We start from the raw sequence: 286326 nt of genomic DNA on the forward strand, positions 1-286326 counted from the left end.
CACATTTGGCTTTCCCAGACCTGTGCACATGGAAGTGAGCTTATTGAATTTACTTTAAAAGGAGCCCCCTTCCCTGATTACTTTTGAGGTCAAAATGTTTTTCTATATAATCACATTTTCAAAAATCCAGTGAATTTCCAACCGCATCCTCCAAACATCTACATGAACCTCTACCCTTTCCATCTCACCCTATCAGCATATTATTTTATTCATTCCTCCCTCAACTGTTTACCCAGCTTTCCCTTAAATGCCTCAACTGTTTATGGAAGCACAAGTTTTACATCCCTATCACTTATTGCTCGGACGGAATTTCACATTGGCCCGAAGCCTAGACCTCCCCCCCCGGGTCAGGTGCCCCACTGCGTGTGCCGCCTCGCGGAAATGCCCTCCGTGCCCTTTTCCACCGCGCGGAGATGTTTCCTGTACGGGCTGCTGCTGCACACCTTTCACTACCGCGTCCTCGCCCGTCGCCCGGATACACCTTGGTGGGCCTTGTTGCCGCCGGGCGGCGGAGGTCCCCAGTGGAGGTCCCTCTACGGAGGGATCTCCCCCAATTATCTCGGGGACCTAGGGTGGAGGGTGCTGCACGCAGCAGTGCCGTGCAACCGTAGGTTTTTCCGGTGCACGGGCTCCCAAGACTGCCCTTTCTGTGGCCTTGTGGAGTCCGTGGACCATGTCTACGTTCTGTGTTTTAGGCTGCACACCCTTTTTGGTTTCCTCAAACACCTCTTATTGATGTTTTGTTTGCACTTCAGTCCCACGCTCCTGATCTACGGGCACCTGGTGCGGAGAGGGGCGGGTCGGGATGCCGACCTCCTCGTGAACCTGCTCCTGGGCCTGGCGAGACGCGCCATCAATAGGTCCAGGCAGCGGGCGATCGACGGGGCCGTCCATCCCGACTATCTGCCCCTCTACCGCGGCTACATTCGCGGCCAGGTGTCTCTGGAGAGGGAGCATGCGGTGTCCACGGGCGCGGTTGACGCCTTCCGCGACCGCTGGGCGCCGCAGGGGCTGGGGTGTATTATCGACCCCGATAATCACCTTTTGGTTTGACGTTTTAAGTTTCCTTTCAACTTTGTTTTTGGTTCGGGCTGTTCCCCCCCTTCCTTTTGGGGAGCTGCCCCTTTTACTTTGTCCCTAAGTTAATTTGAGTTCGTTTACTTGATTGGTGTCGAAAGAAATATCACTTATTGGGTAAACAAGTTTCTCCTGAGTTCCCTATCTGATTTCTCAGTGACTATCTTATTGGCTGCTTTAATGACCTGATTAAGCAATACAGCAGACTGCAAAAATACTTCATCAGCATACAGGAAGTTCAAACATTTCCTTCGAACAACTTTCTGCTTCTGTCAAGAGATTCGAAGCGAACAAAACTGCAGCCAATTTAGTTTCAGAGTTGCTGCAAAATAATTCAGATAAAATGGAGTTGCAAATAGCTGCAATGAATGACTTACTGGAGGAGCCCCTGCAGAAATATTATGCAAATTACGTCAAAAAGGAGCCAGACGAAGCGGTTAAGAAAAGCACTTTACAGTCGATGCTAAAACAGCTTCTTGAGTTTATTCACAGTAAGGACGACTTGTTTGCGAAAGACTTCATCCTGGTTGGGAGCATTGCAGATGGAACCAAAGCAGAGGCTGTGGATGAACTGGATGTACTCGTTCCCTTGCGAAAGGATAAATTTAAGATTACTCCAGATGACAAGACCTTGGAAGATTTTTCAATTAGCGAGCGTGTAAACGGGATGTGGAGGTGTTTTTCTCACGATGAAACTATCTTGAAACTGTTTGAGTTGGTAACTGAATACAAACAGGCGTACTACAAGGATAATCCCTTCTTTAAAGGTAAAAGCGCACATGGTGTTATCTAAAAATGTTTCCGCCTTTTAGCTCACCAGTATTGACCGTTAACAAGTAAAAATATTTGAACTTTTTGAAGGATAGAGGGTGTGGTGCTAAGTATCTCGTTTTCAAAACAGCAAGAAACTGGACCTGATAGTTAAAGCAACAATGATTGGTTTTCTGTGTTGGGACCTCTGGCTACTGCCGCACATTCTCATCTAGTTGCTGGGGAACCTGGAATCTGACGAGCGAACTTGTCAGATTCACGAAGGTCAGCCAGTGAGAAACCCTGACAAAAAAAGATCAGCACAAATGGACGGGAACAATGTCCAATGTCAAGCTCCCTACAGTGTTGCACTCCCGATCTCAGCTGAAACTGTCGTGGAGAGTGTCCCGTTCACTCCAGGAATCTCCTCGCAGAAGGGAGAGAGAACAAAATGGCAAGCAACCCTCTAAGTTTCCAGATATGGAGCTACAACTCATTATCCTGCCTGCCCTACAGCCTGTTGCAGCTCATTGAGACTAAAAAAGTTTATGCCCTGTAATAGAAGAAAATATGAGTGAGATGATGGCAGAAGCTGTTAATGAGTAATTAAAATATAACTGTTGATACAAGATTGTGATAGTTAATTGTGCAATACTACCAGATAAACAGGTTATTCAAGAGTAATAAAACAATACTTATCTCAGAATCAGAAATAAACGTAAAGCCACAGGTGAGTGGCTTCTATATTATGATATATCTGTGATCCCTGTAGCCCAGAAAATAATGTCCCACGTGGTATGCAATCATTAAGAGGCAGTTTGCAAGTAAAAGGTAGATTGACTATCTTTGGAGAGATTGGGGGTTATTTATGTAGATAGTTTGAAGCAAGGCAAATGGCTTTTTATGGAAATGAATGCATTGCAAAAGAACAAAAAATAAACAATTTATTGACACAAGCCCAAAGCGCTTAACAGCGACTTAACAACTTTTGAAGTGGAAACTTAGAAGATGAGAAGGGGGATTTAATAATGGGAAACGAGGAAATGGCCGAAGCCTTAAACAAGTTTTTTGTGTCGGTCTTCACAGTGGAGGACACAAATAGCATACCAATAATAGATGGTCATGGGACTGTAGGGGGTGAGGACCTTAAAACGATCACTATTACCAAAGAGGTAGTGCTGGGTAGGCTAATGGGACTAAAGGTAGACAAGTCCCCTGGTCCAGATGGAATGCATCCCAGGGTACTAAAAGAAACGGCAGAAGTAATAGCAAATGCATTCGTTGTAATCTATCAAAATTCACTGGACTCTGGGGAGGTGCCAGCTGATTGGAAAACAGCTAATGTAACGCCAGTGTTTAAAAAAGGAGGTAGACAAAAGGCAGGTAACTACAGGCTGGTTAGCTTAACATCCGTAGTTGGGAAAATGCTGGAATCTATCATAAAGGAAGAAATAGCAGGACACCTGGATAAGAATGGTTCAATCAAGCAGACGCAGCATGGATTCAGGAAGGGAAAGTCATGTTTGACTAATTTACTGGAGTTTTTTGAGGAGGTGATGAGTGCGGTTGACAGGGGGGAGCCGGTGGATGTGGTGTATTTGGATTTCCAGAAGGCTTTCGATAAGGTGCCTCACAAAAGGTTGCTGCATAAGATAAAGGTGCACGGAGTTGGGGGTAAACTGTTAGCGTGGATTGAAGATTGGCTGTCTAACAGAAAACAGAGTAGGTATAAATGGGTGCTTTCCTGGTTGGCAATCCATGACTAGTGGCGTGCCGCAGGGATCGGTACTGGGGCCTCAACTATTTACCATATACATAGATGATCTGGAGGAGGGGACCGAGTGTAGGGTAACAAAGTTTGCAGATGACACTAAGATGGGTGGGAAAGCAAATTGTGTGGAAGACACAGAGAGTCTGCAGAGAGATTTGGATAGGTTAAGTGAGTGGGCGAGGATCTGACAGATGGAGTATAACGTTGGTAAGTGTGAGGTTATCCACTTTGGAAGGAATGATAGGAAAAGGGACTATTAAACGGTGAAAAATTACAACATGCTACTGTGCAGAGGGACCTGGGGGTCCTTGTGCATGAATCACAAAAACACAGTTTGCAGGTGCAGCAGGTGGTCAGGAAGGCAAATGGAATGTTGGCCTTTATCGCGAGAGGGATGGAGTATAAAAGCAGGGAGGTCATGCTGCAACTGTACAGGGTACTGGTGAGGCCGCACCTAGAGTACTGTGTACAATTTTGGTCCCCTTATTTAAGAAAGGATGTATTGGCTTTGGAAGGGGTGCAGAGAAGGTTCACTAGGTTGATTCCGGAGATGAGGGGGTTGGCTTATGAGGAGAGATTGAGTAGACTGGGCCTGTACTCATTGGAGTTTAGAAGGTTGAGGGGAGATCTTATAGAGACATATAAGATAATGAAGGGGCTAGACAGGGTAGAAACATTGAGGTTATTTCCACTTACAATGGAAACAAGAACGAGGGGGCATAGCCTCAAAATACGGGGGAGTCAATTTAGAACAGAGTTGAGGAGGAACTTCTTCTCCCAGAGGGTAGTGAATCTTTGGAATTCTCTGCCCAATGAAGCGGGCGAGGCTACCTCATTAAATGTGTTTAAGTCACAGATAGATAGGTTTTTAGCCAATAAGGGAATTAAGGGTTATGGGGAGCGGGCAGGTAAGTGGAACTGAATCTACTATCAGATCAGTCATGATCTTATTGAATGGCGCAGCAGGCTTGAGGGGCCAGATGGCCTACTCCTGCTCCTATTTCTTATGTTCTTATTATGTTCTTATGTTAAAGTAGGAAATACAGTTGTCAATTTCTGCACAGCAAGCTCCCACACTCATCAGTGAATTAATGATCAGGCGATATATTTTAAGTCATACCACCATATTCATCCCTTAATGATGTTATTCCCTTTTTACTGATGTGCCTGTAAAATATTTATATTGTATATTATCCTTGATAATTTAATTTCATGGTTCCTCTTTGCCTTCCTGATGGTTTTTTGACTTCTCAGAATTTCTTTGTATTCTCTTTACTCACGCACTTCCAAAAGAAATTCTACGTTGGCAATCTTACCCCCAAAAAATTTGATGTGTCAAATGAGTGTGAAAATGGGAGCGAATTGCGCCCATTTTTTGGGCACGCTCCCAGTCGCAATGGTATGGCACTTAGAAAAAAAGAGCACAGATGTGATTTTCGTCAGTAGGGGGAGGGAAGCTCCCGGGAAGCTGACTGCTGAGCTCTATCTCCCAGTGCACTGTGTACATACAATGTACATAGTATACTGGGAGATCTGTCCCCCCCCCCCCCAACCTGATTGCTGCCCTGGACATTGCCTCCCAACCCCCCCCCCCGCAACCACGATTGCTGCCTCTCCCCCCCCAACCGCGATTGCCACCTTGGACGTTGCCCACTCCCCCTCACCCACGATCGCTGCACCAGGTATCGCCTCCCGTCTCCTCCACTAGTGGTGACCGGTGGTGGTTCTTGTTGGGTTCACACCAAGCCTGAGGGTCAGAAAATTCCAAGAGCTGGGAGAATCCGATGTCAAACGGGCCAAGCATATTTAAATACTACTTTAAATATGCTAATCGGCCTTGTGCCCATTCTGGGCGAGATCCGGTTTGCACCAGTAGAAAGAGATCGGGACGGTTGCAAGCCATTTTGTGCCGTGCGCGAATCCCATTTTTAGGCCAGTATACAATTTTCCAGGATTGGCGAGATCTGGCTAGACACGGCGAGACCGGAAAATTTCCCCCATGATAATGTGGTGTATTATAATCCTAGTCTTTGTTGAGACCATCCCAGATTGGGCGTACCACACAAATGATTCCTCTTGAGTTCAAGTCAAAAAAGACAGATTCCAAAGATGCCTCAATGGGTCTCTCCCCTGTCTCTACACAATTCAACTGTTAGCTGCGAGTTCCCATTTTGTAATGCTGGTATTTCTGCTAAAACAGAATGAGTTTCACAATTTGAAGTTTTACCTGCACCTCAGACTTGTCCAGTACCTTTATAACAATCTCCGTATCTTTATAACAATCTCAGTTTCATAAGTGAGTGAAGATGTCCCCAAGTACACACAATAGTGCCTATTAGACTTGGGCACCGTATTTCTATTGCTCTTTCTTCAACACACCCATGAAAGAAAACATCAAAGCTTCTGTGGGAAACAGTTTCATTTTGCAGTTTCTATAGTGATAGCAAAGATAGCACAGAATTTCACCAGGTTGTAAAAGACAAATATGCCAACTTGAAAAATAAGAATTATGTTTTGCTGAAGGAGAGGGGAGGTGGGGGTTGATGAAGGGGAAATAAGGGGAAATTGCAGGTGAAGTAGGGGGAGATTGCAGGTGAAGCGGGGGGAGATTGCAGGTGAAGCAGGGGGAGATTGCAGGTGAAGCGGGGGGAGACTGCAGGTGAAGCGGGGGGAGACTGCAGGTGAAGCAGGGGGAGATTGCAGGTGAAGCGGGGGGAGACTGCAGGTGAAGCACAGGGAGATTGCAGGTGAAGCAGGGGGGAGATTGCAGGTGATGCAGGGGGAGATTGCAGGTGAAGCACAGGGAGATTGCAGGTGAAGCAGGGGGCAGATTGCAGGTGATGCAGGGGGAGATTGCAGGTGAAGCACAGGGAGATTGCAGGTGAAGCAGGGGGGAGATTGCAGGTGAAGCAGGGGGGAGATTGCAGGTGAAGCAGGGGGGAGATTGCAGGTGAAGCAGGGGGGAGATTGCAGGTGAAGCAGGGGGGAGATTGCAGGTGAAGCAGGGGGGAGATTGCAGGTGATGCAGGGGGAGATTGCAGGTGAAGCAGGGGGAGAGAGATGGAGGTGAAGCAAGGGGAGAGATGGAGGTGAAGCAGAGGGAGCGAGATGGAGGTGAAGCAGGGGGAGAGAAATGGAGGTGAAAGAGGGGAGATTGCAGGTGAAGGAGGGAGAGATGGAGGTTGGAGGTGGGTTATAAAGGAGGGAGGGTGGTTGAACAAGCTCAACTCCTCCTTCGCTTTCCCCCATGTAAACAACTCTCATATTCACAAAATCTTACCCTGGGCTCACACCAAGTCTGGGGCATTAGGATAACTTCACACCAGAGAAAAAGTTTGCAAAATATTAGCCGAGACTTTCCTACTTCTACTTCTCTTATCTGCTCTGGTTCATTCTCTATTGCTAGATTCAATAGTGAATCTTCCCCTGTCAGGCTTTTTACATTTGGTTTAGAAAGGAGTCATTATGGATTTTTAAAAAACTACTCTCAAGCTTGGAGTAAGCTGGAAGTGGACCATTTTATGGAATGCATCAGCAAAGCAAAGTCTCTCAAAAGCCATCAGGAATAGCGGGTTGTTTACGCGGTAATATCAGAAAGTACAGACACTATTGTATACACCTTGTGCCTGGTCAAAATCAGTGTTCAACGTCTTTGGCCTCAGCAATATTGGTTCCTCTTTTGAATAAGCACATCTAGCAAAACACATAGAAAACAGCATGCAGATGTGTAAGGCAATGGTTGTGTGGAAAAATACACTGAAAGAGACAGCTTTCAGAAGCATAATCATTGTTAAGGTATCAGATCAGAAACCCCAAGGTATATTATGAAGTTAGAGTAGACCCCAACTATTTGCTATGTTGGCATGAGTGTGAGGATAACATGTTTCACTCCAGGTGTAATTCTATTGACACACTAGGAAGCTTTTATCAAGACAAACTTTATTTCACACTACAGTTTAACTATAAACAAAAAAAAGCTTAACATTTACCAATTGAACAATACTTAAACATAACAAGATACAATTTTAAACTGCTAAACTGTCTATTAATTCCAATTCAAGCAATATTCCTCTTACAGACTTAAACTTCTCTTCAATATCAGTTAGCAACACACAGGCTTACATGCTTGGGCTTGGGCTGCCAGTCCTTGAGCCTCCAGAACACCTTTGGAGAGCGAGAGAGAGAGACCTATTTCTACTAGCAGGTTCCAAACAGCAGCCTCCAGAGAGAGACCTCTTGGTCCTTTCAGAACCTGACCATAACTACCTGCTTTTCCCTGTAAGCTTAGCTCCTCTCCTTAAACACATGACTCTGTCAATCAACATAATCAAAATCCTACTCTGAAACCCCAGGGGAAAAGCGAAATAAACAAAAATGCATTCGCTCAGATTAAAACAAACACATCCCCAGCTAAAATCAATCATGAGCCTGCATTCTCAGCATGTGAGCTGCCTGGTTCAGACAAATTGGCACCGTGTAAAACAGAGTTGAATTTTAAAATGCCTCTCACAAGAAACATGATGTAAAATATGATGTACTGTGCCTTTAAGAAATACTTTTCTTAAAGGCACAGTATAATCACATCACATTAACCCTTTATTTCCCAGGAGTTCTGTACATTGATACAGTCAGGTGAGGAGCTGTCATTCCTATGGGGTCATTATCTTTAATGGGTTTTGACAGACACGCCATCTCCATCTTAATGGGGTTGGAAGGTGGAAGGTAAAGTAATACAAGTTAGCTAACCATCTTGGCAATGAGTTCAAGTCATTTTAGTCTGTGCTTTAAAAAGTCTGTTTTTAAAAGTTCAATTTATGTTTCCGGCTGGTGAATTAAAACTAACTATTTGACATAAAGCACATATTCATGACCACATACTGTAGAAACTCCATCCCCACTGCCGCTGCTCACCCCCACCCCTTCACCTACCTCGTCTGTCCAGTTAAGTGGGTGAAATCCCCCATGAGTATTAGAATGGAATCATAGAATCCCCTTGATTAAGTTGATCTTTCTCTGCACCCTAGCTATGACTGTAACACTGCATTCTGCACTCTCTTGCTTCCTTCTCTATGAATGGTATGCTTTGTCTGGATGGCGCACAAGAAACAATACTTTTCACTGTATACTAATACGTGACAATAATAAATCAAATCAAATCAGTGCAGAAAGAGGCCATTCAGCCCATTGAGCCTGTACCGACAACAATCCCACCCAGACCCTTTCCCCGTAACCCCATGCATTGACCCTGCTAATCTCCCTGACACTCGGGGGCAATTTATCATGGCCAATCAACCCAACTCGCACATCTTTTGGACTGTGGGAGGAAACCAGAGCACCCAGAGAAAACCTACAGAGGCATGGGGAGAATGTGCAAACTCCACACAGACAGTTACCGGGGCCGGAATTGAACCTGGGTCCCCGGCACTGTGAGGGACCGTGCCACCCTTATTATTCTATGTTTTTATTAAATGGCCTAATTCTTCTATGTTTCTTCCTCAAGCTCCCTTCCACAATTAGGTGGTCTGTAGAGGTCATCTATTAGTGTGGTGAATCCTTTATTATCTCTTATCTTTATCCATTGGATTCTATTTTTGTCTTGTTGATCACTGTGTCCCTGTTTTCTGTAAGAAGTTTAACAACACCAGGTTAAAGTCCAACAGGTTTATTTGGTAGCAAAAACCACACTTTTGTTACCAAATAAACCTGTTGGACTTTAACCTGGTGTTGTTAAACTTCTTACTGTGTTTACCCCAGTCCAACGCCGGCATCTCCACATCATCCCTTTTTTCCACCAACCTTATGTAGTCCTGAACATGTACAATTACTCCACCTTCTCTTGTTCCTTCCCTGAGTGGGGCTATCTGGGCCCTCCTCCTGGTGAGATCTTCAGGTCTCACCAAAGTCAATGGGGATGTAAGTGGATTGCCTCAGTTTTTCCGCAGGGGGGCTGGATTGTCCTGGTGTCTGTTTTTTTCTAAAGATGTGAAACCTGCACTATTTAATTCCCAGTCCTGATTTTTCTGTGGTCGTGGCCCATATTGCCCCTACTATGTCTCATTCCTCCCAAGCCCTGATTGCCTCCCATTTTATTGTTTTATTGCAGTGTGGATTGCTGGTCTCTTTAACTAAAATTAATAGGATTTTCTCTCATTTGATATTAACCATCTTTTAGACTCCTGTTCTATAACTGTATTTATTCATTTGAATCAATGTCCTGCCTTACTTAGGGTTAAACAGTCATTCTGTATTAGTGACAGACAACCTATCATAGTCTTGTTCTTATGGATAGTCAGATAAAAATGGTTCCTGATGAGCACAACTACAGAATGTCAATGTTTTTTAAAGTATTTTGAAAGCTGTCACTTAATTGTGATTACATTTGTCCCAAATTGAAGGAAATTCAGCTTTGACATTAGATGTTATATTGTATCTCATCTATTTGGTATCTTATGCATTTAACTGATGATGAAATGTATTTATAGTTAAGAAAAAGAAGATTACAGCTGCAGCTTTGCCCCTGATGATCGACTGGATAAAAATTGATATGGTGCTTTGCATTGAAGATGCCCTTCAATATTCTGATATGAAATGGCCTTTTCCAAAATGGTTGAATGGCCAGTCCAAATGGCTGAGCGATCAACAACAAAACCGTGTCAGAAACATGGGCATAGATATGACATGTCATGGAATACAATGGAGGTAAAAAAAAAGAATGTATTTGCCACATCAAATATTTGTTTTATTGAACTGACCATGTAAATCAGTGTTGTTACCAGGATCTCAAGAGACACATAGCAGTTGGTCTGCAAAATTTTATACAATGCATACTGGTAAGTTACTTAACTTGCCTATCAGTAAATAATAATGGTAAGTTCATGAAAGCTTTGATCTGTGTCCACTTTCCTGCCCATTGGATACTGAGTTTTTTTTTTTGAAGAATCGCCTCCATGGTGTTAGCATTCTTCTCGTGTAGGAGGAACCCAATATAAATATTGGGGAGATGGAAGCCATTGTCTCCCGGCACTGCCAACAATTCTGTTCCCTAGCTACCAACTGTGTCCCTCTCCTTGGCAATTGTTTGAGGCTGACCTAGACAGTTTACAATCTTGGTGTTGCATTCGACCCTGAGATGAGCTATCGACCGCATAACTCCACCATTATTGCCCTCTCCATAACATCACTCAGCTCTACTTTCCCTCAGTTCATCTGTTTCTGGAATGCTCATCCATGTTTGTTTTTAACTCGAGACTGGACTATTCTAATTCCTGACCAGCCTTCTATGTTCCACTCTTTACAACTTGAAGTTATCCAAAACTCTGTTGCCCAGATCCTACTTTGCACGAAGTTCTATTCACAATGCTCATCTACATTGGCTCCTGGTTAAGCAACGCCTCTGTTTTCAAATTCTCCCCTTGGCCATGTCGTTCCTATCTCTCTAATCTCCTGAGCTCCATAATCCTCTTTCTAATTCTGGTCACTTGAGTGTGCCTGATTTAAATTACTCCACCACTATTAGCCATGTCTTCATCTGCCAATGACCTAAGCTCTGGAATTCCTCGCTAAGCCTGTTTGTTTTCCCTTTTTTAACACTCAGAAAAACCTTATGTAACTTGGGCCTTGATTTTCACAACAACAGAGAGCCCCTCCGTCTGGCGAAAATGGCATTAGAGGCCCAAATACAGAATTTGCGGCCACTAAGATGGCACTGGCCATTTTTGCAGGGGTGGGTTCGGGCCCAGGCCGGGCTTTGCATGTGCACATTTCACAAAGGCAGCTGCCCATAGAAATCTGCCTCTGTTTGTTATGTTGTACTATTCAGAGGGATGTATTTGCATTCACTGAGTATGCAGCAATTGGCAGTATGCTTTCCTTACCTGGTTAACTCTAGATGTGTACCTGGATGATGTAAAACATAAGCTCCTGGGCTCAAGGTAGTTGCTCAGTTGTTTCAGAAAGGAAGCAGAGATCTGAGATACTAGGTATCCACAAGGAAGAAAAGACAAGACAAGAATGAGAATTAGGAGAATGACGAATAAGATAAGGTAGACTCCTTTTTTTTAGAAAAAATATGCAAAAGCTTCCTTTGTATATTATTAGTTAGTGTACCACTGGGTATGGTGACCAGAGTTTTAAAAATCAAAACCGGGACACATTGAAAAGCCTTGGGAAGGCAAAGTCTCTTGGTTGACATGTTGGGTGACTGATGGCAGGAGTCTGGGGAAGGGGCAGTTCAAGCTGGAAGGTCATGTATTGACATCTTGTGGAATATGTTCAACCAGAGTTGGCAATCCTATTAAGACATTGGCTGAACGTCCCCCTTGATTCTTGGATCTCATTGGTTACCCAGCTGTCTGGCACAGTGTGGTGCTGCACTTTGGCCTTTGTGATTGGCCCTTACCACTGTCAATCAACCTCACATCCACTCACCTCCTCGGAGAGACAATGAGAACTCTTAATAATTAAAGCACTGCAAAGGGTGTTTATCACCATAACAAGCCAGGTGTACCATCACTGTCTATTAGGTTGGATGGTAATTGAAGTGTTTGGAGGACTTGAATTGCCCAGAGAGTACAGTTGACCTGCTCTGATTAACAAGTTCAACTGCACCTATTACTTCTGGCAAGTGATTGACAGGTTCATAGAATCATAGAATCATAGAAACCCTACAGTGCAGAAAGAGGCCATCTGGCCCATCGAGTCTGCACCGACCACAATCCCACCCAGGCCCTACCCCCATATCCCTACACATTTACCCGCCAATCCCTCTAACCTACGCATCTTAGGACACTAAGGGGCAATTTTTTAGCATGGCCAATCAACCTAACCCGCGCATCTTTGGACTGTGGGAGGAAACCGGAGCACCCGGAGGAAACCCACGCAGACACGAGGAGAATGTGCAAACTCCACACAGACAGTGACCCAAGCCGGGAATCGAACCCAGGTCCCTGGAGCTGTGAAGCAGCAGTGCTAACCAGTGTGCTACCACACAGAACAAGTTGAGACATTTGAGCTATTTTGAGAAAATTGCCAGGACTCTGGGGCGTTTAATGAAAAACTACGACTTTCTTGAGAAAACTGGACCCTGGATACAATACTACTGGGAATAAAAACCTCGAGGGGCTGATTTTCATGGGTGAATGGTTGGGGGGGTCGCGGTGGAAATGTATTGTTCATTTTCCCCATTGCAAGAGTTGGTCAGCAGCCAACTAACCTAACAAAAGCCTGACCCGTGGCAATATCGTGCTGCCGGCAAGCTAAATTGGCGCAGAGTGGAAGTTCTGAGGGAAAGTCCTGACCTCAAGAGCTGCCAGCCAATCAGATTGCCCTAGCAGTCACAACAGCGCTAGAGTTGAGTAGTGGTCACTGCTGGGACTGCAAGCAGCCCCAAGAAGATGCTAGATGGATCCTGTCCCAGATAAGCCCTGGATGGGGAGGGACCAGGCAGTTTACAAAGAGAAGAGATGGGGCAGTGTTTTGAGGCAAGGTAGGGTGGAACAAAGGGAGAGTAACATCTTGGGCAGTGGAGGGTGTCCTTGATGCGCTCATAGCGCCCCTTAACTAATATGTTCCACATCTGTCCCTACTCCAGCCCGTCTGCCCAGACCTACCAATGTTTGGCCATTTTCAGCACCTGCCATATTATGGGGATTATATTGGGGGGGTTGGTGTGAGAACACCAGAACCACCCTCCCCATCCCCCCTCCAGCAAACACCCCTGGCAGGGGCAATAAAATCCAGTCCTGGAAATTTAATGTCACTCTTTAGTTTGATCTCTTTGCAACTTATGATACAGTCACATTCTGCTCCAACATCTCTCCTCTGTTATCCAGTTCATTAGGATTGCCCTCCTTTGATTCTACTCTTAACTATCTGATCACAGCCTAATTGTCTTCAGCAATTGCATAGAGTTACAGAATGCCTATAACAGAAGGAGACCATTCAACCCAACTTGGCTGCTTGGATTCAGAATTGGCTTGCTCATAGAAGTCAGAGAGTAGTGGTGGAAGAGTATTTTTCTGGCTGAAGGTCAGTGACTAGTGGTGTTCTGCAGGGATCCGCAATGGGACCTTTGCTGTTTGTGATATTTACAAATGACTTGGATGAAAACGGAGATGGATGAATCAGTAAGTTTGCAGATGATAAAAAAAGATAGGTAGAATTGTGGATAGTATAGAAGGTTGTCAAAGGATACAGTGGGATATGGATCAGTTGTAGACATGGGCAGAGAAATGGCAGATGGTGTTTAATCTGGGCAAGTCTGAGGTGTTGCGCTTTAGGAGACCAAATGTTAAGAGTAAGTGTACAGTTAATGGCAGGACCCTGAACAACATTGATGTACAGAGGCTTCTTGGGGTTCAAGTCCATAGCTCCCTGAAAGTGGCCACACAAGTAGATAGGGTGGTAAAGAAGGCTCATGGCATGCTTGTCAATGTCTTGGCATTGAGTACAAGATTCAGGATGTTATGTTGCAGCTTTATAAAACTTTGGTTAGGCTTAGAGTATTGCGTTCAATTCTGATCGCCACATTACAGGAAGGATGTGGAGTCTTTCGAGGGGGTGCAGAAGAGGTTTACAAGGGTGCTGCGTGGATTAGAGGGTATGAGCTATAAGGAGAGGCTGCACAAACTAGGGTTGGTTTCTCTGGAGCAGCGGAGGCTGAGGGGAGACCTGATAGAAGTCAATAAAACTATGAGAGGCATAGACAGTCAGAATCTTTTTCCCAGAGTTGAACCGTCTAATACTAGGGGGCATGCACTTAAGGTGAGATGGGGAAAGTTCACAGGAGATGTGAGGGGCAAGTTTTTTTAGATGTCTGGAACACGCTGCCAGGGGTGGTGGTGCTGGCAGATAGGGGTGTTTAAGGGGCTTTTATGCAAATGAATATGCAGGGAATAGAGGGATATGGACCAAGGCCAGGCAGAAGGGATTTGTTTAATTTGGCATCATCATGTTTGGCACAGCATTGTGGGCCAGAGGGCTGTTCCTGTGCTGTACTGTTCTATGTTCTATCGTCAGTGCTGATGTTTATGATCCACCTGTGCCTCCTCCAATCTACTTCAATATTCTACCTCATTATTGGCTACTCTTTCCACACCACATTACCTGTCCAGTCTCCCAAGAAGGCCCTTCCTCAACTACATGCTGCTCCTTAGTAACACCATTCACAGCATGGGGTCAACTTACAGGTACAAAGAGGACAACCAACTCTCTCGCGCCACTATCTCCCTTTACCCTTCCACTGCCTCTCTGTTGATAGTGTTTGTTCAACACCCAGCCTGAGATGAGTTGCAATTACCTCCTGCTAAAACATTCAAACGTCTGAAGTCATCATTTGTGACCCACAGCACAAACCTAAATACCACAGGAACCAATTCTATCTGATCTCCAACGACTGCCTCAGACTCACCCAAACCTGTTAAACCCTAAGCTGAGACTTCAACATTATATTTTCTCCATGAAGAAGACTGCCTACATCCACCTCTGTAACATTGCTCATTCACCTCTATCTCAGTATGTTTTCCATTGGAATTTTCATCCTGTTCCACTGACTGGCTTTCAATCATTTACCCTCCTTAAACTTCAACTCATCTAATTGACCATATACTATCGGTCTTAGTCCTAGAAACTCAACAACCTGACCTCACTGCAATATGTTGGCTGCCAGTCCTCCAATACTTCAAATTTAAAATTCTAATTCTCAAACTTACACCCTTCCCTATCTCTAAATTTCCTCGAGCCCTCTGATTCCTATTTCCCTCAAACATACTCTTACAACTCTGGCCTTGTGCATCTCCCATCCTACTCCCCATTTTTAGCCACTGAGATTCCATAGTATTGAATTTTCTCCTTCCCTCTTTTTCCACTATCACACTCTTCTCAATGAACATTCTCCTTAAAACCCACTTATTTTACTGAACTTTTGTCGAAAACTATTTTCTTTTTTGCCTGAGGATCCGTTTTTGATCACGCTTCTGCAAAGCACTTTGGGTTGTTGGTCTACATCAGGCCTCTTAAAGAAATGCAGCTTGTTGTTGATCCTGAGCTTATTTTTAACTTTTAAGTGTCAGTAATCAACTCATTTAGAATATCTCTTTGTGACGACGGGCATTCGAGATTGATTATTACTGCAATTACAGAACAAAATTGTGCAGTCAGAGTTGCTATAATTTATAATCACATGATGTGTGAGGGAACATTACAACTAAGCATTATTTTTTAAAGACCTTCCTTCTCAAGAATTGATGCATTTTTATTTGGTGAAATTGATATCAACGGTGGTCATCGAAAAAAAGCCTTCAAACTCTTAAAATCTCTCAATGGTTACTATTGGACAGTGGATCAACTACGTGAAAGCTATCAAGGAAAGAGCCGACCTTTTCTTGGATCCTTCATGATGAAGGTAGATTTTGCAGTTATATTCTACATTAATTAGCATATTTAGCTTGTTCAAATTCTCACTGTTTCTCCTCTTTGCAGATTCTCTATTTACATGCGAGGGAAAAGTATCCAGAACCTCAGCAATGGGATTCACTGGGAAAATCATTTTGCAACCTCTTGGATGTTTTAAACCAATGCTGCAATGAGAAGCGCCTGGATCACTATTATCAAGCTAACATCAACCTTTTTGACCGTGTTGCTGATAAAACCTTCCAATGGTTACAGGAAAAAATCCGTAATATTCTAGAAGATCCAGAAGAGGAGCTTTCCTAACCTATTTAGAAGAAACATGTCACATTAAGGTTTAATTAAGAACCAGGATTGAAAGGGTTAATAATGACGCAAGTTTAAAAATCACATAAGCTGCAAGCTGCTAGACTCCGTCACACAGGGAAAGCTATGTGAAAACCATATGTCTTGATTAAAGTAGACACAGATAAGCATCAAGGATCATAAAAATACACACAAGAGCTCCATTGAATTATGCGCAGCTGCACCTTGCTAGTGTCTGTTCTAACAAGAGACAATGGGAAAGGGGAATTGACATACCACAGATTAGAAAAATGACTTCATAATTGTAGAGAAAGAAATACATGCTTGGTGATATTATAATGAGGTAGACGTGTACAAATTGTAATTGGATAACAATTCCCTTTATGCATGATGTAAACCTAATCAATAGTTGTGAGTGGATATAGATATAACTTCTGTGCAAATGTACAGCTTTGATTCATATATGCTAAAGTCTTGTAACTGGATCTTAATTATAAACGTCTGTATAATTCTTTAATTGGGACTCTCTCTGGTGAACCACTAGTTGGAACACTGGGGCCAGCCTGTACTATAGTTCATAATAAAGACCTTGTCTGAAACTCCAAGAGTCTTCATCTGGTTTCCCTGAGAGTGAGAGTGTGAAGTACACTATAGCTGAATAGCTATATTTTTCTCCCTAACAAGGATATTTCCTGTGTACTTTGTAAAATAACCGCATCTAGAATTTCTGCAGGGTTCTCCTAATCATCAACCATAATTCCAGCAAAATTACTGGAGAACGGTGCAAATGACCAAAGTTACATTGCCTTGCAAAACGTTATCAGCCAAATCCCGATGTTCCGATTTGCAAAATGTTTCTTTTGAATTAAACGTTGTGCTGAGTCTTCCCAAGGCTTTTTCCGCTGAGGCTAGGGGAGAAAAAACCCAGAGGGCATGGGTTAAGGGTGAAAGGAGAAAAGTTTAAAGGGAATATTAGGGGGGGCTTCTTCACGCAGAGAGTGGTGGGAGTGTGGAATGAGCTGCCGGATAAAGTGGTAAATGCGGGGTCACTTTTAACATTTAAGAAAAACTTGGACGGGTTCATGGATGAGAGGGGTGTGGAGGGATATGGTCCAAGTGCAGGTCAGTGGGACTAGGCATAAAATGGTTCGGCACAGACAAGAAGGGCCAAAAGGCCTGTTTCTGAGCTGTAATTTTCTATGGTTCTAAGGGCATTGGGACCTCGATATTGAGAACGAATGTGGGGCCCCAACTCATGCTTATTCCCAGAGTGCCGAAGAATGCAACTTTACATGAGATGTGCTCCTAATTAGGCTATCACTCCTTTAAAGGGATTGATTAAGAACATAGACCAGTACAGCACAGAACAGGCCCTTCGGCCCACGTGTTGTGCCAAGCTTTATCTGAAACCAAGAACAAGCTATCCCACTCCCTATCATCCTGGAGTGCTCCATGTGCCTATCCAATAACCGCTTAAATGTTCCTAAAGTGTCTGACTCCACTATCACTGCAGGCAGTCCATTCCACACCCCAACCACTCTCTGCCTACCTCTGATATCCTTCCTATATCTCCCACCATGAACCCTATAGTTATGCCCCCTTGTAATAACTCCATCCACCCGAGGAAATAGTCTTTGAACGTTCACTCTATCTATCCCCTTCATCATTTTATAAACCTCTATTAAGTCTCCCCTCAGCCTCCTCCGCTCCAGAGAGAACAGCCCTAGCTCCCTCAACCTTTCCTCATAAGACCTACCCTCCAAACCAGGCAGCATCCTGGTAAATCTCCTCTGCACTCTTTCCAGCGCTTCCACATCCTTCTTATAGTGAGGTGACCAGAACTGCACACAATATTCCAAATGTGGTCTCACCAAGGTCCTGTACAGTTGCAGCATAACCCCACGGCTCTTAAACTCCAACCCCCGTTAATAAAAGCTAACACACTATAGGCCTTCTTCACAGCTCTATCCACTTGAGTGGCAACCGTCAGAGATCTGTGGATATGGACCCCAAGATCTCTCTGTTCCTCCACAGTCTTCAGAACCCTACCTTTGACCCTGTAATCCACATTTAAATTAGTCCTACCAAAATGAATCACCTCACATTTATCAGGGTTAAACTCCATTTGCCATTTTTCAGCCCAGCTTTGCATCCTATCTATGTCTCTTTGCAGCCTACAACAGCCCTCCACCTCATCCACTACTCCACCAATCTTGGTGTCATCAGCAAATTTACTGATCCACCCTTCAGCCCCCTCCTCTAAGTCATTAATAAAAATCACAAAGAGCAGAGGACCAAGCACTGAGCCCTGTGGCATTCCGCTAGCAACCTGCCTCCAGTCCGAAAATTTTCCATCCACCACCACCCTCTGTCTTCGATCAGACAGCCAGTTACCTATCCAATCGGCCAACTTTCCCTCTATCCCACACCTCCTCACTTTCATCATAAGCCGACCATGGGGGACCTTATCAAACGCCTTACTAAAGTCCATGTATATGACATCAACTGCCCTACCTTCATCAACACACTTAGTTACCTCCTCAAAAAATTCTATCAAATTTGTGAGGCACGACTTGCCCTTCACGAATCCGTGCTGACTATCCCAGATTAATCCGCATCTTTCTAAATGGTCGTAAATCCCATCCCTAAGGACCTTTTCCATCAATTTACCAACCACCGAAGTAAGACTAACCGGTCTATAATTACCAGGGTCATTTCTATTCCCTTTCTTAAACAGAGGAACAACATTCGCCACTCTCCAGTCCTCTGGCACCATCCCCGTGGACAGTGAGGACCCAAAGATCAAAGCCAAAGGCTCTGCAATCTCATCCCTTGCCTCCCAAAGAATCCTAGGATATATATCATCAGGCCCAGGGGACTTATCGACCTTCAGTTTATTCAAAACTGCCAGTACATCCTCCCTCCGAACATCTATTTCCTCCAGCCTATTAGCCTGTAACACCTTCTCTTCCTCAAAAACATGGCCCCTCTCCTTGGTGAACACTGAAGAAAAGTATTCATTCATCACCTCGCCTATCTCTACTGACTCCATACACAAGTTCCCACTACTGTCCTTGACCGGCCCTAACCTCACCCTGGTCATTCTTTTATTCCTCACGTAAGAGTAAAAGATTAAGAAGGGAAAAATAGAGTATGAATGTAAGCTAGTGGGGAACATAAAAACTGACTGTAAAAGTTTCTTTAGGTATGTAAAGAGAAAAAGATTGACAAAAATGAATGTAGGCAAAACGGGAGAATTTATATTGGGGAACAAAAAAATGGCTGAGGAACAAAATTTGTACTTTGCTTCTGGCTTCACAGAGGAAGTCATGATGTGGAGATGCCGGTGTTGGACTGGGGTGAACACAGTAAGAAGTCTCACAACATCAGGTTAAAGTCCAACAGGTTTATTTGGTAGCAAATACCATAAGCTTTTGGAGCGCTGCTCCTTCGTCAGATGGAGTGGAAATGTGCTCTCAAACAGTGCACAGAGACACAAAATCAAGTTACAGAATACTAATTAGAATGCGAATCCCTACAGCCAGCCAGGTCTTAAAGACACAGACAATGTGGGTGGGGGGAGCATTAAGCACAGGTTAAAGAGATGTGTATTGTCTCCAGACAGGACAGCCTGCAAGTCCAGGAGGCAAGTTGTGGGGTTTACTGATAATGTGACATAAATCCAACATCCCGGTTTAGGCCGTCCTCGTGTGCGGAACTTGGCTATCAGTTCCTGCTCAGTGACTCTGCGCTATTGTGTGTCGTGAAGGCCGCCTTTGAGAACGCTTACCTGAAGATCCGAGGCTGAATGCCCGTGACTGCTGAAGTGCTCCCCCACAGGAAGAGAACAGTCTTGCCTGGTGATTGTCGAGCGCTGTTCATTCATCCGTTGTCATAGCGTCTGCATGGTTTCCCCAATGTACCATGCCTCGGGCCATCCTTTCCTGCAGTGTATCAGGTAGACAACGTTGGCCGAGTTGCAAGAGTATGTACCGTGTACCTGGTAGATAGTGTTCTCACGTGAGATGATGGCATCCGTGTCGATGATCCGGCACGTCTTGCAGAGGTTGCTGTGGCAGGGTTGTGTGGTGTCGTGGTCACTGTTCTCCTGAAGGCTGGGTAGTTTGCTGCAGACAATGGTCTGTTTGAGGTTGCGCGGTTGTTTGAAGGCAAGAAGTGGGGGTGTGGGGATGGCCTTGCCGAGATGTTCGTCTTCATCAATGACATGTTGAAGGCTCCGGAGGAGATGCCATAGCTTCTCCGCTCCGGGGAAGTACTGGACAACGAAGGGTACTCTGTCCACCGTGTCCCGTGTTTGTCTTCTGAGGAGGTCGGTGCGGTTTTTCGCTGTGGCGCGTCGGAACTGTTGATCGATGAGTCGAGTGCCATATCCTGTTCTTATGAGGGCATCTTTCAGCGTCTGGAGGTGTCTGTTGCGATCCTCTTCATCCGAGCAGATCCTGAGTATTCGGAGGGCTTGTCCGCAGGGGATGGCTTCTTTAACGTGTTTAGGGTGGAAGCTGGAGAAGTGGAGCATCATGAGGTTATCTGTGGGCTTGCGGTACAGTGAGGTGCTGAGGTGACCGTCCTTAATGGAGATGCGTGTGTCCAAGAACGCAACCGATTCCGGAGAGTAATCCATGGTGAGTCTGATGGTGGGATGGAACTTGTTGATGTCATCATATAGTTGTTTCAGTGATTGCTCACCATGACTCCAAAGGAAGAAAATATCATCGATGTATCTAGTGTATAGCATCGGTTGAAGGTCCTGTGCGGTGAAGAAGTCTTGTTCGAACCTGTGCATGAAGATGTTGGCATATTGAGGTGTGAATTTGGTCCCAATGGCTGTTCCGTGTGTCTGGATGAAGAACTGGTTGTTGAAGGTGAAGACATTGTGGTCCAGGATGAAGCGGATGAGTTGTAAAATTGCATCTGGAAACTGGCAGTTGACCAATACACATCTCTTTAACCTGTGTTGAATGCTCCCTCCACCCACATTGTCTGTACATTTAAGACCTGGCTGGCTGTAGAGATTTGCATTCTAATCAGTATTCTGTAATTTGATTTGTGTGTCTGTTTGCACTGTTTGAGAACAGATATCCACTCCATCTGACGAAGGAGCTGTGCTCCGAAAGCTTATGGTATTTGCTACCAAATAAACCTGTTGGACTTTAACCTGGTGTTGTGAGACTTCTTACTGTGCTTACCCAAGTCCAACGCCGGCATCGCCACATCTTTGTCTGATTATACCATTGCTTTCCACATGCTGCGCTATGAAATCCTTGATAATGGACTTGAGCAACTTATTACTGATGTTAGCCTCACTGGTCTATAGTTCCCTGTTTTCCCTTTATCTCCCTTTTTGAATAATGGGCTTACATTAGCTACCCTCCAATCTTTAGGAGCTGTGGCCCTAATTCCCTGCCCAGTTCTGTGGTGGGCTGCCAATTCCCATGGAAGCCTACCCTGAGCAAATCACTCATAGGTAGGACAGTGTCAGAGAACTATCCCAACAGGTGAGAAAGGTGTGGAGATGGAGAGATTTTGACAGTGAATTCCAGAGCTAAGGAGTTTGGAGGTTAATAGAAATAAATGGGATGTGAATAGTTGACTGTGATATCTAAGCACAGATTATCTGAAGTTGAGCTTCAAATGAGTTGCGTCAACATGTGTTGGAGAAAGAATGTGATCCACAATGCTGGTGTCATAAAAGACCAAGTAATAACACCTTTGTGTCTTTAGCATAGTAGAAATGGAGGATCAATCAAGTAGTATTAGACATTCAGCCACATGAGGAGATAATGAAAAGAGAGATGGGTAAATTGCAGAGATTTAGGCAAGGAATAATATAATAAGACCATAAGAGATAGGAGTAGGCCATTCAGTCCTTCAAGCCTACTCCACCGTTTAATAAGATTGTGGCTGATCTAACACTCACCAAGTCCACTTTCCTGCCTTATCTCCGTAACCTTTAATTTCCCCTACTGATTAAAAAGCTATCAATCTCACCTCTAAAATGTTCAAGGACTGGAAGGCAGGCATAATAATATTAATATTGCTGCAAGGAACAATTCAATATCAAGCAGTATCTGTGAACATTTCTATCACACCGTCAAGGTCATAGGATAGAATTATATCCCTTTGAAAGTCTTGCAGGTGTACCCTGTAGCACCAATGCCAGAGGCAAAACTTTCAACTGCATTGCAGCCCCTCGGCTGTGCCAGCCTCTGACACAGTTAATCTCGGACTCTCCTGGATAGATACAATTTATAAACTAACCATGAACCAAAAGATGTTGTCAATAAGTTAGATATCACGTAATAGAAATCATAAGACGACACAAAAGACCATTGCCAGCAGTATTATTTCTACAGTGACTCATAGCTGTATGTATAACTGTCCTGCTAAAGGGAAATTATATAATTCCCGTGGGAAGGTCACTCAATTTTCACAGCACTGTCACTTGTAAAGAAAAAATATGATGGGCACCGGAAAATTAAGGTGAAACCATAATAGCAGAGCATCAAAAGAAATGATGTTACTCAATCAATCAGAAACATTGTAGAAAATAGCTTATAACTGATGGACAAAGAAGAAATGTGTGTTTCATGTAAAAGTGAAAACAAGGTAATAACAAACTGAATCAACTAAAGTTAAGATAGAATGTTACTCTTTATTTAAGATGAGTGGGAGAGAACAAACAGATAAGTATATCAATTTAAGGTCAGTTTTGAGGAATGTACCATTGGGGATAGCATAACGAAGCATTTGAAAAAATATATGTGATCAGAAAGCTTTGTGAAAAGTGTGTCTGGGTAATTTAGTTTATTTTTTGGGGTCAGTAATTAGATACAGAATATTGCAAGGGTCAAAATTCTCCCATTTTGAGACTAAGTGCAGTGATGAGCAGCTCCAGCAGCGCTTGTCTCACTGACCAGAATGATGGAATTCAACGCCAGATTCTGTGCTTGGAACCTCAGTCATTATGCCCAGTGAGTTCCTTTGCGAGTCACCTGGTCAGCTGGCAGCTGATTCAGCTGCCTGCCATCAGCTGGTGGGTTTGAAGGTCCCAGTGTCATATTTAATCACCGGTCCAGCACACTCATATCACTCTCTCCAGCCCACCTGTCTTTATCAGACTGTGCAGGATGTCAGCAACCCAGAGGAAAACAGCAAGCAGCTATCTTGCGCTGCTATCTTCTTCTTCATGCTGCCAGTTACCTCATTGCTCAGCAGGGCACTGATCAGCATTGTGCAGATATCACATGGATGTTCCTCTTAAAGAGAAAATGCACTGAATAGTATTGATGGCATTTAAATGATGGTAAATTGAACACCAGAATAAAGAGAGCATTCCACGCTGGTGCATGAGGTACTGATGGAGTTGGGCAGATGGAATCTCTATTGATTGCATAGGACCAGGAGGTCCTTAAGGACCACACTGAGAAGGCAGTGGAAGCAGGAGGTCAGGGAGTCAATGCCAGCATGTGAATCGGAGGGCCAGGCAGTATGGCTACAAGATGTGACTTCACATAGGTGGTCAAGGTCACTGAAAACAACTTCCCACGGTATCTCCAACCCACCACACAAACCTCTCACCATGTTCAATGCACCACAGCATTGTTTGACAGCATCACAATAAGTAAGAACTTAAAAAAATAAACAAGAGAATGACATTTAAATCAGAGGCTGTTTCATCAAGTATTTTACAATCTTTGTTTTCATGGATTCGGCCCATTTAATATCCTAATGATGGTGAATTGCCACACTTAAAATCCAGTTCTATATGTAAACCATAACTCCTTAAAGTTACCAGTGAAATCTTCAGTATTAATCTATCATAACTTATATTCAACTCTGACCATCTTCTTGTCATAGATGTTTATTTCATTATTCCACATTGGCAAGCAATCAGAGGAATTCTTCTTTGTGATTGTTGAATCACTGGGGAGATTGAGAAAAATAGAGTAAATTTGCTTTAACCCCACTTCACTGTTTGATTTGAATTTCTCTTTCCCTCCCTTCTGGCAACATGACTTCACATTCCTTTCCTGCTTGCTAAATATCTTTTCCCAAGACATCTAGCCTGTATAGTTTTTGCTGATAGCTATAACTTCCTAATATTGGAAGCATAATTTCTAAATTTGCACGTGACACCAAATTGAGAGGTGTAGTTAATGCAAAGGACAAATACAATAAATACAGGAAGACATTAATAAACTGGCAGATTGGGCATTTAATTGGGAAATATATATATATATAAATAAATACATAATACGTAAGGTACTGTATTTTGGTAGGAAGAATGAGGTGATCACATACTATTTGGACAATATAAGTTTAAATGTGGCAGAGGAGCAAAGGAATCAAGGGGTAAAGATACAGAAATCATTGAAATAAGCAACAGAGGTTAATAAGACCATGAAACAAAGCACTGTTCATTTCGAGAGGGATAGAATTGAAAAGTGGGGGAGTGTTTTAAACTTGTATGGAATCTTGGTTAAACTACACTTGGAGTACTGTGAACAGTTTTGGGCTTCATATTATAACAAGGATTTAGAGCACTGGAGAAGGTGCATAAAAGACTCACCAGAACTGAGAGATAACATTGAAACATTGAAGAGGTTGGGTTTGGGGCAATAATGATTTTAGATTTTGGCCAAGTTTAACATAGTCCTTTGCTTCATTGATGTTCAATACAAGCAATCCATTTTTTTGGTGGGCTAGCAATTACCATAAGACCATAAGACCATAAGACATAGGAGCGGAAGTAAGGCCATTCGGCCCATCGAGTCCACTCCACCATTCAATCATGGTTGATTTCAACTCCATTTACCCGCTCTCTCCCCATAGCCCTTAATTCCTCGAGAAATCAAGAATTTATCAATTTCTGTCTTGAAGACGCTCAACGTCTCGGCCTCCACAGCCCTCTGTGGCAATGAATTCCACAGACCCACCACTCTCTGGCTGAAGAAATTTCTCCTCATCTCTGTTCTAAAGTGACTCCCTTTTATTCTAAGGCTGTGCCCCCGCGTCCTAGTCTCCCCTGTTAATGGAAACAACTTCCCTACGTCCATCCTATCTAAGCCGTTCATTATCTTGTAAGTTTCTATCAGATCTCCCCTCAACCTCCTAAACTCCAATGAATATAATCCCACGATCCTCAGACGTTCATCGTATGTCAGGCCTACCATTCCTGGGATCATCCGTGTGAATCTCCGCTGGACCCGCTCCAGTGCCAGTATGTCCTTCCTGAGGTGTGGGGCCCAAAATTGCTCACAGTACTCCAAATGGGGCCTAACCAGTGCTTTATAAAGCCTCAGAAGTACATCCCTGCTTTTGTATTCCAAGCCTCTTGAGATAAATGACAAAAAGACAAAAACAATACAGTTAATCAATACATCTTTATTACTGCTTCAGGAAGGTTAATTTATAATTTTCATTTTGTAGCTTTGTGAAGATTTAAACTGGCAACTGATTAGCTCCACTGTTCATGTCTTACACTGTTTCAAGTCCTGGGTTTTTTTGCCTCAAATATCTTTCCTCAATTAAAAAAAAAATCATGACACATTTGCAACTCAAGAGAATCAACTCTCATAACAATCATACCCGTTGCCCTTCTTGCCTGATATCCTTTTCAATATATTATCTATAGAACATACTGGTGAATACATAAATGTTATGACCAGCCTCGGGTGAGGTTTCCCAAAAGTTGTTGATTTGGGAGAAACCCCTTGATTTGTCACCATCTGGCTGGGTTACTCAAAAATTTCTACAAACCCAAGAAGGGCTGACTGGATCAGTGTCTTTATTCAACCTGCCCTCTGCTGGTAGCAACAAAGGTTTAATCTAATTACAGGTTAGTCTATCCCTTAATATGTCTCACTTGACTGCATAAGTTACCATTCATTCACTGTTCATATAGGAACCAGATTGGGAGCAGTGTCCTGAATAAAATCACAAATATGGTTATTGATAGATCTCTAGGCCAGTGAGGTGGGGGGACTTGTTGAAAATTATCTAAGTTAAAGACAAAAACATTTTGAGATTACAGTAATCCAACAGTCTCCAAGATCATTTTTAATACAGTTAATCAATACATCTTTATTACTGCTTCAGGAAGGTTAATTTATAATTTTCATTTTGTAGCTTTGTGAAGATTTAAACTGGCAACTGATTAGCTCCACTGTTCATGTCTTACACTGTTTCAAGTCCTGGGTTTTTTTGCCTCAAATATCTTTCCTCAATTAAAAAAAAAATCATGACACATTTGCAACTCAAGAGAATCAACTCTCATAACAATCATACCCGTTGCCCTTCTTGCCTGATATCCTTTTCAATATATTATCTATAGAACATACTGGTGAATACATAAATGTTATGACCAGCCTCGGGTGAGGTTTCCCAAAAGTTGTTGATTTGGGAGAAACCCCTTGATTTGTCACCATCTGGCTGGGTTACTCAAAAATTTCTACAAACCCAAGAAGGGCTGACTGGATCAGTGTCTTTATTCAACCTGCCCTCTGCTGGTAGCAACAAAGGTTTAATCTAACAAGGTTTTCTTTCCCTTGGATGCTTTTACCAGACCCAATAGTTATTTTTAAAAAGGAACCAATTTAACCCGGCTTTCTTGAGTTAAAATAGAGTAAGTTTCAGGACTGCTAAAAAGATAAGGAGAAATGAGGTAACACAAGCATCTACATTCATATGGATTAGAAGAAAGAATTGAATCCAACAGTAAGTAAATATAAATAAAAAGCTACATGGAACAGTCCTTCAGTTGTGAGATGATGAGCATTGCAGCCGTTATGAATTGATTCCTGTATAATTGACTTTTGAGGGTGAATAGTTGATTCTTTGATTCAGATGTGCTGTGGTTTGAGAGATTTCAGTTCATTTTTTCAGTTGCAATCCTTTTGCTGAGTAATTCCAAAGAAAGAGAGTTTTTAGATATTCCTGCAAAGGGTGTCTGTTTTTGCAGGGATATTGCTTTGATTACTGTATCACACGCCTTCAGAGTGGAAAACATCCAGCTGTTTTTCTTTTACACCATTCTTAAAGTTACAAAACTAATGTTTAGAGTGGACCAGGCAGACCCAAATCCATTCCTTGCTTCCTTGCAAATTCAAATTCCAATTGAATCCAATTCAGAGTCCCCAGAGGAGAGACAAACATGATCCAAGCTGACAAACAAAGAACAAAACAGCACAGGAACAGGCCCTTCGGCCCTCCAAGCCCACGCCGCTCCCTGGTCCAAACTAGACCATTCTTTTGTATCCCTCCATTCCCACTCCGTTCATGTGGCTATCTAGATAAGTCTTAAACGTTCCCAGTGTGTCCGCCTCCATCGCCTTGCCCGGCAGCGCATTCCAGGCCCCCACCACCCTCTGTGTAAAATACGTCCTTCTGATATCCGTGTTAAACCTCCCCCCCCGCCTCACCTTGAACCTATGACCCCTCGTGAATGTCACCACCGACCTGGGAAAAAGCTTCCCACCGTTCACCCTATCTATGCCTTTCATAATTTTATACACCTCTATTAGGTCACCCCTCATCCTCCATCTTTCCAGTGAGAACAACCCCAGTTTACCCAATATTTTTATGCACACGGGCAGTATATGCATGGGTTCACCAGCATCTGGAAGGTCTCTTCCAAGTCACTCACCATCCTGACTTGAAAATGCATCGCCATTCCTTCACTCTCACTGGGTCAAAATCCAGGAACTCTCTCCCTAACAACACTGTACCTATACCAGATGAACTGCAGCAGTTCAAAAAGGCAGCTCACCACCACCTTCTCAAGGACAATTAGGGACGGACAATAAATGCTGGCCTAGTCAGCTATGCTCACATCCTTTCAATGAATAAAAATATAGTTGCATCTTAGTTGAGAGATAGCAGTACATCAGATCTGACTTTATATTCCTTGAATCCCAAAGGCGGTATCTTAAAATGAGACAAAATTTCCTGTCCAACTCTGACCATATTAAATTTTCTTGCAATACTCTATTTTCTAATTTTTTTCCTGTTTGTCACAAGCTGACAGACATTAAGACAGCCAGTCTGCTGAATGCTGCTCTTTATAAACAGACTTTTCTCAGTGCGGAATTATCTAGCTTCTGTCTCTAATCTTCCCTTAATGATATGTTTGAAATGAAGAGTACTACATAAGCAATTGTATCAAATTTTAACTTCAACTTAAGTTGCCATGTTGCTTGATTCATTCTTTTGTACTTAACCACAAGCATAGAACCATAGAATCCCTACAGTGCAGGAGGAGGCCATTTGCCCATTGACTCTGCACCAACTCTCCAATAGAGCATCTTCCCCAGGCTCACCTCATAACTCCGCATATTTACCATGGCTAATCCATTTAACCTACAAATCTTTGGACTGTGAGGAAACTGAAGCATCTGAAGAAAACCCACGCAGACACAAGGAGAACGTGCAAACCCCAGACAGTCAATCACCCAAGGCCAAAATCGAACCTGGGTCCCTGACGCTGTGAGGCAGCAGATTTAATCATTGTGCCACCAAAATCTGTTGTTACAAGATGAATAATAATGCTTTTTATATATGAAGTGCGACTGGCATAATTGAGTAGAATGTCCAAACTAGTAAAACACCACTCTAATTTCCGATTTACCACATCCTACCTTCCATCAAGATCCTTATGTGTCCTCTGCAGCAGAACTCATGTGGGAATGAGGTGAATCTATGAATGTTGCACATCAGTCATTGTTAGAAATTATTGGTTGGTGAGTGAAGTTATGGTGAATTGACTAGTGTCAGAGGTCAGTGATTCAGTTGTAAGGATACTGTACTTGAAGATGCATTCACTGTTCTTGACCATTCATGTGAGGCCATTGAATTTCTTGTGGCGCTGCACTTAGGTCCTTGGGACTATTTTAAAGGTATCGCGATGGCAATCTGTTGACACTGCCTTTAACAATTTTTGTTTGAAGGCCTCCTGTCCCTTTGTGAACTGAGGACATCTCTCCTCCCCTTCAACTCCTGCACCGAGGCTGACAATGAGCCTCTGAGAACCTCAGAGGAAGTGTTTCACCCACCATCAGTCACTCTTCTTACATTTCAGACTCTCTTTCCAGCCACTGCTGCAACTAGAACACATCGAGGTACAGGCTAGACTTAGGCAATGCAGGCTGGCTTTGTGTTAAACTTGCGTGAACAGCTACTGAAATACAGTCTTCAATCTCCTCTGAGATTGCAGTTGTGACTGTAGAAACCAGCAGATCTTCACCTCCTTAGTGAAAGAGACATATCTGTCTACTGTTTCTCACTGAGGCTAAGGCTAACAGCCTGAGCAGATATGCTTCTGGCTGTTGAGATCTTCTCCCTTTCTCCTTCCTTCTCCAGCACCTCTTTTTATACTCCTTGCATTGCTGTAGTCAAAGGGAGCAAGTGTTTTGTGCACAATCCTTCAAGGCAACACAAAGTCTAGTCAGCACCAGCCAACCATTCCTTGCAGACTTTAACAACTTTAAATAATTGCACAAACCACCAAACACTGCTACAAACTCGGCAATAGCCAGTGGGAAGTAATCAGCCACAAACTGGAGACAAATAGTGCTTCTGGGAAGGTCCTTGCTGTTGATGAATGCAAGTTCAGCTGTGCGTGTTTAAGACGCAGCATTAGGTGGAGTTCGAGCTCCGAACTGGCAGTGTTGGTGTTAAATCACATTGAGATTAGTGTCACACTCTGCATACTTCCAGTGCCAACACCCTACCCATGATGGTGTCAGGCGCAGTCCGCAGCAAAAATGTACACACAAGCCATGGCTGTCATTTTGAAACCAAAACACTTGTAAAATTCAAAGAACAGGTACAACAGGATCAAATTTTGCTGCCAAGGATTTCAGTCTCATGAACCCATGAATCTGCTGAACTCCAATCATTTAACGAATGCTCAGGTTATGGCCAAAGTATTAGCATTAGAAAAGGGTAATGGGTATCAGTATATATTGTCTCAAAGTATAGCCACAAAAGCAGAATGCCAGGTAAGGTTCGGCACTGCATTTTCTGCATCCCTATGCAGTTGCATTGTTGAAAAACTTCTCATGCCTAATATATGCAGTAAAACATGTGGATAGGTTGCAAATAATGTTTATATTTTATGAACCTGCACTGCTTTGCTGTGATGCTTTCCATAAAATGTATTGCTCACATTCACCATCAGGGAGCATAGAAGACTAATGGCTGCCCAGGTAATTGATGCTCATGGAACCATAATAATCACGAGGAAAGCCAAAGTTCTTAGCAATAATGTGATCTCATTGTTGCTGCTAAATTCTGGAAGTTTATTCGTGAATAAAAATAACAGAACAGTACACAGAGGCCAGGATTCTCTGAACTTGTTTGCCATGTTACTGCTGCCAGCAAGAATAGAGAATTTGGCACTCAGATTGACACAGTCCCACTTTTTCTTTAGTCTGAGCATCCAGATCCGACCACCAAAAAAACTAAGTGCTAATTCCTTCATCTGGACTGTACCAGGGGGTCCTTCATGTAGGTGTTCAAGAACTTTTCCACACAGACTAGGAGGAATAATCACTCAGATTCCCCATAATAGACACCATCGAGAATGGTTAACTCAAGCTTTCTTGACACGTATGGTTTCAAATCTGGATGCATATGATGCATTCCAGCTACTGCTCCTTTCAATTCCATATCAATCACCGTCCCCATCACAGGTTCATTTCTGGTATGTCTCTGAACTTAAGAAGATGTCACAGGAAAATGATCTACTGGCAAAATACAAAGACCATTAGCAAAACAAGTTGGTGGAATCTATTCAATAGGTAAAGGTAAGCATCGTAATGCAGCAGCATTAGCATGGCACTCTGATTGACGATATCTTATATTTTAGGAGGGTGCAGATAAGATCAGAGACCCCCTTTGCAATCGACTAGCAGTTAACAAAGGTATGCCTTTATACGGCCCAAAAATGGTAAAGGGTCAACGATCAACCATTGTGAAATGATGACCATGTAATTAATGAACACCTTTGCACGTCAAAAATTATTCTTTTTGGAGCTGAGCATAGTTAGATTCAGCACTAGTCAAAGTACAAAGTTAACAGCTATTGGTCCTTCTTCTCTCAAAGGCATAATATATGAAACTACTGCCTATTCCACAAGGTGAAGTATCGCAATCAAGCAGTAAAGTAGCTTCAGATTAAAATGAGTCAAAACATTAGACTTCTGCAAAGCATCTTTGACATCTTTGTATCTTTCTCACATTCTGTTGTCCAGTTAGAACGTAGAAAAAATACAGCACAAACAGGCCCTTCGGCCCACTAGTTGCGCCGGTCATGTCCCTACTTACCTAGGCTTATATATAGGCTTACCTAGTTGTATGACTGTACATATAGGCTTATATATATATATATTTATTATATATATAGGCTTATATATAGGCTTACCTAGTTGTATGACTGTTTCACACACAGTAAATTATACAATGGCTTCAATATAATTTACTAAGTTAGGAACAAATTTGCCACAATAATTAATTAATCCTAGAAAGGACCTCATTTGTATCACAGTCGTCGGATGTCATGCTTCTAAAATAGCTTCCAGCATTTTAGGTGCTTTATGTAGGCCTTTACCATCAATAACATGACCCAAGTACTGAACTGACATCTGGAAAAGTCATACTTTTCTTTCTCGATGCGCAAACCATGTGCTTGAAGACGTTTCAATGTTGCTTCTAAATTATTAAAGGGCTCCTGTTCATTAGACCCTCTAATTAGAATGTCATCCAGGTAACATCAGACAATAGTTGAGTTTCAGTATCGACATTCATCTGTAAATATGCATGTGAAAGATCAATCTTGTTGAGTGAAATTTCATAGAATCCCTAGAGTGCAAGAACAGGCCATTTGGCCTGTGTCTGCAGTGACTCTCCGCTGGAGCAGCTTACCCAGGCTCTATCCCCATAACCCAACAAATTTACCCCACTAATCCCCCTAATCTACACATCTTGGAACAAAGGGGCAATTTATCATGGCCAATCCATCTAACCTGTACAGCTTTGGAATGTGGGAGGAAACCGGAGCACCCGGAGGAAACCCACGCAGACGCGGGGAGAACGTGCAAACTGTACACAGCCACCCAAGGCTGGAATCGAACCCAGATCCAGGGCATGGTGACACAGCAGTGCTAACAACTGTGCCAGCGAGTTGCCCCAAAATTTCTGCCCATCTGAAAACCCAAACAAATCTTCAATTAAAGTTTATAAGGTTAAGTATTTATTAGTGTCACAAGTAACACTGCAATTAAGTTACTGTGAAAATCCCCTAGTCGCCACACTCCGGCGCCTGTTTTGGTACACTAAGGGAGAATTAAGCCTGGCCAATGTGCACCTAACCAGCACATTTTTCAGACTGTGGGAGGAAACCGAAGCATCCGGAGGAAACCCACACAGACACGGGGGGAATGTGCAGAGTCCGCACAGACAGTGACCCAAGCTGGGAATCGAACCCAGGTCCCTGGCGGTGAGGCAGCTGTGCTAACCACTGTGCCACCCTCATATTGATCAGCACACAACACCAGATTATGGTTGTTTCAATATCACCACAAATAAGAACTGAACAATCTCATTTCATGACAGGTATGATGGGGTAGCCCAGTCACTTATTGTAACTAGCTCTAACACACCTACATTAACAAGTTGTACTAATTCTTCAACTTTTGTATGAATTGTATATGGCATCGCTCTTGCTTTGAGACTTTGGTTGACTATTAGGCTTTATCTTGAACATCCTTCCTTGAGCCAAGTGTCTCTTTGAAAACACTTTTGTATTTATCCAGAGGGTCTGTTTTGACGTTGACCAATCGGTTGACAGCACTCCAGTTAAGCTTTATCTTCTCCAACCGCGTGACCTCCCAAATAGAGCTGGGAAGTTACCATGGGCCACATGGAGATGCAACTCCTCTGTTTGTCCATTCAACTCCACGTTGACCATGATGTAACTTTTTAATGTACTAGCAACTCGAGACTGCTCAGTGATTTTTTTTTACTGTCTTCCCAGTACTCCCCTTTTTACCCCGGAGTCCACCAACTAGATGTATTTTTTTTCAAATGGTCCCAGCCATAAGCAGAGCACTCCCTCTTTTCAAATATACCAGGTACTGCCTGGAATTTCACCCTCATCTGATTGGCAAAACCCCACCTTTTAAAACCACACAGAGAGCTTTCACCCTTTTTCAACTGCGTGGTGAGTCTCCCATTCTGCCACGACACACTAAAACATGTGCGTGGACCCTTCAGCTTAAAGGAGTCTACTCAATTCTTTTTCTGGTAAGAAACGCTATTTTTCCTTTTTCTAACTTGGTCTTCGTATACAGGCATTTCAATTTTTAATCCTATTGTTGATTTTCCCCAGCCTTCTAATATTCAAAGTGCAAGGATCCACAATGTTTTTTTTCTCTTAGGATCTTTTCCCGATGCTCTCGATGAAACAAAATCCCATCTTCATCAACAATTTTCTTTTTTTAATGTCCTAACTACGTTAGTTGTGGGTTTTTACACAAGAAAAAGATGTTTCCACACCTAGATTCAAAATAACAATGAGGTTTATTGAAGGACCTGTTGTTTGTACAGAGTAGAAATTGAAATTAAGCAGGAGCCTGTGAAACACCCCCAATGACAGCACCATCAAATCATATAACTAGCTCTTAAAGCAATCATGCAGCCACTTATGACACATTTATTGAATTAAAGTTGTAGTATTTTAAATAAAGTAACTAATTTTGTTGATGCAATTGGCCACTTCTGCACATCCAAGATAGATGTTTAACATCAGCCCCCTTGGTCAGTGACAATTGTATCTAGTTTTAAAACTCATATCACATGTTTATAGTTCCGATAAAAAATGAAGACTGGACAGAGGAGTAGATTAATGAGAAACCTGTTTCACTGCTGGGCATGATGGAATGGATAACATACTTTTGTGTTGCAAAACTCTATGAATTCATATAATCAGTTGGATCAATGATCAGAAAATAAATTAGAACTAAAAGTAAAATCCATTCATATTTCATATCTAACTCCAAAGCAGCTTCTGTCTGACATCTGTATAACTTTGATATCAAGCACTTCAATCTCCTCAGACCAATTTGTTCTTATCCATCGGATTATATAGCATATATGGCACAGAAATAGCCATTCAGCTCAGTCACTCCATGCCAGTGTTTATGCTCTACTTGAGTTTCCTCCCATCTTTCTTTATCTAATCTACCATCATAACTCTATTTCCTTCTCCCTCTTACACTTGTCAACTTAAATGCATCTATACTATTTGCTTCAATCATTGTGTGGTAGCAAGTTCCATTTTCTTAGCACTCTGGGTAAAGAAGTTTCTTCTGAATTCGCTGATGAATTTCTTGATCATCTTATACTGATGGCCTTTCGTTCCCTTCTAGACCTTTGTGTTGTTGAATCTGTTGCCAACTGAGAATAGGAGAACATCCACTATCCACCACCTTAAACTTTCATTCACTCCACCATCGGTGAACAGTGGGAGAATTGTGTACCATCTACAAGACACATTGCAGCAACTCACCAACCTACCTTTGACAACACCTTCTAAACCTATGACCTCTGTCAACTAGAAGGACATGGGCAACTGGACACCTGAGAACACACCATCTGCAGATTCCTCTTCAAGTCACACACCATCCCGACTTGGAATTATATCACCATTCCTTCACTGGTGCTGGGTCAAAAACCTGGAACTCCTTTCCTAAAAGCACTGTGGGTGCAGAAGGTTACCAACTTCTCAAAGGAAGTAAGTGATGGACAACAAATATTCAGCTGGACAGCGATGCTCACGTCCAAGAACTAATAAGAAGACAACTTATTCTAAGGTTTTGCAATTGTTGCTAAAAATAGGGCAAGCGAGATCGAGGTTCACAGAATCATAGAACCTACAGTGCAGAAGGAGGCCATTCGGCCGATCGAGTTTGCACCAACCACAATCCCACCCAGGCCGTATCCCCATAATCCCATGCATACCCTAGCTAGTCACCCTGACACTAAGGGGCAATTTTGCATGGCCAATCCACCTAATTGGACTGTGGGAGGAAACCGGAGCATCCGGAGGAAACCCACGCAGACACGGAGAGAATGTGCAAACTCCTCACAGACAGTGACCCAAGCCGGGAATCGAACCTGGTCCCTGGTGCTGTGAGGCAGCAATGCTAACCGCTGTGCCACCTGTTCCTGAGCCTCCAATCATGATGGAAAAAATCTAGTCTTTTATTGAAGCAATAGGCAAATCAATTAATCCAGTTTTGGAGCTGGTATTCGGCTGCTAGATTTCAAAAGGGCCCAATGAGTGCAGCAGCATCAAAATACAGCCCACTGATGTGTGGTGACATTTGGAAATCACTGCTATGTTAAAGGTGCCATATAAAGCAAGGCTGTTATAAAATTATCATCTCTGGTCTGTGACTTTCATGTTTACTGCCTGCCTTAATTCACTGTTTTGAGGTTCAAAGAGATCAAAGTAGATTCTTGACTTGTCAAAGTTCTCCCTGATATATAGCAGATCTTTCACAGTGTACAAATCTTCTTTTGCTGTCCACACGGTCAGACTGTACCTGTATTAAAACAAGATTACTCAATTAGGATAGACTGACAATATAGGCTGTCAATAAAACACATCAAAACAAGAAGATATAGAACAGACCTGATACTAAGTTGCTTAGTACAAAATGTATTCATCTAGAATCTGCAATATGTGGATGCAATTATCTTTTAACATCATTTCATATCATGTTCCGTCTCTATCACCTTCTTATGGGTTAGAATCAACGTTCTGTTCTTTGTTTCCTCTTTCCTATCATTTTCGTGAACAGGTTTAGAAGTTAACTACGTAAATAAAACAAAAGAAAAATGGAAAATGCTTGAAATCTGCTTTCAGAGACATTTAGAATTTAGTTGAGCTGAATAATTATTTTACCTTTCTGACTGTTGCAGCAACCAATGCAGCTGTGGCCAGGATGGACGAACCAGTGCTGCTCTAACTGGGAATGTTACTGGCTGGGAAAGTGTCTGACAAATTTGCTCCATCTCCTTCACCATCTCCCAGGTGTAGCCTGTTGCAAAGGTATGTCCATTTTTAAAGATTTTCTTCTTTGGTTTTAAATTATGTTTACACTTTCAACAAAATGATTTGGAAAAAGTAGCAAAATTACAGAATTTTGAGAAAAACTCAAAAAGGCAAAAGTAGTGGGGTTTCGGTGCTCCTTAGCAGAGAAGAATGTCACACTGTAATTATGGTCTCATACCAATAGTTGGCAGGAAGGTGTAATTATAGCATGATGGTTTACAACGGTAGTTTTCATTATAAATGTGGAGACAGGAATTCAGAAACATAAAATTTAATGGTGAGTGTGCACAGTGCGACACATTTAATATAGGTGGATCAATGGTCAGTTTTTTATGGTTTTGCTAATCATTGAGGTTAGGATGCACCAAGATACTTAAGACAGATAGCTGGATTTGTGGATGGATTTACACATTTATCTCCGAATGGCATTTGAATAATCATGTAATAAGGGTTAACACATTTACTTACTCAAAACTCAAGAGGACAGTACTGAAGATCTGTCAATTGTGCACAGGTTATGGTAATGTTTGACAGACAGTAATTCCCCACGTTAATCTTCCAACCAACTCCAACATAATAATCCTCTTGGAACTCTGGGTTCCTGTAACTCTAGCCTCTAGAGCATCCCCACTTCATTGGCAGCCATGCCTTCAGTTGTCCAGGACTAAGCTCTGGATTCACAAGAAAACAAGAAGAGTAGACTTCTCCTCCAAGAGTGAGCCTGCTCCTCCATTCAATACGATCAATGTTGGTTTTGGGCTTCAACTCGACTTTGCTACCAATGCCCTTTATCCCTTAATACCCTTAGACACCAACAATCTGTCTATCCCAGCCTTAAACATATTCAAAGAAGGAGCAGCTACAACCCTCTGGGGTCAAGAATTCCAATTGTTCACAACCCTTAGAGTCTAGTAATTTCTCCTCATCTCAGTACTAAATGATTGACTCCTTATCCTGAGACTGTGCCCCCATGTTTTAGATTCCCAGACCAATGGAAACACTCTTTCAACGTTTATCATATTCAGTCCCTTCACGATCTAGCATGTTTGAATTAGATCGCCTCTCATTCTTATACACTCCTGAGAATATAAGTCCGATTAACTATGTCTTTCACCACAGTAAAATCCCTTCATCCAAAGGATCATGTTAGTGAACCTTTGCTGTACCACCTTCAATGCAAGGACATCCTTTCTTAACAATGGAGGCCAAAGTTGCACACAGTATTCCTTTTCTAAACTTTGCTATCGCTCTCTCTCTTCCTTTAGATGCCTTCTGCAAGATGTCCTGTAGGGAATTACCAAAGCTACATAGACAGCACCATCCAAAACCACGACTACGACCATCTAGAAGGACAAGAGTGAGAGACTCATGGAAACACGACCATCTAAAGTTCCATTCCAAGCTGCTCACTATCCTGACTTGGAAATAGATCGCCATTCCTTCACTGTTGCTAGGTCCAATGTTTCCTCCTTTGGTGTGGTGTCAATGTTTAGGCATTTCCTCCACCATTCCCGCCAACTCCAGTCTCCAGCATGTCACTATCAAATACATCTTCCTCTATCAGCATTCCGCAGGGACTGCTCCCTCCGTGACACCCTAGTCCACTCCTCCATCACCGTCCAGGTTCTCATCCCTTTCCCATGCAATTGCAGAAGGTGCAACATCTGCCCCTTTACCTCCTCCCTCCTCAATGTCCAAGACCCTAAACACTCCTTCCAGGTGAAGCAACATTGCACTTCCTTCAATTTTGTCTACCATATTCGCTGCTCCCAATGAGGTCTCCTCTACACTGGGGAGATTAAACAGACTGGATGACCACTTTGCAGAAAACCTTTGCTCATTCCATAAGCATGGCCCCAACCTTCCTGTCACTTGCCATTTCAACTCACTATCGTGTTCTGATACCCACATGTTCACCCTCAGCCCGCTGCAATATTCCAGTGAAGCCCAACACAAACTGGAGCAGCAGCACCACCTCATTTTCTGAGTAGGCAATTTCCTGGACTTAACATCTTTAAGCATCATCGCTTGACACTGAATGACATTACCATCACTGAATTCCCCACTATGCACATCGTGGGGATTACCATTGATCAGGAAGTGAACTGGATTAGCCATCTAAATACTGTGGCTACAAGGATATGTCAAAGGCTAGGAATCCTGTGGTGAATAACTCACCTCCCCCCCTCCCCCAAGCCTGTCCACCATTACAAGAGATAAGTCCAGAGTGTGATGGAATACTCTCCACTTGCCTGGATGATCCAACAATACTCAAGAAGCTCAAGTCAATCCAGGACAAAGCAGCCCGCTTGACTGGCCTGCCATTCACAAACATTCACTCCTCCACCACCGACACACAATGGTAGCAGTGTGTACTATCTACAGGATGCACTGCAGGGACTTACTGAGGCTGCGTAGACAGCACCATCCAAACCCACGACCACTACTGTCCAGAAGGACAGACGCATGAAAACACAATCACCTGGAAGTTCCCCTCCAAGCTGCTCACCATCCTGACTTGGAAGTAAATCACCTCTCCCTCACTGTTGCTAGGTCAAAATTCTGGATTTCCCTCTCTAACAGTGCTGTGAGTGTACCTGCACCACATGGACTGCAGCAGTCCAAGAAGGCAGCTCACCAGCACCTTCTCAAGGGCAATTAGGGATGGGCAATAAATGGGCCTAGCCAGTGACACCCACATCCCATGAATGAATTAAAAAAGATATTCACAGCATTGGGCAGAGTACAGATCAAAAAATATGTAGCAAGGGTGACGCAATAATTGTGGAAGACTTTAATCTTCTTATGGACTGGACAAATCAAATTGGAAAATGTAGCTTGGAAGACAAGTATGTCAAATACATTCAAGACACAGTGGTGAACAATTGCTGAATTGGAAGCAATGTGGTTAAATCGAAACAAGGGAAGGAGTATAAATGTGGAGGATGGGGAAATGACAAAGTCTATTTGGAAAATCAAAATACAGAAAATGATAAACACCAAGGTCAAATAGTGGCCCATATTGAGATAAGGAGAAAGTTGCTGAGGTAATTGGCATATGCATTTAAATACAATAGGGCACTTTTTTCAACAGAGAGGAAGGGTCACAAATTAGAAGCAAGATAAACACATCAATAAATGACCTCAGCATTTGCTGTTGTGCATAGGTGCAGACTGAGGCAGTCAAATAGCATATAAGTATAGATCATATATACTTTTAAAGTTAGATCGCTCTTCAGATATTTAGAAGCCCATTTGCCTTAACGGTGATCAACGGTGATCCATGAAGATTATAAATCTGATCAACTTGAACAAGATTTTGTAAAGGAAACAAGTTGTATTAACATAAAATAAACAGATTTCCAGTATCTGCAGTATTTTGCTATAATTTAGGTTGTATTAATTGCTTGCCATTAAATGCAATATTGAAGAACAGTTGTCATACATTAGTCAATGTATGTTAAAATTTGTTTAAACTCACTTGGCCTGAATCATTTGGAGCTTTTGTTGCCAGACTAACAATCCTTTTGTTACAAGCATAACCAAAGATAATCTGCTAACATCAGATTATGTTAGCAGGGATTATGGGAACTGGGTTATTGAATGCTTTTTGGTGGTGGGATAGGTGGTTAACAGTGATCTCAAAATTTATGCATGAATACTTATGATAAAACAGATTACATTTCAATGAAACTAAATATGGAAAATCAGGTCTCCCTGTATCTGAGAAACTATGGAACTTAACTCAATATATTTATATCACTAGCCATTACTTCCTGATTTATCAAGTCTTTGTTCCTATTCCTTCTGTAATCAATAGTATCCTGTATCAATAGTAGTTAGCCTGTATGACTAACAGCTCATTAAGGTTTAGTAATGTAATAAAAGTATGAGTATTTTAGACAATGATGACTATATCCAAATAACAATCTGAAGCTAAAGAGTCTGGTATTTTACCAACGTTATTGAAATGAAGACGACGAACAATATATCATATTCAAAGTATCTTTCAATGAACTAATTTCTCTGAAACGCTAGCTGCATATTACATTCATGGTGCACACTGTTAGAATGTAACCAATGATAACACTGGATCTGTTATAGTGTGACCAATAACAAGCTGCAAGGGTCAGCTGACCCAGTAAACTATGTAACCAACAACAAAATGTGGTCAGCTGACTCAGTATAAATATAAAATTGAGGAGAACTTGGAATAGCCCACAGTGAGACCTCAAGCGTTGGAGTAATTAAGTTTCTTTAGTAAACTTTCTCTTTGATTTATAAGTTGGAGTAAGTCTTTTATTTCATTGCCTACAACTGAAGAGTTCCCTCTGGTGGATCAACATACACGCCCATATATAACCATATGAATTACATACGCTTGACCAATAATTATGCTAATTATTTTTATAAATGTACTATCCTTACCATTATTTCTTTGGTCATCCAATACTTTGGTTGTCCATCCCAGAGACAGTGTTACATCTGTTAAATATGAAGTCACTGTGCGTAAAAAGTCATTTGCAAGTGTTGTAGTACTGCTTCCATTTGGTCCAGGAAGAATATCTGCATTGATCCAAACTGGTCGTGTGAGAAGATCCTTCATTGATACCAACATTTTCATTGCGGGTTCCACAGCCAATATACTGCCAATGACAAAGAACTTAATTTTACTACCAAGTAATTTAACCTCTCAGTAATGTCACAAACTCACTCAAAAGACGCAGCTGATGGTTCTTTCTACAAGGTAAAATGGAGGAAAACACACTTTCCTGCCACAGCAAAAGGAATCAAATAACTATAAATCTGGAGAAATGAAGAAAGATACTTCAAATGATCTCAGGACCTATTCATATTACATTTTTCTATTTGTTCATGTGACATTGGTGTCACTGGCAAAGCCAACACCTATTGCTATCCCTAATTGCCTTTGAGAAGGCGTTGGTGGGTGGTAAGTACAATAACAATGCTATTAAGGAGGATGTTCTAGGATTTTGACCCAGTGACAAGTGAAGGGATGGAGAAATGTTTCCAAGTCAGGAAGGGAACTTGGAGTTGGTGGTGTGCAGGTTATAGGTTTGGAAAACATGTCAAAGGAACGTAGGTGAATTGCTGCAGCACACCTTGTAGATGATGCCCAATATAATGGTGTGGTCTAGGGACTGAATGTTTAAGGCAGTGGATGGAATGCCAATTAAACGGGTTCCTTTATCTTGAATGATGTAGGCTTCCCCAGCATTGTTGGAATTGCAGTGCAGTAGAAAGGTTTTAAGAGTCAGGGAGTGAGTTACTTGCCACAGAATTCCCAGTCTCTGACTTGCTCTTGTAGCCATTGTAGGCATATGGCTTATCAAGTTGTTTCCAGTCAATGATGATCTCTAGGATTTTGATGGTGGTAATGCCATTTAATATCAAGCGGAAATTGTTAGATTCACTCTCATAGGAGATGATCATAAACTTCCAGAAACGTTACTTGCTGCTTATCAGACCGAGCCTGAATGTTTTCCAGGTCTTGCTGCATGCAGGTACAGTCCACCTTCCCAAAGGACAGCGACATTAATAGGCAAGGCCCCTGGATATCAGCTGATCATTTTTGAGAAACTCAATTACACTATAGAACAAGGTCCTGTTTTAAAAAATAAGATGGCTATCACCAGCCACAATGGACAAATGCAGAAACAGCTTGTGTCCGAAATTGCACTGTTTCCTTTTCAGTTATTGCTAAATTTGCTATCCTAAATAGAAAATGGGATTTAAAAATTAAGTTTTTAGAACTCATTTACACAAATAATGTTATCTGATCACAAAACAAGTGTATTCAATATAAATGCAGTTCAGCATCATCTTGAGTAAATATGGCCTCCGGCTGCCTTCTGCTACATTGGATGGAAGAGGGTTTGTTGTCAAAAATCAATGATCTCCAAAATTAATAAAGTGATTTCATGGTTGTACCTTTTGAAATCCAGCTTGATCCCTTTGTCAGATTGCAGTACCTCATTCAACCAATTATGCAATGTGTTGTCACTATCAGTTTCAGGTGGATGGGCCATGATTGGTTCTCCTCTATGTGACCCCTGGCTCCCAAAAAGAACATCTGCTTCAATCATATGCGCATCACCTGCATGTGAATTTAAATATAATGCATTATTTAATAGTGGATGCCCAGTACAAATCTAATTTATACATTTAAGTTACAGTCAGCCACAGAGACCACTGCAGCAATCTAGGATTCTAATGCTACAAGGAAACCTTCCAACTTCTTCCATTATTCCGTTTGAAGCAGAGAATCCAAGAGGTTTATTTCCAATATCAGGTATGCCAGCAATGGTGTGAGATTTGCTTGAAAAACTTGTAAGACGTTAAAACTGTGAGAATTGATCATCAAGAGTGGAATTTCCAGATCTGATTTCTGTCTATATCTCTGGCATATTTTTTAAAAAGTATATACACATCAACTACACAGTATTACAAAAGCAAAGTATTGCAGATGCTGGAAATCAGAAATAAAAACAGAACCTTTTGGAAATATTCAGGTTAGGCAGTATCAGTGGAGAGAAATACAGAGCTAATACTGTAGGCTGAAAAGGTCATCAACCTGAAATCTTAATGCTGTTTCTTTCCCCACAAATGTTCTGTTTTTAATTTAAGCTACAGTATTGATGGATGGATTCTGGAGTTCCTTTAGCAATTCAAGGTACTATGGTGGATATTAAGAGCTACTTTGTGACAATAGAATCAGTACACATTTATGAAACTGATGCAGGTTAAGATTATAACCGTCTAAAAAATAGTATAAACAATCATTCAGTTATATTTAAAAACAAACTGCAAGATAATTTGTAGGTACAACATAAATTTCCACTTAGAAGTTTTCAAAAATTGTATTATAGGCCTTAAAAACATTCGAGGTATTCAGAAAATCGCGATGTGTTCTCGTTTATAACCCTCATATTTCTGAATATGCATCAAACAAATGTCACAAATGATAGAGAAATTCAAAATTTTTATTTTGCCTTCGACAAGCAAGGCATTACAGAAGAAGAACATGAATGTAATAAATATACCTGAATGTAAATAAACATACAAATTAGGCCCCTCGAGCCTGCTCCACCATTCAATAAGGTCATGGCTGATCTACTTGTAACTTCAACTCCACATTGCTGCCTATCCCTGATAACCTGTCACCCTCTTTAATCAAGAATCAATCTAGCTCAGCCTTAAAAATGTTCGAAGATTCTGCTTGCACTGCCTTTTGAGTTCCAAAGACTCACAACCCTCCAAGAGAAAAAAGTTCTCACTAGTCTTAAATGAGCGACCCTTATTTTTAAAAAAGTGACCCTAGTTCTAGATTCTCCCACAAGAGGAAACATCCTCTCCACATCCACCCTGTCAATACCTCTTAGGATCTTAAAGGTTTCGATCAAGTTGCCTCTTATATTCTTCTGAACTCGACCTTTACTTGTAAAACAACCTGCCCATTCCTGGTATTAGTCTAGTTATCCTTCTTTGAATTGCTTCTAACACATTTACATCTTCCCTTAAATAAGGAGACTATTACAGTACATAATACTCCAGATGTGGTCTCACCAATGCTCTATACAACTGAAACATAATCTCCCTACTTTTGTAATCAATTCCCATCATAATAAGCCAGAACATTCTATTAGCTTTCCTAATTACTTGCTGTACCTTTATACCAGCCTTTTGTTATTCATGCACTATAACCACATCCTTCTGCACTCCAGGGTTCAATATGAGTCTTAAGGTTTGACTTTTCATCCCAATTGAAGTTAAATTTTTATTCATCCATCTACTCTCTGCCCTTCACCCATTCATATGGGTTGCCATAGCTGTTAACAATCTCAATTGCCAAGCCACCAAGAAGATCAATAAGCATTTTTGGACACGTCTTCCTCTTGGTAAAAGGGTGCTGGAACCAATGTTGCCTTGCTTAGACTAGTGTAGCGAGGAATTCAGAGAACGGGACATTTTCTTCTGCAGCAAAATAACTATGGTATACATCAAAATAGTTTTTCCTCCCTCTGATATTATCATACCCTTCAATGCTTCTTCCATTTGTGCTTTTCTGTTGGCGGCATGATACCAGATGATTTCCACTGCATCGTTTGAGTGGATTCTTCGCTGTTTAAAGAAGTACTCCACTGCATTTTCACCACCACCATCTAACAAACAAAATAGTTTCACTTTAGCATATGACAAAGTAATTTGGAAGAAAATAACATTGGCATTTTTTTTTCATGTCCTTGTGTCATGAATGCTGAATTATAAGATAATAATATGAATTTTAAAATGTACCTTTAAATCAAAAATAAAACAAATAGTTCTGAAAAGGGAAGTGGTGAATTTCTGGTAAACACCTTCACTTGGAGAAATGCCCACATGACTTTGTGTTGCCATGGTTGAGAAGGGATAGAAAGTCAAATAAAAACCCATCAAGGTGTCGAGCTGCAGTTTTCAAAGACCTTTCTGAGAAGCTCACACTCAGAACAAAAGCTGCCACTGTAGAGCAGAAAGGATTGCTTGTTTTTGTTTAAAAAGGAAAGAGAACAGATGGGGCTCCTGAAGATTTAGGGAACGGGGCTACAGTTAGAAACTAAAGGCTTGGAATCGTATAGCCCCTTCAATGGCTACAGGACATCCTAAAAGGTGTTACAGTCAATGAAGTACTCTTTAAAGTGTGGTCACTGTTGTGGTAGCCAATTTGTGCACAGCAAGGTCTCACACATGACAATATGATAATGAGCGCAATCAGTTTTTGTGACAAAGGGTCATCCAGACTCAAAACATTAGCTCTGTTCTCTCTCCACAGATGCTGTCAGACTTGCTGAGAATTTCCAGCATCTTCTATTTTTATATCAGTTTTTGAGATGTTGATTGAAAGAACTTTCGAAAGTATGCAGGGGAAACTCATATTTACCTGATGGTGATTCAAATGAAAGGTCATGACCTGAAATGTTAATTCTTTTTCTCTCTCCACTGATTCGACTAGCATTTTCTGAATTTATTTTGCTGTAGATGGGAACTTGGTTTAATTTTCGATTCCAACTTGTGACCCTAATAAATAAACTTTAAACTGAGCTACAGCCATACACAAGAATGGGCACCAGCACAGATGTGATGGGTCCCTTCTGTGGTGGAATCTCTTGAGAAATACAGGGAAAATAAACAGTGCTTTAAAATTTCTACACTGATTAAGCTCCAAAATAGTTTTAGGTTGACCTACAGCAAGGACGTTGCTGGTACAGTAGCCGGTTAGTAAATCCCAATATATTTATTTTTGTTAAATGCTGAGAACTCAAGTATTTGAAATGGTCACAGAAACATCCTTCTGATTATACTCTGGCCTGTGAAACCTGAGCAACTCACACCTGGAACCTCTAATGGTCCAACTGACACTGACTCTACTATTTACATACTCCAATGCACCAGTGCAGTCTTCGGACACCTAAGGAACAGAGTGTTTGAAGCCTGAGACCTCAACTCCAGCACCATGCTCAAGGTCGACAGAGCAGGCGTGGCTCCCGCCCTCCTCTATGCATCAGAAACATGGACAATGTACAGCAGACACCACAAATCCCTGGAAAGATATCATCAACATTGCCTCTGCAAATTCCTGGAAATCCACTGGCAGGATAGGTGTACCAATATGAGCATCCTCTCTCAGGCTGATATCCCCAGCATTGAGGCACCGATCACGCTCGACCAGCTGCGATGTGCGGGCCACATTGTCCACATGCCCGACACAAGACTCACAAAACAAATGCTCTACTCCGCAATGGCAAGCGATCACTAGGACAGAGGAAATGCTGCAAGGACATTCTGAAAACTTCCCTCAATAAATGCAACATCCCCATCGACACATGGGAATCACTTGCCTTAGACCATAAGACTTGGGAACAGAATTAGGCCCCTCGGCCCATCAAGTCTGCTCTGCCATTCAATCATGGTTGATATTTTTCTCATCTCCATTCTCATAACCCCGATCCCCTCATTAAATCAAGAACCTATCTATCTTAAAGACACTCAATGACCTGGCCTCCACAGCCTTCTGTGGCAAAGAGTCCCACAGATTCAACACACTTTAGCTGAAGAAATTCCTCCTCATCTCTGTTTTAAAGGATCATTCCTTTAGTCTGACGTTGTGCCCTCTGGTTCGAGTTTTTCCTACTGGTAGAAACATCCTCTCCACCTACATTCTATCCAAGCCTCGCAGTATCCTCTAAGTTTCAATAAGATCCCCCTCATCCTTCTAAACTCCAATGAGTACAGACCCAGAGTCCTCAACCATTCCTCTTAAGACAAGCTCTTAATTCCAGGGATCATTCTTCTGAACCTCCTCTGGACCCTTTCCAAGGGCAGCACATCCTTCCTTAGATACGGGGCCCAAAACTGCTCACACTACTCCAAATGGGGTCTGACAAGAGCCTTATACAGCCTCTGTAGCTCAGCCTTCAACACCACTATTCCCACGAAACTCATCTCCAAACTCCATGGCCTGGGCCTCGGCAAGTCCCTCTGTTACTGGATCTTGAACTTTCTAACTCACAGACCACAATCAGTAAGGATAGGCAACACCACCTCCTCCACAATCATCCTCAACACCGGTACCCCAAAAGGTTGTGTTCTCAGCCCCCTTCTATACTCCTTATACACCTATGACTGTGTGGCCAAATTCCCCTCCAATTCGATTTTCAAGTTTGCTGACAACACCACTGTAGTGGGGTGGATCTCAAACAATGACGAGACAGAGTACAAGAATGAAATAGAGAATCTGGCAAACTGGTGCAGCGACAATAATCTCTCCCTCAATGTCAACAAAACAAAGGAGATTGTCATTGACTTCAGGAAGCATAGAGGAGAACATGCCCCTGTCTACATCAACGGGGACGAAGAAGAAAGGGTCCAGAGCTTCAAATCTTTAGGTGTCCAGATCACCAACAATCTGTCCTGATCCTCCCCATGCCGACACTATAGTTAAGAAAGCCCACCAACGCCACTACTTTCTCAGAAGACAAAGGAAATTTGGCATGTCAGCTACGACTCTCACCAACCTTTACTGATACACCATAGAAAGCATTCCTTCTGGTTGTATCACAGCTTGGTATGGCTCCTGCTCTGCCCAAGACCGCAAGGAACTACAAAAGGTTGTGAATGTGGCCCAATCCATTACGCAAACCAGCCTCCCATCCATTGACTCTGTCTACACTTCCCGCTGCCTCGGCAAAGCAGCCAGCGTAATTCAGGACCCCATGCACCCCGGACATTCTCTCTTCCACCTTCTTTCGTTGGGAAAAAGATACAAAAGTCTGAGGTCACGTACCAACTGACTCAAGAACAGCTTCTTCCCTGCTGCTGTCAGACTTGTGAATGGACTTACCTTGCATTTACTTGATCTTTCTCTATGACTGTAACACTATATTCTGCACTCTCTCGTTTCCTTCTTTATGAATGGTATGTTTTGTCTGTATAGCGCGCAAGAAACAATACTTTTCACTGTATGTTAATACGTGTGACAATAATAAATCTAATCAAATCAGAAGTACATCCCTGCTTAAAAGCAGATTACTGCGGATGCTGGAATCTGAAACCAAAAGAGAAAACGCTGGAAAATCTCAGCAGGTCTGGCAGCATCTGTAAGGAGAGAAAAGAGCTGACGTTTTGAGTCAAGATGACCCTTTGTCAAAGCACATCCCTTCTCTTGTATTCTAGCCCTCTCGCCATGAATGCTAACATTGCATTCGCCTTCCTAACTGCCGACTGAACCTGCACGTTAACCTTAAGAGAATCTTGAACAATGACTCCCAAGTCCCTTTGTGCCTGATTTCCGAAGCATTTCCGGTGATAAAGGGCTGTAAGAAAAGGGATAACCGGCCGTGGATAACGAAGGAAATTAAGGAGAGTATTAAATTAAAGACCGATGCGTACAGAGTGGCCAAAAATAGTGGAGAATCGGAAGATTGGGAAAACTTTAAGAGACAACAAAGAACGATTAAGAAAGCGATAAAGAAAAGAAAGATAGGTTATGAAGCTAGGCTAGCCCTAAATATAAAAAATGATAGTAAAAGCTTTTACAAATATATAAAAAGGAATAGAGTGGCAAGAGTGAATGTTGGGCCCTTGGAGGACGAGAGGGGGGATTTAATAGTGGGAAATGAGGAAATGGCTGAAACTTTAAATAAGTTTTTTGTGTCGGTCTTCACGGTGGAAGACACAAATAGTTTACCGAATATTAACGATAGAGGGTTGGTAGGAGGAGAGGTACTCAATACAATTAACGTTACCAGGGAGGCAGTGCTTGGTAGACTAACGGGACTGAAGGTGGACAAGTCCCCGGGCCCGGATGGAATGCATCCCAGGGTACTGAAAGAAATGTCAGAGGTAATAGCGGATGCATTAGTGGTTATTTATCAAAATTCGTTGGATTCTGGGATAGTGCCGGCGGATTGGAAAACGGCTAATGTTACGCCGCTGTTTAAAAAAGGAAATAGACAAAAGGCGGGGAACTACAGGCCAGTTAGCTTAACATCTGTAGTTGGGAAAATGCTGGAATCCATCATTAAAGAAGAAATAGCAGGCCATCTGGATAAGAATGGTTCGATTAAGCAGACGCAGCATGGATTCATGAGGGGAAAGTCGTGCTTGACGAACTTGTTGGATTTCTATGAAGATGTGACTAGTGCGATTGACAGAGGGGAACCGGTGGATGCGGTGTTTTTGGATTTCCAAAAGGCGTTTGATAACGTGCCTCACAAAAGGTTGCTGAAGAAGATTGGGTCACACGGAGTTGGGGGTAGGGTGTTAGCGTGGATTGGGGATTGGCTATCCGACAGGAAGCAGAGAGTCGGAATAAATGGGTGCTTTTCTGGTTGGCGGATGGTAACTAGTGGCGTGCCGCAGGGATCGGTACTGGGGCCTCAACTATTTACCATTTATATAGACGATCTGGAGGAGGGGACTGAGTGTAGGGTAACAAAGTTTGCAGACGACACAAAGATAAGTGGAAAAGTGAATCATGTGGAGGGCGTAGAAGGTCTGCAGAGAGATTTGGACAGACTGAGTGAGTGGGCGAGGATCTGGCAGATGGAGTATAACGTTGACAAATGCGAGGTTATTCACTTTGGAAGAAATAATAGCAAATTGGATTATTATCTGAATGGAAAGAAATTACAGCATGCTGCTGTGCAGAGGGACCTGGGGGTCCTTGTGCATGAGACGCAAAAACCCAGTCTGCAGGTGCAACAGGTGATCAAGAAGGCAAATGGGATGTTGGCCTTTATCGCAAGGGGGATAGAATATAAAAGCAGAGATGTCTTGCTGCATCTGTACAGGGCATTGGTGAGGCCGCAGCTGGAATACTGTGTGCAGTATTGGTCCCCTTATTTGCGAAAGGATATATTGGCCTTGGAGGGAGTGCAGAGAAGGTTCACCAGGTTGATACCAGAGATGAGGGGTGTTGATTATGAGGAGAGACTGAGCAGATTGGGTTTGTACTCGTTGGAATTTAGAAGGCTGAGGGGGGATCTTATAGAGACCTATAAGATAATGAAGGGGCTGGATAGGGTAGAGGTGGAGAGATTCTTTCCACTTAGAAAGGAAGCTAGAACTAGAGGGCACAGCCTCAAAATAAAGGGGAGTCAGTTTAGGACAGAGTTGAGGAGGAAATTCTTCTCTCAGAGGGTGGTGAATCTCTGGAATTCTCTGCCCACTGAAGTGGTGGAGGCTACCTCGTTGAATATGTTTAAATCACGGATAGATGGGATTCCTGATCGGTAAGGGAATTAGGGGTTATAGGGAGCAGGCGGGTAAGTGGAACTGATCCACTTCAGACCAGCCATGATCTTACTGAATGACGGGGCAGGCTCGAGGGGCTAGTTGGCCTACTCCTGCTCCTATTTCTTATGTTCTTATGTAAGAGGTATTTACATAATATTCTCCCTCCCCAAAGACCACTGGACTGAGAGTTCTAGCCAACAGGCCTCCTGAACGTCAATTTTAGAGGCTGGACTTCGGCTGTTAGTTTGAAAATATGAACAAAATTTTTTTTAAAACATCAATATATAGAAGCACCGGCTTCAACTGTGGGAAGGGATTGGCCGCCACTTACCTCCTTTCAGGTCCGCCATCAAGAACCAGCTCCGGTGGCAGCCAAACTGCCTGCACTGCTCATTCCCCGCCTTGAGCTGCGCGCGCAATAGGACTGCCGGCGACCGGTATTGTCCATTGCGCGCGCAACCGATACCCGGTCGGACGGCTGCCGGCACCGCGCAACGCGTGCGCAGCTTCGGCCGGCTGCCGGCACTATTCAATGCGCACCCACACGGGCAGTCGGACTGTCGGCTGCGTGCGCAGCTCAGGCCCAGGCGGAGCGGGCATTTCCGTTCCCCGAAAATAAAAGCAAAATACTGCGAATGGTGGAAATACTTGGCCGCTTGGGTGGAGAAACAGAAGACGACGTGATTTTGGGCATGAAATATTAACCCAGTCTCTCTCATTCTCACTCGAGTTCTTCCAGAATTTTCTTTCTCGCTTCTCACTCCTGATTGGCCATTTGGCCATGGTGCTCCGATTGGTTAATGAGGGGGAGACAGTTTGATTTGATTTATTGTCACATGTATTAACATACAATGAAAAGTATTGTTTCTTGCGCGCTATACAAAGCATACCGTTCATAGAGAAGGAAATGAGAGAGTGCAGAATGTAGTGTTGCAGTCACAGTTAGGGTGTAGAGAAAGATCAACTTAATGCGAGGTAGGTCCATTCAAAAGTCTGACAGCAGCAGGGAAGAAGCTGTTCTCGAGTTGGCTGGTACGTGACCTCAGACCTTTGTATCTTTTTCCTGAAGGAAGAAGGTGGAAGAGAGAATGTCCTCAGACCTTTGTATCTTATTCCTGAAGGAAGAAGGTGGAAGAGAGAATGTCCGGGGTGCGTGGGGGCCTTAATTATACTGGCTGCTTTGCCGAGGCAGCAGGAAGTGTAGACAGAGTCAATGGATGGGAGGCCGGTTTGCATGATGGATTAGGCTACATTCATGACCTTTTATAGTTCCTTGCGGTCTTGGGCAGAGCAGGAGCCAAACCAAACTGTGATACAATCAGAAAGAATGCTTTCTATGGTGCATCTGTAAAAGTTGGTGAGAGTCGTAGTTGACACGCCAAATTTCCTTAGTCTTCTGAGAACGTAGAGGCATTGGTGGGCTTTCTTAACTACAGTGTCGGCATGGTGGGACCAGGACAGGTTGTTGATCTGGACACCTAAAAACTTGAAGAGCTCAACGCTTTCTACTTCGTCTCCATTGATGTAGACAGGGGCACGTTCTGCTTTACGCTTCCTGAATTCGATGACAATCTCCTTTGTTTTGTTGACATTGAGGGAGAGATTATTGTTGCCGCACCAGTTCACCAGATTCTCTATCTCATTCCTGTACTCCATCTCGTCATTGTTTGAAATCCGACCCAGTATAATGGTGTCGTCAGCAAACTTGAAAATCGAATTGGAGGGGAATTTGGCCACACAGTCATAGGTGTATAAAGAGAATAGTAGGGGGCTGAGAACACAGCCTTGTGGGCTTGAGGATGATCGTGGAGAAAGTGTTGTTGCCTATCCTTACTGATTGTGGGTCTGAGAGTTAGGAAGTTCAGGATCCAGTCGCAGAGGAAGATGCCAAGGCCCAGGCCACGGAGTTTGGAGATGAATTTTGTGGGAATAATGGTGTTGAAGGCTGAGCTGTAGTCAATAAATAGGAGTCTGACATAGGTGTCCTTGTTATCTAGGTGTTCCAGGGTTGAGTGCAGAGCCAGCGGGATGGTGTCTGCTGTGGACCTGTTGCGGCGATAGGCAAACTGTAGTGGATGCAGGTAGTCCGGTAGGCTGAAATTGATTCGTGCCATGACTAGCCTTTTGAAGCACTTCATAATGATGGATGTCAGAGCCACCGGCTGATAGTCATTAAGGCATGCTGCTTGGTTTTTCTTAAGTACCGGGATGACGGTCGACTCCTTGAAGCAGACAGGGACCTCAGATTCTTGTAAAGAGAGGTTGAAAATGTCTGCGAATACACCCGCCAGCTGATCCACGCAGGATCTGAGTGTTTGTCCCAGTACCCCATCCGGGCCAGTCGCTTTCCGTGGGTTGACCTTCAAGAAAGCTGCTCTGACATCTACAATGGTGACCCCAGACATAGGTTCATCCAGGGCTTCCAGGGTGGAGGGCATGCTCTTGCTGACCTCTTGCTCAAAACGGACATAGAATGCATTGAGCTCATCAGGGAGGAGTGCGTTGGAGGCGGTGATTTTACATGCCTTCATCTTGTAGCCTGTTATATCTTGCAGACCTTGCCATAGTCAGCGGGGTCGGTGTGACCAGCCTGGGGCTGTAGCATGGTCCGGTACTGTCTTTGGCATCTTTGATGGACCTCCTTAGATAGTATCTGGCTTTCTTGTATAGGTCAGTGTCGCCTGACTTGAACTCCTGAGACCTGGACTTCAGCAAGCAGTGGATATCCCTGTTCAGTAAGAAGTCTCACAACACCAGGTTAAAGTCCAACAGGTTTATTTGGTAGCAAATACCATAAGCTTTCGGAGCAATGCTCCTTCGTCAGATGGAGTGGTCTCTGTTCTCAAACAGGGCACAGACACATTGATTTCTGTGTCTGTGCCCTGTTTGAGAACAGAGACCACTCCATCTGACGAAGGAGCATTGCTCCGAAAGCTTATGGTATTTGCTACCAAATAAACCTGTTGGACTTTAACCTGGTGTTGTGAGACTTCTTACTGTGCTTACCCCAGTCCAACGCCGGCATCTCCACATCATATCCCTGTTCATCCATGGTTTCCAGTGGGGGAACACTCGGATTTGCTTCTTTGGCACATAGTCTTCTACACACTTACTGAAGTCAGTTACTGCAGTGGCATACTCGTTCAGGCTAGTCGCAGAGTTTTTAAATACTGACCAGTCCACTGACTCCAAGCAGCCCCGTAGGAGATTATCCAATTCCTCAGACCAACATTGCATGACTTTCTTTGATGGATTCTCCCGCTTCAGTTTTTGCTTGTAAGCCGGGAGCAGGAGCAAAGCCTCGTGGTCTGATTTGCCAAAGTGTGGGCGGGTGATGGAGTGGTAGGCATGTTTGATATTTGTGTAGCAGTAGTCTAGGATGTTTGGGCCTCTGGTGGAACAGGATTTGTGTTGGTGCTAACTTGATAGTACGCTCTTGAGCTTGGCTTGATTGAAGTCCCCAGCCACGATGAACAAAGCCTCAGGAGGTTTCGTCTCAAGGCTATTCGTAGTGGTGTATATTTCGTCCAGCGCAATCCTCACATCCGCATGGGTTGGGATGTAAACTGCCATCAGGATAATGGAGGTGAACCTCCGAAGGAGGTAGTAGGAGGCGGCATTTTAGCGTCAGGTTTTCTAGGTCTGGGGAGCAGAAAGTTCGGTAAGAAGTTTAACACCAGATTAAAGTCCAACAGGTTTATTTGGTAGCAAAAGCCACAAGCTTTCGGAAAGTTGTCAGTGTTGCTACATCTAGGCACCACGAGGTGTTGATTAGGAAGCAGACCCCACCTCCCCTAGTCTTGCCTGAGGCCGCTGAGTGGTCCATTTGATTGAGAAGCCCTCTGGTTGTAGGGCACTGTCCGGTGAAGCAGGAGTGAGCCACTTCTCCATGAAACAGTGTATACAGCAGTCCACCAGTTCTCTTTGGAAAGTGAGTCTGGCTCTAAGTTCGTCTAGCTTGTTATCCAGAGATTGGACATTTGCAAGCAGTAAGCTGGGGAGGGGGGCGCCTTGGGATCGCATTGTTTCACTTTCGCCTGCAGCCTGCACGCTTTACACGCTTCTGGAGTGTCTGCTTCTTTTCGAGCCTGGGAGACAGTGAGAGTGGTTTGCGGTGTTAAGGGTACGGTTGTGTCCAATGAGGTTCTTCGCTCTGGTGTATGGATGGAGGATTTGTTGCCTTGCTTGCAGTTCCTGCGTCGGTAGATGGGTCTGCGTGGTTGGGCGTTCCGGGTTGTTGTCAGGCTGCATTTTGACTTCGCTGGTCGTTGGATATCCAGATCATGCTCCGGAGTGTATGGGTCGAAGGCTGGTAAGTGGATGATGTCCCTGGAATCGCGGTCCCGGATGAGTCCGTGTATCGGGGTCCACTGGGTCACTCCCAGTTTGAATGGAGATTCACATTTCGCTGGGTTTAATATTAATCACCTTTCACTGAACTGCATCAAATCACATACAAATTGCCAGCTTTGATTCGAACACAAAATGTTTGAAAGAATAGGCAGTCATGGGAATATTGGTAGATCACCACATTGGTTAATTTAACAGGAGAGAGGGTATGAAGGGGGCAAGAAAGTGTGGGGGAGGGGAAGCGAAAGAAAGGGAAAAATTTTATTTATTAGTGTCACAAGTATTGACCTTCTTCCGTCGGGAAAAAGACACAAAAGTCTGAGGTCACGAACCAACCGATTCAAGAACAGCTTCTTCCCTGCTGCCATCAGACTTTTGAATGGACCTACCTCGCATTAAATTGATCTTTCTCTACACCCTAGCTATGACTGTAACACTACATTCTGCACTGTCTCCTTTCTTTCCCTATGTACAGTATGCTTTGTCTGTATGGCACACATGAAACAATGTATACTAATACATGACAATAATAAATCATGAGGTGGACATGCCAGCATTAGACTGGGGTGGGCACAGTTAGAAGTCTCACAACACCAGGTTAAAGTCCAACAGGTTTATTTGGAATCACGAGCTTTCGGAGCGCTGCTGTGAGTGATAAATCAAGTCAAAGTAGGCTTACGTTAACACTGCAATGAAGTCACTGTGAAAATCCCCTAGTCGCCACACACTGGCTCTGTTCAGGTATACTGAGGGAGGATTTAGTAAGGCCAATGCACCTATCCAGAACGTCTTTCAGACTGTGGAAAGAAACCAGAGTATCCAGAGGAAACCCACACAGACATGGGGAGAATGTGCAGATTCTGCACAGATAGTGACCCAAGCCTGGAATTGAACCCTGGTCCCTGGCACTGAGGTAGCACCGAACAAAGGGGGAGAGCATAGGAAAGGGTGAGGGAAGGGGAAAGAGAAAAAATGTGGAAGGGGATAGCAGATAAGGGGGAAAGTGAGTGGAAAGGGTGGGCACTAAATGCTGGCCTTGCCAACGAAGCGCACATCCCGTGAAGCAATAACTATTGAGTAGCTCCATCCATAAAGGGAGGATTTTTTTTCTCCCTCATTAGAAAATGTCTTTAGAAATAGTTTATTTCAAAATGCGTAATACTGGACAAGATTGCAATATAATTTTATTTTTCAGAAGTTAAAATTAACGTTTCAGCGTTTTTATTTGCATATTGTTTTCTATTGCACAAGATGTTGAATAAACATAACTAGAAATACCTTTTGTAGTTGAATCTAATTGGTTTTTGGATCACGATTCTTCTTATGAAATGGCAGTCTGCCAATTACTTATATATCCTTTGCCTTTCATTTATTTATGCATTAGAGGCAAGGTACAATGGATTTCTTTGCAGCACATGTACTTCACAATCTCTGGTGGCAAGAGAATCAATCTCAAGTTTTTTTTTCAAATTGGACTTCGTCTGATTATTTATGCAGACAGTAAAATGACTGGAAAAAGTTCAAATTAATCTCCAAAAAGACTAAATCCACTCGCACCAATGTATGTAAAACACGTTCCAGTAGAATTCCCTCTAGTCATGTCCATTTAAAAAAAATACGCTTAGTGAACAGAACACTATGAAAAATTCTTCAAATATCTTGAAAAGGCTTTGAAAACTGACATTAGCTGACCTACAGGTAAAACTTGGATAGCACATACTTATAATTGAGTTTCAATAAGTTATATTGCATTGAATCATGATTATTGCACCTGCAGCAAACAGGCAATTCTGATGTGAATTGATTCTTGATGCTTAATTAAAGCTCTTAGAATGGTGCAATATTTCAATTAAAAGAAAAAAAGAACATACTCATTTAACCTAATTTTATGGCTCTTGCAAATCATAGTAATACACAAACCATACCTGTAGTTGGCTTATTTACAGAAATTCAAAACATATCAGGCCTATTCTAAAACATAAAATGAATACACACAAAACTAATAATACAATGGAATTTAAGATTGAATCTGATCTCTAAACAGGGTAGTCATGTCTTCAGGATTTCCCTCTGTTCTGCTTATTCTCAACCGTTTGAATACTGTAAAAGCTGGCAACAACTGAATTAGATTGCCTTAATTTTCTAGTGATTTATTTTTGATCATAAATATACATGGGTACATATAAATAAAAATATGCAGGAAATTAATGAAAACCATTTTACAAAATACAGATTGACATGTTTTAAAATTGAGCATTCAGGGCACTCTAATCTGATTTTGTTTATGCTAATAAAATGTTACCTGATACATCCATTATGTGGAGCACATTTTATTACTTTAACCTTTCAAGCACACAGCATTGAACAGGTTTGAATGGCGAGTGCAGACACATCTTTCCCTGTGCACTGGCAGTAAAAAGAAAAACATTATATTTGGAAAGACAAGGATTAGTGATTCTACCGACATTTAACTGAATACAAAACCTACAATAAGAAATTAGGCAAATATACATTTTAACACTTTTCAGAGGCTCAAAGGAATATAGTCCACAAATCCTATGGCTGGGAAATTGCACATTTCTAATCTGAGCTAAATACCACTTACAGACTCAAGGATACAGCGACTGTACTAACAGCCTATGTATTGCCTGTATTTTTTTTAATTAGCTGTTCATAAATCTCAAAATGTGAAGCTAATTCAACATCCCACAAATGTTCCCAAATTGATATTCTACTTGAAACTAGAATTTTTACCCCCGTTTTATAAAATGAATAAAAAAGTACGAAAGATAAGTATGCTTGAAATACCTTTTCAATTGATCCAAGCATGTGTGAAAATTTAAGCTGCGGTCATAAAACCAAGTGTTACTACATATTCAGATAGTGTAAATCTTTCATAAACAAAGCTATGAAAATTTCCATTTGTTATAAAAAAGTTAGTCAATATACATAAAGGTCATTAACATCATCAATTCTTTCTGCAGGTTCATATCCTCACACAGGAATATCAGATGTATGAAATATGCCAAAGCACAATGCGATTTGGCTCAGAAATCCTGTTATGACTCAGTGTTAGATCATATGTCAAGTGGGATATCTAACTATTTTAAAATAATACTGGTTAGGAGATTACTTGTTTTTTTTATACGCAAACGGTTACCAGAGGGGTCAACATTATTTTATATCATTTCACTGGGTTGAAGGAGGCGACAATTCTGAGTAATTGACACAATTTCTCAGATGACAGTTAATACCTTGCCCTCATGTACTGCTTTATTCTCTCCATAATAAATGGTGCCAACCATAGCAGAATTTAGGCATTTCAAACACATGAAGTGCACTGCCTAAAGGGCTTTTTAAACTCTAACATTTCCAACCATCACAGGATATTGTGCAAAAATGTATATGTGCAGTGCTCCTTTTCTACCAAACTTAATTTAGCAGTTCTGAAACATCTTTCAATCACTAACTCTTTTGGGAATTAGCTCCAAAATTCTGACACTTCCATAAATATCAACTTACAAATTAAACTGCTGTGCATGTCTTTGGGGGGGAAGGTGGGGTGGGGGGGGAGAGACTTGCTTCCCTTCCTCTCTTATCATCCGTCTTTAGACAGGTAGCATTTAGGAACAATTGAAGATCATAGAATCCATGCATAATAATGACTCAAATTCCATTTGTTGCTGAATTGTTTCCAACTCATGATATGCTATCTCACTCAGTTACATTTTGAGAAATTTTGAATTAAGTATGATCATTTTTTTAAGATATGGTAAGTACTGCCATTCCAGTTTATCTTTCAACTTATCACTCAACTTATTTCCAACATTGAACTGGAACGTAGTTGCGCAAAAATGGACAGATACTGGCAATTAAATGATTTAACATGCAATTAAATTAGTGCCAGTATGTTTTTGTGGAATTAGAAAAAGTGAATTGCTTTACTTTGATGTTCTTGAAATCCAATCCAGCTATTCACCCAGGTTGCAGTACTGCAAATAATATCCACTATGGGACACCAAATTCTGGAGATCCACTAACATTGAGCAAGCAGATTTCATGTCAAGATTCTGAGTGAGGATACAAATGGGTTCCAAATGGAAACTCAACCATTTTGTCAAAGAATGAAGCCTAACTTCAGAAGAGACACTGATGTGCTTGTTAGCACAGCACCTGTGAAAAAAGATTATCTCATAATATGGATCATTATATCCTTTAGTGAAGTCACTGAAGTAAAGATTTTGGGAAAGCTTTTTTTTGATACTTTTTTTCCAGGAACGAAGGAAAATTCTGTGCTGAAGAGATCCATCGATTTTTTATATCCCTTCGTCCTCAGACAAGGCTTTCCAAAATGAAGAATAATAATTCAATCTCTAGAGGACCACTGCTAGCGTAAGAGCTCCCACTGTGTATTACTGGGATCAACGCACTATCCAGGTCATTCATGTAGTGTTGTGGAAGAAGTTGGCCCCCTGATCCGGCTTGATATTCAACCTGTAAAACATAGATAAATATAAGAGCATCAAATACCCTAAAATCTAGAGAAACTCTAAGTACGTATGACTTTTAAATTTGCTTCATTGATTGCTCTAGCTAAATCGTGAGCAACCAAGAAAATCAGTTTAATAAAATCTAAGAGGTTGGAACTTCCACCCTCTAAACCTCAGCTCAGCCAAAACCGTTGCCTGTATCCGAACTTGTTTTAAGTCTTGTTCACTTATCACCCATGTTCACTAACGTGCATTGGCATCCAGCCCAGCAAAAATTACAATTTAAAACTTTCATCTTTGTTCAAATCCCTCCCATTGCCTCCTTCCTCCCTATCCCTGTAATTCTCCAATTCTTGTTTCTTGCACATTCCCACTTTCTAACTACACTGATATTAGTGGCTGTGCTTTCAGCTATACAGCCGGTGAGATTCATAATTCCCTCTCCAAACCTCAATTATACTTTAAGACTATCCTTAAAACCTACCGTTTTGGCCAAGCCTTTGATCAGCTATTCTAATGTTTCCTTACGTGGCTTGGTGTCAAATTTTGTTTGAAAATGCTTCTGTGAAGTGCCTTGGGTGGCTTAGCATGTTAAGGGCATTATATAAATGTGAATTGTTGTCATTGTTAAAGATGTTGAACTATGGCAGATGACATTTAAGTATAAAGCACAAAAGAGAAACTAAAATAATTTAAGCAGTCCATGAAAGATGTTGAACAGAAACTAAGAATGAGATTCGGACAGATATATAGATCCAAAGAAACATGAGGAAGTTTGCTTAATCTATACAGTGCTACCTTCATATCAAACTTAACTGTATCATTTAATCACTCAAGGAAAAATCAAGAAATATCAAGAGAATCCTCGAGTTTAAATATATAGTTCACCCAATCATAGAATCCCTACAGTACAGAAGGAGGCCATTCGGCCCATTGAGTCTGCACCGACCACAATCCCACCCAGGCCCTATTCCTGCAACCCCAAGCATTTACCCTGCTAATCCCCCTGACACTAGGATCAATTTATCATGGCCAATCAACCTAACCTGTACATCTTTGGACTGTGGGAGGAAACCGGAGCACCCGAAGGAAACCCACGCAGACACAGTGAGAATGTACAAACTCCACACAGACAGTGACCCGAGGCCGGAATTGAACCTGGGACCCTGGGGCTGTGAGGCAGCAGAGTTGACCACTGTGGCACCATGCCGCCCTATTTAAAAACTGAAAACAAGTTCGGATACAGGCAACAGTTTTGGCTGAGCTGAGGTTTAGAGAGTGGAAGTTCCAACCACTTAGATTTTATTAAACTGATTTTCTTGGTTGCTCACGATTTAGCTGGTTTGCATTGAACTCCTGAAGCAGTTGCTGATGTAATAGCCCAAGTGAATGTTCTACAAATAGCTAAAATAAATAGCCCTATAAAGACTGAAGTAATAAGGCCTTGTCATTATTCAAGATGTAATTATGACCCTAGAGCTCCAGAAGGCAGAAATTTATATGAGAATAAATCCAAATATTAAAAGAATTAAGTCTCCAGAGACGAGGCCTGAGCAATTTTCCACATTGCCAAGTAAATGCTAGCTTAGTTAGGGATATTTCAGGAAACTAGCCTCGGCACTTCATCTAGGATGCTATCAGGGCCATGTTCCATGCACTCAGGCTTTTCCCCTATGCAACAAGGACTGAACTGGATTGACTACAGACTGTCATCTGTGGTGATGGGAAACCAGACGATGATGAGAAAGATCATCCACTTCTACCTCAAAATAAAAATATGACAGGTGTTTTTGCATTTACCTTCAACGTATTCTTACAACTCATCACAAGGAACCATTTGTCTGAGTGCCATGGGAATCAACTAAACTTGTCAAAGAGACCACAAATCTCATGCCGTGCACTACTTCCTTCACATAATCAATCCATTAGTACTAAAAGTTAATTTATGATTTTTTTTTCTCCCCAAAATGGATCAATGGCAAAAAAAAACATTGTAATAGGACTAGACCATTTAGCCCATTAAAGCTGTTTATACATTCATTAAGATCATAGATGATGTGTGACCTAACTCCATGTACCCACCTTTGCCTATATCCCTCAATACTGCTAGCTAACAAAAATCCATCAATATAATAAAAGCAAAATACCACGGATGCTGGAATCTGAAACAAAAACTGAAAATGCTGGGAAATCTCAGCAGGTCCGACAGCATCTGTGAATAGAGCCAACGTTTCACGTCTTGATGACCTTTCGTCAGAGCTGAGAGCAAAGAGAATCAACAGAGATTTATACTATGGGGGGGGAGGGGGGGTGCTAAAAGTGCCCATTACGTGATCAGAATGCATGAATGGCAGTACAGAGGTACAAATGGTTAAGGGACTGCCTGAGGAATGTGGCAGTTGTTTTGAGGGTGGGGGTTGGGAAGGGAGCAAGAAGGACAGCTAGAATGGAGAAGTGGAAAAATGGAAGTGAGAAAGGATGATAAGATGAAATTAAATGAAATATAATAAATGGAAATGGGTGACGGTGGAGGTGAGAGTTCATGCTCTGAAGTTGTTCAGTCCCGAAGGCTGTAAAGTGCCTAGTCGGGAGATGAGTTGCTGTTCCTCCAGTTTGCGTTGGGGTTCGCTAGAACATTGCAAAAGGCCAAGGACAGACATGTGGGCAGGAGAGCAGGGTGGTGTGTTAAAGTGGCAAGCGATAGGAAGGTCTGGGTCCAAAGGTGTTCAGCAAAGCAGTCACCCAGTCTGCGTTTGGTCTCTCTGACATACAGTAGACCCACATTGGGAGCAGTGAATACAATAGACCAGATTGAAGGAGGTGCATATGAAGCGCTGCTTCACCTGAAAGGAATGTTTAGGACCTGGAATGGTGAGCAGGGAGGAGGTCAAGGGGCAGGTGTTGCCCCTTATATGATCGCATGAGAAAGTGCCGTGGGCAGGGGGAGGTGTTGGGCGTAATGGAGCAGTGGACCAGGATGTCTCGGAGAGAATGGTCCCTGCGGAATGCTGACAGGGGGGTGAGGGGAAAACGTGTTGAATAGTGGCATCATGTTGGAGTTGACAAAAATGGCAGAGGATGATCCTTTGAATGCAGAGACTGGTGGGGTGAAAAGTGAGGACAAGGTAGACCCTATCCTGGTTCTGGGGGAGGGGGGGGGGGGGGGGTGAGAGCAGTGGCCCAGGGGGGTGGATTGGATGCAGTTGAGAATCCTGTCAACCACATTAGGTGGAAAACCACGATTGAGGAAGAAGGAAGACATATCGACAGCGCTATTTTGGAAAGTGGCATCATCAGAACAGACGCGGCGGAGGCGAAGGAATTGAGAGAATGTGAGAGTCCTTACAGGATGTAGAATAGAAATTTTATAGAAACCCTACAGTGCAGAAGGAGGCCATTCGGCCCATCAAGTCTGCACCGACCACAATCCCACCCCACATATTTACCCGCTAATCCCTCTAACCTACGCATCCCAGGACTCTAAGGGGCAATTTTTAACCTGGCCAATCAACCTAACCCGCACATCTTTGGACTGTGGGAGGAAACCGGAGCACCCGGAGGAAACCCACGCAGACACGAGGAGAATGTGCAAACTCCACACAGACAGTGACCCGAGCCGGGAATCGAACCCGGGACCCTGGAGCTGTGAAGCAGCAGTGCTAACCACTGTGCTACCGGGCCGCCCTGTGAAGAGCTGTAGTCAAGGTAGTTTGATTAGGACTGGAGTAGGGAATGCTCCACATAACCCATAAACAGACAGGCATAACTGGGACCCATGCACGTGCCCACAGCCACACCTTTTATTTGGAGGAAGTGAGACAAGTTAAAGGAGAAATTGTTGAGTGAAAGAACCAGTTCAGCCAGACGGCGGAGAGTGGTGGTGGATGGGGATTGTTCTGACTTCTGTTCGAGGAAGAAGCGAAGAGCTTTGAGGCCATCCTGGTGGGGAATGGAGGTGTAGAGGGATTGGACATCCATGGTGAGTTTGGGCCAGGGACCTGGAAGTCATTGATGTGGCGCAGGGCACATCAATCTCAGTTTTAACATTAGCAATTGATCCTGTATTAATTTCTATTTATGGAAGAGTTCCACAAGTCTACCACCCTTTGAAATGTTCCCTAACTTCAATCCTGAAAGGTCTGGCTCTAATTTTCAGCCTATGCCGCAGAGTGTTAGACTCCCCAACCACAGAAATAGTTACCCCCAGCTGCTCTGTTTCCCTTAATATCTTGAAGACTTCAATCAAAGCACCCATTAATCTTCTAAATTCCAGGAAATACAGCCTCAGTTTGTTTAATCACCTCTCGTAGCTTACGTCTTGGAGTCCGGTCAGTATTCCCTGTAAACTGTATCACTGCGCAGCAATCGGAAATTCCCCATGCAGGTTGTATGCATTTTGGTCCCTTTAAGTTAATGTGCTTGCATTTTGGTCCAAGTATGATTGTAGTAAATATAAACGGTACACCCTTCAACGCCAAATATGGTCATGTGGACAATTTTCGTAAGCTGATAGATTTTCCAACTTTGTTGTTTTGTGTTCTAGTTTCTGATCCAAGCCTACTCAATCAAAGAACAGCACCAGCCCCCACCACTGCTGTGTTACCAAGTTATTTTGGCACTGCAGGAGTATTCAAAGCAGGCACATTGGGGAAGTGTATGGAGAAGACCAAAACAAAGCAAGGTGAGGGAGGGAATGAGGGAAGGGGCAATGAATCAGATAAGCTGAGTTACTCTAACAGTATATACTGCAGCAATACAAAACAAAGTATTCAAACTTAATATCATGCATTTTTTGGGATAAAAATACCTTTTTTACATAATTAGATTGAAATTCAAGTGACAAGTTGTGCCATTAATGTGTACACCATCAGGAAGCCCGATAACGTGGATGAAGAAAATGGAAGTACTTGTTAAAAATAGTTATGCATTTTTTGTCATTTTTACCTTGTCAGTTTCTAAAGAGACCCTGAGACTCAGCTTGTTTATTCCAATTTCTTTCAATGCTTTTAGGTGAGGACACAGGGCAGCACAGCAAGCATTGGCGATCTCCTCGGTTAGTTCACTCTGTACAGCTGGAACAGTAGGACTAAGAGGATCATGATTTCTTTGCAAATAGAATACCTAGAATAATAAATGCATTTTTAAGTTAATGACTATCGTTACTATTTGCATCAAAACAGACTGTATATTTTCCATACGTGACACCTCCAGTTTCATAAAATATACTAGAATACTTGTCATTCTTTCAGTTATAGTACCATGCTGACTGAGACACAATCAGCGTGGATACTTGCAGCCCAATAGATTTGAGCGTACTCTAAAACTTGGAGGTTAAGCAGCAGTGAGGATGATACCAACTAACTGCAACAGCACACAGATAGTCTTGCAGAATAGGAACATAGGAGCAGGAGTAGGCCATCTGGCCCTTCAAGCCTGCTCCACTAAGGTTCACAGAATAGGAACATTGGAGCAGGGTAGGCCATCTGGCCCTTCAAGCCTGCTCCACTATTCAATAAGATCATGGCTGATCTGGTTGTGGTCTCGGTTCCACTTTCCTGTCTGCCCCCCTCATTATACTTGACAAAAATCTGTCAAACTCTGCTTTGAATGAATTCAATGACCCAGCCTCTAATATTTTGTGGGAAGAGAATTCCACACACCAACGACCCATTGGAAGAAAACATTTCACGCTCTTGCCTCCAAGTCAGAATGTGTGGGTTCAAATTCCACTTCGAGGACTCGAGCACAAAATTCATGGCTGACATTCCGGTGAGGGAGTGCTGCATTATCAGAGGCTGCAGAATGTTAGGCTATGGTGAGTACGCATATACATACACAGCGAGTTGGAAAGGAGAAAGCAAGAGAGACAGAGTGGAAAGGAAGAAAAAGAGAGACAGAAGCACAGATAGAGACAAAGACAGAGTGGGAAAGGAGAGAGAGCCGAATTTCAGAAGTGCTGTTGGTGAGACACTGAAGCTGTGCTACTCAGGCCTTGTTTGTGTGATTTTGTCATTCAATTTCAATGTACAGTGTATTTCTGTTATAGTTAGTGATATATTTTATTTTGCAAGTTATTCCAGCTCGGAGTGCACATTGCTGCGTATGTACAGTACAGTACTTCAACTTATTTTTCCGGACAAGAAATGTCCGAAGGAACCCAACTCCGGCTTTCCTGCGGGAACCCATGAGTCACTTAAAGTTGGGATTTTCAAGAACACAACCACAATTAATTGTGCAGTGTAAATACAAAATGCACTACATAAATATTTAAGATTAGCAACGGCCACGCAAACTATTCTTGGTTGAGAAAAGCATGCACATGGCATGATCGCTATGTTGAAGATAATTTGAGACAATACAAACACAACCCAGCTACTTTTCTTAGGGAAAAGGTGAACTTCCCCTTGAAACACTGTCCTGGGCAATTATTAATTTGATAAATGTACTGAACGTGGGAAGGGTTAGAAAGTACAAAAGCATGCTGTTCCATTGTGCAATTTCAGAGGTTTTAGTAATATAGTTCTAAATAAATAGCCACTTACCTCTGTACACTTTACAACAATGCCAGCCATTTGAACTACATTTTCCTGCAGGATTTTGATGCTAGGAATGCCTTCCATGGACCGCCCATCAACAGGACTTAAAACACTGAAAGCAGAGTTTTAAGAAAACATTAAAGTGTGCAATAATCTTGAAAACAATTATGTATTCCCAAGATTCATTGTGCAAGGGTGAATTAATAGATCTAGTGAAAGGGGGAATAGATCTAACACCACTGCATTAGAGTAAAATCCCATGCCAGTCAAATGCTTATACCTCAAGGTCTTATTATCAGCAGAACTTGCAGCAAGGTTGTGAACTTGTTAGAAAAACATGCAGTTCCTAGCTAGAAGATTACAAACAAGATTTTGGGAGAATGTTTAATAATAAACCTACGTAGGCAAGGTCGGAATGACTAAGTCGATATGAAGTCTGTATCTGTATCTTGGAACTGAGAGCTGTATTAGAATGCTCCAGTGAGAGCTGTTAGAGCTGAGAGAGCTGTATCAAAAGGAGAGTGCTAGCTTCAGAGGTTTCTCTGGAGTAGTTTCCTCCGTGCTTGAATCATGAATAAATTATTGTAACCTGTCCCTGAGTCTCCTGTGCTTTGTTGGAAGACCACCACAACAACAGCAGAGGAAGAAAACATTAAAAACAAATCAAATTTCTATGCAGTACTCAGCGGGACATTGTTATCACCAAAACATCTGACTGTAGTGTAACTGCACAATCAAGGGAATCTCCAAATGGAGATCACTGTCACGGTGTACACCAAGATGAAGTTACTAAAGTCTAATTTCTTGTATTAACTTGTGGACAGTTAGTTACACGGCATGATTTGTAAATTTCTCAAGTGTGTCATAGAATGGTGTAGTGAGCAAGACAAAAACAAAAACAGCACTGAAGCTCCTGCTGATCTTTTTCCCCTTTTAGGTATCGATCCAATCGAAAACCAAAATCTTACTCTTCCAATTCTTAGAATTGGCAATAAAGATTGAAGTCTGATTTTGATTAAACTCTAAGTTACAAGTTATTCCTAGAAAATCACAGATTACAAAATGCTTTATGGATTCTTACTATCTAAAGTTGTTTTGACATTTTACAGGAAGACTATTTTGCAAATGAGTAACACCATAAATAGGTTAGTACTGTTCAAAATGTTAATACAACACTAAAAATCATACCCTTTATTTACAGGTTCATCACCATCCACCCACTGAATATTTACAAATTCTCTTCTGTCATCTGGATCCAATTTTCCACAAATGATTTGAAAGTCTCTCTTTTCCCGTAGAGCTCGCCTTAAACCCTCCATCGTTTCTGGAGTAATTTGTACCATAAGTCCATCTGCAATCAGAATTAATCTCATTAAAGGAACAAGGAAAAAATAATTTCTGGTCTATAGAGGAAGCAGAAATCAGACTCTCAGGTTGGGCTGAAAGCTACAGAAGAATTTTTAAAACAAATTTCCTTTTTCTAATGTCATAACTTTATTCGGGGTTGAGCGTTCACACAAAAACTGGCGGCACGGTAGCACAGTGGTTAGTACTGCTGCTTCACAGCTCCAGGGACCTGGATTCGATTCCCGGCTTGGGTCACTGTCTGTGTGGAGTTTGCACATTCTCCTCGTGTCTGCGTGGGTTTCCTCCGGGTGCTCCGGTTTCCTCCCACAGTCCAAAGATGTGCGGGTTAGGTTGATTGGCCATGCTAAAAATTGCCCCTTAGTGTCCTGAGATGCGTAGGTTAGAGGGATTAGTGGGTAAAATGTGTAGGGATATGGGGGTAGGGCCTGGGTGGGATTGTGGTCAGTGCAGACTCGATGGGCCGAATGGCCTCTTTCTGTACTGTAGGGTTTCTATAATTTCTATGAAAAAGAAAAAGATATGGTTGGCACATGGAGATTCAAAGAACAACAAGATTTATTCCAGGAGTTGCCTGTATAGAGTAGAAGATGAAACTAAACAGGAGCCTGTGACACACCCTAATGGCATCACCATCAAATCATGTGACTAGCTCTTACGGTAATCATGCAACCACTTAAATATATAACAGAGCCTGCCAACAATACAAGGGTGGAAGGGCGGGAGTCGAGCCACCACGAGTAACAATGACGGTATAATTCTCAACATAGAGTCAAATATAAGGTGCAGGCCATTCGGCCCGTCGGCTTGCTCCACAAAATCCTGTGTTTGGATCTGTCATCATAAGGCAGAAGGTCTCATCCTTATTAGAATGGAGCACCTGTGCTTATATTTGGTCTAGACCATGGGACTTTACAGAACACTGACCCCAAGGGGCAGGCACAATGCAGTCTAAAGACGCCAACAGATTTAGTCCTAGCCAAGGGACTCTGTTGGGGAGGGTGGGGCAGAGGGAAAAGGTGGTGCCAGAACCAAAATAACGTAAATCGTTTAAAAACAAATGTGATGTAAATAGTTGGGTATAGTTAAAAATTAAAGAGTAGATAGCATATTGCAGGCAAAAGGGGGTGGTGTAAAGGGTTAATAGAATAGAAACGCTGATGAATAGTGTAGACAATGTTGCAACTGTGACATCAGAGAGCTTGTGCTTGAGACTCTGTACAGCAGACAGGCAACTCAGAGGAGATGTGCCTGCTCAGTAGCCCACTTTGTACATATTGTACATAGTGTAAATGCCCGAGTCTGGCCACAGTTTCTCTTTGCATGATTCTAAACCTGGAACATTCCTCAAGTATGGTGGTAGTGGTGGTGGCATCAATTAAAGCAACTAGAGGTGCCATACAACGAATACACACAGTCCACAACTGCAATGATCCACGGGCAAATTGACATCTCTCAAGTGTGTGTCAGCAACATCCTTACCCAAGAAGGGTAGTGACACTCAGAGTTTGCTGCTGCAGGAAGTACTGAGCAGCCTCAGGTCTCCTTACCAAACACAGCAACTCCGAGTCAGTTCATTCCTTTACTTCGCTGGGCCAGCCGCTGACCATATCATTAGCACCCAGAGGCTTGACAAAACCTCTGCAGAATTGGACTCCACGTTGGAAGCCTTCATGGAGGCCCACTAGGCATTGCTAAGTTTTTCATTGCTACAAGGCAGTTACAACTACAGCTCTCATAAATCAATGGCAGTCGCTGAATCACTTCTTACTACTCCATGCCCTCTAGCTAGTCCTTGCCAACAGGACCTCATGACAGACAATCATGTCAGTCAGGCTGTCCCAACAATGCAAATTCATCCCACCCATTATACATGGGAGTCCTCCACAAGGCCCACTCATCCTGCAGGGCCAAATATGGTAGCCCCACCCAAGCCCGCCATATTGGTGGGGCAAAGCATTTCAGAATTAAAAAGCAATTGGACATAAAAAATTAAACATATGAAAGCCACAAGGTGCAACAGTCTGAATAATATCTCAACTGGACTTAACTTACAATCTGAACCACAGACTCTAGCTGTGTATTTAACTATTTGTTTTCTTACCTTCCACTATACTGGATTTAGCAATAAAGCCCGAGGTAGTTTTCAGAGCTCCATTAAACACCACAAAAGAGGCTCCTGTAACTATAGCACATTGGAAAACATAAATTACTTAACATTGAGCACTTCCCAGTTGAGTATTTCCCATTGAGTATTTCCCAGTTTCCACCAAAACTGGAAGACCAAAATGCAAATTACCTTTCCTGGACTTCCCAGCAATTGTGTTTGCCTGAGTTTGATAATTTTTATCATCATTCTGTATGCAGACCAGGTGAGAGTCAGCATCCAAACTAAAACACGTCCCCATGGTAATCACATGTTCATTAGATGAGGATACTACCTTCATGACCTGAGAAACAGGAATGGCAAATATTCTTGGTAGGTATAAATCATCACCAGTTTTAAAACAATACAGAATGGATGCGAAGCCAAGATACAATTGTACAATGGCTTATAGAAAAAAGAAATTCAAGAAAATAAAGCACACACAGAAATCGAACAGAATGAAGTTATGAAAATATTACTGGTCATGTAAATGTGAAGAGTTTAAATGGGGTATTCATGTGTCTTAGAGAATTTGTACATAGGCCAAGATTGTGCACATTAAACATTAAATCTGTATATATTTAGGAACTTTAAACATATGAAACAAACACCAAAGCTCTGTGAGTAGTCAGGCAGAAGTGACTGGATGCTTTATTGGAAAAATGGATATTAGAAGAGATTTGATAGCTTAAAGGTAAGTATGTACATGCCCAGGTAGAGAGTAGAAGGGAAACAGTCATAGTTGAGTATATAGTCAACATGTCTGAAGTTGAAATTTTTGACATCAGATAGACAGGGGATGCACAGGAGGCCAGAGTTAGCACACCATACAGGACACAAAGCTGGAGGAGTTTGGACAAGGATTTTCAGTTTGGTTGGTTAATAGGAAACTGGTATTGGTCAGCAAGGTATTCCAAATAGGACCGTCAACAGGACAAATTCAGGTGATAGAATTTGAAGGATTGTTAATAATGGAAGAAAGTTGGGTTCCAGCCAGGAAAAATGTTGAAGGTCTTTAATTGAAAATTGATTCAACATTGTTGAGTTGAGCTGGCCGGATAAATGGTTATAAACAGGGGTGTGATGACTACAGCAGAATGTAGTTTTACAACAGGGAAAAGCAATTTCTTATTCTTCAGGATGATTTTACAGTAGTGGGATAACTTAGCTGTGTAATGCTCGAGCTAAATCTGTTGGTGAATGGCTTTGAATGTGTCATTCATCTGTTGCATTCATGTTTGTGGCTAGTGCCTTGTCTAATAATTAGCCAGAGGAGAAGGAGAGAGTTTGGAGCTCAGAAACTATATAAGCAGCTGCTGGGGTGAAAGAAGAAACAGAAGCACAGGACGAAAGTTTCTTTTCCAAAGGACATAGACTGAGGATAGAGAGATTAAGAACACACAAATGAGGGGTGAATGGTAATGAGACAAGAAAATGGTCAGAGACAGCCATAGTGATGAGGGTAGTGAGGTTAAAAGTAATGGAGAGATTAAGAAAATGGTTGCAGACAAGAGATTTTATTAAATTACTGTGGAATTAGGAATCTTGCATAAAAATGTGCATGGAGGGATTGCAGAGGAGAGATGCGCAAATGCAGAAAAGCAGCCATAAAAATAAAGGACTTAGGTAAGATTTAGTGACAAGCATCACATCCCTGCCAATTCAGTTTGCTGAGGCTGATAGACAATAAGATCAATTTTGGAAGATGAAGCAAATGGGGTTACAGCTCAAAGTGCTAGTGATAGATATTACAACTCTAGCAGAGGACATGAACGTTGTTACAGAATACCACCACAGGTTTATTCTGAAAGCAAGGACTTAATTGTGGGATGGGGATGGTAATAGGAGGCCGGGAAGGACATAATGTACAAAGATAGGAAGGAGGTTGAGTGGTTAGCTGCCAAAACAAACATGTGAATGGATAAAGCAGAAATAAACAAAATTCCATGAACAGGTAGCAGAGGTATAGCTAGGGATATTCTCCGAGTTCGAGCTTATTAAGCGGTGGTACAGTCTGATGCTTGTGAATCTATGCCTACCTCGTGTATTAATTCAGATTGGTATATTTATCATAGATCAGTGCCTACTTGGTAATCAGATAAGGAAGTCTGAAAGTTGGTGTGATAGATGTCATCTGTGGGAACTGGACTATAATGTTGTCAGCCTAGCTGATAGAAATTAGTTTTAACTAAGCATTATGATTTTAAAATAGTTAGACAAAAACAGAGAACTATATCCAAAAAAGGTGCATGTCAGTTCATAGCATCCAGAATAGGTTTCAAACTTAGAAAATACAATTTGAGCTCCGCTCTAAATGAAAAAATTTTAAAATTCAGACAACAGGAAATGGCAAGTGGATTCAGCATACAATAGTTATCACTATAGGTCATCTTACTAAATGATCACTGTCAAAATGGTAATCTGATAATGGAGAAGTGATTGTCATTCTAAGGGGAAAGTCTTTTGCAACTATCCATTTCTAATAGCAATAATTAAAAAAGCATCAAGTAGGAATAACTTCTTCAAAAGTGCATGTAGAAAACACAGGGGAAGGAAGAGAGATGCATCAAAACCCAGTTACGTAAATTTGCACATTTCAAAAACAACTCAAGTGCGCCTTTCTTTTTGGGAGGCATTTGGAACAAGTTGCTTAACCAACAACCTTTGAGAGCAGTACTCAACAAAATGTCTTAGGCATATATATTGTACTGCTTAGCTTGATTTTTAACTTTTGAAAGTTGTTCTATTCAATGCTGTGTTGTGAGGTTTTAAAAAACTGGAAGTAATCAGATTATCTCGCACTTTCAACATTCATGACCTTTGACAAGAAAGTTTAAATCTTTTGTTCTACTTATGATATTAAATACTCAGTGATGGATACAAAGAAAGTAATTAAAAAAATAAGCTTTTCTTCCTATAAGAAATGGTTCAGTTTAATTCTTATTACTAACCTCATTGTACCTTCTCTTCGGTATTTTAATAGTGCTTTTCCCCATCTCCACAAGAAGTACTAATCCCTCAATTGTGGGCAGAGTATATTGGTAATTTCGAAGATCCTGCAAAGAAGAGTGAAAAACGTGAACACAAATGGCAAACAAAAAAGCACTTATAGAAGTAATTTTGACCATAAGTACTTAAAATCAGCACAAAACTTTCTTGAAAAATACACAGAAAATATAAGGAAGAGTAGACCACTTGGCCCTTTGAACCATTCAATATCATGGCTGATCATCAAATTCATCATCTGATCCACCTTCTCCCATATCCCTTGATCTCTTTAGCCCCAATGGCTATATCTAATTCCTTCTTGAAATCAGACAACGTTTTGGCCTCAACTACTTTCTGTGATAGTGAATTTCACAGATACACCACTCTCTGGGTGAAGAAATTTCTCCTCACCACAGTCCTAAAAGGTTCACCCCTATCCTCAAACTATGACTCCCAGTTCTGGCCTTCCCCACCATCCGGAACATTCTTTCTGAAACTACCCTGTCTAATGCTGTTAGAATTTTAAGTTTCTATGAGATCCCCTCTCACTCTTCTAAACTGCAATGAATATAATCCTAACCGACTTAGTCCCCTCTCATAGTCCTGCCATCCCAGGAATCAGCCTGGTAAACCTTCGCTGTACTCCCTCTATAGCAAGGACATCCTTCCTCAGTTAAGGACACCAAAATTGCACACAATACAGAATCACAGAAACCCTACAGTGCAGAAGGAGGCCATTCGGCCCATCGAGTCTGCACCGACCACAATCCCACCCAGGCCCTACCCCCACATATTTACCCACTAATCCCTCTAACCTATGCATCCCAGGACTCTGAGGGGCAATTTTTAACCTGGCCAATCAACCTAACCCGCACATCTTTGGACTGTGGGAGGAAACCGGAGCACCCGGAGGAAACCCACGCAGACACGAGGAGAATGTGCAAACTCCACACAGACAGTGACCCGAGCCGGGAATCGAACCCGGGACCCTGGAGCTGTGAAGCAACAGTGCTAACCACTGTGCTACCGTGCCGCCCTCCAGGTGTGGCCTCACCAATGCACTATGCAATTGCAGAAGAACATCGCTATCCCTATACTTAAATCCTCTCGCTATGAAGGCCAACACATCATTTGCCTTCTTTACTGCCTGCTGTACCTGCAGGCTTACTTTCAGCGACTGATTACAAGGACACCAAGGTCTCGTTGAGTTTCCACCTCTCTCAATTTACACCCCTTCATATAATAATCTGCCTTCCTACTTTTGCTACGGAAATGGATAATCTCACATTTATCCACATTTTATTGCACCTGCTATGCATATGCCCACTCACTCAGCCTGTCCAAATTGCTTTATCAGTAATGTGGCTATGATTCTGGACTAGTGAATGTTGCAAGTTAAAACTCTTACAACAATTTGTACAATTGAAATTGATTTGGCCAGCAACAGTAAAATAACTACAACCCAAACTGTTCACTGAATATATTCCATGAAGGAAGTTTGCCACCCTTGTCCAGCAACTCTGGTCCCACATTGCATTATAGTCCCAATGCCCAAGTTAGCAAGTTACTCAATTGTAGGGAAAAGATTAAATTGGTAGAACAAAATCAATAACAAACTAGGATAACAGATGGGTCAGATCTGATGACCTTGGTAAATCCTCGTAATTAGCAAACTGCCTCAGACTAATCAAGCAACATTCCAACAGTGATACTCTCAGAATCATACCCATCACCCAACATGACAGATTTGTCAGGTTTATCTTATCACAGCAGCCAATACAGTTGGATGGGAGTTGCCCTAAAATTTCTGAACATTGACTCTGAACCTCATCAAAACTCTTCATAATTTTGAACACCTGTATAAGCACCCCCCTTAACCTGGTTTAATAACTTGATAACTGAAACCTACCAGAACTTTTAGCATCTTAGTAAATCTCTTCATTTGTAACTTAACCAATATCTATCTGTCCAATCTTGCAGCACGTTCTCCTGTAATTGCTTAGAAACTTAAAATAATCACACACCTAAGTTGTGCTATATTAATAGCATAAATGTCCTCATAACCATGTCTAAAGTGACACAAAAGCATGTCTGATCTCTTTTGGGGTGGGGGGGCATCACTTCAGTTGAATCTCAATGAGCCACTGGAACTTTGTGATAACCAAGAAGGCCCTATTTTCATATGGATGCATCTCTGTGTAACCCAAAATGCCTGCAACTGCAGTCTATGTCTGGGCAGCACAGTGATTAGCACTGCTGCCTCACAGCGCCAGGGGCCCAGGTTCAATTCCCGGCTTGGGTCAGTGTGTGGAGTTTGCACATTCACCCCGCGTGGGTTTCCTCCTGGTGCTCCGGTTTCCTCCCACACTCCAAAAGATGTGTGGATTAGGGGATTGACCATGCTAAATTGCTGTTTAGTGTCCCGCGATGAGTAGGTTAGAGGGGTTAGCGGGGTAAATATGTAGGGTTATGGGGACTGTCGGTGCAGACTCGATGGGCCGAGTGGCCTCCTTCTGCACTATAGGATTTCTGTGATTCTTTCTATTTCTGTCAAAAAAGCACATTCATGTGTCAAATGAAAGCACATTAAAGTAGTGTGTGAATGTCTTCATTCTATTTGTTCACACCTTACAATGGCTTGATTTTGTAAAAACCTTGGGCTTAACATTGAAAAAATGTCAGGAATTAGCACCAGCTTAGCATGTTGTCTTCAGATGTGCATGATACAATCCACCATATCATCAACATAGTCAAACACGTTTCAGTGTTTTCATGCTGCAATGCATCTCCATGGCCTTTGCAGCATTGGGTCGGGAAACAGGCGAGCAAGCAAGTGGGCATTCATCAGACTCGTCTCTCAGTTGAAGAACATACTGCATTTCTGATTGCATCATCTATCAGTTCCATTTTGAAGTAGACAGCATCATCCACCGCCACACAAGTTTTCATGGTTGCCTCTGCTGGAATTGCCATGCCAACATCCAACAGGTGAGCAAAAAGTGCCTCAACGGATTTCTTGGCCTTTCTCAACATCTTGTGCAGTTGTAACTTGTTTTAATCAAGCATTGTGGAAGCAGTTGGCAATAGCAGTTTCTGTTACCATCTTCCATGCCTTTTTTTATCATGAACACTATCTTTACAACATTTGGATTTTACTCCTGCTTCTTACTGATGGCCTTGATAACCTGACAGAATCCACATTAGTCCAAAATGTTTGCCTTGTGTTTAATAACAGTGAACAAACTCAATGGTAGAAACTCCCAATCTTTCACGATGTCTAGTTTCTATTTCACGCCATGCTTTTCCATGTACCGTAGCAACTTCACCTTCCCTCTGATCAACAGCACTTTTAACTCTCTCAGTTTAGCCAAACTTGATGGCTTTGCACGTCCTTTCACAGGGAAATCCTGATGTCAAATAATGGCTTGCTCAGCACTCCATGATTTTGCGCTTGTGTGGTTGAACTCTGCTCGGATTAGTCAGTAGTCATATGGCAAGTTTAGATACGTTTGGCTAATCGAGATTTACCCATGCAAATTTCAGTTTATCATGGGCATTTTTCTATGGGATTTGCTATTCTGTTGGCGGGAATGGTTGATGACTTTGACATAACCAGAATCATTCGAGTTCAACTCATCGCAGTTTCACTATATTTAGATCCTTTCAGTCTGAAAAACATCCAATCAACACAACTGTTTGCTTTCTGTCCATTAAAGTTACCACTTTTCCCAAATACTTTAATATCAGTAGAAATCCTTCCTACTAGCTTCTTATGCAAATCCATATGCAACATCCACTTAATTTCCTTTATCAATACACTGTTATGGCCTCAAATATCACAATTAAACCTATCAGACATTACTTAGCTTCCACAATTGCATCCGGGCTGTCCTTAATCAAGTCATGTTTCCAAAGTGAATATTAAATTTTATCCTGTATAATGGACTCCATAATTTTACTCCACCATTTGCCAGAGGGCTGTGGAGGGGTAAGCTTATATATCACACTGCAATAGGCTAATTTGTGAATTAGACTGGATTACTGTTCTATAATTTTTGCAGCATTCCAATAGATTAACACTTTTTGTTTCACATCTACCAAGAGAACACTCCTAAAGGCAAATATTCAAATTCAATACATCCTGCCAGTCTCGAATGCATCCATCCATCAGTGTTGAGTTTACACAACTTTGCATTCTGTGCTTGCAAGTATCAGAAGCAAGAATGAGCCTATTATTTTTTGAATGCATTAGAGAACAGGAGGATGTAGAGAGGAAATACAGAAAATAGAATATAAACCAAAACACTCACTGCTAGCAAATTCATGATGGTATGACCCGTTTCTCCAAAGAGTGCTTTACGGAAGCGAACACTCATTAAAGGACAAGGATAAACTGCAAACAAAAGTATTTACCAATTAACAACTTTGATGGCTAGAAATTGATAATAATATTGAATTGTATATATATGGTGTTATCTGTGCTGTTGCCACAGTAATAGAAATAGAAAAACGTTGGAAGAACTCAGCAGGTCCGGTAGGATCAGTGGACAGAGAAATAGAGTTAATATTCAAATCAATATGACTTCTTCAGAGCATTTCTTCAAATAACAGAAACCTCATCAGTGTTGTAATGCAACACACTTAGAGGCACATCATGAGCGACACAAGATAGGATTATGACACATGACTTAAGTGATTTAAAAAGGTCAGCTTAAAATGGAAGATATTTTGTTGTCTCAAAATTTGTCTAATCTATTAGAATATGTATATGGTGCACACATTCTATTATAAAATACTGCAGAAACAGTGTTATGAAGGTCATGTTAAAATACCCACCATTGCATTCTGAGTCTATGAAACTCTTCTCCAGAAAGTAGTAGAGGCAGGGTCATTGAATATTTTAAGGCAGAGGTAGAAAGATTCTTGACTAACAAGGGGGCGGGCCCAAAGGGTAGATGAGAAAGTGGCAGTGAGACCACAATCAAATCAGCCATGATCTTACTGAATGGAGGAACAGGCTTGGGGGACCAAATGGCCTCCTCCTGTTCCTATACTGTATGTTCATATTCTTAGTGACATACGTTAAAATGGCAATCGTGTGCAATGCCAGTAGTTGGCAATGTTAATATCATTACTGAGCTGTTAACAGTTCCTTGTAACACCACAAATAGATCAGTATTTTTCCCCAGTTAACTGAAATTCATGTCCAAAAGGAGATTTTAAATAAAACTAAAATATTAATGACACTGTAATTAACATTATATAATTTAGTTTTGGAATTATCTGTTGAATTTCTTAATTCCTTTATTGAAAATTTTGCTTGAAGGTCTCAGCCTAACAAAAAAGCCTGGCTTGAATCCAATACTTTCTCCCAGGATTGGGTGTAGGGATTTGGATTGTATAGTCTCTTTATTTTTCTGAATGAAAACACAAATAGTCAGTTGATCAGACACTAAATTTCAAAAGCCTATTCTGTAAATCAATAACTGCTGAGAAAAAAAAATGTTTTGTGCATTCTGTGAAAGAGACAGGATGATAGGTAGAGAGAAGGCAGAGTCATAGTAGTGTCTTTCCTCCTCCAAGTTTGATTTTGTTTTAATGAAGACTGAAGGAAATGAACACGGAGTAAGTCGAAGGTATGAGGTACTGCCTTCTAATGAAACAACGCCAAAGACGCATCTTCTCTTACACATACAATTTCGCAACAGTCACTATAAATGACAAAGCAGTTGTTGGCTTCTTTCCTACCACTCAATCATGGTGTGTGGGTTACGTATGATATACTGTGGATATTGTTGTTTCACAGAAACAGACTGAAAATTACAACTCCTACGATATATCTAACTCACTCATACACCATACATTAAAAAAATCATCCAATGTAGATAGAAATTGCACTTGCAGCACTCAAGTGATATTTCCTACTCAGACTGAAGCAGAGCTGAGCATTAGGTTTCAAGTGATCACTTTCATGGGTAGACAGTTTTAGTACAAATTTAATTTCTGCATGCGTTATTTTATGCAGATACACATTCAACTGAATCAGAAATACAAAATGGCACATGAAAATACTGAAAAAATTAAATCTCAGTGATATGGAACATTTTAAATCATTGTTTTTCTGTGGGATCGGTCATAACCGATTCAGCAAATCAGCTCTTTAATTGACCAATTAAGAAAGCATCACACAAAGAACATATTATTTCACAGGACTTATTTCACAGTGACATGGTGAGAAACATGGGAAAGTATCGATCTGGAAAAGACTGCAATAATTCTGGTTCAGCGGAAAAACTAATATGCCCCCAAATACACATACCTATCTCTACACCTCCTGGGGCAGCCCACTCCACACATACACCATCCCCTTCACATAGTTAAAGTTAAGTGTCTGTATCGGAGCAGACTGGATGGGCTGAACCCATCCACTTCTGTTCTTCCAGCATTCTCAAGTTTGTGGCAATTATGAATACATTAGTGGGTTCAATTGATTTATTCTCTTCAGAGTCTTCCCTTCTCAAAAAGAAATTATCTTCAACTTCCTGAGATCGCCGTTGGCTTCAACAGCTATTTTTGCACTACTGTCAAAGCCAAAATATCTTTGGACATCCAAATTGAGTACAGCAATCCTTGGTTGTGATTGTATACATTCTAATTCCTAAGATTTGTACTGCATGCCTTCAGCTGTACAGCTCAACATTTGGTTAGCTTTCATATCGCAGATATCAGCGAGCTATTCACCAATAACTCCAAAATCATTTTTTTCTGCATTCTTTATTCTTCTGCAGCTTACAACCACTTTTGCTATATTTGCAAAAAATTCCTTTTTCCAGTCTTATAATATCCCCAGATCCTGTTGTCTGTGGTTTACCTATTCCTTCAGTTCTTTTTGCAAAAGGAACCATATACATAAAGATGCAAGTTCTTGCTGTTTGAACGCCTGCTCCAAATATGACAGAATCTACAAATTTGGTCAACTTTGTTCCTGTCCCCTGGTCCCAATCAAATCTATACAATCCATAGAATCCTGGCACAGATATTTCTGGTAACTCGGAAGAAAATTCTTGTCATGTCAAAGTAGTTACATTCATAATCATGCTTTGCTTTCTCTGGTTTAGCCAATATCAATCCACCACAGAACATTTCATTCTATTTCAGCACCTTTCTCCCTTGTTGACTTATTTCTTGCATGTCATATTAAAAGCCTTGCTGAAATCTCACTACATTACAGACATGTAAACTTGTTAGACAAGACTTCATTCCCTGTCCATAATGACTCCCCCTTACTACTACAGCTTGGTATGGCTCCTGCTCTGCCCAAGACCGCAAGGAACTACAAAAGGTCGTGAATGTAGCCCAATCCATCAAGCAAACCAGCCTCCAATCCATCGACTCTGTCTACACTTCCCGCTGCCTCGGCAAAGCAGCCAGCATAATTAAGGACCCCACGCACCCCGGACACACTCTTCCACCTTCTTCCTTCGGGAAAAAGATACAAAAGTCTGAGGTCATGTACCAACTGACTCAAGAACAGCTTCTTCCCTGCTGCTGTCAGACTTGTGAACGGACTTACCTTGCATTAAGTTGATCTTTCTCTACACGCTAGCTATGACTGTTACACTACATTCTGCACTCTCTCCTTTCCTTCTCTATGACGCTATGCTTTGCCTGTATAGCGCGCAAGAAACAATACTTTTCACTGTATGTTAATACATGTGACAATAATAAATCAAATCAAATCCTTTTTCCAGGATGCTTCCGATACTTCACCTACTGTTGCTCTCACTGGACTATATATCCCTGGATTATCCAATGCTCCTTCTAAAATATTAATGTTCCATTATCTGCAATTTAATCTTTGGGCATTATTCCTATTTTAATGATTTTTCAAATGTTAAAGGAAAACCTGTGCCTGATTTTGCTAGCAATTTCTTTAACTAACCTTCTGTGAAATCCATCCACAACTACAATTTAATTATCTTCATTACATCAATTGGTCTCACTTTGCTATGTTTTCATTTCAACAATCTAAAATTCAATACCAGATCTGCTTCGCCTGAGTTATAAGTAGAGATGGATACACAAATTGAATATGTTGACAATCTATGGTCAAAAAGGGACAGTGCACTGCAGTCATTAACCATTGCATCAAATTCCAGGCATGTACATAAATATCAGAATTAGTTCACAAGTTATTTCCAAACCAGTAAAAACTCACCATTATATTCTGCACCCAACCTTAGCATGAGTCGAATAGGAAAGACCTTTGCCCAAGGTACTTCTAGTTTCTGAATGAGGATTCCAAATAAAAATGGACTACTTGGAAGCAGTATATCTGCTAGTGACTGGACAGTGGGTACAATGAACAAAAATCCGCCATGATCTTTACTTCCCAGAAAATTTTCAGTGAAGGAAATATTTCCTAAGTTTCCAATGGTTTTTCCTGTTTGACCAAAAGGGAATAATTAGCAAGCTTTGGTTTAAAGGGCTTAAAGTAAGCAATATTTATGACTTATACTTCTACTGTACCTGTAATGTAATAAAATATCCCACAGTATTTCACAGCAGTATTAAAAGAAGTATTATACTGAGTCATGAGAGATATTAAGTAGGTCAGATGACTAAAGGTTTGGTCAGAGGTAGATTTTAAGGAGGATCTTACAGGAGGAAACAGAGGTAGAGAGGCGGGCAAATGTAGAATCTACATTTCTACACCTACAATGTGCCCCCTAACTTTGAGTGTAAATCATTAATATAAGCCACTTTATTGTTGGAGATGAAGATGGAGCAGACGGTGGAAAATGGCTTAGAGTGGAGAACTCGTTGGGAATTATCATTGCATTCTGGGATGATGTTGGAGTAGTGAGCAGTTTTAGCATGGATGGCTAAACCTTTCAACTCTACACCCCATGGACTTTGAAAGCAGAGATGAGGGTTAAATCAAGAGAATAAATAGGATGAGGGAAAGGACAGAATTTGCGAAAACACGTTTCTTTAAAAGATTTTAATTTGGAACTGGGATTGCAGCAGTTCATTTCTTTAAAACGCAACTTTCATATTCCCTGAACTAAGTTATTTTCACATTAACTTCTCCACAACTTTGTTTGTTACAGAAGCTCCATAATAAATGTATTTTCCAAATTAAGTTGGCTGTAAATATCATTTACAAAATCCACCAATCAGGTAAATGATGATATATTATTGCAGGAATTTGTACATTGATTATTTATATAATGGGGCATTGTAGTCATACCTTTCGTTGCATCCTGGTAAAGTGTAATAAAAATGTTAAAGATGCCTTTGGGAATTGCATTTTCATCAGGCAAACACACCAAAAGAATGACAACTTCTGCCTGACCCACACCATGTAATCCATTGGAAACAAAGCACCAGCATTTATTTGCAGCATCTAGGAATCAGAGATAAGAAAGAAAAATGGAAATTTCTGTGAAAACTGAGTCCATGAATCAAGTTGGAATACCATTTCTGACAAACCAATATAAACACATTGTTAAGTGTTAGAAAAATAAATAACATTGAAACATTGTCAGCTAAAGATAGATGTCAGAAAGAAGCACTGGGAGAAAACTGAGACGAGGCAAGCTTGTCAGAATAGCAGGAAGCAACTAGAGGTCAGCACCAGTATTGTTGCTAGTCGCATCCTTAGACTGTGGGAGGAAACCAGAGCACCCAGAGGAAACCCATGCAGACATGGGGAGAACATGCAAACTCCACACAGACAGCCACCCAAAGCTGGAATTGAACATGGGTTCCTTGTGCTGCGATGCAGCAGTACTAACCACTGTGCTACCATGCCAGACCACGAAAGACTGAAGTGAAGTAATGCACCATGGTCACAGTGGAAGTGATGTTTGAACTTGATTAGGGCCCTTACAAAATGAAAACCTGATGGGGAAGTTCAGAATTTTAGGCAAACTAGACATAGATTGGAGTAGCCAAACATTCAAAGAGAAAGTAAGGTGGTTGAAGATGGAGTGATTATTTGAACAGATCAGAAAAAGTCAAGAACCATTTTATTGAGCAGCAGGTGATGACTGTGTTTTTGAAAATGCTGGACAATATTAGAGAGGACTTTTTTTTAAAACAGCATGGGAGCCGATAGGGAAGTTTGGTAGTCAGTAGTTTAATATGAATGGGATCAAGTGAGCAGGTGGCAGCTTCTGTGTATCAAGTGAATTCATAAACACCAGGAAGGAGATAGGAGACGAGGAGACATAGTTTCAAGGAGAACCTAAAAGGGAGGCAGCAGAAGCAGCTGAATAGATGATCATAATCTTAGCAAAGGAGCAGCCCATAGTCCCTGCACTAGTTGTTGGAGGCAAAAGTGGCAGGGACAGGAGAGAGGAGCTTTATGAGGCAGTTAGTAGTGCAGAAAAGTTCATTGTGGATCTCCAGGAGTAATGAATGGTTTGGCAGAGGAGAGGGAAGGGTTGATAGCACTTATGGTCCAGCCAATTAGTTAACGGATAGCCAGTTGTGCTGCATGTAACCTTACATTTGTATCCTCAGACCTGATGGCCAAACAAGGGATGGGAGCCAGCAAAGATTCTGCAGGGCCAAGAGCACAGATGGATGTGAATGTGTGAATGAGCAAATTGATGGCCATAGATATATTGTGGTAAATAGAGTGGCAATTTGACTGTGCAGTTATAAAGAAATGGTCAGAGATAATTTTGTCAGTAACCATCTGCTATCACAGCACGTGGCAAGATTGAGGGTGGCCACGATAATGGATGAGAAAGATTATATGGAGGTGTAAGTTTAGAGAGTGTTGAGGGACAGTCAATTTAGATGAGAGATTTGATCAGATGGAGGATTAACACCACTCAGACTGGTTGGGCCAAATGTCCCATTTCCTATTAGAAGTTCTAAATATTTCTATCGGAACTGAAACTGAAGTCAGAAGATGAGAAATTGCTCCCTGTCGAGTGAAGGAAGAAAGGTGGGAGGGTAGCTTGGGAGAAAGTTGAATTGGGGCTTGGCAAAGTCAGGGGTGGGGGGGGGCGAAGAGATAGTCCAAGGTGTCACTTGGTGATATTGGCTAACCACTACCAAAGTACTTTGGTCAGGGTAGGTAATTCTGCCTAGAATGTATAGCAGTAAGTGACTGGGTGCTGCTACCAGTGAGCAAAGTTTCAGTCAAAACTTTGGTTGTCAATACAATCACCCTCACTAAAGTTATGGATGATCTGCCCGTGAGTAAATAGACATTCTGCAGGGAAGTTCAGGAAACGGTGAGGATTGCTCAATATCAAAGCTCATTATAGTAGAGGTGGACGTGGTAAGGATGCCATGAAAGGGGCTGGGAAGTGTAACCCCAGCAAGTAAAATGGGCAACATTTGGGGTTCAAAAGGAGACAGTTGCAGGTGCCTTGATGGGCCCTTCAGAGAATGCCATGGGAAGCAGAGGGTAGATTCTGACTTTTTCAAAAGAGATTCCAGTCTGAGCTAGCAGCCAAGGAGTAGAAATGCCAGTGATATAAACAGATGTGAATTGACTAACTGGACAAGTATAATATTGTGCTATTAAACACACAGGAAGGAGTTCACTAAACTTTTGTACCAAAGCAAATTTCTACAGTACTGGACATATTATTGTACTCCTTGAAAGAGCTAATCACCGAATGAATGATGTAGTTTAATGGCAGGGATGCGAAATTCTTTATTGATGTCTGTGTAAACTAATTACCGAGATTAGTTGAGACCAAATGTATGATATTACAGAATCAGATAAAGGATTTTGATCAGCGGATTCACACTGTTGATTAATGACAGGAGGAATGTTCTGAGAGATACAATCAGGAGTGAAGTAAACTAATCTCATTAGCTCATTCATCTCACTAAATGAATTATAGACCGAAACATATTCATACTAGCTTCAAATTTAGCTTGCAATATTGATCAGGTATAACTTTGCTAAATATATTCCATTTGTTTGGAACTGTCTTAGCTCACTCATGTCATGGTAGATGTGCCAGTGGTAATATACACCTGAGATTGTGGGATTTTTAAAAAAATGAACTTTTGAAAACCCACCAAGAAGCATGCAAGATATATTTGGTCCAGCCTGTGTGTCCCAGATAGATATAAACAGACATACATTACCTATCAAATAATGTTTACAGAGTGTCTTTTGGTGATAAGTGTCACAAAATGGGGTATTAAGCTTAAACTTTAAAAAAGGATTGTAATACTCAAACGCAAGTAACATGATCATGGACTGAGGTAGAGAATAGAGCAACAAAGCACCTGAGAATAAGAAATGAAAAATTGCACGAGCAAGACCCGAGAGAGCAAGCAGAAGATAGAAGCTACAGCCTCAGATCCAAATGACTCTACCTAGCATACAACTTTATGAAATGGAGAGTGTACTTACAGTTCACAAGTTTCACATTTACTAGGAGATTGGCATTTAACACAAAGGTCAAGGGATTCGGCCCACCATCCTCCAGCAGCAACATGGCTTGGTCCTGAGTTGGATGCTCCTCCACCACTACTGGGCCTCCACATTAAGGAGAAAGTTAATTAAACAATATAAGTGAATGAAGATGACACTTGTCCATTTGATCACGTCCTTCTAGAATATTAACCCTAACATCTTCCCACTTACAGCTTTAACATCCACAAAAAAACACTTTGCTTTTATATCTTAAAGAATAAAATTAACATTGAAATAATAGTCAAGTATTTCAGTTTAGATTGTGCTTCAAGTTCCAGGTTTGGGGACTGACCTCAACCTTCAGACCCAGAATTGAGCGTTCTATCAACTGAGCCAAGCAGACATACAAGTGATAGCTTTACCACACAGAATCCACCAATTTAGCTCAATATTTACAATATGTTTAATTAACAAGTGAAATTACAATTAATATTAAGTAACAACTTGCAGTCTGACAGTTTGAAGAGCTTTAGGCAAATTGTACATATATATGAACAAAGGAATTAGGAGGAGTAGGCCTTCGGCCTCATTAGTCCTCTCCATCACTCAATAAAATCACGGCTGATTTGATTGCAGCCTCATCGGGACTTTTCAGCCCCCATAACCTTTGACTCCCTTGTTACTTAAGAATCTTTCTATCGCAGCCTTAAAAATATTCAATGATCCTGTCTCCACCACTCTTTGAGGAAGAGAGCTCCATAGGCTCACAACCTCAAGAGTAAAAACTTTTCACCCCTGTCTTAACGGCACGTTGGCACAGTGGTTAGCACTGCTGCCTCAGCGCCAGGGTCCCGGGTTCAATTCCCATCTTGGGTCACTGTCTGTGTGGAGATTGCACGTTCGCCCCGTGTCTGCATGGGTTTCCTCCAGGTGCTCCGGTTTCCTCCCACAGTCCAAAGATGTGCGAGTTAGGTGGATTGGCCATGCTAAATGGCCCCTTAGTATCAGGGGGACTAGCTAGGGTAAGTGCATGGGATTATGGGGATATGGCCTGGGTGGGATTGTGGTCGGTGCAGACTCGATAAGTCGAATGGCCTCCTTCTGCACTGCAGGGTTCCATAATTCTATGAACTGAGACCCCCATTATTTTTAAACTTTGTCCCCTAGTTCTGGTGTCTCCCACAAGGGGAAACATCCTTTCAGAATCCACTCTGTCAAGCCCCCTGAGGATCTTCTATGTTTCAATAAGATCGCTTCTCATTCTTCTAAACTTCAGCAGTTACAGGTTCAGCTTGTCTAACCTTTACACTAAAGATAACCCCCTCATCCCAGGAAACAGTCAAATGAACCTCTGAACTTGAGACCAAAACTGTACGCAGTGCTCTATATGTTCTCCCCAAAACCCTGTACAATTGTAGCAAAATTTCCTATTTTTATATTCCAATTCCCATGCAATAAATGATAACATTATATTTGCCTTCCTAAGCATTTATTGTATCTGCATACCAACTTGGTGATTCATGTACCAGGACACCCAGATTCCAGTGTACCTTAAGAGTTCTGCAATCTCTCTCTATTTGAATAATATGCTGCTTTTCTGTTCTTCCTGCCAAAGTAGATACTCCATCTACCAATACTTTGCCCACTCACAACCTATCTATATCTCTTTGCTAACCCCTGATGCCTTCTTCGCAATTTACTTTCCTATCTATCTTTGCGTCAACTTAATTTAGTAACGACTCATTTGGCCCCTTCACCCAAATCATTGATACAAACAGTAAATAGTTAAAACCCCAGCAGTGATTTCTGTGGTACTCCACTTGTTACATCTTGCCAATCCAAAGATGACCCATTTATGCCTACTGTGCTTCCTGTTAGCTAACTAATCTTCTATCCATGCTAAAATGCCCCCAATTACAGCATGAGTTATTTTGTGTAGTAACCTTTGATGTGGCATCCTCTCAAATGCATTCCGGAAATCTAAGTACAGCACATACACAGGTTCTATTTACCCACATTACTCATTATTTCCACAAAAGAACCTCAATAAGTTAGTCAAACATGATTTTCCTTTCACAAAACCATGTTGCCTGGTTGCTTTGAGATTTTCTAAGTGCCCAGCCATAACCTTCTTAATAATAGATTCCAGTTGTTAAGCTAAGGGGCCTGTGATTTCCTGTCTTCTGTCTCCCTCCTTTCTTGAATAGAGGAATTACTTTTTCCAATGTGATGGGGCCTTTCCAGAGCGTAAGGAATTTTGAAAAATCAATATCTCAGCTACCACTTTTTTTAAGACCCTAGGAAGAAGTCCATTGAAACCTGGGGACTTGTCAGCTTTTCGTTCTAATAATTTTCTTAGTTCTCTTTCCATGATGTTTTTAATTGTTTTGAGTTCCTCCCTTTCACCTCTTGACTCAATTATTTATGGGATAATAGTTGCATCCTCTACAGTGAAGAGGGATGCCAAATATCTGTTCAATTCATCTTCCATTTCCTTCTTTTCCATTCTTAATCCCCCTGACCCATTCTATGGAGGGCCAACGTTCACTTGAGTTACTCTTCTCCTTTTTGAATACCTGCAGGAACTCTTGTAATCTACTTTTATATTTCTCCCTCATTATTATTTTCGTCATTATTTGGGTTTTTTTTAAACATCCTGTTCAATCTTTTGATCTGCCACTAATTTTAATGGAAGTGGATGATTTTTCTTTCAATTTAATACCATCTTTAATTTCCTAAGTTAGCCACGGGTGGTTCATTCTTCTTTCTCACTGAATATCAAAACTAAGGACATTTCTAAAATTTTCAACAGTTGAAGCCTTGAAGCCCAGGTCACATCCAAATTGGTTGTTACTTATTGCTTTATTCAGATAATTCCACAAATCAGGTAGACTCATTTAAAGTTGAAATTTGCAACAAATTTAAGGCAAGAATCATTTTGATTCTAGAGCTTTTTTTATGGTAAAGTAAGACTTGATGAAAGACCAATCAATAAGTTTAACTGGCCATTTATTTCATCAGTTTGTCTGACCCTGCTGTACATATTGCTACAACTATCAACTACATATCAATGATTGATCCTTCAAAGCAATTCATTATAGGTAAAGCACATTAAGATCTTTAAGAACCATGATATAGCAAGTTTTAAAAAACTTTCTACTTATATTACAAACATAATACAATCTTCTTTATGCTTTTACTTTTTAAATGTGCACAAAAAGTTTTATTGAAAATATTGACATATCAATATCAAATACCTTCTTGTTCTCCTATTGCTACAATAATGGGAGGTAGACCATGCTCATCATCTGGAATGAGGCTGATGACTTTTGCGACAGACTTGCCAACATTAGCCAGAGCTCTATAGTCTGCTCGACAAGTAATGTCAGACTTGACATCTTGAAGACTTGTTAAAATTGTCTTTGTTAGAGCTGAATCAGTCCTCAAAGCATCAACTTGACTTGTAACATCAGAATGGATTTTATCTCCTGTGCTACAAGACGAAGGCTGCAAATTGGGGAAAAAGAGGACCTCTAAAGCTTAAAGTAATTGCAAATTTTTGTAAACATTTTAAAATTCTTCTAAGCGTTATATAAATGCTTGTTTGTTTATCTCAATAAAAGGTGTCAAGACATATAACTAGCCACTGTTTTAAGCTAAGAAGTTTCTAACACTAACAACTGGATTTGCTGTTTTAAAAGGAGTTAATTTAGCATTTACTCATACCATTTTTGGTTCTTGTGAGGGAGGAGTCATTTGGCATACTTCATCTGGTGCTCTTTTGCCTACTCCAACTATTGAACTTCCTATCATTGTTGTTGTGTCTGCCACTTCTCCATTTGGCAGGATACCATCTGCAAACCAGACCCTTTTGTGCTCTCTGGAACAGATGCCTATGGAGGAAAAAATACCTGATAAAATTTATGCATTTATCACTAAAAGCTACAAACATATTAAGACTACAGCATCAATTCTATTTTCTTTAGATCACAACTTAAAACTGATGCAAATTTTCATACAAGCAATGTGCTGATGTCAGCATTAAAGAACAGTGATTCCAAATATAGCATAAAGAGTGATAAAAATGCTTCATGCTCAACGTTAAACTGAGGTCGATGATTCACATAGACATTCTGGTACAAATTGGTCCAACTGTCAATGGATCAAAATATAAATACATATAATTAATTTATATATAGATGGATATTTCACTAGCATAAGCTTTCGTATGCAGCCAATTAAGATATTATAGCATGTGTTTCAGAATTGGTTAGATCACACTTGAAGTACTGTGCAGAATTTTGGACACCATTTTATAAAGAGCACAGAGAGAAAAATTACATTTTCATTCGCAGAATAACTTAAAAGATTTCCTAAATAGTCTTTTGGGTGAAGGCCAACATATCTAGTAATGTAGCCAACATGTAGTACTAAGATCTCAGAACAGATGGTTTGATTCCCAATCTATACTGCTAGGTGACTTCAGCTAGACAGTGTTATAATTCAAGTCAGAAACTCCAAAGTGTTTTATGAAGCCCACCTGGATCATAAGTTTTGCACTTTGAACTTGGTGAGGATAAACATGACATGTTTCACCTCAGCTTTGATTCAAATGACCCACTAGGGAGCTTTTATCAAATAAAGCTTATTTAAGAATATAGTTAACATGTATGGAAAGAAAATTAGCAATAACTTTTATCAATTACAAACAAAAACAAACCAAACATAAAATGTATAACCCTTAACAAATATATCTAAAATCAGTCAGGGTTCCTTTGCCTAATCCTTATTCGGTGACCTTCAGGCCAATATCACAGGAAGACACAAAGAGACTCCACTATGCTGCTGTAGATCATTGGCTTTTATTGCAAGGGTGCTGGAATACAAGTATGGGATCAAACATAAACTTCCCATACACAAAAAACCCTTTCCACAGGTTTAACACAGCAAAGACTAATGCTCACGTGATACTGGAACTGAGTCCATTAGTTAGGGAATTGAAATCCTGACCTCTCAGCTTTGAAACTTCTGGATACACTCAGAACAATTTGAAGTCAGAACAGCTTCTCAGAACACCAGGGAGAGGCGCTCTCTCGGCAAGTTAGCGATAGCAGATTGTCTACTCCAGGAAGGCAAGAGGCCTTGCTTTCAGCTAACCAGCAGAATTTCCAAAAACCAGGGAGAGAGAAACACTTCTTTTCAGCTTGATATGCCTTCTAAAGCTAAAAATTGCAGCCAGCCAAAACAGAAAATGAAACCTTAAAGTCACCAGAAGGAAAAATAAACTATCCAGAACACATGATCTACCAACCAGCCTTCCTCCTAACAATGCGGGGTCATAAAAGATCCCAAAGTAAAAATAAACAAACCCCACTTAAGCCACTGAAGGAGCAATAAAAGGATTTATCCAGCCAACTCGGCAACATGACATAAGCTGAGGCTGAGAGCTGCAGAGAACATGATTTAAAAAAAATACTTCTTAAAGGTACACTAACATCACAAAAGCAGTTGGGTTTCTAAGACCATTTTCAGTGCCTTTGGCTAAGGAGGTAGGGAAAAAGAAAATCAGTCAGGGTTCCTTTGCCTGATCCTTATTCGGTGACCTTTAGGCTATTATCACAGGAAGACACAAAGAGACTCCACTATGCTGCTGTAGATCATTGGCTTTTATTGCAAGGGTGCTGGAATACAATTGTGGAAGTGATACTTCAGTTGTACAAATCCTTTAGGCACATCCCATCTGGAGTATAGCATGCAGTTATGCATACTGAAGCTCAGAAAAATTACATTGGCCTTGGAAGGAGAACAAAGATCATCAGAATAATACTGTGACCTAAAGAGTTAAGTTAGGGGGCGAGTGGCATAAACATAGTCTGTATTCCCTTCAGTTAGTTATGGGGTGTAAAGGGATGGATAGAGAAAATACTTCACTTTTACTTTACTAAATTAGTGGTTTATCAATCAGTCAATTAGATAAACCAAATCTAACTAAAATAACTGATACAATTAAAAATTAACTGATCAGATAAATAAGGTTTGATACATATTGAACGGCAGGTGACATGCTGTAACGGCAGCTCATGGAAGTTTGAAGAGAAATGTGATCCTGGCCAGCCAAATCTACATTAATGGTCTGCTTCCCAAAAGAACATCATTGCTAAAGCAGAGCAATATTTGGGATAAGAAGAAGCAAAAAGGATCAGGGAGGGAAAAGTTCTCAGCTCAGAAAAACAAGTAGAATCAGATTGAAAAGATTTATCATCCCAATGAGATAAGAAATAGCAAGGGGCAGGAAATATGTGGGTGGGAATTTGTTAACCCCCCCCCCCCCCCCAAACAACAGTTGCAGTATAGGGTAGGGTATAAATCAGTAAATTAGAAATGCATATAACAAGAATAATAATCATCATGGGGTTCCTTAATCTTAATTTTGACTGGACAAACGGAATTGCAGTAACAAGTAACAAAGATAGTTTTCTAGATCAGTATGTCAAGCGACCAACTAGGAAACAGGCTATTTTTGAAGCTAGTATTGTGCAATGAGAGTGTTAATTATTAACCTTGTGGTACAGGAGGCAAGGTTTGGAAGGTCGTAAATATAACACTTCTATTTAAGGAAGCATTAGATAAGGCGTCACTAAAGAGGTTATTACACTAAATTAGAAGTCACGGGATTGGGGTCAATTTTAGAATGGATTGAGCATTGGTTAGTGGATAGAAAACAGTAGGAATAAACAGAAAATTTGTATTATCAAGCCATGCAATGCAAGGATCAGTACATGGGCCTGAGATTTTTACAATCTATGTTAATGACCTAGAGGAGTGGGACTAAATTCAACATATCCAAGGATACTGATGATATCAAGTCAGGTGGGAAAGTAAGCAATGAAGACGACGCAAAGAGGCTGCTCAGGGATATGGACAGGCTGAGCTACTGGGCAAGAACATAGAAGATGGAATATCATGTTGCAATTTGGTAGGAAAAATAAAAAACATTTTGAATGGCAAAAATCAGGAAATGTTTACATTCAGAGCAATCTGGGTGTCCTTGTACATTATTCACAGAAAGTTAACATGCAGATGAGGCAAGTAATTAGGTGAGGCAAGCAATTAGGAAGGCAACTGTTAGGTTAGCTTTTGGTATCTCGGGATTGGAGTATAAGAGGAAAAAGAGGTCTTACAACAAATTATACAAAACACTGCGACGCCACATTCCCGTACTTATATGCAGTTTTGATCCCCTTACCCAGGAAGGACATACTTATCCTGGAGGGAACACAAGATTTGCTAGACTGGATCCCAGGATAAGGCCTTACAGAGAAGGATCGAGTAGGCTAGGCCAAGGTCTCCTGCAGTTTAGAAGAATGAAGTATGCAAATTGAAACACAAATTTCTGAAGGGGCTCAACAGGGTGGATACTGAGATAATGTCTACGCTGGCTGAGAAATCTGGAATGTGGTGTCAGTCTCAGAATAAGGGGTTGGCCATTTTGGACTGAGATGAGGTGAAATTTCTTTACCCAGCAGATTCTGAATCTGTGGATTTTTTTTAAAAACCCAGGACGGAAAGGATGCTCAAGTCATTAGTACATTCAACACCGAGGTGAACAGATTTTTGGGGAATCAAAGAATAGGAGATAGTCCTGGAAGGTGAAGCGAGGTAGAAGATCAGCCAGGGTATTGCTAAATGGTGGATCAAGCTTGAAGGGCCAACTGACCTAATCCTGTTCTTGTTTATGTTATGTTCTTATACAGGGAAACTATTTCTTCTGGTGGTGAAACCTAGAACAAGAGAACATTATAGAATGCAAACTAGACTATTTAGGAGTGAATCCAGGAAGCAGTTATTCATGCAAACAATAGTGGAAATCTGGTAGATCAAGACTGAGATCAACAGACTTCTGTTGGGTACAGATAACTAGAGTTGAGGTACAACTCCGCTATGAACTAATTGAATGGTGGAATAGGGCGGCACAGTGGTTAGCACTGCTGCCTCACAGTGCCAGGGACCCGGGTTCAATTCCCAGATTGGGAATGTGTGGAGTTTACATGTTCTCCCCATGTCTGCGTGAGTTTCCTCCGGGTGCTCCGGTTTCCTCCCACAGTCTAAAAGACGTGCTGGTTAGGGTGCATTGACCTGAACAGACATTGGACTGTGGCGACTAGGGGAATTTCACAGTAACTTCATTGCAGTAAGCCTTACTTTGTAAGCCTTACTTGTGACTAATAAATAAAACTTTAATAGGCTCAATAAGTTGCATAATTTACTCTGATTCCTATGTCTAACTTTCACAATGTTGTGGAGATAGAAAATTTATTTAAGAAGGCATAGAGGATATTCCTGCAGCCATATTGCTGCATGAGTTAGCAAAAAAATCAGCAATTGAGTAAAAGTTGAAATGTTCTTTTTGAATCAAAACCCCACATATCTCCTAACACTTCACATGCAATTAATTTTAAATGTGGTGAATGCTGATGAGCAGAAAAATCAATGCTAATACTTCAGTCCAGAATGGAGGAAGGGCTGCCAACTTTCAGATGAACTGAAGCCTCAACTGCCCTTTTAGGTGAACATAAAAGGTTACATAGCACTATTTTGAAGAGGAGCAATGGAGTTATCCCTTGTTATCTGGCCAATATTTAGCCCTCAAATCAAAGCACAAAAACAGATTAATACTTATTATCACATTGTTGCTTGCTAGGTCCTGCAGGGCTCAATTGGTTGCTGTATTTCCTACATTAAAACAGTGGCAACATTTGAAAAGTTCTTTAGGGTCCTGAAGTTATGAAAGACTTCATATAGAAAGCTTTCACTATGGAGTACCAATCGCTGGCGCTACATAGATAAGTGTAGAACCCAATTTGTATATAGGAAGATTCCACAGCTAATGATTTTTTGTGATGGTTGTTGTACAGGAGGAAAGAATACCGGTTGGGATATCAGATGAACTGCTTGTGCCAGTGCTGCAGGATTTTGCAAGTCCACTTCAACAAATAGTTCAGAACATGGTCGGTTTCATCCAGATGATGGTACCTGGTAAAGAATTGCTGAGGAACGACAGCATTATGAACATAGGCTGTGTATTCATGAATGGTTTTTACATCAATTCAAGCTACACGTATCACTGAAAATCATTTTAAAAATAGCATCAACAAAGCCAAGGGGGTTAATAGAGGAAGTGTAAAGACAAAAATCACAACTTCACTTTTCAGAGCTGTGTTTAAGGAATGTCACAAACAGATGAAATTCAAGAATGTCAATCAGATTTTGCTGAAGATTGTCACTTGTCCTTAAGGAAATTATTTCATTCCTTGCTCAATGTTAGTCTGTTTTGAAATGATACTCTGCACTCAGAAGGATGAACAATTTAACTTTAAAAGCTAAAATGTTGAAGTTCAGAGGTTAATATTTTAGATTAAATTCAAATTCTAATGCTGGAAATCATTAATGAACCCTAGTATCAGGAGTGTGGTTTCTTGAAAGTACTGTTGTACACTTCCAAATAAAGCTTGTAACCAATGTTTTTGTTCTTATAAGGCCTTATAAACCAGGTGCTTTTATGATTTGCAAGAAATTAAGTTTCAATATTGAATGCACAAGGTCATTTCTAAATACTTTTAAGGGCTATCAATTTGAAGAGAATGTTGTAATTTAATATAACTTGAATATTCCCTGAATTTTTTGGGGGTAAAAGCCAACATACTAAGCACTGAGTTCATTTGAATTTGGCTGGTTGTGCATCCAATAGTTTCTATATGAATATTTATGTTTACATTTGTTGTGCTTTATAAATGCAGTCCTGAAATTATGAGCATCTGATTTCATAGTCCTATTAATGCAACTGTAAGGATAGCTTCGTTTAAAATACCACACTGAAGATTTTGAATACTTTCATGTCCTGAACAAAACAACAACTTCAGTGGCCCCACTGCTGTTGTCCTGCACTGGATCACTGTCTGACCATTACATACCAGTGTAAAATATGTTATATTGCAGCCACTATATATTAAAAATATCATGCTTCAAAATTTCATACATTGCCATTTTTGAAGTTCTACAATATTTGTTATTGGGAAGTTTGCTGTGCCTGGTTTTCACATTTCAAGTAGAGATTTACAACACTTTACAAAAAGTAAAAGAGACACTTGTCCTGATGCCATTTGTAAACTGTATCTTTAGACAAAAATTAATGCCATGACAGAAATTCAACTCAATAAAAACCATTTGCAAAAAGTCAATTTGTTCATTAACGTCCTTCAGGAAAAGAAACCCACACCACTACACAGTCTGGTCCACATTACTCCAGTCCCATACTATACAAGAGCCCCTCCATTATCCTCCGAGGGTAACTAAGAATAGTCAATAAATGGACCATACCTGGTGTTGCCAAATCCAGGATAACAAAAAAAAATTCAAACAAAGAACAAAGAACAGTACAGCACAGGAAACAGGCCCTTCGGCCCTCCAAGCCTGTGCTGCTCCAAGCCTGTGCCGCTCCTTGGTCCAATTCAATGAACAAAGGATCCTAAATCCTCCCACAGACACCACCATGCTTACTTAACAATAACCAACATTTTAATTGTTTAAGCACCTGACTGTACTCAACTTTGCTGTGCATAAGGTGCAAGTTATTGGCTAAAATGGACGTATGAGGGAACATCTTATGGCTCCTTCTTAGAATTAAACTTCACATTTTATATGCATCATGAGACTGTGCTATTAAATTCAGTTGTGACACAACACACCTTTCATCACTCCTTAAAAGAACCATGCCATTGCTGGGAAATCAGCTTCAATTGCATCTTTGACATTGGTGCAATTTCATGTTTTTGCACCTGAGACAAACATGTAGCAAGATCATCTGATAGAAATGGCCTCATAGTCCTAATTAATGTGCATCAATGAATGCAACTTTGTAATCTGATATTTATAAAAAATTCAATGAGAATATGCAATTTGTTGAAGATTAATGAACCTGAAGTGCTTGCCTGTTGGATCAGACTTAGCTGCTGCTCCACAGTCGAGCAGTCTACCAACACTCGCTGTGTAAACAGTTAATCGCACATTATAGTGGAAGACAGCTGGTGGCAATTGGACCATAAAATTAACAAGTGTTCATATGGAATCAACATAGAAACATGGTTAAAAATGAGAAAAGATAACTGAGCACAGTGCATCAGCTCAATCAGTGGAAGTCAAAGTTTTAAAACAATTTTACATTTCTATTAAGAGATATAACTATTCTTTCAAGTTAATTTGGACACTGGAAACTAGGCACTATTGAGCACAGACACAGATCCATTAAGCATGCATCAATCAGTCTTACTTTACCTGAAGAGGGAGCAGTGCAATTGGAGTTTGAAACTTCTCCTGCCCAGCTGTACTGCTCTCCAAGGCTGTCTCCTCCTTTAAGGCTGTCCTTTAAAACCTACCTTTTTTACTAAGCTTTAGCCTTCTGACCTAATATGTTGTTCAATTAAAAATTCTGCTTGATAACAGTCCTGTGAAGCACGTTAGGACAGACATTTAGCTACATCAAAAGATGTTATATAAATGAAAGTTGTTCTTCCTCCTTGACGTACTTGGGGAAAGATTGCTCAACTCAGGAAACACAATATAAAGTTATGCCAAGCAAATTTTTCCAAAGGTCAATTCAGCCAAAGCACTTCAGAGTACAAAATTTGATTTTGTGATTGTTGCATTCCACCTACTGGAAATTTAACCTGACCAGATATCAAAGAACTCCCCGAACGTGGTTCAAGGGATGAAGCTGTACAAATTATTAAGCCACAAGCTTGATGCCCTGTCTTCACTGAGTCAGCTGGAAGCAGCATTGGCAGCTTTAAATCCACTGCCATATCTCAGGTTAGGGAGCAAGGGGCAGCACAGTAGCAGAGTGGTTAGCACTGCTGTCTCAGCGCCAGGGACCCGGGTTCGATTCCGGCATGGGTCACCGTCTGTGGAGTCTGCACGTTCTCCTGTGTCTGTGGGGGTTTCCTCCGAATACATAGAACATAGAACATAGAACATTACAGCGCAGAACAGGCCCTTCGGCCCACGATGTTGCACCGACCAGTTAAAAAAAAAACTGTGACCCTCCAACCTAAACCAATTTCTTTTCGTCCATGAACCTATCTACGGATCTCTTAAACGCCCCCAAACTAGGCGCATTTACAACTGATGCTGGCAGGGCATTCCAATCCCTCACCACCCTCTGGGTAAAGAACCTACCCCTGACATCGGTTCTATAACTACCCCCCCTCAATTTAAAGCCATGCCCCCTCGTGCTGGATTTCTCCATCAGAGGAAAAAGGCTATCACTATCCACCCTATCTAAACCTCTAATCATCTTATATGTTTCAATAAGATCCCCTCTTAGCCGCCGCCTTTCCAGCGAAAACAATCCCAAATCCCTCAGCCTCTCCTCATAGGATCTCCCCTCCATACCAGGCAACATCCTGGTAAACCTCCTCTGCACCCTCTCCAAAGCCTCCACATCCTTCCTGTAATGTGGGGACCAGAACTGCACACAGTACTCCAAGTGCGGCCGCACCAGAGTTGTGTACAGTTGCAACATAACGCTACGACTCCTAAATTCAATCCCCCTACCAATAAACGCCAAGACACCATATGCCTTCTTAACAACCTTATCTACTTGATTCCCAACTTTCAGGGATCTATGCACACATACACCTAGATCCCTCTGCTCCTCCACACTATTCAAAGTCCTCCCGTTAGCCCTATACTCAACACATCTGTTATTCCTACCAAAGTGAATTACCTCACACTTCTCCGCATTAAACTCCATCCGCCACCTCTCGGCCCAACTTTGCAACCTGTCTAAGTCTTCCTGCAAACTACGACACCCTTCCTCACTGTCTACCACACCACCGACTTTGGTGTCATCAGCAAATTTGCTAATCCACCCAACTATACCCTCATCCAGATCATTAATAAATATTACAAACAGCAGTGGCCCCAAAACAGATCCCTGAGGTACACCACTTGTAACCGCACTCCATGATGAATATTTACTATCAACCACCACCCTCTGTTTCCTATCCGCTAGCCAATTCCTGATCCAATTTCCTAGATCACCCCCAATCCCATACATCTGCATTTTCTGCAGAAGCCTACCATGGTGAACCTTATCAAACGCCTTACTAAAATCCATATATACCACGTCCACTGCCTTGCCCCCATCCACCTCCTTGGTCACTTTCTCAAAAAACTCAATAAGGTTAGTAAGGCACGACCTACCTGCCACAAAACCATGCTGACTATCACCTATCAATTCATTACTCTCCAAATAACTATAAATCCTATCCCTTATAATTTTTTCCAACATCTTGCCGACAACAGAAGTGAGACTCACCGGTCTATAATTCCCGGGGAAGTCTCTGTTCCCCTTCTTAAACAATGGGACAACATTCGCTAACCTCCAATCTTCTGGTACTATACCAGAGGCCAACGACGACCTGAAGATCAGAGCCAGAGGCTCTGCAATCACTTCTCTTGCCTCCCAGAGAATCCTTGGATAAATCCCATCCGGACCAGGGGATTTATCTATTTTCAGACCCTCCAGAATATCCTGCACATCCTCCTTATCAACTGTAATACTGTCTATTCTACTCCCCTGCAACCCAGTGTCCTCCTCAGCTATATTCATGTCCCCTTGCGTGAACACCGAAGAGAAATATTGGTTCAATGCTTCACCAATCTCCTCCGGTTCCACACATAACTTCCCTCTGCCATCTATAACTGGCCCTAAACTTGCCCTAACCAACCTTCTGTTCTTGACATACCTATAGAACGCCTTAGGATTCTCTTTAACCCTATCCGCCAAAGTCTTCTCATGTCCCCTTTTAGCCCTTCTAAGCTCGCTCTTCAACTCCCTCTTAGCCAATCTAAAGCTTTCTAGTGCACTACCCGAGTGCTCACGTCTCATCCGAACATAAGCCTCCTTTTTCTTTTTAACCAACAAAGAAACTTTTTTGGTGCACCACGGTTCCCTAGCCCTACCAATTCCTCCTTGCCTGACAGGGACATACCTATCACAGACTCGCAGTAGCTGCTCCTTGAAAAAACTCCACATGTCGGACGTTCCCAGTCCCTGTAATCTCCTAGTCCAACCTATGTTTCCTAATTCTCTCCTAATAGCCTCATAATTACCCTTCCCCCAGCTAAAACCACTGGCCCGAGGTTCATGCCTATCCCTTTCCATCACTAAGGTGAACGTAACCGAATTGTGGTCACTATCACCAAAATGCACACCAACTTCCAAGTCTAGCACCTGGTCTGGCTCATTTCCCAGCACCAGATCCAATATAGCCTCACCTCTAGTTGGCCTGTCTACATACTGAGTCAAAAAACCTTCCTGCACGCTTTGAACAAAAACTGACCCCTCTAACGAGCTAGAGCTATAACAATTCCAGTCAATATTAGTCAAGTTAAAATCCCCCATAACAATTGCCCTATTACTTTCACTCCTAAGCAGGATTGACTCCGCAATCCTTTCCTCAACCTCTCTAGAACTTTTAGGAGGTCTATAAAAGACTCCCAACAGGGTGACCTCTCCTCTCCTATTTCTAATCTCCGCCCATACTACCTCAACAGATAAGTCCTCATCAAACCTCCTCTCTGACACTGTGATACAATCTCTGACCAATAATGCTACCCCTCCCCCTCTTCTACCTCCTTCCCTACTTCGACTAAAACATTTGAACCCCGGGACCTGCAGCATCCTTTCCTGCCCCTGCTCTATCCATGTCTCTGAAATAGCCACAACATCGAAGTCCCAGGTACTGATCCACGCTGCAAGTTCACCCACTTTATTGCGAATACTCCTGGCATTGAAGTATACACATTTCAAACCCTGCTCCACCCCACCTCTGCAATGCCGTGCATTGCAGTCCCCATCCATGCATCCCTCACTTTCAGCCCCACTACTCAGGATCCCTCCCCCCCCCCGAATCAGTTTAAACCTCCCTGCATGGCCTTAGCAAATTTACCCCCCAGGATATTGGTCCCCTTCTGATTAAGGTGTAGACCATCCTTCTCATAGAGGTCACACCTTCCCCAGTACGAGCCCCAATTGCTTAAGTACCTGAACCCCTCCCTCCTGCACCATCCCCTCAGCCATGAATTCAAACCTTCCCTCTCCCTATTCCTCTCTAAACTATCCCGTGGTACAGGCAAGAGTCCAGAGATAACCACTCTGTCAGTCTTGGCCTTTAGTTTCCACCCCAACTCCATAAATCCCAGCCTAATATCCCCTTCCCCTATCCTCCCTATGTCGTGTGTCCCCACATGTACAATAACTTGTGGTTTATCTCCCTCCCCCCTAAGAGTCCTGAATACCCTGTCAGACACATCCCGGACCCCAGCCCCTGGTAGGCAACACACCAACCCTGAGTCCCTACCTTTAGTTCCGACCCTCCTATCTGTCCCCTTAATTGTGGAGTCCCCAATCACAAGGCCCAGTCTTTTACAGCCCCTAACCACCTGAGCTTTCTCACTCGGCTCACCCCCAGAGATCTGCTCTCTATGCTCAGTTGATTCCTCCTCAACTGTAGCCTCCAGCACCGAAAACCGAATACTCCAGTTTTCTCCCACTGTCCAAAAGACATGCCAGTTATGTGCATTGCATGCTAAATTCTCCCTCAGTGTACCAAAACGGGCGCCAGATTGTGGCAACTAGGGGATTTTCACAGTAACATTGTTGCAGTGTTAATGCAAGCCTACTTGTGACACTAATATATAAACTTTAAACTTATAAAAGTGAAACATAGAAATGTAAAATCATAGGAGTGAAGGGGATACTGAAAACAATGTCAACCAGAGTTCATGCATTAATGCTATCTAATCAACACTGCAGTGCTTGCCTGTTGAGATCAGGCAAGGACCAGATCAGACTTGGCTATAGTTCCAGTCAAGCTGTGTCTTTTTCAGTCAATCATGGGGTGTGGGCTAGGCCAGCATTTAGTGCCCATCCTTTATTGTTCAAGGTGGTGGTGAGCTGCCTTCTTGAACCCCTGTAGTCCATGTGACGTAGTTACACGCACAGAGCAGTTAGGGAGGCAGTTCCAAGTTTTGGACCCAGCCACATTCATTCAACTCATTGCGTAAACAGTTAACTGCACATTGTAGTGGAAGGACTACTGTCATTAATTGGACCATAATGTTGATGTGTACTCTCATAGAACCAATAAGAAAGTACCTTTAGATGCTTAGCAAAGGGAGGTGGGTGGGAGGGGGTGCTTTGTGGGAAGAACACAGGTAAAAACGAGAAAAGAAAACAGGTCATCACAATATTTAAGACACTGGTCTTTTTTCAAAACCTGTCATTCAGTTTCAAAGCCAGCCCAGGTAGACAATATCAAAGGCACCTGCCTGCTGGCCATTGGGAGCCTATTTAACATCATGTTAATCATTTAGATCACCATAATCCAGTTCTTAATACCAGTAGGCTTACAGTACAAAACTATCAGGAATTAACAATTTCACTGAGAAAAACAGAATCGTTGATGTAACAAATTGGGGGAAAAAGACAAGCTGGTGCAATGGAGGAACTTTCAGAAGCGATACCTGGTTGGCAGTAGCACAATGTAGCTGACCATACTCCCTGGTCAGGTGACAATACAGGAAGTTAAGATTATGAAAGGTGTTTCATTGGCGAGTAGCCCTCACCTTGCTGAACATCAAGAAATTTTAAAAATTCATCAGGTCATGGTGGGAAACTCAAAAGTGAATCAAAATCGACTAATATTGGAAACAGTATTTTAGGGGATGCATTTACTCCCCCTTGTGTTTACTGATGCTGAACTGGATTTAAGATAACTCAGAATAATATTTATAAATCTTTCCACGCTGGAGCTCAGGTGCACAAATTCTCCAGCAACTTAATGTTTAAAGCTAGCCCAACTGTGTAATAAAAGGAACGAGGAAATGCAATTCAAATCTGAAGCCACAAAATCTTAATTTTTCTTTCTTTCACGTTTCTTTCAGTTACTGGTTGTAAGAGGCTTGTATTAAATGATTAGAGACAATAAGTAAATGGAGTCTATTAGGCAAAGAGAAAATTCGGAGAGGAAATGGCCAATTTTCAATTATTTTCCATGGAAAGACAAAAAAGCCTTCTAGCAATTCTATGGGTAACCAAGCCAAGACTGGAATTCAATTTGTGGGAGATAATGGTAGGGATAGGGACATGTGGATAATTATTGGTGGTATGATGCTTTATGACATCAACTAGATGCAAGTCTATCCATGAAAAAATATCTTGATGATGCACTGTGGATTTTAATGAATGAGTGCCTAATTATTTATCCCTTCATTAAATTTTTACAACTGGAAGCATGCCATCTTTACACCACTGGTTGATGTTTAGCCCAGATCAACAGGATGAAGTTTTTCCTCTTTGCTGATTTCAATGATTCCCCACTTGTGGTAAATTGAATCGTCTCAACCTATAACCGAGTTGTAATAGCAATGGTCAGCATAATTTGCCAATCACACCAAGGACATAGGGCATGGCCGATGCATGACAGGAACAAATTCATATTGGTACAGTAAAGGAATTCTCTTGAAATTGGAGGAATATTCCAGGATCAGCGATTTGCTTACTCGGAATCTGGCCATACTTGCCCTGACCTGGGAGTTCTTCAAGTTGACACTGACTGATGCAAGTGGGAAGGGAGAAGAAAACAAAAGTGTTCTATTCTTAAGTAGTAACATGCTATTTGAATTGAAGATCCCACTCCCAAAAAAATATAAAATTTCTGCAATTAACGGCTGTACAAAGGTAATCTCAACAGCATACTGAAAGAAAAATCAAACATAAAATTTTCACAGTATCTGTTTCTACTAGACAAATAAAATGAAATCTAATAAAACTAAAACAAATTAACAAATACCTGTGCTTTCGTTTCTTGGGTGTTTTAGTACCGAGACTGGTACCATGACAGTGGGGGGAGGGGAGTTGAGAGTGCCAGATGCCTGAGCTTGCTGCAGAGGTGGAACTGTGGAACAATATTCTGATGGGATATTAGGGTTAGGGCTTGGACCAGTTGGACTCATCATTGTCTTAAATGCTTGAGCTGCAAAAAACCAAATAACATGCGCTGGTTTATGAACAGTTAAGACCATAAGACCATAAGACATAGGAGCCGAAGTAAGGCCATTCGGCCCATCGAGTCCACTCCACCATTCAATCATGGTTGATTTCAACTCCATTTACCCGCTCTCTCCCCATAGCCCTTAATTCCTATAAGACCATAAGTTGACCTGAAACTACCCAACTCTTCCCAAAATCACTGTGCAAAATGCTCCTAGTAATTGTTCACAGTAATGCATCAAATCACCACCTTAGTTGAAGTTCAACTCATTCAATGTCTTGCATTCTGAACCAGTTTCAAATGAAAAATGGTGCACACCCTTTAGGTTCCCCATAAATTGGTATTAGATTTGCTTTTCTTCCACCCAGTCAAAATGAAAAAGCAATATTTTAATCATGGGGTTAAAAAAAACTTACTAAATGTCTACATTTTACACGACAAGTTGTAGAATTTATAATCCAGCAGTTTAGCATCCAATTATCATATTTAGATTGTAACAGTTAGATTATTCTGAATGTTTTTTTACAATTTTATAACCTATCAGAGTGTTCACCATGCTAACGATGTAAATGAACTTATAAATAAGAAGTCTGGTCGGATATATCTCAATTTGTTTCATAATTTTTTCTCAGCAGCACCATTAGAAATTGGAAAGCAAAACCTACATACTTACCAAGAGGAGGAATAAGTATATGCTCCACATTTTTCTCCCTCTTGCAGAACTAGGGAAAATTATGATCATTTACACACATAATTGGTTGTTGAGTTCATGCTCTTCCTTTCCCTCTGATTTTTTCTATCTTCTCATGATTCTCAATGCTCTCCAGTTCCAAGGGAACTAGAAGCTATTCATTGACAGGATGCTCAACTTGGGAAGCATTGCAATAATCAGTTATCGTCGCCCAGTACCCACTTTGCTTGGTTCTGGAAAAGGTGATATGAGCTCAAAACATTAACCCTGCCCATCGCCAAAGAAGCTGTTTTACTAGTTATGTTTTCTATTAATAATCCACTTTGCATGAGTCATTGAATGCATCAAAAATGGAATGATGGTGAATTATTTCTCCTGCCTCATGTTAATGGGCAATAAGTATCAACATCATTACTGCCCGTTCTGAGAATCTATATTCCATTCCTCGCACATTTGGATGCTTCAAACATTTACTGGTGCTCCCACTCTTCTGCAACAAGTATTAGCATTTCTAAGCTGAATTCTCTATCCTTGTTAACAGGGACAGTGACTTCAATAATATGCATTCAAAATAAAAAGTAAATTATAACCAGTTAAAGGGAGCATTACAACTGAGGTGTAGGATTTAAAGGTACTCACATCAGCTAACTCGTTAGAAATTTGATTTCCACATCAACCCTTTAAAAAGATTTATTAGGACTTCCAAGTAGACTAAATAAATTTCACAAAATTAACTGGTCCAGTGTTGAGTCATGATCTGATGCAAATCTTCTGTGAAAAAAGGGCCTCCTAAGAAAAACATGCCAACCTTCACTTTAGGAAGCTGTTTGAGTAACTCAAGCAAAACTATTGAAGTTAATCATATATTGCACAATTCTTAAAGAACTGGGTTGGGCAGTGATTAAATATTAACATTTCACTAAATGCTTTTCAAACTGGTGAAATTAAAGCCTCCACCAATCTACTCTTTTTTTGTTAAGTGTGTAGGCGATTTATTGATATACACAGCTGTGTGTGCATGGTTCCTTAAAGGGGCCGATCTGTGCCGAGCCAGCATGGAGCTAATCAGGACTTAAGAGGGGACATGGATCCTCATAGTCAACAGTAAGGCCAATGTGAAATGAGTTTTAGCACTACCAAGTCAACCATTCAGGCACAAAACTTCTTCAAATTCAACATTAATTCTCAGGCACTCATTCCGGCCTCAGCATGTTTGGATATGGAAAGCATCACATTTGCGTTCAAGGTTGGAGCAGCGTAAAGTGAAATTTGTTCTGTACCCTACTGTGCCATGCAATCTAGGAGCACGTGATAACAGCACTGGATTTCCCTGCACCAACATTCATCTCCAAAGTGACCACAAATATTCCACATTTAGCAGCTTTAACAGTGACGCTGTAATTGAGCACAGGGCTATCCTGCAACAGCATCACTCTTCTTTCGCCTGCAAAGCACAGAAGTATGGGCTCAAGTGACAAGCAGATGCATTTCTGAAGGCAGAAAAAATTGAGATGCATGTGGAGCTGATATTATTTCATTACAAAGAAACAAGCTTCAGGACACTTCACAGGTGTGCACTTTCGAGGCAACACGATCCTCACGGCCAAGAGTAAAACCAATATGTAATGAGAAAAAGCATTGCCAATTAAACTACCCGTGCACAAATTCAACACGAATTCTCAGCCACTCATTCCGGCTTTTGTACGTTTGGATATGGAAAGTTTCAAACTTGCACTCGAGCTCATTGGGCCATCATTTCTACAGCGACAAATTTCTTGTGACTGCAACTTCAAGGAAATTAGCTGAGCTGGGATGAAAAATAAATTACTACTTTCGCATCCAAATTTTGGAGAGGAGAGATGGGAAGAAAAGACAAAAGACTATCTTTTCCACTTTCATTTCAGCAACGAGTGCAATTTTTGAACCAAATCTTTAAAACGTGAAAAGACAGTATCGTGTGAAATGCTTCTCTTACAGAACTGAAGAAAATTCCTTTTGTAACATTGAAAACTGCAGAACCAGGTGTTGTTTCAGTCAATACACATCCCACTTGTATAACAAAATATTGCAATACAAAGAAGAGTGTGCATTTACCTGCTTTGTATTGGCATCCAGAAAAAACAATATGGCTGAAAATCTAACAGCCTAAGATACATCTTGTATCTGGATGGTAATTTGGAAATCACTAATTTGAATATTTCCCAAATGAGCCGAAGTTCAATTCTCTCGTCTCAATCTGGTCACAACATATGGAAATATTTCGCCATTGCTTCGCAGTCGCTGAGTCAAAATCCTGGAAGTTCCTCCCTAACGGCATTGTGGGTCAACCTACAGCACATAGATTACAGTGTTGAGAAGTCAGTTCACCACCACCACCTTCTCAAGGGCAACAAGGGATGGGCAATAAATGCTGGCCAGCCAGCGATGCCTGTGTCTCACGGCTGAATTTTTAAAAATATTGTCGGAAAAATTAAGATTCCATCCCAATAAGCACATTACAAATGATTTCTGTTGTGAAACTCTGATTCACAAAAATCTTATGTTTTAGAACATAAATTTTAATTTCAGGAATAAAATTTGTAGGCTGGAGGGCAAATTCCACTTTAACCTAAGTGCAAATCTGATCAAGAAACTGACTGATAAACAACTCTAATGTGAAGGCAAAATCCAGCAAGGTTTAGGTTTAATTTACCTGTGTTTGTCTTACAAGGTTAAGGTTGATAGTGGAAAAAAACGTAAACAATAGATGTCCCATTTGTGGACCCTGATTGGAGCCAAAGCTACTGTTATCTCCTTAAAAAGCTAAAAGCTAGCAATTCTGGGAAAGAGGGTTGTACAATTCGATTAGATATATAAATTATTCAAATAGAATCCAGAATCAAAGAGTTGTTTTCAAGGTAAAATAATTGAGTTGTATTTAATGTTTGAACTATTACAAGGCATGTGATAGAATAGAATCATAGAATCCCTACAGTGGAGAAAAGAGGCCATTCGGCCCATCGAGTCTGCACCGACAACAATCCTACCCAGGCCCTATCCCCGTAACCCCACACACTTACCCTGCTAACCCCTGTAACCTACACATCCGGAGACACTAAGGCTCAATTTAGCATGGCCAATGCATCTAACCTGCACATCTTTGGACTGTGGGAGGAAACCACACAGACACAGGGAGAACGTGTAAACTCCACACAGACAGTGACCCAAGCCAGGAATCGAACCCGGGTCCCTGGCACTGTGAGGCAACAGTGCTAATCACTATGCCATCACAGCGCCCAGATCATGTTGCCATAGAGATGGTGATTTAGAGTGGAACCTTGGTTAGAAGATTCTTTTGTTTTATTTATCTGTGTGCTAGCTGACAGAAGCAAGCAGTTAACTTGGGAAAAGACAGAGGCAATTGCAGCTCTGTTTTGGTGCAGACCGCATCTCACCAGATTGAGGGGGCCAGATTGAGAGGGCCAGATTGAGATGGTAGTCAATTAGGCCTGCACTTCAAGCAGAGAAATATTAACCATCATATATTGTGTGAAATGTTTGGATTTTGAAGGAAAAGCAGCTGGAAGGTTGGCTCTGGCTTGCAGCTAGTGGAAGAAATCAAAGTGGCCCTCACAGAACCTTTTGGCAGAAAACAGTCTATAGAGTTACTTTGGAAAGCTTTGTAAAGACAGTTGACCCCCATTAAATCTTACCTTGAAGACTAGCTGGAACACAGAAGAGAAATCAAAGTGAGGGGGGGGGATTGCTGGCTCAACCCAAGGAAAACTGAATGAACCCGCAAGATTTCACAAGGGAACCCTTGGAAAAAGTAAAAAGTAGAAACAAGTTCATAGCATAACTAGTTACTAACTGCAGTGTTAAGTTCATTGTGCTTGCTTTGTTTAATTTTTATATTGTTTGTTTTCATTTAAAAGAACGTGAAATCTTGCGGCGTCGTTCTAGTAAGTTAATTACTGGGTGTTCAGATTTCTCTTTAGAGTCCCTTATGGGATTGAAACACTTCAAAGGTATTCATTCTATTTTAAAGAAAGGTTAGAAAAACAAAAAGGCATTTTTCTCTTCTGATACAAAGAATATTGTGAAATTCGGTTAAAAAAGAAAATTAAAAGCAATGCTATTTCAAGAATCAAATCATCATTTAAATGATTAACATCTCCCCACCCACCCAATCTTCTCATGATTCCCTTTAACTCCTGAAGCAAGTGACATTTGCTAAGGGATGGTAAATATAGTAAGTAGTCTCACAACACTAGGTTAAAGTCCAACAGGTATTTTTGGTAGCACGAGCTTTCAGAGCGTCGCCCCTTCATCAGGTGAGTGAAGAGTTCAGTTTACAAACAGGGCATATAGAGACACAAACTCAATTACAAGATAATGGTTGGAATGCGAGTCTTAACAGGTAATCAAGTCTTTACAGGTACAGACAATGTGAGTGGAGAGAGGGTTAAGCACAGGTTAAACCTCTCTCCACTCACCATTGTCTGCACCTGTAAAGACTAGATTACCTGTTAAGACTTCCATTATCTTGTAATTGAGTTTATGTCTCTATATGCCCTGTTTGTGAACCAAACTCTTCACTCACCGGATGAAGGGACAACGCTCTGAAAGCATTGTGCTACCGAATAAACCTGTTGGGACTTTAACCTAGTGTTGTGAGATTACACTGTGCCTACCCCAGTCCAACGCCAGCAACTCCACATCATGGTAAATATAGGCCTTAAAGGAAGCATTCCTCAGGGTAGTTAAGAGTGGTAAGCATCACAGTTGAACTTGATATCACTGCCTACAGACTCATATTTATAAACAGAGCTACTATACAGCAATCAAAAGGAGACCTACCTGATCTTTCTCTTCCCTAATTCAAACATGTTGAAACCAACTGCAGAACTTCCATCACCACTCAAGCAGAAGTCAGGTGCCAGCATAGACCAGATAAAATTCAAGGAGAATTTCTGATCTGTGCAACTCCAACATATAACAGTGCAATAACCCAAAGACAATTTAAAAGTAACATTGTACTCTTAGTCTGTAGTTATGTTGCCTCCTGTTCTAATCTGCAAGATTTAATGCCGGCAATTGGTTGCAGTTGCACGTTTGAGTTTGCATACTGTTATAACTATATTATGTGATAATTGGGGTTACAGGAGATTGAAAAATTTCATGCCGCTTTTGTTATACAAGTACTTTGGCATTGCGAAGAAAAAAATGCCGTGCAAGCTGTATAATCGAGTTTGAATTGGGAATGGTGGTGGGGAACTTCCTACAAGGCTGGGGTAAGTTTAAAATTATGGAAACTAATTATTTTAAACAATCAATGAGGGCTAATTGAATGCAAAGCAACTTATTTTTGGACTTTGTTGTTGTGACAATTTAGAAAGATCTGTTGCAAACATTTTTGTTGTACTCTTCCATTGTTATTCGCCATCACAAGACATTATGATCATGAGTTAAATGAACTAACACTTTATTGTGATCAGAGTTATTCAGCTATTCCCAAGACATGTAGAAAACCAAAGATACTTCATGGAATAAAATGAGGATTTATAACATGGTGCAGTGTTATACCACTGTTATACCAATGTCGACTTTAGCTAGTTATAAAACATGGAGACATTCTCATATGGAACAATGTGCATGAATTCAGAAAAATCGCATATATAGCTAATGAACACAGGAAATTTACACTGTCATTTGATCCCTGAAAAAATTAACACAAACCTGATAAAGTTGATATATCACAGACTGAAGTTAGATCAGATAACCTGAATGAAACCTGAATTTAGAAATATACAAATATACATACAAATTGCCGAAATTTTATCCAAAACATTTCAGTGACTGAATTGAAAAATCAGTGTTAAAACTTACAAGTTGAGCTGTTGTACCCTGGATAACAACATAGCCTATTCCAAGGTAAAGTAAATTGGGCTAATTGTTTGAGATGTAATTTTAAAAACAATTTTTTTTGTTTAAAAGTAGTAACAAATTCTACTTTGCATGCTTGAAAAGTTTCTGGACCAATAGCAGTCCATGTTGTATGCAGTTAACAGTTCTGGATGTTTATGCAAAATGAAACCATGATCCAGTAAACCACCATTGCAAATTCTGGCTTCAAATAAAAAGCCAACCGTCTCAGCTAAGAAATTATCCCCTAATAGCTCAGCAGGTCCCAGTTTTGATTGCTAGTCCGACAAATTTGCCACTCTGGACAGCAGAGACCTTTCAACTTTCAGTTCTGAGGAGTTACACCCAAATCGTTCCATCTTTCCTCTTTATAGAAGCTGATGGACCTGTTGTGTATTTCCATTATTTTATATTTGTTTCAGCATCTTCAATATCAGTATCATGGGTAATGAAGAAGATAGTTGCTGAGAGCTCCCACTGATCATTACCATTCCAATGACTTTCCTGGTTGAGCAGCATCTGTACTGATATCAGGCAAGGTCAATGTTAGGTTCTACAATGCTGACCCCCACATGGTTAAACAGCCTCTCCTCACTTAATCAAGGATCAAACATAACCTCTGGAGTAAGGTTCTGGAGTATGCCAGAGTCTGTGGAATCATACCCAACAATGATTAAATTCTTCAGAACAGATAGGTGGAAGGTAAAGTTGGCAGCAAAAATGTTCTGCATTTCAAATTATATCTGCCATGATAAACAACCAGTGCATCAACAAATTGGACTGAAAGCCTAGCATAATATCCTCAAGAGACAATGCTGCAATAACAAACTCATTTTCATCACCTGTCACAGAAATTGTCAAATCATTGATGACACAATGGCCCAAATTTCATGGTCACTGGTACCAGAGAGAGCTAACATGCGTCCCTTGACATTCAATAACATTACCATCACTGAATCTCCCACTATCAGCAACCTGGAGATTATCATGGACCAGAAACTGAACTAGCCAAATAAATACTGTGACTATAGGAGTAGTCATGATGTGGAGATGCCAGCGTTGGACTGGGGTAAGCACAGTAAGAAGTCTCACAACACCAGGTTAAAGTCCAACAGGTTTATTTGGTAGCAAATACCATAAGCTTTTGGAGCGCTGCCCCTTCATCAGATGGAGTGAAAATCTGTTCTCCAACAGTGCACAGAGACACAACATCAAGTTACAGAATACTAATTAGAATGCAAATCTCTACAGCTAGCCAGGTCTTAAAGGTACAGATAATGTGGGTGGAGGGAACATTAAACACAGGTTAAAGAGATGTGTATTGTCTCCAGACAGAACAGCTAGTAAGATTCTGCAAGATCAGGAGGCAAACTGTGGGGGTTACTGATAATGTGACATAAATCGAACATCCCGGTTTAGGCCGTCCTCATGTGTGCGGAACTTGGCTATCAGTTTCTGCAGGACATCTCGAGGCATGGTACATTGGGGAAACCATGCAGACGCTACGACAACGGATGAATGAACACCGCTCGACAATCACCAGGCAAGACTGTTCTCTTCCTGTGGGGGAGCACTTCAGCAGTCACGGGCATTCAGCCCTCGATCTTCAGGTAAGCGTTCTCCAAGGCGGCCTTCACGACACACGACAGCGCAGAGTCGCTGAGCAGAAACTGATAGCCAAGTTCCGCACACATGAGGACGGCCTAAACCGGGATGTTGAATTTATGTCACATTATCAGTAACCCCCACAGCTCGCCTCCTGATCTTGCAGAATCTTACTAGCTGTTCTGTCTGGAGACAATACACATCTCTTTAACCTGTGTTTAATGTTCCCTCCACCCACATTATCTGTACCTTTAAGACCTGGCTGGCTGTAGAGATTTGCATTCTAATTAGTATTCTGTAACTTGATGTTGTGTCTCTGTGCACTGTTGGAGAACAGATTTTCACTCCATCTGACGAAGGGGCAGCACTCCGAAAGCTTATGGTATTTGCTACCAAATAAACCTGTTGGACTTTAACCTGGTGTTGTGAGACTTCTTACTGTACTATAGGAGTAGGTCAGAGGTTAGGAATCCTGCAGTGAGTAACTCACCTTCTGGACTGCAGCGGTTCAAGGCAGAGCTCACCACCAACAGATCAGGGGAAATTAGGGATGGGCAATAAATACTGGCCTAACCCATGAATAGATTTTTTAAAATCACCACTGGCCTTGAAAAAATTGTCCACAAAGGCCTAGCTATCTCTGACGTGGATTTTCCTTTACCGAATGTTAGTTTAAATCTATTGTAAAATCAAGGGTATCTCCAGGCATTCAGCAATGGTAAAGCGATCAAACAGGATAAACTGATCACAATGAGGTATTCTCACTGCCAGCAAGCCAGAATATTTAAAGCACTGACTATCGTTCACTTTCAGTCTGATTTTACAGAGCAAAATAAGGCAAAATACAAATGGACGAATTCTTGTTGAATTCAGTCATTTCTAATTGCTTGCAGTCAGCAGGGACTTTAACTGTGCACTCTAAGAAAAACACTGACAGCAACTTCTAAATTTCCATATCTCCCTGCACAAGAAATTGGAGCAAAGGAAAGACCATACAGCTCTCAAGTCTGTTCCACCAGCCAATAGCATGGCTGAACTGATCTTGGCCTCAACTCACCTTTCCTGCCTGTTCCCCATAATCTTCAACTCCTCTATAGCTCAATAACCCATCTATCTTAACCTTGAATATATTCAATGACTCAACCTCCACAACGCTCTAGGGTGGGGAATTCCAAAAGTTTACAACCCTCAGAAGAAATTCCTCATCATCTTGCCTTAAATGGGTGGCCCCTTATTCTGAAACTGTGCTCCTACCACAAAAGGGAAACCAACCTCAGCATGTACCTTGCCAAGCCCCATCAGAATGCTTACGTTTCAAGATCATCAACATCTCATTCTTCTAAACTCAAGCATAAGCCCAATCTGCTCAGCCTCTCCTCATGAGATGGTCCTTCATCTTCTGAAATTCTGAACATGTGCAGCAAGTGATAAAAATAGAAAGAGCAATAGAATTGAATCAAACAACACAAACAAATTAGGCCCATATCATGCCTGTGCCAGTTCTGTGGAAGAGCTATCCAATTAGTCCCATATCTTCTGTTCATTCCCTGTAGCTCTACAATTTATTGTTCAAATATTTAAACAATACAAGTTGGGTGTTTCCGATAAGTAGTGCTTTTTATAACTGTTTGATTAAAATCGAACCAAAAAGTGACCACTCAAATTTAGCAAAACATTCCAACATGCTGCCTGATTATGGCTGTTCACATCAGATTAACTTTCGCCATATGCAAATATATTTGAACCGAAACCTGCAACACGAAACTGGAGGGCAATTTCCATCTAGCCGACCAAGTGCACCCAAAGCGGAAAACAACAATGCAGAAGAAACCACAATTTTGCACCATCACACTACTGTGCTCTCGAACTTGTATTTTAGAACAAAATCATTTTAAATAAACATCGGAAGCTTGAAAAAAAATACAGAAGTGAAAACTAAAGCCAGAATAAACATCTGTTGCAGATGTATTTGTGATCAGTTGCTCTGCTTTTTAACCACAATACAGTCAAATGGCACAAGACAATGCAATCTCCACCACTTTCAGCAGTACTGCGTTAATTTTCAGTGATAACTTGTTCAACACTGTTGGCTGGTACACTTGCATGGAGCATCACCCCATTATCAAATCCTTAGTGGACAGCAATTAGGTGGGAATCTTGCTTAACTTTCCTCTCCTGTCTCCAGAAACAGGCTAAAACAATTTCCAACAATCATTCTAATGATTGGCGGCACGATAGCACAGTGGTTAGCACTGCTGCTTCACAGCTCCAGGGTCCCGGGTTCGATTCCCGGCTCGGGTCACTGTCTGTGTGGAGTTTGCGCATTCTCCTCGTGTCTGCGTGGGTTTCCTCCGGGTGCTCCGGTTTCCTCCCACAGTCCAAAGATGTGCGGGTTAGGTTGATTGGCCAGGTTAAAAATTGCCCCTTAGAGTCCTGGGATGCGTAGGTTAGAGGGATTAGCGGGTAAAAAAAAAAAGGGATTAGTGGGTAGGGCCTGGGTGGGATTGTGGTCGGTGCAGACTCGATGAGCCGAATGGCCTCCTTCTGCACTGTAGGGTTTCTATGATTTCTAATCAAGAGTAATTAATAGCGCATGAAAAGTAGAAAATCACAAGTCCACTTGTACAAAGCCACTGACTTCACATCTCAATAATACCTTCTGTTTGTGCATTCCATTAAAACTCAAGTTCACCATTTACTCCACGAATGAAATAAAAAATTGAGATCCTGTTCTTTGCAGAGTTAAACATATTAGACTCATAACATTAAAAAAATTAAACACATGAGATAGTGATTAGATTTGAAATGTTAACTCTGTTTCTGTCCATAGATACAGCCAGAATTTTCTTTTATGCAAACTTCAACATACTGTATTTGTCACTCTACCAAGTGAGATTTTTATAGTTTTTAAAAAAATTGTAACCCTTCTAATTGGTGCGATGCCAGCCCTAGTGCTAGCTGAACAACTCAGAACCTAATGTGCTAACACATTGTATTTTATATGTCAATTGGCTCCTCTTTTCTCCTTTCCTAAAAATTACTGTGAAAGGATCAATAGTCAGGTATCTGTTACTACTACATTGCTCAATTCTTGATTTTTTGTGAATAAGCCTTATTAAGTTAGTGCTAGCACCCTATTTGATTAAGAGATTCCTTGGTTTATCCTCATCGAGGTTCATTCATGACATTTTAAGAAGCAATCATAGGACCAAGAACGTTATCATAAAGATACCCACCTACTCCAGCTGAGATCAAATCACTTAGCATAAACCAGGAGTTGAACTTTGAACACGATACATATTGTCTTTATTAACTCAAATCAGGGATGTCACTCCAATATAATTTATACTTCACAAGAGACACAAGTCAATCATAAGTACAAGGTATGATCGCCAGGTTATTCTAGAAATCAGTAGTATACTAACTTTTGTGTACATACAGTGGGATTAAAACGAATGGCTAGTTTTTCTTCTTTTTGGTCAGTGCAAACACAATGGGCTGAATGTCCCCTTTCTGTACTAACATTTCTATGGTTCTATTCGCCAAGTGATGGCTCCAACTTCAGAGGAAACTAGGCACCCAGTATAGGAAGCCAATCGAAAAAAAACACACCCAAGAGCTAATGAACCGTGTCACCTTTAGGTAGTTGAGCTGCAGAACAGTGTGTGTGTGTGTATATACATGTCAAAATCCTACCAATGCCAGGCTTGTGACTAATGCAGGAACACCAGAAATAAGGGTGCCATTCAAATCAAGGACAGAGACTGGGAACCAGTTAGTTAATAATCTCCTGATGCTGTTCCCACAGGTTTCATCTTGAACAAATCCACGGCTGGAATGGCGAAGGGGGCTTTGAAAATGTTTTATTGCTCTCTCTTTCAAAGTGATTTCCCTATAGAAGGAAGGAGCTAATCCAACAAAATAAAGGCATCCTTCTAACTAATGGATAACCTTGTTTGAGTTGTGAAAAGACATTATAACAAGGCCAAGTTTAGAGTCACTTAAATCTCTTACCTTTCTGTATGCTGCTATAGCAGATAACACAAACTCGAGCTTCTTTGTTTTCCAAATACTGCAGCTTACACTTTTGATTACAACAGGCAGCACAGAAAACCTAGAAAAGTGACTGTATCAGTGCCATTGGTAAAACAAATAGCACAATAAAAACAAAGAATCACACTCGTTTGGCATTTTTAAAACAAAGTTAGCATGTATGTTGGACTCCAAAACAGAAAACGCCATTATTGCATTAAAAGTCAATATTCAACTTCAAGTGATGATAGAAAGTGCACAAAAGGAAACGTGTGTAGATAAGAGCATAGGACTATAGAGAAAGTATTTCGACCATTTGAGCCTGCTTCACCATTTGCTAAATCAGCCCTGTGGTCTTTTCCTGCTCCTATTTGTATTCTTGAGACTTTGAGCAACTCTCCACAATTCTTCTGGGGTTCCTCCGGGGTATATACATGGACACAGTTTAAGAATAGTAGGTCGCCATTTTAAGAGGGGGACAAGGAGAAATCTGTTCTCTCAGAGGGGTGTTAGTCTGTAGAATTCTCTTCCTCAAAGCAAAGGAGGTTGGGTCATTGAATTTATTCAAAGAGAAGTTAGATAGATTTTTGCTAAAAAGGGAGTCAGGCATTATGGATAGCAGACTAGAAAGTGGAGCTGAAACCATAACAAAATATATTACAATGAAAACCTTTACGGTTCCACAATCTATCATTGATTGTGAGAGATAGTGAAAGTTATTTCACTAGACATGGACCCATGTGGAGGCAGCAGGATCAGAGCTAGCAGGAGAGAAGGTCCAGGACTATATGCAGATCTGGTATATTCAGCAAACAAAAAACAAGATGTGACAGGGCAAGACAGCTGGGCAACAAATTTTTCACATTACTGTTATTTCCTTTCTCCAAGTTAAAGCAGAGGGTTAAACTAGGAAACGCAATTCTGAGCAAAAATCAATTGATCAATACATTAGGGCGGCATAGTGGCAGAGTAGTTAGCACTGCTGCCTCACAACGCAATGACCTAAGTTTGATTCACTGCTTGGGTCACTGTCTGTGTGGAGTTTGCACCTTCTCCGTGTCTGCATGGGTTTCCTCCGGGGGCTCCGGTTTCCTCCCACAGTCCAAAGATGTGCGGGTTAGGTTGATTGGCCATGATAAATTGCCCTTTAGTGTCAGGGGGACTAGGAGGGTAAATATGTGGGGTTACGTGGATAGGACCTGGGTGGGATTGTTGTCAGTGCAGGCTCGATGGGCGAAATGGCCTCCTCTGCACTGTAGATTCTATGATTAATTCTACTTTTCTTTCCACAAATGCTGCCAGACCTGCATATTTCCAGCACTTTGTTTTTAATCTCAGAAATATAATTACTAGCCTAATATTGAGGCAAGACTGGGCATCTCAGTTCCATCGAATGCCCATCCACTCACCATCCCGACTTGGAAATATTTTGCTGTTCCTCACTGCCGCTGGGTTAAAATGCTGGAAAACCCCTCTCAAACAGCACTATGGTTATACCTACACCACATGGACTGCAGTGGTTCAAGGCGGCAGCTTCTCAAGGGCAACAAATGCTGGCCTAGCCAGTGAATCCTATGACCCCTGAATATATTTTTAAAACAGGAAAACTCCAGAATGTTTCTTGTGTTCTGGATAACTACATGTGAAGGAAGTATTGTCAGCTGGAGCATCTCGAGCTTCCAACTTTAGAACTTGAGCAACAGCTGACATCACTGCAGTCTATTTGTGAGGCAGAGAGCCAAATGGATTCCAGGTCACCCTGCAGTTTGAGTGTGTGAAGGTAGAGACTGGATGACTGCCAGATAAGGAAAGAGGTCCTGATCAGTATTCAGATGTGAATATTGGTGCAGGTAATTGTTCTTCTGGGGTTAAAGTTTATTTATTAGTCAAAAGTAGGCTTACATTCACACTGCAATGAAGTTACTGTGAAAATCCCCTAGTCACCACACTCCGCACCTGTTTGGGTACACTGAGGGAGAATTTAGCACGGCCAATTCACCTAACCTGATGTGCAGCCACTACATTATGGGTGGCTCAGCTGTACACAGGCAAGGCGAGGAGGAAAGAAAGGATATTGATAAGAACATAGGGACAGGAGTAGGCCATACAGTCTATCAATTCATTTAGATCATGCCCGATTATCTATTGCAATGCCACTTTCCCCTGCACTGTCTCCATATCCCTTGATGTCATTTTCTCCAGAAACCATTTCTGTCTTAAACATGCTCCATAATTGAGCTTCTACATCCCTCTGGAGTAGAGAATTCCAAAGACTCACCACCTCCGAGTGAAGAAATTCCCCATTTCAGTCTTAAACGGTCTGAAATTATATCCCTCTGGCTTTGGACTCACCAGCCAGGGAAACATCTTATCTACATTCAGCCTGTCATGCCTCCTGCAAAAATTTTATAAGTTTCAATGAGGTCATCCCTCATTCTTTGAAACCACAAACATAGTCTCCTCAATCTCTCCTCACAAGACCATAAAACCATAGAAATGTTACAGCACAGAAGGGGGCTGTTTGGCCCATCTTGTGCATGCCAACCCAAAGACACCCTGTTCTAATCCCATTTTCCTGCACATGGCCTATTGCCTTGCAGCTTATAGCATTTGAGGTGTAGATCAAGGTACTTTTTTAAAAAAATTAGTTTAGGATCTCTGACTCCACCACCAATTCAAGCAGCGAATTCCAGACACCCACCACCCTCTGCATAAAAAAGTTTTTCCTCATGTCCCCTCTAATCCTTCTGCCACTTAGTTTGAATTTATAACCCCTGGTTTTTGAACTCTCTGCCAAGAGAAACAGGTTTCTCCTGTCTACTCTCTCCCTATCCCTCACAATTTGTATATCACAATCATGTCACCCCTCAACCTTCTCTGTACAAAAATAAAACAGAGCTGACATTGGTGGTATTCTGTAACTTGATTTTGTGTCTCTGTGCCCTGTTTGAGAGCAGATATCCACTCCATCTGACGAAGGAGCAGCGCTCCGAAAGCTAGTGGCGTTTGCTACCAAATAAACCTGTTGGACTTTAACCTGGTGTTGTTAGACTCCTTACCAAAGAAAACAACCCCAACCTCTCCTCATAGCTACAATTCTCCAGCCCTGGCAACATTCTAGTACCTTTGAAGGGTCATCTAGACTTGAAACATTGCTCTATTCGCTCTCCACAGATGCTGTCAGACCTGAGATTTTCCAGCATTTTCTGTTTTTAACATTCTAGTAAATCTGATCTGCACTCTCTCCGGAGCAATTACGCCCTTCCTGTAATGTGGTGACCAGAACTATACACAATACCAGTTGTGGCCTCACCCATGTTCCACAGTTATACAGTTTGATCATTATATTCCTGCTTTTGTATTCTATACCTCTGCTAATGAAGGACAGCATTCCATATGCCTTATTTACAACCTTATCTACCTGTACTGCTACCTTTAGGGACCCGTGCACTCGCACGCCAAGATCTCTCACTTCATCTACCCCTCTCAGTATATTCCTGTTTATTGTGTATCTTTTGTGCTGTTTGACCTCACTAAATGCATCACTCCATTTATTAATCTAGTCCATTGCATTCCATCTATAACAAGCATATCCTCTCTTAGATAAGGGGACCAAAAACTGTGTGCAATATTCCAAGTGAGATCTCGCCAAGGCTCTATATACAGCAGGATTAGGGGTTCAATAGCGAGGAAACAGACAGGTTATGACTCTTGGTGTATCTACAACCTCAGACATGACTCTAGGATGCTAGTTTGCCTTCCTGGTGTCAGAATCAAGGATGTCACTGAATGGTTGAAGCACATCTTGAGGGGGGAAGGTGAGCAACCAGAGGTCATGGTCCATTTTGGCCCCTTACCTTAAATCTGTGCCCCCTAGTCACTGATCCCTCCACCAAGGGGAAAGGTTTATTTCTGTCTACTCTAAATATACCCCTCAATTTTATACATCTCAATCATGTCCCTCATCAGTCTTCTCCGCTCCAAGGAAATCAGCCCAGTCAATCCAATCTCTCTTCATAGCTAAAACTCTCCAGCCAAGACAACATCCTGGCAAATCTTTGTCGTACCCTGTCCAATGCTATATCATCCCTTCTATTTTCCAGAATATTCCTGGATTCCAGAACTGCATACACTACTGTAGCTGTGGCCTAACCAACATTTTATATAGTTCCAGCATAAACTCCCTCCTCTGAAACTTGATGCCTCGGCTAATAAAGGCAAGTATACCACATGCTTTCTTAACCACTTTATCCGTCTTCCTACCTCAAGGGACCAATGTACATGAACACTAAGATCCCTCCAGTCCTTGGTACTTCCCAGGGTCCTGCCGTTCACCATGTATTCCCTTGCCTTGTTTGTCTTGCCCAAGTGTATCATCACTTACCTAGTTTGAATTCCATTTGCCACATGATCAGCCCAGCTGACCAGCTTGCCTATATCGTCCAGTAATCTAAGGCTATCCTCCTCACTATTTACACTCCACCAATTTTCATATCATCCAAAAAACTGATCAACCTTCCTACATTCAAGTCTAAATCATTTATATAAACCATAAACAACAAAGGCCCCAACACTGATCTTTGCAGGACCCCACTGGACACAGTCTACCAGCCAGAGAAATACCCTTTAAACATCACCCTCTGCTCCCTGCTTCTCAGCTAATTCTGGATCCAATTTGCCAAATTTCCTTTGATCCTATGTGCTCTTACTTTCGATATCAGTCTTTCATGTAGGACCTTGTCAAAAGCCTTGCCGAAGTCCCAAGTGGACTATGTCAAAAGCCTTGCCGAAGTCCCAAGTCCCAAGGCGTTCGATAAGGTCCCCCATGCAAGACTTCTTGAGAAAGTGAGAGGGCATGGGATCCAAGGGGCTGTTGCCTTGTGGATCCAGAACTGGCTTGCCTGCAGAAGGCAGAGAGTGGCTGTGGAGGGGTCTTTCTCTGCATGGCGGTCAGTGACCAGTGGAGTGCCCCAGGGATCTGTTCTGGGACCCTTGCTGTTTGTCATTTTCATAAATGACCTGGATGAGGAAGTGGAGGGATGGGTTGGTAAGTTTGCTGACGACACCAAGGTAGGTGGTGTTGTGGATAGTTTGGAGGGATGTCAGAAGTTGCAGCGAGACATAGATAGAATGCAAGACTGGGCGGAGAAGTGGCAGATGGACTTCAACCCGGATAAGTGTGTGGTGATCCATTTTGGCAGATCCAATGGGATGAAGCAGCAATATAATATGAAGGGTACCATTCTTAGCAGTGTAGAGGATCAGAAGGACCTTGGGGTCCGGGTCCATAGGACTCTTAAATCGGCCTCGCAGGTGGAGGATGCGGTCAAGAAGGCGTACGGCGTACTGGCCTTCATTAATCGAGGGATTGAGTTTAGGAGTCGGGAGATAATGCTGCAGCTTTATAGGACCCTGGTTAGACCCCACTTGGAGTACTGCGCGCAGTTCTGGTCACCTCATTACAGGAAAGATGTTGAAGCCATTGAAAGGGTGCAGAGGAGATTTACAAGGATGTTGCCTGGATTGGGGGGCATGCCTTATGAGGATAGGTTGAGGGAGCTTGGTCTCTTCTCCCTGGAGAGACGAAGGATGAGAGGTGACCTGATAGAGGTTTACAAGATGTTGAGAGGTCTGGATAGGGTAGACTCTCAGAGGCTATTTCCAAGGGCTGAAATGGTTGCTACGAGAGGACACAGGTTTAAGGTGCTGGGGGGTAGGTACAGAGGAGATGTCAGGGGTAAGTTTTTCACTCAGAGGGTGGTGGGTGAGTGGAATCGGCTGACGTCGGTGGTGGTGGAGGCAAACTCGTTGGGGTCTTTTAAGAGACTTCTGGATGAGTACATGGGATTTAATGGGATTGAGGGCTATAGATAGGCCTAGAGGTGGGGATGTGATCGGCGCAACCTGTGGGCCGAAGGGCCTGTTTGTGCTGTGGCGTTCTATGTTCTATGTTCTATGGACTATGTCAAAAGCATTGCTCTCGTCTACACACCTGGTCACTTCTTTGGAAAATTCAATCAAGTTGGTCAGACATGACCTCCCCTCAACAAAACCATGCTGACTGTTCTTGATTAATCGCTGCCTCTCCTAATGCAGATTCATTCTGTTTCTCAGAATTGCTTCCAATAGTTTCCTTACCAATGAGGTTAGACTGACTGGCCTGTAGTACCCTGTTTTATCCCTTCCTCCATTCTTGAATAATGGTATCACATTGGCCACAGGAGAAGGGTGCCAGCTCTGGCCACAGGACAGGTGTCGAAGGACTAGAGGACAGCCAGAGAGGAATTTAAAATTATTGCTTGCACCCCTATTTCCTCTCTTGCCTCACTCAACAGCCTGGGATACGTTTCGTCTGGTCCTGGAGATTTATCTACTTTTAAGCCTGCCAGACTACTCAGAACCTCCTCTCTGTCTAATTTCTTTAATTGTATCACAGTCCTTCTCCCTGATTTTTATACCCACATTGTCTCTCTCATCAGTGAACACTGAAAATATTCATTTAGAACCCTACCTACGTCCTCCGGCTCCATACACAAATTACCATGTGGTCTTCAATTGGCCCTACTCTTTCCCTAGTTATCATTTCACCCTTAATGTACTTCTGAAACAATTTGGGATTTTCTTTATTTCACCTGCCAGTATCCTTTCATATCCCCTTTTAACTCTCCTAATTTCCTTTTTAAGTTCCGTCTTGCACATTCTATACTCGAGGGCTTCTGCTGCTTTGAGCCCTCCATGTCTGCCACAAGCCTCCCTTTTTCTCTTTATCCAATATCCGATTAACTTGATTTAATTTGAGGTAGCAACAAGGATGGTTGATGAGGGTAGCTTGGTCAATGCAGTCTACATTTATTTTAGCAAGGTTTTTTACAACATTGACAAAATAGCAACTCACTTTTGACAGCACCTCCCAAACCTGCGATCTCTATCACCTTAGAGGACAAAGGCAGCTGATGCATGGGAACTTGCGATTTCCCCTCCAATCCCCACATCATCTTGACTTGGAACTATATTGGTGTTCCTTCACTGCCGTTGGATCAAAATCCTAGGACATCCTCCCTAACAGCATTGTGTGTATCTACATCATATGGTCTGCAGTGGTTCAATAAGGCAGCTCACCATCACCTCGAGGGCAATTAGGGATGGCTAATAAATGCTGGCCTAGCTAGTGACACCCACATCCTATGAAATAATTTTTGAAAAAAGTTCCACATAGCAGAGGGATTTAAAAGCAAGTAGAATCCAAAATCGGCTGAGTGGCAAGGAGCAAAAGATAGCGATCAGCAGGTGTTTATGCGACTAAAGGCAGTTTCTCTTGGGGATCTGCGGTGCTCAAAGTGGCTGTTTTCTATAGGGTTCTGCAGGGCCCAGTGCTATATCCTTTTCTCTCTGGTATATATATTACTGATTAGATTTAAATATAGAAAGCATGATTAAAAAGTTTGCACGTGATTGAAAAATTGGCCATGTAGTTGTTAGCAAGGAACAAATCTGTAGACTGCAGGAAGAAAGCAATGGACTTGGCAAGTGGATAGAAAAGGGGCAAAAGGAATTCATTCAGGAGAAGCATGTGATAATACACTTGGGGAGAGTAAAAGAGGCAACAGAATGCACAATAAATGATAGGATATTGAAACGTTAAGAAAAACAGAGACTTGGAATACTTGTCTACAGACCTCTGAACGCAGGACAGATAGATAAGGTGATTCGAATAGCATAAGAAATACCTCCCTTTGTCGTGACAAAAAATATAAGAACAGGGAGGTTATTCTGGAGTTGCATAAAACACTCATTAGACCATAACTAGAAAATGATCTGATCACCACATTGCAGGAAGGAAGTTATTAAATTAGAGTGCACGTGAGATTTGCAAGGATATCGTCAAGAATGGAGAATTTCAGCCATAAGAAAAGAATGAATAGGTTGGGGTTGGTTTCTTTGGACAGGGGAGTCAAAGGGGAGATTTAACCGACATTCTTAAAATCTGAGGGGCCTTCATAAAGTGGATAGGAAAGATCTATTTCCATTAACAGAGGGTGAATAATCAGGGGCGCGATTTAAAGTAATTTACAGAAGGATTAGAGAAGAGTTGCGCAAATTTTTATCATCTACAGGACAGTGGGGTTCTGGGTCCAACTGCCAGAAAAAGGGTGGTAGAGACAGAAACCTTCATTGCAAAAATACAAAATATTTGGATATGCACTCAAAGCCCTGTAACCTATAGGAAAGTAGCATTAGGCTGCTTAGATCATTTTTGGTTGACGTGAACATGATGGACCCAATCTTCTTCTATGCTATAAAATGTTTATAAGATTCTATGAAAGATGTGAACACAAATCAAATGTCATGAAACTCAAAACGTACCATCATATGGATTGGCAAGGCAAACAATTTTCAGGTGAAAACAAAACAACTAGTTGGGAACCATTTTAAATCAACAGGGGGAGGGCAGTAAAATTAAAATTACCTAAGAAATAGACCATATGCCTGCTCTCCCATTCAATATAATCAAGGCCAATATTCTGCCTCAACTCCACTTTCTGACTGGCTCCCCATATCCCTCGATTCCTTAAGATGCCAAAAATCCATCAATCACCATAACAACATAAGAAAGAGGAATAAGCCATCCAGCTCTTTTGAGCCGGTTCCGCCATTTAATAAGATCTCAGCCTGGAATATACCCCTTCCAAATATTCATAACCATGAGTGATTTCTCTTTATTCTAGTCCGAAATGATCACCTCATATCTGGAGACACATGTTCTAGTTTATCCAGCAGGAGGACACAGCCTCTATTTCTTCTCCCTTTTTCGAATCTTATACATTTCAATAAAATCACCTCATTCTTCTAAACTCCGCAGGCTATGAATTGAGCCTATCACTGGACATCCCTCTCATCCCAGGAGCTAATCTAGAGTCATTTCATTAACACCTCCAAAGCAATCCTTCCTTAGATATAAAGACCAAAACTGCACAGAGTACCCAAGAGTGACGTCAATACCACCCTAAACAACTGTAGTAAGCATTCCTTATTCTTGTAATCCAATCCCTTTGCAATAAAAGGCCTACATGCCATTTGCCTTCCAATTCAATGCTGCATGCCAAGTCCCTCTGAAAATCAACATTTAGAAATTTCACACCTTTTAAATAACATTCTGCTTTTCTGTTACTTACTACCAAAGTCTCACACTTCTCCACTTATACGCCATCTGTCACCTTGCTGCCAACTCACTTGACCTGTATCTTCTTGCAGCCACCATCTTCCTCACAGCTTACATTCCCACTTAGCATATCAACAAACTTGGATACATTAACTCTTGAAAAAAGAAAACAAAAATTCTTGCTATTGCATTAATTGACACAGAGAACTTACTTTTCCACATGCTCTGCAGTGATGTCTCCTTTTTGTGAAAGTGAATCTAGCTTGGCATTTTGCACAGTTTGGTGCTTCTGAATCTGGTATCCATTGTGGCTGGCTTTGTCCAGGTATAACCACATCTTTGATAAACTGTTCAGCGACATCAACACCTTCATCTGCAATTCCTTCATAATCATGTGTAATCGAATCATATGATGGTCCAAATACTTGTGTCCCATCTTCTGTACAAATGCCATAATTACAAGTGGAGCTCGAAATGGATGGGCTTTGGACTGTTTCAGAAACAGCACCTTTTGATTCAACATACACTGTACACTGATCCAAACCATCAGTTGCATCCTTAGGATTATCAATAACTGAATCATTTAGATTTCTATTTGGTTGAATTCCGACTTGAGAATTGAGTTTGGGTCTTGCACCTCCAAAATTAATTTGATTATTAAGTGTAGAGTTGGCTATATGATCAGGGTCAGTGAGGGACAATGACTGACCATCTTTAGTTCTGCCTGGTTTTTGAGTTATCCCAAACAGCACTTCATTTACAGCAGGGTTGACTGAACCATTTTCCATTGGGGATGGAGTGCTCCCAGTATTTAATGTCAACCTTCCTTTTTCATGCTCAGCTGATTTAGGGGTTTCTTCTTCCCAAGGACCACGACTTACACCAACAGTTACAACATCTTCAGGTAGATTTAGAGAACCATCTGTTTTAAGCAAATCAGTTTGGCTGGTAGTGGGCTCCGAAAAGCTTTGCACTGAATGACCTACCATAGAATCTTTTAAGCAATTTGGATCACTTTGTTCCATTAAGAAGGCATCAAGCTCAGAGTCACTAACCAACATATCATTTATATCAAATCCATCTTGATCAATGTCATTAATAAAAGAGAACTCTGCTGTAAATTCTTTGTAAGTTGACCCTGCTTCCATGTCACTTACATTACTCAATACCTCTTCAAGTGGTTTAGCTACTGTTTCTGCATGAGTACCTGAAGATATCAAAGTTCTTTCCTGTTGCATCCACTCATTATTTGGATATGTTTCATCCTTTTCCTCAGCCTTCTCTCCATCTTCAAAACATATGGGTTCCTCAGAAGAGCTATCACCATTATACTCCAAATTCTGACTGGTATCATCCACAAAAGGCAGATCTTGATCACATGGTTTGGAGCTCAGTTTAACAGAGTCTTTAATCATGCACATGGCCAAGTCACAGTCTAACATTTCATTATATTTTTTTGGAGATGGGCTGACCTGTGAATCCTGCGCTGGGTCTACTGGGTTTATGACAGAGTCTGCTCCAGGAAGTGGAATCAGCAAAGAATCAGCAGATTTAGTAGAGTTATTCATATAACCTGCCTTATTTGCATTTTTTGTTAATCCGGCATTACACGTATATCTTACTTTTAAAAATTCCTTTTCAACCTCTAAGCCTGTTTCAGCATCCTCTGACTCACAGGATGCAACAGTGGCTACATTGTTCAAATTTACATTAACAGGCAAACTGTCAGGATGCTCTAGCCTTTTGTTGGTGCAATCGTGGCATCCAGTGGTGTCACCAGAACTGATTTCTTTGGTTTGTTTTGAAACAAATGAAAACTCTTCACTTTGTTCAGACTGAGGCAATTGTTCAAGATGTACTTCTTCCTTTTCAGGCTCATCATCGTTGAGTTCATCTAGACTCTTGTGCTCTATTGTATATTCCTGGTTCCTTATTTCTGCATCAAAGTGTCCTGGATGCTGTGACTCAGGTCCTGTGCTATTATGAAAGGATATATTCAACTCCAATAGGCTTGTAATTCCTAGACTCTCTCCCCCTGAACATACCAATTCTCCAACAGGAACTAATGGAGAAGGCTGGGTAAAATCTATCAGCAGTGAGCCACTGGCCTGGTTCTCACTGGGTTCAATTTCAGCTTCATTATCAACCTCAGGGACATTTGTTTCATGGGTCACACTTTCAGTGTCACTAATTAAGTCACAGATAGGTCCACTCCCTCTGTTATGATTCAACTGCTCAGGATCACCAGATGCTCTGCTATCGACAGTAGACAACAAGTCCAATTCTGTTAGAGTTTTTTGCGATTGTGACAACGTTGAAGTTTCTCTAGGATCAGCAATGCAGGGCAATGAATCTGATTCAAGCCGACTATCGGATGCATCAAATGAGAGTGTGTTGAGTGTAGTCTGTGCAGTGGATGCAGGCAAGTCTGTTAAATATTTGGAGTTTGATTGAAGAGATGGATAGTCTGAAGAGATGGGTTCTCCTACAGCTGTCTTGCAAAAATCATTTTCATCTTTAAAACAAATCAGGACAAAATCCCAAAATTAAAATTACAAAATTAACAATCAGGAAATTTTCAAAACATGTGAAATAGTGTACCAAGAATGAACAGCTTAATCGCCTAGGGAAAGAATTAGTAAATGCACTTATCAAATGCTAAAGAAGTTTTTAAACATGAGTTTAACTTTTAAACAAATAAAAGATACCACAGATTACATGAAGCGAAATGAATTGTGTAGTTAAGAACATGGTCATGCATACTCAGATAAATCTAACGTAGTGCTGCTCAACAACCAGCATCAGAACTGGATGGGTGGTGTGTGGTGGCAAGGGGAGGAATTGCACAGTACTTTGAACAGACACATCTCATTGAGAAAGGTGCTGGGTTGAGGTCAAGCACTTCCTTACAAGGGGTTCGGAGAAATGAGCATTAGGAAAAAAGAAGCATCCAATTTCAGCCTCCATAGACAGTCATCATCTTCACATACTTTTTAGCCATTACTCGCAGGGCAGAAGATTCCTTCAGCCTGTTTAACTACAGGAAAGCTCAGGCACATCAGGTTGAGTCCAGTAAAGAATAATGGAATGGAAGCAGTCAACTTGATGACTAATAGAATCCAAAATTAAATGAGATTAAGCAATGAATAAGCTTTACATTGCAATAGGTCTATGCAGTACCTGGTCTGGGAGAATTTAACCTATACAAACAAACATCACAAATTTCATCCTTCAGCACAAATATTCTTAAAATTTGCAGGCAATATCACAAAGAGGAAAAACTCCCAAATTGTTGCACAACAGCTTGTTCATCCCACCCAAGTTCTTAACCTCTGCAACATTACTGCAAGGAATCATCAAAATAAATGCCAAGCAGTAACACTGAGGAAAACAGAAAAGTTCAAAGTCACATCTCGGAACTATTCTTGCACAACTCAAAGCATCAGATTAGTTTCGGGCCCCAAAACAGCCTGCACACTCAATAAAAGAGGAAAATAAATGTCTGAAAGGAAAAATACAACCAACCTGGATTTTGCTCAAATTCATCAAGTAATTTGTCCAGGTCACAAACTGCTGACTTAAAGTAGCTGTCCATTCTGGGTACTTATAATTCAAGTAATAAGCCTTCGTGCTCCTGTAAGAATGAACAGAGTAGCATTTTTGATAAAGGATTCTGTTCTTTTCTTGGTCATGGTTAAGGTTTTAAGTAGTTAAATGTTGCACTTCTTACATGGCAACAGTAAACACTTGAAAAGTACTTTATTGGCTGTAAACCGTTTTGGGACAACATGAGGTTGTTATAGGTCCTATATAAATGCAAGCCTTTGCTTCTGTTTCCTCGGCATTTCCATCATACACGGGTCATATTAACTTATTATGCAAGTGGAAAAGTAACTCAAAAGTAATAGACTTTTTAAAAAACTGGAAAAAGAATCAGGACAAAGACATGTAATTTTTGTACATTTGTAACATCCACAATTTCACAAATTAAAAGCCGACCAAAAAGTAGGAAAAAGGACAAAAGAAATGCTTAACCAAACCCCCCACCAATAATGAAGGGTCATCAGACTCAAAACGTTAGCTCTGTTCTCTCTCCGCAGATGCTGTCAGACCTGCTGAGATTTTACAGCATTTTCTGTTTTTGCCCCTGCCAATGATCTGTGCTGATTATTCAAATGAATTTTGTTACTGACAAGATTAATCTGAATTTACTGAAGAACAAAAAACTCAAAAGGAAGCAAAAAGTGGGACTTTAAAAACGTTAGTGAAATAATCCAAAACCTGATAAACAAGTAAAATTATTTAAAAACTGCCACTGCTGGATAGTAGGGAAGGGTAAATCAAGGATGAACAATTTATAAAACCTACAATGTATAAAACAAGCAAATAATAAATGGAATAAACTTTAAATTGCATTGTTAATATTTGGAAAATGGAGAAAAAACCGTCCATTTTCTCAAAGACTGAAATATGAAGCAAATAAAACCAATAGCCTACATAAAAATTCTCTCTCTAGGGAGAGTAGGGCCTCTTAAGGATCAACAAGGTCATCTATGTGCAGATCCACAAGAGATGGATGAGGTCCTAAATGAATATTTCTCATCAGTATTCCTGTTGAGAAAAGCATGGATGGAACTTGGGGAAATAAATAGTGATATCTTGAGGAGTGTACATATTACAGAGGTGGTGGTGCTGGAAGTCATCTGCAAACATCTGCGCATCAAGGTAAATCCCCGGGACCTGATGAAGTATATCCCAGGACATTATGGGAGGCTAGGGAGGAAATTGCGGTCCCCTAGCAGAGATATTTGAATCATCGATAGTCACAGGGGAGGTGCCCCAAGATTGGAGGGTAGCAAACATTTGTTTAAAATGGGCTGCAGGGAAAAGCCTGGGAACTACAGGCCGGTGAGCCTCACATCTGTAGTGGGTAAGTTGTTAGAAGGTATTTTGAGAGACAGGATCAACAGGAATTTAAAGACACAAGGACTGATTAAGGACAGTCAGCATGGCTTTGTCAATGGAAAATCATGCCTCACAAATTTGATAGAGTTTTTTGAAGGGGTAACCAAGAAGGTAGATGAGGACAGTGCAGTTAATGTTGTCTACATGGACTTTAGCAAGGCCTTTGACAAGGTACCGCATGATAGGCTATTGCACAAGGTTAAATCTCACGGGATCCAGGGTGAGGTAGCTAAATGGATACAAAATTGGCTTGATGACAGAATGTGGAGATGCCGGCGCTGGACTGGGGTGAACACAGTAAGAAGTCTCACAACACCAGGTTAAAGTCCAACAGGTTTATTTGGTAGCAAATACCATAAGCTTTCGGAGCGCTGCTCCTTCGTCAGATGGAGTGGAAATGTGCTCTCAAACAGTGCACAGAGACACAAAATCAAGTTACAGAATACTAATTAGAATGCGAATCCCTACAGCCAGCCAGGTCTTAAAGGTACAGACAATGTGGGTGGAGGGAGCATAATACACATCTCTTTAACCTGTGTTTAGTCTCCAGACAGAACAGCTAGTGAGATTCTGCAAGTCCAGGGGGCAAGCTGTCCTAGCTGTTCTGTCTGGAGACAATACACATCTCTTTAACCTTTGTTCAATGCTCCCTCCACCCACATTGTCTGTACCTTTAAGACCTGGCTGGTTGTAGGGATTCGCATTCTAATTAGTATTCTGTAACTTGATTTTGTGTCTCTGTGGACTGTTTGAGAGCACATTTCCACTCCATCTGACGAAGGAGCGGCGCTCCGAAAGCTTATGGTATTTGCTACCAAATAAACTTGTTGGACTTTAACCTGGTGTTGTGAGACTTGATGACAGAAGCCAGAGTGTGGTTGTAGAGGGTTGTTTTTCCAAACCAGCCCCATGACCAGCGGTGTGCCTCAGGGATCGGTGCTGGGTCCACTTTTATTTGTCATTTAAATTAATGATTTGGATGAGAATATAGGAGGCATGGTTAGTAAGTTTGCAGATGACACCAAGATTGGTGGCATAGTGGACAGTGAAGAAGGTTATCTAGGATTGCAATGGGATCTTGATCAATTGGGTCAGTGGGCTGACGAATGGCAGATGGAGTTTAATTTAGATAAATGTGAGGTGATGCATTTTGGTAGAACGAACAAGGGCAGGACTTACTCAATTAATGGTAAGACTTGGGGAACTCTTTTCTTGCCCAACCAAATGAACGAAATCAAATGAACTTAAGGACAGCTCAAGAGGGGCAACTCCCTAAAAGGAAGGGAACCGCCTGAAATAAAAGACAAAGCGGAAAGGAAACTTAAAACATCAAATTAAAATGTGATTAAAGGGGTCAATAATACACCCCAGTCCCTGCGGTGCCCAACAGGCATGGAAGGCATCAACTGTGCCCTTGGACAGGTATAGAACAAAGAGATCTGGGGGTACATGTTCATAGCTCCTTGAAAGTGGAGTCACAAGTGGACACGATGGTGAAGGCGGCATTCGGCATGCTTGGTTTCATTGGTCAGAACATTGAATACAGTTGTTGTTTTGGTCAGAACATTGAATACAGGGATGTTTTGTTGAAGTTATACAAGGCATTGTTAAGGCCACACTTGGAATACTGTGTACAGTTCTGGTCACCCTATTATAGGAAGGATATTATTAAACTAGAAAGAGTGCAGAAAGAAATTTACTAGGATGCTACCAGGACTTGGTGGTTTGAGTTATAAGGAGAGGCTGGATAGACTTGGACTTTTTTCTCTGGAGTGTAGGAGGCTGAGGGGTGATCTTACAGAGATCTATAAAATAATGAGGGGCATAGATCAACGAGATAATCAATACCTTTTCCCAAAGGTAGGGAAGTCTAAAACTGGAGGGCATAGGTTTAACGTGAGAGATACAAAAGTGTCCAGAGGGGCAATTTTTCACACAGAGGGTGGGTGAGTGTCTGGAACAAGCTGCCAGAGGTAGTAGTAGAGGCAGGTACAATTTTGGCTTTTAAAAAGCATTTAGACAGTTACACAGGTCAAACGGGTATTCAGGAACATGGGCCAAACTCGGGCAATTGGGACTAGCTTAAAAAAAAGGAGCGGCATGGCATGGACACGTTGGGCCGAAGGGCCTGTTTCCATGCTGTAAACCTCCATGACTCTAAGCAGAAGTAGGCCATTCAGCCCTTCGCGACTGCTCCACCATTCATTTTGAACATGGCTAATCATCGAATTCAATATCCTGATGCCACCTTCTCCTCCATATCTCTTGATCCCTTTAGCCCCAAGAACTATATCCAATTTCTTCTTGAAATGGAACTATGTTTTGGCCTCAACTACTTTCTGTGGTAGTAAATTCCACACATTCACCACCCTCTGATGCTGGAAAATGGGATTAGGATATGTGTTTGATGGCTGGCACACATACAGAGACTCTAATTGTGCTGTAGAACTCTTGACTCTACAAGGCAAACTATTATTTTGTGTGTTTTGACCTGGAATAACATTCATTTTGCAGTCATTTAGGGCCCCTATTTCTATTTGGCAAACCTATCAGTGGAAACACTCGTGATCCTATGCAATTACTGCCCTTGTTTCTCCCAAGACTTTGGATGGGGAAAGAAAATAGGAAAAATACTAGGAAATTTATGGATTAGCTTATTCTTCATTTCAAACTGTTCCCCGCAGTGACATAAGAATTATATTGTAGTGCTTCTAGATGTAATTCAGGATGTTCACGCGAAACAAAAGTCAGAAAATAGTTACACAGTGGGGTGGTGTTTACAGTTTAAGGAAACATGAATAACAGTAATGAACAGAAACTTGCTGCAGGGCAGAAAATAAAGTAAAAAGTTGATTTATTGGTCACAAGTAAGGCTTACATTAACACTGCAATGAAGTTATTGTGAAATTCCCCTAGTCGCCACAGACCAGCGCTTGTTCAGGTCATGCACCTAACCAGCACGTCTTTCAGAATGTGGGAGGAAACCGGAACACCCGGAGGAAACCCACGCAGACACGGGGAGAACGTGCAGACTCCACACAGTGACCCAAGCCGGGAATCGAACCCGGGGTCCCTGACGCTGTGAAGCACCGTGTACAAATCTCCACCCCCAACTCCAATGTAAATTGATAACAGCTAAATATCTCAAAAGTACACCTCCCTCCGATAAGCCGAGTCCGTATCTTTAGAACACTGCCAAGCCCACCATCTCTGATAAAGCACCAACCCCCTTTCAACAGAGCTCAAAATTAAAGTGGAGGCGAAGTAGGAGACAAAAGGCCAGGTTTTCCCCCCCTTCACTACCCTCGCGGGCCCCTGTGTGGAGTTGAGGAGAGGCGGGATGAGGTGATGTTAGCGCCCCGGCTACACCCAACAGCAACCATAACCGGGAGGAGGAGGAGGGGAGGGGGAAAGTCAGAGAGGTTGGATCCGCCTGCCTGCCTGCCCCGGGGAGGAGGGTGGCCGGGGAACCAGCTCTGTCCGGGGCTGCGCCAAGGAAAGGCCGGAGCGCCCGGTTAATTCCACCCCCTCTCTCCCGAAGCGGAGACGGTAAATCGGAGCCTGGTTAAGTTCGCTGCCGCTACCACGCTGCTCCGGGCAGGGCGAGGCCTGAGGAGCGGAGCCGGCTGTCAAGTGATGGAGGCGGCCGCACTCACTCACTCACCATGTCCGAGCTTCAGCTCCTTCCAACCGCGGTGAAACCCCCCTCGAGCCGGGCACAGTGCGCATGCGCAGCAGCACCAGCTGACCTCTCCCGGTGAGGTCAGGGGTAACCATGGAAACCGGGCGCGGCCTGAGCCCCAGTCACGGCTCAGCCCAGCCTCCCCACTGCCCTGCTGAACTCAAGCCAAGCGCCCAACTCTTCCTCGTCGAGCTGGGGTTGCTGAAAGAGGAGGCAACTCAAGGGTTAAACAGGCCATAGTGAACCTTGGGTGACACAGTGGCTAGCACTGCCTCACAGTGGCAGGGACCCAGATTCAATTCCCAGTTTGGGCACTGTGTGGAGTTTGCACGTTCTGCCCCTGTCTGCGTGTGTTTCCTCCGGGTGCTCCGGTTTCCTCCCACAGTCCAAAAGACGTGCTGGTTAGGTGCATTGGTTATGCTAAATTCTTCCTCAGTGTACCCAAACAGGCGCCAGAGTGTGGCATCTAAGGGATTTTCACAGCAACTTCATTGCAGTGTTAATGTAAGCCTACTTGTGACAGTAATAAATACACTTAAACACCTTATAAAAGCAAAATACTGCAGAAGCTGGAAATCTGAACTAAAAACAGAAAATGTTGGATAAATGCAGTCGGTCTGGCAGCATCTACAGAGAGAAACATATGATCCACATCTACAGAATCTTCTTGCTGCTGGAAGTGGGGATCAGCGCTGCTGCCCTCATACACACTTCCCTACTCAGATTCAGATGGAGGGTTGCCAACATCTCAGGATTGGCCTGGACTCTCCAGCAATTGAAGCCAAGTTCACTGCTGCGAGCAACCCTGGAGAAAAACCATAGAAATGTGTTATTTGCATTTTCTTGGAACAGATGTTCATCCATTATTCACAAAAACATTAGAACTGGGAAACACAGTTGTTTAATTGAGTCAAGAATTGGGGAATGAAGAGTTTTTTTCACTTTCCAATTGAAAATGAAATTGGGAATTGATGGTACGCAGGCAGAGGATGGACTTGGCACCAACTAAAGATGAGAATGTGAGCACAAAATAGTTTTTGTCATTTCGTGAAACCTCCATGAATTTATTCAACCAGAGTTGGTAACCCAACAATAAACCATGTCCAATTCAGGTCATTTATATACGTACATCAAATAGAATAGTGATCTTAGTACTGACCTTCGCAGAAGCACCACCATATACCGCAAGGAACTACAAAAGGTCGTGAACATAGCCCAATCCATCACGCAAACCAGCCTCCAATCCATTGACTCTGTCTACACTTCCCGCTACCTCAGCAAAGCAGCCAGCATAATTAAGGGCCCCACGCACCCCAGACATTGTCTCGTCCACCTTCTTCCATCGGGGAAAAGATACAAAAGTCTGAGGTCACATACCAACCAACTCAACAGCTTCTTCCCTGCTGCTGTCAGACTTTTGAATGGACTTACCTTGCATTAAGTGATCTTTCTTTACACCTAGCTATGACTAACACTACGTTCTGCACTCTCTCATTTCCTTCTCGATGAACAGTATGCTTTGTATAGCACGCAAGAAACAATACTTTTCTCTATTTTAATACGTGACAATAATAAATCAAATCAAATACAGTATACCTAATGTGAATGATTGTTCAATTTGATTCTCTGTATTCTGCTCCTTAGCCAATTTCCTCTTTAATCCCATAGGACTGGATTTTACACAATAAGTCTTATTACATGATAAAAGCAAATTACTGCGGATGCTGGAATCTGAAACCAAAAGAGAAAGTGCTGGAAAATCTCAGCAGGTCTGGCAGCATCTGTAAGGAGAGAAAAAAGAAAAAAAGTTGAGTCCAGATGACCCTTTGTCAAAACTCTGACAAAGGGTCATCTGGACTCGAGATGTCATCTCTTTTTTCTCTCCTTAGAGATGCTGCTAGACCGGCTGAGATTTTCCAGTACTTTCTCTTTTGGTTTCAGATTCCAGCACCTGCAGTAATTTACTTTTATCCACTGTTTAACTCACTGCCACCTCGCTTCCAGGAATGCCTAACCTGAAGAAATACTGCTCTTCTCTCCGACAGGATTTCTGTATGTCTACCCCCCACCCCACCCCACCCCCCCCCCCCCCCACCCCCTCCCAACAAACAAAGCTGTGTGTTGGACAGCTTTGACAAAGGGTCATTTGGACTCAAAATGTCAGCTCTTTTTTCTCTCCTTACAGATGCTGCCAGACCTGCTGTGATTTTCCAGCACTTTCACTTTTGGTTAAGTCTATTACATGACCCATTATCAAGTGCCTCTTGAAAGTCCATGTTTGTATCACGTACATTACTCATTGACTATCTCTTATTTCATTGATAAATCCTATCAGATTTGCATCAGACAAATCTACATTACTTTTCATTTATTAACTGATGTTATTCCAAGTGACCATTAATTTTACCCAGATTTTCTCTAGAAGTTTCCTCACCATCAATGAAAAGATGACTGAACTACAGTGACTTGACTTATCTCCTTTGGGAAAGATGTATCTTCAAAATTCAGCTCAAGGTTTATTATATTATTTTGGGGTGAACCAATTACTAAGGTTGGTTATATAACACTGACATTGAGACCAGCAAAAATTAGGTGATTAACACATTGGCTAACCTTCAATAACAGAACAGGAATGTCAGACTCCATATTCCTTACACAGGAGTAAATAGTTTCAATCAACACTTTACTCATCCGTTTGTTGCAATTTTTTCCACCCAAAGGCATTGGCTCCTTATGGTACAATTTCAGGCATTTTTGCAGCGTCATTCTTCTTGCATACTTGCCCCATCTTATGGCAATTGTGTATGGGTGTTGCACCTTCAGAGTACAGCATCAAGTTTGTAATATTAGAAGCTGTTTGTGTCTGGTGTACATTTCATTTTCATAGTTCTAAAACATACATCACTCTGTGCTGTAGCAAAAACAGAAAATGCTGGAAATGCTACTCACCCAGCATTTGTGGAAACAGTTAACTTTTTAGCTCTGTGACCTATCATCAGAATGGGTTGAAGAAGGCAGGGATAAGAAGGATCTGGAGGTACGTGGGTATGTATGAGTTGTTAAAACTTGCAATCCTTCATGCATAAAGGTTAAAACACCAGATAAGGCAAAGGATTAAATTATGGTCCAGGAGAGATTTGCAATAATGAATGGTGCTGCTTAAAAGAAAGGCCAGATCTAACAAAAGGTGAGACCTGAAATGTAAATTATTTTTGCTCCACAAATGGTGTCTGACCTGTTGAGAACTCCAGCATTTTCTTTTTCCCCCCAAACTTCTAGGAACTACAGTATTTTACTTTTGTGTCACATGATGCCACATTTTTCCCACATTATTATGCAAATATGTGGATAGTCATCCTGATCAATGTTCTGTTGTCCCAAATCAATTGACCTTTTGTCTCAAATATACTCAACAACTGAGCATCCACAACTCTCCTGGATAGAAAAGTCTGAAGATCCACAATACTTGGTGTGAAACAATTACAGTACACTTTGTCTGTCCTAAAGGCCAACCTGGAACCTAATGGCCTTTCTCTACTGATGCTGAATTTGAGTACCACAACCTATATTCATTCCTAGACCAATAGAAACAGTAATTGCAGTATAAAAAAATTACTGGTAGTGATCAAATCATCATGTATCAATGATTCAAAACAGTTTTACACATTTATGCTGTCATTGTACCTCAATGATGGATTCTTGGGATAAATAAAAACTGAAAGTGACTCTTAAATGAAGAGTCATTTGGACTCGAAACATCAACTCTGTTTCTCTCGCCACAGGTGCTGCAGGACCTGCTGTGTTTTTCCAGGATTTTTGGTTTTTATTTCATATTTCCAGCATCTGCAGTATTTTGCTTTTTATTTATGGATTGTTGGGATACTTCTCAGCTGATGGTGAAGGCATTGCTTGAGCTGCTGCAGTATGCTTGCATAGGCAAGAGAAAAGGCCTTGCATGTAGCAGAATGAATACCTTCTATAACTTGACTGTCCTGAGGTACTTCACTGAGTAGAAGGGGATCAGCAACTCAGCCGTTGCAGGATGGTTCGGAGAATACCAAAAGGTTGGTCAAAAAAAAACAAGTTTAGAGGTTTTCAAAAGGAGAAGGAGGTAGAGGTAAAGGAGGTTGGATGGGCAGTTCCAGGAAGTAGGGCAATTTTGCTTAAAGCTAGTCGCCAAAGAAGAAATGGAGATGGTAGCTGGAGGGGGGAGGATATTCAGGAAATCAGCCAGATGACTGGAGATCAAAATAAGCAGAAAGATCGTAGAGGTAGGATGGAGAAAGTCCATCTAAGAATTTATAGGCAAGGACAATGACTTTAAATTCAATGCATTAGGTAATGGAGTACCAGTATACGTTAGTAAGACAAGGTCATGGATGAGTCCAACTTCATGTGAAAATCGATGCAAGTGGTAATTTGAACAATTTGGAATTTATGGAGGTGGATGTTAAGTGGCTGGAATTTGGGAGTGAAGACAGGTGAGGGTAATATGAAGGTTGACAAAGTTGCAGAACGAGAATTAGCAGTCAAACAAAAAACACAAATGCAGAATTGGTAGAAACAAGGTGAGGAAAAAAACTCTTCTTTAACTTAAATTCCTGCCTCTGACAGCAAAATTTGTTGAACATCACAAACCATCTAAATTTCAAGACACACAGGTAACATTTTCACAAAAAAACTAGCTAGAATACAAGATCACTGTTATGGTCATTTACAAATTCAAGGTTTTATCATATTCAAAGAAAAGTATATGATGTGGAGATGCCGATGTTGGACTGGGGTGGGCACAGTAAGAAGTCTCACAACACCAGGTTAAAGTCCAACAGGTTTATTTGGTAGCACGAACTTTCGGAGCCCTGCTCCTTCATCAGGTGAGCGTTTTTTAAAGAAAAGTGCAGCACAGGAACAGGCCCTTCGACCCACAAAACCAGTGCCAATCATGATGCCCTAACTAAACTAAAAAAAAACCCTGCCCTTAGTTGATCCATATTCCTCTATTCCCTCCCTATTCATGTACCCATCCAGATGCCTCTTAAACGTTGCTGATGTGCCTGCTTCCACCACCTTCTCTGGCAGCGAGTTCCAGGCATCCACCACTCTGTGTAAAAAACTTCCCCACACATCTCCCTGAAACTTTTCCCCTCACCTTGAACCTGTGCCCCCTTGTAATTGACACTTCCACCCTGGGAAAAAGCCTTTGGCCATCTACCCCATCTATGCCTCATAATTTTGTAGACCTCTATCAGGTCTCCCCTCAGTCTCTGTCTTTCCAGAGAAAACAATCATAGTTTATTCAACCTCTCCTTATAGCCAACGCCTTCGAGACCAGGCAACATCCTGGTGAACCTTCTTTGCACTCTCTCCAAAGCTTCCACTTCCTAAGAAATCTTGAGGAAAGGAATTAAAAAGATTTGTTCCGTGCGTTTAATCTGTCACTTCAAAATGTGTTTACATTGTTAATGTAGGAGAAAGACCTTTGAGGCAGTGGGCTAGCCATAGTTACAAGCTGATTACAATTAGGCTGCATATAAAAAAGAAAATTACAGCACAGGAACAGGCTTTTCAGCCCTCCAAGCCTGCACCGACCATGCTGCCTGACTGAACTAAAACTCCCTACCCTTCCGGGCACCATATCCCTCCATTCCCATTCTATTCATGTATTTGTCAAGATGCCCCTTAAAAGTCACTATCGTATCTGCTTCCACTACTTCCCCCTGGCAGCGAGTTCCAGACACCCACCACCCTCTGTGTAAAAAGCTTGCGTCATACATCTCCTTTAAACCTTACCCTGTATATCTCCTTTAAACCTTGCCCCTTAAACCTGTGCCCCCTAGTAATTGACTCTTCCACCCTGGGAAAAAGCTTCTGACTATCCACTCTGTCCATGCCTCTCACAATCTTGTAGACTTCTATCAGGTCGCCCCTCAACCTCCGTCGTTCCAGTGAGAACAAACCAAGTTTCTCCAACCTCTCCTCATAGCTAATGCCCTTCATACCAGGCAACATCCTGGTAAATCTTTTCTGTACCCTCTCCAAAGCCTCCACTTCCTTCTGGTAGTGTGGCAACCAGAATTGAACACTATATTCCAAGTGTGGCCTAACTAAGGTTCTATAAAGCTGCAACGTGACTTGCCAATTTTTAAACTCAATGCCCCGACCGATGAAGGCAAGCATGCCATATGCCTTCTTGACTACCTTCTCCACCTCCGTTGCCACTTTGTGACCTGTGTACCTGTACATCCAGTTCTCTCTGCCTATCAATACTCTTAAGGGTTCTGCCATCTACTGTATATTTCCTATCTGCATTAGACCTTCCAAAATGCATTACCTCACATTTGTCCAGATTAAACTCCATCTGCCCTCCATCTGTCCTCATCGCTATCTGCAAGTCCACCAACCTTTGTGTCGTCTGCAAACTTACTAATCAAACCAGTTCCTCCAAACATTTTCCTCCAAATCATTTATATGTATTACAAACAGCAAAGGTCCCAGCACTGATCCCTGAGGAACATCATTTGTCACAGTCCTCCATTCAAAAACGCACCCTTCCACTGCTACTCTCTGTCTTCTTTGACCGAGCCAGTTCTTGATCCACCTTACCAGCTCACCTCTGATCCCATGCGACTTCACCTTCTGCACCAGTCTGCCATTTTTTTAATTGATCATTTAGTTGTAATAAACCTTAATACAGTGAGAGTTCTCACCTTAAACTTAATTTTTCTATCTCTTACCTGTTACCATGAACTCTCTAACATTTCCGAATGAGGAAATGACAGGAAATATTACATAATGCAAAATGTGACGAGGAAAATTAAATTAGACTAGGTCTGATGCCACACCTACTGTCTATTCTCCAGCAGAGCTTTTGTAATTTGATGTTATTTGATTTGATGGGGGTGAGGAAATGCATAGCTAAAAGATACAATTTTATCAGTGAAAAGTAAAAGACATTGGCAATAGAAAGTTTTATTTCATATTATGCTGTATTTTCCCAAATCAGCAAATTAGGTAATCTATCCATATAAACTGCAGTTTTAAAAAAAATATACTTGCCAATTATTCTCATTATTATAACATTATTCTCCCATGATTTGCAACCTCTATGACACAAGTACAATTTATCAAATTGCATCTAGGCAAGGCCTGACACTCCCAACTTTCTTTTCCTAAAGTTCTATCTGGACCATTTTTGCAAATCAAATTCCTTGTTGCGGTTATATGACACAAGGTAATTTCAGATAAGGTTAAAATGGACAAGATGATCCCAAAGTTTAATTTGAAGCAAAACTGGGGAATTCGCCTCAAAATATTAGCAAAAACTGATCATTTATTTGATTGTTGTCTGGGGGACCTCGGTTTGTATACCAGCTGTTGCGTTTACTTAAATAACACTCAACAAATAATTCATTGGCAAGTATTTTGGGATGTAGCATGATAGCTGATGTAAAGTACAAATGATTTATTTTGTGTGATGGAAGATTTTCTGATACCAATTCTAAATTTGTTTTTCACCTGCATCTTTCACTTGCAATTTAATCTGAAATAATTTTCCAGATTTACCTTTTATAATGCTATAAAACTTTTAAAAAATCATCTCCCAGGAGACTCTTTCAAGGCTGAACAGCCCAATTTTTTTCATGACCTGCAAGATTAGGGTTATCTGTACGGCAATTCCCTGCACTGCTTCTCGGTGTCTTGATGACCAGAACGGAACATTACTCAAGGTGTGGTCTGGCTAGACCGTTGTCAGTTTGATAATTTAGTTTAACTTGTAATCCTCATTGGGGTTATAAATTAAATGTCATTTAAAAGTCAAGAAACATCAGTGCTAAATTATATCCATAAACATTTGTACATTAAATGCTGTAATATGTTTAGATTTGGTAAGTCACTCACATACTAATTTTCCAAGGCAAACTAAACCATGTAAACAAATTGGATGATCAACATTTCAGTAAAAGGGAAATGAAATTAATGACTTAAGCAGTCCATTTTTAAAAGGATACTTACAAATTAATTTAAACAATAGATATAACATAACGTTCCTTTTGAAAAGTTGCCTTTTTGACACTTTATGAACAGAAGTCATTCAAAGTCAAGTTTCTGTTTGCTACAGTGACATTCATCATCTTGTCCCAATAAACTTCTTGCCACAAAATCAGCATTTTTATAAATTCTCAACTGCCCATAAAGTAACCTGCTGGGGAAGAGTTTGTCCTCAAAACAGTTCTGTGTTCACTTTGATTTTTATCAAATGATGAGCAAGATATATTTTTTAACTTGTGCCATCTTTTTTGACAATGATCAGGTTCAGATCTTTCAATAGTTGGAGTGTCCTTCGAGTGATTTCGTTCTTGTTCCTCAACACTTCGGGCCAACATGTAGCTAACCTTCCGCTGATGTGCCAGAGCTTCCTCTTTATCATTTAACTGTCAAATGAAAGAAATAAACAGATTTAGACTCTTAATCAATTATTAAAACCATAATAAGTGACTAAATATCTGATGAATACTTCAAGCTGGTCAAATAATCATTTATAGCAAAACACTTCACAAGACAATGATGAACAAGACAAATCATTCAGCCCACCCCAGTTTATCCATCTTGAAAGATCCTAAAGGGCACAAGTTGATTATCTAAAACCAGGATTTTCCTTTCTATTTATAGTATCCAGGAGTCCATTTTGTGTGTTAGTTGTATCTCTCTCATCAGAGTTAAGTTGAGAATTTAAGCCTTCATAGGGAGCCTCAGCACAATGTAGGCTGACACTTCAATGCAAGACCAAAGAGCGCAGGTTTTGTAGCCCTTTTCCATCAGAGATCTTTTAGACTGGGATCATCCACATGAGCATTCTTTGTCTCCCTTGTGACATAATGACCAGAAGTGGATAGAATGCTCAAAGTGTGATTAGGCTAAAACATTGTCTAGTGTGATGACGACTCACGCTACCTTGTATTCTACAGCTTTAAATATATAGTGCTACACTTTAGGAAGGATGCGAGGGTCCATGAGACAGCGCGAAGGGGATTTATCAGAATCGTTCCAGGGATGAGGGAATTACAAGGTTAGATTGGAGAAGGTTCACTCAACTGATAAGAAAGTTCACTTGACTGAGACCTATGATGAGAGGAGAAGGCAGAATGTGGAATTGAAGTCATAATCTGATCAGCCATGATCTTACTGAATGGCAGAGCAGACCAATGGCCCGCTGCTCTTAATTTTATGTTTGTATGTAAGTGGGGCTGTTTTCCTTGGAGCAAAGGAAATCAAGGGGAGATTGATAAAGGTGTACAAGATTATGAAATATCCAGATAAGATAGAGAGGAAAAAACTGTTGCCATTAGCTAATGGTACAAGGAGTAGAGGACACGGATTTAAGGTTTTGGGCAAGAGATGCAAGGAGATGTTAGGTAGAACGTTTTTTAATGCAGCTAGTGGTAATGTCCTGGAATTCATTGTGTATGTGGGTGGTGGAACAGACATGATCAATGATTTCAAAAGGAAATTGGATGGACACTTGAAGGAAATAAAGGGATAGAGTAGAGGAATGAGACTGACTGAATTGCGCCATAAAGGGCCAGCAGAGACTGGATGGGCTGAATAACCTCCTTATTTGCAGTAAATGACTTTGATTTGATTCATTTTTGTCACATGTATTGGATTACAGTGAAAAATAGTTTCTTGCGTGCTATACGGACAAATCAATGTTCATAGGGGAGAAGGAAAGGATAGGGTGCAGAATAGAGTGTTGCAGTTACAGATAGATCAGCTTAATATATGATAGGTCCATTCAAAAGTTTGATGGCAGCTGAAGCTGATCTTAAATCGGTTGGTATGTGTTCTCAGGCTTTTGAATTTTTTTCCTGATGAAAGAGAGTATGTCTGGGGTGCGTGGGGTCATTAATTATGTTGACTGCTTTTCCAAGGTGGCATGAAGTGTAGACGGAGTCAATGGATGAGAGGCTGGTTTGCGTGATGGACTGGGCTACGTTCATGACCCTTTGTAGTTTCTTGCGGTCTTGGTCAGAGCTGGAGCCATACCAAGCTGTGATACATCCAGAAAGGATGCTTTCTATGGTGCATCTGTAAAAATTTGAGAGTCGTAGTGGACATGCCGAATTTCCTTAGCTTTTTGAGAAAGTAGAAGCGTTGGTGGGCTTTCTTAACTATCGTGTCGGCATGCAGAGACCAGGACAGATTGTTGGTGATCTGAAACCTAGAAACTTGAAGTTCTCGACCATTTCCACTTCATCATTGTTGATATAGACAGGGGATGTCCTCCACGACGTTTCCTGAAGTCGATGACTACCTCCTTCGTTTTGTTGACATTGAGGGAGAGATTAACGTCATCACACCAGTTCACCAGATTCTTTATCTCTTTACTCTGTTTCTCGTCATTGTTTGAGATCTGACCCACTACGGTGGTGTCATCAGCAAACTTGAAAATGGAGCTGGAGTGGAATTTGGTCATGTAGTCATAAGTATATAAGGAGTATAGTGACACTAGTGATTTTGCTGAATACTGCTTTGCATTGGCTGGACATTGATTTCAAATCTAACATTCCTGGATCTTTTTCATCCTTTTCATCCTAAGGATAAGACCCTGCCATGGATAGAGGATTGGTTGACTGGCAGAAGGCAGAGAGTGGGGATAAAGGGGTCTTTTTCAGGATGACAGCTGATGACTAGTGGTATACCTCAGGGATCAATGCTGGGACCACAACTTTTCACAATACACGTTGACGATTTGGAAGGAGGAACTGAAGGCACTGTCATTAAGTTTGCAGATGATACAAAAATATATAGGGGTACAGGTAGTATTGAGGAAGCAGGGGGGCTGCAGAAGGACTTGGACAGGTTAGGAGAGTGGGCAAAGAAGTGGCAGATGGGAAAAGTGTGAGGTTATGTACTTTGGAGGAGGAATGGAAGCATATTTTCTAAATGGGAAAATGTTTAGGAAATCAGAAACATAAAGGGACTTGGGAGTCATTGTTCAAGATTCTCTCAAGGTTAATGTGCAGGTTCAGTCAGCAGTTAGGAAGTAAAATTCAATGTTAGCATTCGTGTCGAGAGGGCTAGAATATAAGAGCAGGGATGTACTACTGAGGCTGTATAAAGATCTTGTCAGACCCCATTTGGAGTATTGAGAGCAGTTTTGGGCCCCATATCTAAGAAAGGGTGTGCTGGCCTTGGAAAGGGTCAGAGGAGGTTCACAAGAATGATCACTGGAATTAAGAGCTTGTCATATGAGGAACAGTTGAGGACTCTGGGTCTGTACTCGTTGGAGTTTAGAAGGATGAGGGGGGATCTTATTGAAACTTACAGGATACTGCGAAGCCGGGATAGAGTGGACGTGGAGAGGATGTTTCCACTAGTAGGGAAAACTAGAACCAGAGGGCACAACCTCAGGCTCAAGGGAAGATCCTTTAAAACAGAGATGAAGAGGAATTTTTTCAGCCAGAGAGTGGTGAATCTGTGGAACTCTTTGCCACAGAAGGCGGTGGAGGCCAGGTCATTGAGTGTCTTTAAGACAGAGATAGATAGGTTCTTGATTAATAAGGGGATCAGGGGTTATGGGGAAAAGGCAGGAGAATGGGGATGAGAAAAATATTGAATAGCGGAGCAGACTCGATGGGCTGAGTGGCCTAATTTTGCTCCTATGTATTATGATCTTTGTTACATTAATCACATTCTCATTGGATGTACTTTTAAAATAGCATTTGCCATTTTTCTGACCACTTTATTGCTGTTCAGATAATTTCAGAGTAGCAATGAGCTTCATGTTATTGTGCAATGTCATAATAAATCACCAAAGCCAAGGAAAGATTTCATTGCAGCCAAGTCCCCACTTCTAAACAAAACATATAATAGGACCATGGCAAAAAAAATTTGCTTTACACCAACTTTCCACATGCTACAAATCAGCTAATTCTAATAACAGTTTTTAATTAAGAAAAATGGATAACCTGGATTTTCTAACAGTATTTTTTTTTTAATAATGCTGTCCCATCTTGTTTTGCCAGAGAAAGGTGACTACAATTCTGAAATAATGGTTTCAACAATTACTTAATTCTTAGGAAAGGACACTGAAGAAAGAAAACAGCACCTGATATTTTGTACTGCTTTCTTTTTACTTGCACCGTCTGTGTAGACTATTTTAGTAATAATCATGTATTCCTTTTAAATATTGTTTGAACAGAATATACCATTTCACAAACACTAATTTGACACATGAAAACTTGATGCAAGATTCTATTGAATCCACCCTCCCCATAAACTTAGACATTATGTGGTAATATATTAAAAGCATCACCAACCAAGTCTATAAGTATCTTTAGCGCCTCCTGCGGATCCTCCAGGAACTCCAGTTTCTTGTAGTCTATTGAGGAATTGATCATGCCCTTCAACTTTTGTCCAAGTGTTGCATGAATCACTTTTTTGTTAATAGGATCTGAAATGATGTGCAAAATAAAGAAAATTATTACATATTCAACAAAGATCAGGAATTCATGTCAAATCAGTATAGTATTGGGAACACATTGATCTCGTGCAGCGGTGGGCAACCTGCACGTAGCATTTCTGGGTTTTGAGTGTGACCCATGAGACATTTTGTTGACTGTTACCCACCCGCAAAGTTGCCACATTCCGCTCATTTCCGTCCGTGTGGTTTTTTACCCCCTACCAGAATGACTGAAGTGATACTCACGTAAAGCAAGGGCAAGCAAAGTGAGGTGAACACTGATTTCACACAACATTGACCGAGACGGCTTGTGCGCTCCCTCTACATCCAAAGTGTAAATATTTATTTTGTTTATACCATTTGAAGTTGATGCTAGTTCTATTAATATATAATGATTAAGCATTTTCTATAACTTACAAAATATTCGGCATGTACTAAATGTATTTAATCTTATTCATAGGGTTATGGTTAGTGAACAAGCCTAATTTCAATCTTGCGCCTCACTGAGATGAATGAGGGCCACTCATACGGCCCACTCACTAGTGTAGGTTGCCCATCACTGATCTAGTGGACTGATCAACAAGTTCAGTTTAAACTTGAACTCTTCAAATGCATTTGTACATAATGTGACTGAGTTAATATATAAAATTAACAGGTCATATGCCAAGATTTTACCTTCTTTTGTTCGTTTCCAAACAAGTCCTTTCTTGGTATCTTTTCTATGCAGTTTTTCCACTTCAGTAATTCGGAGAGTTTGATCATTTGTCCTTTTTAATTGGTGTTCAAAAGCAATTCTAAATGCATCAACCATTATGTATGCCTCTTCCTCCCGCTTTCTCTGAAGGTCAAACTAATGATTCAAGATTACACACGGAAAACAATAACTTAAATGATAAGTTCTTAAATTACATTTGTGTCTTGTTACAAAAGTCATGACAAGAAAGCAACATGAAGAACAGCTGGTGTTTAGAAATAGCATTTGCTTTGCAACTTTCCTGCAAGCAAAGTAGGGAGAAAACCTTGGATGTAGATCACACACTCAAACCTCAAGGTAGCACTTTGAAGTGTCATGTTGAGCCTCAGAGTTTCTAGATCATTAATTTGATGGGCATCTGCATTCAGGTTGTGGAACTATGCTGGCCAGTTTCAAACATGTCTGTCACCTTGCTGTCAGGCCATCCAAATCCAATGCCATGAAGCAGATTAACTGATCACCACATACTTAATGAGCTAACATTCAAGGTGCATGAGGGAGGCGATGGCCCAGTGGTATTATCACTAGACTATTAATTCAGAAACTCAGCTAATGTTCTGGGGACCTCGGATCGAACCCCACCAAGCAGATGGTGGAATTTGAATTCAATAAAAAAAAAGAAACATGCTCAAAATGCTGAGCAACAGATTGAAACTTTTGTTCTGTCACAAATTCACCTCTCAGCTTTGTCCTGGACATTGCTTCGGGACAGATGGAAGCTTTACTGTTGATTGCATGTAAGGAACTATGAACAATTAAGTAAGAACATTTGGATACATACTTTATGAGTGATAAACTGAATTGGGTCTTTGTAGTCATTGAACAAAGATAAGAAAGACAAATAGTTCCTTCTCAACGGTTCCCAATGACTCAGTCTAAAGTTGGTATTCTAGATTAATACCTGGCCCATCGTGCTTGTAACAGGTCTATGAAAGAGCTATTCATTTAGTCCCACTCCCCTGTTCTTTCTCCATAGTCTAGAATTTCTTTCCTTCAAGATTTAGTAAATTCCGTTTTAAAAGCTATTATTGGACTTGCTTCCACCGCCCTTTACAAGCCACGTGTGGCACATGGTAACATCTTGCTGCAGCGATTTTTCCTTGCGCCATCTTTGATTCCTTAATTTGGAGTCCTCTACCACTAAAAACAATTTTCTTTATTTACTCTAACAAAACATTTCAAGACTTGAACATCTCTATCAGGTCTCTGCTCAATCTTCTCTGCTGTAAGAGGAGGAGGCCTAGTTTCTGTAATTACTCTGCACTCTGCATCATTCTAATAAATTTCCTCCAAAGGCCCTCAAGCTCTGGTATCTGGTACCAGACTTCTAAGAAAATGACAGATGGTCTGGTAAACTCTGATTTATGTTTGTGATCTGCTCTTGAGCTATGCACAATCATAATAATTACTTAAAGGCACACATCGTCATATCCTAGTCAGGTCATTGTTCTATTAGGATCATTATTACTTATCCGCATGAAGAGTTGTAATTCTTTCAGCTGGCCTTGTGACGCCATTAAGGTCATCCCTTTTGTCATTCATTTATTGATGAATTCATCATACAGGAATAATGATGATAGAGATGTTTGAAAGACATGCTTTGGGAAGTTCTCAGTATTGGAATCAAAGTACACGTACAAGAGAAAATCCAAGACACTCATATTCCTGTAATTTCAAGATTCTTCAGTCAGCAAGTCAAAGATTTTCAACAGTTAAAGAGAAATTCAAATTCCTCTTACCTTTATGACATTATAAGATCTTGTGTAAAGACATACTGTTTCACATTTTTCATGAAAACTAAATCTAGTTTTTTCTGATTAATATTTATTATGGATTATTTTCCTTAGAGCAAGGAATATTTAGATGAGATTTGATACAGGGATTCAAAATCATGAATGGATTGGTAGTGTTTAAAGTTTTAAAGTTAAAGTTAATTTGTTAGTCACAAGTAAGGCTTACATTAACACTGCAATAAAGTTACTGTGAAATTCCCCTATACATAAGTATACATAACGATAAACTATTACAAGAGACACAGGTCTAGCAACCAGAGCATATCAATTTCAGGTGAATGGCAAAAGAACCAGAGGTGACATTGATCTGGAATAAATTGCCTGAAGAGGTGATGGAAGCAGATTCAATATGGACTTTCAGAAGAGAATTGGATCATTACTTGAACAGAAAATATTTATAGGGTTTGGGGTGAAGATCAGGATTGTGGGATTAATTTGAAAGTTTCAAAAAGGAGCTCGCAAGTTCCAATGTATGCAATAAATGCACTGCACTGACCCAAAAACTTCAAGAAATACAAATATCATCAAGATCCCTGAATGTGGATAGAAATTACCAGAGAAGCAGATCTGAAGTGACTGGGTAGCAGTCATTTTACTAACACTATTATCACTTCTCATTTTAGGCACAGAAATTTTAGGAATTCCGCACAAATGCCATTATAGAAAAACTACAGCATAAAACAGGCCCTTCGGCCCCACAAGTTGTGCCGAACATATCCCTACCTTTTAGGCCCACCTATAACCCTCCATCCTATTAAGTCATAATCCTATTGTGTCTGTCATCAGTATATTCCAGCTGCTACTTCCTCTCATCAAACAAGTTTGGCCTTCTATCTGTGCTGCACACTTTGCCAGCTAACACAACATTCAAGATGATCATTATCCCTTCTACAGTCCATTGATCATACGCCAACTCAGTATAATCACAGAATTGTTGCAACAAAGGCCATTCAGCTTGTCCTGGCTGCACCAGCTCTCCATTTGAACAATGAATTTAGTGCCATTCTCCAGCCTTCTCCCCACAACCCGCAAAATCTTCTTTTACAGGTAACAATCTAATTCCATTTTGAATGCCTCGGTTGAACATGCCTCCACCACACTCATGCAGTGCATTCCAGATGTTAACCGCTTGCTGCATGAAAATGTTTTTTCTCATGTCACTATTGCTTCTTATGTCAATTATTTTAAATCTGTGCCCCTTTGTTCTTGATCATTCCAACAATGGGAACAGTTTCTCCCTATCTACTCAATCCAGACGTCTCATAATGTTGAGCACCCCTGTCAAATATCGTCTCAACCATCTCTTCTCCAAGGACAACTGTCCCAACTTCCCCAATCTATTCTCATAAACGAAGTTCCTAAACCCTGAAACCATTCTCATTAATCTTTTCTGCACTCTCTCCAATGCCTTCACATCTTTCCCGAAGTGCAGCACCCAAAACTGAGTGCAATGCTCCAACTGAGGCTGGAATTCAACATAACCTCTTTCCTCTTGTAGTCTTTGACCCTGTTAATAAAGCCTAGGATACTGTATGCTTTATTAACCACTCTCTCAACCTGTCCTGCCACCTTCAATAACTTATGCACACAAACACCCAGGTCCCTGTGCTACTGCTCCCCCTTTGGAGTTGTATCCTTTATTTCATATTGTCTCTCCCTGTTCTATCGAGAGGAATCATTTCACATTTCTCCACACTGAACTTCATCTGCCACTTGTATGGCCATTCCACCAACTGATCGATGTCCTTTTGAAGTTCTTCACTATCCTCTTCACAGTTAATAATACTGTCTCCAAACCCTAAGGTGTCCTTTTTTTAAAAAGTACTGTAATCATCATTCTAGCAAAATCCTCATCCCTTTTTAATCTCTTAAAAGTTGGAATAAAAGTTGGAGTAAAATACTGAAGCCACATGATTTATTAACTAAACAGAGTTGTTCTAGCTCTTCTATGTGTTCATTAGATACATTATTTACCAACCTTACATCAATTATAACTGAAGAGCCAAATGAGAATATTAAGAGGATGAAATTCCTCAGAATTTGTGCCATTGTAACAATGTCAAAGATTTAGCAGAAATCCTGTTTGCGCCCTTAACTGAAGTTTCAGCTTAACTTCCTACGTTATGGTAGGGCATCAGGAAAAACACCAAGAAAATTCATTTAAGACTCTTACAGATATTTTTTTGTTTCAATAGGATCTCAGACCTACAATAAGCTCTACAATAATGTTAAACCGTTCTGGGTTTTTTTAAGGGTTCACACGGTCCAACATTGTAAATATAACTGCATTATGAATCTCAAGCATCACAGTGCGAGGTCGTGCACTTTGGAAAAAAGAATAGAGGCATGGACTATTTTCTAAACGGTGACAAAATTCATAATGCTAAAGTGCAAAGGGACTTGGGAGTCCTAGTCCAGGATTCTCTAAAGGTAAACTTGCAGGTTGAGTCCGTAATTAAGAAAGCAAATGTAATGTTGTCATTTATCTCAAGAGGCTTGGAATACAAAAGCAGGGATGTACTTCTGAGGCTTTATAAAGCACTGGTTAGGCCCCATTTGGAGTACTGTGAGCAATTTTGGGCCCCACACCTCAGGAAGGACATACTGGCACTGGAGCGGGTCCAGCGGAGATTCACACGGATGATCCCAGGAATGGTAGGCCTGACATACGATGAACGTCTGAGGATCGTGGGATTATATTCATTGGAGTTTAGGAGGTTGAGGGGAGATCTAATAGAAACTTACAAGATAATGAACGGCTTAGATAGGATGGACGTAGGGAAGTTGTTTCCATTAGCAGGGGAGACTAGGACGCGGGGGCACAGCCTTAGAATAAAAGGGAGTCACTTTAGAACAGAGATGAGGAGAAATTTCTTCAGCCAGAGAGTGGTAGGTCTGTGGAATTCATTGCCACAGAGGGCTGTGGAGGCCGAGACGTTGAGCGTCTTCAAGACAGAAATTGATAAATTCTTGATTTCTCGAGGAATTAAGGGCTATGGGGAGAGAGCGGGTAAACGGAGTTGAAATCAACCATGATTGAATGGTGGAGTGGACTCGATGGGCCGAATGGCCTTACTTCCGCTCCTATGTCTTATGGTCTTATGGTGGTAGAATAAACTCATTTTAACTGATCAAAAACTGATAGATTTATAATCTCAATTTTTTTTTTAAAACCTAGTAACAAATTTCAAAAGTAATGAACCTCTTCCTCCAGCTGCAGCAGTTGTTTGCGGGTGGCAGCTGCCGTTCTGGCACACGCACAGGGCTCTGCTCCGTTACCATTACAGTGACATGCTCCAAGCACTCCCAGCTGAAGGAAAACAACAGAAATCTGGATTAACGGAGAGGTGCAGTCAACTGAAATATAATTATCAAATGTTTATCTAAAAATTCCAACTAACTTAGAACTACAGTTCATAAGCTTCACTGATCTAGTGCAAGGCTCCAAATTGCAGATGAGCAGCTTGTTTAATGACACAGAACCATTCCCCACATAGCTTGTAAGAAAATTCATGCCAAAACAGAAGCAGCCACATTAGTACTGATTGAAAGGGCAAGCCGCAGCTAGAAAAATAATTATTCGAGCGTCAATTTGACTCAGTTGGTTGCACTCTCACCTGAGTCAAAAGGTTATGGGTTTAAGTCTCACTGCAGGATTTCAGCACATAACCTAGGCTGACATTGTAATAGGGGCTATTTTTCAGATGAAAGATTAAATCAAGGCTTCGTCTATCTTCCTGGATGGATACAAAAGATTCCATGGTACTAAGTGGAGGACAGGAGATGTTCCTGAAGTGAAAATTTGACAGGCTTACAGCGTTTGGTTTCTCTCCTCTTCTCCCGGTCTTTTCCTCCCTCCCTTCCATTCAGTCTTCACTATGATTATCAGCTTCAGTGACCTGCCACACAATGTAGTCTCAAATCTCTGCCAATGTTGTACCCCCTTTGATCACTGTTTCAAGTGAATAATTTAGTTTTGACTCTCGTTTCTGAATAGCATTCCCAAAAGTGTGAATGCACCATCACACAACCATTGTTAAGAAAATAAATCTGTATTTTTTTTCAATTTCATATGCACTGATCAACCTGGATAATTTTATAAAATTAAATGTAGAATAAAAACAGAAGTCATACACAGGAAGTAAAGGGGTTTACTGGGATTTTTACCTCCAATGTTGTAACCTCAGTGAAGTGTTTCTTGTCTACCGGCAATGTTTTTTGAAATGTGTGCTGATCTTTTGCATCTAGCATGGCAAGTAGCTCTGAACATTGTTGATTCAAAACTAAGAAAACAAATATAATGAGATATATGAAACAAATAGATGTGTTTAGTTAAAGGGTCGCAGTAAACATTTTAAAACAACAAAAAGATGCCACAAAATCAACTTGCAATGTTTCCAAATCTGGTCACTTTGATAGTGTTTTAAACAAGACTCAAATAACTTATAAAACCTTTTGGTTATAAACCAAATATTTTAATGCATGCACAAATATTATGTTTGTATTTTGCAAGGAGTTACTCCAGTGGACTGACTGACCAGAAAGCGGACTTTTAATTATAAAGCTACTGTTTTCCATTTCTCCCGGTAAAAGTAGAAAAGTCAGAAGTTGGTATTCCAATTGCCAAATCTAATTGGGATAAAAAGCCACTGATTGGTTAACTGCAGAGGGTAAAATTACATCAGAATATTTTTCTGTCAAAATTCAAATCAAAATCTTCAGGCGGACAAGTATGTTGGCGATGCAATTTAGAGTGTGCCAGTGCAAGAATGCTTTGTGAGGTGAGGCCTTCATATCAGGGAAAAGGCATATTTGGGAGAGGGTAGACGGCTGATGGAATTTAAATTCAATTAATAAAAAATGTCAGGTAGGTAGAGGCGAGGCCACAATCAAATTAGCCACGAATCATGGAGCGGGCTTGAAAGGTCAAACGTCCTGGCATTGAGAGCCCGAGGCTAGAAACAGGAGGGATGATAATTCCATGTAATCAAAGAGTGTGCCAAAACTCAAGAATGTCACTACATGAATAATCATCGTTTAGGAAATCTAATAGAAGTCATGGTCCATAAAGGAGTCACCACCTTGAAAGATTGAGTGTATCGGAGCATATAAATGGGAACAAGAAATTTTTAAAATATCAATACTACAGGGCGGCACGGTAGCACAGTGGTTAGCACTGCTGCTTCACAGCTCCAGGGTCCCGGGTTCGATTCCCGGCTCGGGTCACTGTCTGTGTGGAGTTTGCACATTCTCCTCGTGTCTGCATGGGTTTCCTCCGGGTGCTCCGGTTTCCTCCCACAGTCCAAAGATGTGCGGGTTAGGTTGATTGGCCAGGTTAAAAATTGCCCCTTAGAGTCCTGTGATGCGTAGGTTAGTGGGATTAGCGGGTAAATATGTGGGGGTAGGGCCTGGGTGGGATTGTGGTCGGTGCAGACTCGATGGGCCGAATGACCTCCTTCTGCACTGTAGGGTTTCTATGATTTCTAGAACATGAAAGGTGGCAAATCTGATCTTCAGTCTGCTAGGTGAGTCAATTCACCCAGAAAGCTTGCTGCAATTGAACTCAAGGCCAGGTTTAGGGAGGGAAAAACTGGCAAAGGAACTCACTCCAAATCGCTTTCCAATGTGTATCTGGTGAGAATGCAAGCAAGGATCTGACTCTGACTGTAACATGAACGGTCTGCCAAGACTCACCATCAAGGATCAAAAATGAATGATGGTCATTTGAGCGGAAGAGAAAAATATAATGGGTCCAAAAATGTTCCTGGGCAATTCATCATTGGATCGGCAAGTTAGTAGCTGGACCATCCAAACAACAAAGTATACAGGTCAATCAGTTGTTTATTAGTCTCAGCTGAATTGTGGTAGGGTGACTACAATTGGCCTTGGTGATAAAAGGTTAAATTGCAACCCTTGCTTGAAGCCTATTGGTTTGAATATTATTGGAGGGGACAGGAACAGTCTTTGCTGTAATACAGTCAAATAGTCTGCCAGCATTCAACATTAAGACTCTCATATGAATAATGATCAAGGTATTCTCAGATTTTTAACATTGTTTTCACCACTGGAACTTGCATCTGAATCTGTCCCAGACTGATGCAATGAAGAGCTCCTTCACCTTGTCACAGTACAATAAAGCACTATACTCACCAGCATTTTCTGATTTGAGATCCCGAATCTCAGCATCTTTTGCCTCCAAAGTTTTTGTAAGTTCAGCATTTTCAATATACATCCTGTGAAGAAAAGGAAAATTGAAGATTTCATTGTTCGTGTGCAAGCACTTAAGGAAATAGAATTTCAAATAAAGAGCTTCAACAGTCATGCATAATTATTTGACAAATAGAAAAGTTAGTTCAACAAAAATTTAACTAGTGGCATGATATTACAGTACCAACAAAAATGACTCAACCAATTAAGTGTTGATTGATCTTCAATCCGTATGGGAACAGAGGGATGTACAGAACTAGGGAAGATAACTGCAGCTAATTTGAGTATTCCCATTGAGTATTACAGAGGGGACGAGAACGGCAAGAAATTAAGTGGAAAAGCCTGGAAAATTAAAATCAGAAAGGTTCAAAGTGATTGGGATTAGTAATTAACAAGAGGCAAAGAAAAATCTATTTGCCCAAGCCATAGGCCTTCCTCCTGTGAACACAGGAATTCAACTCAAAAACTGCCCATCACCATGATGTGGAGATGCCGGCGTTGGACTGGGGTAAGCACAGTAAGAAGTCTCACAACACCAGGTTAAAGTCCAACAGGTTTATTTGGTAGCAAATACCATAAGCTTTCGGAGCAACATTGCTCCGAAAGCTTATGGTATTTGCTACCAAATAAACCTGTTGGACTTTAACCTGGTGTTGTGAGACTTCTTACTGTCATCACCATGATCACAGAGATCATTACACACTTGACATATCAACATAGACGTTTGATTTGAATTACAAACATATGCGTGCTGTTACTTTGCAGAGAAAGATAATGTGATGTACAGTAAATATATGCAAGATACCACTGGACAAGTGAAATTTGCAACAGAGGCTTTCTAACCACAGCAAATGCCCGAATGAATCAGAATTTACGCCAGAATTTAATCAGTCAGCTGAATGAAAATTGCATAAGGCTTGAGCAATTCCATCCCCATCACCCCAAACCCAATATGAATTCACTCTATAAGGGAGCGACAAGAACCTCAATAGGAATGAGAAACCAAATGGGGAAACATACAAGGGAAGAAACAACAAATAAACCATGTGGGATTCGAGTGAACGCAATCAAAAATTCAAGGTCAAAATAAGTTGCCTTTACTATATCCCTCCCCGCTCCCCCACCACCATCATACCACTCTTCACCCCCTAACCTATTAAGGGAAATTAAAATTAACTGGCTTGATTACAGAATCTTCATGTTCCTCAAAGGAAGGTTTTATCATCTCAAAACACAGAGTTATCATGACAAATTTTTGCATTCATAAGTCTACTAACCGATCATATCTTGTAATCCAGAACTGTTCTACATTCTTAAATTTATCCTGTTTCAAGTCATTTTCCCACTGTAATACATTTATCTCCTGTAAAAAGAGCAACAAACGATTAAATACTTATTTACCAATGTCATCAAAGTAACATTGCACAAGGCTTTCTGAACCTCTGCATCCTCTTTCAATAATCCTGAGGCCAGCAGTTATGGACACATTAGAGGCACACAAGCACTGATAAGGCATCGGAGAAAGATTAGGATTTTTAAAAAAATACAGATTTCATACCAAAGTACAGTGAAACCTCTTCTGACTAAGATCAGCTACCTTTGCTTCAGGAATTAATACTTGGATTTGTAGGGCTAGGTCAACTACAAGAGGGCACAGGTTTAAGATGAGAAGGGGTAAGCTTAGGGGAGATGTGCGGGAAAAGTTTTCACACAGAGGGTGGTGGGCGCCTGGAACACACTGCCAGTGGAGGTGGTGGAAGCAGGTGCGTTAGCAACATTCAAGGTGTATCTTGATAAGACACATGAACAATACCCTCGGGTTTTGAAAAACATGGCTGCAGAGATAGTGGATGTCTTAGTTATGACTTTTGTTAGGGATCAGACCAGAAACTCCAAGGTACATTACGAAGTTAACCAAGACCCTAACTTTTCCTTTTGATTTTGGCATTCGGGTGAGCATAAGGTGTTTAGCTCTAAGTATAATTCAATTGGCCCACGAGGAAGCTTTTATCAAAACAAACTTTATTTAAGAACACTGATGGAATATAACAAAACAAATTAATATAACTTTTACCAATTAAAATACTTAAATATGACAAAGTATCATTCTTAATAGCTATCCATCTCTATTGTTCCAATTTAGCAGTATCTCCACAAACATAAATCTCTTCTTCAGAATCAGTCAGCGCCAAAAGTAGATGTCGATTTTCGAGTTTGCTGACGACACCACCGTAGTGGGTCGGATCTCAAACAATGACGAGACGGAGAACAGGAATGAGAGAACCTGGTGAACTGGTGCAGCAACAATAATCTCTCCCTCAATGTCAACTAAATGAAGGAGATAGTCATTGACTTCAGGAAGCATAGTGGAGAACATGCCCCCGCCTACATCAATGGGGATGAAGTAGAAATGGCTTCAGGTTTTTAGGTGTCCAGATCACCAACAACTTGTACTGGACCCCCTATGCTGACACTATAGTTAAGAAAGCCCACTAACGCCTCTACTGTCTCAGAAGACTAAGGAAACTTGGCGTGTTCGCTACGACTCTCACCAATTTTTACAGATGCCCCATAGAAAGCATTCTTTCTGGTTGTATCACACCCTAGTTATGACTGCCTACACCCTCGCTATAGCTGTAACATTATATTCTGCACTCTCTCAATTCCCTCTCTATGAATGGTTTGCTTTGTCTATATAGTGCACAAGAACATAAGAAATAGGAGCAGGAGTCGGCCATCTAGCCCCTCGAGCCTGTCCCGCCATTCAATAAGGTCATGGCTGATCTGAAGTGGATCAGTTCCACTTACCCGCCTGATACCTATAACTCCTAATTCCCTTACCGATCAGGAATCCGTCTATCCGTGATTTAAACATATTCAACGAGGTAGCCTCCACCACTTCAGTGGGCAGAGAATTCCAGAGATTCACCACCCCCCGAGAAGAAGTTCCTCCTCAACTCTGTCCTAAACTGACCCCCCTTTATTTTCAGGCTGTGCCCTCTAGTTCTAGTTTCCTTTCCAAGTGGAAAGAATCTCTCCACCTCTACCCTATCCAGCCCCTTCATTATCTTATAGGTCTCTATAAGATCCCCCCTCAGCCTTCTAAATTCCAATGAGTACAAACCCAATCTGCTCAGTCTCTCCTCATAATCAACACCCCTCATCTCTGGTATCAACCTGGTGAACCTTCTCTGCACTCCCTCCAAGGCCAATATATCCTTCCGCAAATAAGGGGACCAATACTGCACACACTATTCCAGCTGCGGCCTCACCAATGCCCTGTACAGATGCAGCAAGACATCTCTGCTTTTATATTCTATCCCCCTTGCGATATAGGCCAACATCCCATTTGCCTTCTTGATCACCTGTTGCACCTGCAGACTGGGTTTTTGCGTCTCATGCACAAGGACCCCCAGGTCCCTCTACACAGAGGCATGTTGTAATTTCTTTCCATTTAGATAATAATCCAATTTGCTATTATTTCCTCCAAAGTGAATAACCTCGCAATGGAAACAATACTGTCACTAGATTTCCAGCCTTTTAGTACCTCTGGACTATGATCCAGACAGTTTTCTGACTCTCATACAGCAGAATCTCAGAGCAAGTTTCACTGCCAAACAGCAGAATCTCATAGAAAGATACTTATTTCCTGGCAGATTCCAGTCTCCAACTTCTGAGAGGAAAAGAGAGGCAATGCTCTTTAACAATCCAAGCAGCATCTGACTTGAATATTCTGTGTAAGCCTAGCTTCACCCAGTTGCATGATTTGTTCCCTGTCAATCATCCTAATCGAGTTCCGATCTGCAAAACCCCAGGGGAATCACTAAAATCAGTAGAACTGCATTAGTTCAGATTGAAACAAATATTCTAGCAATTAGGAGCAATTATGCTGCTGCAATATCCATAGAGGATTTCGGTTGTAGACCCAGCAGCACTGGTTAGAACAAACCATAAAAGAAACAATCCTACACAAGATACATGACTTAAATACATTTCTTAAAGGCACAGTATTGTCACATTTTTCAGAATTCCACAAATTCTAGAACAGTCCCTATGGATTAGAAAAGTAGCAGATATCATTTCAGAAAGGAAAACAGGTGACTTCCAGCCAATTAGTCTCACATCAGAAGTAGGGAGATTGCTGGAATCTATTGTTAAGTGGTAACAGTGCGCTTAGAAAATCACTATGATTGGACAAAGTCAACCCGATTTTATGAAAAGGAAATTATGCTCAACAAACCTGTTGGAATTTTTTTTTTAGGGTGTACCTAGTATGATGGTCAAAAGGGAAACCAGTGAATGTAGTATATTGGATTTTCAGAAGGCATTCAATAAGGTGCCACAAAAGGCATTATTATTCAAGATTAGGGCTCATGGGGTTAATGTAATTTATTGGCCAAAGATTGAAGTTTGGTTAAAGGACATAAATGAAGAACAGAAATAAACAGGTCATTTTGGGTTGACAATTTGCAACTAGTGGAGTGCTGCAAACATCAGCCTGGGACTTAACTATTTACATTCTATATTAATGACATGGATAGAACAAAGAACAATACAGCACAGGGACAGGCCCTTTGGCCTACCAAGCCTGCGCCGATTGTCGGCTTTTATCCTGCTGTTCACCTCCCGTTCATGTTCTTATGTCCCCCTGAAGTCTATTTCTGTCCTCCTCACCATTCATAGTATGTCACCTGTAAACTTAAAATTGCTCCCTTTTTAACACAATCCAAAACATAAAGAGCAGTGATATCAGTACTGACCAGTGTGGGGCACCACTAAACACTTCCTTCCAATCTGAGAAATACCCATTCAATACAATATTTAATCTGCACTTTTCATTCCTTTTAGCCAATTTTGTATCCACACAGCCACTCTCTTTTTGATCCCAAAGGCTTCAATTTAGCTATCAAGTCTATCATGTGGTGCTTCACCATATGCCTTTTTAAAATCCATACACAAGTCAGCTCTACTATCCTCATCAACCCACTCCATTAAATCAAAGAATTTCAATTAATCAACCGAGATTTGCCTTTTAAAAAACCTGTGCTGACTTTCATTTACTAACTAATTTTACGAAATTCCAATTAATTTTGTCTTGGATTATTGTCTCTAAATGTTTCCATACCACTGAGATTAGGCTGACAGTTGCCAGGTTTATCCCATTCCCCTTTTTAAAAATAGGGATATAACAATTATAATCTGCCAGTCATCTGGCAATACTCCCATATCCAAGGACGACTGGAAGATTATGACCAGAGACTCCACAATTTCCACCCTTATTGCCCTCAGCAAGCTAGATTGCAGCTGGTGTGGACTGGGTGACCTTACTATCCATGCATTATTTTTGGTACCTTTGCTTTATTTTTATTCAGTCCAATTTCTCCAATACCTTTGTTCTTTACTGTGACATTGGCAACATGTTTTTCTTTTGCAAAGACAAATGCAACATACTCATTTAGTACATCAGCCATGCCCTTGGTCTCCACAAAATTCTCTCCTTTTTGGTCAATTAATTGACCCTTTTCCTTGACTTTCCTTTTACTAAAGAGTACATTACACAAAGATAACATGCCAAGGTTGTTCTGATGATGCTCTCCCAGATATCAAATCACAACAAAAGCAAAATGTCCTTTGTAACTCACTTGAGAAAAGGAGGAAGATTCCACACAATTACCCAATGGAACAAAATGTAAATGAAACTGAAACACTGTTTAAAGATAACATTCGGACCATCCCGATGGTCATAAGTCAACAATATAAACATTATCATGCAAGATAAATGGAGAAAAGGTACACCACACAAGACAGATTCATTAAAAGAGTAACGCATGTTGTGCACAAACTTGTTAATGCAAAAAATTACAATTTGGAAAAGAATAGTTATAAACTTGATTTGAAAAAGGTAGAATCTCCAAATATATTTTATTTGTAATATAAATTATTTTTTAATTTTAAATGATTTGTACTTAGCTGGACTTCTTAAAGAAACATAATTTAAATTGAAATGAAAATGTTTCTACAATAACTAAGAGGAATTGGAAAAAAATAAATATTTGCATTTATCTACACGCGATTTACCTTTTCTAAAATCTTATTTCGTTCTCCTGTTTTTTGAAGTAATGTCTTTGTATGTGTAGTGGCTTTATCAAGCACAGCCTGTTAAATATAGAGTGGTACAATCGTAAGTACATTGGAACATATGCAGGACATCATTTATTTTCCATATTTAGAAGAAAAGCACTTTGAAGAAAGCTGACAAATGAATAGTAGAAAACTTCAAATACTATTACAGTATGGGCAAAAGAAATTTTGTCCCTTTACTTGGATAGGTTTTAAGTAGTTTGGTTCACTCAAAATAGTATTGGCCAGCTGTGGCTCTGGCACATCATTATGAAATTCTCCCAGTTTTCTGCATTGCCAATGCAGATGTTCTTTGTCACAAGAACAAAAACCTCTTTTATTAAACCACTCTCAGAATGTGGGCATCACTGGCAAGGCCAGTCCATCTTAACAAGCCATTTTTTTGAACCACTGAATGCAGTTTAGTAATAGAGTGGCTTGCTACACCATTCCAGTGAGCAGTTAAGACTCAATCATGTTGGCTGTGGATCTGGAATCACATAGACCAGTCCGATTAACAATGGCAGATTGCCTTCTCTAAAGAGGTTGAATTTTTACAACAATCCAGTTGTTTTGTGGTCACTATTATTGATATTAGCTTTTAATTACAAATGTATTTAATGATTTGAATTCAAATTCCCCAGCTGCTGCTGGAATTTGAACAAACCTCAAAATCATTTGTCCAGGTGCATGGGATTACTAGTCCAATAACATAAATGCAATGTGACCACTGTGGTCATTTTTCCCCTGCATCTTAAATAACTTGCTCCATTATATTCACATCTTTTTATTCTATTACTGCATTTTCATGGCCTCATTAAGATAATCTTTCTACATCATAGTCATTGCTTCCTTTCTGTTTTTCCAAAGAAAAACCCTGAAGGGGCAGTATAACATTGTCAGCCATTTAGAGAGGACAAGTAAACATGGTTGGCACCCTGCAAGAAATTTACAACTGTTGCTGGGTCAAAATCCTGGAATTCCCTCTCTAACAGCACAGTGTACCAATACCTCAGGGACTGCGGCAGTTCACGAACACAGCTCACCACCATCTTTTGAAGGGCAACTGGGGATGGGCAATAAATGCTGGTCAGCCAGCAATGCCCACATCCCGTAAATTAATTTTTAAAAAAAAGTTCAGCAGGTAATAAAGTTTAAAAGTTTATTAATTAGTGACACATTAATTAGTGACACTGCAATGAAGTTACTGTGAAAATCCCCCAGTCGCCACATTCCAACACCTGTTCGGGTACATTGAGGGAGAATTTAGCATGGCCAATGCACCTAATCAGCATGTCTTTCTGACTATGGGAGGAAACCCACAGACATGGGGAGAACTCCGCACAGTCACCCAAGCCGGGAATCAAACCCGGGTCCCTGGCGTGGTGAGGCAGCAATGCTAACCACTGTGCCACCCCATAGGGAAGGCAAATGAATGTTGGCCCTCATATCAAAGAGAATGGAGTACAAAAATAGGTAAGACTTGCCAAAACTATACAGGCACTAGTTTAACCACACCTGGAATACTCTGAACAGTTTTGGTCCCCTTACCAAAGGAAAAACATAAGAGCATTGGAGGCAGTCCAGAGAAGGTTCATGACGTTGATCCTAGGAATGGAGGAATTTTCTTATGAGCGGAGACTAAGTCTGTACTCATTGGAGTTTAAATGAGAGGCAAACGTATTGAGACATATAGGATTCGCAGGGGGCATGACAGGGTAGATGCTGAGAGGCTGTTTTCCCTTGTGGCAGAGTCGAGGACCAGAGAGTAAGGGAATCTCAGAATAATGGATCACCCATTTAAGATGTGGAGATGCCGGCGTTGGACTGGGGTAAACACAGTAAGAAGTTTAACAACACCAGGTTAAAGTCCAACAGGTTTATTTGGTAGCAAAAGCCACACAAGCTTTCGGAGCTCCAAGCCCCTTCTTCGGGTGAGTGGGAATTCTGTTCACAAACAGGGCATATAAAGACACAAACTCAATTTACATGAATAATGGTTGGAATGCGAATACTTACAGCTAATCAAGTCTTTAAGAAACAAAACAACGTGAGTGGAGAGAGCATCAAGACAGGCTAAAAAGATGTGTCTTGTCTAGAAGATGCACTACCAGCCTTACTTGAATAACACTCATTTCTCTGCCACTGAGGGGGAGGGAGAAATATCATGGAGACATCACTTCAAAGTTCCCTTCCAAGTCATGCACCATCCCAATTTACAGCTATATATAGTAATTTCTTCATTGTTGTTTAGTCAATATATGATTCATAGTCAGGAACTCAACTTCCTGTGCAAAGCAGTCAATAGTAGCTAAGGATAATCACCAGTGAAGCTTCTATAATCTGCTTCAAAACAATAGCTATTCAATGGAACTCTCTTCCTATCAGCACTCTGAGTGCCACCACACCACATGAACTGAAAGGCAGCGGCTCACTACCACCTTCTCGCGGGCAAGTAGGGATGGGCAATTAATGCTGGCCTTGCCAGCGACACCACATTCTGCAAAAGAATAAAAATCTTAAACTTTTATTTTTCTATTCATAAATCTAGGAATCATATTTACTTTAAAAGAGTTTCTAACAAAATATAGCAACCAAACTATTCCCTTGAGCGAAAGCTAAACTTTCAGTAATGCTGAGTTATTGGTACGAATGTGGTAGGACTGTATAGTCACATCAGATTTCCTCTTCCACTGCATGAGGCACAACTCATCAGTGGCATTAAAACATCAGAGTCCAGTGTTTGAGATTAGTAACATTGACATGCAACTCACCATGCCCTGTAATATTTTTAATGCTTCATATTTTCCCTCAAGTTGTTGTTGTGTTACTTCAAGCTCAGATCGCAGAAATTCTGCTTCCTGCACAATATAAAACTTAGCAATTAATCACAAAATTACAGTTCTTGAAATAAGCAATAAAAATTGCATGAAAAATCATTACCAAGAGTTGGAATGGTGCTTCATTAACTCTTCTTAGAATGTTCCATATTAATCAGTGCAATTCTTTTTTACTCTTTAATGAGACATGGCCGTCACTGGCGAGGCCAGCATTTTTATTGCCCATTTATTGCCTAATTGCGTTTAAGAGTATGGTGGTGAGTGCCTCCTTGAACTGCTGCAATCCATGCAGTTTAGGTACACCCACAGTGCTGTTAGGGAGGGAGTGCCAGGATTTTGATCCAGTAACAGTGAAGGAACGACAATTCCAAGTAAGGATGGTGTGAGGTTTGTAGGGGAACTCGCAGGCAGCAATTTTCCCATGCATCCGCTACTCTGACCTTCTCAGTGGTAGAGGTCGCAGGTTTGGGAAGTGCTGCTTTGAAACCATGGTGAATCTCTGCAGTGCATCTTGTAGATGGTGCACACTGCTGTCACTTTGCATTAGTGGTGTAGTGAGTGGATATTAAAAGTGGTGGATGGCTGCCAATCAAGAAGGCCGTTTTGTCCTGGAAGGTGTCAAGCTTCTTCAGTGTTGTTGGAGCTGCACACACCCAAGCAAATGGAGAGTATTCCATCACACTACTGACCTGTGCCTTGTAGATGGTGGACAGGCTTTGCAGAGTGAGGTGGTGAGTTACTCATTGCAGAATTCCTAGCCTCTGACCTGCTCTTGTAGCCACTGTATTTATATGGCTAGTCCAGTTCAGTTTCTGCTCAATGGTAACCCCCAGGATCTTGATAGTGGGAGATTCAGAGATGGTAATGCCATTGAATGTCATCGGGAGATGGTTGGATTCTATCTTGTGTGGCGCAAATGATACTCACCACTTATCAGCCAACACCTTAATATTATCCAGGTCTTGCTCCACAGTCTGCTTCAGAACCTGAGGGGTCTTGAAATGGTGCTGAACATTGTGCAAGCATTTAAAAAAAAATCCCCACTTCTGACTTTATGATGGAGTAAAGGTCATTGATATAGCACCTGAACATGGTTGGGGCTAGGACACTACGCTGAGAACTCCTGCAGTATGCTCTGGAACGGAGGTGATTGATCTCCAAGAACCACAATCATCTTCATTTGTGCTCGTTATGACTCCAACTAGTGCAGTTTTCCCCCACACCAATTCCCATGAATTCTACTTTTGCTATGGTTTCTTGATGCTACACTTGGTCAAATGCTGCCTTGATGTCTATGGCAGTTACTCTCACCTCACCTCTTGAGTTCAGCTCTACTGCCCATTTTTGGATTAAGGCTGTAATGAGATCAGGAGCCGAGTGGTCCTGGCAAAACCCAAACAAGACATCAGTGAGCAGGAGGTAACTGACGAAGTGCTGCTTGATCGCATTGTCAAAGACCCCTTTCATCACTTTGCTGATGATCAAGAGTACAATGATGGGGTGGTAATTGGCTGGGTTAGAATTGTCCTGTTCTTTGTTAACAGGACATAGCAATTTTCCACATTCCCGGATAGATACCAGTGTTGTAGCTGAATTGTAACAGCTTGACTAAGGGTGAAGTTAGTTCTGGAGCACTAGTCCTCAGTGCTATTGCTGGAATGTTGTCAGGGCCCATAGCTTTTGTAGCATCCCATGCCTTCAGCCAGTTCTTGATATCACATGGAGTGAATCAAATTGGCTGAAGACTTGTATCTATCTTGCTGGGGACCTCTGAAGGACGTTGAGATGGATCATCCACTCGGCATTTCTGGCTGAAGATTATTGCAAATGCTTCAGCCTTATCTTTTGCATTGAAGTGCTCCCCATTGAGGACGGAGATATTATGAAGCCTCCTTTTCCTGTCAACTGTTTAATTGTCCTCCACCATAACGATTGAGGAAAATTTTATGCACCAATATTCACTTTACAACAGAATATGCATTATATTATGATAGGATAGACATGTGAACTTATACTTTCAGAGAAATACAGAATCATTACTTTTGTGCAACGACTTCCATCAAAGTAACTGTTCATAACACAAGATACATGTCACTGGAAGAACTGACATATTTTCCACATTTGATAGTTATAAAGCATTAACATGGTTTCCTCGTGTGTTACACCAAGGAATGACAACTGTGTGACGTGAATTGAGGGGGGTCATCTTCACATCACTATCCGCGTAATTAGACATACTCTTCTGACCTCAGGGCAACTCTACAATTGTAGATCGGACGTCCATGAACTCAGGGGACCTCTAACACACGCACGCACACAGTTGATTTTTCCCTTTTTTAATATTTTGTTTAACTTGAGTAAAAAAAGGAGCAAGTTACAATAACTCGTTCAAAATGTCCAATTTTTGGAAGCGTTAGTTTCACGTAGTCTCTCATCGTCATTGCTTTTTACAAGTTTACCTTCATGCTCAATTTGCTACTTGCAAGAACCCAATTTTTTTTTTTAAAATGAAGAATTAATTTCAGTCATTCTCAACTAAAATAAATTACCTCCAGAACTTCCTGAAGCCGGCGTTTTAGCTCTTCATTTGACATTTCAACTTGTGAGCCTGCAGGGACAGCATATGTTTTATAAACTTAACACATCGCATTATTCAAAGTAAACAAACTTCAACTTTAGCTAAATATGCAATATTCACCTATTGTATGTCACTTTACGGCATCTAAAAACTGATGATTTAGGCATTTCTTTAATTTCTATTTCCAGATGTGCACAAATTGGCTGTTGCATTTCCTACATTAAAACATTCAGTTTGGAACTTTCTCAGATTGTGAAAGACGCAATATGAATGCAAGGTTGTTAATCCTTTTATTGTTTGTCAGGTGATTTCTCAAATCCATCAATAAAAGGAACAGTTGATTTCACATGTTTCAATTGGTCTTTTGCAGTTTAATTATAAAGGACAATTCTCATGAAGTGTTTGTAAATTAGTTTGTATTGGAAAATAATTAAAGGAACACCTATCTTGAGAACAGATTCAATCGTTGTCCACACCATGCGTAGCTAATTTGCACCTAATGTCCCAAGGCTCTCCACAGAAGCATTATAGAACAAATTATGAAGCGGAATCAAAAAAGGAGATATTAGATCAAAGAGGTAGGTTTTAAGAAGCATCTTAAGGGAGGAAAACAAGGTGGAGCTGTAGGGATATTCTAGAGCTTTAAGGCAAAGGAACTGAAGGCACAGTTATCAAAGGCCAGAATTCAATGAATGCAGAGATAGGGAGGGGTGAGGCCATGGAGGGATTTGAAAACAAGGACTTTTAAAATCAAAATGTTGCTTGACCAGGAGCCAATGTATGTCAGTGAGGACAGTGAATGGGATTTGGTGCCAGTTAACATATGGGTAGAGTTTTAGATTACTTCAAGTTTATAGAGGTTAGAATTTGCAAAACCGACCAGATTTGCTTTGTCAAGTCGAGAGCTAATAAAGGCATGAATGAGGGCTTCAGCAACAGATCCGTTGAGACAGAATGAAATTGGGCAATGTTATAGAGGGAGTCAGAGTGATGGTGTGATATGAGACCAGAAGCCCATTTCAGGGTCAAATATGACACCCATGTTGTAAACAGGCCAATTTAATCTCAACAATTGACAGGAAAAAGGATGAGGAAGTGGCTAAGGAAGAAAATTTGATGCTGGGACCAAAGAAACAATGCTTTCAATCTTCCCAACATTTATGTGGAGGAAATGTCTGCTCATGCAATATTAGATATCAGATAAGCAGCCTGATAACTTAATAGCAGTGGAGGAGTCAAGAGAGGTGGCGATGAAGTAGAACTGGGTGTCAAGGGACGACACGTAGATGTGAATAGGAGGGGGCTGGGGCTGGTTAGCTTAGTTGGCTAGACAGCTAGCATGTGCTTCAAAATAACATCAAAAGTGCTGAGTTTAAACCTGCTCCTGTTAGACTTGGGGCCTGATTTCTTGCCCTGCCCCAAAGTAAAAATCACAGTGACCCTCAAATAATCTAGGATGGAAGCTGAAGAAGGAGATGAGAGGTGGCCTTGGATGCTTGGGGGACACAACAGGTATGTTGCAGGAGCAGGAACAGAAGTGATTCTCTGGTTCCCATTAGATAGATAACAGTGAAATCTGGTGAGAGCAATCCGAACTAGCTGGACCACAGAGGAGAGGCATTGGAAGAGGCTGGTATGTTCGACCATGTAAAAGGCTGCAGATAGGCTGGCAAGATGCTCCTTAAGATGCATCTCTTTGACCACAGCTGGACCACAGAGGAGAGGCATTGGAAGAGGCTGGTATGTTCAACCATGTAAAAGGCTGCAGATAGGCTGGCAAGATGCTCCTTAAGATGCATCTCTTTGACTTAGCTTTTGGTTATCTGCCCTGACGTCTCCTTAACCTGGATTGGTATCAAATTTTGTTTGATAATGCCGCTGTGAAATGACCTGGGATGCTGTGCAGTACTACGTTACGTGTTGTATAAAGTTGCTGTATCTCATTATTCGTAATGTGAGTAATGTCCCATCATTCTAAACTATTTACTGGGACAGGAGGATGGCAAAAAGGAGAATTCTTTCTGCTATTGTATTCAGCCTGTAGTAAAGGGTTTAAATACTAGGAGATCCAAAGTAAAAACAAGTACGAGAAGGGAAGACAAAAAGAGCTTATATTTACACCCAACATTTAACAGAGCTGCGAAATAATTTACTGGGAAAACCCCTGGGTAAATGAGATCAATCAAAATTGTGTTGGGCTGTTTTAAGGATAAAGTCATGAGATCCAAGAGTTCTGCCCTTTTTTAAAAGAAAATTACTCCTTTCTCATCATATCCTTCAATCCCATCCCTCTCCAAAACCTAATTGGCTGTCAAGACCATTTAAAATTTCTGCTTCAGTAGAGTTCCTTTATAACTTATCTCACGAATATTACTTGCCCCTAATTTTTCACCCAGTGCTATTCTGGACACCCCCATTGACTCACCATTCTGACTTGGAACTATCCTGTCAATCCTTCACTGTCATTGGATCAAAATCCTGGAACTCCCTCCCTAATAGCATTGTGGCTGTACCTACACCACAGGGACTGCAGGGATTCAATAACTTACCACCACAATCTGAAGGACAATGAGGGATGAGAAATAAATGCTGGCCTAGCCAGCAATGCCCTTACTTCACAAACTAATTTTTAAAAACTTAAGAAAGGACAAACTTTGATTTGTACTTTGTCCATTTGTTAATTAAAATTGCATTCTTTACCATAAAAAAGTATTGCATTGTTACAAGGGTTTATCCACTTTTGAACCTAGATTGTACGTGTATACATAAATGTGCTTTTCACCCCTTTATAGCTCACAGCCCATCCCTTAGTATCAGTAAATTTTACTCTTAATTTTTAGAACAAGTCACAACACTAAAAATGTTCGGGATGTCGAACTATTGCATTTAGGTTAAGGAGCACGAATAGCTACCAAGCCAGAGTTTTCAACCAAGCTAAGAATGAGTGAGGCTTAAAAACATTATAATCACTATAACTAAAGTGCTATGCTTTCATTCAAAACGTATGACAGGTATTTAAAACTTGAGACAGACATTAAAGATTCACAACTTATCAAACCTAATCTTCATAGTTATGCACATTGCAAGCAGTCATAGTCTTAAAAAGTGAACTTTACCATTACTGCACGACCACCTGCTAGTACTCATCCCGTCAGAAGCTGTTCGTTTATGGAATGAATTATAGAGGCTGCTGTATTTTGTCCAATGGGAAAACGTAAACCCATTCTTTTCATCCACTTTTACATTCCGACTAGAAATAGAGTCATCAACATCTGATCCTTGTCTTGATCTTGTGGTCTCAGCAACTGATCCGTGTTTCTGTTGATAAATTCCGCCAGGTTTCCTGCGGAGGCCATCACCCAAATCTCCGCTTGACATATCATCCTCTTCTTGCACGTGTACCTCAGTTCCGTGTCTCTCAGACATGAGGAGCTGCACAGGTCCAGCTGCCCAATTATCTGCAGAAAGAAAACTGGCAGATGGAGAAAACAAGCATATTTTAAAATAAAGCAAAAGATAAGTTACTTGGTATTATGTTAAGCTGACAATCAGCTTTAGAAAGAAATTAACTCTAAAGTACTAGTTTTATCTTCTGAGGTATATTCTAATATCAGCTATTGCAGGTACTTGAAGTTTTAACAAATGGAATTGTAAAGAGGGATTTCATCTGCTCCCTATATTTCACTTACAAATCTTTCATACCCATTTAATTTTACAGGTTTAGGGTGGCTATGGAAAAGGACAAAGAACAATCCAGAGTAAGAATAATTAACTGGGGGAAAGGAACTTCAGTGGAATAAGACTGTGTCCTCAGCCCCTTACTATACTCCTCATATACTTATGACCATGTGGCCAAATTCCACTTTTGCATTCATAGTGACCATCATGAAGTATCAATTTATAGATTTAGGTTAACTAGGGCAGAGCATTCAAGTTTCACTGCATCCCAATTTTTAACTTTGCTTCTATTTTCAAAGCAGAGATAGTGAAAAAAGCCAGCCTTCATCACTGCACTGCCCAACCATTTTGATTTATCCCCTCATTCCTGAAGACACTGACTGCCTCCATGGAGGGCATTCCAACAGGTAGCAGTCCTACCTGCAGGTACCTCACCCAAATGATCATTATTATTGAAACTGACAGCAAGTACACGCTCTGTGACTATGATGCATTTCAAAACCATGTTTGAACTTCCAGGCTTACCCAGTAAGCATAAGTCAACAAATCAGGCATTCCAGCTACAGGTAAATCAACATATTTAAACATTGAAATTACTGCCAATATGGAATATCATTCTAACATATTTGATCACTGACATTTGCATCAGCAACAAGCTGATTCGGCCCATAGGGAAATCCAGACCCTTTACATTTCAAATATGCCCTTTTGATCTACCATGCCCATGCACACAGGGAGTCAAGACCAAGTACAACACTCAGGAAAAGCAGGGTTATGGAATGGGGTAGGTAATTGGACTGAGGGGGAGCAGGAGGAGTAGGGCAACCAAGTCAAGTTCCACCCAGGCCCCAGCTTTCAGATTAATTGATTAAATGTGAACACCCAATAAAAGGGGGTGAACAAATTAATTCCATAAAGACTAATACAAGACCATGAGGTTAGTGGAAATAAACTACTGGAACCGTTTATTAATACATCTATCCTCTAGCAGTCAGCACAAGACTGGCTAAGCAAGCTCCACTCAGGGTGGTGATTGAGTCCATTCTCTTAAACGGGCATGGTACAACATGCATAACAGTGCTCTGCTGTTTTTGTTGAGTATCAACTCCATCCTTTACAGGGTGGATGTTTCCCCATTCAAAAGCCACCCATTTTCCTGTGATTACTTGTCAAGTTTGCCATTTATCTTGTCAGGGTTGGCAAACCGTATGATCGTAAATTAGCACATCAGTTGGGGGGGGGGGGGGGGGGGAGAGAGAGAGAGAGAGAGAGAGAGAGAGAAAGGAATGCCATCTATAATAGATTCTTATCGCATTGAAGACACCTGTCTGCTTTTGAAGAGTGTTTTATCAGCCATTAGTAGCTTCTCAGACAGGTTAGAACTGTTAATGTTGAAATCCTGTCACAATGACGTGCTTCAGTTGTATGTCAGAGCAGCTGTTACTAATTGGGGAAAGGGACAGGCATTATTCTTAAATATACACAAGGACTGGTTTCTGCCTGTGTCAGGGGAAGGAAAAGAAAGCCTGTGCTCTTTGGGTTTTAAAAATAAATCTATGTTAAGCAAAGACAAGCTTCAGATTCTTCCTTTACGCAGTGAATTATAACAAGGACTTGTTCCACTACTATTACTCACTAAAAAAGGTGGATTATATTAAGTCTGCAATAGACATCATCTGTCAACTACTGATAGCTGTGTAATGGGGGCTAGATGGGGAGATTTCACTATTAAAACCAAGGTGATGGGAAGGGCTTTTCACCCAATATCATTTGGTAGGCATTAACTCTGAAATAGATAATTTTGACACATACAAGAAAAAACAGAAGTAAAAGCTGACACTTATAATTTACCTTCCTACCAGATAACATAGGTTTTAGTGCAGTTTGAAATAGAATATTGTAACAAACTCAAAACTTTAATATACAATAGCTATAAATCAACTCATATTTGCCTCAGTAATTCCAAGTTAGGGCTTCCTGATCAGCATTTAAACAAAACAAAGATATTTGCCAAAATAAAAAACTCTACAAATCCAGAAGTGGTTTGGATTAACTGAAGAGCTTCCAACCCCTTCATAATTTTACCATAATGATCTTCTACTTACCTCCTTTCAACAGTGCTCATCTCCATCCCTGCCTCACACTCATCTAGATCTCAAATCCTCAGCCATGTTCTTTGCTACCTGCAGTTTTGACTATTCTAGTGCTCTCCTGTCGAGACTCTCATTCTCCATAACTTCGGTTCACCCAAAACTCTGCTGTGTGTATCCTAACCTGCACAAGTCACTCTCACGTCATCCCCATGCTCACTGGCCTATATTAGCTTCTGACATGCTTTTGTTGTCATATTTTCCAATCATTTGTGCCGCTTGGATGTTATTTTTGGTACTCTTCTTTGTGTACCCATTGTTATTTTCTATTCTTTCCCTGCTATCATAGATGGCTCAGTTCACCAGCACTTCAAATTTAACATTTTTATCCTCACGTACAAATCCCAATATAATTTCAAACTTCAGTATCTCTTTTTTTTTATTCACTTGCTGGGTTTTGCAGACAAAGCCAACATTTATTGTCCATCCCTGATGTGCTGAGTGGTTGACTGAGCCACTTCAGAGGGCACATAAAGAGTTAGATATAGGCCATATCAAACGAGGACAACAGGTTTCCTTCCTTAAAAAGATTTTAAAGAACCAGATGGATTTAGACAACAATCGGGTAGTTTCATGGTCATCATTACAGACACTAGCTTTTTATTTAAGATTTAGTTAAGTAACCAAATTTAAATTCCCCAGCTGCTGCGATGCGGTTTAAATCCATGTCTCCAGATCATCAGCCCAGACCTCTGGATTATGGATCTAGCTTGTAATGGCCATGTTCCCAGCTTGATCAGCCCCCCAAACCCTCTGTTTTTCTAATTTTGACCTCCTTCCATTTTATTTATTTATTCGTGTCACAAGTAGGCTTACATTAACACTTCAATGAAGTTACTGTGAAAATCCCCTAATCCCCACACTCCGGCGCCTGTTCGGTCGGGTACACCGAGGGAGAATTTGGCATGGCCAGTGCACCTAACCAGCACGTCTTTCAGACTATGGGAGGAAATTGTAGCACCTGGAGGAAACCCACGCAGACACAGGGAGAATGTGCAGACTCCACACAGACAGTGACTCAAGCCAAGAATTGAACCTGGGTCCCTGGCACTGTGAGGCAGCAGTGCTAACCACTGTGCCTTTTGTATCACCATTGATGGTCATCCTTTTAGCCCCTAGTCTGATTTTCATTCCATAAAGCCATCTGTTTCTCCACCTTCCTCTAATCCTTTAAGACCCATCTTAAAAGCTTATCCTCCTTGACCAATCTTTGGTCACCACTCCTTGTTTGAGTTACTGCCTATATTCTTACCGCACCTCTGTGCAGCATTTTAAGTAATTTTGCTATATTCTAGATACTCTATAAATAAAAAATAATTTGAGACCCATTCAACAAAGCAATATAAAAAATCCTTGTGCTTATCCTTTAACTAGGGAATCTCTAATAATTCAATAAAGCCATTCTTACGCTATAAAATTTTACTTAATTAATTCTACTAACTCCCAATGTAATATTTTTCATTAATCAATATCTTAATAAACGGCAAGGCCTAATAACACCAAATAATAAAGCATAACCCAGATGAGCTGCGAAATGGAGAAATGTCTTTAATGGAAATATTACTGATAGAAAATTCAACGTGTTAATAAAATGAAAACAATTCTTACTTCCTGAGAACTTAGCTAAATTCCAAATTTATTTGGTGCTACAAATTTGTTGAAACAGTATCAGTGCTCTCCCAGCATTCAGAAGGATTGTCAACATCAGAGCCCATACTTAAGTTTCAACCATTTGGAAACAGAACATTCTGCATCTATAATCCCATCAATAAATGCACGTTAACCTTCTTTTGCATATGATGTAATACACTAGCAAAACCTGTTTGCATGTAATCCACTGCGAACAGAAGACATTTAAACTTTTGTAAAACTCAGAATTCAACAGACAAACAAAAAGAACGGCAGCCTTCGATTAGCAGCATTACAGGAACAGAAAAAAATCAAGTATTGTGAAAACCTTCCAAGGGGAAAGGCAATAAAATTAGTTGTGGTATTACAAATAGGAACAAAAAAAGATCTAAAGTACTCCATAAGCTTGAGGTTGTTCAATTTACTGTCACGGTCTAACTCAAATCAAGTCCCATTCACCCATCACCCATGTTTGTTGACCTACATTGACTCCCACTCAACCAATGCCATGATTTGAAAACTTTGTTTGCAAGTCCTTCCCTTCCTTTCTATGTAATTTTCTCCAGTCCCCACAACCTTCTGAGATAACTGGTCTCTTGAGCATCCTCTACTTAGCACTTAGCGATGTCTAGGCTCTAAGTTCTGGACTTCCCTCCCTAAGTTTTTCCACCTTTCTTCCCGCCTTTAATTAATCCTTAAAAGCTACCTCTTTGACCAAGCTTTTGGCCATCTGCCCAAATGTTACCATATGCAGCTCACAGTCAAAACATTATGCTTTGTAACATTCCTGTGAAGCACTTGGAACATTAAAAGATGCCACTTAAATTCATAGCACCATTGTAAAGGAGGGACACAAAAGATAAGCTGGTTAAATCTTAGGCAGAAATGATGGTGATATAATTAACAAAATTGCCTATTTATTTCCATGAGTGAGTAATCTACAGAAGAGCACAGAAATGTTTCTGAGAAAGTTCTTCGGGTAGAAAGAAATTATACAAGAAAGTTAATTTTCACACACTGGGGATAAATTTGAGTGAAAATAAATTTTAAAACATTTCTGAAGCATACCTTTCTCCTTCAGTTATTAACTAAACTGCTTCACTTTTTTTGTAATATCTAAAATAGTAACCACTGCAACAAAGTTGAGTTGTTAAATCTAGATTTCGAACAAGAAATGATTAGCATCTTGATGAATAAGGATGAACAAAGCCTTTAGCTCATCAAGAGGCAAAAGAAGCTATTATAATCATAGGTGATTTCAATGTTTTAAGAATCCAGTGGCAGACCACAGAAAACTGAAAAGGTGAATTACTGGAGAATCAAGAGCTGCACCTAGGCATGTTATAACTTAGCCTGGGCTTTCTGATCAGTCAATATTAGTTTCATGATCCTATCCCATTGGCAGTGCACTGAGGCATTGCATAATCACACACATATTCTAAAGCACAAAAGCTGTGTTTTTTTGTCTTTAACATAGTAAAGCAAGCCAACATGCTGCACAGGTACACAATCAGAAAATAAATGACACTCAGTCAAAGTAGCAGCTATTAGCACAGGAAAAAAAAAGGCTTGGTCAAAGACGCAGTACTTAAGGGGCCGTGAAGAGAGGTTTCGCAAGGTAATTTGAGTTTAGGACCAAGGCAGTTGAAGGCACCGCTACCAAGTCAGGTTTGCACAATGGGAACGTTGAATGAACATGAAGCTCTTGTCAGAGTTTTAGGGTTAGACAAGGTTACAGCGAGATACAAAAGGAGCAAGAAGGCTATCATGAAATTTGGGCACCAAATTGAGAATTTTAAATTAGAGGTTGACGGTGATCAACAGCCATCAACACTGACTAGATTGATATATCAGACATGCATGTTAAATTTACATCCCACTTGAGAATCATAAATTTCACTCCTAACAATGTGGTGAATTTACACCACTGATCTGCAGGCAGTGAGTGGGGTTGTTTGGGTCAATCTGAATGCCAGATGCAGAAGCAGCAGCAGACCTCAGAAAACCTGCTCTACAACTCCCGAAAACTGGTGCCTTTTTTCTAGGGCAAAAGAAACAAATGTCCATCTTTATAACAGCCTGCAGGCGGAAGGAAGCAGCATGTTGTTCCTGAATGAATATTACAATAATTATAGGGCGCCGGCCACCGACCTGAGCCTCCTTCCTCTCCCCTCACTAGAGACCGGCTCACACGGAAAGAAAGCCCCGCTCTTACCGACCCCGATCAGCCGCTTCCCACTTGTCGGATCCGCGAAAAACTTTCCGCCTCTTTCCCCGGAAAACAAATGGCGGAAATCCAGACCCACGTGACCCGGCCGTGACGTCACCTCCCTCCAGGTGAGGGCTCAGGTAAGCGGAGTCTGAACAAACTTGCGCAACTCCACCAGTTGCTGCAGTCACCACATCCTATACTATCACCCTGCAAACCAAAAATATTCCTTTTCACCAACAGGGAATGTGGAATCACATTGTACCTGGGACAACTGAAAGAAGCGAACTTCAATCCTTGCCTAAACTTTGAATTAATTGAGAAACTTCATCCTGCTAAATGGAAATCTTATATGGCAAGTTACAAATCAGAGTAGATTAGTTTATCGCCATAATTCGTCCCAACATTCCTCTCAGTCGATGTAAAAACAGTTTGTGAAGGAGAAACTAAACAAAGCAGTACTGTACCTGATCAGGGAGTCATGTCCAATTATTTTTTTAATTGGAGAAGTTACATTAAAACAGAGAAAGATGGATATGCCACGTTTTGAGTAGTAGTTTAGTTTTAACTTTAAAAACAAACACTCAAGACAGCAGTTAGTGATGCCATAAATAAGTGAAAATAAAATGTATTCAGTTTAATTGAATCGTCACATCTCTTTTGGGCATATACCAAGTTGCATTTCACATTGGTGCAGAAGTACGCAAGCTTTTCTGTCCAAGTGCATTAGTGTTAAATTACTGCTGCCTTTCTCCTCCCAGATGGGAGTGTGTGTGTGTACCAAATACACACACTCTACAACTCCCATCAATGCTACTTCACATTTGTTCAGAAACTATTGCAATGGTGAGTGGAAAATCAGCATTGAAAAAGTTAGTTTTGCCCCTCCTCCATATTATTCAGTGCTATATTGCAACTCATGCCATTAGTTAAAGGACTAATTTTTTTTAAAAATGCATTTCAATAGCACTTTATGATCTCAGGATGCCCCAAAGCATTCCACAGCCAATGAAGTACTTTTGAAGTTTAGTTACTGTCGTAATGTTGGAAAACAACAAAGCAAGCTCTCACAATCAACCAGATAATCTGTTTGTGTTGTTGGTAGAAAGATAAATATTGGCTAGGAAACCAATGCACTGCTCTTCTTCAAAATAGTACAATGGCATCTTTTACACACATTCAGAAAGCAAACAGAACCTCAGTTTAATGTCTCATCTGATAAAAAGTCACTTCAGACAGTACAGCATTGCCCTGAGGATGTTGACCTACATTTTGCACTCAAGTCTCGAGTGGGTCTTGAACTCTTCTGAGTTGAGCAAAACCTTCTGAGGTGAGAATGTTCCCAATCTATCACAGCTGACACGATCATATTCATTCAGCCAATGCAAGGCAATTCAAAATCACATGCAACCCTTGGCCTACAATGTAGTTAGGACTCAATTACCCATTTTAAATCATTCTTTCAAATAACTTTATTTACAACAGCCAACTGGGAGTATAGAACTTGAATATTGCCAAAGAGAGAAATGTAACCGAAGCTTTCAGTCTTGCACTCATCAGGACAAATGTAAGATTACCAGTTGCCATGGAGAAAACAACAGAAAGCTGTAGACCCCCCCATATGATATAAATTGTTGTAATAGTTTGAAGTTTGGCATTCTTGCCTTTGTGTTGATGATTGCAAGACAAAAAGGTTCAGCAACACATCTCGCTTTGCAGCAATTTTATTTACCCAAATTTTTCTCTTTTAAAATAAAATCTAATTCATTCGAGCTATGTATTTTTTTTTAGACACTATTATTCAATTTATAAATTAATACTTTCACATCCTTCAGCATATTCATACATTTAATGCAAGGGAAAATATTTACAATGAACATCACTGAATTTTGTTTGTAAATATTTGGCAAATCTTTAAACAGCCTGAAAGTTGTGTGTGTTATTTACTGATTAAAATGCCAACAATATTTCACAAATATTACCAAGTAAAGTCAGCTGAATGAAAATCAGCCAGCTCCTTAGATTACAGTTGGCATTTGTACACAAGTCTGTTTTCTTGGCACAAGTCCATCCATCATACATTTAATTGTTATCTTTCATCCACTGTTCAATCCACTGTATAATTTGTTCCAAATTTCTTTCCAAGTCCTCAGGCGTGTCGCTGGGTAACTGATGCACAATCTCCTCTCGATATGACTCCATGGCTTCTTCATATATAGTCTGGAAAATCTCACACTGTATGTTGTCCTGAAGCTTCTTTCCAGTGTAACTCCTGAATAAAGATGAAAATAAAATGTCAATTGTCATTTCATAAAGTTTCTTCAGCACTGAAAGCAGATATATTAACATGTTACAGCAACATGAGGGAAATGGGAAGAAAACCTGACACCTTTACAAAAACCTGTAGAATGGTGCATTTATTTTGTTTCAGCAATGCAAGATAAAAGAACAGTTTGCACTAAAATCCATAATGAGTTATGTGCCACGGAGAATGCCTATTAATTTTGTTCAAAAGTAAATACAAGAGTAAAGTTGATCTTGCATGGGTAAAGATGAGACCAAATATTCTGGAGCATATGGACGGAGAAGAGAAAGATAAATAGCCAAGTTCAATTTTGAACTTGTAGTCATTCAAGCCTGGCAACTTTGTATGCAATTTTCATTTGTTCTTGACTGGGTCAGAGGGAAAGAAAGATCAGTAGAAATGTTAATCTACTATATTAGGTGAATTTGAGTTGACCAAGGTGGAATAGTATGAATGCTGAATGTGGAGATATCGAAGCTTGAACTATCCTGCCTTCCAAGCGGAAGTATAATTGTGAGTCAACCATAGCACATGGATTGCAGCGTTTCAAGAAGGCAGCTCACCACCACCTTCTCAAAGGCAACTAGGGATGGGCAATAAATGCTGGCCATCCAGCAAAACCCATGTCCCACGAATGGATTAAAAAAATAATAGTTTCCCCATTTCAGATTATTATGATCCCAGATTTGATCTCTAGTTTGTACTGGGTTAGCCAATTTCAGATAGATAGAGGAGAAGTGCTACAATTGACATCAATGTTCCTGGGACAGGAAAGGGAAACAGCATGAGCAGCAGGACATCTTGCATTTATACAGCACCTTTAACACAGTAAAACATCCCATGGCACTTGAAAAGAATTTTAGCGAACAAAATTTGACATTCACAGAAAGAGATATTAAGATTGGTGATCTGAAGTTTAGACAAATAGTTAGGTTTTAAGGAACATCTTAAAGGAAGAAAACTAAAAGAGAAAGGAGGTATAGAGAGGGAATTCCATATTTAGAGCCTGACAGTTGAAAGCATGGCTGCCAATAGCAATGTGAAAATTGGGGATGCTCAAAAGTGCAGAACTGGAGGAGCGCAGGTATTTAGGGGTTGTCGGACTAGAGGACATTAAAAAGATTTGGAGGGGTTAGGCCAATAGAAGGATTTGAAACATTAATGATAATTTAAAATTGAGGAGTTACTTAAATGGGAGCTAGTGTAGGTCAGTGAGAATGGGGTGATGAGTCAACAAGTTTAGATAACCTCCAGTTCATGGGGGAATAGAACATGGGAACCAACTAAGAATGCATTGGAACGGTGAAGTCTAAAAGTAACAAAGATGGGGAGGAAAGTTTTAGCAACAGATAACCTGAGACAGAACCTGGGTCAGGCAATGTTACACCTTTTTGGAGGTGTTGGGGCGGGGGGGGACATCAAGACAAACATTTTAATACCTGTTTTCCAATCGGTCATATAAAATTGTATTATCCGTACGAAGGACAAACACAATATGGAACCAGCGCTCTGGAAAGAAGTCGCAGCCATGGTAATCAACAATTATCCCACCTTCGCTCATCTTATCATCAAGTTCATCAACCACCTGCATAACAGATTGCTCTATTAGGAGTTAAATTTATGTGAACATACTATAATAGATATCATGCAAGCATGCTCACACTGTCAAACATTTTTGTTCTGAAAATAAAAAGTGCACTCATCAGGACATTCGGAAGAACACCAAAGGTAAAGGGAACAACAATTTATACTTCATGGGAAGAGAGTGCTGATCGGTTAGCAAGTGAATTCTAGTTGGTAGATTGGCAGTTAGCTGTCACAGCCTGCCCACAGCTTCAACCTGAAACACCAACATTGGGCACTAGGCTATAGGCCACCAACATGTGGGAAAAATGCAGAGGAAACAATGTGCAAGAAAATTGCAAAGTGGTGCAAAAATTATAGAGTGGTTATAATCGGGGACTTTATCTGAATATAGACTGGGCTAGTAATAGCATAAAGGGCAAAGAAGGGCAAGAGTTTCTCGTGTAGGTTCAGGAACATGTTCTGCAGCAATACGTTTCCAGTCTGTGAAAGGATGCACTGTTAGACCTAGTTCTTGGAAATGAGGTGGACCAAGAAGATAAAGTATCAGCAGGAGAACACTTAGGAGACAGAGATCATTGTACAATCAGATTTAAACTGACTGTGGAAAAAAACAAAGAACAATCCAGAGCAAGAATAATTAACTGGGGAAACACCAACTTCAATGGGGTAATCTCGACCGAACAAATTGGAATTAAAGACTGGCAGGAAAAATGGTAGCTGAACAATGGGCGACCTTCAAAGTAGTGATTTTTCAGACAGAGTCATGTATATTCCCTCTAAAGGTAGGGAAAGCATATCCAGAGCTCCCTGGATGACAAAAGAAATAAAAAGTCTGCTTACGACACCACGTAGAAAATACAATTGAGAACTCGACTGGATATATAGAAGGTTCAGAAAAGAAGTGAAAAAGCAAATAAAAGCAGCATGAAAAGAACATATAAGAGATTAGCAGCTAACTGAAAAGGGAAATACAACATAGGATGGGAGGGGTACGCATATCGTCTAGCCCCAGTATACAGGTCGTACCATTAATTTAGAAGTTCAATTTACTCATCAAAATGGCCAACCATTTACTTTCTCCATCGGTACCCAGAATAAGAGAGACTTTAACCAGGCTTCTTTCAATAAAATTATAAAACAAAACTTATTTAGCAGATTGCAAGAGCTGATTAACACACAACTGTACTCAAAGAATAACTATCCATCATTCCTTAGAAATACCCCCAGCACATGTGCACACACACGGCACAAAGGACTTGTGTTCTCTCATTCTTGATTCTTTCATGAGTGGCAATAGTTTCCCTCATTACCCCACCGGCTTCCACATTCTAAGGATGCCATTTCTGCCAACTCCACCACGAAACACATCTTCCCCTCAACCCGACCCCCTCCCCAATCAGCATTCTGCAGGAGCCACTCCTTCTGTAACACCCTGATCCACTCCTCCATCATCCCCAACTCCTCATCCCCTTACCATGTAATCGCAGAAGATGCAACACCTTCCCCTTTACCTCCTTCCTCCTCACTGTCCAAGGCTCTAAACACTCCTTTCAGGTGAAGGAGCATTTAATTTGCACCTCCTTCAATTTGTTCTGCCATATTTGCTGTTCCCAATGTGGTCTCCTCTATACTGGGGAGACTAAACGCAGACTGGGTGACCACCTTTCTGAATACCTTTGGTTAGTCCCAATCCTCCTGTCATTGGCCGTTTCAACTCACCATCACAAATCAGAGGGTCAACACCTCATCTTCCGATTCAACACATTATAGCCTTCTGGGCTCAACATTGAGTTCAACAATGTTAGACTGTGAACTTTCTCCTCCATCCTGACATTTTTTAATGCAAAAAGAAATGTTGCCCCAAGCCCCCCATCCTCACAAGGCCATCTATCACTTGTTCTCAAGTTTTGTTTTTATTGAGCACTGACCATCATAAACCTTCTGGTTTGTGTTGGGTTGCACTGGAACATTGCAGCAGGCCAAGGATGAGCAGGAGAGCAAGATGGTTCCAGAGCATAGGCAGGAAAACGGCTCTAAATTATCCATTTGGAGAGCAAGTGCTGATGATGGCCGAATGGCCTCTTTCTGCACAGTAATAATTCTTATGTCTACTCCTGTTACTGTTAAGCAGTTTAGGCTATAATTTAGAGTTTAGAAGTATGAGAGAGATCTAATTGATGTATATAAGATGCTAAAGGGAATTAACAGAGTAGACACAGAGAGGATGTTTCCTCTTATGGAGCAATCTAGAACAAGTAGTCATGGTTTTAGGATAAGGGATGACAGATTTAAAACAGAGATGAGGAGAAATTACTTCTCCCAAAGGGTCGTGAATCTGTGGAATTTATTACCCCAGGGTACCAGGACATTGAGTAAATTTGAAGAGATAGAGATTTTTTTTATTAGTAATGGGTTGAAGGCTTATGGCGAATAGACAGGAAAGTGGAGTTGAGGCTGAGACAAGATCAGCCATGACCATATTGAATAGCAGAGCAAGCTTGAGGGGCTGAATTGCCTAATCCTGCTCCTAGTTCTTAGGGTTTGTGATATTTGGTAGAGGAAGGCAAGAAAGAAAATTACAAAAACCAAGGGCAGGCCATTTAGCCATCCAGCCATGAGATTCTGTCTGATCTGTGATCTAACTCTATATTCCTGCTGTAGAGGTGTTTCCTAACTTCACTCCCGAAAGGCCTGGATCAAAAATTTTAGCTATTTCCCCTAGATTTCCCACCAGCAGAAATAGATTCCCTCTATATGCCCTGCCACAGGAACATGGGCCCTTCAGCCTGCTTCACCATTCAATAAGATCACGGCTATCAGTTCTCTTTAATATCTTGAAACCTTCAATCAAGTCGCCCCATAACCGTTACAATTCCAGGGAATACATCCCTAGTTTGTGTACTCTTACTCTCTTGGAATCCAGTTCATTCTATTAAATCAATTCCGTACTCCCTCAGAGGGCAATATGTCTTTCCCAAGATGTGGTGCTCAGAACTGAAGCTAGAACTACAGGTGTGAGAGGCAGTCATTAAAATATGTTCAATATTGTGAGACTCGCTGAAAAATATCTGTTTTGCGATCGTGAAGTTTATTTCTCCCCATTCGAAGTATGTACAAGATAAAATGATTGAAAATTTGTCCAACTGACTTGGTTTTTTTTATTACTCTGAGCAGTTTGATCAGAATCCAAAACTTCAAGGAGGGAGTATAAAGTTTGCAGTAAGCATTAAACTAATTAATTGTTAAACAAAAAACAGACATGAAAAAAATTAATTTGCAATTCGTTTTGCATTTTGTATCACAAAACTCACCCGGTCTTCATCCAGAATGGGACACAAGTATTCTTCATCATAACCTTCATACAGATTACCTTTATAAGAACATTAGAAATACAACACAGTTTACATTTACCTTCTGAACAGCAACATCAACTCTGAGAGAAACTATGTAATAATGTTGATTAATGTAATAATCAATACACATCTTGCAAAGTACTGCAAGTAAAACATACAACTGCTGTACATAAACAATATAAAATCATGGAAAAATGTTAACAATAACATTGAGCAATGGTTATTGCTTTTCATTATCTTACTATCTAAAAGCAAAATGTCCATCCATTTACTTGAACACAATGAACTTGGATACGCCTTGGTTAAAGAAATCAAATCAGATAAACTGATAGAGAAGAGCAAGAATTGCGATCAAAACAGGGACAGCTATTTACAGTATTGTTCAAAGCAAATATTTTTCATCACCTTCACTAACATTCAGCACCTAGAATTGCAGATTTCTTGTCCTAACTCTTAAGTATTTTGAAAATATATAAATGCTTCACTTGTAGCAGTAATTAGGCCAAGAATAATTTGCCTGATTGCAGAAAATACTTTCTGTAACTCGTGAAAATTCAGTTCTGGGTTAACACCTTGCTTGAAGTCAAGAAGCTAACTCAATTTATGATAAATAAATTTCCATGTCACAAGCCTCATTTGTGGACAGTCAAGAGATTAAAAGGTAAAATGAAGACTATCAGTAAATATTGAGTAGTAATAACAATCCAACGCTCAAGAATTACCAATCTTTTTGAGGAACATATGGATTTTTGGAATTGTCTGCAGTCAGATTTTTCATAGCCAAGTTAAATTTGAATATAAACTGGTTAGATTAGATTATAACTCATCCCGTTCCAGCAATTACCATATTAATAATTTTAAATACTCTTTTCATTCATGTTCACCTTCTTTTGCCAGTTCTCCCACATTAAAGTATGTCAATCCAGTTCTTCCAGCTAACTCTTTACCAAGGGTAGTCTTCCCAACACCTGGAGTACCTGGCAGAATAGTAAATGTATTGTTAAAACAGCAACATGGCAGTTCAGCAATAGTCAGCATAATCTAGGTTAACTCTTAAGAAATATGACTCTCAATATTTATGCAACTACGATGTTCACTTACATCTGTTGGGCAAAACATTAGGCTACAAAACAAAGCCATTGAAGACAGTTATTTGCACTTATTTTATTTACATTTCATAACTCTCTATGTTTGATGCTCTTGTTCTCAGTCCTGACTCTGTCTCATGCCAGTTCTTTACCACCATTATACTCCCCAAAATCAAACAGGTGCAGACATCAAATGTGACCGATTACACAAACTGAATCAACTATTCAAAAACAGATCAGGCAGCACCACATCAAGTACTGTCAGACCTCAAACCTATCAGCCTAAACTGCTCACTACCTCAGGTTCATCCTGAAGAGCAAAAATAATCAGTTTTCTCCACTTGTTAGCATCTCCTTAAACTTCTTTCCCCTTCACAGCAATATGTACAAGGAACTCCTGAATTATTTTGTCCACTTGTTCAGCTGCCTATGCCGTTTTGCCTCCATTCACTGACCCATCAACTCAAACCTCCATCCTCTGTACCTTAGCCTCAAAAGAAAGCCTTTATCAACTTTTAATCCTATGTCCCCTCCGGTCCTCTCCAATCTCAGCTTGCCCATGAGACAAAACCTCTGCTCCCTTGATGCCATTCCCAGTCAACTGTTGACCCACCCAAATTCCCTTATTGATCAATGATGGTTCCCTCTTCTCAGGTACTCTCATCACACTCCTCCTGAAAATAACCTCCATCCTCAGCTCCTCTGTCCTTGTAAACTATTTCCCCATCTTCACAATCATTTGTCTGTCCAAAGTCCTTGAAGGTGCTGTCACCTCGGAATCACATTTCTATCCTACCACAACTTTGTCAAAATCAGGAATGCCATCTGCAGGGCACACTGTCCCTTCTCATCCTTCTTCACCGACCTGTAGCCATTGACGCTGTCAACCAAACCATCCAGAATCACATTTGGTTTCACTCTTAACTATCAGATTGTAATCAGAGAATTGTCAACAGTGGCTTCTCTTTCCACCCCATTACCATGAAGTTCAATGATTTACCTTTCTGCTCTTTCTCATCCACATACTGTTCTTAACAGTAGGGCGGCATGGTGGCACAGTGGTTAGCACTGCTGCCTCACAGCACCAGGGACCCAGATTCAATTCCGGCCTTGGGTGACTGTCCATCCATGTAGAGTTTGCACATTCTCCGTCTGTCTGCATGGGTTTCCTCCGGGTGCTCCGGTTTCCTCCCACTGTCCAAAAATGTGCGGGTTAGGCTGATTGGCCATGCTACATTGCTCCTTAGTGTCAGGGGAATTAGTAGGGTAAAATGGTGTCAGACATATTCACACATATGCTGACAATGCCTAGCTTGAACTCTTCACTGCATCTCTGACACATTCTATTGCCTGTGTTCTAAGGCTGCTTGCCCAACCTCCAATTCGAAATGCCACAATTCTTTCCAATTAACAGCAAAGTCATTGTCTTCCACTGCCACCACAAACTCAATAGCCAGGGAGAGGGATGGAATCAGTAGCATGGGCCAGTATCAGATTGAACAAGTTTATTTGCAATCCAAAGTCCCACTCGACTGTAAGCTGATCTTCCTGCACCATATCTTCTCTATCACTTCCATGGCATTGCCTGCCTCCACTTTAGCCCTTTTGCCGGCAGACTCCTCTGCTCTGCCCATAATGATATCTCGGCCTTTGTAGTCTCCAAACTTGGATTTCCTAGCCAGCTTCCAATTCTCCACCATAGATAACACTTCAGAATTTTGTCACCCTTTCCTATCCTTTTGGTCCAACATCCATTTTCTTTACAATTAAACAAAAGGGAGCAGATTTAAAACAGAAATGAGGAGGAAATACTTCACTCAAAGGATTGCGAATCTGTGGAATTCTCTATTCCAGAGTGCAGTGGATGCCAGAACACAAAACAAAGGTTTTTAATTAATAGTGGGATGAAGGGTTATGAATAGGAGCCAGAAGGTGGACATGAGGCTGAGATGAGATCAGCCATGATTGTATTGAAGGTGGAGCAGGCTGGAGGGGCTGAATTGCCTAATCCTGCTCCTAGTTGTTATGTTCATATGAAGCGCCTTGAAATATTTTTCTAAAAAAAGTCTTGAATTTACAAAGTGCCTTCCACAACCACCAGACATCCCAAAATGCTCTACAGCCAATGAAATACTTGTTAAAGGGAAGTCACTGCTGTAATGTAGGAAACCTGGCAGAAAATTTGTGCACAGGAAACTCTCACAAATAATAAAACAACCAAATAATGTTTTTCAAGTGTTGATTGAGAGATAAATATTGGCATAAGTTTTTAAAGTTTATTTATTAGTGTCACAAGTAGGCTTACATTAACACTGCAATGAAGTTACTGGGAAAATCCCCTAGTTGCCACACTCTGGCACCTGTTCGGGTACACTGAGGAAGAATTTAGCATTGCCAATCCACCTAATCAGCACATCTTTCGGACTGTGGGTGGAAACACACGCAGACACAGGGAGCATGTGCACACTCCGCACATAGTGACCCAAGCCGGGAATCGAACCTGGGTCTCTGATGCCGTGAGGCAGCAGTGCTAACCACTGTTCCACCAAGCCGCCTCCTGACACCAGGATAATACTCCGGCTCTTCTTTGATATAGTACCACAAGATCTTTTCTTTGATTTGATTTATTACTGTCACATGTATTAGCATACAGTGAAAAGTATTGTTTCTTGCGCGCTATACAAAGCACACTGTTCATAGAGAAGAAAATGAGAAAGTGCAGAATGTAGTGTTAGTTATAGCTAGGGTGTAGAGAAAGGTCAACTTAATGCAAGGTAGGTCCATTCAAAAGTCTGATGGCAACCTTGGTTCAAAACCTCTTCCACAAGGGAGCACCCCAATAATGCCATACTCTTTCAGTACTGCACTGGGTGGCATGGTGGCACAGTGGTTAGCACTGCTGCCTCACAGCACCAGGGACTCAGGTTTGATTCCAGTTTGGGTCACTGTCCGTGTGGAGTCTGTACGTTCTCCCCGTGTCTGCGTGGGTTTCCTCTGGGTGCTCTGATTTCCTCCCACAGTCTGCAAGACGTGATGGGGTTAGGTACATTGGCCATGCTAAATTCTCCCTCAGTGTATCCGAACAGCGTTGGAGTGTGACGACTGGAGGATTTTCACAGTAACTTCATTGCACTGTTAATGTAAGCCTACGTGTGACACTAATAAATGAACTTTAAACTTTGATTTTGGAGTTGTATTTTGTGCTCAATTTCTGGAGTAAGACTTAAATCCAAATCCTTCTAACTCAGGTGAGAATCCTACCAATTGAATCATAACTGATACTTAAAATACTTTTCCATTAAAAATATGCTAAAATTTCAAGTTGTTGTCTTGTGCAATTTGAACAGGCTCAAGGGGCTGAATGGCCTACGTCTGCTCCTCATTCATATGTTTGTGCACAAAGTACACAGACTCCAAGAAATGACAGACAAATGTCTTCAACAGAGTCTGTTCAAGACACAAATGTCAATACATCAATGACATCAAATTTGGAGGGACAGTCAAGACAAGATAACAAAAATATTTACAGTATGACATGTAACACTCAAATTAGTTGCAACATAGGGAAGTGTGAGCTTTACATTTTGTGAAGAAAATAAGTCAAAAGATTACTTGAAAAGTTAGAATTGTAATAAAGCAGAGGAGCAAAAGCATCTGGGTGTACAAATACACAAATCACTAAAAGCTCTAATGCAGGCCAATGGCTCATAACAAAAACAAATCAAACACAGGGGTTTACTTCTGAAGGGATAGAATTTAGAATTGAAGTGTTATGCTAAACTTGTCTCAAACCTTGATTATAGACCATATTCTTAATAGTATGTACAGTTCTGGTCAACATATTTTAAACAAGATATAGAGATACTGCAGAGGTTGCTAAACAGATTTAAAAGTTTGAACTTCTTCCTCATGAGGAAAGGTTGAACAGTCCATGTCTCTTTCCCTTTGTTTGATAAAGGAAGGCTGAGTGAGTGACCTAATAGAGTCACAGAGGTTTACAGCATGGAAAGAGGCCCTTCGGCCCAACTTGTCCATGCCACCCTTTTTTTTAAAAAAACCCCAAGTTAATCCCAATTGCCCGCATTTGGCCCATATCCCTCTATACCCATCGTACCCATGTAACTATCTAAATGCTTTTTAAAAGACAAAATTGTACCCGCCTCTACTACTACCTCTGGCAGCTTGTTCCAGACACTCACCACACTGTGTGAAGAAACTGCCCCTCTGGGCACTTTTGTATTTCTTCCCTTAAACCTATGCTCTTTAGTTTTAGACTCCCCTACCTTTGGGAAAAGATATTGACCATCTAGCTGATCTGTGCCCCTCATTATTTTATAGACAGAAACTAAAGCAAATTTCTATTAATACGTTAATCATGCTTTTGGTATCAATATGGTTGCCTGCATTTCTAGAGTTTATAAAGTTCTATCTTGAATAGCAGTGCACAGCTGCAGATGTGAGTTGAGGTGGTGCAGACCTGACCTCTCAGTAAGCTGCTCAGTAAAGGTTCATAATTCTTTAATTTGCACATTTTCCAGAATGGGGCTTGAAAGAATGTTGGAAGCAGATTCAATCCACAAATCTCCAAAGGCAATTCAACATACGTTTGTAAAGAAAATGATTTGTTTTATTCAGTCATGGGACATAGGCATCGCTGGTTGGCCAGCATTTATTGCCCATCCCTAGTTGCCCTCAGGAAGGTGGTGGTGAGCTGCCTTTTTGAATCACTGCAGTCCACGTGCTGTGTGTTGACTCACAACGTCATTAGGGAGGGAATTCCAATAAGTTCACCCCTCAGCCACCTACGCGCCAGAGAAAAAAGTCCCAGTCTATCCAGCCTCTCATAGAAATCATAGAAACCCTACAGTGCAGAAGGAGGCCATTCGGCCCATCGAGTCTGCACCGACCACAATCCCACCCAGGCCCCACCCCCACATATTTACCCACTAATCCCACTAACCTACACATCTCAGGACTCTAAGGGGCAATTTTTTTTTTAACCTGACCAATCAACCTAACCCGCACATCTTTGGACTGTGGGAGGAAACCGGAGCACCCGGAGGAAACCCACGCAGACACGAGGAGAATGTGCAAACTCCACACAGACAGTGACCCGAGCCGGGAATCGAACCCAGGACCCTGGAGCTGTGAAGCAGCAGTGCTAACCACTGTGCTACCGTACCTCCTTATAACTCAATCCATCAAGTCCCGGTAGCATCCTGGTAAATCTTTTCTGCACTCTTTCTAGTTTAAATGATATCCTTTCTATAATAGGGTGACCAGAATTGCACACAGTATTCCAAGTGTGACCTTACCAATGTCTTGTACAACTTCAACAAGACATTCCAACTCCTGTCTTCAATGTTCTGGCCGATGAAACCAAGCATGCTGAATGCCTTCTTCACCACTCTATCCACCTGTGACTCCACTTTCAAGGAGTTATGAACACGTACCCCTTGATCTCTTTGTTCTGTAACTCTCCCCAATGCCCTACCATTAACTGAGTAAGTCCTGCCCTGGTTCAATCTACCAAAATGCTTCACTTCGCATTTGTCTAAATTAAACTCCATCTGCCATTCGTCAGCCGACTGGCCCAATTGATCAAGATCCCGTTGCAATTGGAGATAACTTTCTTCACTGTCCACTATGCCACCAATCTTGGTGTCATCTGCAAACTTACTAGTCATGCCCCCTATATTCTCATCCAAATCATTAATATAAATGACAAATAACAGTGGACCCAGCACTGATCCCTGAGGCACACCGCTGGTCACAGGCCTCCAGTTTGAAAAACAACTCTCTACAACCACCCTGTGGCTTCTGATACCTCACCCTGGATCCCGTGAGATTTAACCTTATGCAACAACCTACCATGCGGTACCTTGTCAAAGGCCTTGCTAAAGTCCATGTTGACAACATCAACTGCACTCCCCTCATCTACCTTCTTGGTTACCCCTTCAAAAAACTAATATATAAAACATATAATATAACATTATGAAAGGTTTTGCTAGAGTAGACTTGGGTGTTTCCACTTGTGAAGAACAAAAGTTCAATTAAATATGAAATTCAGAAGGCATTTCTTTGCCTTCTTTTTAGGTCAAACCAAATAAACAAACTCAGATTAAGTCAGGACAAAGTAAAAGGGGCAGCTCCCCAAAAGGAGGGGGAACAGCCCAAACAGAAATCAAAGTACAAAGGAAACTTAAAAACATCAAATTAAAATGTGATTGTCAAGGTCAATAACGCACCCCAACCCCTGTGGTGCCCACGGGTTTCAGAGGGTGGTGAGAATGTAGAACTCACCGCCACATGTGGAGCAGTTGAGGCAAATAGCATGGATGTATTTATGGGAAAGTTGGATCAGCATATCAAGAAGAAAGGAATCGAGCAAGATACTGCTCGAGTTAGATGAAAAATGATGGGGGGGGGTAGCATAAACACCCAGCATGGAAGCAGTTGAATTGAATGGTCTGCTTCTATGGTATACTCATGCATTTATATGCGGTCATGTTATGTGCTGCAGATAAATAAGTCACTTGTGCTCAAGGAGTTACACGGGTTCCCGATACCTCCCATTTCCAATTCCAGTCCTGTGTCCCAGTATCTCTGGTGTGATAGAGTTTGTTGGTGGGGAGTTACATTCCTCACTCGGGAGTTCAGGCTCCTTACCTGTCAGCAGGATATTCGGCCGCTTCTCCATCTCCCCGCGTGCCCAGGGACCCGGGTCCTTCCTAAAGCCGCGGCCCTCTCCAATCGCGTCACGGCTCGTCCTTTCCGCACCACCCTCCGAAAACGATTAAACGAAATTAAATGCCGACGGATTGGACCCCCGTCCGTCCGATTTGTGATCGATCGGGACGGGAAACGGCGACTCGTTAGCCCGCCGCTCCAACACAGAGCCACCGCAGGCCATTCTGAGAGACAGCTAAGTTGAGTCTGTGAGTGAGGGAGGCCCCCCCCCGAGCTGTCGGTGTTTTGAAGTCGGCCGCAGGCGGAGGGGGAGCCCGCTGGCGGTGAGAAGGTTCAGGGAGGCACCGGAGACTCCAGCTTTAGAAATACACCCGCTTGCTCCTCGGTCATCGTCCGTCCCCCCGGGAGATAGCCGGGGCTCCTGCCGCATGTCTGAGGATAACATCCAGCTGCCTCCCCGCCCACTGCCTGGGATTGTGAATGTGAGCAGACATTCCCCTCACTGTCAGCTACTGAGAACCATGTCGGTACAAATCCCCCCTCCCATTCTCCACAAGTAGGAGATGGTGATTGTCCTGCACTCTTCTCTTTCTAATTCTGCGTGGCATTTCTTTGCATCTTTGAAATGTCCCCCCCCCCCCCCCCCCCATATTCGTACCATTGTTTGAGTTCTTGGGCTATTAAAATCCTGTCTCGGGATTTGACTCCACGGATGTTCTTTCTGTTCACCTGTTTTCCCCTCCTACCCACCCTACCTTTCGCAAGCTTCTGTTTTATCCTCCAGACTCCTACTGGCTAAATCCTCGCATCAAAATTCGCAACTCCCATCCCACGCCCCCTTTTTTTACGGTTTGAAGGCCCTTGAGCTCATTTTCAAAACACTCCAGCTGTCGAACCCAGCCTGCACGTCCTGCTCCTCCAAATTGGATTGTTATGCTGCTGAGCTATCTCGAATCAACAATCAAATCCCTTTCTTTTTCAGTTCATATGTGCATGCTGTTGGAGTTCTGTCTGTTTCTCCCTTCACTTTCTGTCAAGCTTTGCTAAAACTTGCCTCTTTCTTTTTGGTTCTCCATTTTAATTACATTTGAATTCCTGATTGCCGTTGTCTCAGCCACCCACCACGTGCTGCTATATAGATAAATGTATGTGTGTGTGTGCATGATGTTGTATTGTTATTATTTCTAAAGAGCTAGGAACCAATTGCTATGTATATATACTTTCGGGTGCCACATTTACTGCTGCACTGCAGTCATGTGCCAAGTAACAATATGTCCATCTGTCAGTTTACCAGCGACACGTAGAGCAGCAAAAAGAGCAATCTAAGTGTCAGCATTTTGAGTATAAGGTGTATGTGTATATAGTGTGTGTGCATACGGCATGTAAGATCCAGGGATGAAAAAATTATCTTTTTGGTGGAATTCTAACTTTCTGATTATGGAATCCTGCCCTTTGAATTTTTTTTCTGAACGCTCCCCTTCCATTGTGTTTTGCTTCTAATGTATGTAATCAGAACAAATTGGCATTGTCGAGATAAAAGTCTCTGATTTAGGACTTAAACATGCACCATTATCTTGTCTGCCTGGCAAGGTATCCTTCTGTACAGCGCTGTAATGTTCTATGTTCTATCACGAGGGGACATAGCTTTAAATTGAGGGGTGAGAGATATAGGACAGATGTTAGAGGTAGGTTCTTTACTCAGAGAGTAGTAAGGGCGTGGAATGCCCTGCCTCCAGCAGTGGTGGACTCGTCAACGTTGAGAGCGTTCAAGTGGTTATTGGATAAACATATGGATGATATTGGAACAGTGTAGATTAGAGGGGCTTTAGATTGGTACCACGGGTCGGCGCAACATCGAGGGCCGAAGAGTCTGTACTGCGCTGTTATGTTCTATGTTCTCAGGGATGTGGTAACCCACTAATAGACACTAAGCTTGATATGAGCACTTTTAAGGATCCTGTCTTTTGTAATGTTCAAAGTTATAAGGATTCTATTATCTTCGGAGTAAAAAATATATTCCAAAATAATTTATCTTTTTAACCATGTGGAGGTGATAGAGGGGTGGAAATTGGAAGCAAAATTGATAAAAAATTTCTAAGTCCCGATTGAGAATATGAAGGGGCACCAAACAAAGGTCGATGTGCTGATAAGAGTTGTGAAGGGGGCTGTCCGGGGTTGGGAGACTGAGGGTGGAAGACAGAGAGTCATCCAGATTCAAAATGTTAGTTCTGTTCTCACTCCACGGCTGCTGTCCGACCTGCTGAGATTTTCCAGCAGTTTCTGTTTCAGATTCCAGCATCTGCAGTAATTTCCTTTTACCTTATTTGCTTTCTTGAAATTAAATATTTGAAGAATTCAAATCACTAAAAATGGGTAATTTGCAAAATATAAAAATATTGGTTTAAACTAATTTCAGTACAGTCCTTTGTATACATACAAATAAAAATTTTAATTATTACCCTCTGCCAAATTGATGGATGAAAGCAAACTTGAGCTTTTTGATCATGGCTTATGAATTTCATTCCGCATCATCTTTCTTCAATAAGATACGAGTCAAAAATAAATAATTCTGGGTCTCATGGTAATCACTTGCCTTACGGAATATTAGAAGTTATGTACAATATTGAGCAGAAAATAGTTTTATTTCAGGTAGTTATTAATTTAAAGACAGATAATATGGAGGAATGATCTGCAATAATATGCTTTCTCCTGCTCTGTCATTCTTTTAATCCCTCAATCATTCTTTTAATCCCTTTAATCATTCAGTTACTACATATGGTTGGATCTAAAGTTTTTGTGGAGGTAGATAGAACTACATTTGGTATTTTTTTTCTCCAAATAAATTTTGAAAGGAATAAAATTGAGGTGTTAGTCCAGCCTTGATCTATGTAAAATGTATTGCCTTCTAACTAATCTTCTGTCTAGTTATTAAGTGGCAATCTCTTTGTTTCTCCTTTCTGAAACTTAAGAAATTCTATAATATCATTTCATTGGCAACAACCATCCTGTTCTAAATAATCTATGCCAAATTATCTAATCTTGATAAGGGAACATACAGTTATTGACTGCCATGTCTTGAATTAGAAAGGCATTGGGAGAATGAACTTTCTGTTTGCATACTTTTTTGTTGATTCAAGGGACATGGGCTTCTCTGACTAGGCCTGCATTCATTGCCCATCCCTAATTGCATGTGTCGTCATGTCGAAATCAATGTTCTTCATATGTAATCATGTCGAGTGGTTATCTATTTGTAGGAACGTTAATATGTTATCACATTCACTTTTTTAATAAGTATCAATGCATAGTGATCAAGATCAGAAAATATGGCTTAATTTGCAGTCCTCCTTCCCTTCCCCAGGTTAAGGATACTGAGGTCCTCAAGGGAGTGTCCTTGGCCCAAACATTTTCAGCTGTTTCGTCAATGACCTTCATCCCATCATAATGTCAGGAGTGGGGATGTTTGCTGATGATTGCTCAGTATTCAGTAACATTCATGACTTCTTAAATACTCAAGCAGTCTATGATCAAATGCAGCAAGACCTGGGCAATATCCAGGCTTGGGCTGATGAGTGGCAAGTAACATTTGACTGTCTTCAACAAGAGAGAATCTAGCCACCTCCCCATGACATTCGAGACATTACCATTGCTGAATCCCCCACCATCAGCATCCTGGAGGTTACCATTGACCATAAACTCAATTGGACTAGCCATTTAAATACTGTGGCTACCAGAACAGGTCAGGTGCTCGGAATCCCATGGCAAGTAACTCACCACCTGACTTTCCAAAGCCTGTCCATAATCTACAAGGCACAAGTCAGGAGTGTGATGGAATATTCTTGCCTGGATCAGTGCAGCTCCAACAGCACTTGAGAAGCTTGACACCATCCAGGACAAAGCAGTCTGCTTGATTGACACCCCATCCACAAAAGTACACTCCCTGCACCACTGACACAGTAGCGGTATTGTGTACCATCTACAAGATGCACTGCAAGAACTGACCAAGGCTCCTTGGACAGCACCTTCCAAACTCACTACCATCTAGAAGGATGGGAGCACCACCACCTGGAAGTTCCCCTCCAAGTCACTCGCCATCCTGACTTGGACATATATCACCGTTCCTTCACTGTTATTCGGTCAAAATCCTAGAATTTCCTCCCTAACAGCACTGCGGGTATACCCACACCACATGGATTGCAGCGGTTCCAGAAAGTTGCTCACCAGCATCTTCTCAAGGGCAATTAGGGGTGGGCAACAAATGCTGGTCTAGCAAGTGATGCCCACATCCTGTAAATTAATTTTTTAAAATAGTCAATTCCCCTAATTGGGATAAAATCGCTGGCCATACATCAGCAATTGAACTGGAGTTCTTGGTAGCCCACACTACACAATGGAGTAGTGTTTCAAATGTGTGCGGTCTGTGATTATTGAACAAATTATGCCCAAAAGTATACCCATTCTGAAGTTTGTTTTTTCTAGAGTTTCTGCAATAGTTCATTTGCATTTTACCAAATACAAAGTTTGCCATCGACTATTTCTTTAAAAAGAATTAAATCCTCTTACATTTGAGTGATAGTACAATTTTATTTATACAATGAAAAGGGATTTAATCAAATGAAATAAGCATTTGAAATCTCGTTACTTATCCACCACCTTTGAATAACGTGACTTTAAATGACTGAAAATGGCTTATTAAAAAGTATACAGAACTATTATACTTTCTAACTATTGGTTAGATTCGGGCACACTAGTAGTCAGTTCCTCAGTAAATTTGAAAATGAAACTTTCCAAATGTGCCTATTTGTGTCCTTGCGTCCAAAAGATCCAATTTAATGTTTGGAGCTGCTTCAAGCCTGCAAGGGAGTGAAATTTGAGGAAACTTCCATAGTGATAAATTCACAGAGGAAGACACTTTTATTGCCGGGGCCTGCTTTCAGTACCAGTTTCTTAAAACTGATGCAAAAGATCACAAACTTGAGTCATGCCCAAATTCCATAATCCTTTGTCCCATTTATGCCAATTATTGAGAGGAAAAAACACAATCAAACAGAAACTGTAGGCCCATGAGTTCACCCATTGAGTTTTAGTGATGACTGAGCAAAATATAGACTTGACACGGTGTCAATTTACATTTTCTGTTAATACAAAGTACTTGGTAATTACTGAGTTTAAACTTGATATTTTCTTTCTTTCCTAAAGCTGAACTTGTGAGGAGTGACTTTATTGTTGAAGGTGCAGAACGTAGACCGCTTATGACTATCAGCAAAGTTGATGATGTCAAAATCTTCTCTCGGCAGAAAGGTTGTTTCTGCTAAGGTAAATGTATTTTACATTCAATATTTTGGAATTATAGATTTTTTGCATTGTTGCAGTACCTGGGTTGAGAACACAGGCTGTTTCCTTGAGTACATTTTCTGTGGTCATGCAACTTGTTTTTTAAAATCGAGAAGTCCAAGCTGCAGTTATAGTTAATTATGTCACTTTCACAGGGGCTACTTTTGTTTTTGATGCTCAGAACACTACATGTGACTGTTCAAGACATTCATTTATCTAACTGGCTACCATATGTAGTGGTTGGGGCTAGAGGTATTGATGGATTTATGGGGAAGCTAAGCAAATACATGAAAGAGTTCTGATAGAGTTAGATGGAATAAGGTGGGAGGAGGCTTGTATATAGCATTAACATCAGCACAGTTAGGTTGAATAGACTTTCTGTATTGTAAATTTTACTTAACTTTGATTAGGTCAGTAGGTAAATGTAGCATTTCATGCTAAGATTTAGAGAAGATGGATCACTATTCTGAGTTATTCTTCGCTGAGCCATCTGACAGTGCCTTAATATCTGAGTTAAAGAGGAGGCGTGGAAATTAGCCATTCTGTTTCTAATGCTGTCCAGTGACCTCTGCTGCAAAACTGGATTACCCCAGTGACATCAGTCAAATCAAAAATTAACTTAACAGAAGTGCTCCCTTCTGAAAGAGGCATAAACAAAGGAACCATTCAATTAAATCACAAAACTGTGGTCACGGTCAATAACACATGCCAGCCCCAGTGCCTGTGACTCGCAAAAAAGTCCTTAATGGTACTGCTGGACACCACCTACTCCTTCTCTAGGGACACCAGGATGCAAATATTGTCATGGAAGAGAGGCAGATACCCCAAGCAAAAACCCCCATGGCTTGGTCTCTGCAGGAATTGTTGATATGATGTCGAGAATTGTTGATAACCAGGCCCAGGAGCAGACCAGCTAAACAGTTTCGCTACTTGCCTGGCATCCTCCAAAAGTGACAGAAGACTGGACTGGAGCCAGAAACGGAGATGCCCTTCAAATTATGGAACACAGGCTCTGACTAGACTTGCAAATGAGGAATTTCAATTGTGGGAGAGATACCAAAGGCACCGAACCATTCCAGAACACCCTTTAAAAAAATATTAGTAGCAGAAGAATTGGAGAGGGAGAGAAAAAAAAGTTACTGGTCACTGTTGTAATGTTTTTAAACATTGGACTGTATATTGTGAAATTCATGATTTGGGTTGGAATCTCTAATTTTAAAAGAATGACAATTTAATATTGTTCATGTTGAAATTTCTGTGATTTAATGTTGATAAATTTTCATCATAACTATTTAGTAAGCAATGCTATTGTAGATTAGGGTTGTGCTGTTTAACACCATTACCATCCATAATTTGTGTTCTTGGTTCAGACTAAGATGGTTTATTTTTCTGCACCTGGCCTTTCTGAAATAGAATAAACCTGGCATTTCCGTAACACTAATTTAAGAGATTTTAAACAAGTTGTGAAACTACAAACATGATTACATACATGTTGATGCTGCCTTTCTTTGTGTAGTATTTATAGTTGCATTATTAGAAGTCGAGTAAAAATAAGCATTCCAGCTCATAAGTATCCTGCAATTTGAAATTTTAAGACCATGGTTACTCTATTTCATCATAAGTGAGAAGATTTACTTTTGAAACCAACTTGTATTAATGATTACATCATAGGATAAAAATTAAATGATGCAAACTCAACATAATTTTCAGTAACGAGCTTGCTTTTGAATACGTAAAAATTCCTCAAGATCTCTGTATTACAAAGGCAATAAAGGTAAGTGACATTCGCCAGAACTCTACCACCTTGTCCGCCACAGGATCAGAGCAGGCGAGGGTCCGACAACAGAATTCTCCATTGATCTCGGGCGGGAATTTCCGGTCTCACCCAAGCAAGGCCGTAAAATTCCGCCCATTGTTTCCCACTTCTTGGCCATATCTCAGTCAACATTTCATACAAGCCAGATTATCTGGTCATTACATTACTGCTTGTGGGAATTTGATCTGTGCAAATTGTCTGCCACACTTTGTGTTACACACTTCAACAGTACTTCATTGGTTGTAAAGCGCTTTGGGATGTCCTGAGGTCATGAAATGCATTACAGTATATAAATGAGTCTTTTCCAAAATTGTTATTTTAGGTGACAAACTGGGTGAATCCGTCTTTTGATGGTCTCAGCAATTCTACCTTCCAATTGACTTCAGACAGAAAACCATCTAGCAATTCGGGGTCAAGTAGTGGAGTTCAGAAAATTCTTTGGACAGAAAGAGACAAAACATTGCAGTCCTCCATCTTAAACAGCACAAAGAACCGAAAAAGAACAAAAGTATCTGATGTGGAGCAGATTTTTGATCGCTACAGACAAAACTCGGCTTCAAATCCCAATGAACCCTGGGTGGATGAATATAGACCTCAGACACAGGTATGTATGGGATATATAAGAAACTCCGCAATCTGTTCCCTTGAAGTTCCAATATGTAGATTTTGAAAACCGTTTCCTCTGCTTTCTCTGAATTGTTGTTTTTTCTGCTACAATGTAATAATGGTTTAGGACTGCAGTCTTTTTTCACATCTGATTAAAATGGAGTTACAACTTTCAGCTCTGTTTTAGATATTCTTTTGGACAAATGGCACCAGTCTATGTAGTAACATGAGACCCACTTGTTATATGAATTAGATAATGTGATTTGCACACATGCCCTCCTCACACTTGTCAAACTTTATTTAACAATATTTCTGTGAAGCACATTGGTTTATTTTACTATGTTAGAGGTGCTATATAAATTAAAATGATTGATACCTATGTGTGATGGATTCACACTTTAATTGAACAAGGCCAGATAAAAATAATTAAACTGATTTATTTTACAGTTAGCAAGTACAAGTTAATAGTTTTAGCAAGCTTCGTTTTAATACGACAGAACTATAGTCCTTGTAAATTGGAAAAATATGACGCTTGTTTATTGGCAAACATTTTTAAGAAAAGCATTCCTGTTTCTTTTCTTGGCCTAAGCTGGCTTTCTTCTTTTAGGAGATTAGCCCCTTTCTGTGTTAATTGGCAGTCTTGTGGGAGCTGACATTGCTAGCAGAGCTGCCAATTAAACTGGTTGACCCTTTCCTCTGGTGATAGTTTGGCCAGACTTATGTCTTAAATGCGATAACAAATTCCCTGTTTTCTAAAAACGTTGCGTAACCAGCTTAGTGGCTGCCTGTTACCTTGAGTGAGCCTTTGTTCGAGCACATGTTTGTGATTTAACTTCAAAATAAAATACCACTTCAGTGTAAATCCCATTAGAATCTTTTCTGTAGAAAAATGGTATAAAAGTCCCATGTAAATTATTCTTTTCAAACTAGGTATAAATTACTCTCTTCCATATTAACCCCCAGTCTTATCAACCATATAGTTCCTGCTGGCAAATGATTTATTCTTGGAACCTTCAGTTCTTCTCACCAGTCAATGACTGGTGAACTATGTAAGGCAGCCTGACAATTTTGAGCTGCAAGACTTGAGGGAGCGAGAGACTGAAATTAAAGGGGTGTCTATTCACTCAAGAAACTTGAGATTAAAGACGATTGTAATTTTTTTGCTGATTTGTAAATGGGCTAATAATGCCTCCTTTTTTGTAAAAAGTTAGAATCAAGCTACTATTCATATTGCCTTCCTTGATCTGTGTTAATTTTAAATACAAAACGTGAGTCTAAGTTTCAGAAGCATGCACCTGGAAGTTAGGAATATAAAAATAGCAAGCATCAGGCAAGATTAGAACAAATTTATTTTCCCTACAGAGTCAAAGATACACAGAATAGGCTTCCAAATCAAGCTATACTTTGTAACTCTCCCCGAGTTGGAGTTGAACAGGCATCGGAATGTGGTGACTAGGGGATTTTCACTGTAACTTCATTGCAGTGTTCATGTAAACCTATTTGTGACACTAATAAGTAAACTTAACCCTGGATATTCAGTTTTAAAATTTTGAGGAGGGCAGAGGAATGACACTAGCTGCATTGTTCATTTAGAAACCAACAGAGGCACAACAGGCCAAATGGCCTTCTCTTGTGCTGTAACAATTTCATAATTCTGTGATTACAAGCTAACTTACGAAATGTCTTTGAGTGGCCTAATGCATAATTATTTGTAATTTGTATTCCTGAAGCTGCAGGTCCATTTTTGAATATATTTCAATACACTGCTATGATGATATTTCTCTTAATGGTGCTGTTTTCTGTTCTCTCCTGTTTCAGAGTGAACTTGCAGTTCACAAGAAGAAAATTGAAGAGGTTGAGAATTGGCTAAAAGCCCATACAACAGAGACACATCTCCAGGTGAGTCAATACACTTGTTTTGTTTTAATTGTCATGATTTTCAATGTTTTTTTAAAAAATTCATCCCTGGAGTATAGTCAAAATATGAATATTGTTGTGATAGACTTCCACAAATTAAACATTGGAGACTCAGGTACAGATTTCAATCGATTTATTTTTCCAGCTAGCGGCCTCTGAAATAGCACTCTGCCAGATTCTGACTATATTTATAGTTTAAGTCACGCACACTGCACTTGAATTCCAAACATCTTCACATGTCGGCTTACATTGAGATGTCTTTGTCCCTAATATGGGTGGGATCCTCCAGCTAGCACCATCTGTTTTTCTTTTATTTCCTGGAGGACAATTTCCTAATCTCTCTGACTCCATATTTGTCCTTTTAATGTCCTAATCTGTTCTGACTCAGTGCTATCTTTACACTGGCGAAGGCTCTACAGGAGCACAAGGTTTGTTTAGGCAACTCATCCTGTTGATATGGGTTTTGGAGGCACACATAGTTCAGTTGATATGTAGTTTACTCTCCACGTGAGCATTTTAGTTTTCTGGGAATGTTGGCTATAACCCTTTCTGAGGCATACGTTAGCTATACTTCCTTGAATACATTTATTTTATTTATAATCACCCAGCAATATAATTTCTCCAGAGAGCAAAGGAGTCAACTGAGGCTGGTGATGAGAACCGGTGGACATTTATGGGGTTAAATTGTGCTCCCAGAAAGCCAGATCAGAATATAACCAAATGGCCCCCTCCTCTAGCTCCATCTTCAAGTGTCAGCTTGGCTCAGTGGTAGCACAGGACATTGTGTCGCTCGGAAGTTAGAATTTAAGAACATGGTATTGCTTAAAACACCAGTCCAGTGCTGATGGAGTGCTGCTGACATTATTTGAAGACTAGAGGAGTTCTCCTGGTGTATTAGCCAGTATTTATCTTTCAATTAAAATTACCAAAATATTTTAACTAGTTGGTTATCTGATTGCTGTGTATAGAAGCTTGCATTGTCCAAATTGGCTGCTATGCCTGTTTACAAGACACTTCAAAAATAGCTAATACGATATGAAATACTGTATATTGATCTCACCAACGCTTTCAACCATATGAGTGGAGGCAGTCCTTCTCCAGCAGCTGCTGGAGAAAATAGATGTCCCAGAGGAACTGCTCATTGTGACCTTTTTCCATGACAACATGCTGGGAAAAGTCAGCTATGATGGGGCAACATCTAGGATCCCTTTGAGATATGCAATGGGATCAAGCTGGTCAGGTGGGCAGCAAACTGGCAAATGGAATTCAACCCGAGGAAGTGTGAGGTGTTGCATTTGAGGAGGTCAAACAAAGCAAAGGTTTGAACAATAAATAGTAGGATGCTGATCCATGTCAAAGAAGTGAATGTTCACACGTCCCTGAAGGTAACAGGATAGGTTGATGAGATGGTTAAGGAAGCATGTGGAATCCTTTCATTTATTCGCTGAAGCATAGAATATAAGAGCAGTGAGATTATGCTATAACTAGATAAAACGTTTAGTCAGCTCGCAACTTGAGTATTGTGCAGTTTTGCACCTCGTTACAGAGAGGATGCAATTGCATTAGAGGGGGTGCAGAGGCGATTTACGAGGATAGTGTCGGCTGAAAAATTGCAGCTATAAAGAATGATTGGATAGGCTGGCGTTGTTCTCCTTGGAACAGAGGAAGCTGAGGGGAGATTTGATTGAAAGGTGCAAAATTATGAGGGACTTGGATAGAATGGACAGGAAGGGCCTATTTCTTTTAGCAGAGAGGTTAGTGACCACGGGGCATTAATTTAACGTGATTGAAGAGGAGTTGAGGAAATGATTTTCATCCAGAAGGTTGTGGGGTGTGGAACTCACTGCCTGAAAGGATAGTAGAGGCAGAAACTGTCAGTTAAATTAAAAGCTATCTGAAGTGTCGTTAACTGCAGGAACACAGGCCAAATGCTGGAAGGTGGGATTAGTGTGAGTGGGTGGCTGGTACAGGCAATGTGCTGCAAACTTTTTATGATTAAAACAGTGGGTTGTGTTCTGGCACCAACACTCTCTGCCATATACTTAGAATCCTACAGGGCAGAAGGAGGCCATTCAGTCCATCGAGTCTGCACCGACCACAATCCCACCCAGGCCCTATCCCCATAACCCCATGCATTTACCCTAGTTAGTCTCCTGACACTAGGGTCAATTTAGCATGGCCAATCCACCTAACCCGCACATCCTAGGACTGTGGGAGGAAACCGGAGCACCTGGAGGAAACCCACACAGACACGGGGAGAATGTGCAAACTCCACACAGACAGTGATCCGAGCTGGGAATCGAATCCGGGTCCCTGGCGCTGTGAGGCAGCAGTGCCTCACTGTTCCACTCCTTCTCGTTGCTGCTGTCACATGACTTTGGGTAATCTACAGAGCATGTCTGCTTGCATACGAGAACTGACAGAAACCTGTTCAGCAGTGGTCAGCCAAGATCCATGAAAGGTGCACCAGGTCCTCAGAGTTACTCTACACTGATGATGCCACACTAACATTCCATTTTGAGGAACACCTTCAGTGACAAATGAACAAACTCTCACATTTGGAAAGAGTTCGGTTTGACCAACAGCATCAGAAAGACAAATATCAAGTTCCAGAATGTTGCCATGCTGCCATCTATCAACATTGACTAAATGATGATGGCACTTATTGATAGCTTTAAATATCTAGGCTGTACAAATGTGACAGATGCCCTTTCAAAAGTCCATGATTGAACCTGCCTCAACCACACTCTTAGGCAGTGTATTCCAGTTCCTAACCACTTACTGCATGTAAAATATTTCTTCACGTTACTATTGCCTCTCTTGCCAGTCACCCTTTTTTTTCAATGTTGCTTACATCTTGCCCTCTTCTGCCAATTGGAACAGTTACTTTCTGTCTCCTCTTATATACAGACATAATGATTCTGAACTTTTCAGGAGATGTGGGCTTCGCTGGCTGAGCCAGCATTTCTTGCTCATCTCTCATTGCACTTGAACTGAGTCAACTACATTGCTGTGGCTATGCAGTTGCATGTAGACCAAACCAGGTTAGGGTCGCAGATTTCTTTCCCTAAAGGACATTAGTGAATCGTATGGATTTTTACAACAATCAACAATGGTTTCATGGTCATCGATGACTTTTAATTCCAGATTTTTATTGAATTCACATTTCGCAATCTGCTGTGGTGGGATTTACACCCAGGTCCCCAGAGCATTACCCTGAGTCTCTGGATTACTCGTCCAGTGTCAATACCACTACGTCACCGCCTTCCCCATTCATGTAACTGAAGTCCCTCATCCCTTGAAACAATCTTGTGAATCTTTACTGCACCAGCTCCAAAGCCTTTGCGTCCTCCTTAAAGCATGGTGCCTAGAATTGGACACAATCCTTCAGTTGAGGCGGGACTAATATTTTATATATTGTTCTGATCGGGTTAGCAGTCATTAATACTTTAAAAACCAACTTTCTATACGTACCTATAAAAGACGAACAAAACAAGCACTATTAACTTAATGTGATTTATAACTCAGGTTTGTTTACTACTGCCCCCAAGAATTCTCTTAAGACGCATGAATTTTAAAGTTATTTACATATGTAGTGACCACCCATAAGTATGCCAGGGACCTGGGTTCAATTCTGGCCTTGGGTGACTGTGTTGAGTTTGCACATTCTTCCTGTATCTACATGGGTTTCATCCAGGTGGTCCAGTTTCCTCCCACAGTCCAAAGATGTGCAGGTTAGGTTGATTGGGCATGCTTAGTTGCCCCTATGTGTCCCAAGATGTGTAGGTTGGGACGATTAGTGGGGTAAATATGTGGGCATAGGGCCTGCATAAAATGCTTTGTTGGAGAGTCGGTGCAGACTCAATGGGCCAAACGGCCTCCTTCTGCATTGTAGGGATTCTATGAGGTCTCGGTCTCTTGTTCTTGTTACTTTCCAAAGCTTCCAAGCTAATTGGCTGGTTACTTTCATTTGCAGTAAGGCACTGTAAGGCTTCTTGTAGATTCTCCTGCTAGCTTCAGACTAGGCAATCTTCCAGCTTCTGTTCTCCACAAACTTCAAACTGAGATTAAACCTCACCTGTCTTCCATGGGGTCAGCGATGAAGTTAGCTCACAGGACGGGTCTTTCTAACTGTCATTTATTTTGACTACTTTCTTTGTGAGCTGCAAACCAGCTGAGGTTCAAACTGAAACTAAAAACTTCTCCCAGCAAACACACACATAGATAACCTAAAACTACAAAGCCTTCCTAAACACCAGCCACCTCCATGACAATATACCCTGCTCTGAGCTATCCTCAAACCTATTTCTAACTTAATTATCTCTCATTTATAAATTCTGCAACTAAATAAGCCCACCTGATGTTTTATAGACTTCTCTTTTTTTATTCTGACTTTATTAAACAAACTTGGGTAACCTTCCGGACTGCCAGTTCTTTAGGTGTTCTGACAATCACTAAAGCCTAACATTTTAATTGCCCTACCTTCACAACAACAATGTTTCCAGAGCGAGATGTTAACCTAACTATTAACATGAAACCATGAACTTGTATATTCACAATTGATTCATCATAACTTCCTTGCTTCTGTACTCTGTCCCCTTGCATATGAAAGCCAGAGTCCTGTACACCTTTTAAGTTGCTTTCTCAACCTGCCCTGCTAGATTTGTGTACACATTCCCCTCGGGTCTCTCTGTTCCTGCCTTCCCTTTGATTGCTGCAAATCACATTTGTGTGTGCAGTGAGCAAAAGGAATAGGCCATTTTCCCTTGTACGGTAATGCTTAATATCACTATCTGACTCTGTAATTTTACTTGCCCATTCCATTGTAAACCAGTTCCCATAATGTTTTCATCATTTACTCCTTAATAGTGGTGTATACAAAAGTGTACCATGTGAAAGTATATTTTTCCCTTTTTCCCCTTTGGTCAGTTTTGTCCCCTCTTTTATAAGGCCAATTGTAATGTCCTTTTTAAAAATTCATTCGTGGGACCGTGTGTCGCTGGCTGGCCAGCATTTATTGCCCATCCCTAGCTGCCACCATCCTGGTTAAAACCAGCCGGCTCCGCACAAAGTCTTGGGACTTGCTGGTCCTTGTAGTTCAGGTATTTGCTTCCTAACCAGTTGAGCTGTTGGGGAGTTTATGAAAACAAACTGATCACGATTACTTCTAACTTTCTAAAGGAGAATCAACCCATTCCTCTTGCAATGTAATGTGGTATTTACTTGCTGCTTTATTTGGAGTTTGAAATTTAATGGCAATAGCGTTCTGTAAATTTCTCTAACATATGAATCTTAATTGAGCCAACATATGCTTTCATATCAAAGGGTAGTTCCATCTTATTACTAACGGGTGCTGCGGGTACCGGCAAGACTGCTACGATACAAGTTCTTGTGAAGGAGCTGGGAATTCAGCTGCTGGAATGGACAAACCCTTTATCAGAAAACAAATTTAAAAACCACGATGAATTTAAAGAGCGCTTTAATCATGGTAAGAGCAGATTTTGGTAAATTGTATATGTTGTTCAGAGACACTGACCTAATTGTCGCATTGCTGTGCAAGTTCATGGAGTTCAGACCAAGAATTGAAACTGAAATGTTTATTCATTCTGTGTAACTTAGTTCTTCTAGCAACTGAGGGGAAACTTTTTTTAAAAACATATGAATCCTCAAGACAGTGCTGTTGTTAATCACACACATGCAAGATTACATCACAAAATAGATTCTAGTTTTATAGTTTTTAATGTGCAAAGTGTAATGTATTGCAATTTTTCTTTACCCATTTAGTTTATTTGATCATAAATGTATCCACTGGCCCAATAATATCCATGGCGTTTATGACAACAAATGTGAGCATGGGGAAGCTGAAAACTAGAAGTGGAGGCAATATGCGAAGGAATTGTGAACAGTTTCAAATTGTTGGTTGATCTCCTAATGCGGTATAGGGGAGTATAAAGGAAAGTCATGTTAAGGCCGTTAACAGATCATCCATGATCTTACCATGTGGCAAGCAGGCTTGAGGGGCTGAGTGGCCTAATCCTCTTGCTAGTTTGTAAGTTTAATTTTGCCCAATTATTGTTTTGAAAAAACAATCTGTTTTCTGACAATCCTCAGGTAGTTGATGTGATCTTGTCTATAGTGAGATCAACTCATGTGTGGTGTGTTTAAGCAATGAGAGGTTACAGATCTCCATTATCACCATTTTTTGAAAAGAAGGATTGGCTAAGATTCTGCCTTGGGGCAGAATGACAATGAATAATAATAGTAATTTAGAACTAATTTTAGTCCCAATTTCAATACCAGATAGTAATTCGGCGGAATCCTTAATAGTTTGTTTCTGTCTTCAGTAAAGCACTTCTAGTTTCTCACATCCTTATATCTCAAAGTTTTTTTTTAAAGTTTATTTATTAGTCACAAGTAAGGCTTACATTAACATCACAATGAAGTTACTGTGAAATTCCCCTTGTCGCCATACTCCGGCGCCTGTTTGGGTCACTGCACCTAACCAGCGTGTCTTTCAGACTGTGGGAGGAAACCGGAGCATCCGGAGGAAACTCATCCAGGGAGAACGTGCAAACTCCACACAGACAGTGACCCAAACTGGGAATCGAGCCCGGGTCCCTGATGCTGCGAGGCAGCAATGCCAGCCGCTGTGCCGCCCCATATCACCAAATCTTTGTCAGTAATAATGCTACTCATCAGGCAAAATGTGTTTCCTTCATCTTTTTGGCTTCCTCTTCAATGCTGATCCTGCTCACCAAGCTGAAAAGGAGCCTTACAACTTACATACCATGAAGACTTTGGTCATTTAGAAATTCGGTGCTTCCAAACATAAAGTCTTGGATGTACAATGACACACATCCTTTATGTTAATAAGTATAAACTGTACTTATTGAGTTTGCACATTCTCCTCGTGTCTGCGTGGGTTTCCTCTGGGTGCTCCGGTTTCCTCCCACAGTCCAAAGATGTGTACTTATTGAATAGAATGTGAACTTCAGTTTTCACCAATCTATATAAATATATCCTTTGATTTACTTCAGAACCAAGTTTTCAGATATATGCCAGCAAGTCACAGTCTATTCTATTTCAAGAATTTTTATTGCGAGCCAACAAATACAGAAAGCTCCAGATGCTAGGAGACGGACTACAGACAGACAAAAAACTGATTCTTGTGGAAGTGAGTACAATTTTTTTTGAATTCCTTGTTCATTAGGCAAAGAGTTAACCCTTGAAGCAATGTCCCTATTTGCTAAGGGGTGGGGTATTAATCCTTTGAGTAATGTCATGAAATATTTGTCAGAACAGTAATATGTTCCTGAAATAGTGCACCTTTTATGCCTCCATCTTATTCATTCCAGTTTTTCAAATGTTGGCTTTTGAAATATGCATGTTCTGTGCTCAGTCAAAGTATTAATTCTAGATTGAGACAGTTCGGTTTTCGAAGAAATATAAAAATGTTGATTATTCAATACCGTTGAGGTTGTTTGAACTTTACACTGGATATCAGACTTTTCTGTTTATTTCGATGAAATTAAATATACTGTTTTATTAATCACTCTTATTTCTTTCTTAATAGGATATGCCTAATCAGTTTTATAGAGAACCTTCATGCATGCATGATATCTTACGGTACGTTTTTCAAAAATTATTGAGCACTGAAAAGAATACTTATTTGTCGAATAAACTGATCAATTTTCAGCTTTCTAACCAACACCTCTACAAGTACTAAGCAGTAGGTATATAATTGCCATTCAGACAATTCTAACATATAGAAATCAAAAACATGAGGGTCATTTTCTTATTGAGTGCTCCTGGCAAGGTGGTCAACAGGAACAGCACTACAGTTTTCACTGTGCGGGTTAGGTCGATTGGCCAGGTTAAAAAAAAATTGCCCCTTAGAGTCCTAAGATGCGTAAGTGAGAGGGATTAGCGGGTAAATATGTGGGGGTAGGGCCTGGGTGGGATTGTGGTCGGTGCAGACTCGATGGGCCGAATGGCCTCCTTCTGCACTGTAGGGTTTCTATGATTTCTATGATTCTTTAAAATTACACACAATTCAAAGACACAATCCGGACTCCAAAGTGCATTTCACAGCCTTAAAACTAATAGTCTTGTTTACATTTTAAGATTTGTGAATTGTTCTTTGATCTACATCCTCTTTAGCTATGGAATGATAAAATAGTATAACACAGAATGATATTATTCAGCCCATCAAGTTTGTTTCCAGTGTACTGGCACAATCTCCTATTACAAGCATTTTTTATAATAAATATGTAACACTTACATTGTGGAAGAAGAGTTTTAAAATGTTTTTTTTCCTTTATACTTTTTCTAGGAGGTTTAAGCAAACAGCAAGATGTCCACTTGTGTTCATCATTTCTGATAGTATAAGTGGAAACAGCAGCCACCGGTTACTCTTCCCTAAAGATATCCAGGAGGAATTGGGTATCTTTAATATCAGGCAAGTACTAATAGAGCTGCTAATGACAAATTTATGTTTAGGTGAAGGTGTATACACCTTTTATCTTTTATAGTTTTAAAACCCTAGAAATAAGAATACATTAAAATAAGCACGTTGTGATCTGAAGTTAAAAAATGTTTAAATATTTTAAATCTCATTGTTCATAGAAATGATTGGCAAATTCTAATATGCTCACCAGCAACAGTAAGTTATTAGTTACGAAGTCCCCATTGTTACTATGAAAGGGAGCAATTTTCTCTCCTGCCTATCATCACTGCTGATTGGATAGTGTTTCACTTTTGATGGCAATCTTCCAAGAGTCTTTCCCACATCTCACTTCTTCATGTGTGGCCTTGACAATGGTGTTGGCAGGCTGACCAACTATGAAAAGCATTGCAGCCAAGTCTGTCACCATAGGAGCAGGAGTATGGCCCCTCAAGTCTGCTCTGCCATTTATTTCAATCACGGCTGATTCATCTTATGCCTCAATTCCCTGTATCCATTGATTTTTTTTTCCCCCAAGAGGAAAATATTTTTGAAAATTTTGGATAATTTCTTGAAATGCTTCTCACTGTTTATTTCCATTCTAGTTAAGGTTTTACTAATTAACAACCTGACAACTTGAATATGCCCTGCTTATCCCTGCTGTCTGTTAACCAATCCTCTGTCCACGCTAATATATTATCCCCTCCCCCCACAGCTCTGTGAGCATTTGTCTTGCCTATTAACCTATTTTTGTGACACCTTCAAGAATGCCATATGAAAATCCATGTATATTACATATTCTAACTCCGCTTTATCTATCATGTTGGCCACTTTCTCAAAAAAAACTTACTTTGCCAAACATGATTTCCCTTTCATAAAATCATATTTTATTGACAGTGGTTAGCACTGCTGCCTCACAGCACGCCAGGGACCCAGGTTCAATTCCTGGCTTGGATCATTGTCTGTGCGGAGCCTGCACGTTCTCCCCGTGTCTGCGTAGGATTCCCCCAGGTTTCCTCCCACAGTCTGAAAGACTTGCTGTTTAGGTACATTGGCCATGTTAAATTCTCCCTCATGTACCCAAACAGGTGCCAGAGTGTGGTGACTAGGGGATTTTCACAGTAATTTCATGGCCGTGTTAATGTAAGCCTACTTGTGACACTAATAAATAAATTTAACTACATTTGCTCATTCCTCATGATAGTTTCTCCTGTCTGTGCCTCTGAAGTGCCAATATTTATATTAGCTACTCCCCTCTTTTATATACTTGGAAAAGCTTTTACAATCTGTTTTTAGATTCCTGTTTTGGTACTCAAATAATTTTTTTCTCCCTACTTTTTGATGTCTCGTTGATTTCTAAAATTCTGCCAGTCTTGCTACTGTTCTTCCAAACGTTATCAGCCTTTTATTTTAATCAAATAATCTCCTTCGTAAGCCATGGATCAATCTTTCTCAATGAGTTTGTTTTTTTTTAATGGAAAGAATTTCTGAATCATTTCTTTAAACATTTCCCACAGTGTATTTGCTGCCATACCTTTTGAGGCTATTTACTCAATCAACTTCAGCCAGCCAACCCCTCCAATTTGAACGCGTTTTCATCCAATGTCAATTTATGCACTTCAATAGGATTCAAGATCACAAGCAGCAAATTCCTGATTTTTTTTTTTCGTCATCCCTCTCTCTCTTGTTCCGAGGTCAGTTCTGTCACCCTCATTCGTTATTAATGACTAAAATTAGTTTGTTTAGCCTTGACCAGGGATGGAACCCTGCAAACTGCTGATCTGCATGGTTCAGTCACACTTAATAAAAAGACACGAGGAGAGCTCATCAAATGTCTATTCGTTGAAGTTAAACCTTGTTGCACACAGAAAGCTGACAAAATTGAATTCCAACTCAAGATTTGGAATTCAAGTGGCACAGTGGTTAGCACTACTGCCCCACAGTGCCTGGGACCCAGGTTTGATTCTGGCCTTGGGTCACTGACTGTGTGGAGTTTGCATGTTCTCCCCGTGTCTGTGTGGGTTTCCTCCGGGTGCTCCGGTTTCCTTTCACACTCCAAAGCTGTGCAGGTTAGGTTGATTAGTCATGATCAATTGCCCCTCAGTGTCAGGGGGACTAGAAATGTAAATATGTAGGGTTACAGCAGTCGGACCTGGATGGCATTGCTGTCAGTGTAGGTTCGATGGGCCAAATGGCCTCCTTCTGCACTGTAGATTCCGTGAAGACTTTGTTTAATTTCCACATTGCCATAATCTATTGAATTGAACATATTCCTTTTATCTTATTTGACAGTTTTAATCCTGTGGCTCCCACAAACATGTTGAAAGTTTTAAATAGGATAGCTTCTCAAGAGGCCAGTAAGGTAAGTGCTCTTTTAACACAGAGTTAAGTTTTTGAGTTTGCTCCCTTCTTTCTCTGAAAATAATTATTTTGGAATGTTTCTTTAAGTGCCTGCAGCTCTCTAATGCTTATGAAGCTTGGTGGCAAGTGTTGGCAGATAATTGACTGTGGGCAGCATTGACATGCCGAACCATCCCCATAGAATTCAAAAAATGCATTTTACACCAGGTGTCACTGGACAGTGATCAGGTGCAGCTGGATAGTTACTGCAGAGCCTTCTGCAGCTTGTTACAAAATAACTTGTAGAAGAAAGGAATCTTAATATTGGAAGTTGGCATATTTTCTTATTTGCACACAACATTTTGTCCACTTTATATTCCACAGCTTTTTCCCTAAGCTTGGATTTCCAACCCCCCCCTGCCCAATCATGTCAACTGATTCCTGAGTGCATCTAAGCTTTTGCTTGCCTGGAAGACCATTTCACTGTTGTTTGCTGATTGCATGAAGATGTTCTTCCTGACAACTTTTCTAAGCTTCTCTTTCATCCTCTTAACCTATGTCCAACTTTTGGTTTTGTTCTTGTATCGTGGGATATCTAGTAGCAATGATTTGGAGTAACCTAGTCTATGTTGTTTTCATACTTTATATATTTCTTGACGAACACTTGTTCAGCTACCTCCCTTCAGGACTGATGAACGCACAATTTATCTAAAGTTTCCAGCAACTCAATCCTTCAAAATTAAACATCAGCTCCAAGACTCCTCTTGGCATAACTTCTGTGACTTCAAGTTTATCTTTTGATTGCCAATAATTAACACAAAACTCGAAGAAGCAGTGATCTGTCCTGGGTTATGATTCCGTAGATTCTGGCAGCTCTCTGGTACTTCATGGAAGTGAACATTGTTATAGAGCCTTCACAGTGAGAGTCAGCAGGCTGTTTATCAGTAAGGAGTTTTTTTTAATTCATTCGTGGGACTGAACGGACTCTCCATCAATGTCACTGGAAAGAACTTCAGGTGGTCACAGAAAATATCTACTCAAGTTTGTTTCTTGTGTAATCATTCAGTATTGTAACATTCGACAAATCAGACTCTGCTTTTATGAGGCATTTTGAATGAAAACACCTTCCTTTAAGTAACAAAAATAATCTGAAAACAAATAATTTAGTTACAGATGTCTTATGAGTAATAGTGAATTTTCAGTTTCTGGACCAAGTGACAAAGCAAATTCAAATGCTAATAGAATTCTTGAAAGGTATCGAGAGCAAAATTATGCTGAGGATTTACAGTGACCTAATCAGGCCACACTTGGAAGTGCTAAATTCAGTCTGGGTACCATATCTTAAAGAACAAAGAGAACAAAGAAAATTACAGCACAGGAACAGACCCTTCAGCCCTCCAAACCTGCACCGACCATGCTGCCTGTCTGAACTAAAACCCCCTACCCTTCCGGGGACCATAATCCCTCTATTCCCATCCTATTCATATATTTGTCAAGATGCCCCTTGAAAGTCACTATCGTATCCGCTTCCACTACCTCCCCCGTCAGCGAGTTCCAGGCACCCAACACCCTCTGTGTAAAATAATGATATATTGGTGTAGATACAGAGAAAAACAGACCTGATTCCAAATTTAACAGATTTACGCTTTGAGGAGAAAAATGGGACTAGTCTATCAGTAATAAATCTGTATCTCTGATCAGAACTGCTTTTGTTATTACTTGTATGTGCTTCACACGGGCTTCTTGTCAATATGTTGTTAGAATTACATTTTGCATATCCTTCTCAACTCTGCGAATACAAGTTCAAGACAATGATTATTGAGGCAATGTCAATATTTTTTACAAAATGGATATCTTGTGCTCAATTATGTGTTGATATGCAGCTAATGTTATACGATCAGCTCCACGTATTGATGTTAACCAGCCCATACATTGGGTGGTGAGATCCGATATCTTTTGCAAAAAATAGGAACAGTTAATTATTTTGCTTTATACCCTGCTATATAGAACGATGGGAAGACTATTGTTCCAGACAGGACTGTATTGGAGATGCTCTGTAAGGGCAGCGCAGGAGATATAAGAACTGCAATAAACAGCCTCCAGTTTACTTCTGTGAAAGGTAATTTAGTTAAATTAACTTCTGCTTTTTAACAATGCAGAATTAGTAAATTAATACTTTAATATTTGGGACAAAGTTTTGTATTCATCATGGATTTTGGAACCCAGCTTATTGTAAACAATTAAATAGGGGCTGGATTTTATGAGCGCTGTGGTCCCTGCCCCCAACCTCTGGCTTAAAAAATGTGAGGGGAGCCCACCATAATTGATAGGCCCATAATAGACGGGAGGAAGAACTTCCAACCCTTTGGGGACAGGAAGTTCTGCCTCATGGTCTGCTGGACAATGATGTGGGGGGGGCTGTGTGTGCGTGCGTGTGTGTGCGCGCGTGGGCGCGATGGGCAGATCACCCAGTTGATCTTCCCCCAATTTGGACTGTACTATCCAGCCCAAAGTAGATTGTAGTGAACCTAGAAGTTTTAGTTGTGGAATTTGTTTTTTAAAAAGTGAAATTGGCAATTTCCCATTGAAAGTTGAGACCAAGTGTAGTCTTCAAGTGATGTGAAGTTGGCAAGGAATGGGACCAGGGTGCACAGACGTAGTTCAGCCCCTCCTTTTAAAGTCATGCATTCTGCCTTTATTTTTATTCAATATTTTGTTTTATTTCCACCAAAATGGCAAAACTTGAGGCATTTTGGTAAGTAGAGGTAGAGTTGGTTGGAGCACAGGCACAGTGCAGGTTGAAGAACTGAAGTTGCAAAGATCAGGTGCTACAGCATCAAATGTAGGCAAGGGTTGTAATTAGTAGATGACATGTTAATGTAGACAGTTTCTATTCTCCTGTGGCAGCGATGTGGATGGTACAATTTGTTTCAGTTTACCTGAGTTAGGAAGCATAAGAGTAAATCAGTTCTGCTTCTGATCACTTCACAATCGTACCTGCTACAAAGGTATCTAGGAATTGAATGAGACATAATGAGCTGTGACTGTTTCCACATATTTGAAGTTCGGTGACTTTGCTTGAGCTCCTGTTAAGAGGGGAAAGTAGAAAAATTGGAATGATTACCATGTAGCATCGATTATATGATTGTAATGTGACTCTTCCAGTCATGAACTCGCTGTAAACTCCACCACTTCAAATTGTTTATGTAAAACCTTAAACCTAAAATGTGGAACATGTTTAAGGTACTTGTGTACAATAGATTTTAAAGTGATGATACTGTTGTTTTAATTGGTTACATTCCATATAATTATTTCTTTAGATTTGTACTGCAGCATATTCCATATCTGCAGTATCTCTATGTATGTCTGTGTGCATATTAACAAGGTAATCTTTTGACAACTCAGGTTGCCCATTGGGACAATATCAGACACAGAACCATAAAGGAAAACCTTTACTCAAAGCGGGCAAATCTTCAAGAGGAAAATATAAAGAAAAATCTTCAAAGACAAATGAAAAGGGAGGTGGCCTGACCACCATTGGAAGCAAGGACCAATCTCTCTTCCTGTTTCGAGCGCTGGGAAAAATAATTTATTGTAAACGTAAGTTGAACAAACTTGTGACAGATCTGTTTGAATGGGTCAGTTTGCAGCATATTCATTATCTAGTTGTAGAGTTTAGTCTACAAATTTTACAATATAGAATCCACAGAATCCCGACGGAGTTCTGTGGATTCTCTTTCAGAGAGTCTGTGCAGACGGAGGCCATTCAGCCCATGGAGTTTGCACAGACTCTCTGAAAGAGTATCTTACCCAGGCCCGTCCTCCAGCTGTAACCCCGTGCATTTACCATGGCTAATCAACCTAACCCACGCATCTTTGGACTGTGGGAGAAAACTGGAGCACCCAGAGGAAATCCATACCAACACTGGGAGAATGTGCAAACTCCACACTGACAGTCACCCAAGGCCAGAATCAAAGCCTGGTACATGGCACTGAGAGGCACCAATGCTAACCATTGTGCACCCCCCTCCCCCCCCCACCCCACCGCCCCCCAATATGTTCATGGATTTTCTGTGGTGTTGTTACTGGTAAATAATTCATTTTTTTAAAATGTAAGATCTGTGTAGTTATGCAATTGTGCACAATGTATTCATTTCACTGAAGTAGATTTGTATCCTCTTTTAGGATCCCACAGTTTAGTTGAGCATATCGAAAGAGAAAATGCTGAAAAATCTCAGCCGGTCTGGCGGCATCTGTAAGGAGAAAAAAGAGCTGATGTTTCGAGTCCAGATGACCCTTTGTCCAGCTTTGACAAGGGTCGTCTGGGCTCGAAAGGTCAGCTCTTTTCTCTCCTTGCAGATGCTGCCAGACCTGCTGAGATTTTCCAGCATTTTCTCTTTTGCTTTCAGATTCCAGCATCTGCAGTAATTTGCTTTTATTTAATCAGGCATATCCTGAGGTGAATTAATGACTGGTTGGTTTCTTCAGGAGTCAGTAAAAACTAACTAAAGAATAGTTTGCATTTCTAACTGTATGAAGTGCGATGGACACAATATTTTATCTACCTGACAGTAAAATAGTGTGATTAGTTTGCACTGTGTGTCAGACCAAAATTACTATGTCATGTTTTGAAGAATTATGCACAAAGAACTGTCAGGTAACACAACATCTGCCTTTATGAAATAAATTTCTCTTCTTTTGCAATAATAAAGAAAAGTTAGTAATTTAGAACAGAAAACAATATGCCCCACTCCCCCAGACCCTCACCAACAATTATCCACAAGCAAATCTAGCTTCTGGTCCCAAGCTTCAATAGCAATTGACTTTGAATAAAATTAAAGTCCATCAGAATTGATACCCTGAAAGAACACAACCTCACCTTGATGTCAGAATAATGCGCTGTATTACTTCAGTGCAGCAATCAAGGCTGGCACTCTGGTGCATTACTAACAGAGCGCTGCACCTTTGATGCCATTTTTCCAATGAGGCATTAAACCGAGGTCCCTCTGCCTGGGCAGGTAGGTATAAAAGATGCCATGGCATTATCTTAAAAATGAACAGGGGAGTTATCTCCAATGCCCCAGCTAATATTTAATCCTACAATCAACATCATTAAAACGGATTGTCTGGCCATTATCACATTGCCTTTTTTATGGGAGTGTGTGAAAATTGATTGCTGTGTTTCCTACATTACAACAGTGACTATACTGCAAAAGTACTTGGTTGTAAGGCACTTAGAGTCTCTGGTGGTCATGAAAAATGCTATCTAAATGCAATTTTTTAAAAATTCTGCATATTATTTCTAATGACCCTCAGTTTTTTGATTTGCTAATTTGGATTCATATATGGTCTGAATCAGAACTTTTGATTTTCAGCCTATCTTTTTTTTTCTAGTGGGCTAATAAGTCTGCTAAATATGTTTATCTCGACATATTTCTGATAGTTTGTGATGAGCTTATTGGATTTGTGTTTATACAGTATCATTTTCCATCTTTCACCATTAGGGGGTGGTGTTTGATGAAAATATGAGATTATTTTCATATAACTCCTTCAATAACAGCTTTCATTGATAGAACAGCATCCAGAGTTGCTTCACAGAATTATAATTACAAATGGATACTGAGGCAAATATCAGGCCAGATCATGAATCGTCCTTTTAAGGAGGAGAGCCAGAGATTAATGGGAGGCAGAGGGATTGAGGGATCAAAATCCACATCATGAAGCCCGGATGGAAGAAGGCACAGACATCAATAGTAGGGTATGAGGATGAGGATGCACAAGAGGCCAGAGTTGGTGGAGCAGAAAGTTCTGGCAAGGTTGTAGGCTGCTGGAGGTGGTCATATCATATATTAAGCTGATCCTTCTCTTCGCCCTACCTGTAACTGCAACGCTACATTCTGCACCCTATCTTTTCCTTCTCCCCTATGTACTCTATGAATGGTATGTTTTGCCTGTATTTGCCTGTGCAAGAAACTATACTTTCCAGTGCATGCGACCATAATAAATCAAGTTGGAGGGGCAAGGCCATGAAGAAATTTGAATGCCAGGATGAGATGTTTAAATTGGAGATACTAGGGACCAAGAGCCAATTATAGGTTAGAAAAGACAAAGTGATGAATGAGTGTAACATGCTGCAGAATAGGATATAGGCAGTAATGTCTTTCATGAGCTGAAGTTAGCATAAAAGATGAGAAGCTGACCAAGTGAGCATTGCAATAGTTGACCATAGAATTGACAAAATTTTGTATGAGTTTCATTTGTAGGCTGAAGCGAGGATGGAAGTGGACAGTATGCAGATGGTCTTTTCTGGAGAAGATATGGGGTTGGCAACTCAGCTTAGGGAGAATGGGACAGTAAGATTGTGAATAATGCAGGTCAGACTGAGATGGTGAACAGGGATGAGGGACTAAATTATAACAAAGGCTGAGCTGTGGTAGAGTTACCGATAAGGATGGAATTCTCCCAACCTTCCTGTGCCAAGTTTGGTGGCGGACGCGCATCACTTGATGAATAAAAGAGGGGGGTGAATAAAAGAGGGGGTGGGGGGGTGAGTGGGCAGGCAACGTGGAAGGAGGGCTGTGCAAAAGGCAGGGAGTACGGTGAGGGCTGATGATGGCAGGCATAAGGACAAGGAGGTAGATGAAGACGACAAACAATGGAAGGCAGTGGGAAGACCGAGGGAGGAAAGCTGGACCCCAACAAGCCTGCATGGAAAGCTCACAAACCAGAGGGTCAGACAGATAGCAGATCGTTTATTGGAAGGAGATGGGTGAAGACTCGAGAGGCAGTGGGTAGAGGTCGAAATGGGGCATGGTCACCTCACAGGTGAAACGGTGGGAAGGTGGTTGAATCGTGGAATAGACTTCTTGTGGTTGCAATCCCTTTGGGTTGCTGACATCCTGTACGGTCTGGTGAAGATGGCTGGACTGGAGAGAGTGATAGGAGTGTGTTCCACTGGAATTAAAAATGGTGCCAGGATCTTCGAATCTGATCAGCTGAGGGCAGGAGGACAAATCCGTTCCTGACCTGCCAGGAGGGTCGGAGGGGATCATTGAGGTTCCAAGTGCAGAATCTAGTGCGGAATCCCGCCATTCTGGTCAGTGGAACAAGTGCTCCGGAGCCGCCTGTCACCGCAGAGTCTCAAGTTGAGAGAATTCTACTCAATGATTTGCGTTTTACTCTGGATAGAGAATGAAGTAAACTGGCACTTGCATTCTCTGAGTGAAGATTACAGGGAAATTATGTTCTGCAGGAAAAACTTTTCCCCTTTGAATCATTGGGAACATTTATTCAATATGTGTAAATTATCAACTTGCCATTATAAAATTTGTGTCTGTTTAATAAAATAATTTTGTGATTTTTATATAATTTATGGTTTAATTATTTTGGCCTATAATTTACAATGCATTTCATTAAAGACACAACACAATAAAACCCTTGCATTCTATAGCAGCTTTGATGTGGTAAAACATCCCAAGATGTTTCACAGGAGTGTAGATGTTGCTCTTTTCCCTTCTCTCTCTCTCTCTCTTCATGAAATACTTCCCCCATGCATCTTCCTTAAACTTACCCCCCTCACCCCTTGAGCCTGTGTCCCCTTGTAATTGACACTTCCACTCTTGGAAAAAGCCTCTGACTATCCATCCTGTCTATGCCCCTCATAATATTGAAGACTCTTATCAGGTCTCCCCTCAGCCTCCGTCTTTCCAGAGAAAACAATCCGAGTTTATTCACCTTCTTCTCATAGTCAACATACTTGAGACCAGGCAACATCCTGGTGAACTTTCTTTGCACTCTCTCCAAAGCTTCCATGTCCTTCTGGTAGTGTGGCAACCAGAACTGCACGCAATACTCCAAATACAGCCTAACCAAGGTTTTCTGTAGCTGCAACATGCTTTCCCGACTCTTATGGTCAATGCCCTGGCTGATGAAGGCACGCATGCCAGTCGTCTTAATCACCTTCGCCACGTTTAGGGAACTATGGGCCTGCGTGTCCAGATACCTCTGCATGTTAATGTTCCTAAGGGTTCTGCCATTTACAGTATAAATCACACCTCAATTTGATCCTCCAGAATGCATCACCTCACGGATTAAACTTCATCTGCCATTTCTGTGTCCAAGTCTCCAATCTACCTATATCCTGCTGTATCTTCTGACAATCCCTGGCACTGTCAACAACTCTGCCCATCTTTGTGTCATCCTCAAATTTCCTGAAAGCTAGAGTTTGGGGCAAAGACAGCTGGAGGCATGACCAACAATTGCAGAATTATGAAAACTAGGCATGTGTACAAAGCTATAATTAGAGGAGTGTGAAAGTCCTGAAGGATTGTAGGGCAGAAAAGATGGGGAAGGCAAGTCCATGGAGGGATTTGAAAACAGGTTAAGAATGTTTAAACTGGGACATCACTGGACCTGGAGCCAGTGTAGGTCAGTGAGCACAGGGATTTTGGGTAAATTAATTTTGATGCAAGTTCAGATAGTGACGAGGGAACAAATAATGATCAGGTTACATTAAAATAAATGAGGATGATTGATTAAATGTATGTGTATTTAAAATCTCTGCACACATTAAGTTTCTGTTCACTGCTGCAACTTATCCAAATATTTGTGTTCAGAGACTCTGCTTTTGAAATTGGTACCCCAGTGCAATGTGTGAATGAAAAGTGATCTATCCTAAATAATGGGAAATTTTATTTTTAAGGCGAACTGCCTAATGACTTGAACTTGAATCCGTTACCAATCCATTTATCTGAGCATGAGAGGGATCCACTTCTGGTCAATCCTGAGGTAAGAATAATCGCGGGGGGTGGGTACATGGCACTGGGCACTAATATTCATGTGCATAGCACTATTTTTGTACTTGTCACTTCAAATCTTCACCGTCAGTTTCAGGTGTAGGCATTTGGGACAAGATTCTATCTAAGGCTCGTGACTGTTCACCAATTTACAGAAAGTCTGTAAGGAAGGAATTTGCTTAATTTGCTTAAATGAGAATAAATTGGTAAAATGAGTAAAATAATAGGTTAACATTTCATCAGTGTTTTTAAGCATATTTTATATTTGATTTGCGATTCAGGAGGTGGTCGAAAATTCACACATGTCTGAGGAACTGTTCAATCTTTATCTTCACCAAAATTATCTTGATTTCTTCAATGACATTGAGGATATTGTTCGAGCTAGTGACTATTTAAGTGATGCAGACTTCTTAACAGTAGATTGGAATGTAAGTAACAAATTGATACATGAGTAATTTGCTTGAGTAGCAAATCATTGTGATATTTGAAATGTGAGGGAGAGAGTCGCTCTCCTGTGTTTGTGTGCTGAGATCCAGTGTACGGATTCATTGATTATCCTTAACAAGGGGAATAAATTTTAAAATTCAAAAGGAAATTTGGTACGGTTTTTATGTAACTTCTTTTAGTTATCTTTTTAATGTCAGTTACTGAGACAGGTTTAATGAATTACTTACTGACTTCAGACTTTGGGGAAACAACATATCTCTGCTGTTTTTTCAAAAAAGCTGTTTTTTTTTATTACACTTTGCTTTCAAAACTCACAGTGCAATCTTCCAAAATTGCGCAATTAACTATTGAATCAGACGCGAAAAGCTGTGTGAAACTCTGCTACCTTCACAGCTATCTTTTTGCGCTGGTTAAATGGCACTCTGTAAATTTTGGCAAAGATCTCAGCCAGCTGCAGGGGCAGGGCCTAAAGACGATGGCAATGGGCACCCCGATCTCAGAGTTAAATTTCAGACCCCCCCCCCCCCCCCCCACACACACACACACAACCAATGGAGGAGTGTTGTGCCCCTGGCACTGCCCAGGTATGTCTCTCAATCCCCAGCCCTACAGACACCTCCAAACCCCCAGCATGGTCATTGCGACTCATTTTCATTTTTGAAGCCCATTAATTTGGTTAAAATGTATTTAAATTTATGGGAATCGGGTTCAAGCCCTCACTGGGCATGAAGCTGCTTCCATCACCAGCAGGGGCTGGGGAAGATCTCAAAACGAAGATCTCACCGGCGCAGGTCCTGTTTTTGGCCACTTGCAACATTTAGCAGCCACGAGATTGTGGCCCTAATGTTTAAATGTACTTTTTCAAATCATGTTTCTCCCAAAAAGAATTAACAAAAATCCTAAAACATGACAAGAAACAACTTTGTTTCCCATTTGTTTACCATCTAATGACACACTAAATTGAGTCGTTTCAGTTGTATGATGCCATTATGACAGAATCTACAAGTAGCTCTTCTCCCTCCCCAAACAATAAATAGTTTATAAGATTCTTTCTACAAAGACCTGTGAAGCCATACCCCAGCAAGAACTTCTACTAACAGGAAGGTCGGAGGGGCCGAGACAAATATAGATTTTTAATTTTAGTGATTTTTAAAAAATCAACATACCTAAATAAATATCTCCGCTTCAAAACCGTGTACTTTCCAGGTTCCCTCAGGAAATTACACTTCAAACTTGGGCATTTATTCATCTGGAATTTGAATTTCTGTCTCCTATTTGTCAACACTACTTGTCATATAATTTGTTGACAGGTAGTGTTTGCCTCTGACACTACTTTCCAAGGCATATTTCTGAATGAATCGGAAAGCAGATTTGAGTACTTTGTTCATGTTCACGCTGTTTGTGGATAGCAAGAGAAGTTTAAAGTGGGAGGCAAGAACAAAGATCCCAGGGGGTTGTGCACAAAATTTTCAAATATGGCAGGATAGGTTAACAAAGCCATGAATAAAGCATATTGAATCCTGGTCTTTATAAATAGAGGCACAGAGAACAAAAGACAGAGAGTTATCAATTGGATCTATATTTTTTTGAAAAACAGTTCAGCTCAAGCTGGTGTATTGTGTCCAATTCTTGGCACCAAGCCTTCAGAAAGATGTGAAGTCTTTGCAGAAGGTACAGAAGATCGGGTGCAGACACATGGGCCAAGTGGCTTCTTTCTGTGCCATAAACTTTCTATGATTCAAAGAAGTTTGCTGAACTGGTTTGAGGAATAAGGGATTAATTATGGAGATTGACTGGAGAAGTTGGGGTTGCTCTCCTTCGAACAGAAAAGGTTATAAGGAGGTGATTTGGTAAAGGTGTTTAAAATCAATAATGTTTAGTTGGAGTAAAGCTTTTCCCAGTGGCTGAATGGTCTGTAACCAGAGGGTACAGATTCAAGCTGATTTGCAAAAAGGACAAAGGCAACATGAAGAAAACTATTGGGATTGAGGGCAGATAAGTCCCCCGGGCCTGATGGCCTACATCCTAATGTATTAAAAGATAGGGGCAGCACGGTAGCTCAGTGGTTAGCACTGCTGCTCACCAGGGACCCGGGTTTGATTCCCAGCTTGGGTCACTATGTGGAGTTTGCATGTTCTCCTCGTGTCTGTGTGGGTTTCCTCCGGGTGCTCTGGTTTCCTCCCACATTCTGAAAAACATGCTGGTTAGGTGCATTGACCCGAACAGGCACCGGATTGTGGCAACTAGGGGAATTTCACAGTAACTTAATTGCAGTGTATAAGCCTTACTTGTGACTAATAAATAAAATTTAACTTTAAAACTTTAAGTGGCAGCGGAGATAGTGGATCCATTGGTTATAATATTCCAAAATTCCCTGGATGCAGGAAAGGTTCCAATGGATTGAAAAAAATGCTAATGTCACACCCTAATTCAAATAGAGAAGGAGGCAAAATGTGGGAAATTACAAACCAGTTAGTCTAACATCTGTTGTTGGGAAAGTGTTAGAATCAGTTATCAAGGAAGCAATATCAGGATATTTGGAAAGTCAAAATACTATCCGTCAGAGTCAGCATGGTTTTATGAAAGGCAAATCTTGTTTGACTAATTTGCTAGAATTTTTGAGGATGTAACAAGCAAAGTGGGTAATGGGGATCCTGTAAATGTAGTATATCTGAACTTCCGGAAGGCGTTTGATAAGATGTCGCACAAAAGGTTAATTCACATGGGATTTGGGGTAATTTATTAGCTTGGATAGGTGACTGGCTGATGCTCGGAAGACAGAAAGTCGGGATAAATGAGGTTTTTTTTCTGGATGGCAAGAAGTAACAAGTGGGGCACCACAGGGTTTGGTCGTTGAGCCCCAGCTATTTACAATCTATATTAATGACCTGGATACAGGGATAGAAGGCTCTTTAGCCAAATTTGCAGATGACACAAAAATAAGCGGGACAGTAAGTTGCGGTGAGGAAATAAGAACCTTACAAATGGAAATTGATAGGTTAGGAGAGTGGGCCAAAATGTGGCAGATGGCGTTTAACATGGATAAGTGTGAGGACAGATTTTTAACTGGTAATGGGTTGAAAGGTTATGTGGGGGGGGGAGGCAGGAAAATGGGGATGAGGAGCATATCGGCCATGATCGAATGGCAGAGCGGACTCGATGGGCCGAATGGCCTAATTCTGCTCCTATAGCTTATGAATCTTATGAATGAGGAGAAGCTTTTGTATACAACAAGCGATTTGAATCAGGAGTGCACACTTCGCATTTAATACTAGTCTTCAAAAGGGGATTGGATAAATATGTGAAGGAAAGAAAATTGCAGGATTATGGGAGAAGTGTGTGGTGAACTGGATTGCTTTGCAAAAGAGCTGACACTCAATGGGTCACGTGGCCTCCTGTGCTGTATTATTTTATTCTACAAAATTCTAAATTTGTGCGTAAATGCTGAGAGTAATGTTCATATTTATCTTACACTAAGTTTTAATAACCTTTCTGAACATTCTATACAACTTTCTTAGCATCGTTCGACTATGCAGAAATATAGTGCATCAGTGGCTGCACGAGGATTGATTCATGCCAACAAAGCTCGAGCTCGGGCTAATTGTAAAGGTGGAGCTGGTTTCAAACCTTTACACAAGCCACAGTGGCTGTCGATCAGTAAAAAGGTATGGTTGGAAATCGTTTGGCTGACTAGTTCAAATACTGATCAGCTGGGTTAATTCTTTCAGGGATAAGAATAGTGCATTCCTTGTGGGAGAATGACTGACTGTTTCACTGCCAACATAGGCTTGTTGTATTCTGCTCTCAGGAGCAAGAAGCGTCTTGTACCTCCAGCAAACATGAGGCAGAATATCTGCATTATTTGTCAGTTTCTGTTCTGGAAGAACGGCAGTGTTTGTCTCGCTCTTGTGTCTCGTGATTTATTTTTGCCCCTGCATCTTGTGCTAGCCTTTTAATTTCCAATCGAACATTGTTTTTTTTTAAATTGAGACTCATGTGATACAAACAATGCACCTGTTAAAACACCCTCCTTTGATCAATTCCTTGGTTTTGTTACCCCTCATTGTGTATTTCAAAACTTAATTGAAACTTAAAAGTGTCTGTTTTTCTCTTGTTTCAGTACAAAGAAAACTGTCTTGCAGCCAAAGGATTTTTTTCACATTTCTGTTTGGCCCCATTTTGCCTTCAGACCCAGCTACTGCCATACCTTGCTCTACTGACAAATCCCATGAGAAACCAAGGTAAGAAGTAGAATATTAACAATCGTCGACATTTGTTTTTAGTAATATGTTTGAAAGCAGGTCAGAACCAACAAGGTATGTCAGCTGTTGCATGTGCGTAGTTAGGGGAAACTGTGCAATTATTATTTTTAATTGTCACTTGCAATTTCCACAACAAAATTTTCAAATGCAGGATACAAGTGTTTTCGATTTGTGTTGCTCAATGTTGGCTTGCATAGATTATACTTAATGTTCAAGTTGAAACTTGCATGCAGTTCAAAGCATTGCAAAAAATCTTAGGCAGGATAAGACAATGTCTTGCAACTAATTTCCCAGTGTATTGACTTCAAAGCTGCAGATTCTACTATCTTCCACCTCACCTCTAAATCAATTTGGAATCAGTACACTCAACAGTATGCTGAATGTCACAATATTGTATTATTAAATAGAAAATTAATTGTGGGTAATGGTTCAAGTGGTAACTACAGGATAATTACAATTGTGTATGGGCAGAAAAGTTCTCTTTTTTTTCAATTTTCACTTATCAAAAAGACCCCTTTGTTGCACATATGAACGTGTTAATCCTTTAGTTTCTCTCCTCTGTTTTGCTACTGTGTCTGACCAGCTAATATAAAAGGTGTTTTATTGCATTTCCCCTAAAGCTGATTATCCTTGGTAAGCTTGGAGACTTAAAACAATTCTTAGGCCCCTTTCCACCTAGGCAGTTCTGAACTTCATAGTAGACTTGAAGATTCGTGGCCCCCACTCTGCCCCAGCTTCTTACCAGGCCGGTATTAAAACAGCCCAAGTTGCTTCATCAGTGAAGTTTCTTGGGGTTGTGCGGCGGGCTTCCCCAAATCACTGGCTAATGTAAATGAGCACCCTCTGATCTAGCATTGCGATTCTTCCCTGGGCCCATGATGCTGTTATCCAGTTTCTACTTAACGCCTTGAAGAAATTATAGCAGAAAGCTGGAGAAGTAAAAATAGTAAATTGCAATAAGATAGAGGAAGCTTATTCCTCATAAGAATGAGTGACTGCAGTTTTATGAAGTTACAGTTTCATCTGTGCCACATTTACAAATTGTTTTCTGATCTATGTACAGCCCAGATTAATTTTATCCAAGATGTGGGAAGGTTTCCTTTCAAGAGATATTCTACTAGGTATGTTCAAATTTCCATCTTAATGTACTAGTTAAGGTGTTGTTGTTGTCCTTTTTAATCATTCCATGTATTCTATCTTGAAAAAAATACTTTAAATTGCACCTCCTTGGCTACAATCCTTTATTTGCAAATAAGAAATTGGCAATGAATAAAATTGCAATGAACATCATTTAGTTGCTTAACCTGAATGGGTAAAAAATACAGTGGAGACCCATTTTAACGCGATGGTTGGGGTCCATAAAATGTGATCGCGAATGTTATCGGGGTCGCGCTAAATCAGGGTCGCGCTAAATCACTAAACCAGAAATAGCAAAAAAAAAGGGTCCATCGTGCAATTGCATCATATCCGATTTTGCACTAAATCGGGACGCGTAAAATCGGGGTTCCACTGTATGCGGTTTAAAATTATGGGTGGCCGAAGTGGCACAGTGGTTAGCACTGCTGCCTCTCAGCGCCAGGGACCCAGGTTCAATTCCCAGCTTGGGTCACTGTCTATGCGGAATCTGCATGTTCTCCCTGTGTCTGCATGGGTTTCCTCCGGGTGCTCCGGTTTCCTCCCAGAGTCCAAAGACGTGCTGCTTCGGTGCATTGGCCATGCTAAATTCTCCCTCAGTGTACCCAGGTGCCGGAGTGTTGCGACTCGGGGATTTTCACAGTAACTTCATTGCACTGTTAATGTAAACCTACTTGTGACACTAATAAATAAACTTTAACTTTATTTAGCTTTGTTTTAATTTCCAGTAGTTGGAAAGTTGATTGAGAATTCTGGATTTTCATGGGCCTTTCTGGAACTCTGATTCCTTTCCACTTTCTGGTTTAAAATACATTTCAGTTTAATTGAAAATTACAATGCAGAAAGATACTTTTGAAAAGGGAGTGCTTTACTGCTCTTATCAATAAACCTTTACACATTATTATATGTATACTTTGGAACTGGAAATATTGTCAAGAATATTGTTTGTTCAGTGTTGTGTTGTACAGAGCTATATAGCAACGATCAGAGTCGTGAATTGAAATCTATTGCAAACAGTTTTCAAAGCTGTAAGTGGCATTTGTACAGAGTATATATTTTAAAGTTAAATTCCTTGGGCAGTACAAATCAATTTGGCCTGATTTTCCTGCACAATCTTCAAAGTGCTTATTGATGTGTGTAACAGGATTGGCGCCTGAATAATGCAGGCTCTTCTACCTGGTATCCACCAGTGGATGACTACAGCTGGTATGGCAGGTTGCTCCACATACCAAAGGTAGCTAATAAGTGAAGTCAGTAATGGAACCAATAGCATTACTGGGAGTCCTGTAATCTGGGCAGGAGCTCTGATCTGCACCCTTACTTGTAATGGACCGTGCATTAATTTCAAGAATGCCGAGCCTTGTAGCTTTAAACCGAATCAAAAGTTGACACTTCAGTTAGGAAGTGTTGTGTTGTATGAGGCACTGTACTTTCAAAGACATTCAAATCAAAATTTTGTCTGCTAGCTCAGGTACATGGAACAGATCCCATTGCATGATTTCAGAAACAGTAGATTAATTCTTCTGATACATTAACTATCAAAAACAAGGTGCATAAATTGTCTGCCACATAATGACAACAATGAGACTTCAAAGTAATTCATTGGCTGTGAAGCACTTTGACCTTGAAGTATGTCCATTTATTGTTTCTTGCCAGTTTATTATGTTACACTTTGTGATGCAATTGAATTTCTCTATAGTTTTTTAGAAAAAGTGCGATAAAGAAATAAAACCAGTCAGTTATAATAGAGAAATAAAACCAGTCAGTTATAATAGAGAAGATCTCGAGCAACAGAAAATGCTAAAGGCTGCATTGCTTTGTCCTCTTTATTGATCTTAACAGTTAGAATTTTTTTAAAAGACGAGCAGTAGTTGCTATCGATGTTCGTCTCAACAGCAATTTAAAATCTGATTTCCGTGTTTATTTAACACAATTAGAGACTGTGGAGTTTTAAGTAAAAGAGCTTCACTTTAGCAGCAGGATAAGGCATTCTTAATACTCCAGTCCTTGTAAAACAATTTATCCTCTGATCTGTTCATCAACAGCACTGTCGGCAATCTGTTCATAATATACTGAAATATACATGGAATTGCATTTTGTCCATCACACCCCAGATTTCATATCTTTTTAATAGATGCAAAACAAGCCAGTAATTTAACGCTAGATCTATCTGCCCTGGAACTATTGTTCCAGTTTCCTCACCAAGCAACATTTAAACTCCAATTAACCTAAAGGTGTAGTACAGGATGTGAAATAAGCTGTTTTGACTTATTTTTACCTCTAAGTTCTGAAGAAGAGTCTCGTTGGACTCAAAACATTGACTCGGTTTTGCTCTCCACATTCTGTTTTGATCCGTCATTTAATGTTGCCTGTTCCTAACCTTGGAGCCTTTCCAAACTACAATTGAACTCTGACCCAAATCTCTGTTTACCAGTAGTTAGACGTAAAAATCCACAATTCTGCCTTAGCAGCAGACTAATGTTCTGTGCGTCTTATTGTGAAGAACACCACAGGACATTTGCTGTCAAGTTGAAGTTCAAAGGAGATTATTAAATCAGACCCAAACTGAGTGTGAGATCAAGGGGTTTGTATATGAAGCTGGACTGTTTCACCCCCAGAAAAACAGTAGAGTGTAAACATTTGAAACGGAAAGTTACACACACGTAAGATTGAGGTCTTCGGTTTTATTCTGAACCTGGTCAGCAATGGGATCAATGTCAATATACATTTACACTGGGTCAAATCATCCAGTTAAGCGTTGCAAGTTAATTTGTCTGCTGTGGCTAGTAAGTTTGTCCTAATATGCAATTTGGACTTGCTCCCTACTTCTGAACTTTATAATGGTAAGAGGCGAGTCATGAGGAAATGCTTATTAGGCTTTACCTTTTTTATTAGCAATGACTCATTGTGTAAGACTTCACAACATTTACAATGTGTGCATCATTTATTTGGTTACAACATTCATGAATGGCTGTCACTTAACAAGTCTGGGGATTTTTCAGGTTAACATTGGAAACTTTAACAGATAAGGATCCAGGTACTCTGGAGTTAGATAATGAAGAGGAAGCATCTTCCCATTCTCGGCTATTAACACATGACCAGACAACAGTGACCTTAGAGACCCAGACAACCTGTTCAACCAGCACTGCAAGCCTGCCCGGTGGAGGAGACCTACCAAGTAGCCAACCACAGCCGACCATAACCCAATCTTCTCTAGAAGAGGAGGAGTTGGTAATAGAGGAATATGATAGCAACTAAAGTGGAAATATGGTCCAAGTTAAGAGTCTATGAATATTTATTTTTTTTAGATTACTAGAAATCTGGTTACGTAGTGGACACAAAACAGTTTTCATTAATGAGTGTTGCTGGAACCACAGTAACCAGGAGCAGTTTTTGAAATTCTGCATGTGTGAAAATAATGTTTGCTTGAGCACATCCAGACCCGTGGAACTGTTGGAAATCGTTCTATTGCTTAGCACACTAAGAACTACTGAGACTTTGCAGTTTCTCTGAAAACCTGCTGGAATCATTTACTTCAGTTATTGTACCAAAGGAATCTATTTGTTATGCAAACTGTGTATAGAAATTGATTTTGGCCATATAGTTTTGCTAAATGTTCACATGTATGCAAATTCTTTTCTCTTAATTTTGTCTTCATTGATGTCATACATAACATTTGGCCTTAATTTTACTGAGCCTGTTTACCAACGGTGCTCTATATTAAAAGTTTATAAAATATTTGTTTTTGAAAAAATAAAGCCTAGAAATGAAGATGAAGATACTGAAACAAAATATAAATACTATTTATATTTATACTTAATGTTTTTGGTAAAAAGGCCATAAACTCATTGTACAGCAATCTGAGCCTAAAAACACTGAATTATTTATGCTGTAATATGATGTATACTTTACTTTTTTTATTAGTTGTAGCATTCACTATTAGAGGTTCGTGGTACATAGGGTTGCTCCATTTTATAATTGCATTAAACCTTTTATTGAACGCAGCAATATTTGGTTAACTATGTTTTCACTTGTTTGCAATAAAAAAAACTAATTGTCTTGCATATGGTTGATCACTTTTAATAGTCAAGTCCAATCTTTGTTTGTGTTTTTATAAAATAAAATTGTTAGCAAATGCTATCGTCCTCCACCTTTTCTACACATTTTCATGGTCACAATTTCAGTAACAAATTTAGATCATTTTCTTATTGTGAGCCTTCATATACTTGCGATACCCTGTAAGGGGAACTGTCCCATGATAAAATAGAATTAATAAGTTGACTGACTTGGACAGTCCATCTGCAACAAATGTAATGGAATAGGTCTTTTCAATGTTTTTGGAAATAATGGACCATGTTGTTCCAAGCAACTTACTAACTCAAATGAAGATCGATCATATCAATGGTATAATCAGTTGCTTTCCAGAGAACCACTGGCTTATAGTAAGAAGAGGGGTTGCAAAACTTGATCTTTTAAATATTCTGTATTTCCACCAACATTTCCCCCCACCCCAAACAGACATTTAAAATCCCATTTCTGTCCAAACTTTGAAATCCCCTGGATGGCATTCTCCCGAAAAAATTCTAAGTATCGAATTTGCATAAGAACTGGAGTAATGCTTTCTATGGTGCATCTGCCAAATTTCCTTAGTCTTCTGAGTAAGTAGAGGCATTAGTGGGCTTTCTTAACTATAGCACTGGCATGGAAGGACCAGGGCAGGTTGTTGGTGATCTGGACAGCTAAAAACTTGAAGCTTTCGACCACTTCCATTTCATCCCCGTTGATGTAGACAGGGGCATATCCTCCACTACGCTTCCTGAAGTCAATGACTATCTCTTTTGTTGACATTGAGGGAGAAATTATTGTCATCACACCAGTTCACCAGATACTCTATCTTTTTCCTGTACTCCGTCTCATCATTGTTGGAGATCCGACCCACTACAGTGGTGTCATCAGCAAACTTGATAATCCAATTGGAGGGGAATTTGGCCACAAAGTCATAGGTATATAAAGAGTATAATAAGGGGCTGAGGACGCAACCTTGTGGGGCACTGTTGTTTAGATGATTGTGGAGGAGGTGTTGTTGCCTATCCTTACTGATTGCGGTCTGTGGATTAGGAAGTCTAGGATCCAGTCGCACAGGAAGGAGCTGAGCCCCAGGCCTCAGAGTTGGAGATGAGTTTTGTAGGAATAATGTTGAAAGTAGAGCAGTAGTCAATAAATAGGAGTCTGATACAGGTGTCTTTGTTATCCAGTGTTCCAGGGTTGAGTGCAGGGCAAGGGAGATGGCGTCTGCTGGGGACCTGTTGCGGCGATAGGCGAAATGTAGTGGATCCAGATCACCTGCACCTGCTGGATGTATTTGGGAAGAATCTCGGCAACATATTCACCATCTGTAGATGGCTGGTTGTGCTGTGGTTCATTCCTTGGTTGGACAGTAGGTTGAGTCTCAAACAGATCCATCAAACCCAGTCTGTGATGCTAAAACACTGTGGCCAGGAGCCAGGTTCTGGAAAGTTCTCTGGAATCCTGCTCAAGCCAGACCTACTGCACTGAAATGATCGTGTCTTAAATATCCAGATGGGGAAGGAAGAATACAAATCAAACCAATAGAAAATCCATTCTGTAAATTATCCAATATTATTAGCAGCCCACTCATTGTCTGAGGAAAATTATCAGACGCGTTTTGTTAATCTATTTGACTCTTTATACCTAGTTTTGTAAAATTTCCAGTTCTTCGATGTTGTTTAATTGACTGATATACTCGAGGACTGAGCTGAGAATTTTCCAATGCACCAGCTTGGGTGGGGAGGGGATGAGATATCAATACCTTGGTTGTTTTCGTGTTGCAAAATCAGAAACATGTTATTTTTCAGTATACTCATTTGGTCTGGATTCCAATCTGCAAGTCTGGGAGCGGGAGTCATGAAAATTCCCAGATTTCCCTGCCTGTAAGGTCCTCGGTGTCCACAGCTCTGAAAGAAGATTAAGTTTGGATTAATGCTTCCAATTATTTCAAAATTACTCATGTTGGAAGTACAAATTAACGCATGTGAGGTGAGAAGAGGCTCTGATTCATATTATCCTCCCTGTGGTTAACTAGTCTCTCAATACTCACCCATTTTGGGATTTGGATGAGATACCAGAGGTGGGGCAGTTTCAGTGAATCATTCTCCAGCAAAGCATTAGTGTCTGCAGAAGAGTCAATCAGCAAACTATGACATAACTTACACCTCTATGTCCTACATTCTCAGTTTTATTTAACAAATGTTTTCCCCCACTTCTCCACACACATTGATTAGACGAATGAATGCTGCATTTTGCTGAAGTCTCAACCCCCTAAGCTTGATTTCATAGTTCAGCAATTAAAGGAAACTAGTTTAATTCCTCTATTAGGTTCAGAGATATTTCAAGTTTGTAGCTCATTGTTTTAATATTTGAATTGTACCAAAATACTGAAGAGTGACAAATATTCCATTATTAGAAACTGAAGTAGGAGTGGATACAGAGGCTAGTCAGTTGCAATGACTCATGAAGCTTGACTGGAAAGGAAAATAATTGATTACAGAATGCAAAGTAAAACCACTACTGTGGTTAACTGACACTTGTTTCTGCCTGGGACTACAGTGCAGCAGGCCCAGTCCTGGGCCTGCCTTATAAAAGGCTCAGGTAATGAGTTCCAACTGGGCAGGCCACTGCCTTTTACTAGGGGAACTCATACTCAATGAGCCACTCGGAGATCAATCTGTGATTCTCCATGGACCTCATGGGGGTTATCGCATAAGTCTAGAATTCATAGTATGTAAAGTCAAGATTAAATCAGTGGTCATTTAGAAAGGAACAGGCCATTTGGGTATAGTTAGCGAAGTATATACCCAAAAGTATATGGTAAAGGTTTGGTATATAAATTTATAGAAGGCATTTGATAAGTGTGACAAGAACCATATTGCAAAAAATAATTTGTATGGTATTAAAAGAAGGTATCAATTAGAATAGAAAGATTGGGAGCAGGGGTATATGAGTGTTTTTGACATTGAAATCATGTAAAACTATAGTTTTTTTTAATGAAGGAAATCATTTGGCCCATATGCCATTGCCAGCTCTCTGAGTTATCTGCTTACCTTTCCCCTTTTTCCATAGCTCTTTTTACGATTCTTCTTTCTCAGATATGTTTCTACCATGCTTTTTAAGGATACAATGGATTCAGCTTCTACTACTGTTTAACAGATGATTCCAACGCACTAAACAACACTTACCAAAATCATAAATCTACCTTGTGTGACTGTGACCATGGTAAAAAGTCCCTCCTCAACTTTCCCAAACTGCAGCCTTTGACATGATTAACAACACCACCCTCCTCTTCTCATTCCTGTACTGTTAACATTGAAGCTACCCATGCACTCCCCCATGAGGATGTATCCATGACCCACTCCTATTTCTCATTTATAGCACAATGTCAAGTTTTACATTTACAATGGCAAAACCAAACTACACCTCACCATCATGACCTTTCAACTCCACACTGCTTTTAATTTGTCTCACTACTTGTTTAGCATCTAGTACTGTTTGACATTTAGGATTGGTTTGAATGTTCAGATATTTCTCCAAATCAAATATTGGGAAAACCATAACCATTAACTTGGTCTCTGCCACAAACCCTATTCCTTGTCATTGACTCTATACTCCTCCATAACTACCGTCTGAGACTAAACCACATTGCTGTTAACCTTGGTGTCCTATCCAAACCTGAGCTGAGCTTTGAAACCTTTATTCTCTCCATCACTAAGACTGCCTGTTTCCATTTCCAAAATGACTCTTGTCTCCACCCCACCTTTGCTCATCTTTACTGAAAACATTCATCTATGCAGGTAATTAAGAAGGCAAATAGAATTTTGTCCTTCATTGCTAGAGGATGGAGTTTAAAAACAGGGAGGTTATGTTGCATCTGTATAAGGTGCTGGTGAGGCCACACCTGGAATACTGTGTACAGTTTTGGACTCCTTACTTGAGAAAGGATGCACTGGCACTGGAGGGCATGCAGAGGAGATTCACTCGGTTGATTCCAGAGTTGAGAGGGTTGGCTTATGAAGAGAGACTGAGTAGACTGGGACTATACTCATTGGAATTTAGAAGAATGAGGGGGGAATCTTATGGAAACATATAAAATTATGAAGGAAATAGATAAGACTGAAGCAGGGAGGTTGTTTCCACTGGCGGGTGAAACTTGAACTGGGGGGCATAGCCTCAAAAGAGGGGGAGCAGATTTAGGACTGAGTTGAGGAGGAACTTCTTCACTCAAAGGATTGTGAATCTGTGGAATTCCCTGCCAAGTGAAGCAGTTGAGGCTACCTCATTGAATGTTTTTGAGGCAAAGATAGATAGAATTTTGAACAGTAAAGGAATTAGGGTTATGGTGAGCAGGCGGGTAACTGGAGCTGAGTCCACAAAAAGATCAACCATGATCTTATCGAATGGCAGAGCAGGCTCAAGGAGCCAGATGGCCTACTCCTGCTCCTCGTTCTTACGTTCTTATTATGTTCAAATGATTTAATTATTTATCCAGTGAGCAAATCCAAGGAGCCAATCGAACAATTTTTCCTTGACTTAAAGAAAAAGCTAATTTATTAACTACTGAACCTGAGTAAAAATAATAAAATGCAATATCACACACAGGTAGCAGAAATATGGGAAGTTAGAATCCAATAAAAGAAAGTTAAAAGAATATATTGTTATTTGTTCTTCGATTGTCCTTGAGGTGTAGTTATTTAAAATTTGCAGGCAATTTAGATTAGTTGGTTTCATGGATGGAGTCAGATGTAGAAGATGATGCACAATTGTTTTGCAAAAATATATTTCATTAGTAAAATATCTGAAAGAACATTACAAACATTTCAAATTGGCCATCACGGAGGTGCTTCAATACAATAGTGATACCTGTAATATTCACTGTATATATTCAACGTGAGTTATACAGCCTGAGGGGCTCTATACAATTCCCCTCCCCTTGGTGCATTACGGCCACCTTGCCCCATTGCACCTCTGTGCCGGCTATCCCAAGCTTTAGTGCATCTGTCAGCATGTGGTCCTGGGCTTTGGAATGTGCAAGTCTACAAAACTCAGTGAGGGATAATTCTTTGCACTGGAAGACCTTCAAATTTCGGGCAGATCAAAGAGCGTCTTTCACTGAGTCAACGATCCTCCAGCAGCAGCTGATGTTTGTTTTGCTGTGTGTCCCTGGGAACAGCCCACAGAGCTGAGTCTTGTATCACAGAACTGCTCAGAAGGAACTTTGACAAAAACCACTCATCTCTCTCAGACCTTCATTACAAAGACACATTCCACAAGGAGGCGGAGAAGGTTCTTCTCCCCACCACAGTCATCTCGAGGGCAACGTGCAGACAGGGTGAGACTCCAGGCATGTAGGAAGGATCTGAGAGGGAGGGACTTTCTCACCACCAGCCAAGCTAAGTCTTGGTACTTGTTTGAAGGTTCTGGCAATGAGGTGTTCTGCCAAATGACTTTGTCAGTTTGCTCAAGATGTTGCACATGTTGCAATGCCCATTTCCAAGGAGTTTTGGGTGGGTCTACCTGTGGCAGCCATCATTTCAATATCCAGCACTTATCTTAATGTCTCTTCCTTAGACAGTGATAAGTTTCAACAGATCTCTGGATTTGTTTGTTCCCCATGGAAAATGGCCTTGCATTTTTAAGTAGTTGCAAATTGTTTCAAATTGCAAAATTTCAACCCAGTTGAAAGTTGAAAAATCATATTTTCAAAAATAAAGGGCCTTGTGACAATAGCACGTAAAATAAGAAACCTAAAAGTGGATACAATGTGGCCTCAGTTTAGCATAACCTCTTTGGTTTTATACTCTATGCTTGAATTTTCTTTTCTGAACAGCTTTGCTCTGATATTTAAATATGGCTCCTCATGGAATGCCCACGATCTCTGTTAGGACTCCTATTGTTTTCCAGCTATATCAGTTTGGTGCAAGGGGTAAATATTTAAATGTGCTGATAATACTAAATTCCCAGATACGGTAATGAATGAAAAAGAAAAAGGAATAAGGTAGAAAGACACAGACATAGGTTATTGCAATAGTCAAATAGGTAGCAGATGGAATTCAACACAGAGAGATGTGAAGTAGCACCTCTCAGGAAAAACAACATCGAAATGGAGTATATTAAATAGCCAGACTTGTTACAAAAATAAAGGAATAGAGAGATCAAGTGGTGCTGATACAGAGGACAGAATTCTTAAAGTGCGGTGGCTGATGGCTCCTAAGTGTCTTTCCTGGCCAGGAGGGAAGATCCCTCGCCAGATTCTGTGCTTGAAACTCATTAATTATGCAGAGGTGAGTTCCCCTCCGAGCCATCTGGTGGGCCGGTAGCTGATTCGCCCACCCACTGTCAGCTGGCGGGTTCAAAGTTCTCAATGCCATATAGAAAGAGTAGTCAGCACACTTCTATCACTCTCTCCAGCCCACTGTGCACGATATCAGCAACCCAGAGGAAAAAGGCTAGTAGCCTGAAGATGAAGTCTGTTCCTTGATTTAACTACCCTCTCTCTGAGCCCATCATCTGTGAGACACCTATGACCCACTTGGACCTTTACCTACCACACCTGAAGTCTTTGTGCATCCCCTTCCAGTAAACAATGTGGTATCTGACCCCCTTGTTTGTGAGCTTTTCATGCAGCCTTATGGGAGTCCAGCTTCCTTCCCCTCGGTCTACCCTGCCTTCCGTTATGTAGAATCATAGAATCTTACAATGCAGAAGGAGGCCATTTGGCCCATTGGGTCTGCACCGACCACAATCCCACCCAGACCCTATCCCCATAGCCCCATGCATTTACTCTAACTAGTCCCCCTGACACTGAAGGGCAATTTAGCACGGCCAATCCATCTAACCCGCACATCTTTGGACTGTGGGAGGAAACCGGAGCACCCGGGAGAAACCTACACAGACACAGGGAGAATGTGCAAACTCCACACAGACAGTGACCCAAGCCGGGAATCGAACTGTGAGGCAGCAATTGTGCCACCATGCCGCCCTGGATGAAGATGTCTTCTTCATCCACCTCTTTCTGCTCTGCCTGCCATCATGAGCCTTCTCCCTTTCCCCATTCTTTGCAGAGCCCTCCTGCCACATTTACCACTCCCACCCCTTCCCCTGCTTTGTCAGGCCACCCTCCTCACCACGCACTCTGGTCGAACTCCGGACCACCTTGCACATGCCACTCAGGTGCCACTCTTTAGCAACTGGATTTTAGGCCCATGTAATTTCACACTGGTGTGATGCAAGATTGGAAAGCCTGTCGGGACGGACACTGGCGGGAAACTGTCTAATGCCATTTTGGCTTCTAGCCCATACAATATACCTCACAGTAATTCTAATTCCTATGTCCAGCACCTCCACTTACCTTTTTTAAGGGATTCACAGATCCCACCATTTACCAATACATCCCAGACCAAGTTTTACTATTCCGCACCCAGGAGCTTGCTTCCAAGTTTCAAAACAGCCCAATGAATTATTACTAATCAACATCCAATAACTTTTCTCCACATTTTCAAATTCCGCAAGAGCCCCAACTTTTGTTACAATCCTAGTTAGTGATACTACTGGATGGGAAGATCCCAGAATGGAACCCTGGTTTGGTCCACGGTAACATTTTACTATTTTTCAGAAAAAGTGGAGGAACAGGGTCACTGGACTGTCAGTGTAATAACCACTCTACCATTCTAAAAGATGTTGCTATGGTTGCCCTCAGGTAACAGAGCTATGCCAGCCTTTTTGTGAGATATGCAAAACATTATTCTAGTCCTACTGAGGACTCCTTCCTCGCCTCTTTTTCTATTACCCAAATCACTGTATCAGTGCCATTTCCTGCTCTCATCCTGAAATGGAAAACGTCATCAATTTTGCTTCAAATTACTACTTTTGCCTTACCTTGTCTTCACATGGTCCATCTCGGAACCTTCCTTCTCTGGGGATAGACTATCAGCCAATATTCACAATAAGCCCACTGACTCCCAGGGCTACTTTGACTACACCTGTTCGCATCCCATTTCCTGTAAGCATGCTATTCCATTCTCCTTGTACCTTAATCTCCTTCACATTTCTTTTGACAAAGCAATCCTCCATATGAACACTTTCGGTTTGTCTTCCTTTTTCATTAACTGATTATTCCCCCCACTCTCCCAGCGGAAACAGGTACTTAGGCCCTTGATTGTGTGCATCTATTTCATACATTTTTGCTCTCACCCCTTTCCCTCCCTTCCAGAACTACGATAGGGTTCCCCTGTTTCTCATGTTCCACTCTATCAGTCTCTGTGTTCAACAGATTATCCTCTGTCATTTCTACCACCTCTAGTGTGGTGCTACCATCAAAAACATCTTCCCCTTTCAGCATTCTAAAGGGACTATTTGCTGCACCATACCCTGGTTCACTCTCCAGTTACCCCTACCCATTCATGCAAGCACAGAAGAAGCCATGCCTGCCCTTTTGCAACCTCCCTTCTAACTGTCCAAAGACCCAAACACAACTTCCTGGTACTTTAAATTTAGTATACTGTGTTGCCTGTTCACAAGGTATTCTGCTCTATGTTGGGGCGACCAAATACTGATTGGGTAACCGCTTTGCAGAAAACTTTGATCAGTCCACAAGGTGACTCCAATCTTCCTGTTGTCATTTTAATTCCATTTTGATCCTTCTGTCCTTTGCCCGCTATGTTCCAATGAAACTCAATGCAAGCTCAAGGAACAGCACCTCATCTTTCAACTTATAGCCTTCTGGACTCAACATTCAGTTCAGATGATTTTAGATGATGTAAGGGGGTGCAATATTATCAGGGATAGGTAGGAATGTGGGGTTGAAGTTATAATCAGATCAGCCATGATCTTATTGAATGGTGGAGCAGGCTCGAGGGGCTGAGTGACCTAATCCTTTTATAAAGTTTGTTTATTAGTCACAAGTAATGCTCACATTAACACCGCAATGAAGTTACTGTGAAATTCCCCTAGTCGCTACAGTCCGGCCCCTGTTGGGGTCAATGCACCTAACCAGCACGTCTTTCCGAATGTGGGAGGAAACCCACACAGACACGGGGAGAACATGCAAGCTCCACACAGACAGTGACCCCAAGCCAGGAATCGAACCTGGGCTCCTGGCGCTGTGAAGCAGCAGTGCTAACCACTGTGCCACCATGCCGCTCCAAATTTATATGTTTGTATGTTCATATCATAACCTCTATACCATTTTGTTTTGTACTTTTTTGCTAGTTTTCTTTTCTCTTGATCCTCTCTCATTTCCTTACTTTGCATTTGTATAATAGCAATTCAAGATCTTGCTGTTCACATTTCTAACTTTAACAGTTTTGATAATTTGTCATCGACCTGAAACAGTAACTGTGTTACTCTGTTTAGAAAAATAAAAGGTGATCTCATTGAAACATACAAAATTCTTACAGGACTTGATGGAGTAGATGCAGGAAGGATGTTTCCCCTGGCAGGAGGATTTAGATGTGGAGATACCGGCATTGGACTGGGGTCAACACAGTAAGAAGTTTAACAACACCAGGTTAAAGTCCAACAGGTTTATTTGGGAGCAAATGCCACTAGTTTTGGGAGCGCTACCCCTTCGTCAGGTGGAGTGGAGAAATGCTCACAAACAGGGCATACAGAGACACAAACTCAATTTACAGAATAATGATTGGAATGCAGTCTTTACAGATAATCAAGTCTTAAAGGTACAAACAATGTGAGTGGAGAGAGCATTAAGCACAGGTTTAGAACCTGTTAGGAGGATTTAGACAGTAAGAAGTTTAACAACACCAGGTTAAAGTCCAACAGGTTTATTTGGTAGCAAAAGCCACACAAGCTTTCGAGGCTCTGAGCCCCTTCTTCAGGTGAGTGGGAATTCTGTTCACAAACAGAACTTATAAGACACAGACTCAATTTACATGAATAATGGTTGGAATGCGAATACTTACAACTAATCCAGTCTTTAAGAAACAAAACAATGGGAGTGGGGAGAGCATCAAGACAGGCTAAAAAGATGTGTATTGTCTCCAGACAAGACAGCCAGTGAAACTCTGCAGGTCCACGCAACTGTGGGAGTTACAAATAGTGTGACATAAATTCTGATTCTAGGATCGCATGATAAAGACTCAGGAGGAAAAAAGCAGAAATATTTATGTGAAATAGTGTGACATAAACCCAATATCCCGGTTGAGGCCGTCCTTGTGTGTGCGGAACCTGGCTATCAGTTTCTGCTCCGCGACTCTGCGCTGTCGTGTGTCGCGAAGGCCGCCTTGGAGAACGCTTACCCGAATATCAGAGGCCGAATGCCCGTGACCGCTGAAGTGCTCCCCAACAGGAACCATGGGACACAGAATTCTCAGAATAAGGGATAAGTCATTTAAGACTGAGATGTGGGGGAATTTCTTCACTTGGTGAATCTTTGGAATTTTCTCTCCCAGAGAGCTGTGGAGCCTCAATCATTGAATATGTTCAGGTCAGAGAACAATAGATTTCTAGATATCATAGGATATGGGGATGGTACACAAAATAGTGTTGAGTTTAATCAGTCATGACTTAGCTGAATGGTGGAACAGGCTTGCTTGATCGAATGGTCTACTCCTTCCCTTTGCTTCCTTCCCACATCTGCTACCTTACCTGGTTAATTTCAGATTTTTAGTTTGTACTTCTGTCTACATATCTGGACAGTATGGTACTTAAGTTTGCGGGGGAGAGTTACACTTGAGGTCTTCATCTGTTTGCAGACTTAAGAAACCAAGTCATTTAACAGTGGCAGGACGATGGTCAATGACGCTGAGCTTCGGCAGGTGGAGGGGCGGCAATTCGACTGTGCGCGTGCTCCCAGGTGGACAGGCTGCGGTTTAGCACTGCGCATGCTCCCAGGTGGAGAGGCTGCGTCTGGGCACTGCGCATGCTCCCAGGTGGAGAGGCTGCGGCTGGGCACTGCGCATGCTCCCAGGTGGAGGTGATACCTGGAGTGGTTTCGGTGTGACGTCATCCCCGGGGTGGGACGGGGAAGGTGAACGGGTCACGTGATCGGGAATGTCCGCCATTTTTCGGGGGTGGTGGGAGGGCCGGCGAGGGGAAAAGTTTTTCTCTGTGGATCTGACAGGTGGGGCGCAGTCGGCTTCACCAGCGGCCAATTCTTTTGTTTCGGTCAACTTGTAAGGGTGAGTACGGTTTGTTCTTTAGTTGTGAGTGGGTTTGTTATTGAGTGTAACTTCTGATCGGGCTTGTGGTAGAGGGGTCCATCCATCCAGGTCGGGAGTGGTGCTTCTCCCTGAGAACTGAGCCGCACCTTACCGGAGCTGGCTTTCCCATGGAGACAGTGAATTAATTAAATTCAGTTGTAATTGTATTTATTAGTTTATAACTTTAAAACTCCGATTGGAAGTTACCTGCATGGATATTTCTATAAAGTTAATGCCTATTTCTCATTGGGGCCAGGTAGTAGAAATATCAGGAATAGATTTATTTAAACATATATTTAACGTTTTGTGTTCTTGCTTTCATTTTTAAATTATGTAATTCATCTCATCATTTTGAATTCTGCAAAGTAAAAGTTGAACTACATTACTAGTGTTTTTAACTGCACCTAAAAACGCCACACGATATATAGCACTAACTGAAATGTAATAAAGCGCAATTTTCGATCACATTTGCTAGTGAGTGGTCGAACAGCTTTGGCTGTGGCTTCCATAAACAACAAAGTTCCCCTAATTTGTTTCTTTTTGAAAATGGTAGAGGTGGGAGGAAGCTTTATCTGAAAGGAAAAATGATGCTCATATGTTTAAAGCAAAATGCTATGGAAGCTAGAAATTTGATATAACAGAAAATGTTGGAAATAGTCAAATTGGGCTCCATTTGTGGAGGGAGAAATGGTAAATATTTAGGGTTCATAACCTTTTGTCAAAACTGGCAAAAGTTCAGAGATGTAAAAGGTTTAAAGCAAGTACAGGGGTAAGGGGAGAAGAAACAAGAACAAAGTGTCAGCAAATGCCAAGACTGAAGAAATTAAATGGCAAAAGGAATAATGATGTAAGGCAAAGATGGATGGGAATGGGACAAAGTTCAGAGGAGCTGTACATGACAAAAGCAGTATCTATTTGGAAAAAGAAAATGGGAGCAGATCTGAAATTGTCCAGACAGTTGTACAGGACACAATTGAAAAATGAACTGTTCTTTGGAGCTTCTGTTGAGCATCATTGGTTCAATGTAGGAGATAGAGGTTGAAGTGAGAATGGGATACATGTTGCATTAGTAGAACTTCAGAAGGAGGTGAGCTTTCTGGACCTTTGGGGAAGAAATGGTAAAATGACGGACAGGGTATAATTCTGTGATTAACTGCCATTAAGTAGATTTTCTGAACAGAAGTAGCATTTTTATAATGTCCATGGTTTTTTTTAACACTTGTTGCACCTTTTAATCTGTTCTATGGTGCTTCGGGCTTAATCGGCCAAAAATAGAGGAGCCAAAGAATGCAATATTACAAGGGGTGATTAAAAAGGCTTTGAAGGAAGAAAGACAGATGGAAAAAGTGGAGGTGTTTGGAGAGAGAATTCCAAAGTATGGACTCTAGACTTTGTAGGTGTAACCAACAATAATCATGAGATTCATGAGATGTGGGGTGAGAAGCTTGGGTTAGGGTTGAATTGGAAGGCAATGTTTCAAAAAGTGTAGTTCAACCTAAGACAGTGGTTAGGAAGGGGAATGGATTAGTGACAAGTATGTGGAGTTTGTAGTGGGGGTTGGGGTGCAAAAGATTGGGTTTGGTCTTTGCAATGTTTCTGGGAAAAATGTACCTTCTAAGGGTACAGGATGTTAGACAATGTTGAGGTGACGGTAGAGCTGAACAACACTCACATTCTACATTGTTCCAACATTTCTATGTAAGCGTGGGTGATAATCCCTTGAATTTGGATGATAGTTTCCAAAAGGCGCCAATTATAGATCTTTTCAAGAGCATTTGTACTTGGGCAAGTAGGGAAGGTATCTTTGGAGATGTTCTGGCTACAATTGAATAGATGGATCGAGCGAAGGCGAGCACTCTTACTGAATTCCTAATAGATGTAGGATAGTGTGGTCAACCATCTCAAACATTGTATGGTGAAAATGGAAAATAAGCTTGACTAACTTTATTGAATTCATGAAAGAAGAGACAAGTAGCAGAACGGCTAGCAAGCTGACTGAGTAGGGGTAAGGTAGTTACTTTGTCAAAGTGTTTTTCCACAAGGATTGGAGCTGGGACCATCTCAGCATTTACATTAACAACTTTGACTTGGCCTTTGGGGGCGACAACTTCAAAATTTGGCATTACTTCCAACTGAGATTGGTGAACAGGGCATGGTGGTGGTGCAGTTAATACCAAGGAGGACTGTGAAAAAAATAGGTAGGCATTAATAAATATGCAGAATGGGCATTTAATTGGTGAATGATCTTCAATATAGGCAAAAGCAATGAAGGCCAAGAGCTCCTTGGAAAATAAGTCTCTCAATAGGGTGGAAGAATGGAGAGAGTTGGGGCATTGCTACCAAGATCACTGAAAATAGTGAAGCTGGTAAATAAGCTAATTTTGGAATAAAACCGTGAAGTGGGGTTCATAGCTCAGAGATTTGAAAAACTGAAAAAAGATGTTAAACTTGTGTAAACCTCGTTTTGACCCAATTTGGGAGTACTATGAACCCTCTCCAAGAGGCACTGAAGAAGATGCCAAAAGATTTACCAAATACTATCATCGAGCCTATACCTGTCAGGAAAAATTGGAGGCTGGGACTATTTCTTTCGAACAGAGAAGACCAAGGATTGACTTCATAAAAATTTCCAAGATTATGAAAGAGATTGATAGGGTAGACATGGAGTGGATATTTCCATTGTAGGGTGGACCAGAGCTCGGGGCCATAAATATAAGATAGTCACAAGTAAATTCAAGAGAAATTTCTTTACCGAGCAAGTGGTTAGATTATGGAACTCAATCACATGGGAGTACTTGAAGCAAATTGTGTAGATGCATAAAAGAATATGTTGGAGGGGGTGGGGGTAGATTCATGTGAAGTGTGACCATCGTGGGCTGAATGAGCTGTCTGTGGTACAAATACTTTGTGAGATGGAAGTTGCATGCTTGTTTTTCCTTCGAGGCAAAGATGATCATGTTCATCGTCTGGGGTATTTGGTAGAATTCCAATGAGTATGTAGGTGACTGCTAAGGCTGAACTGTGCCTGGAAGATTCTGCTTAAATAGGACAAGACACCACAGTTGGTTGGGTTTGGATGACTTGCTAGCTTAGGATTTCCTCCTTTCATTTTCTTTCTGCCTCATGTGCTTGCTTTTGAAGGAGGACACACCATTTTACTTGGTTGTACCAGGTGCAATGGTCCTGGGTGAGCTTCACCCAGGGCTTGGAGTAGATGTCTAAACTCTTAAGTGAAGCTTCATTCAGAGTGTCCTTGTAGTGTTTCCTTTGACTGTCATGAAAGTGCACCCTAGACCCAAGCTCTTTGTAGAAAATTTGCTTTGGTAAGTGAACATCAGACATTCTGGCTACATGACCAGCCCAACTCAGTTATGACTCTCAACATGGTGTGGATGCTTGCATGCCAACTCAGGTGGGCACCTCAATGTCTGGTTGCATTTTGTCGTGCCATTTGGTCTTGAGAAGGTTCTGAAGGCAGCTCAAATGATAGGAGTTGAGCTTCTTGACGTAACGTCCGTATTTAATTCAAGTCTTGAATGCAAGACTCGTTCAAGTCTTGAATTTCAAATTCAGTTTCAGAGTGAGAAACTGGAATCCTACAATAGCATTATGGAGTTAAACAAAGGAAATTACATAAGCATGAGGAGAGTTTTGGCCCTAGTGGACTGGGCAGGAAGACAAAAAGCTAGGCAGTTGATGAACAGTGGCAGATATTCAAGGAGAAATTCAAGAGTCCATTATAAAGGAAGTAATAACAAGATATTTAGAAAGTCAAAATGCAACCCATCAGCATGGTTCACCTAATTTGCTTCAGTTCTTTGAAATTCTAATGAGCAAGGTAGATAATGCTAATACTGTAGATGTAGTATATCTGGACTTCAGAGGCATTCGATAAGGCGCCAGACACGAGGTTTGTTCACTTTGGATTGGGGGTAATTTATTAGCTTGGATAGAGGTTTGGCTAACCAACAGAAAGCAGAGAGTTGGGATAAATGGGCCTGTCTTGGATTGGCAACATTTAACCAGTGGGGTGCCACAGGGTTTGGTCCTCGGGGGCCCCAAATATTTACAGTTTATGTTAATGACTTGGATGCAGGGATAGTAGGTACCATAGCCAAATTTGCAGATGACACTAAAATAGGTGGGATACTAAGTTGTGAAAATGAAATAAATTTACAAATGGATATGGTCAGGTAAGTACATGGGCAAAATTTGGCAGATGGAGTTTAATGTGGATAAGTGTGAGGTTATCCATTTTGGTAGGAAAAGTACACAAATTTCAGAGTGCTTTGGTGCAGAGGGATCAGGGTATTCATGTGCATGAATAGCAGAAATCTAGTCTGCAGGTACAGATTTAATAAGGAAGGCAAATGGAATCTTTGTGAAAGGAATAGAATATGAAAGTAGTGAAGTGTTGCTGCTACAAAGTAATAGTGAGACCGCATTTAGAATATCATGTTCAGTTTTGGTCCCGTTATTTGTATTGGAGGCCATTCAGAAGAGGTTCACTGGAATGATTCCAGAGATGAAGGGTTATGAGAAGAGATTGGACAGTTTAGGAGAATAAGAGAATATCTAATTAAGATGTAGATGATGATAAAAGGGGGATTGACAAAGAAGATGTGCAGACAAGAAGTCATAGTTTTAGGATAAGGGGTGGCAGATTTAAATCAGATGAGGAGAAATTACTTTTCTCAGAGTCGTGATCTGTGGAATTTACTACCCCAAAACGTGCTGAATGATGGGACTTTGAATAAATTTAAGGAAGAGGTGGACCGATTCAGTAAGGTCTTGAAGGGCTATGGTGATCGGGCAGGTAAGTAGAGTTGAGGGCATGAGTACTCCGAATAGTTCTTTTGCATGTTGCAGAGTCAGCCAGACTATTCTGTGGACTTTGTTTGGCAGACGGAGTTATTCTTCTTTGTTCCCAGACTGATGTTCGAAGTTTATCGAAGACTTCCTTTACTTGAAGCATGGTGGCAGTTTTGAAAAGGAGGCATTTCAAGTCCAAAAGGAGAGGAAGCCATTTGTCAGCTTTCTGTCATTTTCCAGTGTCTTTCTCCCTCTGGGTGAATTCAGTTTTGTTTCAGTGTATTTTCCGCTTTCCATTCATAACAGCATGTTTAAAGTTCGACTCGTGAGAGTCCAAGGTATAGATTTGTAGCGTGATAGAACATCATATGGTTTTGATTTTGGTCAGTGGACAGGACTGGAAGAAATTTCTAGGTTTTCAACATTTGTTCTGTTGTTAGAATGAGTTGTCAATGAGTTATCAAAATCCATTTTAGACTTTAAATGTACATATGTGATTATTCTGATTTACCTACTAGGCTTTGTTTGTGCTGATACACTTTGGAATATAAATTCCAATTAATTTGTTGTTTTTCATTTGCAGAGAGAAATAGTACCAATGTCTTCGGGAGCTTCTTCAGGTCAAAAGTCAAGAGGTTCTCATGACACTCGTAGGAATCGAGAAAGAGCCTACCAATATGATGAGGTCCCTCGAGAAGGCCAGTATTTGCATCCATCTCCTGAGGAGAACTTTCTCCCTTTATCAGGTTCCAAATCTCTACAAGACTGTGACTTAGCTGTCAGTGCAGACCCACTGCCGCCGCCACCTCTGCCTCTACAGCCACCTGTGGGCCCTGAATTTTATTTGGCTGAAAGTGATGATCCTGTGACTGCTCTAGAATTGAAACCAGTAAGACGTTTCATCCCAGATTCGGTGAAGAACTTGTTCAAAGGTAAAAGCAATGATCAACAGTGGAATATGGAGTCTTCTACCAATTACGTGAGTGATGGAGTGGAGTGTTCACCACCTGCCTCACCTTCTCCTTCTTCCAAAGAGCAATCCAGAATAGATGAACAGAAATCAGCTGCTAGCTCTTACAGGGATGCGTATGGAGGCTCTGGAGGAAGCTATAACTCACGGAGAGAAACTGAAGCCATGCTTCCTCGAGATCCCTATGATTCGTTGGATCGTCAAACCCGGGCAGCACAGAGCTACAGTGAGAAGGTGCAGGTCTACCACATGAAGTACTCCTACATGAAGTCATGGGCTGGCTTACTAAGAATCTTGTGTGTAGTTCAGTTACTGGCTGGAGCAGCTATATTTGCCTGTGTCTGTGCTTACATACATAAGGATAATGAATGGTACAATATGTTTGGTTACTCCCGTCCATATAGTCACGTTGCCAACAGTTTGCAAGGAGGATACTATTATGATGGACCAAAGACTCCTTTTGTCATTGTTGTTGCAGGCTTGGCATGGGTCGTCACCATTATTTTACTTGTACTGGGCATGTCCATGTACTATCGAACTATCTTACTTGATTCCAACTGGTGGCCATTGACTGAGTTTGCCATTAACATTGCCCTGTTTATTCTCTTTCTGGCTGCTGCTATAGTATACTTAAATGATATGAATCGTGGTGGGCTTTGTTATTATCCTCTTTTCAATACTCCAATAAATTCAACATTTTGCCGTGTAGAAGGAGGACAAATTGCTGCAGTCATCTTCCTATTTGCTACCATGTTTCTCTATCTTATAAGTTCAATTGTGTGCCTAAAACTATGGAGGCATGAGGCAAAGAGGAGACACCAAGAATATGCAGAATATGAGGTAATGCATATTTTGTTAAAATTAAGCTTATGATTTAGTTATCCAACTGTTATTTTTTCATCTATGCCAAATGACTCCCACCAGAGACCAATACATTGTTACAGTGAAAAAGAAGAGTGGTAGCAGTCGAAGGGTCTTTTTCCGGCTGGAGCTCTGTGACCAGTGGTGTTCCGCAGGGCTCTGTACTGGGACCTCTGCTATTTGTGATATCTATAAATAATTTGGAAGAAGGTGTAACTGGTGTTATCAGCAAGTTTGCAGATGACACGAAGATAGCTGGACTTGCGGACAGCGATGAACATTGTCGGACAATACAGCAGGATATAGAGAGGCTGGAAAATTGGGCGGAGAAATGGCAGATGGAATTTAATCCAGATAAATGCGAAGTGATGCATTTTGGAAGAACTAATGTAGAGGGGAGTTATACAATAAATGGCAGAGCCATCAAGAGTATAGAAACACAGAGGGACCTAGGTGTGCAAGTCCACAAATCCTTGAAGGTGGCAGCACAGGTGGAGAAGGTGGTGAAGAAGGCATATGGTATGCTTGCCTTTATAGGATGGGGTATAGAGTATAAAAGCTGGAGTCTGATGTTGCAGCTGTATAGAATGCTGGTTAGGCCACATTTGGAGTTACTGCGTCCAGTTCTGGTTGCCGCACTACCAGAAGGACGTGGAGGCTTTAGGGAGAGTGCAGAGAAGGTTTACCAGGATGTTGCCTGGTATGGAGGGTCTTGGCTATGAGGAGAGATTGGGTAAACTGGGCTTGTTCTCCCTGGAAAGACAGAGAATGAGGGGAGACCTAATAGAGGTGTACAAAATTATGAAGGGTATAGATAGGGTGAACAGTGGGAAGCTTTTTCCCAGCTCGGAGGTGATGATCACGGGGCGTCACGGGCTCAAGGTGAGTGGGGCGAGGTATAACTCAGATATCAGAAGGACGTTTTTTTACACAGAGAGTGGTGGGGGCCTGGAATGCGCTGCCAAGTAGGGCGGTGGAGACAGACACGCTGGCATCGTTTAAGACTTACCTGGATAGTCACATGAACATTCTGGGAATGGAGGGATACAAACGAATGGTCGAGTTGGACCAATGAGCGGCACAGGCTTGGAGGGCCGAAGGGCCTGTTTCCCGTGCTGTACTGTTCTTTGTTCTTTGGTGCTGGAACCTTCCATTGTGCACTGCCCAATTTGAGCCACATGCAAAAATGCCTTTTGGTTAAGCAAAGAATGAATGGGTTTTGCAGTGTTTAATGGATGGTAGCTGAATAAAAATTCCAGTTTTATTTGTGTGTTAACTGAACTCTTGCTGCCTGGCTTTGGAAATCTTCCAAGTCAACCGAGTTGTCATTAGAAGTTTGTCAAAGCTAATTTTGGTTGTCACGACTTGGCATTTAATTTTTCTTTTACTTTTTCCTTCTCTGTGACCCACTGCATACATACCCCTATTCCTGCCCTGCGTAGTGGCCCATACATTTAAGTTATTCAAAATGGGTTGAGAAAGAAAATAGAGATAAAAATTGAAAACTTTGTAAACAGCGGAGAATTCAAATTCCAGAACTCAGGCAGTAGCACGTCTCTAAGAGAAGCGAAGTGCAGTTAGCTACATGGGAGATAGAATGGGTAGATTTAGTTTTCTTTTCGGAGTAATGTAATTTTGATATGTCATAGAATGAATAGAATCTAATACAGGAGTCAGAAAGCAACATGCCACCGAGATGAGTGAAAACATTGACCTAATTGGGTTGTTTACTGTTCCCAGTTTAGTAGCTCTAAAAAAGTTTGTGTTCCTTATTTATGATTCACAATGGTTGATTTCTGCATCCATCAAATAATTTGTTGGGTCATTCCCAATCGTGAGTGAGTGATTTTTGTGTGCTTTCTATATGTGTGATATTATCATCGGATGTGCTAGAAGCAGGACTTCAAATTAGGAGGAAAATTACAGAATACCTTTGGTCCTTTTGTGCAATGGCAAGCTCCAGACACGCAATTACTTTATCATCATGCAGCTAACTGTTGCCAGATTTTCAACATCTTCTGTTAGCATTCTTATTGATCAAGGAAATTAAACATTATCGATTTAGGTGACATGGTCATAGAAGCATATGTAGCATTGCAAAAAGCAAGGTGTGATGATAACTGAAGATACTTAGCATTTAATTGAAATCAATGAGGAAGTCTAAATTACAGACATTGAAAGCTTGGCAACAAATTGGAATAGGGCTATACAATTGGGGCAAGCTCAACTTCAGATCCTGTGGGAACAAGGAATACTGGATTCGATCTAGCTTGCTACAGCATTCCTGAGGTTGCCAATGATGTTGTAGCCCATTATGCCAAATTGCAGTGTATTTAATAAAAATGCTGTATTGCTTGTTTCTGTACCTTTTAAAAAAAGACTTCCCAGCCATTCTTGCACACAAGAAATGACTGGTTATTGACCAGTAAAGGCCTGTCCTTTCTCTTTTGAGGAAGGAAACCTGGGATGAGATTTTGAGGATTCCTGTAAAGTGGCATTCCCTTGATAGCCTCCATGAGTAAACAGGCAAGCTTGTTTATGCTCATAATTTATACCGAACATTGCGGTGCTGGAGGAGCTGCATGAGTTAACAATAAGTCAACACCTTCAGAAAGGATTGAGGGACAGGGTTTTGTCGGGGTAATTGTAATATATGTTTTCCCTGTCCCATTGTTGGCTCAATGAAGAACAAGAACTTGCCATGTATGAAGTAACTGACCCAAAGCTGCATCTTACTATTTAAAAGAGAGATAATTATGCATTTGTCAAAAAAATGGTTAATTCTACTCATTTGTCAAAATTACAAAGCAATACTGTATTATGCAGCTCGATGTATCTGGTATTATTCAAATATTAATGTTCAGATCTTTTAAAACTCTACTTCCTTTGACGTTTTTCAATTATGCATCTTTCTTAGATGAGAAGTACAGAAGCTGGCACTACAAAGGAAATGGTAAGAATGCAATTTTACAGTTGAGACTTTCATTGTGAATTGTTTTGCCTGTGTTGATTTATTTTAGTCAATCATAGTCTGTGCTGAGTTCCATCGGGATTATTTGGTGTAATCTTTAAGGTGAAACAAACATTGCTGCAGCAGATTTCTTAAGGGAAGAACAAATTTAATTGTCGGAGAACTTTGTTTCCTTATTTTTATAGATTTTAAATTTATTTCTTGGACAATCTTATGTCAAGTTCTGATTAAATTATTTGAAGTTATATGGTACTACTTTTGCAGTGTTCCTAACCAATGGAGAATGCACAAAGTTATCTCTTGGGTTAAGTTTGCAGAATCTTGCTTGATGTTGGTAACTTGCCATAAACACTTGAGTTGAGGTCACATTTAGTGTCTTGGTACAGTGTCTGTCATCTTGGTACAGTATCCATCAACTGCTCAAAGAGTCTTGCATATTCTTGAAAAAGATCAGCATTTGTAGAACTTGTTCTCAATTCATTCTGGGATTAGAAAATCATAAGTTAATATAAAAGCAAATTATTGCAGATGCTAAAAATCTGAAACAAAAACAGAAAATGTTGGAAAGTCAGCAGGTCTGGCAGCATCTGTGGAGAGAGAATAGAGCTGACGTTTCTCGTCTGGATGGCCCTACGGTCCAGCATTTTCTATTTTTGAATCACACATTCATGTTTGGTATCTCCCTTCACCCATGACTTTTAAGAGCATGCATTTGTAGTACACTCTCTTCATGCAGAAAGGCAAAAGCTTAAGAAGCAGAGAGAAATTGTCACAATTCATATTGTTGCCTCCAAGTAATTGTACCACTGAGCCTTGGGCATTTTATATGTCCTGAAGAAGCACTTCACAAATCCCATTTCCCAAGACTGAATATTTTACCGATGGAACAACCACACACAGTTTCAGAATGATCCCTAAAGATTAAAAAATTGGAACCATACTTAGCTCTGAGTCAATATCCAATCACAAAACATGGTAAACCATGATTAAAATAGCTAAGGTAACAGAAGTTAAGCCTTGTGCTTTCAAAGTTCCTTAGTCCATATGACCCTGTCTCAACCTGAGCAATTTGACCACTAGATTAGCACAGCATTCCAAACTGATGCACCCAAAATTTATGCATTTCTTCCAGTAATGTAGTTTTCTATCAGTTTTAAGGGACAAGATCATTTCCTAGAATTAGGAGTAGTTGAACAGCAGTAAGCAATTTAACCCTTCAAGCCTGTTCCTTCATTCACGGCTAATATGTGACCCAAGTCTTTGCTTCATATTCCTAAATATTTATTGGATAACAGAAATCTATCATCTCCAATTTAAAATTTGCAATTGACCTAGTGCCAACAGTGGAAGTTCCAAACTTCTCCTACCCCTTTGTATATGGAAGTGTTTTATAATTTAAAGGCTGACTTTAAATTTTCGACTGTCCCTTAATCCTAGCGCCTCCAACCAGCACATATAGTTTCTTAATCTAAAATTTCCTTTTATCTTAAACTTCAATCAAATCACCCTTTAACCTTCTAAATTCAATAGAATACAATCCCAGTTGAGTTTGTATAGTCCTTACACATACATTAACCTTCGGGATCCAGCTATCATTCATTTTGTACTTCCAGTAAAGGTCAATATACCCTTCCTTCGATGTGATGCCCAGAGTGCTCTGTGTAGTTGAACCAGCCATCAGTCAATTAGCCTCTATCATCTAAGTCAATAAATACAGTAAATGGTTGCGACCCAACACATCTGTGGAATGTTGCTAATCATATCCTGCCAATTTGAGTACCTGCTCATACTCCTTGTCACTCAACCAACTTGCTAACCAGATTAATAATTTGCCCTCATTTCAATTCTACTTTAGCTTAAATTGTAGAAATTGCAGACAAAGGAGGCCATGTTGGTGCAATTATTAATTTGGACCTACCTTCTCGAATGTCATCTTGCTGCGTTTCCTTGGATTTGTCTTTTTGTTGGGGTTGCAGAACGGCAATGCCTTGTATTTATAGAATGAATTTAACGTGGTAAAATGTCCCAATATGCTTCACAGCATTTTAAAGCAAACAAAACACACTAAGCCACAAGGTTGATGGTCAAAAATGGAGGTGTGTGTCTTAAAGGAGGAAAGAGAAGAAGAGGGGCATGGAGGTCCAAGGAAGAAATTCCAGAGCTTGGATCTGAGGCATCTGAAGGCATTGCCACCAGTGGTCGAGCAATTTAAAACCCAGAGTACTGAAGAGGCCAAAACTAAGAGAGTAGGTAAAGGTTTGAGCTGTTGAAGATAGGGAGGAGCAAGGCCAAGGTGTGATTTGAAAACGAAGTTGAGAATTTTTAAATCGAGGTTTTGCTTGACTGGCAGCCATATGGATTCGTGAACTTGAGAGTGACGGATGAATGGTACTGCTGTGAATTAAGATATGATGTGGAGATGCCGGCGTTGGACTGGGGTAAACACAGTAAGAAGTTTAACAACACCAGGTTAAAGTCCAACAGGTTTATTTGGTAGCAAAAGCCACACAAGCTTTCGGAGCTCTAAGCTTGTGTGGCTTTTGCTACCAAATAAACCTGTTGGACTTTAACCTGGTGTTGTTAAACTTCTTACTGTGAATTAAGATAGTCAAGTGTAGCGGTAACAAGGGCAAGAATGAGTATTTCAGCAGCTGATGATCTGAGACTGAAGTAAAGTCAGGCAATGTTAGAGGTGGAAATAGGCAGTCATTGGCAAGTAATGGTGATGAGAAGCTCATCTTGGGTAAACTGTCTGCGAACTGTCTGGCAAAACCACGTCAATCTTTTGTCTGCTGCCTCCTTCCCTCCTCCCCCGTTTATTCTTTTAAACATTTTCTTCACAGACTTCTGCACTTGTAAATAACAGCCACATCTCCAATCTCCCTTTCCTCTCTGGTCTTTGTGTTATCACCCAATCTGTGCACATCGGTTTGAATCTCTGCAATTTGGTTTCTGCCCATTGCCACTCGAGCAACATCAAGCATCAAATAACATACTGTGATTGTGATTGTGATTTTTATATCTCTTCAACCACACCTCTCTTCCATTGACCAGCTCAGTCGGATAGGTATTGGTTGGTTCTGCTTTTACCTGATTCTAGGCTTTTAATTGCTTGGTCATGGAGCCCTGAAGCACATTAGTTTGAGAGTTTTCAGATTTCAAAACTTGCATTGGCAGAAGGTTGCTGTATCTCTCTCTATGTTTACTATGTGCTCTGGAAACATGCGTCAGAAAATGGAGACTACAGCTAAACATTGCCAAGACTGTCATTTCAGCTGATCTACTCCACTCAAAGGCCAGGAAAGAGCTTCATGTCTAATCCTGTGGACGACCATTACCCAATGCCAAAATATCTTGGCATCACTCTTCACTGTACATTGATTTACAGGCAGCACCTGCAGAACACCAGTGTTGGGGTCAAAATGAGAGTGAATCTCATACGGAAACTGGCAATACCATCTGGGACACGCGCTCCTTCACTTGCGTGTATTCGACCATCAGATGTCTGCAGGGAAAACATCCCCCTTGAGAACAGCACCAGCTGACAACTAACAAAGCACTCCCATTGACACTGGACCTCAAATACCCTACACATTTGTCTAAAATCTCCTAGTCCCTACTGGAACACCACGTGCTACAAAGTGATGACAGTCCGATTGCTTGGTTGTGCACTTCCTGGTTGACTGCAAACATCACTCGCTGCAACCTGGTAACTAACCCGAGAGATAAAGTCACAGATTTCAGCCCTTTCACAGAAAATCTCAACTGATTGAGAATGGGCCAGGGAAGATGTGGCCACTTGCTCTGCAAGTGGAACACGAGGAGTAGCTCAAATTGTGACTCTGACCATCCAACTCAGGCCATCGCCCACATACTGAACTTCTGAGCTGAGATCACTTCTAGGGGCGTCACAATTCACATTGCTTCATCTGAAGCTGTTGAATGGATTGTTAACCTCAACATCGAACTGTAACTGATTTCCCCAGCTATAAGATTTTTTTTTTAAAGGTCTGATGATAGCTATTGAATCTCTAGCAATGACATTTCTTTCTGTTCCATTACCATTTAACTGTGGGATCCCCAAGACCTATCTCTGGATTTTGCGCATCTACATTGATGCTCTTTCACATCAGTTGCATCTGATTCCATGTCTACATTGATGACATTCATTTCTTCGCTGCTGTTCAACTGTTTCACTGTCTTCTGTGGTGTCAACCTGCTTGCCCAACACCCAATCTTGAACAACTGCTGAACATGAACAAGACTACATTTGTTGTCTCCATACCTTCCATTCACTCCTGACCCCATACTTGCAGTGAGTTTGGCCCTTGGAAACTTATTCCATTTTAGTTGTCTGCTTCTGATTTCATTTCCATTGCATCATGAAAACTGAAATTGATTTTCTTTATTATGCAAGTTATCAAGGGAATATAAATCCAGGATGAGCTAAAGAAGTTTTGAGCTCCAGATGAGCAATGATCTTTTAGTTTGTGTTGGTTATAGATCATGAAAATGACAATTGAAACCAATCTGTTCACATTTACCTCAAATTCTAAGTCAGTTTAAGAACATGAGTTTACTATTGTGTAACTCCAAGTTTATTTTCTTTTATTATCATTTTGTCAGCTTTATTTTTCATGGACATTTTAAAAATTTCCTAAACAGTACATGAGGAATTTAACTACGTTTCCTCTCTGAATGGATAGCCGAAGTAATTACACTCGTTCCTTAAGTAAACAGTTCTCAATTTTTTTTTTACTAATGTTTGTTCTTGTATTTCGGGTCACTAAGTTTTATCACATTCTTATCGAATTATTATGTTTAATACAAAGCAAGCAAGATAACTGTTAGTGTATTTGAATAATGTTTTTGATTGCATTCTCTAAACCTAAAGTGAGAATTTGATTGTGTTGTGGTTCTCCAGTTACTGAGCAGCAGTTGCAGGATTTTGGCGATTAGACCTTTCATTTGTGATGGAGTCTGAGGCTGCAGCAGTGTATGCTAGGTGCATCAGTTGACTAAGCACTGTCTGAAGCTAAAGAGCGGTGTGAATCGGGAATGAAAAGGGGAGACCTACACATCTATTATGGACAAGAAGAAGAATACCCAGTTGCTTTCAAAATTGTTAAATGATTCTGTGGGCAAATGAACTACATAGTTTGATGCTGAGCCATTCAGATCAGCAAGATCTATTGTTTAGTTCTGGTCTATCTTGTTGACCGCTCTGAAATAGAGGAATTGTTAGGACAATGCCTATTTAATGACGTAAATAAAAGAAAGATGTTGACTACTGATAGGGTTGGTAACCAAAAAACAATGATTTGAGATAATTGATGAAAAACAGAGGGACCATGAGTTTTTGTTTATGCAGAGAGTTATGATGCGAAATACAATGCCTCAGAGCTTGGTGCGAAGGTGTTTAACAGCAACTTTCAATGGGAATTGGATAAATACTTGGAATAGGAAAGAAAATGCTGTTATGGGCACAGCAGGGGAGTGGAACTAATTGGATAGTTTTCAAAAGGCAAGTACATGTACAATGGGCTGAATGGCCTCCTATGCCATATTACTGAGTTATTTTTAAATCCTTAAGTCACAGTTTTCAGGGCAGGTGAATAAGTGGAATCTTGATATCAATTTTAGTTTCTCATCTCCAGAATATCCTTTCTCTTAATGAGGAACAGATCTACAACCATTCGTTACCCTGTGGTACCTTACCCAAGTAACCATTTATTCATGTGGGAGCGTAGGTGATGTATGTCAGCAAGCTGTTTTCCCCATACCTGTGTGCTTCCACCAAATGTAGCTGGATAGTGAAAAAAACATGAGATGTGACTTTTTCTTTCCTATTTCCTCTACCCAACTATTATCTCAAGCTCTAATCTTATCCTTTGACTAATTTAACAAAAATCAAAATTATTAAACCCAGGACCTTTCTAGTCTGTGTAGCTCAGTTTAATAAGCTAACTGTTGACTCATGAAAAACAGTGGGTTTTGTGTGTGTTTCTTTGAAAAGAATTTTGATACAGCATTATAACTTGAGCACAATTAATTGCTTTGATTGTATGGAGGTCTTGAACTAAAACACCTCAAACCTAATAAATCCCAAGGGTAGATGATATTTATTCTGGTAAAATGTGGAAGATTAGAGTTAATTAGTGAGATGTTGTTTATTACTGAGGTTGCTACATTGTAGTACCCAATAGGTTAAAAATCAATTTGTGCAATGCCGGTTTTCATAAATGACTAACAAAACAACTGGACGCACTTCAACACCAAGTAAGAATAATGGATTTTGTTGAGGATAATGGATTTTGTTGAGATAGGACGGCACGGTAGCACAGTGGTTAGCACTGCTGCTTCACAGCTCCAGGGACCTGGGTTCGATTCCCGGCTTGGGTCACTGTCTGTGTGGAGTTTGCACATTCTCCTCGTGTCTGTGTGGGTTTCCTCCGGGTGCTCCGGTTTCCTCCCACAGTCCAAAGATGTGCGGGTTAGGTTGATTGGCCATGCTAAAATTGCCCTTAGTGTCTTGAGTTGTGTAGGTTAGAGGGATTAGTGGGTAAAATATGTAGGGGTATGGGGGTAGGGCCTGGGTGGGATTGTGGTCGGTGCAGACTCGATGGGCCGAATGGCCTCTTTCTGTGCTGTAGATTCTATGATTCTATGAGCTGACAGCAACTTTGTAAAAATCGTTGACATGGATTTAGCAAAGGTAAATTGAACCCCGTCAAACCATCTTGATTTTTTTGAATCCAGATGGACTATGGGGAAAAGCGTTATGTATCTACTAAAAGCAAAATACTGTAGATACTGGAAATCTGAAATAAACCAAGCTCAGCAGGTCTGGCAGCATCTGTGCAGAAAGAAACACAATTAGCGTTTTGAGTCCAAATCACCCTCCTGCAGAACTCTGTAGGTAGTAGGGTCATATTGGTAATAGGGTTTTCAAATCTGCGAAGAGGAAAGAGTGCACAAACTTGCAGAATAGAAACCCATTTTTCATCACTCTTTAGTTCTCTATCCTATACATTTTTAGTACTGATGAAAATAGACAATCTGCTGAAGCTTTTTTTCAGCAATACAGTATTCTGTACTACCAAACAACTATCTGTATATTGTTCAATGACTTTAAGGCAGATTTATTCTGGGGTATGTTTCCAAGACCTTGTCAGTGTTTGCTATTTACATGTGAGCCTGAATAGGAAATATCATCTAGGTTCTTGACATTGTAACTTAGCTTCTGTGAGTTCTCTAGGTTGGAGATCATGAGATTGATTTTGTGTCCTTCCTGCTGTCCTACTTGAAATCAACTAACCTGGTGAACTAGAATTTAAATCCAAGATCTTCATGAGTGTAAATCTGAACTTTGTAGCTAATTTACCAACTGGGTCAGCTGGTAAGAAAAACTTGGCAACTCTTGCATGCAAATTTAGTTCATGGCATAAAACATCAGGCTGGTCAAAATCCAAAAGCGTATAGATAAGATAAACGTGAATATGTTTAACATCACAGATTCTGCAGAGGGAATATATTGCAGCAGTGACTATTTCCCAAAATAATTGATCAAATACTCAGTGTTTTCATTAACTATTAGCACTCTGGAACTGCCTAACTTTCTAGACAAATGCAGGCTCTTTGCTCTTATTTATGAGCAACTAAAAATACAGCTTAGGTTTAATTAAAATGAACTTCCAAAAGGAGCAGTGGAGTCTGATTTTAGCAATAGATTCAGGAGTTACCTGGCAGGAAATTTGATGGAACTGATCTTGTACGATGTGATATTTCCCAGTTGCCTTTTCCAGTCCTTTATGTATCTACAAAGTATGACTCAGGTTTTTGTTTTTAATTTTAGAGTGCATTGGGAGTTGGGGGAGATAGATCTATGGCTGCTGATACAGACCACAAAGAAAAACGATCCCAAGAATTGCGACCGGTTGAAGTGAAACCAACGGTATTAAGTGGATACATTCCTGCAGGGCATATTCCGAAACCACTTGTTATGGCTGACTACATAGCGTGAGTATATGTTTACCAAGTTAAATGTTTTTGTCTGAACAAGGTTGGTAGGTGGAGCTGCACAGTGTATGTTATAAGTAAAATTCAAATAGGCGTTGGTTTTCTTACACAGTTGCAAATTTTTAAGCGTTTATTTTCATTTGCATGGGATGTGAACATTGCTGGCTAAGCCAGCATTTATTGCCCATCAATTCACTTGAAGGTAGTGGTGAGCTGCCTTCCTGAACCGCTGCAATCCATATGTGTACATACAACCACTGGGAAGTATTTCATGGATGCTTTTGACCCAGCAAAAGCGAAGGAATGATATTGTTCAATGTCAGGATGGTGTGTGGCTTGAAGGGGAACTTACAGAAGGTTCCTATGCATCTGCAGTCCTTATCCTTTTGAGCTGGCAGGGGTCGCAAGTTTAGAAGATGCTGTCAAAAAAGCCTTGATGAGTTGGTGCAGTGCATTTTGTGGATGGTATGCATTGCCACTGTGCAGTAGTGGAGGGAGTGAATTTTCAAGTGGTGAATGGGGTGCCAATCAAGCAAGCTGCTTTGTCGTGGATGGTGTCGAACCTCTCGAGTGTTTTGGATCTGCACGTATGCAGGCAAATGGAAAGTGTTCCATTATATTCTTCTTGGTGGTGGACAGGCTTTGAGGAGTCCAGGGGTAGTTACACATCAGAGAATTCTGAGCCTCTGACTTAATGTTTCAGCCACAGTATTTATATTGCTGGCTCAGTTTCAGGGTAATGGTAAACCCCAGGATTCAACTATGGTAATGCCATTGAATGTCATGGGGAGATGGTTAGATTCTCTCATTGGGAATTGTCCAGTACTTGTGTGGTCCAAGTGTTACTTGCCATTTGTAAGTCCTGTTGCCCAGGTCTAGCCGCATATCGACATGGACTGCTTCAATAATTGAGGAGTCACAAATGCTGTTGAATACTGTGCAATCAGCAACAAACACCCCCATTTTGGATCTTTTGGGGTGGGGGAGGGAGGAAAGAGCTGAAAATGGTTGGGCCTAGGCCATTACCTTGAGGAACTACTGTAACAGTGTCCTGGGACTTAGATAATTGACCTCCAATCATCATCCTTTGTGCTAGGTTATGACTCCAATCAGTGGAAAGTTTCCCATGGGCTCCAGTTTTGCTAGGGCTCTTTAATACTATATTTGGTTAAGTACAGCCTTGCTATCAACGGCAGTCACTCTCTCTGATCTCTTGAGTTCAGCTGTTTGCCCAACAAGGTAATCAGGTTAGGAGCTGAGTGGCACCTTTGAATCCAAACTGACCATCAGTGAACAGGTTATTGCTGAATAAACATCCCTTGATAGCACTGTTGAAGACCCTTTCCATCACTTTTCTGATGACCACAAAAGGAAGCTGATGGGCCAGTGATTGGCCAGGTTGGATGTGTCATGCTCTTTGTGGACAGGACATAGCTGGGCAAGTTTCCACATTGCCAGGTAGATTCCTGTGTTCTACATGTACTTGAAAAGGTTAGGGACGTGGCTAGAGTACAAGTCTTCAATACTATTGCTGGAATGTTGTTGAGCCGCACCAACGTTGCAGTCACCAGTGCCTTCAGCCATTCCTTGATATCTTTGGTGCGATAGAATTGGCATGTGATGCTCGGGATCTCAGGATGAGGCTGAGTTGGGTAATCTGCTTCACTCTTGGCATGTCTTCCTCACTCTTCTTTAAAGCATGGTGAGTCCCAAGACTTGATGGCAATGGTAGTTGTTGAGTACAGTTCTGCTGCTGGCCCACAGCACCTCATTGATGCTCAGTTTTGAGTCTCTAGATCTGTGCAGAATCCATCATGTTGAAGGGTAACCTCGATGTGAAGATGGGATTTTGTCTCCACAAGAATAATGCGGTGGTCACTCCAATCAAATCTGTCATGGACAGATTAATTTGTAACAGGTAGATTGGTGAGGAAGAGGTCAAGTAGGTTTTTCCCTCTTGGTTCCCTCATCACCTGTCATGGACTCAGTCGAATAACTACGTCCTTTGGGGCTTGATCAGCAGTCGTGTTACCGAGCGATTCTTGGTGGTTCACATTGAAACCTCCCCTCCAGAGTACATATGTGCTGTTACCACTCAGTACTTCATCGAAGTAGATTTTGATATAGAATGGTCATTCATCAGCTGAACATGGGGGTGGGGAGCAGGTTATAGTAGGTGGTAATCTGCAGCAGTAGGAGTGTTCCCTGCCCAGGTTTGATCTGGTGTCATGATCTGATATCTTGTATCTTTTTTATTCTTATGTCTCATCAACTAGTGGAGCATGCTTGAGAAGCCAAATGGCCTACAGCTCCTTGTTCTTATATATGTAGACTTCATGATAGTGTGTGATTAACGTTACACAGTTTGTGCATCTGCTGTTTCATTTCAAACATGCTAGATCGGTCAGATTAATGCAGTCATGTCAAAGAATTTCAGGAGAATGATAGAACCCCATGTCAATGTACCAATCCTGTTCAGTTCTGATTTTTTTTTTTCCTCATCATGCCTTCTCCTTTTTCTACCACAGACATTTTCCCCAAAAGGGTTAGTGGTTGGAACAAAGCAGAAGTGTACCATTTTATATGTGCCTGATGTGGAACTGCCATCTTTTGCTTAAGTTAGAAAATATTTAAATTTTTGTACATTAACAAGATCTCAGGCCTGTGCGGAGTTTGAGTGGTTGATAGATACTGTAAGGACGTATCACTCGTCATGCCCCTTTGTGTTGAATGACTCGCCATTAAGACTCGTGGAAGGATGGCTGCTTTTCATTCCATTTCAGATCTGTGAATTTTTTTCTTATCATTTGTTTTTCTAATCATCTTCTTGTGACTCACCTTCTTACCCTGAAAATAGTTTCCCTTCATTTACCCTCTCACAATCCTTCAAGAATTTAAAGAGCTCTCTGAAACTAATGCCGTGAATGTTGTCGCATGTATGTGCACATCACTACCGTAAGCTGCTGAAGGAACTCAAACAAGGCTCCTTTTGGAACTGCATCTAATTATATAATATATTTGTATGGTAGCTTGTACAATCAGTGGGCTCATAAGGGACCAAAACTGTACATAATATTCTAAGTGCGGCCTCACTAATGCTTTGTATAATAGCAGCAACACTTCACTACTTTTATATTCTATTCCTTTCACAATAAATGCCAGTACTCCATTTACCTTCATTATTACCTGCTGTATCTGCATACTAATTTTCTGTGATTCATGCACAAGAACACCCAGATCCCTCTGCACCGAAGCACTATGAAATTTCTTCCCATTTAAATAATTTGCCTTTGCGTTTATCCTACCAAAATGGATAACCTCACACTTATCCACGTTAAACTCCATCTGCCAAATTTTGCTCCGTTCACTTAACATACCCATATCCATTTGTAATTTCTTTTTCATTATCGCAACTTACTATCCCATCTATTTTAGTGTCATCTGCAAATTTGGCTATTGGCTATTAGGAACTTTCACATAAGGTTCACACAAGCTTTCACACAAGGCTCCGAAAGCTTGTGTGGCTTTTGCTACCAAATAAACCTGTTGGACTTTAACCTGGTGTTGTTAAACTTCTTACTGTATTGAACTCTCTGCCAAGGGAAGCAGATTCCTCTTGTCTACTCTTATCCCTCAATTTTGTATACCTCAATTATGTCTCACCTCAGCCTTCTCTGTTCCTCAATTATGTCTCCCCTCAGCCTTTTCTGTCCCAAAGAAAACAACCCAACTTCTCCAATCTCCATTCATAGCTACAATTCTCCAGCCCTGGCAACTTTCTAGTGAAACTTCTTTGCACACTCTCCAGAGTGATTATGCTGTTCCTGTAATGTGATGACTGGACTACAGTTGTGGCCTCATCAGTGTCTTATATAATTCCAACACAATGTCCTTACTTTTATATTCTATACCTCTGCCAATGAAGGAGAGTGTTGGTGGGGTTCTCAAGGTGGTGGGGTTCTCGAGGTGGCCGGGTACTGTCAGAAATTTTGGAGACTCATGAAGTCAATGTCTCAGTTTAAAGGCGTAACCTTTATTTTGACCAGCAGCCACTAGGAGAAACCATCAAAGGGTCGGGGCAGCTCCTGAGATGGAACAGCTAGACCTCTCCAGTGAATTCCAATGTATACAATTCAAAACGGATCAATTATAGATTTTCTTATCAATTACTCACGCCTTTCATTAACTTTAAATCAATCATCTTCAATATACATAAATCAACAATAATATCTGTCATATACTTTAGCCAATCGCATCTTGCCCTCTGGCATGATGGCATTTTATTAATCCTTAAAGTCTGGATGTATCTTCCCATTTTGGCCAACTTCCTCCCTAGTGGCCTTAAGCAATGGTCAGCCTACTTCTTTTCGTGATTTTGATAGGATTGAATACCTTGCTGGACTACTTCAAACTGCAGTCAAGAGTCAATAACATTAGGACTGAAATCACACATCAGCCAGGTCAGGTGAGGAAAACTGATTACCTTCCTTAAAAAGGAACATTAACAAACCCGTTGACATTTTTACAACAATCATGGCCTCTCTTTCTTCTTTGTTTTTAAAAATAGAATTGAATTCTCAAATTGGTGGGCTTCGAACTTATTCTCTGCAATTAAGAGCATAACGCAAGAAACGGGAACAGAAAATTTCCTCTGTTGCCTAGTAACCTCAGAGTCCATAAAATTCAAAGTGAATGTTCCCATAAGTTCCCCTACAGGTCACTGCCAAACCAGATTAACACATGATTCCACATCTGGCCATGCATCCATCTTATCTGGGCAGTGAATAAACCATGTTCATGAAGTTTGATTGTGTTCTGAATGTTCTTAACATTAAAACTCTGCTGATAATGCTTGCATATTTCCAAAGTTTTATTATTCCCTTAGAATATGACTTTGTCCTCATGCCCTTTACCGTGGTGATTTGCAGCAATCTGCCTTTGGCTAAAGTGAACAATGATTCTTAAAAATACATTAATATATTCAAAATATCAGCATATGTGTTTTAAAATCATAATCACTTATTTAAATCTCTTGTTGCATTTCATATGCGTGTAAACTGCTTTCTTGTTAGCTTAAGTCTGTTTTAAAGTCATTTAACTCTATGCTGGTAGTTCTGTAAGTGTCTTAACATCTAATGGTTGAAAAATCTTTAACCCATTAGCATTTTTTTCCCCTTACAGAGAGGATTCCATATGCCTTCTTTACAACCTTATCTACCTGCACTGTTACCGTTAGGGACCTGTGCACTTGTATGCCAAGATCACTTCATCTACCCCTCTTAGTATCTTCCAGTTTATTGTGTGTTCTCTTTTAATGTTTGACCTCCATAAATGCAGTACCTCACACTTATCAGAGTTGAACTCCATCTGTCACTTTTCTGTCCACTAACCCATCTATATCATTTTGGAGCTTACAGCTATTCGCTTCACTATCCACTGCAGGCCAATTTTTGTATCGTCTGCAAATTTCCCAATTGTGCCCTCCACGTTCAAGTCCAAATCGTTAATATATAAAACAAACAGCAGGGGTCCCAGCACTGGAGCCCTGTGGAACACCACTTGAAACATCCTTCCATTGGCAAGTTAAAGCTCAGACTCAACCATGATCAAATTGAACGGTGGCACTGTCTCGACGAGCCGCTTGATTTTCTGTTCCCGTTTCTTGCGTTATGCTCTTAATTGCAGAGAATAAGTTCGAAGCCCACCAATTTGAGAATTCAATTCTATTTTTAAAAACAAAGAAGAAAGAGAGGCCATGATTGTTGTAAAAATGTCAACGGGTTTGTTAATGTTCCTTTTTAAGGAAGGTAATCAGTTTTCCTCACCTGACCTGGCTGATGTGTGATTTCAGTCCTAATGTTATTGACTCTTGACTGCAGTTTGAAGTAGTCCAGCAAGGTATTCAATCCTATCAAAATCACGAAAAGAAGTAGGCTGACCATTGCTTAAGGCCACTAGGGAGGGCCATGTATGTTGTCCTGGGCTGACCAGTAATGCCCATGTCCTGAGAATTAAGAATATTTTAAAAAAGGATATATTTTTGATTCTTGGCCTGAGATTAATTAGTGGTGGCATCCACTGGGGCACTACACTTAACCTTGGGAGAATCTAGGATGAATTTAACTTGATCAATTTTTCTTTCCCATTCCACAATTATTGCCAAATTTCTCCTATTGGAAAGTGCAAATGTTTGTACATTTGATGGAGCAGACTCATCTATTATTCTGCTGACATTTACAATCTAGGTATGTGCCATAAGAACAGCAAAATTATCTGATGTATGGCTTCTGGTGTCAGTTTTAAAAGGATGGGGTGACACATTGTAGTGAGATAATGGATTTTTTTAATAATAGTGAATCCTCTGGATTTTTTTTAGTAAATATCCTTCTATTCGAACCCCTGAAGAACGAGAACGTTATAAGGCTGTATTTAACGACCAACATTCAGAGTACAAAGAGCTTCATGCAGAAGTGCAAATGGTTCTGAAAAAATTCAGTGAAATGGATGCCATGATGGGCAGACTTCCTCAACATGCAGGAACCCAACAGGTTAGTACATTATGACTGGTGAAATCTAGCAAAAGTGTCCTAGGTTAATATCTTGTAAATATTTATTTAAGCTGAAGTGCATAAAGTAAAACAAACAGCATAAAATCTAAGATCTTTGGTAGCTTCAAGTGCAATTGGAAAAGCCATTCCTTCCAAGATGTAATTGTAACTTTACAAGGTGAATTTGGTTAAAATGTTGGCTGCTTCTAGAGGGCACCATTTACAAACTCGTTGCTGGTTATTGTGGATCTGGAGCAGAAAGATTTTGTGCAAGGACTGGTTTTCAGATAAAACATTAAATTGAATCCTGCTTTGCATGTTCACGTGAATGTAAACGCTCCCATGACGTTATTGGGATGGGTATCAATTCCTCAAACTAGACCACCCAAACAAATCAACAGATCACTTTTCTAATACTGCTTTTGAGATTTTTGTACTGCTCAAATTACCTGCCAAGTGATTGCATTTCAAACATAATTCTTTGACTGATAGAACATCCCAAGAATTTAACAAGTACTGTAAAAATGGCCTTTCAAGATCAGCAAGAGATGTATTAACACAAAATCATTGAGTCTAAAGCTGTTATGTAATTGCACATGTATCCAGCAGAGGGACTATATTTCTGCAGGTAATGCTGGAATAAACTTAATTAACTCCAGGATGGGTATGAAAAGGATGAATAATAAATAGAAGGATAAATGAATAGTTACATAAAAGGCAGTGCACAATGCTCATCTATAAAGAAACTCCCAAGAACATGCACACAAGTACCAACATAGGTGGGGATTCCCACAAGACTTCAGAAGTATAAACTATTTAGCTTGGAGGTGGCAGCATCTCCTTCTGGTGCTTTTCAACAGCTGCTGATGGAAGGAATGAGGAAAGGAGAAACTTTGCTGTGTTTCAAAACTTTGTTGTTTGGCGTAACACGAATGCTGAATCTGTTGAACTCCTATCTATGTTATCATTTTTACGATGCACTTTGTTTTATATTCTGTGAATGTGGGCAGGTCCAGCATATATTACCTATCTTTAATTGTCCTTGAGAAGATGGTGGCAAGCCACTGGAGATACTGTGCTGTAGATACACCCACAGTGCTGCTAGGGAGCGAGTTCCAGGATTTTGATCCAGTGGCAGTGAAAGAACAACGATATAGTTCCAAGTCAGGATGGTGTGACTTGGAGAGAAACTTGCAGTTATTTTTGTAGGTGGTAGGACTTGAAAGGTGCTGGCGAAGTAACTTGCAAATTTATTCTACCATGTAGAAGTAAGAAAGGACCAATTTTGTGTTCCCTATATAATCCAGTACATAAATATATTGCCATGTATGGTATGGAAGTGATCTCTGCAGAGTTACTTCATTCCAGCCAAGATAGTAATGGAAAGAATAGCCTTTATCCATGGGTAACAGAGGGGAAAATGAACTGTTCCTGTTCCACATTCCTATCTGACTGCTGGAAAGTGATTGTTCGGTGAAGACAGAATTGGATTTGGATTTATCTCAAATTCTCACTGGGTAGACCAACTCATGAAGACTATACTTGGGTAAGATTAGTATTCCCAGAAAAGATGGGGAGGGAAAAGCGAAGCATCCAATGCAACTAAGTAAAATAAAATAGAATCTCTTTTTTTTTTTGCACTAATCCCAGAATCTAGTGTAATGAAAACAATTTGACTCATTCCCTGCAATAAACCAGCAACCTTTGTGAAGGGCATGTGTGAACTTGACTGTGAAAACTGGTTCTCGAGGCCATTTAAAACTTCAAGATTGTTTTTATTATAGTATTTATATCCCAACTTGTCCAACAGCAATGTTAGAGTTTGTGCATCATGAGTTAGATTCTTAAAAAAGATCAGATTAAAACTGAAAAGTGCCTTGGGGCTTAAAAGCTTTGTTAGCCAAATGTTGCAAAATCTTCTGAGCAACAGTATCAAATCTGGTGTTTGTCATTTCCAGGTGTATCATGACAACTGTAATTTCGAGCACAAGATTGTTCACCCAGAAAAATGTCTGACTTTCAGTGAGAATATGAGAACAGCATATTTTCCCTATCCTGAAGGTGTTGAGTTCTCAGTTAGGTATCACAGTTGCCAGGAACATCCTAGTCTCGTGCCCAAAAGGCCATTGTGTGTGCGCGAACTTGGTGGTGACAGCGTGAGCAAGCTATTTGACTGTAGAGGTCTTTGCAGCCAAGTCAAACCCAGCTCTCCATCTTTCTTGTCATGGATAGTGACCAGGATTCCAATTTGTGTTTTCTTCCCCCCACTCTTTAACTCCAAGTATTAAAGCTAATTATACGCACTGGGCCACCCATTCAGCACATGCCCATAATTGAACTTGGGATGATTTTGGTTTGTTTGGCCATCAAGAGTCTGAAAATTTAATTTTAAAATAATGTTGCCTCCGATATCCCATTCTTCAACTGAAAAAGGATACCTGTAGAACGTTAGGTCAGCCAATACAGGAGGTTTCAGAATACCTTGGCACGACTTGCCTTTCACCCTCTATGACAACCTGTAAAAGCTTCAACAAGGGGGACAAATACTTGAGCTTCATTATATGTTGCATATTCAAATGGCCAGCCATCTTTTATTATGATCTAACTATGCATTTTTGTGATCTCTAAATTTAGGAGTATGACAGAATCACAAAAGTTTTCCATGAGTATCAGAAGAAGAAAAATGTAAGTACAAAATAATAGCATTATTACAAGAAACTCCAATCTATTGTGAAACTGATGAATTGATAAAAGCTTGATGTCATCTTGATGAGAATTGTGAATTGATGGTGGTGGATGGAAGACCTATATTTTGTAGTTGGAATGATTAATGTCCTGGATGACTTCACTAAATGATGACTTGAGAATGTCAATAAGTTTCTGTTGCAAGGAATTTCTATCTATAGGGAAATAAATACATTATCATCCAGCCAGTTCAATGCCATCATTTAGATTCATTCTAAAGATGTTAGAATTTGAAGACTATTGTGTCTGCCGTGAGCTCAGTGCCCACCTGCATCAGTTGCTCTGTTTCAGCAGTCATCAAAACATTCACAAGTCATAGAATCATGTCTTCCTGCAACAGAGTTCCGAGCTGGAATAGAGGTCACTTCTTGTAAGGAGGTGCTGGAGGTCTTAAAACGCATAAAGGTAGATAAATCCCTGATACCCAATTAAGTGTATCCCAGGACATTGTGGGAAGCTAGGGAAGAAATTGCGCGGCCCCTAGCGGAGACATTTGTATCATCGACAGCCACAGATGAGGTCCTTTAACGGGTTTAGGATGGAAGCTGGAGAAGTGGAGCATCATGAGGTTATCCGTGGGCTTGCGGTACAGTGAAGTGCTGAGGTGACCGTCCTTAATGGAGATGCATGTGTCCAAGAATGCAACCAATTCTGGAGAGTAGTCCATGGCGAGTCTGATGGTGGGATGGAACTTGTTGATGTCATCATGTAGTTGTTTCAGTGATTCTTCGCCGTGAGTCCAAAGGAAGAAAATGTCATAGATGTATCCAGTGCATAGCGTTGGTTGAAGATCCTGTGCGGTGAAGAGTTCTTGTTCGAACTTGTGCATGAAGATGTTGGCATATTGAGGTGTGAATTTGGTCCCCAAGGCTGTTCCGTGTGTCTGGATGAAGAATTGGTTGTTGAAGGTGAGGACATCGTGGTCCAGGATGAAGCGGATGAGTTGTAGAATTGCATCTGGAGATTGGCAGCTGTTGGTGTTGAGTTCTGAGGCAGTTGTAGCAGTTGCCATCGTCCTGGGGGATGCTGGTATGGAGTGCCGAGTCATCCATTGTGATGTGGAGTGTTCTTGGTTCAGCTGCTCCATGGGTGCTGAGTTTCTGTAAGAAGTCCGTGGTGATGTGACAGAAGCTGGGAGTCCTTTGTATGATGCCCTTGACATAGCCAGAGAGGTTCTCACACAGGGTCCCATTGCCTGATACGATGGGACGGCCAGCTGTGTTGGCCTTGTGTATCTTCGGGTGGCAGTAGAGATCTTCAACGCGGGGATACTTGGGATGAGAGCACGAAGGGTGCTCTGAAGGTCTGGATCAAAGATTTTGATCGGTCTGTTGAGTTGGCAGGTGTGTTCTTTGGTCAGATCTGCAGATAACTCTGTAGTGTTCCTGGTTGTTCAATTGTCGGTACACTTCTTTGCAGTAATCCGTTCTGTTCCGTATGACAGTGGCTCCTCCTTTGTCTGCTAGTTTGATGACAATGTTGCAGTTAGTCTTGAGAACACGAATGGCGTTGCGTTGTGCTTGGGTGACGTTTGGGGCTGTCTTGAGTGCGGCTGATGAACCTGGCATTGACGCATCTCCTGACGGCTTGAGCATACATGTCGAGTCGAGGGCAGCAGCCTTCAGAGGGGTCCAGTTTGACTCTTTCCTCTTCAGTTGCTGCACCGCGGATCTCTGTCGGCTGTTCCAGTTCATTGGCTGTCTCCTGGCCTCTTGGGGTTTGTGGAAGAACTCCTGGAGCCTCGTTCACCTGATGAATTCCTCTGTGTCCGCCGCAAGACTGGGGTCCATTTTGGTGGTGGGACAGAAATTGAGCCTTCGGCTGAGAACTTTTTCACACAGACGGTGGTGCGTATGTGGAATGAGCTGCCAGAGGAGGTGGTAGAGATGGGTACAATTACAACATTTAAAAGACATTTGGACATGGATAGGAAAGGTTTAGAGGCATATAGGCCAAATGCAGGCAAATAGGACTAGTTCAGTTTAGGAAACCTGGTCGACGAGTTAGGTCAAAGGGCTTATTTCCATGCTGTATATCTCAATGACTGAGGTGAAATACCAGCTAGTATAAGCATGGGCAATGTGGCCTAGATTTTTTGTGTAGTTACAATTCTAAGCTTATCGAAGGTGGAAAACTAGACTGGCAACCAAGAGAATTCTTATTCTGCTAATGGCCAGAACCTTACCACAGAGCTTGTAGCTGAAGAAATGAGCTCCAATAGAAAATGGGTATATCCCAAACATAGCGCTTATGTAAAAATAGTAAGCTTTCCATCTTTCTCTTTTGAAATAGTAATTCATAATTGTTGAGTGAGATTCAAGAAAACTAAATTTATAGTGTGCTGTCAAATGAACTTTGCATGTTTGATAACTTGAGTTTTTAAATTTAGTATTTTCAAAGATTGTTAAGGCATCAACGTTGGATTATCTAATGATTCATTATGTTTTCATTTGTGCAGGACCCCACTTTCCTGGAGAAAAAAGAGCGTTGTGAATACTTGAAAAACAAACTCTCTCATATCAAACAGAGAATTCAAGAATATGACAAAGTCATGAACTGGAATGATAACTACTAAAGAACTTAAAAGTTTAGCAAAACCTTCACATTACAGCAGGTTTTCTTCGTGACTATTTGACAAAAACTCTACTTTATTGTGCTTTTCATAAGTCCACCAACCCTTCCATTTGAACCTTTCTTCAGGACAAAATAGGACTAAGTGGATCAAGGAATCAAAATGCATTTAAGTTACACTGCAAACTTGAAATTTGAATTAGCCTTCGTATGTATATAGAGTATGTTCCAAATAGTCATTGTTTGTAACCTTTTAATATTTATAATGGGCACCAGTTAAAGATTTTTATACCGACTATTTTACATGCAGGGTAAATAGTTACTGAGACGTTTCATTATTATTATGTCTTCTATTCAGTGTGCTCAGCCAGAATGTATGAATTTGTTGAGCTCTTTATAAATGACTGGGGTTGGTCAAACTGAGTGTATTAAATGCTGCAACTAAACCTGTTTTTAAAAAGCTTGTAAGTCTATATAATTGGGTGCATAACTAATAAGCAGAAAGGCAGAAATTAGTTTTTTGCAGATCCCCCACCCGCCCCGAACCTTGGATCCTTCTGAAAACTTGGCATTTAAGATGCATTAAAATGTAGCTTATTTTTGAAAAGAATGTACAGAAGATGCAATGTTACACTAATAGTTGAATACCAGGTTCCAATTAGTCTACTTTGTATATCTGCTTTTGTACTCCGATCTGATATTACCAACTATCAGCCTTAAATGGTCAAGCCATGGGAGTATTGTAGAGAAAGAGCCATGAGGTTGATCCTTGGAATCAAATAATTTTGTGTTGAGTTGAGATTTAAACGTTTTAGCCTTGGAAAGAGACCAAAAGAAATGCCCTTGTCGAAGTATACAGGATATTGAATGGCATACTGAAGGCTAATCTAGACAAGGTGGGAGACTAGAAAACAGTTAATAAGATGAAACTGCTGAAGGGAAAATGGAGTACGGATGTGAGGTTGGCCTTCAAGCAAATGCTCGTTAATGCCTGGAATGAACATTGTGGACCGGTGAAACAAAAATCCTTGGACTTGTTAAAGAATTCGCTAAATTACATGAAGGGATGGATGGACCTCCCTCATCTGTATCTAGTGAACTATTTTTAAATTATTTCTGTAGTTCAAGTAATTTTCAACTTCTCCAAGCAACTTGTCAAGCACTTGCCTAAGTTTTGAAACTTTAATTCTCATTGTCTTGAGCCATTTTTTAAAGTATCGATAAGAGGTTAAAGGGATTTTTGTATTGTTTCAGTGATACTTTATTGTATGTGAGCTTTTAAATTCTTTTCTGTCTAATTTGAAAAGATGCATCTCAACTTTTCTGGTGCCTTTTCAACAAAATGTGCCTTCTAATGCATTGAAAACAATACTGGTAACCAATTTTTTGCTATTCATGCCAAACTAACTCGTTAATGAAAATGTGGATTTACACTGTAAACTTTAAAACTGTAGGAATTATACTGTGACTGGAGTATTTTTTTAACAAATTGTGTGCAGCATTGTAAATAAATTTTGAAAGTTTTATCTTCTGGTTAATAGTTATCATTCCCTTATATACATATTGGTTTAGTGTAGACCACCCTAATTATTTCAGTAATGTTATCTGTTATGGAGTGCAAGTGAAAGATTAACTTTTTTTCTCATCGTTCTGATTTGCACCAGAGCCAAGTAGAATTGATTATGGAATAACATTTGTACAATCTGTTGTGCTGCACGACCGAGTCATTATTATCCCACCATAAAACCTCAGGTTTTCATTGTGGACTCCTTCCTATTATATCTTATCCTATCAAAACACCCAGTATGTGTGTGGCTATGGTTTGACTCCTTCACTCCTCTGGCACTATCCTATCTTCCTTGTTCCATATTTCTCTCTTCAAAACCATCATTCTCTACAGCTCACTACAGTACAACAGAAGTTTTCTCATGATGACATCCAAACTGCTTCTCTTCCCCCATCAGCCTCTGCACAAGGATTTCTGCTTCATTGGTGATTTCAGACTTCATCTCACCTGCTTTCTCTCCTCTGTTTTTGACCCTCCTATCCTCCCCAAATCTTTCCCTCCATGTAAGCTCCCTAATCCATTTTCACGGTTACATCCTTAACCATCTCACTTGGTCTTGCTAGTCCCATCATGTCAATTGCAGATGAGGCCATCTCTGATCTCTTGCATTAATCTCTATCCACATTCTATGCCCAACCCTACTGCTGCCCTGGAAATAAACAATCCCGCCACTTTACTTACAACTGCATTTTCAAAATTCCAGCTGTCTAGTCTTTGGCCTTCCGTTTACCATATTCCCCCACATTTTATGTCTTAGCCCCAATCAATCCCTGGGCATTTTCCCCTGGTATCCTAGTCTCCACACCCTTAAGCCCAATAGAATGCAGACTTGAAGATATGACAGAACACTAGTTTAGCCAAACAGTCATATCAGGATGGGTCATGTGAAACACTAGCAAGTCCTGCACTCTGCTAAGACTGCTAACTATCCTGGGATCATCACGGAATGCAAGGATAACCCCCAGCTATTTTTTCTACTTCCCAGTCCCTTGCTTCCAAAAGTAAGTGCAAGGAATTCATGGGTTTTTGTCATTAAGATTTGTCTCTCGGGCATTGCTCTCTTCCATTACCCACTGGGCTAAATTCCCTCAAGCTTCTCCCCACCTTAGCGCTAACACATTTATCTATTTTCTCTCCTAATTTCTTGATACCCTCTCTGAGCTTAACTTTTGTTTGAAACCCACCTCCTACCTCCTCCACCCATTCTCACCAAGCTGCTGCCACCCAATCTTTACTTCTGGTCAACATATTAGCTGATGATGATTCTTTTCAGATGCTGTCCCCATTTTAAATCGACCATCCTTGCCCTTCTCAAAAAACCAACCCTTGATTCCTTGTCTGTTTGTATGTCTATCCAGATAAGTTTTAAGGTGGCTAACGTGTCTGCCTCAACCACCTCACTTGGCAGTGCATTTCAGGCCACCACTATGTGTAAAAAAAAACTTCCCCCACACATCTCAACTGAACCTTCTCTTCTCTTCCCCCCCCCCCCCCCCCCCCCCCACCCCCACTCTGCCTCCCTCCCTTTACCTTGAACTTGCGCCCCCTTGTAATTGTCATTTCTGCCATGGGAAAAGGCTTTCAACTGTTCACCTTATCTATACCCCCTCATACTTTTTTAAACTTCTGTCAGGTCGCCCCTCAGTCTCCATCTTTCCAGGGAGAACAATCCCAGTTTATTCAATCTCTCCTCCTAGCTAATACCCTCCATGCCAGGCAACATCCTGGTAAACCTTTTCTGTACTCCCTCCAAAGCCTCCACGTCCTTCTGGTAGTGTCCCAGACTGGAGAATGAAATTTATATCTCAACGTGACGAAGGTTGGGGGTTAAAATGATTTTTTTGCCAGTTCAACTATCTGGTCAAAAGACTTTGGGTGGGACTTTCCAGCTGCACTCGCCCCAAGGCTGGAAATTCCTAACTGAGGTCAACAGACGGGAAGGGCAGGCGGGAAGGGAAAATTCCGCCCTTTGTGTCTGGAGCATCAGGCAATGTTAAAACTTCTAACTAGTCTGTAAGGTTGTGGGTCGCAGACAGTCGTATTACCTTGCATTTTTCTTCTGCTGTGATTTCACTTGCTACAAAGAAATAATGTAGCCTTTTGATATATTGCCCCTAGTTCTCCATTTCTGGGCCCAACGCCTCAATCTTTCCAACTAAAGGCTTGCTTTTTCGTAGTTTCGGAAGTCACTCTCCTTCCCTCTAGCTGTATACTCTGATCTCCTGACGATTAATGAAAGCTTTTCCTCATCACTGGCGTAATAACTTCAAAGATGACTTGTTATGGCTTCAAGTTATGAAGAAGGGTTTATTATCAACAATATTTATATATGTATAAGTAATGGTCTACAGAACTGCAACATACATCTACCCTCTTCTCCTCATGGCTCCAAGTGAGGTTCCTCACTGACCTGGGACATGCGCCTCGCACCTGATTGGCTTGGCTTCCTGCGCTGCCTTTCCATAGGGTCCAGCCGCTAATGTGACCATCAGGGGTCACCGCCTTAAAGGGGTCATGCTACCGCAGCACGAAGTACTTCTAAAAACATTTACCTGCCTTGTTTCCTTCATTCTCCTTTTATCAATCAATTGTCATTGACAAAATGTATGCATTTTCTTTCATTGCCTTTGTGGAAAAGATGCATTTTCTTATTCTTAGAGAGTGGACATCCCAATTAAATAGTTCAGCAGCAGGCTTTTGTGAGTTTACCCTGAAATTACGCAATGTTTCACTTACTCGTCCTACGCGCGCACACACACACGCACACACACACTTATGCATAAAGATTAGATACAGATGAATTTAATATGCTGTTACAGTATGCAAGAAGATGGGATTAGCGTGCCTTTTGTGATAGTTATCAGTGCAGACTCAATGGGCCGAAGAGCCTTTTCTGCAAAGTGTGACTGTATAATTATCTCAGTCTCTTTTTTGGCAGGTCTGTAGTTGCTTAGATGAAGTTGGTATGTTAATTGAAGTGACGGTCTTGTAAAGCGAATGATTATCTGGAGACTATGGGTTCTCTTGCAGTCACATCTTTTGGATGTTGATTCTCAGGTAAACTAACTGGAATAGGTTGGGGAAGTCCTCCTTGCTCTGTTTGAAATTCCTGCTTTCAAGGTATTTCCTGTTAATTACCTTGGCTGTTTGGTGGCTTGCAGCTAATTTGATTACATTTGGTGTAATTCACTGTCTGCAAGGAGTTTATTGCTGGTTTTAAACACAGACAACAAAATGATTCTCTCATCTTGTGACTTCTACAAGTTCAAAGTACTTTTTCCAAACCATAGTGGTGGTTGTGATGAGTACACATTATGCATGTTTGAGACAGTCAAGGTCTTCAATTTGACTATAGCCTTTTGGACTAGATTCAGGAAAAGGTATTGATTCAACATCAGTCTGCATTGTTCCTTTTGTTTCCTCTTTTTATCATAGAATCCCTACAGTACAGAAGGAGGCCATTCGGCCCATCGAGTCTGTACCGATCACAATCCCACCCAGGACCTATTCCCATAACCCCACACATTTATCCTACTAATCCCCCTGACACACGGGTCAATTTAGCATAGCTAATCAACCTAACCCACACCTTTGGACTGTGGAAGGAAACCGGAGCACCCGGAGGAAACCCACACAGACATGGGGGGGGGGGGGAAGTGCATACTCCACACACAGTGATCAAGACCGGAATTGAACCCAAGTCCCTGGCGCTGTGAAGCAGCAGTGCCACCATACCACCCTTGAGAAGGGAGAGTTTGATTCAATCCACAAAAGTAGTCAGGTGACCCCCTGAGTGGCTATTTTTTTGTAGCCTTTTGTGGTCATTTTTGAAATATGAAAATTAGTTTGAAATTCAGAATATATTGGGCATGACACTATCAAAGTTATAAGTGAATATTGACCTAGTTTCTCCATCATATACTGACCCTGACAACTGCTCAAGATTCTGCGTAAAGCAATTTTTCTGTCTTTTTGGTTTAAAATCCTATTTAATTTTTGTTTCCAGACAACCTCGGCTACTGTGAGTATGTTTGTGCACACCCAGTCTCAACTTTTCTTCATTTTCTTCTGTGAAGTATTCTCATCGTCTAGCTCCTTGATAAAGATTTTTTTTTTGTATTCTGTTGTCACTGTTATATGACTATCGCACCTCATCAGCTGCATTGCTTTGTTTCTTAGACTTGTCATTAAATTTAACACAAATGGAGCAGATGCTGATTTGCTTCTGGACTAATACTTTAGTCCTCCTTATCTTATCATTGGGTACCAACATTTATCCAACACATTCTTATTCAGTCTTGGGCACCTGCTCTCATAAACCGCTCAGTAAATACATCATTGGCAGTACCACAGTAAAATCTTACAGCTGCCCTGACTAACACTTTCCAATTCAATCCATTACATTCACCCAACTCTCTTATCTGACCCTACAAATCATTAGTAGTTTCTAGGAAGACTCAATGGATAGTGATCTTGATTGGGAAATCTAGTTGAAATTGTACCTTTAGTAGTCTGGGAATATTAAACTCAAATATCCTGGCTGAGAGCAACTAACCAAGTTCAGTCCAAATATTAAACTTGAGACCTTCTTGATCAATCAAGTATTAAGCTTTTCTGGTTTCATTCACCCACAAAGGCACCATATTTTTCTGACCCCTGCCACTATTCCAGATTCTAGAGTTTTGTCTCCAATACTCTAACCAGAAGTCTACCTTGCATTGAAAAGCTTCCAGTCATTTAACTTTAAAATTGTCTTTTAATAATTTCAATCTGTGTCTTATTTGTCCTACTGTCCTATTTAAAATGCTCACTACACACTTCTAGAAGGTCAATTCTGGGTCACCTTCCAGGATTGGAAAGCCCAATCTTCCATGGCCTTTCCTCCACTCAGTGCCCACCCTGATCTGAAGGATTACTCTAAAAGTTCTTCCCTTGGCCAGCAGGATTAAAGAAAATCCCAAGGCTTTCTCTCTCTCTATATGTATATATATATATATCTATTATAAGAGTGAGAGGGTTGGCCCACTCAAGGACAAGGGAGGGAATCTATGTGTGGAGCCAGAGGACATGGGTGAGGTATTAAGTGAGTACTTTGCGTCAGTATTCACCAAAGAGAGGGACTTGGTGGATGATGAGTCTGGGAAAGGATGTGTAGATAGTTTGATAGTCCACATCATAGTTTGAGTCATGTTGAGAGCAAAAAGGAGGTGGTATTGGGGTTCTTCAAAAATATTAAGGTAGACAAGTCCCCAGGGCCTGATGGGATATACCCCAGAATACTGAGAGAGGCAAGGGAGGAAATTGCTGGGGCCTCGAGAGAAATCTTTGTATCCTCACTAGCTACAGGGGAGGTCCCAGAGGATTGGAGAATAGCCAATATTGTTCCTTTGTTTAAGAAGGGTAGCAAGAATAATCCAGGTAATTATAGGCTGGTGAGCCTTACATCAGTGGTTAGGGAAATTATTGGAGAGGATTCTTCGAGACAGGATTTATTCCCACTTGGAAATAAGTAGACGTATTAGTGAGAGGCAACACGGTTTTGTGAAAGGGAGGTTGTGTCTCACGCACTTGATCGAGTTTTTCAAGGAAGTGATGAAGATGATTGATGAGGGTAGGGCAGTGGATGTTGTCTACGTGGACTTCAGTAAGGCCTTTGACAAGATCCCTCATGGCAGACTGGTGCAGAAGGTGAAGTTGCATGGGATCAGAGGTGAGCTGGCAAGGTGGATACAAAACTGGTTCGGTCAAAGAAGACAGAGTGTAGCAGTGGAAGGGTGCGTTTCTGAATGGAGAGCTGTGACAAGTGGTGTTCCTCAGGGATCAGTGCTGGGACCTTTGCTGTTTGTAATATATATAAATGATTTGGAGGAAAATGTAACTGGTTTGATTAGTAAGTTTGCAGACAACACAAAGGTTGGTGGATTTACAGATAGTGATGAGGATACAGCAGGATATAGATTGGTTGGAGACTTGGGCGGAGAGATGGCAGATTGAGTTTAATCTGGACAAATGAGAGGTAATGCATTTTGGAAGGTCTAATACAGATAGGAAATATACAGTAAATGGAAGAACTCTTCAGAGTATTGATAGGCAAAAGGATCTGGATGTACAGGTACACAGGTCACAAAGTGGCAATGCAGGTGGAGAAGGTAGTCAAGAAGGCATACGACATGCTTGCCTTCATTGGTCGGGGCATTGAGTTTAAAAATTGGCAAGTCATGTTGCAACTTTATAGAACCTTAGTTAGGCCACACTTGGAATATAGTGTTCAATTCTGGTCGCCACACTACCAGAAGGATGTGGAGGCTTTGGAGAGGGTAAAGAAAAGGTTTACCAGGATGTTGCCTGATATGAAGGGCATTAGCTATGAGGAGAGGTTGGAGAAACTTGGTTTGTTCTCATTGGAATGACAGAGGTTGCGGGGCGAAATGATAGAAGTCTATAAGATTGTGAGAGGCATGGACAGAGTGGATCGTCAGAAACTTTTTCCCAGAGCGGAAGAGTCAATTACTAGAGGGCACAGGTTTAAGGTGCGAGGGGCAAGGTTTAAAGGAGATATACGAGGCAGATTTTTTACACAGAGAGTAGTGGGTGCCTGGTACTCGTTGCCGGGGGAGGTAGAGGAAGTGGAGACGGTAGTGACTTTTAAGGGGCGTCTTGAATAGGATGGGAATAGAGGGATATGGTCCCCGGAAGAGTAGGAGGTTTTAGTTAAGTCGGGCAGCATGGTTGGTTCAGGCCTGGAGGGCCGAAGGGCCTATTCCTGTGGTGTAATTTTCTTTGTTCTTTGTTCTTTGTGTGTCAGTGTCCAGAACAAACCCCTCCCCACCCCGGTCCAACCTGATTCAACCTCCCCACCCTGACACCCACTTCCTCTGCTCCCTCTTGGTCTCGCAGGCCTGCCCCTGCCCTCTCCCTCCCGGTCTCTGCCCTGATTGTCTGAACCACCGAGCAGTGATTTTATTTTTCCTTTTAACTCTTTCAGAGTAACTATGAGTGTTAAACTGGCAGAATTTTTCAAAGATAACGATTTAAATCGCTTTGTCGGATGGTTCCCAGCCCAGCGCAGTTGTCCAGGGGAAGTTCTGGACAATTCCTGGGGAAACCCTTTTGCAGAAACTTCCTAGAAGGATTCCCCAGTGCATCTTCGGGGTGCACCCGAAATCCAGGGGACCAGGAAGGTATGGGCTATTGCCCAAAAATTGATCCAACACTGTAAAAGAATTAAATTGCAAACCATTTTTGTCAGATTCAAACATTCTTGCAGTCTCTTGTTTCAGAGTTTCAGACTGACCGCCACACACACACACACACACACACACACACACACACACACATACACACAGTTTCAGACTGACCGCCACACACAAACACAGAGTTTCAGACTGCCCCCCACCGCCACGCACACACACCAAGACCTGTTCCCCCCTTGGTTACTTACCCTAAAGAAAGATGTGGTTGCTGTCAGGATAATATAGCGGGTGATGGACTGTGGTCTGTCAAATGAAGCAAGAATGGATCTGAGGTCAAGGAAACATCTCAAAATGTTTCACAATAAGAAAACAGAAATGGGATTTCAGGTCTTAAATCCTGAGCAAAGGAGCTAAAATCTGAAATAACAGATTTGCTTTTCTGTTTGTGAGTAATTAATGAATTTTTGGTGGTTTTGGCTAAGGACAGAATGTTGATCAGGACACATCAAGGTCAGAACACATTCTTTGAATAGTGAATTTAAACAACCACTTAGTTTAATGTACCAGTAATATCCAGCTTCCAAACCCTAGCTGGTTTATGATTCCGCCACAAATAATACATTTGGTTCCTCAATACAGTGCTTGTGAAATCTGAGTGTAAAACTGGTTTTAAATTCCTGTAGTTGGCTGGTCTATTGATCCCATGGCCAGCCCAAGGCACCAATCAAGGGTTAAGACATTGGAAATAAAACAATTTGTTTTGTTTTCTCCAAGTGGCCTGCTGCTTATTTCCAGCATTTTCTGTTTTTAATCCCTTGAGGAGCAGCAATATAATTCGCACAGAAGAAAGTCATGTAGGAAGTACTCTGAATTGTGGGTTACAAATATGTAGAGTGATTATTCATTTTTAGTTTTCAGGTGAGATTGTAGGAGTTGGGATCCGCCCTTGGACAAGAAGGTCCTTTGTTCAGTTTGCTACCCAGAGTAGCACAACCAGTTTGGCAACAGTTCTACACTTCAGGGGTAAGTACTGGAAATCTAAATTAAACCAGACAAATACATCAGGCACTTCAACAACTGAAAAGATCGGTTTATAGTTTGGGTATGAGAAAACTTTTGTCAGAACTAGCACAAACCTCTGTAGAAAGAGGAATTTTTTAAAGTTGTGAAAGAGAATAATGGAAGTAAAGAATTGGGAGTGGGAAATGAGAAAAGTTTATTTTGTCGGTGAAAAAGACCAAAGAATAGTACAGCACAGGAACAGGCCCTACGGCCCTCCAAGCCTTCAACAATCACGTTGTCCTATCTAGACCAACCACTTGTATCCCTCTATTCCCTGTCTTTGTCTATCCAGACCTTAAATGTCACTAATTTATCTGCCTCCACCATTTCACTTGGCAGTGCATTCCAGGCCACCACCACCTTCTGTGTAAAAAAACTTCCCCCGCACATCCCCACTGAACCTTTCCCTCCTTATCTTGAACTTGTGCTCCCTTCTAATTGTCATTTCTGCTCTGGAAAAAAATTCCAATGTTCACCCTCATAATTTTATAAACTTTTATCAGGTCGCCCCTCAGCCTCCGTCTTTCCAGGGAGAACAATCCCAGTTTTTTCAATCTCTCCTCATGGTTAATGCCCTCCATACCAGGAAACATCCTGGTAAACTTTTTCTGTACTCCCTCCAAAGCCTCCATGTTTTTCTGGTAGTGTGGTGACCAGAATTGGACACAGTATTCCAAATGTGGCCTAACCAACATTTTATGCAACTGTAACATAATTTGCCAACTTTTATACTTGATGCCCTGTCCAATGAAGGCAAGAATGCCATATGCTTTCTTCACCACCTTTTCCACCTGTGCTGCCACTTTTAAGGATCTGTGGATCTGTACTCCCAGATCTCTCTGTGTGTCTATGCTCCTGATGGTTCTGTCATTTATTTTATAGCTCCCACCTAAATTGGATCGACCAAAATGCATCGTGAGATAAAATGATGCAAAAACTCCATTCAAATTTTTAAAAGGGTTTCTGAAATTCAGCTGTCTAATTTTATCAGGAGTGTTTGGTTAGTGACTATTAATGGATCACGACATGCTGGAGTACAGTAAAATTTTTAATAAGCTATATAGATCAAAAATCTGTTAGGAAGACTTCAATAATCTCAAAATTCCTATTCGCTTCTTCAGGTTAGGAGAGAGCAGATTCTTTGTTTTCCTTTCAGTGATCTTCCACAACTTTTTTGATACAAACTGTCAACTGAACTTAATTATTACTCATAAACTGCAACCATATTGAGATGTCCCTATAGAATCCATAGAACAGAATCCCTACAGTGCAGAAGGGGGCCATTCGGCCCTTCGATTCTTGCACTGACTCTCTGACAGAGTGTATTACTCAGCTCCTCTCCCCTGCCCTATCCTCGTAGCCCCACACATTTACCATGGCCAATCCCCCTAACCTACACATCTTTGGACACTAAGGGGCAATTTAGCACAGCCAATCCACCCAATCTGCACATCTTTGGACTGTGAGAGGAAATCGGAACACCCAGAGAAAACTCACACAGACACGGGGAGAAAGTGCAGACTCTGCACAGACAGTCACCGAGGCTGGAATCCCTGGCACTGTGAGGCCGGGTCCCTGGCACTGTGAGGCACTGTGCCACTGTGCCAACATTGTGCCTAAGATGTGGCATACATAGGCGGCACGGTAGCACAGTGGTTAGCACTGCTGCTTCACAGCTCCAGGGACCTGGGTTCAAATCCCAGCTCAAGTCACTGTCTGTGTGGAGTTTGCACATTCTCCCTGTGTCTGCGTGGGTTTCCTCCAGGTGCTCTGGTTTCCTCCCACAGTCTAAAGATGTGCGGGCTAGGTTGATTGGCCATTCTAAATTGCCCCTTAGTGTCCCGGGATGCATAGGTTAGAGGGATTAGTGCGTACAATATGTCGGGATATGGGGATAGGGCCTGGGTGGGATTGTAGTTAGTGCAGGTTCGATGGGCCGAATGGCCTTTTTCTGCACTAGGATTCTATGATTCTAACATACCCACAAACAAACACTGGATTATAAAACAATATGTATTTTATAATAAAAACAGAAAATGCTGCAAATATCCAGCAGGTCAAGTGGCATCTATTGAGAGAGCAAGAGAGTTAATATTTCAGGTCAGTGCCCTTTCATCAGGCCTCAGAAAGAGAAAATGCTAGAGATGTAACAGTTCTTCAACAGTACAGGAGCAGATGGAGAATTGCTGCTCCGCCAGCTTCGGTCGAACTTCATTGGAAGATTGTAGGAAGCTGGGACAGATGAGTCAAAGTGGGAGTGAGGCAGAGAATTCAAATGACAGGCAAGCAGCAAGTCAGAAATTACCTGCAGACTAAATGGATCTGTTCATCAAAATGATCACTCAATCTGCACTTTCTTTCCTCAGTGTAGTGGAGGAATGCTGCATTAGGAACAGTGCAATTCAACTTAGACAATTATCTGTAACCTGGAAAGAGTGCTTGGGGAATTGGATAGTGGGAAGGGGCAAGGTAATGAGGCAGTCGTTGCATCTCCTACATTTGCATTGGAAAATGTGTGGGAGAGTGGGGATTGGCAATGATGGAAACCATAGATGAACATTGTGGAGGGAACATTCCCTTCAGAAAGGGTGGGGGGAGGAAGATATGTTTGATTGGGCAAAGATGGTAGAGGATCATCCATTGACCATGGATACTGGCAGAGTGAACGAGGGAAATCACGGTTCTGGGATGGCGGGAGAAGGATGAGGACAGAAGTAGAGAAATGGGATGGACATAGTTAAGGGTCTTGTCAGCCACAGTGGAGGGGAATCTTCAATTGAAGAAGAAGGAATACATGTTGGAAACACTAATATGGATTTTTTACCCCCAGCCAAAGCAGACACAATGGGCTGAATGGCCTCTTTCAGTGCCATAACTTTTCTATGGTTCTTCTATGGAAGATTCATTGGAACAGATGCTTCAGGGAAGCTGGCAGAATGGTATAGAGTCTTTGCCGGAAGTAAGGTGAGACAAAGTTTAATTAAGGTGACTGAGGGAGACAGTGGACTTGTAAGAGATACTATTTGACAGCCAGACCCCAGAAATGGAGATAGTGAGGTTGCAAAGGGAAAGGGAAAAGTTGGACTGTGTGAAGATGAGGGAGGGATGGAAAATGGAAGCAAGGTTGATGAAATTTTCCTGATCAGATCAAGCAAATAGAATGTAATTAGGTAAAATATAGAGCAGAGAAATAGGCTCTTTGGCGCAGGAATCATTCTGTGCTGTCATAGAATCATAGAATCCCTACAGTGCAGAAGGAGCCATTCAGCCCATCGAGCCTCCACTGACAACAATTCCACCCAAGCCCTATCCCTGTAATCCCATGTATTTACCCCTAGCTAGTCCCCCTGACATTAAGGGGCAATTTAACATGACCAATCCATCTAACCCGCGCATCTTTTGACTGTGGGAGGAAACTGGAGCACCTGGAGGAAACTCACACAGACACGGGGAGAATGTGCAAACTCCACACAGTCACTCGATTTTGGAGTTGAACCCGGGTCCCTGGTGCTGTGAGGCAGCAGTGCTAACCACTGTGCCACCCCAAATGAGTCTCCTCCCATTCCACAGCCCTTACCTTAGCCTCTCATTATATCTTTGGGAATACCCTTTTTTGGCACAGTAGCACAATGGTTAACACTGCTGTCTCACAGCACCAGGGATCCAGGTTCGATTCCCAGCTTGGGTCACTGTCTGTGCAGAGTCTGCACGTTCTCCCCGTGTCTGCGTGGTTTTTCTCTGGGAGCTCCGGTTTTCTCCCACAGTCTGAAAGACGTGCTGGTTAGATGCATTGGCCGTGCTAAATTCCGCCTTAGTTTACCTAAACAGGCGCTGGAGTGTGGCGACTAGGGGATTTTCACAGTAACTTCATTGCAGTGTTAATGTAAGCCTACTTGCGACACTAACAAATACACTTTAAAACTGAAACCTTTTCCTCATGTTCTCTCATCTAGTTTCCTTTTGTATGTAGCATGAATACTTCAACCGGAAAAGAGGTGATGGATCTGAGTCGAATTCAAACAAAGAATGTTCCACATACCCCATAAAGAGGCAGGCATGGCGAGAATATAGGTTCCCAACATTCCCTTTAATATATTTTGTTGTGCACAGTCTATTCATTTAAGTTCACTGGCCTTTGAACTGTTTTTTGTGGCTGCACAGGAACAGTAACACAAGGGTTTGACATGTACTCAGCCGCATGGGAACTTCCAGGTGGCTACGCACCATGCTGCCCACAGCTTAGAGAGAATATTAATAGCACCACCTTTTACTTGGAGGAAGTGAGTGGAGTTAAAGGAGAAGTTTTTCTATACCTAAACAAGTCTGGCCAGGCAAAGGAGGGCAGTGGTATATGGAAACTGTTTGCGTCTCTGTTAAAGGAAGGTGCGGCACAGTGGTTAGCACTGCTGTCTCAAAGCACCAGGGACCTGGGTTGAATTCCGGTCTTGGGTGACTGCCTGTGTGGAGTTTGCACGTTTTCCCCGTGTCTGTGTGGGTTTCCTCCAGATGCTCCGGTTTCCTCCCACAGTCCAAAGATGTGCATGTTAGGTGGATTGACAATGCTAAATTGCCCTTAGTGTTCGAAGATGTGTAGGTTGGGGGATTAGCCATGGTTCATAAGTTCTTAAGATATAGGAGCAGAATTAGGCTATTCGGCCCATTGAATCTGTTCCACCATTCGATCATGGCTGACATGCTCCTCATCCCCATTTTTTTTGCCTTCTCCCCATAACCCTTCAACCCATTACCAATTAAAAATCTGTCTCACTGGTAAATGCATGGGGTTTTGGGGATAGGGCAGGGGAGGGGTAGGCTTGGATAAGATGCTGAGTCGGTTCTGTCTTGATGGGCTGAATGGCCTCCTTGTAGGGATTCTATGGTTCTCAGGTGTAGACTGGGTGTTCCTGATAAAAAGGGCATGGCTAGGGTCTAGAAACTGTGGCAGAGGGGTTTGTTTATAAGAGGAGCAGGTGTAGGTGGGAAAAGACTTATGAAGAGAAAAAGTCAAGATAGGAAGAAATAGTTTCTTTGGGGCAAGAACAGGGGCTACCATGATAGATCTAGAAAAGGAGAGGTGGGCTGTGTGAGTTTGGGGGGGAATAAGGTTGGAGCCAGTGGGGGTTTGTAGGGAAGATTTCCAGAGGACATGGAGTCAATGATAGTCAGCTTGATGATTGGTGGTGATTTGTGGTCCATGGGAAGGTAGGCGGTGTCAGACCCATTCGTAAAAACACTTTTAACAAGGCTAAAAATGTGACTTGATCTTTTTCCCTCGGTGCTTCCCCCGAACATGGGCCATTTGGCCAGTGCAGAATGCAGAATGTATAATATACTGTCTAATAAACTGACAGTAAGAAGTCTCACAACACCAGGTTAAAGTCCAACAGGTTTATTTGGTAGCAAATACTATAAGCTTTCGGAGCACAGCTCCTTCGTCAGATGGAGTGGATATCTGTTCTCAAACAGTGCAAACAGACACACAAATCAAATTACAGAATACTGATTAGAATGCAAATCTCTACAGCCAGCCAGGTCTTAAATGTACAGACAATGTGGCAGGGTTAGAAAGTGGACAAAACCAATCACTTGTCATCATGACAGGTAGACGTATTGGAGGGTTCAGCCTTCGCAATGTGCAGTTTACCAAACATCAGCACTGTACTTTATAATTCCGGGTGATAACTTTCTATAGATCCTGTTCATTTATCTCTAAAATGGGGAGTGTCCTGATGACACGCATTTCAGAGCTTCCCAGTTTCTGTTTACAGATACTTCTTCAGATCATTGAGTCATGCGCATTGCGTAATAGTCTCTGTCTCGCATTAGGAAAATAGCTCTCCATCACAAGTAGAGTATCTATACTGGAAGAACATAAAGCTTCCAAAATAAAAAAGTTTTAAAGGTTTATTTATTAGTCACAAGTAGGCTTATATTAACACTGCAATGAAGTTACTGTGAAATTCCCCTAGTCACCACACTCTGGCATCTGTTCGGGTCAATGCACCTCATAGAGTCATAAAGTTAGAGTCATAGAGGTTTACAGCATGGAAACAGGCCCTTCAGCCCAACTTGTCCATGCCGCCCTTTTTTTAAACCACTAAACTAGTCCCAATTGCCCGCTTTTGGCCCATATCCCTCTATACGCATCTTACCCGTGTAACTGTCTAAATGTCTAGCCAGCATGTCTTTCGGAATGTGTTTGAAGGGGATAATAGAAGTAAAAAGGCCAAGAAGTCATCACTAAGCACAAATATAGAACAAGAGTGGAAATTTTCTTTGCATGCCAAAAGAGAAAATGCTGGAAAATCTCAGCAGGTCTGGCAGCATCTGTAAGGGGAGAAAAGAGATGATGTTTTGAGTCCAGGTGACAGCTTTGACAAAGGGTCATCGGGATTTGAAAGGTCAGCTCTTTTCTCTCCTTACAGATGCTGCCAGACCTGCTGAGATTTTCCAGCATTTTCTCTTTTGGTTTCAGATTTCAGCATCTGCAGTAATTTGCTTTTATTTTCTTTGCACGGTTTGTTGAAGATTCCATATTAGCTTCCAATAGCTTCCAAGCGAAAGTTAAAGTT

General features: G+C 41.0%; 7 protein-coding genes across 16 annotated transcripts; 3 read left to right on the plus strand and 4 right to left on the minus strand.

Annotated features, from left to right (window-relative positions):
• Nucleotides 1-1310: 1310 nt before the first annotated feature.
• LOC144495047 (protein mab-21-like 3) lies at nt 1311-16912 on the plus strand. The gene is made up of 4 exons (XM_078214876.1): nt 1311-1844; nt 10081-10297; nt 15821-15998; nt 16076-16912. The coding sequence occupies exons 1-4, from the start codon at nt 1421-1423 to the stop codon at nt 16307-16309; spliced, it is 1053 nt and encodes a 350-aa protein (XP_078071002.1). The 5' UTR covers nt 1311-1420; the 3' UTR covers nt 16310-16912.
• A 13673-nt stretch (nt 16913-30585) lies between these two features.
• Nucleotides 30586-51007, minus strand: fam151b (family with sequence similarity 151 member B). 4 transcript variants are annotated; one of them, XR_013498206.1, is made up of 8 exons: nt 50572-50677; nt 44504-44629; nt 42399-42564; nt 40875-41092; nt 36297-36432; nt 36128-36205; nt 35806-35934; nt 30609-31071 (listed from the first exon to the last, which is right to left on the minus strand). XR_013498206.1 is itself a non-coding variant. In XM_078214875.1 (7 exons), the coding sequence occupies exons 1-7, from the start codon at nt 50588-50590 to the stop codon at nt 31023-31025; spliced, it is 843 nt and encodes a 280-aa protein (XP_078071001.1). In that variant the 5' UTR covers nt 50591-50677; the 3' UTR covers nt 30586-31022. The 4 variants fall into 4 exon arrangements, 2 of the variants coding, with proteins under 2 accessions (XP_078071001.1, XP_078071000.1); XM_078214875.1 differs by lacking the exon at nt 36128-36205 and having other exon boundaries at nt 30586-31071; XR_013498205.1 differs by lacking the exon at nt 30609-31071 and having other exon boundaries at nt 33889-35934.
• Nucleotides 51008-56460: 5453 nt separating this feature from the next.
• Nucleotides 56461-132713, minus strand: LOC144495036 (zinc finger FYVE domain-containing protein 16-like). Of its 2 annotated transcripts, XM_078214854.1 has the most exons (18): nt 132653-132713; nt 127549-127657; nt 124236-126538; nt 114846-114945; nt 102431-102613; nt 88242-88408; nt 87773-88022; nt 84513-84638; nt 81369-81524; nt 80334-80558; nt 76426-76508; nt 72079-72183; nt 69281-69431; nt 69086-69166; nt 66805-66967; nt 65623-65728; nt 64025-64201; nt 56461-59084 (listed from the first exon to the last, which is right to left on the minus strand). In XM_078214854.1, the coding sequence occupies exons 2-18, from the start codon at nt 127616-127618 to the stop codon at nt 58923-58925; spliced, it is 4608 nt and encodes a 1535-aa protein (XP_078070980.1). In that variant the 5' UTR covers nt 127619-127657; nt 132653-132713; the 3' UTR covers nt 56461-58922. The 2 variants fall into 2 exon arrangements, with proteins under 2 accessions (XP_078070980.1, XP_078070981.1); XM_078214855.1 differs by lacking the exon at nt 102431-102613.
• A 6906-nt stretch (nt 132714-139619) lies between these two features.
• ccdc125 (coiled-coil domain containing 125) lies at nt 139620-175152 on the minus strand. Of its 3 annotated transcripts, none has more exons than XM_078214862.1 (12): nt 175098-175152; nt 168542-168883; nt 165397-165455; nt 162782-162868; nt 159966-160043; nt 155165-155250; nt 153831-153913; nt 151848-151963; nt 150883-150990; nt 145809-145983; nt 144991-145124; nt 139620-141102 (listed from the first exon to the last, which is right to left on the minus strand). In XM_078214862.1, exons 2-12 carry the CDS (start codon nt 168849-168851, stop codon nt 140851-140853), a joined length of 1488 nt encoding a protein of 495 aa, XP_078070988.1. In that variant the 5' UTR covers nt 168852-168883; nt 175098-175152; the 3' UTR covers nt 139620-140850. The 3 variants fall into 3 exon arrangements, with proteins under 3 accessions (XP_078070988.1, XP_078070989.1, XP_078070990.1); XM_078214863.1 differs by having other exon boundaries at nt 168542-168897; nt 175098-175151; XM_078214864.1 differs by having other exon boundaries at nt 168542-168897; nt 175034-175145.
• Nucleotides 175153-175223: 71 nt separating this feature from the next.
• Nucleotides 175224-190364, minus strand: ak6 (adenylate kinase 6). Its single transcript, XM_078214865.1, has 5 exons — nt 190094-190364; nt 183221-183313; nt 182295-182353; nt 178836-178981; nt 175224-177363 (listed from the first exon to the last, which is right to left on the minus strand). Exons 1-5 carry the CDS (start codon nt 190122-190124, stop codon nt 177174-177176), a joined length of 519 nt encoding a protein of 172 aa, XP_078070991.1. The 5' UTR covers nt 190125-190364; the 3' UTR covers nt 175224-177173.
• Nucleotides 190343-229343, plus strand: rad17 (RAD17 checkpoint clamp loader component). Of its 4 annotated transcripts, none has more exons than XM_078214856.1 (17): nt 190343-190437; nt 195311-195427; nt 197584-197865; nt 199686-199766; nt 205110-205272; nt 206822-206958; nt 207358-207410; nt 208117-208242; nt 210520-210589; nt 212575-212686; nt 213973-214167; nt 219269-219354; nt 219644-219790; nt 223328-223474; nt 223930-224050; nt 225135-225192; nt 228208-229343. In XM_078214856.1, the coding sequence occupies exons 2-17, from the start codon at nt 195383-195385 to the stop codon at nt 228461-228463; spliced, it is 2079 nt and encodes a 692-aa protein (XP_078070982.1). In that variant the 5' UTR covers nt 190343-190437; nt 195311-195382; the 3' UTR covers nt 228464-229343. The 4 variants fall into 4 exon arrangements, with proteins under 4 accessions (XP_078070982.1, XP_078070984.1, XP_078070985.1 ...); XM_078214858.1 differs by having other exon boundaries at nt 190365-190596; XM_078214859.1 differs by lacking the exon at nt 190343-190437 and adding an exon at nt 190744-191259.
• Nucleotides 229344-240316: 10973 nt separating this feature from the next.
• marveld2b (MARVEL domain containing 2b) lies at nt 240317-271463 on the plus strand. Its single transcript, XM_078214868.1, has 7 exons — nt 240317-240414; nt 245831-247057; nt 249996-250031; nt 257905-258068; nt 264445-264616; nt 267251-267301; nt 269820-271463. The coding sequence occupies exons 2-7, from the start codon at nt 245846-245848 to the stop codon at nt 269934-269936; spliced, it is 1752 nt and encodes a 583-aa protein (XP_078070994.1). The 5' UTR covers nt 240317-240414; nt 245831-245845; the 3' UTR covers nt 269937-271463.
• The last annotated feature ends 14863 nt before the right edge of the window (nt 271464-286326 follow it).

The sequence above is a fragment of the Mustelus asterias genome, chromosome 6 (assembly GCF_964213995.1).
Source record: "Mustelus asterias chromosome 6, sMusAst1.hap1.1, whole genome shotgun sequence".
Classification (NCBI taxonomy): Eukaryota; Metazoa; Chordata; class Chondrichthyes; order Carcharhiniformes; family Triakidae; genus Mustelus; species Mustelus asterias.

Bases quoted from the DNA above. Each gene is read 5' to 3' on its own strand.
- rad17 (XM_078214856.1), top strand. From the start codon at position 195,383: ATGATGTCAAAATCTTCTCTCGGCAGAAAGGTTGTTTCTGCTAAG. The intron at 214,168-219,268 runs GTAAGTTGAACA...TTTATTTTTAAG, and splicing joins AAAAATAATTTATTGTAAAC to GCGAACTGCCTAATGACTTG. The intron at 225,193-228,207 runs GTATGTTCAAAT...GGGATTTTTCAG, and splicing joins TTCAAGAGATATTCTACTAG to GTTAACATTGGAAACTTTAA.
- LOC144495047 (XM_078214876.1), top strand. From the start codon at position 1,421: ATGGAGTTGCAAATAGCTGCAATGAATGACTTACTGGAGGAGCCCCTG. The intron at 10,298-15,820 runs GTAAAAAAAAAG...TATTTTTTAAAG, and splicing joins TGTCATGGAATACAATGGAG to ACCTTCCTTCTCAAGAATTG. The intron at 15,999-16,075 runs GTAGATTTTGCA...TCCTCTTTGCAG, and splicing joins TTGGATCCTTCATGATGAAG to ATTCTCTATTTACATGCGAG.
- ccdc125 (XM_078214862.1), bottom strand. From the start codon at position 168,851: ATGTCTGAGAGACACGGAACTGAGGTACACGTGCAAGAAGAGGATGAT. The intron at 162,869-165,396 runs GTAATTTATTTT...TATATTGTGCAG, and splicing joins GGCTTCAGGAAGTTCTGGAG to GAAGCAGAATTTCTGCGATC. The intron at 155,251-159,965 runs GTAAATCGCGTG...CTCTTTTTACAG, and splicing joins GAAATAAGATTTTAGAAAAG to GAGATAAATGTATTACAGTG.
- marveld2b (XM_078214868.1), top strand. From the start codon at position 245,846: ATGTCTTCGGGAGCTTCTTCAGGTCAAAAGTCAAGAGGTTCTCATGAC. The intron at 250,032-257,904 runs GTAAGAATGCAA...TTTTAATTTTAG, and splicing joins CTGGCACTACAAAGGAAATG to AGTGCATTGGGAGTTGGGGG. The intron at 267,302-269,819 runs GTAAGTACAAAA...TCATTTGTGCAG, and splicing joins AGTATCAGAAGAAGAAAAAT to GACCCCACTTTCCTGGAGAA.
- LOC144495036 (XM_078214854.1), bottom strand. From the start codon at position 127,618: ATGGACAGCTACTTTAAGTCAGCAGTTTGTGACCTGGACAAATTACTT. The intron at 81,525-84,512 runs GTAAGTACACTC...TCTGATTCCTAG, and splicing joins AAATGTGAAACTTGTGAACT to ATGCTGCAAATAAATGCTGG. The intron at 64,202-65,622 runs GTAAGTGGCTAT...TTATTATTCTAG, and splicing joins TTGTTGTAAAGTGTACAGAG to GTATTCTATTTGCAAAGAAA.
- fam151b (XM_078214874.1), bottom strand. From the start codon at position 50,959: ATGAGAGAGACTGGGTTAATATTTCATGCCCAAAATCACGTCGTCTTC. The intron at 44,630-50,571 runs GTAAGTGGCGGC...TTTGTTTGTTAG, and splicing joins GATGGCGGACCTGAAAGGAG to ATGGTGGTGGTGAAAATGCA. The intron at 41,093-42,398 runs GTACAACCATGA...TGTCATTGGCAG, and splicing joins ATCAAGCTGGATTTCAAAAG to TATATTGGCTGTGGAACCCG.
- ak6 (XM_078214865.1), bottom strand. From the start codon at position 190,124: ATGGAGAAGCGGCCGAATATCCTGCTGACAG. The intron at 183,314-190,093 runs GTAAGGAGCCTG...CTATTCTGCCAG, and splicing joins GCCGAATATCCTGCTGACAG to GTACTCCAGGTGTTGGGAAG. The intron at 182,354-183,220 runs GTGAACATGAAT...GTTCTTATAAAG, and splicing joins GGGAGAACTGGCAAAAGAAG to GTAATCTGTATGAAGGTTAT.